Below are 288,358 nucleotides of genomic sequence, written 5' to 3' on the forward strand. Positions count from 1 at the left end.
GAATGTTTGCAGTGCGATTTACAGTTTAAAATTGAAACCACAGGTTCTCCAACCTCCAGTTTTGTGTTACGTCCGAATTCGGCCATTGTTTCTCATTTAATTGTCATTGGAAACCCTCTGCACTTCTTCCGTGTGTTTTATACTGGTTTGGCTTTTTGTGTATACATACATACACCCATATACATATTTAGACAGCACTGCTGAAAAGGGTGTGGCTGCTGTCCGCCCAGCCCATGTAGTGATATGCATCTCACTGAAAAGAACATGGCATGATTGGCATATCTTAAGGTGAACATGGAGACATTTAATCTCAGGGAAGCTGCTGCTCTCACTCCCACCAGACACAACACCGAAGCTCAGCAAGTGGCAGGCAGGGATGCTGACAAGCTGCCTGTGGTGTCATCGCCGGAGATAAGAGGCTGCAGGCTCAAAGGAACACCTCTGAACATCAACAATGCACTGCAGAAGCAGCAGTTCAAAGCCCTGGTTATTCTCTAGGGAGACAGTCTGCTAGGTATAACACTAATTTATTGTCAGGAAAAAATACTATCAAAGATGTAAAAAAAAGAAAGAAGAAGAAACAGAAGCAGCTTCATGTATTTGTTTGGGTTGATTGTGCCGTTAAACAGATTTGGACTTTAATAAAAGACAGGGGGGAAATCCCACAGAGCAAAAATTTCAAGCTCTTAATTTACCCACACTTAAAAAAAAACTTATCCCTATTTCTTGCCACTCTTTGCTGCCTCAACTTCATCCATTATCCCTTAATTTTGTGTAGCTATTCAAAGCTATGATCCTAAGCTTGCTTTATTAGGAAGTACTTTGAAACAAATACATAACTGTATTTAGTACTGACATGGTAGCCTACAAATCCTCCTCATAGAAAGCTAGTATGTTAGGTAGCAGGCTGCATTCAAACTCTTTCCTCTTACATCTAACATATGTTGAGAAGTGTATATAAATATGCATGGTAGTAATATGGAGGGAATTGTCTGTCTAGAAAACCATTCATGTGTGTGAGCCTACACCTGCAGTCTGAAATAAATGTTACAGTCCAGATAGAGATGCTGTCACAATATCGGCCAATTTGGGAGTTTGGGTGGCATTGCTAGAGAGCTGGAAAGTAAGGAACTGTACTGTACCCCTCTTATTTCTGCTTCACTCCTGTGTTTTTTGTGATATTTGGCAAAATCATTTTGTGTAGGAACCTAACCCCCAGATTCCCATAGATTGAAGGTTTCGTTAGCTGCAGTTTCCGTATGCACAATTGTAGGTGAGAACGGAACCCCCAAGAATAACAAGGGCCTCCTGTATTTAAAAAATCTTAATGGCTCTGATAATGTATTTCCGGCTGCCTCTGACTCTTGATGGCTGGTTATTGAAAATGAACATATGTAAACCGACCATTTCTCTCACATAGATTAGCCACTGCATGCACTCACTTACTCAAAAAGGTCACAGAGTGCCATTCCCCACACCATAGCCCATTCCTAAGGGAACGATGTACGTGTTACTCATGCAGGATTATGACCTATTAGTGGGGCTGATGGGTGGTGACAAGGGAGAGGCAAGTAATAAACTATGAAGAGCCTTTTGTGCCCAAATATCTCCTCCCTAGCCATCTCCCACCCACAATCAAGAAATTGATCTGCATTTGGATGGTGTGGTTTTACACATATGCTACCAGCTTGTGAACCTAACAAAAGTTCATTGTTGCAGCGCAGGGAGATTAATTAAGCAGTGATCAAAACAATTGGCCTGTATTGGAAACAAATATCTATGGCGCTGTCTACCCATAGATCATTCCTCTGGAAAGGTCAGGTATGAAACAAATATTGATTTCAGATGTTGGGTTTGATTACGCAGCAAGAACAAAAAGTGTTGCATTAACATCCAAGTCATTTGCGGCTGCAGATCTATAAGAGAATGTGTTTGATTTCAATAAAAAGGCATTTTTTGGGGGGAAACAAAAAACTCTTCAAAGAGCATTAACCAGCTAGAATAAACTTGTTCTAATGTCAGGTAGCGATAGTGCCTATCAAACATCTCTTTAGATCAGTTAGCACTGCAATGCTACATTACTGAGAGTTTCCCAATGGATTGAGATTGCTGGGGAGCCTTATGGATGATAGACTGCAGTCCTACACACTGAAACTGGTGAGATGGAAGGTCACACTGCAAGCAGGTGCTAAGCACTTCCATGTTTCTTTCTTCACCATAAACAGCCATGGGGATGAAGCCGCTCTGGGAAGAGCAGAAGGTTTCAAGTTCCCTCCCTGGCTTCTCCAAGACAGGGCTGAGAGAGATTCCTGCCTGCAACCTTGAAGAAGCTGCTGCCAGTCTGTGAAGACAATACTGAGCTAGATAGACCAATGGTCTGACTCAGTATATGGCAGTTTCCTATGTTCCTACCCCTCACAGCATAGTTCCAGTTCAGATCAACACACACACACACACACACACCCTGCACAAAACACACACACACACACACACACCATGATGGTTATTTGCTTCAGAAGGGAAGCTCTCACTAGTACCAATGGGAGCTTCCCTTCTAGAACAAAGAGCAGGGATTTCTGAGTCTGCTCAGCTGACACCTAATTGGATTCTACAGGGCTATGTGCTTCAGTAGTTTCTGGACGGACTGCAGCATAAACGACAAGATACTCAAAGTCTCTATAGTTTAAAAGGGTTCTGCACAGAAGTCAAAGAAATCAAATTTTTCATGCTACTCAATATACCAAGAGGAGAAACAATTACCTGTCCTTCCATTGCCTAGAGATGTGATCAAAGTCATATCAATAGCCTTGATCATGTGGAAAAAAACATGGACAAACAGTAGCATAATGTTGCCATATGATCAGTTTAGAAGCCTCATCTCGGAGTCTCAAATTCTCAGGTTTTGTTCTGATTGTTCTGCATCACAACATAAGCTGCTGTCCAAGGAAAGTGCCTGGGAGTGGCATGTCTGCCAGTGTCACTTTCTTCAGTGACCTCCCATTCTAATATCATATAGAACTTGCCCCTTGCATCGTGGCTGCATTCACACGTAATGCATGTAATGAGGGTGGATTAGACACGTGATTCTGCTCCCCCCCCCGCCGCTTTTCTCTTGTCCGCATTTGCACATGACAGACAGGGGGCTCTCTGTAGACAGGGAGACTGGAGAGAGGAAGGGGAACTGGCGGCATGGGCATCCTTCTGGATTGAAGGACATCCCTGGTAGCCAATCACAGCCAAAGCAAAGGAGGAGCTTCCTCCCTCAACTCCGGTTGCACATATTTGCACACACAAAAATTTCAGCCTCAGGCCCCTTCAATTCCAATTTTGCATTATGTGTGAATGGGGCATCCATCTGATCTAAGAGGGTTCTTCCCTTCTCTGCTTTCTTCCTCCAACCCATCCCATGTGCTTTCTTGCAAAACTAACTAACTAACACTAACACCCTACAGACCTTTCCACTCAACTCCACTTTGCCAGACACACTTCCCGAGGAAGCAACCAACCTGCACTCTGTCCAGGCAAATTAAGGAGGGTAACAGAGGGGAGCTCCCTTTCCCACACTCCATAGCTAGAAACAGCTCTAGGTGATGGGGGGGGGTGTGTGGCTAGACGGAGGAGAGGGGATATGCAGATCAAACTCTCCATTGTATAGCAAGTCATTCCAGGTTGGAGCAACAACTTTTTAACATGAGATTTGTAATTACTTTGTGCAGTATATGATTGCAGGGGTGCTGCTAGGTAATTTTGTACCTTGGACCTAATGAGCTTACATCCCTCCCCCCTGCAAAATAAGCATCCTCTCCATATATATCCATTTCACCCACAGTTCTGGGCCAGAGTGCAATTGGAGGGTGGGGGAAGGAGGAAGGCTACACAACCCCCAAAGGATCCAATAAATGTATTTAATCATTCACCACAATCCCATAGATCTGGGCTTTTTGCCACCAAAAGAAAAAGAAAAAAAGACAGACTACACAAGCCCCAATGGATTCATATAGCTTCTTGACCATTCACAAACTAACTGGGACACATGTGCCCCCTTGCTCCAAAGTTCAAACACAAAGCCAACTTGGACATATAGTGCATTTGTAAGGGGGGTGGGAATTAAAACCACAGTACATGCCCCTTACTTCACAGTTCTCATGCAGACCTTTTGGATCATGAGCGATAAATCAAAGTGACTTCAGCAACATAGTGCTTTTTTAAAAAAAGTTGCTTGTTTATTCAGATGTAACAGTTAGTTCCCTTTTCACTAGATGTGAAGTACTCTATGGATTGAGATACCTCTTTCTGGCAGCTGTATTGCAATAAGCAATTTTTAAAAAAATAAAAAAAATCACATGATTGATCATTCTCCTTGAAATACAATACACAGTCCTGCTATCTTGGGCTACATGTGCGTCCAGCCATTCTGGGGCAAAAAGTGTGGCGGGGTATGTTGCACTTTTAAAAATGAAGGCAAAGGGCAGATCTTTTCATATGGGTGTGGAATGATGGTCGGCAGGGCGGGGGGGGGGGGGCGGCCTTCAGTTCTGGAATGTTTTGTAATTTTCTGCCATGAAAACAAGGCGCATACAGGGCTTTCGCTGAAGTTTTTTTAAATTCAAAAAAATCATTAAAAACCAACAGACTGACCGATCCATTGACAAACAAGCCACATATAGGAATTTTTTTAATTTAATTTTTTAAAAAATCATTAAATATCAATTAATTGACTGACTCATTTCAAAGTCAATACACAGAGTTCTGCTAACCTGTCCTACATCTGAGTCCCATTTCAGAACTCTAGGATCAATCTATTCCAGAAACATAACAGGGGAGAAAGGGGAGGTGATGTTTACCCTTTTTTATGAGTGCAATTGGCAGATTCCTCCACACAGGGGTCAAATGATAGTCCAAGGTGGGCTTCAGTTCCAGAAGTTTTTTTGAAATTTTCTGCCATGAAACAAGCCACTTATAGGAATGGGGGGGGGGTAAAGTTTAAAAAAAATCATTAAAAATGAACAGATTGACCAATCCTCTTCAAAATCTATACACAAAGTCCTGATAATGTGTTGCACATCTGTGCCAAATTTCAGAACTCTAGGCCAAGTTATTCCTGACTTGGGGATTTTCCTAGGGGAAAATCATGGGGCACTCTAGAAGAGTGGACACACAGACCTAGGCCCCCAAGTCTGTGCCTAACAGTGCCCATGTATGAATTTGGACAGCTTGTAATGCTCAGCTGTATTACAAATCAAGCTTCATTTCCTCCAGAACTTCTTTTTGGCTCAGAATGTTAAACAGGATTCTGCAAGTTCATTGCTGAACTTACCAAGTGCCCAAAGTAATGGTATTCTCATTGATTGCTATGAAGCTATGTGAACTACAAAGCCAACTGCTTTGTAAGCACATGAACAGCAGTTATTTGCTGTGAACCCTCCTCTACAATGAAATTCTCGAGGATAATTCTTCTGAAAACTATGTGGACGTTAAAAACAGGAGGCACCCAACCCAAAAGCAAAACGAGACAAAATCCCAAGGTGTTGTGAAGCATTTATTGGAGCCCAAAGCATTTCAGCCACAAGAGACCTTCTTCAGGGGCAACAATTTATAGAGGCTATTCACATGATGGGACGAAATCAGGCTAGCCTCCGCTGCTGCGAGCCCGGTGGTTCCTGAGCAGGTAACCCACTCAAGTAACCCGCCCCTTAAATCGGGTTTGTGGAGCGAGCGCAGGAGGCTTAAAAGCAGCTTCCCAGCTCGGGGTTCTCTCCAGTATTCCCTGTGCACTTGCGCAGGGCATACTGGAGCTTCTGGGGGCCGCGCAGCCCCCGATCCTCCCAGCCCCCATCAGTTCCGTCACGGAGGAGGCAGTCATGTGGGCAGCCGATCTGGCCACCCAAGGCTGCCACACTGCTCGTCTGCAGGGAGAGCTGCCAGCTGTGACTGCGAGTGGCCACAGCTGGCAGATGATTGCAGAAACAGGGTTAGGAGCGCGCTCGCTCCCCCAACCTCTTTTTGGAAGGTGGCTCCACCGCCGAACTGCCGGCGGGATCAGGCCTGATCCTGGTGGTACACACGTGCGTACAAAACCGGGCTGGGCTTCCTTAGTCTGGTTTTGCACATGTGTGTGAATAGCTTCCTCTTGTGGCTGAAATACGTTGGGCTCCAATAAATGCTTCACAGCACCTTGAGATTTTGTCTCTTGTTTTGCTAGAAACTATGTGACCAGAGAGCACCCAAGCAAGCAGCATTTTGTCTGGTATCGTCTCTCTGTTTTGGCAAGTTTTCTTGCTAATAGTTTGTGTGGTGGTGATTTCCCATTCAGATCTATAATCCATTCTTGTTCCCAGGTGTGTGTGTGTGTGTGTTTAGGCAAGAGGAGGTTAAATTTCCAGTGCAGTTCTCTGCCATGGCTAGTGCTGTGGGTGGGTGAAAGCTGGTGAAATTACACTACAATTCCCAAAGGGTAATGTGATAATGCCCCCACACATGACTGATGAACGTTTGTGCCGGCCTCTGCTGTTCCCATTGGTTGAAAACGGCTGCAGAATACCATAAGTGATAGGAAACCATGACCTCACCACTCTCCTCCCCCACTTATTGCTATATAATAACTCTTGCACAGACCTGCTACCGGTATCTTATGTAGGGATGGGTGGGTGCGGAGGATGAGCACAGATAAAAGAAGATACTGCATGGAAGCTGGGATGGGACCATTGTACAAGCTGCCTAGCTGCTTGCCCTACATACCATGAGCTGCTGGCTCAGCACACTCGATGGCTTATAGGATTTTGCTGTAAGTAGTTTGTGCTTAACAGATGAAGGCATTACCATAATGTGTGCAAATAAGCCACTCTGGTAGATGCACAGCCTTCCCAGGACAATATTCTTTCTTGTGACTCTTATGGAAAAAGTTGCCTTACAATAAGTATGAATTTGAAATAGCTAATAAGCAAGGTGCTCTTGCTTTAGTCTCTGCCAGTTGGAATGTGGTAAGTGGTGTACAAATTGCCAAACAGAATGGTGGCACTTGTCCATTTGGGGAGGGATCAGTAGTCCAGTGGTAGAGCATCTGCTTTGCATGCAGAAGAACCCAGGGTTAATCCCTGGCATCTTCAGGTAGGGGTGGAAGAGGCTCCTGCCTGAAACCTTGGAGAGCCACTGCTAGTCACTGTAGACAATACTGAACTAGATGGGCCAATGGTCAGACTCATTATAAGGAAGTTTCCTATGTTCCTAGGAGAAACATATTTGGGGTTCCTCCTCCACTATGAGGAGGGAAGCAGGAGGGAATGATGGAGAAAGGAACTAATATTCCACACATTATACTTTTATGTATGTAAATCACATGATCAGTTAATTGATACCACCATTTTTCTAGATGATTAGACCCCGCCAACCATGTGAATCGTGTTGGAGCTAGGACCCTGGCAGCATCAGCTCTCAGCTGCTGTCTCATAGTAACCACTGGAGTGGGGGTGGTCATGGATAAAAGCGCTGGACTCCTCCCCTCTTTGTTCTTCCAGTGTTAGTCTCCATTTTGGCTGTTTGTTTGGGTCTCTCTCTGCAGCCATGAATTACAGCTGAAATAAAGCTACAGGCTTTTTCACATTTGTTTGTAACCTTTTCTTTAAATAAATCCTGTCTCAAGACCTCTTGCTTTGCTGCTTTCTTGCCAAACTGGTTTTGCTTTGCTATTTGGGGAATGAACTGCCATTCTTCCCCTTGAACTCAGGCCTGATTTGCATGGAGTATGTCATTGCCTGCAGGCTCCCCAAGAAATAATCCAGCTTCTTGGCAAAATTATGTGCAATATCTCCACTACTCTCTGGATATGGCAGTTGGATAACTCCATCATTTACTCTGGTTGGTGCCAGCTCATTACAGGCACTGTGGCCACTTCAGTTCAGTCACACCCTGTGCTTGTCACTGATTCTGGCACCTTTCCTTTTATTCCTTTCCTCCTGAATTGCTCAGTTCTGGTTATATAGATTTGAAAGTAGCTTACGGGATTTCCACCCTTACCCCGATAGCATTAGAGTGAGGTGGGACTGCACCACACTAGTCTGGGATTTCACTGTATTATTTCTCACCCCTCCACACCTAATTGAGCTTGGGCCCTACCATCTTATTCACAACTGGAGAGATGTGAAGAGGGAAGGTGAGGGTTACACTTGTAGCTTCAGAGGCAAAACTGTGACACAGTTTGGGAACATGAGAATTCACTTGAGCTTTGGATCCACTTCCTGTTGACCCTGCAGGGGCAACTCTAGAACAACTGGTTTGGGGGAGCAAAGGAGTGGCAAAGAAAGGTATTATGGAAGCAAGGATTTTGCTATACATTAAATACTTATAGAGGAAAGTCAATTACTAGTTTATTTACCTTATTAATGAAGCTTGCCTGGCATTTTCAAACGTGTTCAGAAAATGGGCCAGATTTCTCTTAGAAATGTATTAACTCCTTTCACACTATCATCTGGGAGTGATTTGCAGGAGGGAAGAGCTCACACTCGGATCTCCACACATGAGCACAGGCTCTGTGTGTCTCTGCAAACTCACCCCATAGACAAGTGATGATGTTTTCGGAAAGGGAAAATAAAACTGGTCTGCTGGCGGCCATCTTTATCAAAGAGTCCAAAGGCTAGAGGGGCCAGGCATAGGATATTTGATGCTGTAGCTTAGTACAGCAGCTCCTCTCCTCTGACAGGCCCCACCAGCTTCAGGACTCTTTGATAAAGGTGGCCACCAGCTATTTGGAACCTGTTTTCAGCATCAACTTCGGCACACAATTGGCAAACCCAGGTACAGGAGCTTGTTGTTTTCACCAATTTGGGTTAAGAAAAAGTTGAGGAGAAAAGTGAGGGCACCCTGATGTGTGTGAACTAGGTATGAAGACATTGTGTGGGTTCACAGGCATTGTGTGGGTTCACACAGACCTCCAAACTTGGGCTATTGTCCCGGTATATTGGCAAAGCCTTTACATGGTCAGGAGTGCTTACTCTAAAGATGTGACAAACCACAGTTCAAACTGCAGTCCAAGCACAGTTCGGAAGCAGGACCACCATGTATGCTGTTAGGGAGCATATTTGGGAGCGTGGATGCGATGGGGATTCTTGGGACATGTGCTGCCCCAGCAAGAAGGTGCATGGGGTGGTGGAGAGCAGGTAAGGACCTGCTCTCCTCTTTTTTAAAGCTCTCGGGCCCCACTCTTGAACTGTGCTCAAACAACAGTTCATGCACACAGTTCATGCTAGGGAGCTCACTCACAGTTTAATGGGGGTGCCAGCAAGGTCACACTGCTGAAGTTGTCAGGCTAAGACACAAGCCAGAGCTGGACAAAAGCTAGAGTAGGGATGTGCATGAATTGCGATTCGAAGTGCGATTCGTAGCACATCCCCAGCACCTTTAAAACAGAGAAGAGCAGATGCATACCTGTTCTTCTGCTGCTCACCGCCACTTCCTGTATCGGCAGAGCTCCCCCAGCTCTCTTCACGTGCTGGCAGCGCTCTCTCTCAGCTGCCTTCATGTGACTCCAGAACACACATGGCATCCACATATGAACCTGCTCTGCTCCATTTTAGAGGTGCCAGGGGTGTGCTGAGAATTGCGCTTCAAATTGTGATTCATGTACATTAGAGGTGTGCACAAACCAAAAATCATGGTTTGAATTTGAACGGAATCATGTGCTGCTGAACTGGGGGGTTTGGGGGAAAGGTTAAAAATGTGTTAAAAATCTCTGCTTGCCCATTTCTTTTGTGTGTTGGGTGGTAGGTAGCATACATCATGTCCTACCACCAAACCCACTTTGGTGTCACTAGGAGAGACCCACAGGTAACAATGGGGTGTTTTGAGTTCCACATTGTTCCCAATGGCCGGAACACTCAAAATGTTTCAAATTGTTCTGTCGAAACAGCCAGCTTGATTGCTGTTTCAACTGAACATTTTGGCCACTTCATGTTTTGTTTTGAACTTGAAACGAAATGCAAAATCAGTTTTATGCACATCCCTAGTCTGGAGAAAGTCAGCAAACATCCTAAAGGCCTCAGATGGGCGGAAAGGCTTTCTGCTAATGCAAAGTGTGCATTCACATGGCAGGGGGGAGGGAAGCCCCAGCTCCCTTTTGAGACACACGTTAAGAAAGGAATTAATTATCCCAAGTCAACACCCTTAATTTCCAGCACTTTGATCACAATTCTCTGAACTGTAAATATTGTGAAAAGGAAAGGAGCAGTGTCATCTATCAGTTTTAATGAAAGGATCTTTGCCCACAGAAACCCGCATGTTAAGAGAGAGCCTGCTGGAGTCACATCCTGAACAGCCACAGGGGACTCTGTACATTCCTTCAAAGCATGTGTAACAGTCAAAGCCAATGGAGATCATAGGAGGCATGCTGAGGGTGATACACTTCTCTCTGAAAAAGAGGCCCCAAAGCCTCACTTGTAATTCCACCTGTCGTAGTAGGGAAATTAAACTCCCACAGCTTTGCCTTTCCTCAATATATTTTTTTTATCAGCCTCAAAGTGAGTATAGAACAAGAACAGATCAACTGAACACCCCAGGCTATAGAAGCCTCAAATAACATCTCATGGTAGATGTGCTCTAGGAGAACACCACCCTTGCAAAGTCTGTGTGGGCCCAGCAGTTATCCTGGCTGGGCCTGGGGGCAGGGGGACTAAAATTGTTTTTAATTGTATATGCCACCTTTCCATCCCCATTAGGTGGCACTCAAAGCAACTAACAATCACCACAGTGAGAACAATACAAGTGTAGGCAGTAATGGCAACATACTACAACACCAAACACAACCATCAGGCTTCACTTCCAGACAAATTAAAAGCCTTTCAGCAGGTTAGGGACATAGGGACATAGGAAGTTGCTTTCTGTTGAGTCAGACCATTGGTCTATCTAGCTCAGTATTGTCTACACAGACTGGCAGCAGCTTCTCCAAGCTTACAGGCAGGAGAGTATCTTAGCCCTATCTGGTGGTGCCAGGGAGAGAACGTGGAACCTTCTGCATGCAAGCATGCAGGTGCTCTTCCCAGAGCGACCCCATCCCCTAAGGCAAATATCTTACAGTGTTCCCATGTAGTCTCCCATTCAAATGTAAACCAGGGCAGACCCTGCTTAGCAAAGGGGACGATTCATGCTTGCTGCCACAATACCAGCTCTCCTCTGTTAGATGCATGTGCACTCATGTATCTGCTACACATGCCTCCAGGGCAGATCCTGCTTAGCAAATGGGACAATTCATACTTGCTACCATCTCCTCTGATAAATGCATGTGTACACAGGCATCTGTTACACATGCCTCCTCAGGGGTTGACAAAGCCTAGGATAGATGGAGCTTGCCTGGTCTCACAAGCAAGGAGTTCCATAAGTTAGGTGCCACTACAGAACAGTATATCACCATTACGCATACCTCCAAAAGTAGGAGACACACAAAAGGGTCACTGGGGCAGTCAAGAATATACGTGGAAATGGTCTTTTGGTTATTTGGGTTCTAAGCTGCTTAGCATTTTAAAGGTAATAATCAGAGCCCTGAATTGCTCCTGGAATTCCACTGGCAGCCAGGGTAGCTGATACAACAGCAGAGTCACATGATCTCTCTACCTGGTGCTTGTCCACATATTAACAGCAATCACATATTGGCCTAACAGAAGTTTCCAGATAGTTTTCAAGGGTAGCCCCACTTAAAGCCCCACTTAAATCCAATCCTGAGACATGTGTGACTATATGGTTTCTCTTCCTTATGAGCCCCTGGTGGCGCAGTGGTAAAACTGCCGCCCTGTAACCAGAAGGTTACAAGTTCGATCCTGACCAGGGGCTCAAGGTTGACTCAGCCTTCCATCCTTCCGAGGTCGGTAAAATGAGTACCCAGAATGTTGGGGGCAATATGCTAAATCATTGTAAACCGCTTAGAGATCTCTGGCTATAAAGCGGTATATAAATGTAAGTGCTATTGCTATTGCTATACACACTTATGCCAGAGGTAAATGGGGGAAAGGTACAACATGCCCATTTTTGCCCCTCTCCCCATATCATCACCAATCTTGTCAAAGAAGAGGGACAATGTAGCATCACAGCCATCAAAATAAGATTTAAGGAACACAAGGATCTACTGGTTCCCAGATACGATACGACTAGATGTCCGTGTGGCAAAACCCTGATATCATCTCCCACAAATTGACTCCCCTCTTCCCCTTTGCAGCAGGGGTGATCTGAGGACACAAAACCAACAAGAGGACAAGACTTCATCCTAAGACCCTGAGGCTATTCACATGATTGTAGAAAATCGGGCTAGCCTCCGCTAACCCGATTTTCCACAATCATGAGAACCACCGGGCTCGGCTGCGAGCCTGGTGGTTCTTGAGCAGGTAACCCGTTCAAGTAGCCCGCCCCTTAAACCAGTTTTTGGGACCGTGAATAGCCGCGCTGCAGCTCCAAGCTGCGGCTACTCATGAGTAGACCCCTGGAGAGAGGCTGAAAAGCAGCCTCCCGGCTCAGGGGTCTCCCCAGTATGCTCGCGCAGGGCATACTGGAGCTTCCGGGGGCCGCCTGGCCCCTGAACTCCCCAGCCCCTGCTGGCTCCATCACGGAGCTGGCACTCGTGTGGGCGGCCAACACAGCCTTCCAGGGCTCCCGCCCTGATTGTCTGCGGGGAGAACGGGCTTGGCCCACTCTCCCTGCTTAGCTTTACAAACCGGGTCTCACTGATCGTGAGACCCGGCTCCCTGTCACTTCCACCACCACTATAACACAGTAGGCTTGTTCTCACAGCCATAAACTAGGAGGCTGTTCACACACACAGCAAAGATTGGGCCTGGCTGCCTTAACCGGATCTTTGTTGCGTGCGTGAACCATCAGAAGCTGTGCAGCTCCTGGTGGTGGCATTGTGGCAAACCTGGCTCTGGAGCTCACCTCCAAAATGAGGTTAAGGGAGCATGCGCTCCCTTAGCCCCATTTTGCTGATTGCTGGGAGACTGCAGGGTTCCTAGCTGGTGTTGGGGGGATCCCCATAATGCACTGCACACTCACACAGTGCATTATGGGAGTTCTGGGGGGTGGGGCAACATGTCCCAGCCTAAACCCTCTGCCATTTCTGGGGAGAGCTACAGTCCGTGTGGGCGCACAATCTGTGGATGGGGCAATCGTCGGCAGGGGAGGTAAGGTTTTACAGCCTCCTTCCACATGCGCTCCAAGCCCTTTGTCATAGACCATGAGAAAGGGCTCTAGGAAGCTATTCCCACAACCAGGAGAGATCGGGCTAAGGGAGTCTAGCCCAATTTCTCCTGGTTGTCTGCTGCCACAGCACACAGTTCCCGGCAGCAAACCACCAAAATTACCCCTCCCCTTAAACGAGGTTAGCAGAGCGAGCACTCCGCTAACTCCGTTGAGTTGAGCGGGTGCTGCTGTGGCGTGGCTCTGCGTTGCGACAACACACGAGGAGACTCCTGCTGGGAGGCTAAACCAAGCCTCCTGGCCCCGGGAGTCTCTCCAGAATGCCTGAGCATCCTGGAACTTCCAGGGGCCAGCTGGCCCCCAATCCCCACCACCCCTGCTGGCTCCGTAACGGAGCTGGCAATTGTGTGGGCAGCGGATCCAGCCACCCCGGGACAGTGTGAAGTGCCTCTTGGTCTTACACAGCGTAAGGCATGCACACGATCATTTCCCCTCACTCCTACCTAGGTTTTTATGCACACATGATCAAAAATCAGGAGCATACACAGCTCCCAAAGCTGGGTGAGATGCTTGTCCTCCCCAGTTGATGGTTATCAAAACCAGACTGCTGGCTTTCAAACTTCCAGGAACACTTTTTCAATTGTACGCTACAGAACTTCAGTATGTTGCAGAAGATTCTGGGGCATGCTCTGGGGAAGGGTGAAAAACAGGTTATCCCGAGCACTGGCCTGGCCTGCTAGGCTTCATCATAGTCCCACATGAAGTCTCTCATCTGTGCCTGCAAGCTAGAACTTCCCTCTGCTGCTGTATCTGTATGTAGTGACAGATTGGTTGTAGTGACAGATTGGCTGCATGAAAGATCCCCATTCAGGAAACTAGTCCTCCGTTACTGCTTTTTTCAGTGGGGATTTCCCCCAAAGCTGCCAAGAAATCTAGGTTTCCCTGGGCCTGGAACACTATTTGAAAGTCACTGGAATGCAATTGTATTTGTCTGTTTATTTATTGACATTTTAAACCTCCAGGAAATTCAAAGCATGATCCCCTCACCATATATAGTCACAACAGTCCTGTAAGGTGGGTTTGACTGAGGGACTGAGAGAGATCTACTCACATTTGTTCCATGTGTATATCTAGTGTAGAAAGGGTGAGGTTGCTGGCTGGCACTGATCTCCCTGTGTTGGGCTGAATGGAGTTTCTACATGTGTACATGCCAGGGGGCAAAGCCAGCTAGTATGTGGAAGGCAGGGAGCAGAGCTAGCCAATACAATCCCTCTTCCTCTCCCTACACTGGGTGTGTGCCTGGAGCCTAATACTGTATGAGAATAGAGCTATTGTGATTTGCCTAAGGCTACTTAGGAAGCTTTGTGACCATGTGTGGCTGAGTAATTGGGTCTCCCCAGTCCTAGGACTGTAACCACTATGCAATACTACCATTTATGTGACGGATCAGGTTCAATGTGGGGGCATGGGGAGCCTTCCCAAAGTTTATAAAAGGGACTTCAAACAACATTTCATCTAGCATTTCTCGGGCTGTTAAAAAATGCTTCTTGGGCAGCTAGAAGAACCCAAAACTACCCCTAATATTAGTGAGCATTCAAACCCCTCAGTGACATTAAAAGACAGACATAGGACTGGTTTCAAGGTGGGGGTACAGAGATCCCTCCCCCCCCGAGTTTTTATAAAACAAACAACTGCCACATTTCTCTCTGATTCGTGTTGTTTCCAGGAAGGGGTTTGTTTTGTGAGATATCATCTTGGTTTTTTCCTTAAGTGCTGGATTGCTTAAAAAGATTAAAGGCATGTGCTAAAACACTAGTTAAATGGCATGGCACTAATCCTTACTGTCTCTTTCATATAATCCCAACAACTTAATGACAGACATTGTTCCCAGAAAACTGGTAATGATAATCTGAGAGTGATTTACATGCATACTTTTAACTGAGAATTAAGAGGATTTTTAAGCTGCAAAATTATAGCATGAAAGGAGGAAGGTGGGACAGGTCTGTGTTTTTTTTTTTAAATCTTAATTAAAAACCAATATATATACCTGCATAATATTGCATGCAAGGGACCCGCAAGTGGCCATTTAAGCAAGTGAAATTCTACAAATAATGCTGAAATGGCTCCTGGATAAAGAGACCTTACAGATGTCCTGTAAGTACCAAACGTATTTAATTTTCTGTTCACTAAAAGCAGTAAAGAAGATTTAAATGCATGAAGAAATTTCCGGCAATGTAGTCTGTGCTTTTAGCATCTTTATATTTATTTCTCTAAGACGTACTCGTGGCAAATTCCATGCGTGGCAGCTCTCGTGAAAGTTAGCAAGCAGCTGCCAGATAGCCATGGGTACGGGGTGAGAAAATGGCGGTACTGGCAGCAGCCGGTGGGCAAGAAAGGATCGGCCAGGCTGGCCAGCAAGGGAAACCATTGCCACTGGCGAGAGGGGAAGGAAAGTGCTGGCTTGGCCAGTGAGGGAAACCGCTGCTGGCAGGTGGGGAGGGAAAGTGGACTAGGAGGGGGAGCATGGCCTGGGGCTGAAGGGAGGGGGGAATGGAGATGGGGAGGAGAGACGGGGAGAACTAGGGGCGCAGATGCTCTGCGCCAGATCAGCTAGTAAGAACATAATACGGTACTCACATGATTGCTCCCAGAGTGGGAAGGCAGTGGGGGTGGGGTGGAGAGGCAGGGTTTGACCTATCTCCCCCCCCAGACGATCACTGGTTTACTGTGAGGAGGGTGGCTTCAAGCAGCATGGATCTCCGGAGGCTGGTCAGATGAGTCCCAGCCTCTGGATATCCACAATGCTCATTGAGTGGTGCATTGGGGGAATCCTCGTGAATCGGTGCTCTTGGAGCCTGACTCTGTGTGCGCTCAAGCAGCCTGAGAACACACAGAATCCTGGCCCTGGGGTGGAGGGCACCCTTGTGCCCCCTAACCCTGGTAAAAGGCTGGGTAAAAAACTCGGCTTGGGGACAAGGCAGCGCTGGGATTGACCTCAATCCCGTCAGTGCACATGGGCAGCCAAGCCCAGGCTGGACTTCCCAAACCTGGGCTTGGCTGCTCATGTGCACAGCCTCATTAACTGCTTGCAGGATCAGACCAAACGTCCATTTAATCCGGAGAGTTTTTGGCTGGAGCATGATATCTTTAGGTGAATTAGGCGGTGGAGCCTAGATGATTGTGGTGGTCAAAGGCAGGATCTGGCATTTCTGGGGAATTCAGTACATCCCCCAAGCCTATAATATCCTTTTTGAGATGCAGTAGGCAGAACCACGTATTACATATGTGGGTGTTTCTGTGATTATATTAAGATACTTCCTTTTAGAAAAATAAATCCCAACATAATGCTTAACATTAGATCTGCCCTTTTCACTGCTGCAGCACAGTGAGCTGACAAGGACAGCGAAGGACTTCTACAAAGGCTCCCAAGTCACCTTCCTGAATGGTTTCAGCCACTCAGTTGCTGGTCTTCCGTTCAGTGGTGTGACACCAGCATTAGGGACCTGCTGGGGCTGCTGCACAATGTGAAAGGCGGCCCCAACAGTGTTGCATGGCAGGACAGATGCACAATGGCTTAAAACAGCATCCTGGCAGTTTCCAATAGGAGTAGTACTGAGCAACTGCCCAGATGCTGTTTTAAGTTGCCGTGTAACTATCCTGTCCATACAACACCATCAGGTGGGTTCCTGGTAGGTTCCTAATGAATATTGGCCAGTAATTTTAGATCTCACCAGTGCAAAATAATCATGCATTAGATGTGAATGTTTGCTATTGAAACAGACACTTATGTGATGCTGCCAGACGTAATGGTTTGACCGAATTCAACAACCTTCTTTTTCAGAAATGGAATCTTCTAGTTATTTATTTAGCATATATTTAGCTATGGTTATTTTAGGAAGGACATTTTGGAAAGAGAGCTTTGAGGATCCTTTTAATATATCTATCTGTAAATGTACGACATGATCATATGCTTCTTTTAAATAAATGTGTCTGGCTTTCACATAACATGTTTACGATGAGGTATGTTTTGGCTACGTCAGGGAGACTTTGTCCATGAAGATAACACTGAAAACACCGTAAGGAGAAAAAAAATCATGCAAAATACTGAAGCCACCAATCTATTACAAACCCTGAACAAGGAAAACCTGTCACTTGAAAAGGCAAAGGCAGAAGAGTCATCTCTCTCTGTTCTTCAGGCATCACTGGATTATAAATATCCACAAAGGCTCTGGACAATTGGAATGCAGAACTCATTGCTCTTTTTTTTTTTTGATGTGTCAAAATGTCAACGCTGACATTAGCAGAGAAACTTGATGTCACCATTGCTTTCCAGCATCAGCATTCAGTAAAAGCACAACAAGAAAAAGTAGGTTAAAGAAAAAATGCAGAAAGACAAAAAAGGAGAATATGCCATGACATAAAAGCACATGTTGATACCACTCCATAATTAATGAGGGATGAAGACTTATTCCTTCATATACATGAGTCACCAGTGGCGCTTTCTTTCCACATGTCAACAGGCTTGCAAGATGAGGAGGATATGTTCTCAAAATAACAGAATACCTGTTCTTGGAAAGAGCTCTGACTTCTTGCAGTGATGGATGTCACTGACCGGTCATGGGGCCTCAGAAGTAGATCTTTCTTTTAAAGTGGAGGCGGGGGGCTAGTAAGGATCTTGATTCCCTTCTGGGGGAGGTGAAAACTTCTATGGTTTAAGATGGCTATCAAAACATTAATCCAAGTGTCAGATCAAGACATGTCATTGCATTGTGGGGTGTTCTGTGGATGAGGCACTGAGTGTCGCTTTTAAATCTCAAGGAAATGGGGTCTCCCAGTTCAGAATAGAGTTTCTACAGGCAACTAAGAAACACAATATAGCCGCCCACAGCCTTTGCACATGGAAATGGAATATCATAGCTGCCCACTACTACTATACTACTGACCACTGTGGGTTATTAAACAAGTGGTTTCAGATATGAAGGACCACTGAGAATAATCTATCAGATGTTTTCAGATAAATACCTCTGTGCATCATCCCTCTACATATTCAGCCACTACACATTCATTATAAGTTCTGAAGGAACCCTCACATGTACCACTGCATGTTCAGGGGCTCTTTCAAGCCTGATAAAGAGCAAGTGGTTTTGCATGTGGGATCCTGCTATCCTCTTCCACATGTCCACAGAATGCCCGGGAAAAAACCAACCCTATATATATTGGGCTCTGCATTTAAATGCCATTGATTGACTGTTATCCCTTGAATTTCATGGACTTTTGCCTCACCCACATTATAATTTTTCTCTCTGCAGATGTGTATGTGCACATCTGCCAACAGGAAACAGCACTTATGACATCTGACCAAGTGAGCTCTGGTCCATGAAAACTAATGTCACAATACATATCTTAGTCTTGAAGACGGGGTGGATCTCGAGATGTTGCTGAATTACAACTCTCATCACCCCCAGTCACACTGTAATACATTTAAGGTGTCAGAAGATCCCTTAAATTATGCATTTGTTTGAACATCATTGATCCGATACTGTAAATGCTATTGTTGTATGCTTCTCCTAAAATATGGTTTACAAGATATGAAGTGAAACTCTTTTCCAATAAATTTATTAGGGAGTCCTCAATAATGGTAGTCAAGCTTTCCCCAAACCCACCCCTTCCGATCTTCCTCCACAGTATCCAGCCTTTATGTAAGCCAACTGGAAACTGCTTTAAATGTCAAAGTTTCCCCCAAAGAATTGTGGCAAGCGTAGTTTTGTGAGGGTTATGAGTCTTCTTTATTAGAAAGTCTGTAACTCTTCACAGAATTACAGTTCCTAAGTTCCTTTGGCTGATGATAACCTAGACAAATAAAGAGGTTTGAAGCTGGTATGGACTTGCATGCTCAAGTATCCTTGAGCTTCACTGCTGGTTGAAATGTCGGGTTTTTTTTTTGGGTTTTTTTAAAGGATTTGTTAAGTGGTGTTGTACTTCAGAGCTTTAAAGGGACCAAATGCATAACCTCAACTGTACCGATGGAAATCTGCAGCAATAGAAGGTGATGAATCTCCAGTATTTCTGGCTGCATTCACACATAACAGGAAACTGTGGATCCAATGGTCCCATGGTTTCACTCCACCCACCCCACCCCCACCCCCGTGAATGCACTTTACAGACATTCAAAACTGCAGTCTTGGAGACTGCAGAGAGGAGGAGGAACTTGCTGTGTGGACAGAGGAAGTGGTTGTGTGGGCTTCCTTCTGGCATAAAGCCCCGGCAGCCAATCACAGCTGGAGAGAGGGAGGAGCTTCCTCTCTCAACTCTGGTTATAGCTTGCTGTAACTCCAATTCTGCCTTCAGATGTAACACTGTCAAACAGAAACCTCATGTAGGAGCAGTGAGACTCACTACAACCCGAGAGTTCAAATTGGATTTGGGGAAAGGAATCCTCGGGTCACTTTTCTGAGAGAACCACGGTTGCACGCATTCAGACATACATGGAATTCAACCTCAGGCTCATTACTTGTGAATGTGGCCTCTGTTTCTAGCTAAATTGCCAACTGTGGCCACTTTCTCTGCCCTGTGGCCTTCAAGTAGAAAAAGAAAGAACACAGGCCCTGAATGCCCCATTGTTTGGTTTTCACTAATACAGTGTAATTATGGCTGCTATAAGGCAAGAATTCCCATTTGTCGACAACTGGGAAAGTACTTATGGTGATGATATTGTTCTGCTTGGGTGGCCTGTGCCTGAAGGTAATCCTTCAAAAGCAGCTGCTTTAAGTGTTAGTTAAATGGTACCTAGGGATTCACTTGACACAGGTGTCATGTTTAATCTTATTCATATATCAATAAAACCAGTACCATATGTGCATGGTGGTTGGCAGCACTGAACCTCTGAGACAATCAATATTTCCATTAACAGACTCATCTTCCCTGGCCAGATCCCTCTACAGTGCTCCCCATGCCCCAGCCCTTTGTTTTTCCAATGGATTCCTCAAATGGTTGCTCTCCAGAGAATACAATGCAGACAACAATATCAATTTTTCAGAAAGCCTGCTCTGTAAAATCTCACATGCATGTTGGTGGGGTGGGATTGAACTTTTATAATGGCACTTTTATCCAAAGACTCGTTATAATGTTCTTTAATGGTTTCAACATTCTCTTTAGGCAGATGTGATTCCATTCTGCCCATTGCAGGAACAGATAAAGTATGGGTGATACTATAGATTGCCAGCCTGTGGCATGAGTACCAGAAGGAGCACAGGCACCAGGAATTTGGCCACTCCTGAACAAAGAATAGGAAAGCCCATGCTCCTGTGCCAAAGCCCCAGTGATTTCAATGGGATTTAAATTTGCTTAACTGTGTTTTTGGATAGTGACCTCCCCAGCCAATGCTATATTCTGATAGCATTGTTAACTATAGCTAACAAAAGCCTTATATGAATTATTACATTGAATTCAATCAATTCCTAATTCAGAACACCACAGGCCCAAATTAACATTACTTTAAATAGATTGTTTGGCCCTTGTGTGCCTGTTTCTGTTATAGTTGTTATTAAAAATCAGCTGTGGGATAGGCCCAATCCAGATCAGGATTGCAATGCAAGGACAGGCTGAAAGCTTCCCTCCACCCTGCCACATCTCAGTCTGAATCAGGCCTCCCCTGCAGCGAATGTGTAACAACAGCAGCAAAAGACAAGCATACACTAGCTAAATGATGCATTTAACATAAAGAGGTCATTCACATGACCGGGCAGAAGGATTCACGTTATTCACCTTCCCCCCAGACAATTGTCCAGCTGTTGGTGGGAGTGCTGTCTGTTTTCTCACATAATCCCACTTCGGAGAGCCAAGGTGATGCATCTTGGCCTTTGGGAATCCCACAATGCATCGTGCAGTGAGCGCAGTGCATTGGGGGATTCTCCCTGGAGACAGGTGCTTTAGACGCCCATCTCTGTGTGTGGCCGAGCAGGAGGCAGCCCATGCTTGCACCCAAGCAGGAAGCCGCAATTAAGGGAGTGCTCACTCCCTTGATCTCTGCTAACAGAGAGCCAGCGTGGTGTAGTGGTTAGAGTGCTGGACTAGGACTGGGGAGCACCTTTTAACAGGGTGATTCTCTTTATTTAGTGGGGGGGGGAGTAATTGGCATCATCTTCCCCCAGCACAGTCCCTCCAGTGACTGTTGCTGGTGTCTATCTTATGTTTCTTTTTAGATTGTGAGCCCTTTGGGGACAGGGATCCATCTTTCTTTCTTTCTTACTTATTTACTTACTTATTTTTCCTCTGTGTAAACTGCCCTGAGCCATTCTTGGAAGGGTGGTATAGAAATCAATCAATCAATCAATCAATCAATCAATCAATCAATCAAATATGTACTTTAATCTCTCTTTTGAAATCAAAGGGACTAAGTTAGAAGTGCCTAAACGTGGCTCTATCGTTTGTTTTGTTTTATACAAAGTTATACTTTTGATTTTCCATACATGAAAATTCTGTATCTTGGCAACACCTTTAGATTTGTCTTTGAACTACATCTAAGTTGCCATATAGTTCTTCCTCTTCTTCTTCTTCTTCTTCTTCTTCTTCTTCTTCTTCTTCTTAATTTGATTTCTATACCTCCCTTCAAAAAATGGCTCAGGGTGGTTTACCTCTTCCACTGAAACCAATGGGGTTAAAGGTGTTTGATTTTGGCTAGATCATGCATATATATATATATATATATATATATATATATATATATATATATATATGTATTTCCTTAATGTTCCTTAACTTAAGTAATGACTAAGGTTGTTCTCATAACCATTTTCGGTGGGACTGGGGAGGGCTGGGGGGAAGGCCAAATTGTACCTGCCTTCCCCCCACACAGTAGCCCATTGCTGCCAAGCCATGTCCCTCGCCTCTGTGATGAGCAGCGCAGCAGTCTGGAGGCTGGGGAAATGACCAGGGCCGTGCATTGTAGAAATGCCTGAAGCTGGATCACTCCTCCCCATGGTCTCTACGATTTAAATGGCTGCCGGCAACCCGGTTGTCCACGCAACCAGAGTGGGGTAGAGGGCGTGTGTATGCCCTCCTACCTCACTTTTAGCCTGGCTACCTGGCAGAGGGGACCTGGGATTGGGAGTCATCCTGATGGTTCTCAGGACCAGCCCTACCCAGGCTAGCGTGTCCTTACCTGGATTTGTCTTGAGGGCACCGTTCAGAGCAATTTAGCCACACCTAACTCCCAGTGACACTAAGCAAATAACTGTGTGTTCAAGGCCCATATATTTTAATGGTTTGTAGGTGTGTCTAACTTTTTCTGGATTGTACCCCAGAGATGTGTGAATGGAAACTATGCTGGAAGCATGCTAGTAATGATTCATGGTCCACATTCATTATTAATGTGTCTGGTAATGAGTACCAGCAAGGCTAGGCACAAAATAAAGTAACAAAGCTAGAAGTTAGAAAATGGCAGACATTCTGGTCTCTCTCTCTGTTCTTTCTGAATTCAGCTGCAGCTTGTTTCTGTTGCTCTTAATGCTCCTAGGGGTGAGCTTGGGTGGGCTGTGGTTTGAACTGTGGAGAACTTGTGCTCAGGGGGGTTGTAGGTTGAACAATGAGAAACATTTGGGACTCAGAGGTTTCAGATTCATTACTGAAGGGGCAGCATTGTTGTGATCAGACAATTTTTTGGACTTTCCTGAAGAATTCTCAGAAACCTCCATGGATACCTCATAAATATCTTGTGCTGTCACAGGTCACGGTCTAGACAGATCACACCACTGCAGTTTAAACAGATGGTTACTTTAGATCTACCATTTGTATAAGTTTATTTTCTGACCATTACATGCCTTTCAATGGACAATTCAGGCATTACTTCCATCTTCCAAAGATGTAGGAGGATATTCCCGATAGAAGAAGATTTACTCATGGACGAGCTTCTGGGATGGAAGCCATCTCGGGAGAAGTTATATGACAACTCAAACCACTAATTCACTATGATAGACAGATTTAACACTCCCAAATGAAGCGTTAATGCAAGAACAATCCCTTATAACATCCACAATGTAAATAATTTCCTTTGCTCCCCAGTGTGGAGGAAGATTAATGGATGGATGGCTGCACACACATGCACACAAGGTTTAAAAATGTGTGGGGCTGGGCGTTATTGCAAGAGTAGGCAGAACATGTAAACACTGGCAGGCTCCAGATCCATTTAGGATGGTTTGTAAGACCACACAGCACACAAGCATTGCCAGCTAGCAGCCCAGTGGCCCTACCAAGACCCATTTTCACTTTCCATCTGGAATGGGAAAGGGAGATTTGCTGGCTGAGGTTAAGCCACCCAGTTATTTGTTATGATGAACTCTCCAAAAGGAAGAGATTAAACCAAGCCTTAAATGTTTCTGTGACAAATGTGGACTGTCAGCCCCTCAAGATTGATAGCACTTCTGTTTGCCTTCCGAAAGCTTTTAGTTCTGTGGCAGAGGTTAGTGGGAGCTTGCCCATTGGCTGCCGACTTTACAGTTTTAGCACTGGCCAGAGAGCAATGCAAAGTTTCAATAATGAGTAATAGCACTTTTAGCTCCCCATCATCATTTGTCCAACATCCATTATTGTCCTGGGAGAGCAATCTTAAAGATATAAATGGTCCTGGCAGCTGGTGTGTCAGCATTTCACACCTCCACAGCTGTTAGTCTGGAGGGAAGGAGGCTAGGCACACAGGCATGCTTCCCTTTCCCCCAGCAAACCCCCCTGAAGCCATCTTGGGGGGCCTACAGGTAGCTCTGTGCTGCAAGCAAGAGATGTTGCCACTGTAGGCCCCAAACTGTACTTTGCTGTAGGGGTAAAATTAGGGCCAACAGCAATAATTGCTTGATGGAACAAATAATTCATCCATGTATTAACCACAGATTAAAAGCATGAATTAAATATCTAGTCTGGTTTTAATTGTAGTTTTCACACATAAAAGGATTTGAATGCACATGGTGGTGGTGTAAACAAGATATACCCCTCCTTCAATGCAGGCGATGGGAGGAATAAGACTTTTTGACACAGCAAATAATTTCATTGGTTTACATACTGCTCAGCCAGCTGCACAGCCAAGAAGAATGAAATCTCACGGGCTGTGTGGGAATCCCCAGCGTGTGGATACTCCTACTGATGGTGGGGGAGGCTCCTTGCATCCTGGCACTGTGCTTGAGCAGCTGTGACCAACTCCCATTGGGAATAAAGGAAGCCAGTTGTAGTTGTTTCGATGCAGTGCTTAAGAGACACAGAGCCTCCCCCCACTCTTGGTAGGAGTGTCCATGCACTGGTGAGTCCCACACGGCAGTGAAATCAGATATCTCTTGGGTGCATGAGATATCTGGTGCATGCACAATATGTAAGTTCTTACGCTTACAAGCTGAGATTAAACTTTACTATTAAAAAATATCATCAGACTTGATATCAGTGGTGGGAACGGAGGGGAAAATGCCATTTAATACATTTAGCTAATTGTCTACAAATCTTGAATCAGTCAATGGTTGTAGATAAAATGGAGAAACTGTCAGATAAGTTAGTGTTTTAGCATCACAATTTTGATTCTACCTTGTGTGGTATTTAGTTCTGGTCATTCAAATATTTGGGGCATGGCACATATGTGGCAAATTGGGGAAAGGGGCCCCAAAGGAAGAAATGACAAGGAAGGGAGCATGATGCAGGACTTGGAATCTTTCAGTGTAGTCAGCAACAGGCCTAGGGATGTTTTGTTCAGAGAAAGTGGAGGTATGGCAAATATCAAGGTTATAAAGTCAGTAGAACTAATGTAGAGATTTTCACGAGCTTATCTGTCCCAATTCACTAGTTCTAGTAGAAAGGTCAAAGTTTCTACTAGAAGCCTTCAGGTATAGGTCCTACCCTTAACCTCAGAGTCCGGTGCTGCAAAGTTTGGGTTTGAAATGTAGAAGTCAGAAGGGCAACAATATCTCCCAGCACAGACACATGAATGATGTGAAGAGCTACAGGTATTATTCAGCAGTAGCAACTTGAGTAGTTCAAGTCAGAGACCACAATCCATTGGAGAATTATGTGCACAAGCACATTGATTTCAATGGACTTAAATCTTGCTTAGAGCATGTGCAGGTTTCCAAAACTTTTATGAACCTAATACTTTTTAGACCAACCTACAGTTTAAAGAACAGATAGTGTATGGGCCAGTTTGGCTCAGTTTTCTTGTAGAACATGATACCAACGTTTTCATGCTAAACATATAGTTTGAAGTCTGTATTCCCATGTTTTCAAAAACAATGTTTCTTAAGAAGTCACCATTCTATTGATTCAGGGGATGTACATGCAGAAGCGTAACTATAGGGGGGCAGGGGGGGCACGTGCCCCGGGCGCCATCTTTTCTGGTCACGTGGGGGGCGCCGCCATGACAAAAAATATATTTTTTAATTTTTTAAAAAAATTTTTTGTTAATACAAATGTTTCCTGCTCAGTGCAGCAGCGCTGCAGCAGTCAAGGGAGCGCATCGGTGCCCCTCCCCCATGAGCGGTCCCTTCTGCGCCGCCCGCGCGCCCCCCCATTGCTTTGCTGGCGCCTGGCGGCCAGTCAGTGGCCTGGCTTGGCGGCGGGCGCTTGTGAGGAAAAACCTAAGTATAATGTAGTATGTTGGGGGGGCTGGGGGCGCCATTTCAGTGCTTGCCCCGGGCACCGTTTTCCCTAGTTACGCCTCTGTGTACATGGAATGCCAGACTGACAACTTAGAGACTGATTTTGCTTTGAAAGCTCCAGTGCAGCAGCCCATGAGATATGGGGCACAAGGTACTAGGAGGCTGCTACTGCCGAGAGGCAGCTGTGGAGAGGGGGTCCCTGTGTTTTCAGCAAAGAAAGACTCAAGGCAATGGCTTAAGCAATGGACACCTCTACTGACTGACCAGCTGTGCCCTGTTGATATCAGCACCCCATGCCTACATGCCTAGACAGGGAACATCTGTCCAGTCAACAGCTAGGAACCTGCACAGGGCTGACAGATGTGCCCTTTGGGCTCAGCTATTGCCTCGAGCCTTCCTAGTCTAAAGAATCAGGTGCCTCCCCCTCAGCTGCCTCTCAGCAGTAGCAGCTTCTTTCTGCCTTCCAAAGCATGCCTTATGGGCTGCATTGGAGGTTTCAAGGGCAAAACAGCTTCTATGTTGCCAATTGGGCAATCTTACCACCCAGAAAACTGCCTTGCCCACCCTTTGCCCCTCAGATAAAGATCCATGGCAGAAAGCTTTTCCTAACTATGGAGTTTGTCTTGACTGCTGGCTAGAATCAGACAGAATGGGCTATGAGCAGCGATGCACCTAGGTCATTTTGGAACCTGGACCTAAAGGCCTTTGGAGCCCCCCCTTCTGCAAGTTAAGCATCATTTTTTAACATGTAGGTTCTTGAGGGCACCAACTACACCACCCAGGACAGACTACAGATGATTTTGGGCCCCCAGGGGGTGTGAAGCCCCTGGACTTCGGCCCCAAAGTCCAGGGGTATGAGCGCCGCTGGCTATGAGCAAGTGATTTATTTTATTTATTTATTGAAACTTCTTATACACCGCCTTCTCCAAAGACTCTAGGCGGTGAACAACAGAAATACCAAGAACAATCAATTAAAAAAAATTATTAAAGGGCAAATGCCTGGTGAAACAGGTGTGTCTTAAGAAGGGCCTTAAAAGCAGCCAGGGAGAACGAATCGAACGAACCCTGAACGAATCGGGAGGGGGAGTGTTCTAAAGAAGAGGGGCAGCCACAGAGAAGGCCCTCCTAGGGTTTTGTGGGTACGAACCAGCACCTTGAATTGGACCCAGAAGTGAACCGGCAACCAATGCAGCGACTGGTGCAATGACTGGCCCCCCTTTTTCTGATAAACTACTTGATACATTTTCCCTCCATCTGAGCCATTCAAGATGGCTTCCTGGATTTGGAGAGAAGTTACTGAGAAGTGGATCCGCAAAGGGGCCAAACAACTTCCTCATAACTCTCTTAAGAATGTACTCTCCAAGGAGGGAAGGCGATAAAGAAGCAAGGGTAAATTTGAGGTGATGAGAAAGAGTGGTGGTTAGGTAAGTCCCAGCTTCTTCTAAGATTAAAATATCCCAAACTGAGATTCAAAGAACTCTCTCACACACTGCAACTTCAGTTCACACTTCTCTACAGTGCCATACTAGCATTTCTGGGCAGTATGTACCCCTGAGACAGCAATCACAGCCCCTGCCTTGAATGAGAATGGGCTTACAAGTCCCTCCCCTATGCTTCCTAAACAGAATGTTGTCTTCTTCCAAGAACTGCCAGCCCATGACCTTTTGTTGCCTGATGCCGAGCACCGAGTGATGTCTTTCCTTCCCTCTTTTTCCTCTCTTCCCTACTGAAATCACACTCTCAGTCTCTTTCTTCATTCAAATCTCTTCCTATTCCCCACAGAAAAGAAAGGAAAGGGATGGGGCCGTAGCTTAGTTGTTGAGGATCTGCTTTGCTGCAGAAGGTCCCAAGTTCTCTTCATGGCATCTCTGGGAAAGACTCATCTGTGAAACCTTGGAGAACCTCTGCCAGTGTAGACGGTCCTGAGCTATATGGACCAATGGTCTGACGGTAGAAGGCAGCTTCCTATAATCCCATGTAAGGGAATGATGAAAAGTAGCATGGCACTATTTCACTGCTCTTCCTCTGCAGGCATTCCCTGGAGAGGATGCTAAGTGGGCTGCTGGGCTGCCTCTGAGAACTGGCTCACCAATGGAAGCATCTTGCAGCACCCTGTTTCATAGTAGGGCTGGCTCTGCTGCCAACGCTATGGGTGAGCATTTGGCCACTCTTGTTCCTCTGAGGTGCCACCTATGACATGGTTATAAAGGGATACAATAGTGTCGCATGACAAGAGAAGGACATGGATAACTTAAATCAGCAGGTACTCTTGCTACAAAAGGGTCCCAGGCCTCACATGTTTGTGTGACTGAGAGGAATGACAGTACATTTGGCCCATTACTCATAGCTTACTTAGGGGAGTCAAGCTCAGGGATTCAAATGAGCACTAGAGAAAAGGTGATAGAAGGCATCTTTAATCTTTCGACATTCCCCCGGTGTCCCTTGTCTCCATCTTTCTACATCCCAGCTGTTTCTATTTTCCTCTGCTAAATTGCTATACCAGTCTCAGCTCACCAACCTTTCTCCTGAGATCTCTACTCCTGCCAAGATCACAGTCATCTTGTTGTGACAGACAAGAACTGATCCAAATGGATCCACTCACTACAGTCTATTATTCCCCCTAGCCCCAGCCTTTCAGCTTCATGGGTCTGCAAGCCCCACTTCCTTTGTGCAGTATCCTAGTTCAGGGAGAGAGGAAAATGTGCTGGGAGGGGAGAGGGGGAGGTGGTGTCTGATAGATTTATACACCTGCCAGCCAATTTAATAACCCTCAATACATAACAGTCAAGACTAATGCAGAGTTATCAGAGCTGCTATTGAACCAACGGCCAAGCCACTAATAAACTTAAACTGGAAGGTGTCAAAGAAAAAACAGGGACTGGATTTGCTCATATAAAGGATGAAGGTTATTGTTAATAATATGAAGAATTTTCATCACAATAAGCTAATACCCCCGTGCAATATATGGAGCCAATCAAGACTCCTAAAACTCACCATCCTTCATGACCTGGAATGGGGACAGGATGGCTGAGCATATACAGCTACATTTGGTTTCCTTTGACCTCCATCCCCAGGAGACAGGCAACAAGTTATCTTGTTTGAAAATAGGTTTAGGGGACCATCTATAAAATATGCCACACTTGCCCCCTCTTGACACAGTTTGAGTTATTTTAACCACTGGCCAATCCATCCTCTCACACTTTTTGCTGCCCCTCCTCATGTGTTACATCCTTTATAGATGGTCCCTTTTTGCCAGTTTGGATATCATCCTGCCCTCTTCATTAGGGAAGTCACTGCTGATGGATGGAGGCAATCCAACTGGAATGTTTGGGATTACAGAACATTATGGCTGCAGTTCCACTTCCATGCACACTTATTTGGGAACATCCTGGGCACAGTAGTACACTAAATCCATGGAATTAGAACATCTGGACAGAGCTGGGAACTATGGTAGAAGCACAGTAATGCAACTTCACCATGTAGGTGATCTCTACATGTGACTGGCATTTCACATGGATGAAAGCAGCACATTGGTTACTTGTGACCATCACACAGTATTTGGTCTAAAACCAGCCTGGGCTTCTCTTGACATAACAATGCACACACTGGGAGTATTGTGTCACTGAAACAATGTTCTTGGCCTTCTAAAAATGCTGATGCTTTGCACAACTCTGCTTGGGGCAACCCAGCAACCCCCATTTATTCTTTCAGGAACTGGACTTTATTAGGTGCCATGAGGTATACAGTCCAGGAACATCCCCACATGTGCAATAATAGGCATTAACCTTCCTCACCTAAGTAAAAAAAGCCTTTTTAAACCTGCATGATTCAAGAGAGAGAGAGATTAAAAGGCTGGCCTCCCTGTGGGCATTCATCTTACCATCATTACGTGCTTTCTTGCCAGAAAGCCAGAACATTTTTGACACTTTCAGGAAAATTCATCCCCATGAAGATAAAAGGCATTTCACATCATTTCATCCTCTAAAAGAAAAAAAAAGAAATGCCAACAAGAAAGGAGTTTTATACTGCAATTATGTGCAGAGTTACTTGGCCAATATGATCCACAACCATTATGGAGACGTAGGAAGTTGTGGCAATGCTGTGATTGGCTTCTAAGCCATGAGGATGCTGCTACAAAAGTGTAGGCGTGAAAGCAGAGTCTCACAATTTTCATCACAGTGGAGGGAACTGCTGGAACACCGCTTGCATGCCTATGGGAAGAGAGCTGGTGTTGTGGTAGCAAGCATGAACTGTCCCCTTTGCTAAGCAGGGTCTGCCCTGGTTTGCATTGAATGGGAAACTACATGTGTGAGCACTGTAAGATATTCCCCTTAGGGCATGGGGCTGCTCTGGGAAGAGGTTCTGAATCCCAATTCCCTCCCAGGCATCTCCAAGATAGGGCTGAGAGAGACTCTTGCCTGTAACCTTGGAGAAGTTGCTGCCAGTCTGTGTAGACAATACTGCGCTAGATGGACCAGTGGTCTGACTCAGTATATGGCAGCTTCCTATGCCCGTGCATCAGCAGTATCCTGGCTGCTTAGGAGTCTTCAGGAGCATCCCTGCCTTTCTCCAACATCCCCCCCATTGCCTTATCCTGGCCAGAACAGATTTACCATTAAATATTACAGCGAGATCAATCGTTGAAGAGCATCTAAGAGTGGCATCCTGGGAACATTTACTCATTCCCATTGGCTGACATGGTCTGCAGCCATTACAGAGATGGAGAAAGGCAAAACCTGCCTTTCTGACCATTCAGGCTCCCCAGGAAGTCAGAACAGATATAGAAGTGACAACAGCCATACAGTACATCAGTTGTGGTCATCCAGTTTTTGGTTTGCTATCACTGTGGCATATGGTACTGAGCTGGGTGCTTAACACATGATCTGAGCAGTGGATATATTCTAATCTGTGCTGCCTGCCTTAATTAACACACTCTATTTATTACACTCTTTATTAATTAATCCGGCATAAAAGACATAGATTAGCACTTGTTTGTGAGAGAGCTCCCATAAACACACATGGAAATTGCCCGATGGCTTAAATGTTTTAAGAGGAAAGTAATCTATGTTACGGAATGAACCTCTCTAAGTGAGGAGTGATTACTCCAGTCTAATCTAATGATTGCGACTTCAGCACAGCGAGGGCATGGAATTTATACCAAGTTAATTAGTCCCAAACAAGAGAAAGCAGTTCTGGGAAGGTGCCCCCAAACATTTGCTCATATTGTTTAGACCCAAGCTTCGAACCATTCTATCTTGGCACTGCTATCCTCTCGGCTACACACAGGCCCAACATTTCTAAAGAAATCTTGTATAATAAGGTATTTTGGGCAACTGCATGGAGCTGCTCTCTATTCCATGCAGAAGATAAGAAGAAATGATTTATAGAAGAGATCTACATTTCTTATGTTGGGTAGGTTCTGGGCAGACAATGTCCCACAATATCAAAAGTAAGGCGGCTTTGAAAACCAGGCTTCACTTCTATTCTTCTGAAATCCAAAAATCTGTCTCAACAGTAATGGTCCCTTCCCTGGCCGCCTTTGGCCATGAAGTACCCCCAGCAGACAAGGCTGGTGTGGAAGTGATGTTGCAGATGCTTGGAAGTGATCCTGAAAATGCTCATGCCACTCAACATTTCCAGATAATTTGGCAAATGCTAGAATATAGGCCATGCTTCCTCCCAGGATGTTGTTTGCCTCTAATATAGCCAGAGCTAAGATATCCCAGTATGAAAAACTGCACAAAGGGAAGAACCTGGTACTGACCTGGTACTGACAATCCAAAGGAGGCTTGGATTGGCTTCTGTAGATGAACAACAGGGGATGAGAAGTCATAAGAACAGCCCTGCTGGATCAGGCCCAAGGAGGCCCATCTAGTCCAGCATCTTGTTTCATACAGTGGCCCACCAGATGCCTCTGGAAGCCTACAGCAGGAGTTGAGAGCATGCCCTCTCTCCTGCCGTTACTCCCCTGCAACTTGTACTCAGAGGCATCCTGCATTTGAGGCTGGAGGTGGTCCACAGCCCTCCGACTAGTAGCCATTGATAGACCTCTCCTCCATTAAGTAATCCAAACCCCTCTTAAAGCCACCCAGGTTGTTGGTTGTCACCACATCTCGTGGCAGAGAATTCCACAAGTTGATTATGCATTGTGTGAAAAAAAATACTTCTGTTTTTTAGTCCTAGATTTCCCGGCAATCAATTTCATGGGATGACCACTGGTTCTAGTGTTATGGGAGAGGGAGAAGAATTTCTCTCTATCCACTTTCTCCACACCATGCATGATTTTATAGACTTCTATCATGTCTCCCCGCAGTCATCTTTTTTCTAAAATAAAAAGCACCAGGTGTTGTAGCCTTGCCTCATAAGGAAGGTGCTCTAGGCCCCTGATCGTCTTGGTCGTCCTCTTCTGCACCTTTTCCAGTTCTACAATGTCCTTTTTCAGATGTGGTGACCAGAATTGTACGCAGTACTCCAAGTGTGGCTGCACCATAGTTTTGTATAAGGGCATTAGAATATTAGTCGTTTTATTTTCAATCCCCTTCCTAATGATCCCTAGCATGGAATTGCTGGTTCTCCCCCAGCAGGGCCCGTTCTATGTGCTTTACAATTTTATCCTTGAAAATGCTTTCTATCAATTTGCCTGGAATAGACGTTAAGCTAACAGGCCTGTAATTTCCCGGATAGCCCCTGGATCCCTTTCTGAAAATCGGTGTTACATTTGTTATTTTCCAGTCCTCCGGCACAGAGCCTGACTGTAGGGATAAGTTATATATTTCTGCAAGGAGGTTGGCAATTTCACATTTGAGTTATTTAAGGACTCTTGGATGGATGCCATCTGGCTCTGGATATTTGCTAGTCAAGTTGCCACTGAAGAAAAGTCAAGTTATTGTTGAAGAAATCTCCCAGCCATCTCCCAGAACCATCACCAGAGATGAAAGGCAGATAGAAGGAGCATGCCCTGATCCTTCTGATAAACTGTACCAACTCTGCTGCAAGAGGGTCCTGGCAGTACCCTGTGCTGGGGGCTAACTCTAAATGTTGCTCCCTTTGTGGGAGATTACAGACTTAGTAATAGAGGTATGTGATGTGATGGCCATTCACTCGGATAGCTTTCAAGCAAGGATGGGGAAATGTATTTAGGACAGTTCAGTGGCTTGTAGTGATGGCAGTTACAATGGCAACTTCATGTGGAGAAATGGCATGCCTCCAATTACCAGGTGTTGCGGCCAAACAAGATGGTATGGCAAGCGCTTCATGCCCTGCCTGTAAACTTCTTAGAACCATTTGCCACCCCATTATTCCATTCAACAAGAGCTTTTAACTTGCTACAAGCTTGTAACTTGAGACTTTTGAGTTAAAAGCTCTTGTTGAATAGAATAATTGGATGGTAACCCCCCCCCCTTCCAATGAGGGAGCTCTAAGATCATATGCATTGCTTTGTTGCTGGATCTCATAGCAACCCATCTATTCCAGCATGCTTCTACCAACAGTGGCCAACCAGATGTCTCTGGGAAACTTATGAGGAGGACATGAAGGGGGTTGCCATCCTACCTCATTTGCCCCCATCATAGGCAAAACAACGTGGCATGTCCCCAACTGGAGGCATGCCATGTCTTAACATGAAATTGCCATTGCAGCTGTCATTGCAACTAGCTACTGATCTGTCTCGCATGTGTTTTCCTGTCCTTGCCTATCTGAGTGAATGGCCAGCAGATCACATACCTCTGTAAGGATCTGTAGAACAAGACTCTTTTAGCTGGTTGAGGCAGAGACTTAAGAAGCAGAGCCTCTGCTTCTTAAGACTCTGCCTCAGCCAGCTAAAGGAGCCTGGTTCCACAGATCCTTACATTTATTTATTTATTTATTTATTTATTTATTTATTTATTTACCATTTATATCCCGCTCTTCCTCCAAGGAGCCCAGAGCGGTGTACTACATACTTGAGGTTCTCCTCACAATACACCTGTGAAGTAGGTTAGGTTGAGAGAGAAGTGACTGGCCCAGAGTCACCCAGCTAGTATAGTGGCTGAATGGGAATTTGAACTCGGGTCTCCCTGGTCTTAGTCCAGCACTCTAGCCACTACACCATGCTTGCTCCACTATAACCTCCATTATAACCTCTTGTGTGACAGAACAGAAATTGTGGTGTAGATGGGGAGAAACTCCACAACAAATCCCTGGTTGCTTTGCACCTAGCATTTTAAAGAGGCATCAGACAGAGAGTGTGCTGTGAATCCCCTGAAAGGAATTGCATTTCAAAGAGATCTCATTTTAGATCCAGTCGCTCTGGCACCATCACTATGTAATGCTGCAAATCACTGGCTTGTTGCTCCCCAAACTGCTCATCAGGTTAATCAAAGCAGGTTTTCACATTCCCCAAACAGATTTATGACTTGGCTTGGGTAGCTGACAAGCTGGATTCTAGCCTCACTCACTAATGTTTTACCAAATTGAAAAAGTCATAAAGCACCCCCCAAAAATTGCTTCGTTAGGGCGAAAGGTTTGCAGACAAATGAGATAAATTTCAGGGAAGAACATCAGAGGGACTTGGGGAAGAGATGAAACCTCATGTTATCTGAAAACAATAAAAGGCTTGGAAATAGGATTGCAGATTAATTTATTATAACAATAAAAGCTAAATGTCAAGAGATGGGCAATATTTGATAGATCTGAAATAAAAAGGAAGGAGATAGAGGCAAAAGGATGGAAGAGAAGCTACTTTTGCTACTTTCTCTTAGTACTGAGGAGCTGTTGGGGGAAGATCATTTATACCCCAGTGCCTCAGGAGCACTTCTTCCATCTTTATGACATTTCAGTCCAGTGCTGCAAAACACTGAGGGGTGGAAATAGTCTCTGTGGGAGAAAATCCTTTTCTCTCTCCTTAGTAGCATTGTGGCCAGTCTTGCCGGAACATCTAATGGCTGCTTCAGGATAGTCTGACTGCTAGGAACCTAACTTCAACCTCGTGGCCACCTGAGGCTGCAATCCCAAACACACGCCCTTGAAAGTAAGCCCTACTGTACACAGAGGAGCCAATAGAAGCCCCCCCTCCCGAGCAAAAAGCACTGTGGGGGCCCCAATCCAGTCTGAAACCATGGCAGACAGGATAGAGTTTCCCCTAACCTCCATGGTCCTGATCCAGATTGGGACCCATCTGTGCTATTTACAGGAAACATAAAGAATACCAAAGCCAATGCCATGATCATATCAGGTGTCACTTTGGCCCGATCCGGGTGGGCCAGTGCCACCTAGCCCAACTTTTCAGCGTGGCTTTTAGGCAAGGTTAAGGCAACGAATGCTCCCTTAACCCAGGCTTGCTGCTCATGTGTGAGCCAGGCTGCTTCCAGCTCGGTTGCCCACAGATACGGGTGCCTAGTGGGATTCCCCAATGCATTGTTTGTGTCAAGCACTGCATTGTGGGATTCCTGGAGGCCAGAATGCATCGTCCTGGCTTCTGGAGCTGTGAGCTGCCCCATGCAGAACTTCTGGTCTGGGAGTGTGGTTCGTGCTCCTGAAACAAGAACTTGCTTGTTTGGGGGGTAGGTGAGTTTACTCAGCCTCCCCTGCCCATGCCCACCACCCCACCTGCCCGGTTGTGTGAATGGCCTCGATGTCAGCAAGCTTGGTGACACTGCAAATGGTGATGTGATCCCTTGATAGTATAATTATGCAAAACTAGGTATGGGAAGAATAGCCATAATTGGGAAGGGCGGTATTAAAATAAAATAAAATAAAATAAAATAAAATAAAATAAAATAAAATAAAATAAAATAATAGCTATCACTTGATCATAACTGATCAAAGATGTCAGAACGTACCTCCATGTAAAAAGCAATTGTGTCAACTGCTTATTCTACTATGGATGTAAACACGCACACACACACACACACAAAATTGCTTTGCTTATTTTGGAAGCCTGAATGGAAAACACTGTTTGCCATTTTAAGTCAGCTGAACAGTAGAAACTGCAGTAGCAAAACAAATTACACACATGCACACTCTTTCGTCTTATCAGTATCATGAGATCCTTTCAAGACTTTGCCTCACCAAATGTGAATATTTTGCTTGCTCTTGCAAAACAATATGAAAGGCATTCTGCCCTCAGGGCTTAGCTAGAAGCTTTGCCCTTCTGCCATGTTGATATTGACTAATTTCCATCTAAGAGGCTGGAAGAGATTGGGAAACTTTTCCTTGCCTCTGGTTATTAATGATAAGGCAATGAAGGATGAATGTGCTGACTCACAGAAGGCAACATGCAAGTAGGAAGGCTGGAGCGGAAATGCACAGAAATCTGATTCAGTATACCTCTTTCTTGCTTTTGTTGTCTGAAGCTATTGGATGCGACAACTTTGCACCATTATGCAGTGATGAACCCCTGACCCCATTCCAGTCCCTCCCCCACCCCAGACAGCAGCATTATTACTCATTATGGAACACAGTATTCTGAAAACAACTTCCTTCTGTGAAGGACATTTTATCTTTAAGAAAGGGCTGTTCCTTTCAGTAGCAAATCTGATCATTTTCTCTATGGGATTTATCATGCAGTATGCAAAGCTCAACCAGAGCTTAGCCCCACGAACGTATCCTCAGCACCAGAGCTCTGTCCTGATGCATGTGCTCTAGTAAGAGAGAGACTGAGACCATGCAAAGTGCTGTCCTCTCTGCCAAATATCCATAAGGACGGCCATCTCCTTAACGTCTTTTCACACAGTGGGGCATCTGGGCAAGCCTGTGCCTTAGCACCTCTTTGGTACAGAAATCAACCACAGATGGCACGATCTGAAGGTGACATCGCTCTTCCAAACAAGAGGATTCACGATTCAGTGAAAGAAACCGTTAAAGTTTATTTTCATTTTTGGGACAGAATGAGCAATTCTAAGCCCTTTCAGAACTGTATTTTGTACCCTGCTAGACAAGGTGTTGGTGTTCTCTTTTGCTAAATACATTGTCATGTGGCTTATAATATCTCACTTGGGTATAATGAGAGGAAAAGTTTGACAAGTATCTCCTTTTCCTTGTGCTGTATTGATGCCTGCTTTTATGCATGCAGTTAACTGCAATCTATAGAGACCTGTTTAGGAAATGCTTATATATTAATCTCTTCCCAGATGCTTCTGGTTGGCCGCTGTGGAAAACAGGATGCTGGAGTAGATGGACCGATCCAGCAGAGCCCTTCTGATGTTCTTAACCTTCTTGGTGCCACAGTCCAATAACTGAAGACTAAAGGCCTTTTCACAAGTCACACTAAAAGTGCAAACCTATCCTCAAGTTGCACCAGCTGGATGAGGACAAAATTGCTCCTAAATCCCTTACACTATTTGCTGGAATAATGCTGGCATCATGATTTTATAGCAGCACTGCAGAGCAATGTCATTATGCCAGAACAGTTGAAGATAGTATAAATGCTCCGCCCTTGTAACAATGCTTGAATGATGTGAAGGGGAGAATTGGGTGAAAATGAAGGAGGATCAGAGAAGTGGCCAACTTAGTGTGGGCACTGTGCTTTGCAGCAGTTGGTCCCACTTTGTCCACAGGGATCAAGATATGCTGATGAAACAGGTACTGTAGGTGAAAACTATCCCATTGAAGCAACTGGAACATAGGAAGCTGCCATATACTGAGTCAGAGACCATTGGTCTATCTACTGTAGCTCAGTATTGTCTTCACAGACTGGCAACGGCTTCTCCAAGGTTGCAGACAGGACTCTCTCTCAGCCCTATCTTGGAGTAGCCAGGGAGGGAACTTGAAACCTTCTGCTCTTCCCAGAGCAGCTCCATCCCCTGAGGGGAATATCTTACAGTGCTCACACTTCTAGTCTCCATTCATATGCAACCAGGGCAGACCCTGCTTAGCTAAGGAGACCAGTCATGCTTCCTACCACAAGACCAGCTCTCCTCTCATGAGAGCCACAGATGCCACCCCTGCTCCATCTTTCAACCACATTGGATCTTAACCAATCAGGACAATCAGGACACAGCACCATAAGCCCCAGCAAGGGAACACAGTTCCAATACCAAGATGTACAGCATGGTGCTAATTCCCCCTCCCCCACATCCAGCCCATATGAAACTGAATGCAAGAGCACAAATGGGAATGGTGGAGAAGGCACTCTGCACAAAACGGAGCAAACCACTAAGGCTAACAATGGAGAAGGGAGCACAGATGGATGGTGCTTGCACTTGCAGGTCCCTGACAGGTCCTCTGCCTTAGGACTTCAGGGACACAACAGGTAGCTCAAATCCACTCTGCAGGTCTGCAGGGACAAGGCAGATCCCATTACAAACCTTTCTTCTGTGCGGCTAGGATGCTGCTTTTTGGAGAGGGAGGCCTAGGATCCAATCCCACTTCCTCCACAGTTTCCATCCAGAATTCCAGTCACCCGCAGGGCACATAAAAGGTTGGATTTGCCTAGCATATAGTCATACCAGTATCTGCCAGGAATGGAAACCAAGCCCATATCTCCCATTTGCCATTGCAGCCTGGTTTCCCACTGGGCTGCCTGCCAGGTCACAGTGATTGCAGACAATCACCTGTCTGCAGTGATTGTCACAGCCCTGTGGCTCCCATTTCCCCTTGTCCATATAGCTTTCATCTGTGACCATTGCAAAATGCTTGCTCCCATTATGCAGACACCTTTAAAAACATGTGATGTGAAGTGTCATGAACATTAGCTGTGTGGATGCATTGGCACCATAGTGGGGCCTTGGAAGTCTTTTGCACCTGAATCCTGCAGGCCAGAGATCTTTGTTATTTTTCAGGCGGGTGCCACTTGGACAAAAAACCTCCAAAGCCATTTCCCACAGTACTGACTTCTATACAGTGCTGAGCTTTGACGAATGTCACTGTGGGGACCTTAAAGCGAAACAGAGCCATTGTTCCCAGCGCCATCTTGGGAGACCCATCCAAGTACTAACCAGGCCTGACTCTGCTTAGCTTCTGAGATCAGACAAGATCGAGTGTGTTCAGGGTAGTGTGGCTGTAGACCCATCTTGGGAGGCGTGCATGGAGCCATAGGAAGTGTAGTCCTTCCCAAGCTTTCCCCGTAGAGATCTGTTCTGTGTGCATCTGCCCAGCATTAGGGATGTGCATGGCTCCGAACAGGTCCGGTTTGGCACGGGGGGGTTGTAGCTTTAAGGGCGGGGGGGTAGTACTTACCCCCCCACACACACCGCTCTTCCCCCTCCGGCGCTGTGGTTTTTGTAAAAGTTTCTGTGGTGGCAGCGTTCCTCCCTGCCGCCCCTGCCCCCGTCGTTAGCCTGCCAGAGCTTAAGTATGTTACATGCATGCGCCCGTTCTGGCATGCGTGCGCACCCGTCGCCACTGCGCGCACACTCAGTATATGTCACACGTCGACGTGTGACATGTACGGAGTGAGCGCGCGGTGGCGGCGAGTGCGCACGCGCGCCGGAACGGGCGCATGTGTGTAATGTTCTTAAGCTCTGGTAGGCTAACGACGGGAGCAGGGGCGGCAGGGAGGAACGCTGCCACCCCAGAAACTTTTACAAAAACCACAGCGCCGGAGGGGGAAGAGCGGCGGGGGGGAGGTAAGTACTACCCCCCTGCCCTTAAAGCTACAACCCCCCTCCGTGCTGAGCCGCTGGATCGGATCAGATCCGGACCGGTTCGGAGGCCTCCAGCATGGCCTCCGAACCGGTTCGGGCACATCCCTACCCAGCATTCTGTGTATACCTTCCAAGAGGGCTCTGTTTCTCTTAAAGAGCCCTACTGGTGCTGGGCAAAATGTAGCACTGAGTGGTGGGAATGGTTGCCTCTGTGCTGTGCTAGGGGGCAGCACTAAGTATACCACTTCACAGTTAGTCAGAAAGCCACAATGAGAGCAGCTGCTTGCTCCTGGGACTTGCAAGAAAGAATACTGCTCTAGAGAACCCTCCTGACTAGGGGTGTGAATGAAACAGATTGTACATTTCATTTTGAGCTCGAAACAAAACGCAAATCCCCAGAATGTTTCATCAGAACAATAAGTAGAGCCAGTTGTTCTGATGGAATGAGCTCGGAACATTTTGTGTTTTGAGCATTCTGAGCGCTATTTTGGAAGGCTCATTTTCCAGGGAGAGCTGGTCTACCGATTGGGTAGACCAGGCCTCCACTCCAGATTTAGTGCATCGGCCCACCTCAAAAGACTGGTGTACCCAGTAGACCAGTCATCCAAGACAGGCCAACGCAATTCTGGAACAAAGGCCTGGTCTACCCGTTGACCCCAATTGGTAGACCAGCTTTCCCTGGAAAAACAGGCCTCCAAAATGGCACCTGGTGTTGGGAATTCTCTCTGGTAAGAGAATCCCTTTTTCATTATAGCAGAGTGCACACAGGCACAACACAGCAGAATTTAGTTAGGCATGAGTGTATGCTAAGAGTAAAGTAACTTGAAGCCAGTTCATAGTTTCAAATCAATATAAATGGTATTTATTAGAGAACTCTATTCTAGATAGGAAAGTGAGGAGTTAGGATTTCTAATCTATCTATCTAGCTGGATGCAGATGGATTCTCCATCTCTCTGCACACATGGTGCAGGGAGAGGAGCTTGCATGTTGCAAGGTAGAAGGAACTGGAAGAGAAGGGAGAGAGGAAGTGCATAGCAGGAAGGAAGTTAGTCCCTGAGAGTAGCAATTTACATTCCAAAGTGATAGTGTCAGAGCAGTAGAGAAGGGATGACCAATGTCTTGACCCTCTAGCCCTCTGACTCACTAGTCTGTCCTCCACTGTCTTTGAGACAAGAGACAGCGCAAAGTCCTTCACTTCCAACACCCGGAACACTCAAAATGTTCCGTCTCAGAACTGGGTCATTCTATTCTGAGCTCGAAACATGCCATTCATTTGAAGAGTGTTTTGTTTCTAGCTCTGAACACTTGAAATAGCCCATTTCAAATCAGAACGTTCTGAACTTGAAACATTTCACACATCCCTACTCCTGACCACTGGGCTAGGGAAATCTATAGTGGGAGAGACACTGTTGGGGCTCTTCCTATTGTCCATTTGTGTATCTTGGGGAGGGGGAGATATGGAATGGGCCCCATGATGCCAACCCAGCTTTCCTGCTATCATTGCATGTTAACTGATGCCTTCCATACTCGGCTAATGTGGAAGTGTCACCACTGAGCAACATTATGATTGGTGTGTAGTGGTATAGTTACCAGGGACTTTGTGGGAGATGTTCTCATCACTGTTGTGTGAGATTTTCTTTGATATGATATATTATTAATTATATTTATTATTGTTGTTATTGTTATTATTAATAATAATATTAAACCCAAAAATTCACAAAATGGTTTGCACAGCAAAAGGAATGAGGAAAAGGTTCCCTGTCCCAAAGGAACTCACAGTCTAAGAAGAGACTGTGCTATTATGGTGTCTTTGGCTTTGTTGCTGGGAGAGCACAGCATCCCAATGAGTGAAGCAGGTTATGCTCTGGCATAGTGATGGCCACCTTAACTGGACCATAGAAATGGGACTGTTAGGCTGGGAGGAAGCTTTATTGAGCTCAGAGGAACTTACTGCTGAATGAAAGTTCTCTATGTGCATGAAATGTGTACATGGGACCATGCTGCACAAATGCCTTTTACTCTGGTACCTGTCACTTGTGAATGCAGTTAGAGCAGTACAGAAAGCAGATAAGAGTAATTTTGAAATAAAATGTACATTTCAGTTGATGTGGCACACTCATTCCATTTACCAGTGTAGAAAACACCAATTTAGTCGCCACTTGTGAAAATGGTCCAGTACACAAGTCACCTGTCAGATAGCCAAAGCTCCGTGTTCCTGATTATTTTTCCCCCAGGACTATCTATCTTCATCCCAAATGCCATCCTTGCCCAGTAGAGGGTGCAACCGAACATTCAGCTGCATGCTTGCTCTTCCCTGTTTCCACCCAGGGAATTTGGTATTGACTCTGCTCGGTGTTTTGTCTCTCTGAATTGATAGCACTTATGGCTCTTGCCGGAGAGGGGTGGAAACAACTTTTCTGTTTTTTAATGTGAGTGTCAAGGTGTATTTTGTCAACATCAGTTCCATGTTCAGAGTGGAGTCATTAGGGACAGAGCAAGTGCTGCTTAAACTCCGCATCGGTGATTAAAGCGGCATAGAGGGACATACTTAATGCTGTCAAGATTGTGAATGGATAGTGGAATAAGGAGTTCGTGCCAGCGATGGGTAATTAGCATGTTTCTATCTCAAATGAGAGAGAGAGTTGCGCTTTATAATTCAGAAGTGCCACTGAGCAGGCTGCATTATTTATCACATCCATCTCCTTTCATGTACATAAAGATCACCTTTTTAAGGACATCATGCTGCATATTAAATGGAAGACTAAATTGCCACAGGTCTACCTTCTTCCAGTTGTCCAGGAAAGGACAAGAAAAGCCTTCCTAACACAACAATAGATTCAAAGAAACCCTAATTCTGTCTTCCCTCCTTTGCATCCTTTCTTACTCTCTTTGTATACATGCATCTACTGGAGTCCTTTTTGTCACCTTCTCTCCACTCCTGTATCAGGCCTATTTCAAATGTTTCTTCAGTGACATGGCTGCTGCCCAGAATCACTTCCATGTGGCCTGGGCTCTATGTGGTGTCAAGGACATTTTAATTGTATGCATCTACACCTGTGATTTGTGTCCATAAACCAGGAGGGGCAGGAGGAAAAGGGGACATCAGATTTCAGTAGATGATCTACCAGAGAGGCCAAATCTGGATGCAATAGGAAACTGGAGGTTCTTTCTCCTCTGGTTTCCAAAGCCGCACATCAAATTCAGGAAACCAGAGTTAAGGGCGAGAAGTGACCATGGTTTCCCTCCCCAAACTCCACTCTGAACCTTCAGTCAGAGTGGAGTTTCGCTGCCTTTAACTCTGGTTTTGTGGCACCAGCATTACATCCAAACACTGGCACCGCAGTTTCAGCCCCATGGAACTGGAGTTGAGGGAGGAAGCTCCTCCCTCACCCTGGCCTGATTGGTTGTGTGGGCTGTCCTTCTGTCGAGAAGGAAGCCCACACAGTCAGCTCCCCAGCCTCTCTGCAGTCTCGCTGAGTGCAGAAAGGCAGCTCTCCCTGTCATTCTAATGTGAATGGGACAGCGGGGGGAGGAGGTGTGGAACTGTGGGTTCATTGGACCCATAGCTCCACGTTACATGTGAATTCAGCCAGGATCTTGCTGTGCCCAGGTCTAGAGAAACTGCAGGCCCACTTGCAGGCAATCAAGGAGTGGTAAAAAGAAAGAGAAATAACTGAGGAAGCTGGGAAATACTCTTCCGTTTTCTCAATAAAGGGCCTTGTAAGACACCCAGAGAAGGAAAAGAAGGTACACTAGCGCCTTCAGTTGTGAATTACTCTTTCAGATCTTTGGAAGGCCCTGGACCAGGTGGACAAGGCACCCCAGTTTAAAGGAGGTAAAGAAGTCAGCAGAGAAAATAATCTCTAAACCTAGCCTCAGAATACTCTTCTGTGAAGAAAAGCTCAACTTGGTAAGTGGATCAGTGTGATATAGGTGATGATATCATCTGCACCTAATAAATTATATGGAACATTCACCAGGTTTGCCTTAGTCCAAATGTGTGTTGGCTGGGTACTCGGTGGATGTTTAAAGGGGACTCTCCACCCTCTCTGATGCAGACCACATTGCCAGTAATTGATACCGTTGCCGCACTGCAGCCAATAACATGTACACAGTGCACAGGCACACCCAGTCCTGCATACAATTAATGTATTGTGTGTGTGTCCTACCATTTCTCCAAGAAGCTCAGGTCAGCATACATGTGGATCATCCCATTTTGATCTCAGCAACTCTTGTAAGGAAGGCTAGGCACGGAGATAAACACCCAGTTCAGATCAGATGTAATACTAAATAGTAGTTTAGTGCTATATGAATGCAGATAAGGGAGCTGTGGACTTGAACACTCTCCTCCCATGGGTGTAGCTACAGTAGTGCCTGGTAGTGCACACACACCACTAACCTCAACCTCTTTGTCAAGGTGCACAATCAATGCTGGTAGTTGCACTGCGCTCCCTCCTTCTGCCTCTTGTTTGCTAACACAATATCACCTGCAATAACCACAGACAGTCAGATGTTTTGTTCTTCTTTCTTTAGTCTATCAGCTGTAGAGCCAGCCCATTGACCTTTCTTTCAGCCCTTTTGTTGGGGAATGTAAGCAGGACAACCCGGGACTCTAGGGCCTTCTCCGTCAATTAAACTCCCATTGGGTTTGCTTAGATACTGGACAGCTCCCCAGTGATGGAAGAGTAGAGCATGAGTGCTGGCTCCACGAGAGTGGAAAGCCCACCGATGCTGGAAGCAAATGTGCAGAGCCTCTGTGTGGCTCCTAAGGACTGTGTTGCCACTGTAGCAACACTGCTTCATTATTTCAAATGGGTCCTCCTTACTGGGTCCTTTAGGATGGTATTGATGAGGTGGTAGCAGCAAAGACACAAGGAAAGAGAGGCAGGGAGTGGGTAATACCTGATTGGCTCTCTCTCCACTAAGATCCTCATTATGAGCCCCTGGTGGCGCAGTGGTAAAACTGCCGCCCTGTAACCAGAAGGTTACAAGTTCGATCCTGACCAGGGGCTCAAGGTTGACTCAGCCTTCCATCCTTCCGAGGTCGGTAAAATGAGTACCCAGAATGTTGGGGGCAATATGCTAAATCATTGTAAACTGCTTAGAAAGCTCTGGCTATAGAGCGGTATATAAATGTAAGTGCTATTGCTATTGCTATTATATCTTCTTTTAGTCTGTTGTTGTTATGCTGGAAAACAATTTAAAACAGAAGTGCAGAAGTTGATCTTGAAACCTGATATGGCATCTTTCACATGTATCAGAAAGTCTTTTTGAAAACTGGTTTCAGACACCATAACATACATACATATACATATACATATACATATACATATACACACACACACGCGCACACACACACACACACACACATTTGTTACAGCCTAAATAAGTGAGGAACAGAGTCAGAGAAAGACCGCAAAAACATGGTGTCAAAAAGCAGCAAAGTTTCAAAAATCTTTTGCAGTAATAAGAGAAGGGAAATAGATTTATATAGTGAGAATGATGTACTATCAAATCATCAATGTTCTTAGTTTGACGAACAGAAATTGGGCAGAGCAGCGCAGAATTATTGGCTGGCATCTGGACATTGCTGCATATGTGCTTCTAACATCAGCACATATGCAGTGCTAACCCACATGCTTCTGGAAGCACTATGTGTTTCTGCTCTAACAGAGCATATCCAGAGTGTAGGGAAGCTTCAAAAGTATTTGCAGTCTTGTGCAAGAGCACCTGCACTTCAGAAGTGCAGGGATTAGTGTGGGGCTTGCACTGCATGTGTGCTTTCAGAAATATCCACACAGTGGTAGTCAGGATGTCAGCAATCGTTTTTGAGTACCACAGCAGAAAACATTCTGGTGGACCACCAACTTAAGTTGTCACCCTAAGCCCCCGACCTTCCCTCTTGCACAAGAGAATGTGAATAAACATATTTCCTCTCACTTTAAAACAAAATACTATTCCATGCTATTGTGAACTTGAAGCACTGTGATTTGCTAACTAATGGGAGCTAGGGCAAGCCAAGATATCAAATCAAAATTAAGCTATGGTTTAGTCTCATACTAATTAGCAGTCATAGGCCATGACTTCTTTGTGCCTAAGGTAGGCTGCCAAATTCCAATTCCCCCCTCTTTTTTTAAGGCATCAGTGGCAGTAATAACCACTTCTCTCATTTGCTACTGGGCTGATAATGAGAAGGGGGAGGAAATAGAAGAGGACACAGAGAAAGGACAGTAGAGTCCTGGAGACACTCTACAGAACTCCAGTGTGCTTTTCTCACTTACTCTTCTGCTTCCTCTCCCTTCTTATTATCAGCTCAGGAGCAAATGAGAGGGGAGGCAATGGAAGCAAGGAGGAGAAGGTCATCGGGAGGAGAGGGTCAGCCTTTTGCTAAGCAGTGGCTCTGCCATCACTCAGTTTTAAAGAACTGCTCAAATAGCAGAGAGAGTAGGTGACAGTAGTAGGTGAGAAGCACCTTGCCATCCTGCTGTGCCCCAATAATTTGCCACTTGAGGCAACTATCTGACTTCGCCTCATAAAAAGACTGCCCCACCAGTCAGTTAACAAACCTCAGCTCCCCATCTGTATGTAATGTGGAACTGAGTTCCTTTCTCTTGCACATGAAAGAGGATGAGAAGGGAGAGTGTGCAAATCTGCAGCTTCCTTAGTCTTCTTCACGTAGCATAAACCATAAGTTAGCATTGCTTATCAACCAGGCCACTGAATGGTTCAAGGCCAGGTAGTGAGCTTCATTCATGGTCATTACAGAGGCTGCATTCGCATGTAACACAGAACATGGATCCAAAGGACCTGCAGTTCTGCACCCCTTTCCCCCTGCTCTTCTTCCTGAATTCAGACATTCAGGAGTGCATCCTCTCTGCAGTCAGCAAGACTGCAGGAAGGTGGGAGAGCTGGCTGTGCAGGCTTCCTCCCTCATCTCCAGTCTGGCCGAATGCTGCATTCAGATGAAAAGGAGGCTCCCCGAAAGTCTGGAGTAACAAAACTCACTACAAGCTGAGGGTTCAAAATGGAGTCTTGTAAATGCGACCTTGGGTCACACTACGGACAGGACTGGAGTTTGCTGTGTTAGGACATAACAGTAAGGAAACCATGGGTCCCTCCAACTCCAGTCCTCCATTATGTGCGAATGCAGCCAAATCTCCCTGGTCCATGTTTCACATTCTAGCCACTACACCAGCCTGGTTCACCTCTCCAATAAGAGGCTCAGCTACTGTAAGTCACCGAGGAGAGAAATTCAATTCTCCAGGAGGTATCCATCCCGCGGTTCAGCTTCTACTAACTCCCCAACTTTCTGCCTAGTTGGTCTCACCTATAAGAAACTTAAGAGCAGGAACATATGTTCAGATGGGCTATTAATATTTTCAGGAGGCTAGTCAATTTACTTGCAAGACTGCTTTAAGTGAATGAGAATTCTTCCATAATTGGACTCCTGCTCGCAACTGAAACCATCTTTGGCCGACTCTGTCAAATATAAGGCTTGGTGATGACTGCTCTGAACTCACTGTGGAGGGGGGGGGAGGCGAGAAGAGTGAGTGCAGGGTGTTGGTTGCTCTGACATCTAAAGCTAGGATTAATTAGGTTGTTTAATGGTGTCTGACAACATCTGAAGCAGCACAAATTTCCCTGAAAGGAGGGAAGAGGGAGTTGGGAGATTGTTCTCCTCCATGCCTTAGACTCGCTAGGCTGCCCAGGAAGCATAGATTCTCTGATCTCGCTCTGTGTGTGCTAGGAGATCATTAGTGAAACAAGCCAGGCAGTACAATTCCAGCCAGCTCAGGCGCTCCAAGAGGTCCTCAATTAATCACATGTCTCCATGGAAAAGGATGGAGGACCTATCCTGCTAGGCCGCAGGGCTATACTTTTACAATTCTGTCACATGCAAGCTTCCCATGATCATGGCATGTCAGGGGTCATAAATTCCGCTGGCTGGCCTTTATGTTGGAATTTGAAAAGCCTGCTGAAAAAGAATTCAGTACCACACATTGTGTTGGCCAGACTGTTCCCAAACCTCTGGACAGGCTCCATAGCTCTGCTTGTTGATCCAGCCTGCCTAAGGAGGAACAGGAAGTTACTAAGGGAGACAAAAGCTCATCCCTGATTTGTCTGTAGCCCAGTTTTTATTATTTATTATTGCTCCTAGAGGAAGGAGATGCACCTACTCCGCCCCTCTCATTGGAACATGATCAGCATACTGTCCAGCTCTACCTATTTTCTTGTTCTATATTCAGGGAGAACAACAATACTTAAATTGTACTTATTTTTAAAGGTATTCCATGGTAACTATTTGAATGGCTCAAAGCAGCTTTTCTCACTTACAGTGAATGTCGAGATGTTTGGAGAAATATCCTAAGGGCATTAACAGCAACTTCCTTGTTTCAGGTTTATTGTAATGAACAACAGTGAGCATAAAGATTAATCCTATTTTTAAACAGGCAAAAATGACATCATTGGGAACCTGATTGTCTCCAGCCCTGTGCCTGCAACATAAAATGACTCTATTGACTAGTTTCTCTCCTCCTTTCTAAAGCTCATTGCTGATGAACGGATGGAAGTAGCTTAATCTTAATTCCGCCAATTCTCTGTCAATGACTGGTTTAGCATTGCTGTCTGGGAGGGAGAGAGGAGAAAGAGGATGGTAACACTGACTGGGACTCATCTGGTTCAGTAATAAAAAATATAACCTTGCCCTGAGGTCTCAGATATGAAGTAGGACAGCTGGTTGCTAGCAGGGTGCATTGGAGAGTGAACGTGGCAGCAGGTGGTGACCATCCACAAGATGATTATTTAACACTCATGTAAGGGGAACAGCTCAACAGAAGGGATATAGGAACATCTGAAACAGGACACTCACTAAATGCTCTGCATATGCTGAGTGATGCCTTTGCTCCCATTCATAGCCTCACTTCTTACCATCACAAAACCCAAAGTGGGTAATCTACTAAGACCTGCATTGGTTACCCAGTGCATCATTCCAGCAAAAGACCCATCTCACGTTATACCTGGCAGGGCGGAAAGGTGCTTTTCCCATCAAGAAGCCATCTCTGTTTTGGGAAAAATGTCACATTTTAAGCAGCTCTGCCTTTGAGTGCCAGCCATCTGGTTTTGCTTTTGCTTCTCTGTATCTCATCCATTGGGCTTCATTTTGCTTTCCTTTAGTATTGTGAAATGGTAATCTCAGCCAGCTTTTCTCTGTGAAGCAGAATCCTCTGGATCAACATTGGTAATAGATTAGTTCATAATGGTTGTTTTTTTAAAGCAGAATGCAACAAAAACGATGTGAAAAAGAAAAGGAGGTTGGAAGTGCATCTGTTGGGATGCCTTGCACTGTGGCCATCTCTCAAGCTTTCCACACATCTTGAGATGACTTTAGCTGGAAGAAGCTACTGTACATAATCTCTAGACAAGGGGAAACACAGACACAGAGAGGACATGGGGGAGTAAACATGAACAGCCCTGAACTTTGTAAGTACAGGAAACTATTTTGGAGTCACCTCATTGGCTTCCATCATCAGCCCCAAGTAGTACCTGGTCATATTTCTGGTGCTGTTTCTATCCCACCTACAGTGAAAACAAGGATGTTTCTCCCTCTTGCTGTGCCATTACCCCTTCCTGTTTAATTATTCCCCACTTTGTGATGGCATTGAATCAGGTATATAGCATCATCTTTCTTGACCAAGCAGTCAAAAATTATGATTCAGGGCCGTGGAGCTCAGGATGTCTCTACCTAAACGACCTGGTCTGGTCTACGGGAGTGGGGTGCATGTGGAAACTGAATCCAGTTTCAATGTTACATTATTATACTTGGCATATATCCTCACCATGTTTAGAGCTGCATTTCAGCACACCAGGTTTCCCCCTCTATCATGCTTTGGGTAGCCCCTCTCTCAGGTTTGCCCCTCTATCATGCTCTCCCCTGCAGGATCAAGATGCTCACTGGCCCAGGAGCTAGGCAGACTCACAAAGGAACACAGGAAGCTGCCTTATACTGAGTCAGACCATTTGTTTCTCTAGCTCAGTATTGTCTACACTTCCTGGCAGTGGCTCTCCAGGGTTTCAGGCAGGAATCCTTCCCAGCCCTATCTGGAGATGCTGCCAGGGGTTGAACCTGGGGTCTTCTGCATGCAAAGCAGATGCTCTGTCACTGAGCTAAGGCCCCATCCCCTAAGGATTACAGCAGATAGATGTAAGATACACGTGGTCACCCATCCAAATGCAAACCAAGGAGAACCGTGGGGACAGTCCATGGTCACTACTGCTGGATCTCCACATTTGAGGAGGTAACAGAGGTCAGTTCATTTAAGGGGTACAAACACTTTAGAATATAGTTGTGCTTTAACATGTGATCCAACAGTTAGGCGAAGGCACAGCTGAAGCAGTACAAAGAAATAAATAACAAGACGGGTGAGGGGAAGCATAGGAACAGGTGAGGATGTGGAGCAGAAAAGAGCCTGGGCTGAGAATCTTTGCAGTGGAGGTCTTGACATTTTCTTTCTTCTTTTGAGACAAAGGCTGATATAGACAGCTGTGCACACACTCAAGTATTAAAATAGCCTTAAAGGGTACAGGGAGAGGGGAGAATGATTAGTTTTCAAGAAGTATACTGCCACACCTAAATAAATTTACTCCTGAGTAAGTTTATTCACAAATAAATGTAGCAGTGTGCCCTTTGAAAGAAGGGGGAACAATACCCATTGCCAATGTCTGTTCAAATAAGCTACCATCTCCGCAATGAAGGCCCCACTTTCCCAGAACAAAACCTGGAACTGGAGTGGGCACAAGACCCAGAATGCAACACATCAGCAATATGTTCCAGGATGCATCCTATAAACACAACTGAGCCAACATGTTAGATAGGTTTGAATTATTTATTTAGTGAATCCACAGTTATATTTCACTCTACTAAAATACACTGAGGCTTTTCTCATGATCAGTGAGAAAAGCCTGGAGTGGGTTAGCGGGGAGAGTGGGATTAGCCCGCTCTCCCCGCACACGAGCAGGCAGTCTGCTCCGGGCAGCTGAAGCAGCCGCCCACACGACTGCCGGCTCTGTTACGGAGCCAGCAGGGGCTGGGAGGATCGGGGGCCGCACAGCCCCTGGAAGCTCCAGCATGCCCTGCGCAAGTGCGCAGGGCATGCTGGAGAGACCCCCAAGCCAGGAGGCTGCTTTTAAGCCTCCCGGTCGTGGGTCTACTCGTGAGTTGCTGTGGTGCGGCACGGAGCCATGCCACGGCAACACACGATTAAAAAGCCCGGGTTTGAGGAGCACTCGCTCCACAAACCTGGTTTTAGGGCAGGGTTACTTTAGTGGGTTAACTGCTTAAAGGCCATCGGGCTCACCTGTGAGCCCGGTGGTTCTCACGGTCAGGCGAAATTGGGCTAGGCTCCCCTAGCCTGATTTCACCTGATTATGGGAATAGCCTCACTGGCTGCTTTCAGACATAGCATGAAACCGTGGGTTGATGAACCTAAGGTTAATTCGTGAACCTGGGAATCGTCCCGCAGATGCTCACCCAACCGCAGTCCTGCAACCTCCAGTTTCTGGGCAGAGGAGCCCTTCCCTCTTCCTGGTCCCCTGAAGCCGAATCCCAACAAGCCACGGGCTGCTCATGCCACCAGACTGTGGGCAAGGTGTCAGTACAATTTGGCAAGGTGGCTGCAATTTGCAAGGGGCAGTACAGAGTGCGCTGAGTGCGACCGAGAATGTTTTGCATCGGTCGGCCGCCCTCAGAGGAACAGGGCATTTAAACCCCTTCATCAAATCACTTGCACCACAGCCCTTGGGAGGGCCTGGCAGCCACGCAGCCTCGCACAAGCAGAACCTCTGGTGTTGGGGGATGGCGAGGGGCACTTTTTTCCTGTTACACCGGGAAGGTATCATGATGACTTCCTAGGAGGGTATATTAAGGATGTGGACTGGCCCTCATTAGAGGACCAGTCCACTAGGGAGGACCAGAGGCTCAATGAGCTTCGGGTCTCTGTCAGACTGCACTCTCATGGGATAGCCCATCCAACTATAGGTGTCCCCGCTGATGTGGGCCCCCCGGTATCTCTGTTTAACAATAGAATCCACACTCCACACCTTCCCCTCTCCACTCAACCCATACACAATCCCAAGGAATCCAGGCCACTCCATGTGTCTGGGCACTCCCAGGTGGCCAGAGTTGGGTAACATCAAGGATGTCTCCTAATACACATTCAAATTTCCCAAGGCTGGGACCAACATTGTGGCGAATGTAGATTGGCCACCGCAGAGAATCCCGTGTGAGGGGAACTGCTGCCTTCAGCAATCCCTGCCAAGCCGAGTGGCTGTGGTGGCAAGGAGGAACATCCATATGTGCTATGGAGTGACCAGACTGCCAAAGGGAGCACTTTGACTCATGCTGTCCACCAGTCACCAGGACTGGGAAAGGTGTTGTTGAGGTGCCCTTCCCCAGGGCTTGCGGGGATCTAGCAACTGGGCTGCATGACAATAGCCTTCTGACATGGAGGCATGTCTCCTTGGCCTTTCACTCCCATGAGTGAGTGGTCCTCTCTGGAGCAGGATCCATCCTCATCACACAGGAAGAACCTCTCCTGTGAGTAGATGGAATCATGCTCCAGGTGGACAGTTCTTCTCATCAGTTAGGCTAGCGTCAGCATGCTTGCACCTGTCCCTTGCACAGGGAGCCATCTTCTTATTTATTTATTTTATTATTTCTCTGTGTAAACCGCTTTGGAAACTTTTGTTGAAAAACAGTATTTAAATATTTGTTGTTGTTGTTGTTGTTGTTGCTTCTGCAAATACATATCTAGCCTTGCTTTGTGGAGACCTCTCCTGCTGTGCCTGTCTTGTCATTCTATCCTGTTTTTGTGCGGATTGGGAAAGGAGGGAACACAGAAAGCATTTGAAAGCCCCCCCACCATGTGGGTCTCTCCCTTGACATGCATTGAAGCTTGGGATGGGGCAATGCGGCATCCCTGTTGCCGTGCAACAGCAGGAGTGTGAAGACTCCAGAGGGTGGGGCAACTGGTCTGAGAGGCGCCCAATGAGAAGCACAACATCCATACAGCTTATGAGTTGCTGGACTTGTCTGAGCCACCCTTTTAATGGTTTCAGTAGCAGGCACAGCACAAAACCCAGGTTACAGTGGCAGCAGAATTCAGACAACATGAGGCCACTTTCAAACCTGGAGTTCAGGCAGAGAAACTCACTAAAAACTGAAGGTTCCGATTATGGTTTGGGGTTGCAAACCTCTACGCACTTTTTGATGAAACCACGGTTTCACGTATTTGGGCAAGCACCAAAGTGAACCTCTGGCTCGTTCGCCTCCAGTTTGGCATTATGTGCGAAGGCACCTATTGAATCTGCCAAGTTGTTGTATCTGCTATCTTTACTGTATGTGTTTGTTTCTCAGTTGAAATACTTTGTTAAGAGGCTTGTTTGCCTGGAGTTATTCTGTGTAAGTACTACATAAGAAGGTTGTTCACCTGACCAAATGTTTGTGTGTGGGGGGGGAGCTTGGGGGAAGGCAGGCACCTACCTGCCTCCCCCCACATGATGTGCACCCAAACAGGGCTCTTCAAATGAGCAGGGCAGCTAATGGGGGCCAGGGAGCCAGGCCATCTAGCTAGCAATTCACCATGCGAGCAGCTTAGGGATCCACATTGTGGGAATCCCCCTGGCAGTGGCACACCGAGGTCATTTTGGAGCTGGGACCTGAAGGGCTTCAGAGCCCCACCACCACCACAAGCCCCCCCCCCTGCTGTGAGTCCCCCCTAAAAATATTTTTAGAAAAATAAAACTTGCCACTTCCCTGCTGCCATTTTTGCTTCCATTTGCGCGGCCGGAGGGTATGGGTGGGGTGAGCCGAGCAGGCCTCTCCTGTGGTGCTGGTGACAGCGGAGGGTGCAGCAACTGGCAGATAGCATAAAGGGGCTGATCATTTGTTGGTCTTTGGGATTGCAGGAGAGGAGGAAGTGTGGGGATGAGAAAGGGGACGAATCATGGAAAAGTGGAGGGGGTGTGCGAGAGCTGGAAAAGCCTGAGAGTGCAGGGCAGAATAGGTTGGCTAGGGGACAAACTGATGTTTGGGACCGAGCTGCGGCAGGGGGCAATCAGGCAGCAATGTTTCTCCTTGACATTCTCCCTGGGAAGCAGACACTCTCCAAGCCAGTTAATGCTTTGTATCAGAGCCACCTGGTGCTAGAAGATTTTGTCTGCAGAGGTGCGCCCGGGATGGATAGGCCCACCAGCCGCTGTGCCCACTGCCACCACCATGGGGGAGGCCTACTTGGCTCAACCCCACCCCCCCACCCCGGCCATGGAAATTGTGGCCAAAATGGCAAAGATTGGAGTAGCGGGGCAGCAGTGGGGTAAGTGCGGGGCAGCAGCAGGGCGGTTGTGGGGCGGCAAAAGGTGTCTGGGGAGGCCCCTAAGAACATTTGGATTCCCCTGGAAACAGGAGGCCATGGACTAGATCCCCATGGTCTGTGGGAAAGATCACCTCTGCCCCCTGGTGCCAGCCAGGAGCCCTCCTGTGTCTCAGTGCCAGGCTACAAAAGACATTGGGAAATCTGCCTGTGGCCAGGCTGCTCCTTCCTCTTGCCTCTGTGGTAAATATGGCTGGCGGCAGCCCAGTCTGTGTACCGTGCATGCTAGTGTTGCCCCTTGTCTGTGGTGTCACATGCAAGAGGTGTGGCCAGAACATCAGAGGGCAGGCGTGAGCACTCCAGAAAGCACTTCCAGCTGGCATTTGCTGGCTGGTGCATCCATTTTCCTTCCTCTCCTTCATTGGAGTGAGTGAAAGGGGGGGGGAACAAATGCACCACCCAGCAAATGCTGGCTGGGAACATGCTACAAAGAGCTCCCATGGCCCTTCTGGGGCTGTGGACATGCCCCCTGCATGTGATGTCATGCACAAGCAATGTGGCCAGAGCCCCAGAAGGGCCATGGAAGCCCTCTGGAGCTCATTCCCAGCCAACGTTTGCTGGCTGGTACATGTGTTTTTCCTTTCTGTCTCTCTCCAGTGTGGAAGAGAAAGGAAAATCTCCTGGCATCCAGCCAGTAAATCCCACCTGGGAAATGAGTACTGGTGGTGGGAGAGCCAAGGCAGGTGGCTTCCAGGAGCTGGGCAGCACATATTATTAGATCCTGTCTGCTCTCTTATAGCTCTGCCCCTGACACTCACTGAGTCCTTTCTCATGATCCCATGAGGGGGCTTGAGGGCAGGCAGTGGGGAAGGCTGCAGGAGCTCACCTTCCCCACAGACAATCCTGCTGCTGCCTCTGGGTGCACATCCAGATGTTCCTCTGCTGCCTCTGTCAGTAGCGAGGTGCAGGGGTCAGGATGCATCATCCCAGCCCCTGGAAATTTCACAATCCACCATGCAAGTGTGCAATGCATTGTGGGGACCTGCCCCAACCCCGGTGCCGGCCAGAAGCTCTGTAGTGTCTCAGTGCCAGCTGCAATCAGCTGGTGCCAACACACAAGTAGTTAGATGTGGTTACGAGTGTGAGTGCACCCTTAACCTTGGCTAACTGGTGGGCTTCTTTGTCGGGTTTGCTAGTTGGATCCACTTGGATTCCAGCTGTTCTTATGTGCAGCCTAACCAGGGCTGGGCGTCCCTAGCCTGGGTTAGGCTGCATGTGACAACAGCCTCTTTAAGTTGCAAAGGCATTAATTCAGAGCTGGGTCAAAAACATCCAGACCAGACACTCACCTATGTCACATTCTGGTTCTTGCAAAGCTCCTTTGGAAGTGCCACTTAATCAGCCCATCAAGCCCATTCCTGGTTCTTTGCCATGTGGTGAAGTTCAGTACTTTTGCCTGATGCACACCTGATTTGGTACACATCTTTTAAGATGCAGGTACAAAATTGTAGTATCATAACCAGCCTCAATTTGGAATGGATTTGGAGTTTGTTTCAAACTAACTTGTTTTTCCTTCATCACTGATGTCAGTTTTGACAGGTGGAGTTCCAAATTTAGGCTTGTGCAAAGACTTACACTGGAGTGGAAATCACACACTGCTTAAAAGAGAAGGAAAATTCCCTACTCCACCATGTGACATTCTCATATTCGGAGGATGGTGCGAGTACATGCTTTTTGCTTCCAGACAGCACAAGTTTACCTACCAGTTCAAGACCACAGGATAGTTGATAATGCCTGTGATCCAGGGAAGAAAGTCAGCTCTGATCCAACTTCCCATGTAGGCTGTGAACATCTGAAAGTAAATAAGCGTTTTAAAATATTTCATAAGAGCATTTTCTCCAAGAGTTAATCACCATAGCCTTCACAGGTGAGGGAGTACATGCTTGGCTTTTGTCTTCCCATGTGGTGGTCTAAATGCCCTCTTCCCTCCAACTCCCCAAATTACGTTAGCAATGCATGAGCACATGAGCTTAAAAACAGACAGGCAAAGGGGACAGATTAATGGGCTGGCCTTTAACCTTAAACCCATTGAAACCCACCAGGGAAATGTATTTCTCCATCAGCACAAACCAAAAAACACAGGCAAAAATAATTCGGTACTAAAGACAATTCTGACAGGAAACCTAATTTGTCCCCTGGGGCTATGAGAAGTAACTGGCCAGCTAATGCCCCATGTCAGCGAACCTACTAGCAACAGAGTACAACAGTGGTGTTAATCAGAGTAGGAGCACAGGAAAAATATCGCCATTAAAGAAGGAATATACAAGGGAACTGGTAACTGAGAGATGATGGTCAGGAAGCTGAAACAATAGAGCGACGAGGATCAAAGCAGCCTTTGCATTCCTCTGAATCCCCACACAAAAGAACATTAACATTGTCTTGCTGGATGAGACAAAGACTCATCCAGTCCAGCTGTTTCCAGCAGTTGCTAACCAGATGCTTCTGGGTGCTTTCAAGCAGTGTCCCAAAATAGAAGTTGCCATTGCACTAACATTTTCCTCCTACAGCCTGCCTGATCCTATGTCTTGGCCAGTTCAGTGGCTCTTCAGATTGCAAAGGTGACCAGGAGGGAGGTCCCAAACAGTAACATAACTACAGCTGCTGATCGGGGTGGCCTGCACAGGGGAACTGTGGTGTGCTACAGGTCCTCCCTACTGCATGAGGAGGAGGGAGGGCAGGCTAGACCATGCCTTCTACACAGAGGCGTAACTAGGGAAAACGGCGCCCAGGGCAAACACTGAAATTGCGCCCCCCCTCCACCACCCCCAAGCGCCCAGAGCCTTTGGATGGATAGGGCGGTAGTATTTTATAGTAATAAAATAGTAGTAGTATAAAATAAAATAGTAGTAATAATAATGTAATAAAAATAATAATAAATACCACAAATGTGTGTCCTCCGAGGCGAGGGGATGGCTGTGGGTGGCGGGGGAGCAAGCGGAGTCCCGACTCGTCCCCATAGCGGCGGCCGCCACCAGAGCAATGCCGAGGTCTGCCGTGTGGCCCGGCGTCGCTAACCAATTGAGATGGGGCAGGAGCGGGGGTGAGCAAGCGGCAAGCAAGGTCCTTGACTTGCCGCGGCAGATGTAACACAGGCGCCGAGGCCTGCCGTTTGGCCCGGCGCTGCCCACAGCCATCCCTCGCCTCGGAGGAGTCGGAAGACACACAGCAGCAGGCAGAGGGACAAAAAACTTTAGACGTGCACGGCGGTGCTGCGGCGGATGTAACACAGAGCCGTGGCGGATGTAACACAGAGCCCGACGCCGAGGCCTGCCGTTCAGCCCGGCATCGCTTCTGAACTGCAAGGCGCGCCTGCGCAGTTTCAAGCTTTGGCGCGCAGGCGCGCCTTGCAATTCAGAAGCGACACCGGGCCGAACGGCAGGCCTCGGCGTCGGGCTCTGTGTTACATCCGTCGCAGCACCTGTGTTACATCTGCCGCGGCACTGCCGCGGGCGCCTAAAATTTTTTTGTCCCTCTGCCTGCTGCCGTGTGTCCTCCGACTCCTCCGAGGCGAGGGATGGCTGTGGGCAGCGCCGGGCCGAACGGCAGGCCTCGGCATCTGTGTTACATCCACCGCGGCAAGTCAAGGACCCCGCGGCGCCCAGCAGCCAGCCAGAGCCAGGCAATGGGGGGGGGCGCGCCGGGACCGCTCATGGGGGAGGGGGTGCCACGTGCTCCTTTGCACAAAGGGCGGACTGCTGCTGCGCTGGCGCTGCCATTAAATAATTTTTTTAAAAAAATAATAATAATAATTTTTAATGGCACTTTTTGGCTCCCCCTACCAAGTGGCGCCCAGGGCACGTGCCCTGCCTGCCCTACCATTAGTTACGCCCTTGCTTCTACACCTGGAGAAGTGAAACTGCACAGAGACCTGTCACAATCTGCACTCTCTTAGCTGTATTCTCTTTGACTCTCTTAGCTGTATTAATAAATTATGTTTAATGTATGTACAGTGTGTGCATAGATAGAGCTTTACACACATGCAGTTATTCACACATTGCGGTCAATGCATGTATGGTAGTATGCTTCCTAATTGTACCCAGATTCACTTCTAAAATTAATGCATGTACAGTCATTCACATAAGAACACTTAAATGTGCAGACACCTGTAATGTCTGGATAGGGCTCCTGTGAACCCATCCAATGAGTGCCATTCATATCTGTATACAATGCAAAAGGCTTTTGCATATGTGCAGTTTCTTGGCATATGGATTATGGGGAAGGAGGCCTGATCCCCCGCCCTTCCTCAATCAACACCAGCCGTGACAGCTTGTTATTCATTGCAACCCCATCCTTACCCCCGAGTGTCCTCACTGTTAATGCAGAATGCATTCTGTGACTGATAGATCAGACCTGCTCTGGTTCTGTAGCTTATTCCTTTTGTGTTGTACTCATAAAATCTGGTTTAAGGGACTGGAAAATGCTGGGTTATTTTCTTGAAATAAACTCCGATTGCCGGTTATCCTGATTGCTTGGGCACTGCACAAATATCAAGAAATCTTTTCAGGCATCATTCCCATGTGCCTGTGAAAATGGGGGCAACTTTGTCTCTACTGGAGAAATATTTATAAAGCCCAAACATCAGACCTCCCAAATCCTTGATCCAACCAGAAACAGAAATTAGAATTTTAAAAAGTGCAGTTGATAACTTTCATTAGAACAGTCATTGCTCATAGACTGGAGCTTCCTTCCTATGCATTGCCTATACTCAAACAGATGCATACCCTTGTCTGGAAATGATATATGTTGCCAATGCCAATCAGAAAAGGGCATGTTCAGGCAGTTCACACATACCCCTGGTATAGAGTTATAGTACACAATGGGGAATGCAAGAACAGCAGGCAGCACTGCTTCTGGGACAGGCCTCCACTCATTGCTACAAAGCATACACTGGTCTCTGTCATTGTTTAACTGGCAGAGGCCCATCAGGGATGAAACATTCCCACCACCATGTGTACTGTGGAGATATGCAGAAAATGTGCATCTCAGGATTCAGCACTTTTTAAAGGGGCGATTCTCTTTATTTAGCAGGGGGAGACCACCTGGCCCTATCCAGCCCCAGCATAGTATTCCTCGAGTGGCTGTTGCTGGTGTCTGTCTTTTTAGATTGTGAGCCCTTTGGGGACAAGGAGACATCTTTATTTATTTATCATTTCTCTATGTAAACTGCTTTGGGAGCTTTTGTTGAAAAGTGGTATATATATCATATTAGTGATAGTGGCAGAAACGGTGCATCCCATTCAAGGGCATCTGGAGGGGCAAGGGGAGCAGTTGCCCCCCCCCCCCCGATTGAGCCACTTCCAGAGACTTCAGTGGAACTTACTTCCAGGTACATGTGTATAGGATTGCAGCCTCATTACCCTCCAGAAAACATCCTGCGGATGCCTTCATTCCATGACTCATTTCATGAAATGGTGCCTCTCACAATGCTTTCAGCTACAGCAGGCTGGTCTTGCTCCAAGCAGCACTGATAGGTAGAAGCCGCTTTCCAGACACTTGCCTCTCCTTGGGAGACCAACCTAGTCCTCTACTCATGATGCACCATATGACCCTGAGGGTCACGCAGTGGCACACCTAGGTAATTTGGGTGCCCAGACCGCCCCTGCCATGAGACCACCCCCACTCCACCATAAGCCTCACTGTTGTTGCTGCTGCCGCAAGGCCAAACCACTGATCTCTGCAAGTATTCTAGCTGCCATCTGCACACTTGGGGGTGAGCCTGAGTAGAAACCCCCCCCCCCACCATGGTGTTGACAGCCGCGGGCAGAGTGGGCACGGCTGCTGGGCTGGCCGCCTGCCTCAGTGACCGTTGAGAGGACAGTCAGCCCAGCGGCTGCTCCCACTCTCCACTGCCATGGTGGGGGGAGGCCTGCTCAGGCTCACCCCCAACCCCACCGGCAATGCACTTGGCAGCTAGAATACATGCAAAGATCAGCGGTTTGGCCTTGCATCAGGGGGGGGGGGCTTGCAGTGGGGGGGGGGCTTGCAGCAGCAGGAGATTCCCCCAGGTCTTTGGAGGCTCCCCAGACCTGGGAGGCCGTGGGCTGGGACCCCATGTTCTAGGGATAAGAGCACCTCTGGGGTCACGCTTTGTGATGCAACACCCTGTCTTCGATTATTCAAAGGAGGTGGGGCTAGCCATGCTGGGAGGAGAAAATGTTGTTGTTTTAACATAAAAAAAAACACTAGGAGGCATTGACTAGCAATGATGAGGACAAATGCATTATAGGCTGAGGGGGGGAAAGCAAAAGAACAGTCAAGCTATAAGTGAATTGACAGGCTTCTCACAATGGTGCAGGAGGGCTAAAGAGGGACTGCTGACTTACCTGGTAATGATGTCATCACAGCTCTCCAATGAGCACTAACATTACTATCCCAGACATCTTTCAGTGTGCCACACCAGCACTTAAAGGTAAAGTTGTGCCAAAGTCGGTTTCGACTCCTGGCCACCAGACAGCCATGAGGTTTTCTTTGGTAGAATAAAGGAGGGGTACGTGTAGCTAATTTCTCATAGCATAAAACAAAGAAGGAGATACCACCACCTTCTCTGCAATAATCTGAACACTAAACCTAAATCATTTCATCCCACGCTCAAAATCTCTGTATAGTCTTGATTGCAAAGAGTCAGTCTTGGGGGGTCGCTCCTGGGACTCTAATCCTGCTCCGCCCTATATGTCTGTTCTCCTCTTTACTGAAGGCTAAACTGATTTCAGGTGACACAAGCCAATGACGCCGAAATGTCTTTGCATCTGGAGGCAACACTCTTTATAATGAGAAGGACAAGCCCATGTGAAGCATGAGCTGTAATAGGACAGCCTCAATGGCCGTCCTGGACTAGATTCAACCTTTTGATAGGGAAGGAAAGGCAAAAGGAGCCATGGCTCAGTGAGCCGTCCTGTCCCCTCCACAAATATTTATGCTCTAAGCTTTCCCACTTAAAAAGCCTAATTGGAGTGTAGTGGAGCTCAGTACACTTGAAGGTAGCCTAATGGAGACATTGCAGTGCTATTAGCACAGATGGTTGTCATATGTATGCAAATGAGGAGCAAATTGAATTTGGTGTCCCCTCTCACCAGCTGTCCTATCAGTGCCGGCTTCTGCAGCAGCGGAAAGGCACAGCCTTCGTGCCGCTAATCCTTCAGTGCAGATTCATTACAGCCAGCGCATTAATCATCACTGCTTTGCCTGGTACAAAGGAAGGGCCTCTGTCTTTCATGTGTGCTCACGTTGCCGGAGGTGGCCCAGCTCGGGAAGGGAAGGGTGTGCGGCTTCATTAGCGGACGTGAGCAGGAGGGGAACGTCCAACTTGGTTCTCCTGAGCCAGTTTCAGTTCAAAGCGGGGGAGGAGGTGGAAGGGATTGCCCAATTCTCCTGTCAGTTTGCTTGAGAGACAGGCACTCAGCTCCAAGGTCCTCTTTAGGGCACCCGCATTGCAGCTGGGCATCTCCCCTATCCATTGGTGCCCCTGCCCTTTATTTTCCTTCAGTGCAGCTCCACAGCACACCAGGCAACAAAGCTTCACTAAGGGGTGCCTTGGGATTCCAGCCCTTCCCCTCCATCCCCATTAAAGTCCAAGGCAAACTCCTGTTGACTTTAATGAGAGCAAGGGCAATGCCTTGTAGTAAACAACTTGAGCTATATAGCCACATTGCTCAATACTGCAATCAAAAGAAAAAACATTGGGGTGGTGGTATCAGCAATCTTGCCTCAGGCAGCTAACCCAATGCCATGTAATACAGCAGCTAAAATCCAATCTCAGGACCACTTCTCATAGATTGTTGTTGTACTCATGCATGTGTATATATATATGTGTTTTATAGATAGATAGATAGATAGATAGATAGATAGATAGATAGATAGATAGATAGATAGATAGATATAGATATATAGATATACACACACACACACACACACACACACACACACACACACACACATAATTTCAAACGATGACCTCATGCCCTGTCAAATATAAACTATGCATCCATGGGGTCCCCCCCACCCTCCAATGCTTGTCCTTTTAAAATAGATGGAAGTGGTGCTTGGAAGAAAGATTGGCCTTGTGTGTATCTTTAAAGGACAAGCACTGAAAAATGTATGAGCATGCACTTCATAGGTGACAGTGCTTTCAGGAATGTAGACAGAAGGAAAGCTTGAGGAGCAATCCTCAATTTTTTTGAAGGGTCTCAGTTTGGAAGGGAGAAAAAATATGTTTTGGAGGACAGAAAAGCACTTCAGGAAGGGATGTTTCAAATGCATTGAGACAGCAGAGAGGAGGGGGAACTGTCTATGCAGACTGTCTGTGAAGGACAGCCCACACTGCCAATTATGGCTGGAGTTGAGGGAGGAGCTTCCTCCCTCAATTCCGGTTCCATGGGATGTAGTCTGCAGTCCCACATTCAGATGCAATGCAGACTGTGTCTTACCTTCGACTGGGTGATGAAACTCACTACAACCCAAGGGTTCCGACTGGAAACACAAATCTGAAACCTCAGGTTTAGGGATGTGCGACCTGGCTTGAAGTTGAGCCAGCTTGCCATCAAACCGGTCCAGCTCGAGGTTGAGCCTACCCCACCCCCCATGCTGGCTCAGGGCCAGTTCAGTGGTTCTGAAGCACTCCTGATCCCTGCATTTAAAGGCATGGAGAGCAACTCCCAGCCATGCTGTGAATATAGTGCTGGCTGGTATTTGTTCTCAAACAGGGCTGTGTGGAACTGTTTGGGAGCAAAGCCATGCCCCCTGCATCTGATGTCAAATGCAGGGTGTGTGGCTGGGGTGCCAGGTGCAGCCCCTGATTGACAGTGGCCTGGGTTTTTGAACCTGTCCACTCAATGCTAGCTCCACCCCTGGTCTAAAGGGCTTTTTTGTGTGTTTTAATTAAAACACTCACAGCCGGCTCCAGCAGCCTCAGGGGATACTGCTGCGTCCATTTCCTTCTTCCCCCACTGCCCTTCCCATGGCCTTCTTAGGGCCATTTCAGACAGTTTTGGGGCTGTTCCGGCCCTTTCTCCAGTGGAAGTGGCCAATTTGGAGGCCACTGCCCATGCGCCCTAGCCATTCGTGTTATGACCCAGGCTACGCAAATGGCCAGGGCACATGCACTGTGGCCTCCAAAATGGCTGCAGCCACCAGAAAAAGGGCCAGAATGGATTGAAAACAGGCCAAAATGACTCGAAAACAGACCGAGGGGAGGCTTGCAGGGGGAGAAAGAATGGTGGAGACCCCTCCCTATGGCTACAGCATCACCCCCCAAAGACCACTGGACCCAGCTGTGAGTGTTTAAAATCACACACACACACACACACACACACACACACACACACACCCCTATATATCTATATATCTCTATCTCTATCTCTATCTCTATCTCTATCTCTATCTCTATCTCTATCTCTATCTCTATCTATCTATCTATATACACACACACATATACAAAAGCTTTGCAACTCCTGATCCAGTTCGAATTTGAGCTGAGCCGGGGGCGGGGGGTTGTTTGGGAGCACAAAACCAAACATGGCTGGTTCTGTTCAAGTCCAGTTCAGACCCAAACCAATCCAGGCAAACCAGTTGTGTGCACACCGCTACTCAGGTTTGTCATTGCGCCTAACCCCATTTGCCCACATTCAGACATAATGCTCATGGAACCTCTGGCCCATTCAACTGCAGTTCCGTGTTATGTGTGAATGTGGCCATGATTTCAGGAAAGGGCCCAGGACACAAGTCTCAACCTTGCACTGGCATTCCAGAACAACAAAGATGGCCACCTCTTTAATTATGTTTTTGAAACACATATATGGAAAGACAACATCAAAGACAGACTTTAAATATTAGGAATAAGATTTCCCATTTCCAAGATTTGATCATTAGTTGTGTCTCAGCTGGAATATGTAAGCACCTTTGGACATCACATTTTAACCAACCAACTGGGAGGATTTAAAGGAGCGCCTCAGAGAGTCTCAAGGTCTTGAAACACATAGAATGAAAGTGGCACATAGTCAGAAAAAAGAATATTGAGGAGCTCACTGTGCAGTAAGTTGTCAATATTGCAAGTCTGCTGTCAAGAAGAAGGAGAAGGATAATTGATTAGCTGAATTACTGAAAGAAGGATTAGAAACCATGGTTCACACTGCAGCAGAGGAGAGTGCTGTGGTTCTCTCCAGGTGAGAAACCTTGGAAAGTAAGCTGTCCAGGAAAGAGTACTCTAGTGGTATATCTATATCTAATCCATCTATCTATCCATCTCCTCCTGTATCACTATCTGCTGAGAAGGGAACAAGCAAAAGAAAGTCTGTGACTACAAAGAGATGCAGTAGATGAGCAGCAGATGCCAAACAGTGGAAGAAAAATGATAGAGATAGTGCAGTTTTTTTTCATCCCTAGAGCACTGTGATAGGACCATTTGCCCCAGCTGAAATAATGGTTGTGTTCACCTGTAACATGGGTCCAATGGACCCATGGTTCTGCTCCCCCTTCCCCTACTTTCCTGTCTGAATTCAGATGTAACAGAGAGCTCCCTCCCTGCAATCAGTGAAACTGCAGACAGGAGGAGGAACTGGCTGTGAGGGCTTCCTTCTTGCCTGAAGGACAGCCCTGGCAGCCAATAGCAGCTAGAGCGAGGAGGAGCTTCCTCCCTCAACTCTGGTAGCCAAAGAGTGAGACTGCAGTGCTGTGCTCAGATGTAACACTGGCACTGCAGAACCAGAAGTTCAGGTGACAAAACTCACTACAAACCAGAGGTGCAAATCGGAGTCTTGGGAGGCAAACCACGGGTACATTTGCTGTTGAAACTGCGGTTCCATGCATTCAGATGTACACAAATTTTAACCAGAGGCTCCTTCAACTCAAGTTTTGTGTTACGTGTGAATGCGGCCAATGTCTCTGCTGAAATGATGGTCAGCTGTGCATCAGGAGCCCCACTGCATCTTGTCACTTAGCCCTGAGAAGGCTTGACTGCAACTGTGTGCTCTGCAAATTGGGCCATGCTTTAAAAAATGCTCACAGACTGCTACCACAGTTAAATAAAAAGCACCTGCCTCCTGATGCTGGGACAGGTGGAGGGAGGCCTGTTGAGACCTGTCCAGATTTTTAAAAAACCCACCCAGACCTCATTTCTGTGACAACTAATCCAGTGTCAAGAGCTGCCAGGGTTTGTGCACAGATGCCTCATGTGGTAAGAGCCATAAGTTGGAGCATTTCCCTAATGAAAAAGCATTTCCTTAAAGCACTGGAGTGCCTCTGCCCACCCAGGGTGGACATTGGCTCTCCTTGACTGGAAGGACTCCTGAACAGACTTCCTGTTCAGTCTGGAACTTTGCTTGGCAATCATGGTCTTCCTGACTCTGGAATGGTTTGACTGTTGGCCTGCATTCTGGTTATGGCCACCCAACTCCTGCTCCTGGCTTGACAACCAGGCTACCATCAGATAGCTGGCTATGGCTCAGTCTTCCCCTCTGGTGCCAACAGAAAGAATTCCTCTGTGCCATTTCTGAATGTGATGTAGCCTTGCAGGCATTTTGTGGTTAAGCAAGGAGGCAGCATTTCCCTTTACTACATTAGGATTGTGTCACATATTGGCACCTTCTCTGAGCCTCAGGATAGGGTAACTTATGGAGGATTTTTTTTTGCCTCTGCACTGGGAATCGTACTAGCTGTTCTTCTGAAACACTGATGCATTGAGGATCACCAGTTTGGTTTGGGGCTGTTGTTGTGTTTTTTGTTTAAAGATGACATATTCTTACTTTACCACCAGCATATGGGACGATGTTCAAAAGCTTCCAAAGTAAATTACTCAGTGCCTGCATGATTTCTCCTCTGCGGCCATGATTCTATGTGGCTATCGACAGGGGTGGCCCAAGATACTGTGGCACCTGAGGCAAGGCACCAAATGCTGCCTTGGCCCTGGTGGAGGCCCACTTCGTTTTAAAACTGGCCTTTGCAAGCTTTTGAAAATGGTACCAGAGTGGGAAGAAGAAAAGACGGCCAGCAGCCTCATCTTCTCTCCTCATGCCTCTGGGAAGCTTTCCAAGGACTGTGAGGGGAGGTGCTCCTTGAAAGCTTGCAGGGGTCAGATCGGTCCCAAAGAGTTGCTCTGATGGTGGTGGGGGTGGTGGTTCATCTCGCTGCCCTGCTGGTGGCTGAATGATTTGCTGCCTGAGGTGACAGCTTCACCTCACCTCATGAAAGGGCCTCCCCTGGCTATGTATGTATGCGCAGGGGAGTACTGCACACAGAGTGCCTCGCACTGCTGAAGAAGCCAGCAAGCTGCTTTCAAAGGATACACATCCAGTGCAATGTAATGGCTAAGAGGGTGATCTATGAACAAAGGCGCTCCTAGTTGAAAACTCATCACAGCCACCAAATGGCTGCAGACAAGCAACTCTCTCTCAGCATCAGCATCTCCCATCAGCCGTATAACCACGGCGGTCTGCTTTACAGGGATGTCATAAGGCTTTCTGAACCCAGGCGTGAGAAACAGTCAGACATTCTAAAGCACTTACTATGATTATCCAGGCTAAAGTTTAGACTGCAAGGAACAGGGGTTTTTTTCACCATGCCCTGGAAACATCATAGGATCCCCTAACTCTTCGCTATTTTTGTTCTCAGTTTTCATTGTGGTCTCACTTGAAAGTATACTATGACCACATTTTAAGAACTGCTGGACGAGATGACTCCAAAGCCATCCCAGAACGGAACATTTAATAGATGAACAAAACAGAGTAAAATAGATATTATCTCCTCCTCCTCCTCCTCTTCTTCTTTTCCTAGTAACATCCTGAGTCTGTTGGTCCTTTTCCCAGGACAGCTCATTATAAATCAGCAAATGTGCCCCCTTGTTAAATGCATGCACGTGGAAAGTACAGAGAGCACCCTCCCGTTCTGAGACCCGTCTGTCTGCATGCTGTCCTGTGGTGCTGATTAACATGTCCCTCTGCTCTGCCAGGATTCACAGGGATATGGCTCCTGCTATTGTTTCCTGCTATAAAAGCCAGTGGCGTTGGTTTATAAAGGAATTTCTCAGCTTGTTTTCTGGACAGTACAGCCAGCTTTGTGAATAGGGCTGCAAAGTCTTAGCAACTTCACGCCTCATCCGGACATGTTTGCCTTTCTCTTTCTACATCTGATATCGTTTGTATTTAGGGTCAAGAAGAGAAATGCTGTAGCCAAGGCTCTTTGTTAAATAAATAAACCCTAACGCAAGGCAAACTGAAGACAGGCAGTGCTGCTTTTGCAAGGAAGAGTTCATTGTTGCAATGAACATAAGAATGCTGCAGTTACCAAAACTGAGATTACAATTGCAGAGGATTTAGAAAACGATTCATTCTAATTTCAGGATGAAAATCCAAACATAATAGACTTTTGGAAACACAATTCAAATTCTCAAAACATCTTACCTGTTCCCTGGTCAAATGCTGTTCAGTAGCCTTAAGACTGCAAATTCCAAATGTGGAAATTCCAAGAAGGACTAAAATGAATCTTGACTTTTAAATTATATTTAATTATACTTACTATAAATGTACATTAATAAATTAAAATGATCAAGGTTTATTTTTGAAGTCCATTAACTTATGCACAGATTTATGCTCTGCCTTCTCTATAAACCCCAGGTAGTTCACGCAAATAAAAATGGCACACACCAACAAAGAAAAGACTTATTAAAAATATCCTAGTCCAGCTGTAGTCATGGGCAACAATCCATGCATAAACACTGGTGGCCCTGGATGCAGATGTGCACTGCCATTTGGATCAAAAGACACATTTATTCAGTCCACTGGGGCTCATGATGAGCATCGATGGAGAATGCTCCTCCAAATAAGCATCCACATTGGGATGCATGCAGAAGAGTGCGTATGCACACAGATATCTCATGCTGGATCAAGGTTAGACTCTTTAAGAATTCTGTTTTAATTCTGCATTTGTATACGGCTGGTGATTGCTACATCACCAATCATCATCATCATCATCATCATCTGACAACATGATGGACAGTTCTAACTTCTCTGACCCCGAAGCAGCACCACCATTGTAAAGAACCAGCATTAGAACTCCAGCAAGTGAGAGAAAGGAAAATAGATATTGTCAGGCAGCATGTGCTGCCTGAAATGACAGGGGAGAGCTGTACAGAGCCTGATCGTGGGCGGGGGGGTTCTCTCAAGACTCTTCCAGAGCCTGAGCGCCATGCCCCCTGCAGGCTTTGGCGGCCCTTTCCATTGGTGGCTTGGGTTCTTTGAACCCATTCACAAACTGGTGGCTCCACCTCTGTGCCCCCCCCAGGATTGTGGGCGGAACACCACAGCTTGCAGGTGCTGCTTACAAAATGGTAAGCACCTGCTTATTATAGCAATAGCAATAGCACTTACATTTATATACTGCTCTATAGCTGGAAGCTCTCTAAGCAGTTTACAATGATTTAGCATATTGCCCCCCAACATTCTGGGTACTCATTTTACCAACCTCGGAAGGATGGAAGGCTGAGTCAACCTTGAGCCCCTGGTCAGGATCGAACTTGTAACCTTCTGGTTACAGGGCGGCAGTTTTACCACTGCGCCACCAGGGGCTCTTTATATTATCCTCTAAATATTATCCCCTTAAAGGTGCCTCTCGTCCACCACCACCACCCTGCCACCCCAGAGCTGCCCTCACTGGTCGCTCCAAGTGGCACCACCGCTTCTGGGTCTGTAGCACTGGCACCACAAGTTCTAACATCTGTGTTAGAACTTGTGGGTCCAGCGCTACAGACCCAGCAGCGTGCATCATGTGGGCCAATAATACAATGTTCTCCCCTTTAAATCAGAAGGACTTATATGTACTTAACTGGGCTGGATTATGTCCATAAAAGAAAGGATAGAAAACAGAAACTGGAAAGAAGTCAAAATAGCAAAAACTTGCATTTGCAATAGAAGGAATATGGTCATTTACCAGCATATGGGTTGGTTTTTTAAAAAACAGTTTGATGTCTACTGGGACACTATCTAAATTACTGAATAATTCCTTAAAAAAACAAAACAAAAACAAAAACAGATCATCCTCATTAGTCTTTTTGCCCTGTTGCAAAGGCATGTTCTCCTCCAAACACTTCATATTACTAAGAAGGTTCTTAAATGTTTTTAATGATCTTGCAGTCACTCGTCAATATAGTCTGAGTAAACTGTCTGCCACATTTGCTCAATAGAGTGTATGTTGAAAAGATCATTGAGACCTGTGAAATGCCATTAAATGATGGTTTTAATTGTTTTACTCTCACATAGAGTTGTCAGATATGTGAGAAATCTTGTACAAAAATGAAGGTCACGAAATGTACTAATAAGAAGGCCATCTGTACAAGGACTTTTGCACTCTTGTATGCAAACATAGGAGGCACCATATGTTTTTGGGGAGAGCTGCTGTGAGAGAAGAAGAAGGGGCACAGGAACAGCCTAAGATTTACCTCTCTCCCATATAGGAAAACTGCAAGGAAACCCAAGGAACTGGAGGGTCTCAGATAAGGATTCAAAACTGATAATCTGGCAACTTTCACATTCTAATGTATGCATGGTTGCATGCACGCATGCACACACTTATGAGAAAGACCCTCAGCTTTTTTGCTCAGTAGTAGGTCACATGGTTTCTTCCAAGTAGATCTACTCTGTGGTAAGCTGCTATTTCAGCTTCAGTTTAGATTCAGACCATTTCGGATTTCTCTATGCAAGTCTGCAGATGGGAAATTCATAAGAACATCTGTAGAACAATCACATGTGGTCTGAACCATAGGCAGGGAGTGGTGAATTTTGCCCCGCTACCCTTATGACACTCCTCTCTGATCAACACCAATCTGGCAGGCTTCCTCAGGAGTGGATTTTCATATACTGTACTCCAATTGTGATGACCCATCTTCTAGTCCCTGCTCCTGGTAAATCACTCTCTCGAGTCAAGAGCTCCAGGATCTGTATAAGTTACATCTTTGAGTGGGTGGACACATTTTGTCTGTAGTGCACATATAAGCAGATCAATGTGCTCATAGCTTCTGAAGGGGACTACCAGTGGGCTGGTTTATTACACTTTTGTACCTTTGTGTTGTTGATTTAGCTTTTTTAAATTGTAAGCCACCTTGAATGCTTTGACAGAAAGGCTGGGCAGGATATAAATGTAATACTAAACTGGGACTGCAGAGCTTTGGCTCTCTAGCTGTTGTTGAACTACAGCTCCCATAATCCTTAACCATTGGCCAATGTGGCTGGGAATGGGGAGAACGGTAGTCCAACGACAGGAGGAGGGCCCAAGTTGTGCAACCCTGACATAAACAATAGACAAACATGCTAGCACACTAAAGCACCATGTAATGCACAGCCTGCCCCGTCAAACACTGCAGCTGCCATGATATATTTTGAGCTACTGTTATAACATATTGTATGACAAGTACATATTTTTAACCAAAAGAGCAGTCACTCTGTTTGGATTTTAAGTCAGAAGAGCACAGACAAATGCAGAGTAAATGAATACAGCATATAGAAGGCAGCGAAGACCTTTCAACAGAGTGCAGTAGTGGAGTGGGTCGACTTGCAAAGCTAACCTTGGTATGAGAATTGGGGTGCTATGAACATGCACCATCCCTTTTGTCACTGATGAAATGTTGGAAGGTATGCATTTCATGGGGCAGCCCCTTAACCTGTGGAGTTCACCTTTCCCATACCATCCCAGGAAGCTCCTCTTTCTCTCCTCCTCCTGCAGGTGTGGTTGCACCTACTTTCCATGGCCAAGGGTGTTGGGCTTGTGTTGAAGCTGGCATTCTCAGTTGGTCAGGCAATTTGACCTCAGACTGCTGGCACATTGCAGTTTGTGAAGGTTTCTTAAACAAGTGGATATTACATATGAAGACACCAAATAATAAATTGTCATGGGATGCTATACAGCCTCTTCAAGAGTAAATCTACAACAACCCAGAAGGAGTTTTTGTAAACCTACACAATATAAAGGTAGTGCTGAGCCAAACGTTCTCATGGAAGAATTTTTGACCTCAAATTTGGGATGGTGGGCAAAATCTGATGGGACCAAAACTGGGAGTGAATTTGAGTGGGTGGGGGGAGAGAAATTCTGAGAAAATTTACTTTCTTTATTTTTTCCCCTTCTGTTGTCCCTTTGGTGGTGGTGGTGGCAACAGCACTGATGCAGACTAGCTGCTGCTTGCTGCCATGATTTTCCCTCCGGAATACTTCATGATTGACACCACATTATAACATAGTATTATTCTAAGTGGGGTTTCTTTGTGGGGGGTGTCAGTTTCTAGTGGGCTGAGAAATTTCTCAGAACTTCTCAGCCTCTTAAAGAAAAAATAACAAATTCCCCCACCCTCGCTTTTCACTGCCTGTGAATGACCAGGTTCTCATGATCAAAAGAAGCCCAATTTAGCAGAAAATCCCAACTGACAAGCTGCCAGCATGTTGTGAAAACAGACATTTTTTGTTGATCCCAGATTTATTTATTTATTTGTATTTATTTACCGCCCTTCCAAAAATGGCTCAGGGCAGTTTACACAGAAAAATAACAAACAAATAAGATGGAACCCTGTCCCTGAGGGGCTCACAATCTAGAAAGAAACATAAGATAGATACCAGCAACAGTCACTGGAGGTTCTGTGCTGGGGCTGGAGAGGGCCAGTTACTCTTCCCCTGCTAAATAAAGAGAATCACCACATTAAAAGGTGCCTCTTTGCCCAGTTAGCAGGGGTGCTGCAAACACCTAATGAAAACCAGGATAGTTAATCTTAGATCTGAACTTGGCTGGTTGATCCTTGTTAAATGCTGGGTGTTTGCAGCACCAATATGGGATCAATGAAAATGTCTGTGTTTTCATGACATGCTTCAGGGGAGTTTGGGCACCTGGGCAACTGGGATTTTCTGGTAAGGTGGGCTTCTTTTGATCATGAGAAGTTGCTCACTGTAGTGGAGAAACTGAGGGGAATTTTGGGTCAACTTAAGGTCTGTTGGAAGTCCTGAATGGCTTGTACTCATGAAGAGCTTTATCATAGAGGCGCTTCACACAATTTGTGTGAAGAACCTTATCGGGCTCTGCGGAGAGAGTGAACTTAGCCCGCTCTCCCCGCAGATGATGATGCCCCCCCCCCAGTCACGGAGCCGGTGGGGGTTGCCAGGATCGGAGGCTGCATGGCCCCCAGATGTTCCAGGATGCCCCGCTCTAGCTGGAGAGACCCCACCCCTGAGGCCGGGAGGCTGACTGCAGCCTCCTGGTTGGGGGTCTACTCATGTGTTACCGCATGCTGCAGCAGTACACGAGCAAAAAAAATGAGGTTAATGGAGCACTTGCTGCATTCATGTCATTTAAGGGGAGGGGGAAGTAGGCTGGCTAGCCACCTTGGAACCACCGAGCTTGTCCGCGAGCCTGGTGGTTCCCACAATCAGTAGAATGTGGGCTAGGCTCCCTTAGCCAGCTTTCTACTGATCATGGGGATAACTTCAAAATCAAAAATAAATCTAGTGGAGTATGTTGTTGGCAAGACGAGATAAATAAGGAGGCTGGAATTACCACCAGTGTGAGCTCTGCTTCTTCTGTCTCCCTATTCCTGTGCAACATATGTTCTTATCTCTGCAACCTCCCACACACAGTAGCTTCAACACTGCACCAGATAATCTTGAATAGCTACACTGATCCGGTTTCTCCCATCTAGGTGGTAATGGGATTACTAGCTCCTACTCTCCCAAACTGAACAATCAGGACCACATCCATCATCTTCATCTTTAATGAAAGAAATAATTGTCATGGGCTGACGTGTGTTTACCTCTCTGAAGCTGAGCCATTTATCTAGACAAGTTCCCTGAGCTGATAAAATACTGTCATGTCATGTGAAATCCAGACAGCTGTAAATCAAAAGGATAATAATGTGTGTGGTGCCAGAGATGAGTTGGAATGGTTTCAGCAAAGCGAATATTTACACCAGGTTCCTGCATAATGTGTCTATTAAAACCCTATCAATAGAGGTATACTCTGTGTCCTGTCGCTCCCTCCCTCCATCCTCCCCACTCTCCCAATATGGTGTGCATCATGCTTTGTCTGGACTCCAGCCTAAAAGCACAACAGCTTATGTCTATTTCCTTTCCTTTCCTGACTCATTTCTAAGGCTAGAAGCCCACATGGTACCCAAAACATACATTTGGCATGCATTTTCCTAACATTATACTTCCCTCCTTGCATTCTGAAAACACACATTGGGAATCAGACAGATAATGAGGTCTTTCACACAGTCAAAAGCTGTGTTTTACCTGGGTTTGGGAGCTGTGTATGCTCCCAATTTTCAGTTGTGTGGAAGCAAGGTAAGAGGAAAACCTGGGTAAAGTGATTGGGTGGAAACAAGGTAGGAGGAAAAACGACCCAGGTTTTCCTCCTACTTCCTTCCACTCAACTGAAAATTGGGAGCACATACAACCTTGGCTAAATGCTGGAGTAAAAAGTGGGGCTTGGCAAAGGGGCCAAGAAGTGCCAGAAGCAACCTCACTCCCAGCGTTTCACACACACACAGCCTAACCCAGGCTGGGCTGCCCTAGTTGGGTTAGGCTGCATACCCTTAGAGGACCCTTTAACTGACCCTGTGATGTGTGATGGGTAAAATCTGAGGTGAGTTAAGAATGGTTGCAGATCTCTTGCCTGCTTTCAAGATTCCAGGTTCTTTCATCCTCTAGCAGAAGCATTCAGGTTGAATGGCTTTACTGTATTAGGCTCCATGAAAAGCAGTGATGATGCCAATCTGTTTGCCCTCACTAAGACTCTGAGTAAGCTCCTTTTCCTCTACCTCAAATATGCCTAATTATTCCATACATCTTAAAGAAAAGCATAAAGGAAAGCATTACATCATTTAATATTCTTGTAATAACTGTCAGTATATTTTGTGGCTTTTGATGCACATTATGCATCAATGCCAAGGTTGTGCCTAGAGCAGGTCCCCCTATCTCCTCACCCTAGTTATATTACTGCCTGAGATCATGGAAGTAGCTTACAGCCAAAAAAACTGGGGCTGTCTGTCTAATAACTTAACAAGTGCCCATATTAAAGGGTTTGGAAACTATATCATAGCCAAAGCATCTTCTGGATCCTGCATGGCTTCCATCAACAAGTATATACAGAACAGAAAGTGAGACTCACTTAAAGCAATTGCTTTGGCCCTGAAGGGCCATGTTAAAATAATTATACAATTAAGGAAGAGAACATCACTACATTCACAATTGTCCACAGAAAATATTTCCTATGATAGAATAACAGACTGTACAAGTGAATGTTCACTGGATGATAACCAGAATAGGGATGTGGAGACACTGAGAAACTTCCCCGATGCTTCTCCTTGGGAGGCAGCCTGAAGTCCTGCTTCTCCTTGAGGAAAACTCTGTGACATTCATTTTCAAATTTCAGTTTTTCCTTGAGAGGAACACTGAAATTCCCTTTCAAATTTCACTTCAGATAAATTTCACTTCACAGTGTAGGAAGCTGCCTCATACTGAGTCAGATATTGATCCATCTAGCTCAGGACTGTCTGCACTGACTGACAGCAACTTCTCACGATTCCTTTCCCAGTTCAACCAGGGTTGCCAGGAATTGAACCTGGGACCCCTTGTATGCAAAGCAAATGCTCCACCACTGAGCTACGGCCCCATCTTCGTACATGTAGATGCATGAGAAACAGAAGATCTCAGCTGGTCCTAGGTTTCCATTCTTTGTGAGGTCCTTTCTCAAGAAAGCAGCCCATTTTCAAACATATTTTGAGAAGAGAAGAGTTCAAATATACCAACACCTGCAAAAGATTGTTGGGTAGGTCTCCCGAGTGTGACTTTTGCTCATTGTTTGCAATTTGATTGGCACTCAACATCCAGAATGAAGCTGCTGATGAACATACCACTTCTTTAGAATTTGCCCGTTTCTAAGCGACACAGCTTCATGATTCCAAACATTACCATTAGCAACATGCTGTAATAATAATTCCACAAAGAAGACTGGTTGACTTTTATCCCCAGTTAATGATTTTTTGAAAGTTTAGAGAGAGATGGGAGAAAAAAGCATCCTGAGGAGCTGGCGCAATGACAATTGGACACGTTCTCGACATTTTGCAGGTGAAAATATTATTTCAGCTGCCAGAAGCAGTGCCCCGTCTTTGTCCCGGGAGGTGGCCCTTTGTACCAAGTTTGCATTCCAACTGGGAGAAGAGGTTTTTCTTTCCTCTTCCAAGTATATCTGGATGCAGAGACACAACACACAAACATCCTGCCCCCCCGGGTGCCCAAACCTCGCTGCCTGGATAAACAGCAATCAACCTATTTTTGATCCAAATCCTCCTGCATCTGGTTTACATGCCTCTTTGTAGACAAAACAGCATACTAACAAAAATTACGCCAGAAATCCGAGCCAGTGCTTTTCCAGGAGGAGCTGGATCCCACCCAAACGTTTGCTAATTGGACCTGTGGGACCCTGACATTTGCCACACCCTGGTTAGTTTTTGTTCTAAATCCAGATGGGGGAAATGGCCATGGATGGCAATGCTGATTATATGATTTGTACTAATAGCAAGAGCAGAGAGGTAGGCCAAGTTTTCTGATGGCTGACATTTATCCCATGTTTAAATCATGGTGTTGTCTCTTCAGTATACAAGCAAGCAAGCAAGATCTACCCAAACAAAGGTGGCTCTGGGCGTGGGGGGCAAGTGCCCCCTCAGAAAAGTAGTTGCCCCCCACCTGCCCTCATTTCTGTTTCTGAAATCTAACCTGTGGGGTGCAGCTCAGCCATTAAAAAGTGCCCTTTGCCCCATTGCACCCCCTCAATTCCCTCCCCTGTCCCTGTTCTGACACTGCAGATGGAAATATGCCAGATTTAGTCTGTAATCCTAAAAATATTTGCTGAGAAGTAAATCCTATTGAAATCAATCAAACGTAGGGGCAAACTAGACATTTTGGGGAACACATTGTTAAAAGGCATATTTCCAACTGGGAATGTCTCCTTTAAATTTATTTCTTTTTTCTTTTTTCCAAAATACAGCCATAGGGCTCACTCCTGAGGGCACCACCATAGTGTGCTGAGAGGGAAGTTGACTCTTTGCCCTTATGCTATTTCCCCACTGAAGTCATCCACCAATTTTGCTATTTGTCCCCAAAGCAGCCACTCGCTAGCTGGCCCGGTTCAGTTCCCCCCCCATGACCCCCCACAGTTTGGTTCGGCTCGAGGGGGGGTCATGAATTTTTTAAAATAAAATATTTCTATTTTGTTTTTGTACTCTACTTACCCCCTGGGGAGGCTTCTATGAGGCCATGGGGGGCAATGTTCCCCCTCCCCCCACCAGTCTTCCTTATGTATAAAAGCACCCCCGTTTGGGCGATCTTTGGTCCTTTTCAGGCCTTGCCCCCCTCGCAGTGGCCATTTTGGAGGCTGCTGCACATGCACAATGGGCCCCTGTATGGCTTGGGTCATGGCTGCCATGATGGGGGCAAGGCCCAGAAAGGGCTGAAGATCGCCCGAACTGGATGCTTTTATACATAATGAAGGCCAGCAGGGGAGGGGGAACATCTGCTGTCCCCCCAGCCTTGGAGAAGGCCCCTGGAGGGGGTAAGTACACAAAATTAAATTAAATTAAATTATTTAAAAATATTTGCACCCCCCCAAAAAAGCCTGGGTTGGTTGGGTCCAATGTTGAGCCAAACCCAGGGGTGGGGTGTGTGTTTGGCTCGACATCAAACCACCAAACCAAACTGATTCGACTTCGAACTGGTTAAGAATTGAACCTGTTTGCACGTCCCTACTGCTCACTGCAAGAAGAAGAGGCAAGGCTTACAGAGAAACGGAAAGAAACACAGCTGTAGTGCCAACAGACCACAGAGAACAGCAATACAACCCAGTTATGGAGCGTTTTTAAGTCAGCTACTGACCATAGTTGTGGTGAGGCTGTTATGGAGAGAGAAAAGCAACAGCTGTTATACAGGTTGTATATGTAGGGTGACTGGTAGAAGAAAGATAGCAGAGGGTTTGTGGGTATTATGAATGGTGGCTGCTGGGATGGGTGGGAAGCATTATATGACTCTCAGCCATATAAAGTGGCTCAGACTACAAGTTCTCTCTACTAGACAGAAGGAGCAGAGCCAGTGTAATAACTGGGATTAGAACCCAGGACAGATACTGTAACACTGTTTCGGTTGAGATGATACTTTGTCCAACCAGCCTGCCTCTTGTGATACAGATATGAGTGTACCTTGAGTGCGTACACATGCCCCCCACTCCAGTGTGTTGTTCCTTAATCATGGGAGGATTTGGTTCATTTGAACTCTCTCTCTAAACACACTCCAATTACTACTTAATCTAGTAGTTGGTAGGGAAGTGCTTTGTGCACATCTGGGGTGGGGGCAAGTGGGTGCTTTAAATGGGCAGAGGCAGGTCTTACCTGCCCTTCCATCGCTCCTTTACTGTCCCCACAACAAACTGTCCACTGTCCATAACAAACAGCCCCAATGTCCGTTCTTACAAGCTACACCTTGAGTGCTCAGTGTTGTCTGCTCAGTGTTGAGTGTTGCTGAGCACTCACAATGGTGTCTGTGCAAGTGCAGGCGCCATTTGCGTGATGATGACACACGCAGGATGCTGGGAACAGGGAACTTCCTGTTCCCAAAAAGGAAGCTCCAGCACAGACTGCAGGGCTGTTTGTTATGCCGCACTGGGGCAGCAGGGGATGGAGGAGGAGCGACAGAGGGGGTAGATAAGACTTGCCTCCCTCAGTTAAAAGTGCCCCCCGCCGCTGAAATGTTTCGGTCATTTCATTTGGGCAAAAGATCATCCAAACTGGCCTGTTATATGGTTTTGCAACCTATGTGCCCTTAAGCCTGTTGCTTTCTCATACCCACCTCCCCCGCTTTGTACATTAAAAAAAAAAAAAGGCATGCCATGGTATAGGACAGAGGAACTCTGTCTCATAATAATTGTGGTCTTTGAGCGGTTCTTTGACTGTGCTGTTAATATCGCAGAGCCAGGCTGTTAAGATCTTCAGTGAATTGGTTACCAAGGGAGGGCCCTTTCAGACACTGAGGTCATTCACACAATCAAAAATTGTATTCTACCTGGGTTTGGGAGCTGTGTGTGCTCTCAGTTTTCGGTTGTATGGAAGCAAGGTAGCTGGGAAACCTGGGTAGAAGTGGTTGTGTGGAAGCAAGGTCCACACATTCACATTTACTCAGGTTTCCCTCCTACCTTGCTTTCACCCAACTGAAAATTGAGAGCACACACAGCTCCCAAACCTGGGTAGCACACAATGAGGCTATTCTCATGACTGCAGGAAAGCAGGCTAAGGGAGCCCAGCCCACTTAAGTCTCCCCCTTTAACAAGGTTAGCGGAGCGAGTAACGTTTTACTGATTGTGGGCTGCCACAGCGCAGCTTCACGCTGCGGTGACACATGAGTAGATCCCCAACCGGGAGGCTACAAGCAGCCTCCTGGCCTCAGGGGTCACCCCAGAATGCCCCACACACTCACGTGAGGCATCCTGGGACTTCCAGGAGCCAGGTGGCCCCTGATCCGCACCATCCCTACTGGCTCTGTGATGGAGGCAGTAGTCATATGGGTGGGCGATCTGGCTGCCCAGGGACAGCTCCCTACTTGTCTGCCGAGAGAGCAAGCCTGCTCTCCTCACAGAGCCCGGTAAGGCTCTCCACACTGCTCATGTGGAGAGCCTCAATGTTTGTGTGAATGACCTCACTCTCAGAGAGGCAAGCCCAATTCACATTGAACAGGGGCTGCAGCCCATCATGACTTTCTGAGAGGTGGCCCTGTGTTTTATATAGTCACATTATTCATTTTGAATGTTTTTAAAACATTCCTTATATTTGTGAAGTCGCTTTCCAGAGTCCCTGTACAAAGTCAGCCATGTGTGATCTTATTTGCAAAGGACACTACCCCGATAGGCAACAGGAGCAACCTCAGGCTGGATTCTTTGGTGTTGTGACACAGTGAGGGAGAGAGATCGAGAGAGAGAGACACCTCATGCTGTGGAAAAAGAATGCCACATCAGACAAATGAAGGCATTTGACTCCTATTCTTTGGGTTTTATAGAGGCATTTTCTTTTAATTGAGTAGACCATTGTTTACTGAGTGTAACCTCTTCCTTCCCCTTGTAAGTGCTCTACCCACTTTAATTAAGAGGGATGAAAACAGGATATTTCATCTTGCCGAGGAGGCAGGAGAGGACGCAGCTGGGGCCTCTTGCCTTAATACTGCACCACACAGCTTGTGATAATCAATTGCCATAATTCATCCTCACTTTATAGCATAATATCCAATGGGCGGCTGGTGCGCAGACTAAAAATAGCTCAAAGATGACAATTATTATGAGGCAGGGTTCCTCTGTGCGCACACAAATGGATCATCAGGCCAGGGCTAGGCTTCTGGATTTGGGATGACAGACCATCCATTCTGGCAAGCCCTCCCTGGAACACAGATTCATTCCAGAAGCCTGAGCACAGCCCGTCAAAATGAAATCAGGGACTTCGGGAGACGGCATGAGGCACTCGCTAAATGTCTAAGTGGAGCAGCTGAATTATGACAGCTGAGCAAATGGCATTGATTGAAATGCAGCTACAGGAGTAACAAGCATAGGGGAATGTGTCTGTTTGCTTCAGTTTATAACCCACCGTATCCTGAGGGCTTGTGGTGGATAACGGCAGATTTACACAGTTGGTTTTGAAGGGGACAGGCTCTGAACAATAAGCATGGATAAGGTTTTATAAATCATTAAATGCAGTGGACAATATTTCCCCCATGCAACTGGGGCTTCCGCACACATCTGTGTCATGTTTTGGCAATTGTGAGTCATGGCATTTGGGAGTCAGTGTAGTATAGTGGCTAGAGGGTTGAACTTAAGACTAGGGAGATCTGGGTTCAAATTCCCCCTCAGCCACAAAATCTATTGGATGACCTTGGATCAATCACTTTCTCACACAGCCTAACCCACCTCACAGGGTTGTTGTGAGGATAGACCTTGAGGTCTAACACATGGCCTCATGCCGCTGCTCATGGAGGTCTGCCATCCCCGGCAGACAAGCAGCAGGACCTTTGCCCTTGCCGTGCTGCACTCCCACAAGAGCGGCAGCACAGCAAAGGCAAAAGCCAGAAGCAGGAGGATTTTCCCTTCCAGCATCCCAAAATGCCCCGCACCATGAGTGTGGCCACTCCCCTCCCCCAGCTCACTGCCAGAAATGGCAGCGGGCCAAGAGGGAGCCTTTCAACCTGGCGGCAACTGTGCTCACAATTGCCTGCTGAGGTAAAATGAACGGCAGGTTCATTTAACTTCGGCTAAATACCGGGTTAAAAAGTCAGGCTACCATGTTCTGGAGAAGTGTTCCTGGAGCTGCAGATGACACGAGCCACCTGGGTTACATCAGGCGGTTTGTGTCATGTGAATAGCCTCTTTGTATGCTGCCCTGAACGCCTTGGATGAAAGAATAAAATGAAAACAAAATAAAAAACAAAAACGTTTCATCCTGTGACGTTAGCAACAGCTTGATGTACAACATTTGCATATGGAATATCACCTTGCTGTGAAAAGCTTTTGCTGCACATTGCTGCTGCATATAAAACTGATCTTAAAAGCCCAGGAGCAGACCAAGTTGGTTTTTTCCTGGTCACTTGGTAAGCCTAATTGGTGGGTCCCATCTGCAGGACTCACTCAGGCAATTCTCACACGCAGTGGGGACTGAGCTAAGCCCGATTCCCACTGAACGTGAGAACCACCGGGAGTCATGTAGCATCCAGCAGCAGAGCAGCGGCAAACCCTCTTGTGCAGCCTGCCACTTAACCCGGGTTTGGGGCACAGGAGTGCCTGAAAAGCGGGTTAGCTGCTCATGTGTCACCGTGGTGCGGTGCCATGCTGCAGCGACTCACGAGTGGCCCCCCGACCAGGAGGCTACAACAAGCCTCCCAGCATTAGGGGAATCCCCAGAATGCTCCATGCACTCACATGGGTCATTCTGGGACTTCTGGGGGCCAGGAGGCCCCTGAACCCCGCTGCCCAACCGGCTCTGTGATGGAACTGGTAATTGTCTGGGCGGCCAATCCAGCTGCCCAGGGAAGGCTTCCTGATCATGTGCGGGGAGAGCATGCCAAGCCCGCTCTCCCCACAAACCCCATTCAGGCTCTCCACGTTGCTACTATCAAAAAAAAGCATGCATACAATCATACTGCAAATATCAGAAACTCAATGAACATTGACATTTAGCCGCAATTTTTAAGAAGTTAGGAGGCTTTTGAGAAACATCAGGAAATTCTGGAAACCTGAAGACCAGCGAAAGAAGTTAGAACATGGGAGGAAAAGGTGTATCTTGTCAGGGGCTGACATCCAGACTAAGGCCACATTTGCAAGTGACGTGAAACCAGAGGTTGCTGGACCCGCAATTAATTTTTCTAACCATGAATGACACCACAGACATTTGTCCAACTGCGGTTTGGCAGCCTCCAGTGGCTGGCTGCCCCCTCCTTCTTCCTGGCCCACCGAGGTCACATCCCAGCAACCTCTGTAGCACTTGCATCGTCAGACTGTGGACAAGGCATCAGCACATCACTAGAACAGCAGACATTGGCCACAATCTTAAAGGGGGCACACTGAGCACAATCATGCCCTTTTGGAATGGTCCTCCCACCCAGGGCAGAGAAAAGGCATTTAAATCCCTTTAAATGCCATGCCATGCCAGCCTTTTGTCTGACAATGATTGCACCGCCCCAAACAAAACTGTATCGCACAAGCACAATTTGGTGGGGGAGGAGGTCTTGGGGGCACTATTTCTCTGTTACTTAGGAAAGGGAAGAGAGCATGATGACTTCCTAGGAGGACCTGGCCCTCTGTGACCAAGGATGCTTTTGTGAGGGCTGACCCTGGCAATGCAGTCAGTTCAGACCAAACCACACTCCTGCCCCCATCCCGGGAGCTTGCCTCCAGGAGACAAGCACTCTCATGAGCGGCCAGTCTACTAGGGAGGACTTTAGGGCAAAACACCCTTGGTCTTCTGTCAGACTGCACGCTCATGAGTTGAGCTTACCCAAGAAGGAGGGTCCACTTTTATGGGGCCCCCACTCTCTGGTTAATGATATAACTTTTGGATAGCTACCCCCTCCTCTCCAGGGAAGCCTTTCATGCTCCCAAAGGAGATTTTGGTGTTCCATGTGTCAGAGCCTAGCCGCATGTGTATACTGGGGAAACACGTGTGCAGGGACAGATCTTTACCCTCATTGTATATGGTGGATGGGCTGGCAGAGGGCATGCTTTGAAAGCTTCTTGGTGGCAGTCACCAAAACAGGGCGAGCTGTTGGTGGGGTACCCACCCCCATGCTTCTGTTATATAGGGCAACCTATATCTGCCATCCAGCCCCCATGACCTGACACTCTCATGAGAGAGCAGTCCATGGAAGAAGGGGGATGTTCATCACACATTATTAGCAATTCTGTCCAACACCTCTTCCCTACAGACGGTTTTTCTCATGAGTTGTGAAGGGGTATCCCCATGGCATTACACTCATGAGTGAACAGTCCTCTCAGGATCAGCATCCCTCATCATTATACATGTAGAAATGCTACTTTCACTGAGGCAATGCTGATCCTGCTGCCCAGCCCTTCTCATGAGTAAGCCTAGGTACCGCACAGGTACCCCCAAGGGGAAGGGGCTGAGCCACTGTTCCCTAACATCCTTGTACGAAAAATAGACCTTAGCCATTCAAGAATCCCTACTTGGGGCTGACAATTTAACCTGACCCTGGGTATCACCACCCTGCCATATGTTTCTGTCCCAGCACTCTAATGGGGTTGCCTTGTCTGTTTGTGCATCCAAAAGGGTTGTGCTTGTAAATATACAACACTGTCGCTTCATTTTCAGGGAGCAAAGAACTTAGTGCCCGTCCTGTCATCCCGCCCCCTTTCCCTCCTGCTTGCCAGGAGAGGGGAGCAAGGGATAGAGTGGGAAAAGGGAATGTTCCTGTGTGACTTTGCTGTTTGACAGGCTAACAAGCTTGGGCTGGGATGTTGTAGGGTCGCTGTTGGCAGGCAACTGCTTTGTTGGATTGTAGACAGGTGGTGGGGTGAGTGCTCATAGAGGTGGTCAGCAAGAAGTGCCATAGGCACTGAGTAGTCATGATCCTGGGTGGGTCTGTACCACCATCTCTATGACTGCAGCTCCAGAAAGTGAATGAAACCATGGTTATGGCGCCATCCGCATTCAGATGTAATTCCGCTGCCAAACCTCAAGTTGGGGCAGTGAAACTTACTACAAACCGAAGGTATAAATTGGAGTTTGGTGAGGCAAACTGAAGTATACTTTTGCCACGCAACTGTGGTTGCACACATTCGGACATCACAGGGGCTATTCTTACGATCACAAAAATCAGGCTAGGAAAATCCTGGCCCGATTTTTGTGATTGTAAGAACCACCAGGCTCGCAGCCAAACCCAGTGGTTCTGGAGCGGCTAACCCGCACGTGTAGCCCACTCCTTAGGCCGGGATTGCGGAGCGAGTGCTCCCCAAACCCAGGCTATTTACTCGTGAGTAGCTGCGGCGCCGTGGCTACTTGTGAGTAGACCCCCGGCCGGGAGGCTTAAAAGCAGCTTCCCAGCTTGTGCAGGGCATACTGGGGCTTCCGGGGGTCACGCGGCCCCCGAGCTCCCCAGCCCCCGCCAGCTCCGTCTTGGAGCCAGCCATCGTGTAGGCAGCCGATACGGTCGCCAAGGGCTCCCTCCCTGCTCGTGAGCTTAGACCACTCTCCCCGCTCAGCGCCCTAAACCGGGTATCACGGATCGTGAGACCCGGTCCACAGAGTTCCAACCTCTGCCCCATTTAACTGTGGTTTTGCGTTACATGCAAATGTGGCCTAAGTTAGTCAATAATATAGCCCAGTGTTTACTCTAAAGGGCTTTACCCTAAAGGGCTACTTAATTTCAATAGGACTTCTGTCAAATAAATCAGTCAGGATGTCAGTCAGGTTCTTCAACAGACCAGGAGTTCAGACCCTTTCACCTTCCTGGCTGTCTCCTCTTCCTGCTATGTGGGTAAAGTTAAAATATGAAGAAGAGATAGAACCGGGTCTCACGATCAGTGAGACCCAGTTTAGAAGGGTGAGCGGGGAGAGTGGGCTAAGCCAGCTCTCCCTGCACACAAGCAGGGAGGGAGCCCTGGGTGACTGGATTGGCCGCCCACATGATTGCCGGCTCCGTGATGGAGCTGGCGGGAGCTGGGGAGCTCGGGGGCCGCATGGCCCCCGGAAGCTCCAGTATGCCCTGCGTGTGTGCGCAGGGCATACTGGGGAGACCCCTGGAGCTGGGAGGTGGCTTTTTGCCTCCCCTCCAGGTGCCTACTTGTGAGTAGCCACAGCACAGAGCCGCGCCACGGCTACTCACGACCGAGAAGCCCGGGTTTGCAGAGTGCTCGCTCCGCGAACCCGCGCTTAGGAGAGGGCTACAAAAGTGGGCTAGCCGCTTGTAAGCCACCGGGCTTGTCTGAGAGCCCAGTGGATTACACGAGCAGCAAAAATTGGGCTAGGCTCTCCTTTTAGCCACAAACCAGCAAGAGCTAAATGAGGCATGCAATTTGTTCCTATGCATGTTTACTCAGAAGTCAGTCCAACTGTATTCAGTGCAGTTCTCCCAAGCAGGACTGATCATTAGGAAAGTATGTATGAGACACATTTAACTGAAAAACAACCAATATAGGGATCATCTCTAGCTGTCTGCACACATACAACTCTATTCTTCATTCACCAAACAGGGCCATGAGTGTTCATGTATTATGCATCTGCTATCACAGGCATGGCTGGATACAAGTGAACAGAAGATAATGAGAAGAACATGGTGGAAAGATCTGTTGTTTTGGGGTTTTTTTAACATTAGCCAAATTGACATACTCCCAACATTTCCCAAGAAGCCATCAAGGCTGTTCTCACTACATGGGCTGCCCGGATTACCCCGGGCAGCTTACCTCAGGCAGCTCATGTTATCTGGTGCACCAGGAGCAAAGGGCTTCTGGCTGCTACAGAAGAGGGTAGCCTGACTCCCCCTCCTTGGCATCTTACTGAGGTAAAATGAACCTGTGGTTCATTTTACCTCGGCAGGCAATCATGTAAGCCATCCCCCCTGGGTAAAAAGGCTTCCACCCAGCCCGCCACCATTTCTGGCAGCAGTCTGGTGGGAGGGGGATAGCAGCCACAGGTGGCATGGCAGTTGCTCTAATGGGAGCAGCCACCATGCTCTTGGCACTGGGCACTCTGGGATGTGGGAACATAGGAAGCTGCCATATACTGAGTCAGACCATTGGTCTATTCAGCTCAGTATTGTCTTCAGAGACTGGCAGCGGCTTCTCCAAGGTTGCAGGCAGGAATCTCTCTCAGCCCTATCTTGGAGATGCCAGGGAGGGAACAACTTGGAACCTAGATGCTCTTCCCAGAGCGGCTCCATCCCCTGAGGGGAAACTCTTACAGTGCTTACACATCAAGTCTCCCATTCATATGCAACCAGGACAGACCCTGCTTAGCTAAGTGGACAAGTCATGCTTGCTACCACAAGACCAGCTCTCCTCTCTCAGGGAGGGGGAAGGCCTCCTGCTCCCAGCTTTTGCCTTCACTGTGCCACCATTTGTGTGGCCTCACAACACAGTGAAGGCAAAGATGCTGTTCATCTGCCAGGGAAAGCAGGTGAATCCCGCCTTTCCCGCAGACCTCCCCAGCAGTGTGAGAACAACCACACTCATTGTTTAGTAGGGGTTTCCTACTAAGAGGTCACGAGAACAATCTCTTTGTTTAGTAGGGGTTTCCTTCTGGGCAGTTCGACCCTCTTGGTTTGCTGATGCAGAGGTCTTGGGGGCTGCTTTGATTTCTTTTGGAATGACAATGTGTGGCAGATATTTTTAAAAATATAAAACATCCAAGCCTGCATGTATCACTTGAAGGCTTCTCTGCTGGACTGTCAGCTAAATGGACTCCACTGAAGAGCACTGTGCTTGGAGGAAAATGGTTGTTCTTCCTGTGGTATCAGAGCTGCAATGGCTTGTTTACACGTGCAAGTGTTCCGTAACTTGCAGCCATCAAGTGATGACTGCATGTGTGAACCAACCCCAAGTGTGCACTGTTGTTGGATTAAAGGCTGCTGTATGCTGTAAGTTTGGAGAGGATTTGCAGTGGTACAGAGTGATCTAATCCAAAGGTGCCACTGGTATTTAACAGGTGCAAGTTCTCATTCAAGATTTTTAAAAGCTACACCTGCTGAAATACCCTTTTGTTTGAAACTAATACAAGTACAAGAGATTTGACTTTTTTTGCATCCAGTCATTTACAGTGATTCCAAAGGGACTATTACAGCAAAATATTATACAAAACCCTCACCTTGCTGTACCCAACATCAAGCCTTCCTAAGACTCCAAACACCTCCCCATCCTTTACCTAGCTCTTCTCTCCTTGTGTAGTTCTTTGCTGTCAAAAGGGATGCACATGTGCTTATGCACATGTTGTGTTGGATTGCATTGTATTGTATTAGTAGGATATGATGGGTGCTACCTACCACCCAACCCATAAAAGAAATGGGCAAGCGGGTGATTAAAACCTTAAAAAAAAACCTTCCCCACAAAACCCATAGGATCCTATGGGGATTAGGTTTTTTTAAAAAATTAAATTTTTATACTATCACACAGTATAAGCCAACCCACTTTGGTGCCCCTAGGACCTACCCATGGGGAACAATTGAGTGAGTCAAGTTCCCCATTGTTCTCTATGGGCAAAGAAAGTAGTGTGCACACATTTTGTAACCTTGTCTTGAAGAACACTGCAGAACAGAAGCACACACAATCCCTCCCAACACAGAACACCACATTTTGCCAAACACACAGTCCAAAGATGGCCAAAAAAGAACAACTGACCTAGAATCCACTGCCAGCCACAGAGCCTGCACTGCAGTAACATCAGTGGCACAAGTTGCTCTCTCTCACACAATTACAAGATTCTGTCCTTACTTCTGAGCAACAGTTGCCACAGCAGCACCCTTGGCAGCATCAAGCATACCCATAAGCTCATAAGAGATAACATCTTGGGAGGGGCACTGACTGTGCTTTTTGCCTCTGCCCCACTTTCTCCAGGTGTGTACCATCTGTGGGGCTGCTGCTACTACTTTAAAGCTCAAGCTGAGCCAGGGGTGCAAGCCTCTTGGTGTAAGCACAAGGGCTCTCATCCTTGTGGCTTTTATCCTTGGGGCAAGCAACCAGGGGCCAGAAGATCTTTTTAACGTGTCTTCCATCAAGAAGTCAGCATAAGTCTGTTTGAGTCCTGGATTTGGTTTTATTAAATAGAGGAGCTGTGGTTGGTTGGACTGAGGGATATGTCTGGGAGAGCAGGAAAGTGGTATGGTGCGTGGGGGCAACAATATCACAGGTAGCGGGCAGAAGGAGATATGGCAGTGGGAGTTGGGCTGGCCGTTACAAGGGGAAATGGTCCAGGCAACTGAGGCCTGTTCCTTTTCCCAGCTCTTTCCCCAACCCCTGAGACCACACTCCCTCAAGGATTTGGGTGCTGCTGCTGAATGCCAGGTCAGTTAATGCTAAAACATCTCTCATCCACAATCTGATTGTGGAAGAGCATGCTGACTTGGTATGTGTGACAGAGACCTGGTAGGATAAGCTGGGTGGGGTTGGTTTCTCTCAGCTCTGTCCTCCAGGTTTCCAGAGCATGCAGCAGCCCCACCTGGAGGGTCGGGGAGGGGGCATTGCAGTCATCTATCGAGAGATCCTCTCCATTTCCAGGTGCCTGGTCAGGCAATCTCAGAATTTTGAGTGTTTGTCCTTGAGGGTGGGCCTCTGAGATAGGCTGGGGATTCTGCTGGTTTACCAGCAACCCCACTGCACTTCAGTCTCCCTACCTGATCTGGCAGGGATGATCTTGGAGGTGGCCTTGGGTTTCCCCAAACTTATTGTTTTCGGTCATGCCAGGGCTCACAGGGGTCATTTACGCATGCGCGGCAGAGACCAAAATGGCCAGCACCCCACTATATAGAGGCCCAAATGGGCCAAAAATGATCAATTTCCCGGGCCACAGCGATGACTTCAGAGGCAAGCGGGGGGGGGGAACCATCATGGACGGACACACACACACACACACACACCGTGCGGCATACAGGAAGCCCCCTGAAGGGGCTAGAGGTACTTTACATTTATTTTAAAATTCTTTTTAAAAATTGCAAACGTGTCCGGAGGTTCGGATCCAGTCTGGACAGAACTGGGGTGGGGGGGAGTTCGGTTTGATCCCGAACCGGTCCACACATCCCTATGCACTCCCCTTGAAGGAGCAAGTATGCAGCATGGGGGTATTACTGGACCAGGTTCTGCTTTTGGAAGCTCAGGTGGAGGCAGTGGCTTTGGGTGCCTTTGCACGGCTTTGGCTAGGGCACCAGCTGTGTCCCTTTCTTGAGAAGGCAGATCTGGCCACAGTTACCCATGCCTTAGTCACGACATGGCTGGATTACTGTAACGCACTCTACGTGGGGCTGCCCTTGAAGAATATCTGGAAACTGCAGCTAGTGCAAAACACGGCAACTAGGGTTCTATCTGGAGCCTCCCAGTGTGATCATAACACACTTATTTTAAAAGACCTGCACTGGTTACCAGTGTGTTTCCAGGTCCAAATCAAGGAGTTAGTTTTGATCTTTAAAGCCCTTAACAGTTTGGGCCCGGGATATCTGAGGGACCGCCTGCTCCCAAGGGTTGCTGCCCACTTGATGAGATCATGTGAGGGAGCTCTGCTCTAGGTGCTGACAATGAGGGAGGCTTGGTTGTCGTGCACATGGGACAGGGCCTTTTCTGTTGCTTTGAATGCTCTCCCAGTGGCCATTCAGTGACCATCACAGTTTTTAGAAAGCTTGCTAAATCTTGGCTTTTTATCCAGGCCTTTGTTTGTTTCTGTTGTTTCTATTGCTGCTTCTGTGTGTTTTACCCACGTATAGTTTTTTATGTTTGTATTTTATATATTTTAAATTAGAATTTTTTCATATTTTTAGCTTAATATTTTTAATTGTCATTTTATTGTATGTTTTTTAATTTTTGTAAACCGCCTTGGGATTGTTTTTAATGAAAGGAGATATGTACATTTAACAATAAAAAATAAACTACAACAGTATCTTCAGCCACATTTTGACTGAGTGAGTATACCTTGTAATGCAGAAGGCAGATCAGAGCAGTGAGTGAAGCACAAGTTAGTCTCAAGGCCAGACATGGAGCACATTTCACAGCAATTACAAAAAAAAAAAAAATATTACAGAGTGAGAGAGAAAATGGAGCTGCCACTGTCCAATACCACAACACAAACCAAACCACAATTAAAGGAAGGAAGGCAGGCATTCAAGTTCTGCCTTTGTCAATCTGAGATCCAGCAAAACCAGATAGTTAATATAGCAGCAATAGCACAGCATATTATACTCTGACTATTTTTAAAAAACATCTGAAGACTCAACTCTTCACCCAAGCTTTTTCAGCTTTTTTAATTTGTAGGTTTTAGTTTTATGCTGTTTTAAAATTGTTAAACTGTTTTAACCTGTTATATTTGTTTTAATTGTTTTTATGTCATTGTTAACCGCCCAGAGACAAAAGTTTGGGTGGTATATAAGTCAAATAAATAAATAAATACATACATACATAAATACATAGATAGAAACCACAAAATCAACCTTTCATTGATCTCTTCTTTTCTCCTCTTCTGATATATCCTCCTCAAGGGCACACTAAAGGGCTCTCTCTGCCTCCCAGGCCCTTTGATAACATTTTGAAATTTCCTCCTTTTTTGTTCCCCCTCCCTTCTCCCTCCCCCCTTCCAATGGGGGCACAGTTGCCTATGACAAGGCAAAATGACAAAAAACATTTGATTTGAATGACAAGCCAACCGAGAAATAAGGGTATCTTAAGCCAATTGGAAGCCAGTGACAGAAAACCAATCAGCAAGGGGGAGGAGCCCACCAAAATGGCCACTTGAATAATGTGAATCCGTTTATGTCAAATTGAGGCTAATTCAATTCTAATGGGAATCACCCCCTTTGGGGTGATCTGATTCACATTAGAATCATGTGAATCACCCTGATTCAGCATGAATCAGTTCACACACAAATTGAATTGCTCACATCCCTAGTTCAGATCTCTGTTATCAGTATCTCATAAAAGTGGCACTTATTAGAACTTAGAGAGGGATATATGAATGAAGCAGTCCTATTTAAATTGATTAAAAAAAGAGGAATGAGAATGGATGAATGGGTAGTTTGGCTGATGAAATTACTTTAGTTGTGCATAAAAGGCATGACTATGCCAGCAGCTAGAAGAAAAAGAAGAAAATGTGGTCAAGTGGACCAAAGGCTGAAGCAAATCCTCAAGGGCTCCACTCAAACAATCACCTTGATTACGGCCCAAGACCTGCATAAAATAGCAGGATGCAGTAATTATGAGGAGTACATACATTAGGATAGGACAGATTATGAAGCAATAAAACCATATCACATTAAAATTACTATATTAACATTACTATAAACTATAATTACTATAAAATGCTTACTATAAAATTACTAATAATTACTAGTAGTTATAAACTATAGTTACAATAAAATGCTACTCTGTTGTGAGGAGGACTGTAAAGCTACTACCACAGCTCAGCTTAAATATAGTAAAATATATCAAAATAGGGAGAGAGCAAAGGCAAAAGTAAGTGTACAAAGTCACTACATTTATATTCAAAGTGAGGAGAGGATAAACATAAGATATTTAAACTATAGGATGGGGTGGCTAAAATATGTAGGACAGGATAACCAGCTGAGAGCAAAGCAGGCAAGTAAAATAGACAGTGGCTAAAATCAGTACAAGACTAATACATGGTTATGGACTGGCAGTCAGGGCCCAGTGGATCTTGTACATTGCCACACAGAAATTGGCAGTGTTATACGTGAAGGCCCCATCTTCATCTGAAAGCAGCATCCTGGTGTAAGCTTGACTAGGGTGGCCAGGGTACTTGAGGAGCACTGGGAGTATAAGCTTGTCACGACCGTCCTTTATAAAAGGGGCAAGAGAGGAGTACATGCTCTGTGGTTTCTACTTCTCCAGTGTCACAGGGGCAAAGACTTTCTGTGATTGGTAGCTTTCTGTATTTGTCTTCTAGCACTGCAGAGGGAAGGGGCTTGGGATTTCCAGCTGTGTTAAGTACACAGTGGAGGAGACAGTGAATCTAAGTCTTTCTGAGGACAGGAAGCCTGGTGTCCTGGTGTTTTTGACAGAAAATCTACTTGAGTCACTTGAATGGGTTCAAACGAGATTTCTACAAGGTATTTTCCAACTCCCTCCTTGTGTCGCTTCATTTAGAGGCGGGCATTACCAAGATAGTGGCCCAGGCATGGTTATGTTTAATTAATTACCGGGACAAAATTAACTCTTATGGGTTGGGCTTGGTTTCCTTGGTTTTAAAGGATGAACATCAGTCTATTTGGAAGAAAAACAGGTCATACTGGGCAATTGTGGGTTTTCTGAACCATTTATACATCCCTTAGGCCCAGATTTAGTCAAAAAAAGTTTCAAAACAGAGAATTCGGGACCTGGAGAAGCAAAGAGACCTGAGTAGGGTCTCTGTTGGAGTCTATAATGATTACTTTTCAAGTTACCCATGTCCGGCAACTTACCTTACGTACTTGTCTGCTCTGACCCAAAGGAGAGCATTCTCCCAGGCTTGATGGAATGTTGCCATCCATGGTTTTGGAGGGAAGGTATAAGGGTGTCCCTTATAAGGATCGACTATGTCCCTGTGGTGCAGATGTGGTTGAGACAACTGCACATGTGCTTTTATACTGTACCTTTTACAAATCTATCAGTACCTCCTGGCTCAAACCTTACTTGTGCAAATTTCCGGGACATCAGGATGAGTTCTATGTTGAGCTCTCCTTGTCAGGCTGGCACAAGGAAATGTCATGGCTATGACTAGATTTTGTGCGGCTGCTATAAAAATAAGAAATGTTTTAACAAAACTTTAATTGATATGACTTTATGCGGCATTCCTTTGTTTCTTCTTCTTCTTCTTCTTCTTCTTCTTCTGACAATTGTACTATTGTACTATTGACAATTCTTGTTGTATGCATGCTATGTTTGGTCTTGTACCGTAAATAAATATATATATTATATGGTGCCCTGCCAAGGTCAGCCTGGCGCTCAGTGTCCAAAATCCTGTGTTTGATGGCCATTTTTGCCTTGTCACATAGCCCATAGCAAGTAGGAGGGGTGGGGAGAAGCCCAGTAGCACCACTTTATTCTGGACTTCCCATTTCCAGGAGGATTGAAAATTGGCCTGTAGGGTTAGAGGGGCCAGGCCCCAAGGGCTGAGAGCTAGTTTGAGCCAGTGGTTGAGAATGGTCATCCACACCCTGGACTCAACTTCTATCATACCAGATTTCAGTCGTAGAGTAGCATTGGAGGCACAGTAAGGCACTTGTAGGGCCGCTCGTAGACTGAACACATTCTAGTGAGGCAAGATTGGAGGGGGGTCCCAGGTGGGCACCATAAAGTAGTTGAGCCAGTGGCTTGGCCTCAAATAGTTTAAGCACTGCTGGTACATAGTGGCCATCTCTAGTCCATAAGAACTTCAGAATGGTAGTGAAGCTTCTCTGTGCAGTGAGGGCGATGTGATCACAATGGGCCTTTCTTGTGCCAGAGGCATGAAAGACCACCGCCAGATATGTGAAGCAAGCAACCTGCTGATTCGGTAGCCATCAGTATTCCAGTGGTGGATCTTGGGTTTACAATGTAGGTTATCCTGTCCTACATTTACAATAAAATGTCATTTAAAAATTTTTATTTCTCTTCCTTCCTTCCTTCCTTCCTTCCTTCCTTCCTTCCTTCCTTCCTTCCTTCCTTCCCTGGACTTCAAATCCATAACCCCCAAATGTTTGGATCTGGAGTTAAAAAGGAGTTTGGAACTAAATTGTATGGGGATAAAAAGTACTGGAATTCAAAATGTATAGAAAACTGACAAATAAGAATGCTACACCACTGATAAAGTTTAAATATATCTCAGCTGATGCAAGCTTCACATTTTTGGCAATTTCACTCTGCACCTGCACCCATTTCTCCCTGTTCCTCTCAGCCCAGAACAATCCACAGGGCTGGGCTTTGTGATTGCAATGGAATATCCTACTAATACAATACAATGCAATCCAACACAACATGTGCATAAGCACATGTGCACCCCTTTTGACAGCAAAGAACTACACAAGGAGAGAAGAGCTAGGTAAAGGATGAGGAGGTTTTTGGAGTCTTAGGAAGGCTTGATGTTGGGTACAGCAAGGTGAGGGTTTTGTATAATATTTTGCTGTAATAGTCCCTTTGGAATCACTGTAAATGACTGGATGCAAAAAAAGTCAAATCTCTTGTACTTGTATTAGTTTCAAACAAAAGGGTATTTCAGCAGGTGTAGCTTTTAAAAATCTTGAATGAGAACTTGCACCTGTTAAATACCAGTGGCACCTTTGGATTAGATCACTCTGTACCACTGCAAATCCTCTCCAAACTTACAGTATACAGCAGCCTTTAATCCAACAACAGTGCACACTTGGGGTTGGTTCACACATGCAGTCATCACTTGATGGTTGCAAGTTACGGAACACTTGCACGTGTAAACAAGCCATTGCAGCTCTGATACCACAGGAAGAACAACCATTTTCCTCCAAGCACAGTGCTCTTCAGTGGAGTCCATTTAGCTGACAGTCCAGCAGAGAAGCCTTCAAGTGATACATGCAGGCTTGGATGTTTTATATTTTTAAAAATATCTGCCACACATTGTCATTCCAAAAGAAATCAAAGCAGCCCCCAAGACCTCTGCATCAGCAAACCAAGAGGGTCGAACTGCCCAGAAGGAAACCCCTACTAAACAAAGAGATTGTTCTCGTGACCTCTTAGTAGGAAACCCCTACTAAACAATGAGTGTGGTTGTTCTCACACTGCTGGGGAGGTCTGCGGGAAAGGCGGGATTCACCTGCTTTCCCTAGCAGATGAACAGCATCTTTGCCTTCACTGTGTTGTGAGGCCACACAAATGGTGGCACAGTGAAGGCAAAAGCTGGGAGCAGGAGGCCTTCCCCCTCCCTGAGAGAGGAGAGCTGGTCTTGTGGTAGCAAGCATGACTTGTCCACTTAGCTAAGCAGGGTCTGTCCTGGTTGCATATGAATGGGAGACTTGATGTGTAAGCACTGTAAGAGTTTCCCCTCAGGGGATGGAGCCGCTCTGGGAAGAGCATCTAGGTTCCAAGTTGTTCCCTCCCTGGCATCTCCAAGATAGGGCTGAGAGAGATTCCTGCCTACAACCTTGGAGAAGCCGCTGCCAGTCTCTGAAGACAATACTGAGCTGAATAGACCAATGGTCTGACTCAGTATATGGCAGCTTCCTATGTTCCCACATCCCAGAGTGCCCAGTGCCAAGAGCATGGTGGCTGCTCCCATTAGAGCAACTGCCATGCCACCTGTGGCTGCTATCCCCCTCCCACCAGACTGCTGCCAGAAATGGTGGCGGGCTGGGTGGAAGCCTTTTTACCCAGGGGGGATGGCTTACATGATTGCCTGCCGAGGTAAAATGAACCACAGGTTCATTTTACCTCAGTAAGATGCCAAGGAGGGGGAGTCAGGCTACCCTCTTCTGTAGCAGCCAGAAGCCCTTTGCTCCTGGTGCACCAGATAACATGAGCTGCCTGAGGTAAGCTGCCCGGGGTAATCCGGGCAGCCCATGTAGTGAGAACAGCCTTGATGGCTTCTTGGGAAATGTTGGGAGTATGTCAATTTGGCTAATGTTAAAAAAACCCCAAAACAACAGATCTTTCCACCATGTTCTTCTCATTATCTTCTGTTCACTTGTATCCAGCCATGCCTGTGATAGCAGATGCATAATACATGAACACTCATGGCCCTGTTTGGTGAATGAAGAATAGAGTTGTATGTGTGCAGACAGCTAGAGATGATCCCTATATTGGTTGTTTTTCAGTTAAATGTGTCTCATACATACTTTCCTAATGATCAGTCCTGCTTGGGAGAACTGCACTGAATACAGTTGGACTGACTTCTGAGTAAACATGCATAGGAACAAATTGCATGCCTCATTTAGCTCTTGCTGGTTTGTGGCTAAAAGGAGAGCCTAGCCCAATTTTTGCTGCTCGTGTAATCCACTGGGCTCTCAGACAAGCCCGGTGGCTTACAAGCGGCTAGCCCACTTTTGTAGCCCTCCCCTAAGCCCGGGTTCGCGGAGCGAGCACTCTGCAAACCCGGGCTTCTCGGTCGTGAGTAGCCGTGGCGCGGCTCTGCGCTGTGGCTACTCACAAGTAGGCACCTGGAGGGGAGGCAAAAAGCCACCTCCCAGCTCCGGGGGTCTCCCCAGTATGCCCTGTGCACACACGCAGGGCATACTGGAGCTTCCGGGGGCCACACGGCCCCCGAGCTCCTCAGCTCCCGCCAGCTCCATCACGGAGCCGGCAATCATGTGGGCGGCCAATCCAGCCACCCAGGGCTCCCTCCCTGCTTGTGTGCAGGGAGAGCTGGCTTAGCCCACTCTCCCCGCTCACCCTTCTAAACCGGGTTTCACTGATCGTGAGACCCGGTTCTATCTCTTCTTCATATTTTAACTTTACCCACATAGGAGGAAGAGGAGACAGCCAGGAAGGTGAAAGGGTCTGAACTCCTGGTCTGTTGAAGAACCTGACTGACATCCTGACTGATTTATTTGACAGAAGTCCTATTGAAATCAAGTAGCCCTTTAGAATAAAGCCCTTTAGAGTAAACACTGGGCTATATTATTGACTAACATTTGCACGTAACGCAAAACCACAGTTAAATGGGGCAGAGGTTGGAACTCTGTGGACCGGGTCTCACGATCCGTGATACCCGGTTTAGGGCGCTGAGCGGGGAGAGTGGGCTAAGCTCACGAGCGGGGAGGGAGCCCTGGGCGGCCGTATCGGCTGCCCACACGATGCCTGGCTCCGAGACAGAGCCGGCGGGGGCTGGGGAGCTCGGGGGCCACGTGACCCCCGGAAGCCCCAGTATGCCCTGCACAAGCCGGGAGGCTGCTTTTTAGCCTCCCGGCTGGGGGTCTACTCACAAGTAGCCACGGCGCTGCAGCTACTCACAGCGTATAATATGGTGGAAATGCTTCTTTCAGCCAGCTTGGGGAGATGGAAGTTTGGGTTGCTAAGATGGCTCACCATGGCATTCATGTGAAAGTTGAAAAGCAGGGCCAGGATACATCCCTGTTTGACTCCCTTTTGGGTCGGGATATGGTTCATAAGGTGTCCTTGTGGGCTACACCTTACCCTGAGTGTTGTGTCTGTGTGAAGGATACAAATCAGGTAGAGCACACATTGATCAATTGAGGGAGATTCCAGCTTCTCCCATAGCTTAATTTGGGATATGGAGTCAAAAGTGGCCTTGAGATCTATGAAGGGAGGCAGAATTGTTGGAGGAATATTTTTTGATAAGCTGTTAGAGCACCAGGCATTGATCAATTGTTGATCTGCCTTCTCTAAAATCTGCTTGCTCATTTGCCAGCAGATTTTCTTGTTCTAACCAGTCCTTGAGTTTCCCATGTAGGTGTCTGGCATATATCTTGCTGATGGTGTTGAGCAAGCTGATGGGCCTATAGTTGGCAGAGTCATCCCTTCTTCCCTTTTTAAATATGGGGATGATGATCGCCAACCCCCAGTTCTTGGGAATGTGCCCATGAGAGTCAATGCAGGTAAATAGCAAAGCCAGAACTGGGACCCACCACATCAGATTACTTTTTATAAGATCCATAGGGATGAGGTCTTCCCCGCGGGCCTTCCCCCCTTTAGACTGGGAGACAAGAGACTCAAGCTCCGCTGCAGTGGACAAGCTCCGCTGCAGTGAACAAGCGACTCAAGCTCCGCTGGTGGCCAGCTGGGAAAGTCTTGTATATCCAGTAGTGGCGGGGCGGGGGCGGATCAGCAGTGGCATCTTCATATAGGTTCTAGGGGCTCCACGCATAGGCCATCTCACCAATCAAAGAAGGCAGGGGAGGTTTGAACGTTCTCCCTTAAAGGGCCAGTAACCATTTTACCACAAAGCTATTGCTACACGATTTCTGTTGACTAGATGCTCTCAGAGATGTAGCTACTTCTCTGATGGGATTTTTCCTGCATCTTTCTATCATGTTGAGTAGCCCACTTCTGAGGGAGGTGTATCTTTCTGGTTACTAGTAGCAGGACTAAAAGATAAACAGTTTGTAACTCAGTGAATACAAATATGCTGCTGTTTGAAGAATACTCACCAAGTATTTCAGCAAGCAAAGATTCACACCAGATGTGTGTGACATAATTAATCCATGGTCAGGATCACTTGCATTTAGAAAAGAATTAGTAGCAGCCCCTGGAAGGAGTTTTATTCATTTATTCATTCAATTTATATCTCACCCTTCCTAAAATGTCTCAGAGAGGTTACATTACAGTACAATCAAAAACACATAATAAAACAATTAAAATCAGAAAACATTTAAACCCAACTGGAGTTGGATTGCTGGATGGAGCTCTCTCTCTCTCTCTCTCTCTCTCTCTCTCTCTCTCTCTCTCTCTCTCTCTCTCTCTGCGTGTGTTTGTGTGAACCTTTCCCCCATTCCATTTTCCTGCTTAAAAACTGCACACGCATCCCATAGAGAAATGCTTAGAGGCCCCCCTTTAGTTTCCTCCGTGGGGGAAATGGCAGGTCTGGGCAGAGCAGTTGGGATAGAGGAATTGGTGCCAGGAAAAATGGTTAACCCCTCTTTTCCATCACCACAGACCAAATCCAATTGCTCCCCCCCCGCCTCCCCGCAAGTCTTCTACTAATATATTTAAGTTGGTAAATCCTGGTTATAGATTTCCCATGTCCTATTTAGTTTGGCCTCATCATTACTTAACATTTAGTGCCATACTTAACATGTCGTGCCATATTTATTTGCTTCTGCTTTAAAATTGACCACACATCAAGCATTTGGAACACTTTGGTCCAAGAGATAGTTGCACTGTACCACAATGGTTTTCATAGTATTGTCCCACAGCAGCAAGAAAGCAATGCCTGCAGAAGCAGGCTTCCACATGCACCTGTCTTGTGATGCTCATCTTAGCTCCAATGAAGAGGCTGAATGCATCTTTTGACGTGGATAAGGATGCACTCTGCCATCCAGGTCTACTAGTAAGTAGTTGCACATGGCTTGAGCTAGATCAAGGTTAGTGGTTTTAAGCCACCCATGAGCTTGAAATATTTGGAAGCAGGATGGATGGTTTATAATTAAAGGGTCAGTATTTGGGATGTGTGCTGTAAGTTCCAAACTACTTGTAGTGAAATCAGCAGAATTTTTACCTCTGGTTTAACTGAGATGGAGCTGAGTAAGCACTATTGAGAAATTATGTTCTCCGTGCCCCATAATGTACACATGCACTTCAAAGAAAGCTGGGGGAATTCATATAAATTACCTTTAGTTATTAATAACATATTACACAGTTGAAAAAACAGAGCCAACCAAACTCCACAGATGTAGAACTCTTTTAAAGACATCACATCAGTCTAATAAATTCATTTTAAAAAGCATTTCTGTTTGATCAGTTCCATGGCATCATCTATTTATTTACTATTTTCACACTGGGAGAAAAAGCAGCTATGATGTGCTGTAAAACCTATTTATGCCTGGCTTGGCATGTTTTCCATTGCTGTGCTTTCACAGGCTCTCTCCCCACCCCACCCCACCCCGCAACCTGCTGAGTTTTCTTCCAGATAAATACAATAAAACAATTGACTGTTCTTATAGAAAAGCACAGTTTCACCTGATGAGAATGTTCCCAATGTCAGCATCACACTGACTGCCACATTAGGCATGTGAGACAAAATGGCTGGAGAGCTTATTGAGCAAGATTGGGTTATAGGACAAATAGTCCTCTGACACGTCGTGGATTAGTGTCATATATCCTCTTGATGTCAGGCTCCAGGAAGGTTGACTGCCAGCCCAAATTGGCCAGAAGCAGGTATGTAGTCCATGTTTCAGAGCAGCAAAAATGACCCAAGGGGCCAGAGAGGCAGGAGTCAGGATCCAAGGCAGCAATAGGTGTCATCACCCCAGCCCTGAGCAGCAGCATTGGGTCTAACCCTCTGGAGAGGCAGGGGGGATAGGTCAGGCTGGAGAAGCCAGTCCCAGGCTCAGTCTCAGCATCAAGCTCTGACACCAAGCTGGAGCCTGAGCCTGCCAGCTGAGAGACCTTGGAAGTGGAGACCCTAGAACTAGTACATACTGAACTTGATTGCAACCACATCCAATGAACCAGCCTCTTCCACACCCCAACAGCACTGACAGTGGGCCAGAGGGATTAATGAAGAAGGGGAGGCATGCTAGATTCCAAGCCAGAGGGCTGCCCCTTTAAATCTCCCTGCTCTCCAGAGAGCAGGAAGTGGAATCTGTGAGCAGGGGTAGTTTGAGCCTGAAGACCTCAGTCCACCTCTGGCCTTTGTCAGAGGAAGGTGCTCACTGGGAGCTATCCATGGTGCTGCAATCCTGATTGCTTTGCCTTGCCCTGTGACTTCCTGATTTCAGGACAGGACATCAGGCAGGCCTTAAGAAAGTAAGGCAATTCACACAACCAAAAACTGAGTCCTACCCAGCTTCAGGAGCTGTGCATGTTTCCAATGTTTAATTATGTGTGAGCAAACAGCTAGGTGGTCTGAGTTTCTGAATCAAGATCTGGGTCCTCTGAGGATCGAAACATGTATCCCAGCAAACATTATGTTGGCTGGAGACTGGAAATACCCATTACAGCATAAGTCATAGAAGTCATTTTCATGACCAGCCTTACCTGGGTAGGGCTAGTCATGGGAACTGCTGGGATCAGTTCTGATCCCAGTTCTCCTCAACCAGCTAGCCCAAGTTTTGTACCTGAGCTAAAAGTGAGGCAGGAGGGTGGACGCAGCCTCCTCCCTGACCACCCAATTTTGTGGAGGCTCAGGTTGCCAGCAGCCCAAGCTTCCATAGAGTCTGGCAGAAGAAATCCCCCAATGCACCACTCTCCTCACAAAGTGCATTGTGGGATGTGGGAGGCTGCAGCTGGCTTTCCGCTCACCACTCCAGGATTGCTATCATGCTGATCGTGTGGGCATGCCTTGCGAGCAACCCCAGAGTGGCAAGGATCATTGGAAGGAGGTAGGTGTGCCATGCCTTCCCCCGGCTCTTCCCTACCACACAGAAAATGGTCACGAGAACAACTCTATGCTCTGATTGGCCATGAAGGGGCCAAAGGTGGGCCCAACCCTACTTAAGCCATTGCTAGGAAAGGATCATAGAGCATGCCTTGCAGAGCAGCACATTCACAGATGGCAGCCCCTCTTGCCACAGTGCTCTTTTACAAACATAGCTGCTAGTTTTGGGGGACTGTTAGGAATGGCAAATGCTCCTACATGAGTGGGGCACCAAGGTAGGACAGCTGCTGTTTTCATCCTTTGGTAAAGAGCAAGGTACAAAAGTTGGACTACCCAGTATTGAGCAGGCTGGGCTGGAGGCAGTTGTGTGAGTTTTCATGAGCCTCCAAACCTGGGCTGTTTGCCTCCTAGCTTAATTTTGAGAATCAGCCCTGTGATCACACACACACCCTTCTAGTTTGCTCATACATGATCCTTAAGAATGTAGGGAATCAAAGTGTAGTGAACCTGACTTCGTCTTCTACACTGCCTTAGAGAGTAGCTGAAGCCAGGCAGGAGTCAACATTCAAGGCAGCATTCAGGGAAAGGGAGCAGGATCTTAGGCAGTGTTCTTAAATCAGAGGTCTGTGTGTGTGCATGCGTGCAAGCGTGCATGTGTGCATGGGGGGTGGGGAAGAGAGAGAGAGCTGAGAAAGTTTTTCCAAAGTCCCTGGCCTGTCCCAAAGGAATTTGCAATCTAACCAGACACAGACACAAAGGAAATACCAGCAACAGCCACTGAAAAAGACACCATGCTAGACCGAATAGAGACAGTTGCTTTCCCCTTGCTAACTGTAAGAGAACCATCACTTGAGAGGTACCTCTTTGCCCAATATCAGGGATTAGTTGTTCAGAAGCAAGGCTTAGGGCTAGGGCTTTATAGGACTTGGTGGACCAGGACTGGCCTTTGAAGTTCAGCTGGCAGGATGGTCAGGGAGACTAGGACTGCATGCAAAATGGCGCCCTCACTTAGAACTCAGCCTACAAGGCTTGCAATAGAGTGCTCGTGTTGCAGAAGGTAAAGCTTTTGACCCTGACTGATTGGAGCTGCAGCCTGAGACTCCTCTCTGGTACCCGACAATCAGTAAACCATTGATTCTCCTCTGCCAGTATTAAAATAGTAAACCATTGATTCTTGTCCACCAGTATTCAAATACAAAGCTTATCACTATCCCACCCTGCTTCTGAAAGTTTCTGCAGAGCCGAGAATACAACTGTGTTGAAACAAAATTTTTCACCAATTTGAAACTTGACAGAATTTCAGAATTAAAATCTGACTTTTGGACATTTGGCTTTGAGGGCTGCTTTAAAAATGTTGATCATCAACTTGCCAGTTTCAATACTTATCCACCTTGTGTCTTTTTGTTCAAATCTTAATCCAGCAGTATACATATTTGTGGATGATGAAAAATACAAATTTTAAGAATATGTATTCAAGCTGTCGATAAATTCAAACCTGGGAGAATTTTCCTGATAATTACCTCTCCATATTAGGTTCAGGTCTAACATGAGTCACTCCACGATCCGATCAACCTAGCAAAATGCCAATATTTCTTGAGATCATGGCCACAATTCCTCACAGTGTTGGGATCACTGTTCCCTCTAACAGGGATTCCCAGATGTTGTTGACTACAACTCTCAGAATCCCCAGCTACCATGGCTTTTGCTTGGGGGTTCTGGGAGTTGTTGTCAATATCTAGGAATCCCTGTTAGAGGGAACACTGCTTGGGAAAGGAGAACAGCCACCACAATCCAAATCAATGGGAATTTTCAAGAATTTCTCTGGTGTCCTAATCTGTAGCATGCAATTTATACTATGTAATCCAGCCATAATGAGGTGTTTTAAACATTTTTTTTTTTTACAGTGTAGGCCATGGTTGACTTGGTTAGATCATTGGGGTTAATAATATGACTGACCTTGGTATTAGATCATCAGATTAGACTCTTTACACAAATCCTGGGGGCGCTGGCTTTAATGAATTGTGCTCTATTTAACATACTATACCTGAGCACTAAATTACCTTTACCTAAATTAAGTTTTGGTATTTATTATGGGACTTTATAGGGAACCCTCCTAGATATGAGGAGGAGGAGGAGCAGGAGAGGAAAGTCACTTCACTAAGACAGAAAATGTATTTGGGTTTTGTATCTTCTCCTATTTGGGTGGGGAAGAGGGAGAGAAAACAATTGGTTCAGCACAACTGTGGGGGTGGATTTTTTTAAAAAAATTCAATTTATTCAACGTATTGCAGATTGAAAGAATCAAGAAGATAGAAAAAATACACAGAAATGTGAAGCCAAGCCATCCACTTCTGGCGTCCATTAGCTTTTTCCAGGTTTCTGTAAGGAAACAGTAGCTGTGCAGCTATCCTTGCCATGCAGAAGGACCACAGGTCATGGAGCACCGAGGAGCTCTGTTTTCTATTGTCTTACAAAGAGAAGCATTCAGGAATCAATATCCCAGCAGTCTAGGGATCCCTGTGAAAGGCTGGATTACTTAACCCAGTTGCACTATTGTGAATCTTGGGGTTACGTTTTGCACATTGAAGACCTAAGTACAGCATGGTTCTTCTCTTCAGAGGTTGGCTGTTTGGACAATGAGCTGTTTAGTGGGATTCCACTTTGGCCTGAATGACTTGCAAGAAGATGCTCTCCAGCCATCCTTATATAGCCCAGAGAAACACCATCTAGTCCTTGACACCACCCATTTGACAGCTCAGTCCTGGGAGACTTGATGCTATGTAGTTCTAGATGCTATGGTAAACCAGAGGCGCGGGCGGGGGGCAAGCCGGGACTGCTGAGTATCTCACAATGCAAGCTCCATGCTGACTGACCAGAGAGGAGATCTGGTCTTGCAGTAGCAAACATGATTTGTCCCCCTAGCTAAGCAGGGTCTGCTCTGGTTGCATTTGAATGGGAGACCACATGTGAGCACTGTAAGATATTCCCCTCTGGGGGTGGAGCCACTCTGGGAAGAGCAGAAGGTTCCAAGTTCCCTCCCTGGCTTCTCCAAGTTAGGGCTGAGAGAGATTCCTGCCTGCAACCTTGGAGAAGCCACTGCCAGTCTATGTAGACAATACTGAGCTAGATAGACCAATGGTCTGACTCAGTATATGGCAGCTTCCTATGTTCCTATGACCACTTCTCACCCCACCCTGCATAAAGATGGCTGCCAGTAGCACGGCACCCCACATGACCAGTGAATGTGGTAGGAGGTGCTTACAATTCAGCCTATCCCACTTTAAACCTGGGTCATGAACAGAGCTATCCAGGGAAGGAATGGCAGGATCAGGAGCGATCCTAGGGCCCCAGACAACCAGCCCTACATTGTCTAGCCCTGTCCTACCCAGGTAGGGCTGGTCGTGAGAATTGGCTCACTATGTATGTTTCTTTAAATTCTTTAAATAGATGTATATGTGTGTGTGCATACATTCCTTAGTGCAATACTTTCAAACAGTAGCTTTTAAAAAATAAATTAGTTTTTGCAAAACTCATAATTAACCACCTTCCATGAATTGTGAACTCTCTTTTTCCTCCTTTTTAAAAGACTTCTCCTTTATTTTGTTAAATCCCCCTGGAGTCCTGGGAATGGTGTAGGTTCTTCCGTAGAAATTGTTGTCTTTTCCAGGAATTCTGCAATAGTCACAACTACAGACCTGTTTCTAACCTTCCCGTTTGGGGCAAGGTGATAGAATGTCCCTCTGCAACTGGTGGTGTCCCAACTGCAGAGGGACATGGATAAGTGGAGCACCGAGGTGGGACAGCTGCTGTTTTCATCCTTCCTTGGTAAAGATCAAGGTTTACCTGGGAACTAGACTGCTTCCAATCTGGCTTCCATCCTGGGTAGGGGAATGAAACTGCCTTGGTTGCTCTAGTGGATGACTTATGCTGGGAGCTAGACAGGGGGAGTGCATCCATGTTGGTTCTGCTGGACCTCTCAGTAGCATTCAATACTATCAACTATGGTATCCTTCTGGACCGCCTCTCGACTATAGAGGTTGGAGGTACTGCTTTGGAGTGGCTTTGGTTCTTTCTTGTGGGGAGGGACCAGAAGGTGGTGCTGGAGAACCATTGTTCAGCTCCTTGGCCATTGGCCTATGGGTCCTGTAGTGTTCCATTTTGTCCTCCATGTTGTTTAACACCTACATGCAACCACTGGGAGAGGTCATCTGGGGACTTGGACTGAGTCGTCAGCAATATGAAGATGACACTCAGCTCTATCTCTCCTTATTACCCAATCCTAAGGAGGCAGTGGATGTCCTAAATCAGGGGCTGGAGGCAGTAATGGGTTGGATGTGGGCTAATAAACTGAGAATGAAACTGGGCAAGACAGAGGTGCTGTTGGTCAGTAGGAGCATCAGTCAGGATGAGAGGATTCGACTGGTTCTGGATAGGTTAGCAGTAAACTCCCCTTGAAAGAGCAAGTGCACAACTTGGGGATATTGTTGGGCCCAGCTCTGTTTTTGGATGCTCAAGTGGAGGCAGGGGCCAGGGGAGCCTTTGCACAGCTTCAGTTAGTGTGCCAGCTGTGCCGCTTTCTCAAGAAGGCAGATCTGGCCACAGTTACCCATGCCTTAGTCATGACAGGGCTAGATTACTGTAATGTGCTCTATGTGAATATTTGGAAACTGCAGCTAGTTCAAAATGTGGCAGCTAGGATTTTATCCAGAGCTGTCTGCTGGAATCATATTATACCCATTTGGAAAGAGCTACATTGGCTGCCAATTTGTCTCCGGGTCCAATTCAAGGTGCTGACCTTTAAAGCCCCTAACAGTTTGGGCTTTGGATATCTGTGGGACCACCTGCTTCCAAGGGTTTCTGCCCACCTGACAAAGTCATCAGCGGGGGTGGGGGTGGGGAGGCTCTGCTCCTTGTGCCGACCAATGAAGGAGGCTGTCGTACACACAGAACAGGGCCTTCTCAGTTTTTGCCCCCGGACTTTGGAATGGTCTCCCAGTCGGCATCTGTTCCTCAGTCTCCATCACAAGTTTTAGAAAGCAAGTGAGATCATTGAGATTTTTAGTCAGACTTTTATATGAATGTTGTTTTTGTTGCTGCTGCTCTGTGTGATATGGTCTTATTGTGTATGTTTTTAAACTTGTAATTAGATCTATATTTTTATATTCCAATTTAATATTTGTATTGTTTTAACAGTTTAGTTTAATAGTTTTGTATTGTTTTTGAGTGTTTGGTAAACCACCTTGAGATTGCTTTAATGAAAGGTGGTATAAAAAAAACCACTAACAATCAATTCATCAACCCATCAAATGTTTCAATATAGTCCCAGCAATAAGAAATGATGTACAGGTTAGAGGAATCAAGGGAGGGCTTTTTAAATAGAGGTCTTACCACCACCTCCTTGAGGCATGGTGGTATCTTGTCCTCCCTTAATGATGCACTGATTAAAGCCTCCAACCATCTGCCTGTAACCTCCCTGGCAAATTTTATTAGCCATGAAGGGCAAGAGTCCAGAGCGCACAGTGTTGCCCACAGACTGCCTAGGATTTTGTCCACATCCTCAGGCTGCACTAACTGAAAAGAATTGAACACAATAGGGCCAGATGGTACCAGAGGCACATCTGCTGGAACTGCCCAAACCCTGGAGTCCAAATCAGCACAGATGCAAGCGACTTTATCTGCAAAGTGACATGCAAATTCCTCCATGCATCTCTGGTAGGGATGTGCATGAAACAGATTTTTCATTCTGTTTCAAGCTTGGAATAAAACACAAATGGCCAAAATGTTCAGTCCAAAACCAGTCTGAAAGGTTGTTTCGATGGAACAAACTCGAAACGTTTCGGCCATAGGGAACAATGGGAAAATTAAAACACCACATTGTTGAAACCTTCCTTGATGCCTTCCTTCTCTCCTCCTGATGTATCCTTTTCAAGAGAGGCACAGTTTAAGGGCTCTCTCTGCCTCCCAGTACCTTTGAATACATTTTGAATTTGTAATTCCATCCTGATGTATTAGCCTCTCCCTCCTCCCTTCCCCCAGCCAATGGGGCACAGTTGCCCATGACAACACTTAATTTGTATGATAACAACCCAACCAAGAAGCAAGGAGTTCATGTACCAATCGGAAGCCAGTGCCAGAAAACCAATCACCAAGGGCAAAACAGGCCTCCAAAATGGCACTCAAAATGTCAAAACGTTTTGATCGAAACAGGGTTGTTCTGCTTCAAGCTCAAAACAGGCCCTTTATTTAAAGGCTGTTCTGTTTTGAGCTTGAAACACTTGAAACAGCCCATTTTGAATCAAAATGTTTTGCCACTGAAACATTCTGCACATCCCTACTCTCCGGCAAGTCATCACTACCAAGGCAGATTATAAACAATGTCCCTGGACCAGTGTCTCTTGATGCTCTGTGTTGAACTTGCTAACTCTTTACTTTGTCAAAAGCAAGCGATGTTCTCCTGGAATGCTTTTCTTAAGGCTTTTCCACTAAGCTTTTGATTAGTGGCTTTATTGTTCAAACATTAACAGCATTTTGTCCACAACTCTTGAACAGCTTGAGTTGAGCAGCAGTACACAAAGGAACCCACAGTAAAAATTCTCTTTGCCCTGTGAGCACCACATTTTGGCTTGTCTCCATTAGTGAACTGTTCCTGTTCCTTAAAGATGCTAGGGAAATCGGGTGTTATTAGCTCTAAGCAGGCCCCTTAGGATAAAGTGGGTGAATGTCCTCAAATCCTGGATAATCCCCTGCTAACTTGGCAAAGAGGCACCTTTTAATGTGGTGATTCTCTTTATTTAGCAGGGGGAGAGTAACTGGCCCTGTCCACCCCCAGCACAGTACCTCCAGTGACTGTTGCTGGTGTCTATCTTATGTTTCTTTTTAGACTGTGAGACCTTCAGGGACAGGGTTCCATCTTATTTGTTTGTTATATCTTTGTGTAAACCACCCTTAGCCATTTTTGGAAGGGCGGTATAGAAATCGAATGAATGAATGAATAATCCTCTTTCAGAATGGAGCATTTTGAGATTCCCCAGAGGTCTCTTCCCTTGCTTTGTGTTTGTTTCTCTCTATGTGTTTCTGCCACTATCACTAGAGACAAGAAGTTCTGTGAAGGACCAGTGGACAAGGCTAGCTTGTAAAATAAATGATCAAAACTAAACTAAATGATCAAAATATGAATGATCAAAACATAATGATCACAACACTAAATGACCCAAACATAAGCCCCTATCACAATTACAATATTCTACTATGAAGAAGGTTTCTATCCCTGTCCCAACTTTCTTCCAAAGAGCTCAGGAAAGTATAAATGGTGCCCTATTTCTTCTCCCAACAGCCCTGTAAAGCAGGTCAAGCTGAGAAGTGATTAGTTCAATGCCACCCAGCCAACTTAATGGCTGAACAGAGATTTGAACCTGTTCAAAGTCCACCAGTTTAAACCACGATATAATAATATATCAATGACAACTGCTTCATTTTTAACTGCTAATACCCTTACTAACTGGGCAAGAAGCATCTTTTTAAAGTGGTGGCTCTCTTGGAAGCAGGAGAGCAACTGTCTCTTTTCTGTCCAGCATACTGACTGTGTCTCCAGTAGCTCTCTCTTGCTGGGTGTGTGTGTCTTTTGGGAACAGGGACTGTTTTCTTAGAATTTTTTAATTTAAACTACTTTGAGAACTTATTTGTTGCAGAAACGCAGTATATAAATAATTAGTAATAATAATAGTTCAAACAAAAAATAGCAGCAGCATCCAAAACCTAGGCTCTATATATGGGGAAGACTGGTTAGAAGAGCTATTTACCTACAAAATGCCCACAGAATACTCACATTAACTTTTCACTACTCTTAAATTCAAATCTAAGGGCACATCTCTACCTCAAATCAAAGTGTCGGTGATATAGAGGCAATTCTGTTCTCTTAGTCATTATGTTACTCTTTCTTCTAGTATCAGTTCTTCAGTCCCTGTATATCCCTTGAGAGGAGACACCTAGAAGTTGAATTTGTGGACCACATGATAGGATGTACAACTGAGCTAGATTTTGTTAATAAAGTCCTTTGATGAGAGCTTGGCAGAAGGTCTCTTTTTTCTGTCTAGGAACTATAAAGTGGCTCAGTAATTTGGATCAAGAAATGGGTCAGCTTGAGGCTCTGCTCTGTAGGGCGTCCCTTTGGTAGCAATCAATTCTACTTTATACTCAGATTCTTAAGTGGGCATTCAGATGAATGTTGGCTCCCATTTGCAACCAAACAATTAAAGCTGTACTTTGGCTAGATTTTCTGGCATTTTCCAGCATTTAAATGCACCATTTAGAATAGAAAGTGACTAATGAAAAACCTTTCCACTGGATCTGACCAGAGCAGCTCAGAGGCGGCATGGAAAAGTAATAATAGATGCTGTATACCCTCAGGTCAAAAATTCCAAAGAGGTTGTGGTTAATGTACTGCAGAATATGGGAATTAAATGCAAACTGTAAGGGTCAGGAGGGGTCATATTTACCTGGGGAGCCACCTGGGCATTTGTCAACTTCCTCCAGGGTACAACTGCATTCCTGATGACTTCAAGTAATATGAAAGCATACAGAAGCAATTTGCCAAACTCTATCTCATTCCACATAAAAAGTTTGATTATATTCAAATCTCATACAGAGGTAAAATAAGATACACCTTCCTAATTTTCCTTTCAAGGGATTGCATTTCTCAGTTTGACTGAGCACATTGGGACATTGTCCAAAATATTAAAAGCTGATTCTCCATTTGTGTGTACACCTCTTGACTTCTTAGCATTTGGTTGAACTGACTGCATTGACAAGCATTGTGCTTAAAGTTTGATCTAGGGTGGTTGGTCTCCAATTAGTTTTCCACGTGTGCAAGTCAAAACCACTTGATAGGGCAGTCATCATCAAGTGATGGCGGATAACACATGTATGAACCAGTCCTAATATGTACACCAATCAAGATCTTCAGATCATTTGTGTTATTGTGTGAGTGCTTTTTACTAAGTGTTTCCCACTACATTATAGTTATTTTATAAAAGGTGTTTAAAAAAGTTGTGAAGCCCCCAGATAATTGCCTCTGTCACAAGCTCTCTTTAGACAAGTCACTATCTCTTGGCCCAAGTCTGCAATAGGTAGATCATAATACTGATCTATCTATTCTTTTATCAGAATTAGCTTTCCATTGTTCAGAATACCATGACAAAAATGGTAGGTGCCTTTTGAATACAAGAGGAAATAGGAGGTGCATTTCAGATATGAAAAGACATGGCGGAGAAAATGGGAGATGCTATTTGGATCAGTGCTAGAACTGAGAAGTGGGGAGTTTGGCCACCATTACTGCCTCTATTGTATTATTTTTATAAGGATAACTTACATATGTGAAGCATTTTGAACATTCAGAATTATTATTCAAAAGCTGATGACTTGCAAATATGTAGCTGGCAATGGTATTCATCAGCCTTTTCCGCACTAAGTCTAAGCCATGTATTTATTTATTAAAAAATTCTTGTATACTGCATCCTCCAAAGACTCTAGGAGGTGAACAATAACAATAGCAATAATTTTTTAAAAAATTAAAGGGCAAAAGCCTGGTGAAAAAGGTATTTATGCCTCTAAGGAGGGGGCTGAATGAATCTGGGGGGAAAGGGTATTCCAAAGAAGAGGGGTGGCCACAGAGAAGGCCCTCCTATGGGCCTAGGCACCAGGCACCATGCACCAGGGACTAAGGAGGGCCAACTGAGAAGATTGTAATGTGGCTTAGACTTCAGACACAGGTCTCTCCTGCACATCAGGCTTCCTGATCTGCATCAGACAAGCAGTTTCTGATGTTGAATGACCTTGTCCAAATACTGCTCTCGTTTGTTCCTTATATTATCAAGCCAGATTGGCATCTAACGAGATCATTCCACACCACATTGCTCCCATGTTTTGATTATGCTTTTGTGTTTCTTCCTGCCCCTGTGACAAGATGCAGGAATAGAACCAACTTGGTGTGTTGAGACTCTGGAATCCTAAATTCAAATCTTAATTTGGATATGAAGCTCTCTAGCTGATTAGGGCAAATTACCTTCTCTTACTGTATTTCTCTTTCTATACCATTTCTAAATAGATACTTACTTTTGTCAAAGACAGGAACCCATCTCTCAAGGTCTCTAGGCCTTGGGCAAATCAACATCTCTCAGTCTAACCTACCTTACTGGGATTCTATGATGATAAAAATGAAATATCTGTTTCCATGTACACTGCCCTGAGCTTTTGGACAAAAGGCAGGAAACAATCAATTCTTGTCATTAGAAGTCAGAGAACAGGTCAAGGAAAGCAAGAAAAGAGGCAAGGCTTGAAGAGGTGATCGAGAGAAAAACATTGCTAGTAAGTGGCTGTGTTTGTGTAGGAGCTGTTTCAAGTAATATATTCATAACACAATATATGGCCATAGTCATTTATGAGCTCAGCTATAGCTGCACTCCCCCTCCCTTTGCATTTCAATAGCTGCTTTATCCTCAACCACATAAGCCAAAGATCCAGTCAGCAAACACAGCGTCAAAGGAAGTGAATGCAAATTGGCCCACCAACTGGACATTAAAGCAAGTGGTGATATCACTCTTAAAATATAAGAAGGCTAACGTAATACACTTTAATAGCTGGATAATTGCAGCAAGCAAAGAAGGGGCTCCTTTGTGAAGGGGTCTTGTTGAAAGCGGTAAGTAAGTGCTCATGACATCACGGCCCATGTACAAGGGACACGTTATTCTCCGGGTTCTGCCAAAAATGGTTCAGTGAGCATCAGCCAATCCCCAGATAACTTGGTGGGAGACCATGAGAGAAGAGTTAATGGGATGATTGATTTACAGCTGGAAAGAATTAGAAAGTCTGTGAGAAGTGACAAGCTGACATTGTTTGAAAACTTTAAAGAGCCCCCCCAAAATATTTTTTTACCCAAGGTCAAATGCTTCCATCAGTGTTTTCTTCCTATGCCTGGAGCTGACAGGTGTTCTGTGAGGCTCTTTATTTTCACAGTCTTGAGAAGCAGTTGCTAAAGGAAGAATCATGGAAAAATAACCACTTCTGACAAATCAACCCACATGCATGGTGCTGTGGACAGTACAACCCTTGGACTTTTCTGCAATTAATCCTAGAACCCAGGTCCCCCAGTTTCAAACCCTACATCAGTGCTCCCCAACCTGTAGTCCACAGACCACTGGTGGCCCCCAAGGGTACTGCAGGTGGTCCATAGGGGGAAAAGATCAAGCTCATCATCCCATGTGCCTCTTATGCAGCCTCCCTATACAACATGCCATCCTGCTTGGGTGGTGGGGTCCCCCAACCCTCAGGAGCAGATGGGGGGATTGGGCTGAGGGAAGGGGGGGATTGGGGGAAATTGCCTCCATTTTCAGTCTTGCCATTAGGTAACTATTAGCTTTTTCCCACTGGTAGGCCTAATGCAGGTAAATGTACTGTGATAAGTCCAATGTGTTTGTGAGTGAGCATAATAAATTATTAGAAATAGCTGCATTTTAAACACCCCTTGATATTTAAAGTTTGACTCTCACCAGCTATAGGCTGTTAAACATATTTAAAATATCTTGCTTATGTGGTTGTCCACAAAAGCTTTTGACAATAATAACACAGTAGTCCACATAAAGGATAAAGCTGGGAACCACAGCTGCAACCAGCTGTGGACTGCTCATTAATAGCATAGCCATCAGAGCTGTCATCTTCTTGGGGCAGATATGGACTAGCCAGACAATGGAATCTTGTGCCTGGGCTTGTGGCCTTAGTTACTGGATGAAAATTATCCCCCACCTCGCCCCGAAAGGACTGGCTCCTCTAACGTTGATAGATAGTTTTCAGTCATCATGGAAATGATCTTTGAGGGGAAAGCTTGTAACTTACAGTCTTTCACCTGAAATCTTGATGCCTTCAGGCTATGAAGGGGCCTGAAATATATTGAAACAGTGTAGAACATCAACAAGATCTTGGGCTAGTCTCTGAACAGATTAAGTCATGGAGATTGACTCACCATTTGTGTGCAACTGATTATTTCTTTACACTAGAAGTATCTAAACATTGGAGACTGTTCTCTATGGCCAGATTTAGTGTGCTTCCATCAGCACTTCTGGAGGGCAGGTTTCATAAAGTGCCATACAACTAACGTGTCTGCCCCTGTGGTGCAGGAAGGGTAGAGACAGTAGGACATGTGTTGCTATACTGCAATTTCTACAACCAACTTCACAGCAAGCTAATTAACCCATTTCTCTCACAGTTGCCAAGTTGTCCAGAAGAATTTTATGTGTCTTTTTTATCAGCAGGTAAACAACCAGTGCTAACTTATTCAGTGGCAAAATTTTGCACTATGGCTAGCACAGTGCTTCGTGATCTAACAAAGGACTCCTCCAATCTATAATTGGGTGAGCTGAGTAATGATAAATTACTGGATTTAATTGGTTTCTGTGCACAGTCTTTCAACTGATTATACTTTATTCTATCGTTATTTCTGAGATGTAAGTTCTGTATTGTTATACTGTTATAAAATATTACACTGTTAGATATATGATTCATATTTCCTACTGTTATATAACATTCAGTGTAATATTATCACTATGTTATATTACATCCGGTCAAGGACTGTAATAAAGGATTTGAAGCTTTGATATGGACTGGGGTAGGCTCAAAACGCTTTCTGGTTAAAGGTATACCAAACCACATATCCAAGCTCCAAGGAGCCAGCTAGTGAAAGCTACAAGGGAAAGTCCCCAAAGGATAGAAAGTCATCAGAGAAGAGCTAATGGCACAGTTGATTGCATGGGTTTGCAACTGATGCTGGTGAGCCACAAGATGTGGTGCCTGCCACAAGATGCCTCAAGAAGTGGTGACAGCCAACAGCCTGGATGGCTTTAAGAGAGGTCTATCAATGGCTACTAGTCGGAGGGCTATAGGCTACCTCCAGCCTCAGAGGCAAGTTGCCTTTAAATACCAATTGCAGGGGAGCAACAGTAGAAGAGAGGGCATGCCCTCAGCTCTTGCCTGTGGGCTTCCTGAGGCATCTAGTGGGTCACTGTGTGAGGCAGGATGCTGGACTAGATGGTCCTTGGGTCCGATCCAGCAGGCCTTTTCTTATGTTCTTATATTAACCATTGGTAGCACAGGAGGACTGCAGGAGTCAGAGCCCCTCTACCATGTGAAAGTGGAGTGGTGCCTGGTCAGTTTGGAGGACAAGAGAAACTACTCTAGATTTTGGCTGCAGGAGGGGAGTTGTAGTACAGACCCAGCCTAAACCTCCATTAAGACAGACAACCTGTTGTTTTATCCCTGGGCCCATTGTACATCAACTTACACTAACACCCTTGTGACAAATGGGCCCATATGGTCGCATAAGTGATCAGGCATGCAGGGACTGCCTAGAAGCAAGATGGCATGATCAGTGCTGAGCCATCCAGCATCACTTTGGTCCTTTCTGCTGAGGCACAAGGGGGCACCTTGCAGCCATTCATTGAAAAGCATTCAAATGCAGGCACAATGCTTTGTTGACAACAGACGCTCAGTTACACATAACTTTTATTGTTCCAACAAAGAAGTCATCTTTTATTTTTAGCCTGGAATTTCTCACATTTTATGAAGTGAACATACAGATCTCTCAAGAAAGAGACTGCCACCTGGGTTCTTGTTTCTGACAAAAGGAAATATTTCCTGTAAAGAGAAAACATGTGACTAATTTGAACTTTCAATAAATCCCACATTTTCATTAAAGGATAACACTGAAATAGAGTGTGAGGCTATTCTCACGACTACAGGAAAGTGGGCTAAGGGAGCCCAGCCCGCTTTCCTGCTGTCATGTGTTGCAACAGGAGCCACACACCTCCCGGCAGCAAACCCCACTAAGTAATCCCCCCCCTCATTAAATGAGGTCGTGAGATGCTCTGCACCATGGCGACTCATGAGGAGACCCCCCCCCCCGACCGGGAGGTTACAGCAAGCCTCCTGGACTCATGCGGGGCATCTTGGGACTTCCGGGGGCTGGGCAGACCCTGATCCCCGCTGCCCCTACCGGCTCCATGACGGAGCCCATATTCGTGTGGGCGGCCGATCTGGCTGCCCAGGGCAAGCTCCCTGCTCATCTGCAGGGAGAGCAGGCTAAGCCCGCTCTCCCCACAGAGCCCAGTTCACAGATCGTGTATATACACAGGTCGTGTATAGAGCCTCTGTGTGTGAGTGGGTGTGTATCCCTGCCCTTTGACAAAGGGGGACAACAGAGAAAGGGAGAGAAGAGGAGGTCAGAGTAAATGGGAAGAATATGTAACTGTTTCAGTTACAGGGACTTCGAGTTACAGTGAATGGGGACTACAGTATTGCGCCAAAGGCTTTAGTTGGGTTATCCAATGAGCTTCTATGCCATCATTGGGGTTTGGGACATTATTTCCTGTTGATGGAACTGCCTCGGAGGTCATTGGTCGACACCCCCAGTTCGACACCCCCAGTTTACCAGACTGTGGTAAATTTAGCTCAAAAATGGTGAGACAGTTCCAAGCAGTTTTAATTTGTGCAAGCACCTGAATGCAAGAAAATCGGCTTGAGAGAGAGGTTCTAATTAACAAAAGGAGCTTATTGTAAGAAAAACAAATAAAAGGAATAAGACTAGGTTACTAGGCAGTCCTAGCATTTAAGTAATACAAATATGTTTAAAAACAGACTATTGTAAGGCACGTTTAGCTTAAAATTCTAAATTATGTGTAAATTCCCAGGCAGGCTAGATAGAGTTACTTTAAGATGGGGTGGGGGGGAAGGTTTCAGAAATTAGAGCGAGGGATAGATTCAGCTCTGAAAGAACTGGGCAAGAGGCTATATCACCTGCCCTCACGAAGATCCAACTCAGGCAGCTGGAGACTAGAGGCAAAGTGGAAAGCAGGAGAGTTGTAGGAATTAGTGTGGAGGGATGCCCACGAGAATGGCTTCTTCCTGCGCTGCCTGCTAGGTAAGCCGGCTGGATTGGTATACGGACCAATCCAGCTCAGGTGGCCTCAGCAGAGAGGGGCACAACAAGATGGTATGCTGGAGTTCTTGTTGCAGTGGAGTCCCAAGTGTATAATACATGAGGGAGCACACCGAGTCAGGGGGTTATCCCAAAATGTGTCTTGGGGGCACTTTGCTGTTGTCATGCTCTGCTGAATAGGGAGTCCAGACAGGCTTTTGGGGAATGCATTGTGTCTGATCATACTTCCTGAGTAGGACGGTGTGTGAATCGCCTACTGTATGCAAGGCTGGTTGTAATGAAAACTAGGGTATGCAAGTACGTCAAAAGTGTGTCCTGTGCTGGGAGTGACTCTCCCAATTATTCTATCAAAAGTTTTGATGTGCACCTTTTCAAAGTTACATCACTGACTCATCCCTATTGTGAGGGAGGTTGCTGCTGTACTTGTCTTTATCTGCTTTCCCTTTCAGGCCTAATTGCTTCATTTGCAACAGGTGTTATCTCTCTTGCAAGAGGATGAGGGGAGTTTTAGAGTTCATCCTAAGTCCAAAATGACTTCGGATGCCCGATAACTCACAATAGCTAGTTCTGGAGTCTGCTTATCAGGCCCCCACATAGGGAGAGGGGGTGTGAAGCTAATCCCCTTTGCAATTTGTGTTACTTGGCAGCCCAAATCTAGGGGCGACCAGTCCACTGCCAATTAAGCAACTAAGCACATTGTGGTGCAGCTCCTGAGCATTACGTGCAATCTCCAAGCCTGGAAATACTGCTTTTGAAACTTTTCTCAGTTTAAAAAACAGTTTCCCCTGTGATGAAGCACAGGGAAACACAGCTCTAAAAACTAAATGGGTACATGGGACTAACTGATTTGTGCAGCTTCTTGGCTCCTCAACCCTTAATTGTCTGAAAGCCTTTCTGCTCCCTCATATGTCTCTGTGCTTTCCCCCTTGCCTCCCAAAACAACTGTGGGATGCCTCTGCTCTTTCTTTCTTCAAATCCTTCCTTAAAACCCACCTTTTCTATTGAACCTTTGGCACAATTCCCCAGTCACATCCCTTCCTGTTACAAGCTTCCCATACATGTAACTGAAATAGTTGCATACTCTCCCCAGCTTACCTCTTCCTCCATTTCCTTCCCCTTCCTCTGCTGTCTCCCTTGTTTCCATATCTCAACTGTAAGCCCCTTGGGGCAGGAACTTATCCTCTAATTCTTATAAAATAATCACTGCTGTTTTTATTATTTTCTGGTGGTGATGATGGTTAATAATAATCCTGACCTAATGTTTTCTCTTTGATGCTCAAGCCAAATTGAAACAAAGTTTCTGAATTTTCCAGCACAACTTACAAGAATCAAAACTTTACTACTTCAAATGGGAATGAAAAATCTGGTTTCAAAACCTCCAGATGTAAACAGATGCTGAAAAGGAAGTCATCAACATTGTTTAAATGTGGAGTTATCTTTGTATGTTCATTCCAGATACAGTTTTTCACATTGGGCTGCTAGTAAAAGCAGCCTGCAGGCAAGACAAGAGGAGAAAAATAATATACATGATTATACGGCTGACTGAAGGTGATACCAGAAACAACTGAAACATTAGATCTCAGGCACAGAAGATAGAAAGAGTAATGACAAAGGCAAGGTAGCTGCAATATACAGTTGGATGCAGCTAATTTTTCATTGTGGAAATCTAGAAAACACAACATCATGTTCTTATAAAATTGATACCATAACACCAAACAACATACTTTAAATATATATAACAAACCTCTCTGATACTGTCCTTCAGCAGCAAAGTAAATGCAGGAATAACACATATTAACAGCTAATAAGCAACTAGGGTCTAAAGACACCCTATGTCGCAGTCAGGCGGAGTAAATGGATAAGCTTCTCGCCTGACTTCCAGCTACTATAAGGAAACGTGAGGCTGTTTAATGAACTGGAATATAATCTCAATGCATTTTTGGGTTCCTTGTTTTCACCCAAACTACTCACTTCCATAATTAAAGGATAATGAGCCAAACCGTTGCCTTTGTCTGATCCAAACTCTTCTGCATGGAGATTTCAGCTAATAATTAAAAAAGAATCCCATCTACGGAACATGCCCAAGAATAATAGGAATATTATTCATTGTCTCTCAAGGCTACTGTATTGCCATACATCAGTCAGGCATTACACTAGAGACCAGGGATGCTGTTAAGGGCCAGTGGAGAGACCAGCTGGTAATGAGGTCCTCTGGATGATCAAAACAGAAGCCCATGGCACAATCCTCCAGTATACAGAACAAATTCAAAGTAGGGAAGAAGACAATGACAGGGCTTTAATTCGATGTACGAAGGAGCTTTGATTTGATTAAGTCCATTTTTATTATACGTCATTTAATGATTTGTGTTGCTTTTCTACTCTGTCTCAAGGATGCTGATCAGTTTGCAGTTTGTCCTCAGTTCATCTGATCCTCGTAATAAACATGTGAGGTAGAGCTAGTGACAGCCCAAGGCTGACCATGTAGGAAACTTCACAGCTGGGTAGGGATATGACCCTGGATCTCCTACAGGGCAGCTTCACATATCATGGTGAAATGCCGGTTCAGGATCAGCCCTATTTCTGGTGTCAGGAAGGACATGCCAAGATTGGGCATATATGTGAACCCAAAAGTCTCAGCATCTTCTACCCTGTGTTGCTGAACTCAACATGAATAATCTAGATTTGAGGGACAGTTCAGCACTACGAGTAGACTATGCCAATATTGGCAGTTTCTCATGACACACTCAGACTTGGCATGTCCTTCCCAACACTGGAAGTAGGGCTCTCATACACACTTGAGGTAATGGCAGCTTGGCCAAACCAGTGGTTCACTGTAACAGGTGAAGCTACCCACAAGCAGACCAACATTCCTCCTACTGTACCACACAGATCTCATAAACAAAACACACTGGGGCTATTCTCATGACCAACAAAAATCGGGCTAGCAGAGGCTAGACCACCGGGCTTGCAGCCGAGCCCGATGGTTCTGGAGCGGCTAACCCGCTCGAGAACCCCTTGCAAAAAGCAGGTTTGCGGAGCGAGCGCTCCTGCAAACCTGCTTTTTGTGATCGTGAGTAGCCGTGCCGCACATTCGTGCTGCGCCTACTCATGAGTAGAGCCCCGGCCGGGAGGCTTAAAAGCAGCCTCCCAGCTCAAGGGTCTCCCCAGTATGCCCTGCGTGCTCGCCCAGGGCTCCCTGCCCGCTCATGAGCGGGGAGAGCGGGCTTAGCCCGCTCTTCCCACTCAGCACCCTAAACCGGGTCTCACTGCTCGTGAGACCCGGTCCACTGTTTCTCCACACTCAAAACCAAGGCGTTGTTGTTTTATGCAGACCCATCAATGTACATGGCGCAGCCCCTGAACTCCCCAGCCCCCACCGGCTCCGTCACAGAGCTGGCAGTCGTGTGGGCAGCCAATCCAGCCTGCAGGGAGGGTCAAAGCGGGTCAAACCCGGCCAAAGCGGGTCTCATGGATCATAAGACCCGCCTCAAGGTGTGATAACTTCTGCAATAAGGCAACTTTAAAGCATCACAATGTCTCCTTTACTCATGCAAGCTGTTATGGAACAATCATTGTGTGTGTGTGTGTGTGTGTGTGTGTGTGTGTGTGTGTGTGTGTGTGTTTGAAGGCTAATTGAAGTTCTCAAGGAGTTTTATTCGAAACTGGGTTTTTACCATTTTTTACCACACTGGAGAATCCCACCATTCAAACCATGTCACAATGTTAGGTCACGGAGTTTTCCTGCAATCACTTCTGCCATGAAAATCATAAGGTGGGAAAGGTTCATACTCATGAAAACATATTAGTGTGCCAAGTTGCTCTGGGATGCTTTGTACACTTGGGCCTGTTTATGAGGAGACACATATAGGAACCTTTCAGCATTTCAGTTTCAGTCAAAAATGGCATACATAACAGTTAGAACGAATACCTGTATATGAGCACTTTCGTGTATGTGCTCATTTAAGGCTGAAAGCAGGTTTGTTGTTGTTGTTGTTTTGAGGGAGCAGTGGTATCTGGAAATCAGAAGAAAGGGTTAGACTCCTCCTCCAACACCATGGCCCTATCCAAATCGCCCCCCCCCCCCGCCTTCATCTGCTTTAAGAACATAAAAAGGCACTGGAAGATCTGATCACATCACATGTAGTTTGGCCTGGCACACCAGAGGGATTCAGGTCTTTTATTCTTTCCTCAGATGGCTGTGGTAGGGAGAACAGAACATTGCTAATCCCATTATTAGAGCCAAGCTGTGTTACACCATTTGAGGAGCTTGTTTTATCAAGTCAAATCATTTGCAAGAGGGAAGGTCTTGATGAGAAGGGATAGACAATGTTGTTTCTGGAGCCTAGTTGATTGTGCTCAGCATGTAGGAGATTCCTGTCATTGCAATCTTCTGACAAGCCTGTAGGCCTCATCAGCTGCCTCTCTGACACATTGAGGGCAGCGTATTGCCACTAGATGTCACCTAATTGTCCCCAAATGAAGCATTCTTCCCCATTTCCCACCCCCACACAGAGTGAACACACACTCCTGGACAAGCTGCTACTCACAAGGCAACTCTGAGCCCATTTGGTTAATGACCGATGAATACAGCTGTAATGTGACTTAAAGGGACTAGAATTTGCCATAACCTCACTCATTAATGGAGCAGAGTTAAAAGGTTATTAATTCTCAGTCAACGCTTGCTTGTCATCGCTGTTAAAGAGCTTTATGGGCTGTGCAGCAAATAACAACTAGTCAGTAAGCAGGAGGCACAGGCAGGTCTCTCTCCCACCCCCCACAATGCCCACCCTGCCCGGCTACCCTCCATTCCTTCCCCCTTTCCTTCCCCCTTTCCTTCCCCCATCCACCACATCAGTTAGGAAAATCATTTGCATTCTTCTCTAGAAAGTGCTAATTGAGAGGAGGAATGGGGGAAAGGAATCCCAGGAAACGTGAACAGGCTTCATTACTGAGTTGGTTTGCTGCAAACGACAGTCTGCCAAAAGAGGCATAATCCACAGGCAACCCACCAAAATCATATTGAGGAGGGATGGCCGAATGAGATTAAGATGTTGTGGTACTGGACGAAGGGGCAGAATGGACCTTTCAGCATGCATCCCAGGGATGTCTCTTCCTTTTTTATATCATAGCAACAGGAGGAGGCTGAAAACCAGGACCGCAGGTGCCTAACCCCCTGCCTGCCCAGCTGCCATGCAGTTAGGGTCACAAACAATGCTGTGTTTCACTAGCCCGGGAGCCACCCACAGAGAAAGTCTCATTGGTGCCAATGGCAATTAAAAGCTTTTCGCATCTGCATTGACCTGGTTTACTTGGAGCCAGAAAGAACAGCTTGCATGACCAAATCAAATTTTCTGCAAGGGTCTTAAAGATCATCTAGTCCAACCCCTTGTAGAGATGCAAATCGCTCTATGCCTGATACAGATTAGCCCTGTGCAGAATGGAAGAGCATCCCTCTGACACTGTGCAGCAAATTAAGAGAGCAGAAGGAAGCACTGGGTCTCTATGCCTGTGAAATCAGGACTGGCTTCTTATATAAAGCTGCATTTTACTGAATCCATCTAGGTCATTGTTATCTACACTGGCTGTGCACAAAGTATGGCTCTTACCACTGAGCTACTGCCCATCCCTAGCTTAGATAACTCTAGCAAGTCAGATGATGATCATCACCATGATACACTGAAACATCTGCAAAAAATACAAGCTACCTGTAGCCAAAAATTGGTGGGACCATAAAACTGAAAAGGTTGTAGAAAATGAAGATGCAAAAATATTATGGGACTTCCAACAAACAGAGAAACATCTACCACACAATACACCAGATACAACTGTAGTCCAGAAGAAAGAAAAACAAGTCAAAATAATCAACATAGCAATACCAGGGGCTAGCAGAATAGAAGAAGAAAAATAGGGGGAAAAAACAAAATACAAAGATCTACAAATTGAAATTGAAAGGCTGTGGCAGAAGAAGACCAAAATAATCCCAGTGATAATTGGTGCCCTAGGTGCAATTCCAAAACACCTTGAAGAGCACCTCAACACCATAGGGGCCACAGAAATCACCATCAGGCAACTACAAAAAGCAACTTTACTGGGAACAGCCTATATTTTGTGACAATATCTATAATAACAACAATATTGTTAATAAAATTCAGCCATCCCAGGTCCTTGGGAAGGACTCGATGTCTGGATAAAACAAACTAGTCAATAACACCTGTCTGACTGTGTAAAGAAGAAATAATAATAATATGTGGTTGCAAGTAACATGTTATTTATTTCATTTCATTTCATCCCTATCTTGCCTTTTGATCCAGAAGAATCCTCAGGGCAGCTTACATAAAAGAATAAGAAAGAGAGTCGCATTAGGGGTTGCTTCCACTCATCTGACACATGGTATTTCTCTGGGGTAACATATCCTTCCCACCAATTCCCAGTTTTCATTATGCTGCTGTGGCTATTCCCATCTCCTTTCCTCCTATGTCACACCCTTGACTGCTCTAGGTGATCCATGGACCGTTTCCTGCTCCTTACTCTTGCCGCTTGAAGTCTTTTCGCTGTCCGAGGGCACAGAGGAAGGGGTGAGGTGCTGTTCCTGCATACCTAGGGTAGGGAGCCTTATCATTTGCCGAGACCCACTCTTGCCTTGTTTCTTCCCCCTTTTGCTGACTAGTGCCTCTATCTACACACTAGCCACCCACTTTACTACTACCAGGAATGATATTTGACAAAACAGATGCACTTCAATCCCACCGCTGCTCCCTAAGCCTCTAGGAAGCCTGCTCTTTTATATATTCTTGTAATGGAAAGAAATTAAGTGGGCATAAAAATGGTGGCTGACATTCTGCACAGTTTCTTATCGACACTAAGCACCTGCTTTCAAAGGCTGCCTCGGTGCTGTAGCGACTGGGCTGCTGTGGAAAGCCTTTCCATGCTTCTAGGCAGCACTTGTCTGAGTTTCCATTGTGTTTCCATTGTCTGGGTTTCCAAAGTGTTTCCATTGGAAACAATGGAAAGGAGCATTATGCTGCTGCCTGGAAGTACCGTATAGTATTTTGCAGCAGCTCTGTCAGTACATCATCATCAGGACTGCCTTTGAGTCTGTGTGGCAGCCTTGGCGGATTTTTAGCATCAACAGGAGACTGATCAGATGTCAACTAACGTTGTCTGATTGCAATAAGCATACCCTTACATTTAATATTTAATATTTCTGTAATTCTTTCACTATGGAAAGTGTGTTGTGTCCTTGAGTCATCTCTCTTTACAACAATCCTGTGAAAAAGGCCAACAATATCATTATTGTTATTTTGAGCATCCACATACACAGTGCTTTTAGAAATGAAAGAATGTAGGTTCCTGCAGCAAGTACCAAAATTTTGACAGGGGGAGAGATAACAGAGGAAGAGAATAGTCAAGGGGATATATTTTGTGGGGGGCATGGAGAACTTTTCTAAGGTTGCCTAACAAGTTCATGACTGAGCATATATTATTTAAACCTAGATCTTCTCTTCTCAGTACATGTCACTGAGTCTCTGGACTGTTGCAGCTAATCTTTTGGGGGTTGCACTAATATAGGACCATATCTAGCAGGGTCACTTGAACAAGAAATGGGGCCAGTAGTAGGATGCATTTTAATATAGTTATTTAATGATGGAAATAACTAGAAATTTGAGATTACGGGCATGGTGGTGATTTATTATAGATCTCCTTAAAGGAAAGACTTCACATTCTTTATATCCCATGAGAGAAGTTTTTGTATGTAAGTAAGTAAAGTTTTACAATGCAAATACACCAAACCTAAACTTGCCTGGGGTCCCACACACAATACTGGCAACATTTCTTTTTCTGAGTCAAGCACCCTGATGATACAAAATGGATCCTGGCTGGAAGAGAACATTGCAACTGTTTTCTCTAAACATTTATAAGCAAGGGCACTTTTTGTGTGTAGATTCAAGACTTGGAGGCTGGAGACATAGCATCTGGTCTCTCCATTTTACAGATGGAGCTTGCAATACACACTAGATATTTTTAAACTTCAATTTACATTTTCTCTCTCTCTCTTTCCTGAGGAAACTTCACCACTGCCAATTCTCATGAGTCTGTTATAAGCCTCACTGCAGTTGCGTGTGTGTTTTCTATGGAGTCCTAATACTCAGGGTTCTGTCATGGTCAAGCTATCCCAGCATGTTCTACAGTTCCTGACTTAGGTCCAAACCAGATGTGATGCAAAATGCATCATTACAGCTTCCTTTCCCCTTCCTAATGTTAAATAGCAGCCCCACCAGGATTGGAATCACGCCAGTCACGGAAGGGGTTCTTAACCCAACAGAAGTTCCCACAGAGCTACCATTAGCTCCAAACTCCTGTTACCCTGCTGCCCATTTTTCTCTATCATGTTCTAATTTGAGCTAGGAGCAGGGAAACTCCTAGGAGCAGGGAGACCAAAAATCCTCACCCCGCCCTCAGTAGATAACCATGGGACAGTCATTAGCTCTCAGCTGAACTTACCTTACAGGCTTGTTGTGAGGATGAACCAGGATGAGAAACATATACACTGCCCTGAACTCTTCAGAAAAAGGGAGGGATGCAAAATGTAATATGTAACAATAAGATGTGCTACCAGCTGCTTATCCCTGTAGTGCATCCACTACCTGTTCTTGGATGTTCCATGCCCAGGATGGTCTCTGTCCTGCTGAAGTAGGACAGACCTTGAGCTGGGAAACCTCCTAGAAGACATATACCAATGGTAAAGCCAAAGTAATCTCTAACAAAACTAATCTAAACCTATTATAGTATAAATTTAAAAAGTATGGTCTATTTCAAAATACTGATTTTAGTTGTAAGTTGGAATGTATCAGGAAATACTATTGCCCATCTTTAGCAAGAGATGCCAATGCCAAGGCATTACCATTCCATTTTGGGTCTAATCCTTGGCATTCATATGGTGGTGAAGCCCATACTTTATTTTATGGCTTGAGTAGGACAGTCTATAGCAAGGGGCAGGCAGAAAGGGCTGGGGAAAGGGAAGGAACAGATGGCTTTGTAGATGACAGTGCTTTATCCTCTGGCTACTGAAGGCCTTGCCTATCACCCATCTGTTTAATGAGCTATTAGTATACACCAAGGATTCCCGACCTGTGGTCCTCCAGATGTTGCTGAACTACAACTCTTAATTTATTGTGGCTGGGGATTATAGGAGTTGTAGTTCAGCAACATCTGGAGGACCACAGACTGGGATCCCCTGGAATATACATTGTAGCGAATAGCAGATTTAAGCCCAGCCTTTAACCCAAAGCAAGTCCACGTGGGGGCAAGAGAAATGCTGATTAATTCCCTCCATGTTTGCACAACAAAGGCTATTCCTTTAAAACTTAACCATTTTTTGGTAATCGCTGCCACCACACCCACTTTTAACAGAGTTTAACCCCCTCCATGGTGTGGGCAAAATTCCAGGGAAACTCTCCTTCGTTTACCAATGGAAAAATACAGAAAATCTCCACGTGCAGTCTACACGTGAAGAGCAAACTTGGTAGGTTGCTTAACAATTAACATTGAGGCATGTTTGCATCAGAGTAAAACCCTTTTTTCCTGAGTTAAAAATCCACTCAGAGGCAGGTGAAATAAAACAAACAAAAAGAGAAAAACTTTATTCAAAATACTACAGACCACTTCACTCTGAGGCTCTCTCAGCTTTAAGTTACGGGTAAGAAGAAATACTCAGTACTTTATAAGATTACTTCCAAAGAACACTCCAGCTGGTATTTAGAGTGGCACACTTTAAAACTTGTGGTTACCCAGTTGAAAAGATAATTCAAAAAGCCCCCCCCCCCAGTTGCAAGGGACCTTTAAAAGCACCTTTGCAGGGTACAGAGACTTCTACAGCCCCATGGTTGGAAAGAAAGGGCTCAGGCTAGAGTTTCTTAGAAGGTTATGTTACAAAATAAGACACAATAGACCAGGTGTAAGGATTTATAATGCACAAAAGGAAAGTAAATAATCTAATGCAGGCTAGCTATCACACTATTCCCTGCCTAAGTCTTTCCGAAGCCAAAAAGTCCTTGGCTTCCTTTCTCCATGAACTCACCCCAAACTCCAGGAGAGAATTCAAGCTTCCTGCAGTCCTGTCTCTCAAGGATCTGCAATGTCCTTCCATGAGAGCAGTCTCCAGGCTGGCTGTTGGCCATGGGGCAGCAAGACTTCATTGCTGGTGCTCACAAAGCCTGCTCCCCATCTTCTCTCATCACCTTCCTGGCTCCTTCTGCAAACAAAAACCCCCTACACTTCCTGCCACCAGGCCCTCTAGGTCCCGGTCACCCTGTGCTGAGTGGCTGATCCCCAGAGGTCACTGCCTGTCAGTCAGGACAGGGTCCATTTCCGGTTCACTATTTGTGGGGTGGAGTGGGGAGGGGAGGGGCCGATTGCTACACACATGCTTCCAGTTATGTCTCCACAGCCTTGCAAGCTAGAGGCATGCCTTCTCTTTCATTTTTTTTAAAAAAACAAAACAGAGAGACTCTGAGGCAATTCACACGAGCAGCAGAAACTGGGCTAAGGGAGGCCAGCCTGGTTTCTGCTGTTCATATGCAGCAACAGGAGTTATGCAGTTCCTGGTGGCAAGCCTGCCTAAATTCCCTCCCTCTTAAATAAGGTTAATGGAGTGAGTGCTCTGTTAACCACATTTTTTGGTCGTGTTTCTGCCATGGCTGCTTGCAGCTGCTGTGGACACACTCGGGGATGGGGAGAGGGAAGGGAGCTCTGGGGGGCGGGACACTGCACAGCAGTGCTTCCCTTTGCCCAAACCCCAGACCTGCTAGACGAACCACAGTGGGGCACAGGAGTGCCCGAGCGAAGCCGCCGCTCATCTGGGCGGGTGATCCACCTGCCCAGCAATGGGCCAGTGGTCGTCTATGGGAAGAGTGGGTGAAACCTGCTCTTCCTGCAAACCCCCTTACGGCTCTTCACTTTAATCTTGTGAAGAGCCTCTCTGTGTTTTTCAGATGCTACCCGTTCTACACTAGAAAGTCCTGCAGGTTTATTGGCACATTGCTCTCTATAAAGCTATTCAATCAAATCTATCCGTATAGACTACTCTTCCAAAGGAAAGAGAAGCTGAAAACTCCTCTCCCTCTTATTTCCTATTAAGCAAGAATGTTGCTGAATAAGATGAGTCTGGGCATGTTTGTTTGTACATGAGAGAAAGGCCTCCCCCCCCCCACTCTGTGGTGGTAGGGAAGCACTGTCACCTGGATGCAATCATGGCCTCCATAGAAGTCCCCTTGTTCAAACTCTAGACATCACTGCATACATGAAGTTGAGACACCTTAAAGAGCATCACTTTCTTAAAAGGCTTTAAAGGGAAATTCCATTGCCTCATAGCCAGCAATTCTCTTCTGTTTATAGTGGTACAAATAGACTGAGATTCCTTTTGAAATCAAAATTGAATATGATGGGGGCGACTTATGAAGGAAGAGAAGTAAAGTCTGGAAGACAAGTTCCATCAAGCTCGCACAAAATAAGAAACTGCTGGTTTTTGCTAGGTTTTGATTTTTCAGTCATGTCTTCCTCCCATCTCTACTTCCACATAATATGCCCTATTAAAAAAACCCAACCCAAATAATGCTCAACAGCCACCATGACTGCCAGCATCTGTCAGCAGCTACAGTTGGCGCATCTTTCCTTGGGTGCCCTGGTCTGACTCCATTCCTTCCATCTGAGTGGTTTGTTTTGCATTTTCTGGTTTGCTCAACGCTGGCTAATGGAATATTTTTCAACTGGAAAATAGCAACAACATCAGACATCAAGTCCTGAGCTTTCTGACCCCCCCACAAAACACACACACACTTCATTTTAGGCAAAGTAGTTGGCTGTATGCTGCTTTGTTCCACTCATTTCCCTAAGATTAAAGGAGAGAAAATCCACATGCTGCAGGATCTCTGTATCTTCTACACCATGAGAATTCCAGTATGGAACTAGCAAGACAGAGGAAGGATGTCTCCCTCTGTGTGCCTACTTAGATGTATATCAGCCTCAAATTCATTGTACCTATACAGGCAGTGATGAAGATGTGCTACATGGATCGAAGGTGTCTGGGAGAATCAGAATATGTTTCTGCACCTGTCCCCCATGTGCATGAACCTGACAGTGCACAACTCTTTTGAAGGTAGAAATGGTAAGGGGGAGGAGACTGTCCCAGCTTGTGTGAGTTAGATCATAGGGCCTTCCACATGACCATATGGAGAGTGGGACTATCAGAACCTCTGTTTGGACCAGCAAACCCAGTATACACACAAGTAAGTCAGGCGAAGCACCCACTGCTGAAGTTGGGTGCTGGAAGACTAGAGAGTAATCTGAATCCTTGCAGGCCTTCACAGCATTCTTTGCGCTGCCAGTGGACTGAAAAGCCTTATTATATCAGCAGCTGCCCTCTGACTGGCCATGAAGGGGCCATGCCGTGCTGAAGCCACTGCAAATACTGGATCATAGAGTGTGCTTTTCAGAGTGGTGCATTCACAGATGGCAGCCCCTTTAGCCACAGCTCTCTATTGTTTCCAGGCCTGCTGCTGATCGAAAAAGGGAGTGGATCCACATGACCAGAAAGGCAAGGTAGGAGAGCTCTGTTCTCTTCCTACCTTGGTTAAGAGCAAGGTACAAAATCTGGGCTACCCAGCTTTGAGCTGTAGGGGAGAAGTTAGACAATCCTGAATTAGCAGATAAACCCAGTTTGATTAGAACAGTGCTCACAGATAAGATCTGGAGACAATTGCTTAAGGGCTAAAATAAGTAAAGTTATATTTAAAGAAGTTACAAAGTTAGATAGAAACCCTGCACCCTGTATTAACTATCTGATGATGGCAGGAAGGAGAAGAATGGAGAGAACAAAGAAGAAGGGAGTGTCCTAGAAGTATCAGTCTACCAATCACAAGAGACTATTCACCAATCACAAGAGAGATAAAGAAAACCACATAGACTATGCAATTCACAGGCTGGAATGAGGTGGCACTAATGAAGCAACCTGTCAGAACCAGCATCTGGTACAGTTTTGCACATGGTGAAGCACCTCTAGGGGGGTGCTCATTTTGAGGTTGATTGTGAATTGGACCTAACAGTTCCAGAAATGTTAACAAGACCTCCAAAATAATTTGGGTTTTGTTTAGAATTCATCTCTCAGCCTCTTCTCCAACCCAGATGTTAGGAACATAGAAAGCTGCCTTGTATCAAGTCAGACCATTGGTCCATCTAGCTAAGTATTGTCTACACTGACTAGCAGTGGCTTCCCAAAGCATCAGGCAGAAGTCTTTCCCAACCCTACCTGGAGATGTCAGAACTTGAACCTGGGTCCTTCTGCATGTAAAGCAGATACTCTGCCACTGAGCTATTGCCCCATCCCCTGTTTTATGTACTCTTTTACTCTTTTGTATCTAAAACACATACCTGGCAGCAGGTGAAACACCCATAACACACATTACATCTGGGAAGCCCCATGAGCTTTAACAGGAGGACTCCAAAACAAAGCCATTTGTGATTTGTAGGCACCATCCCAATCGTGATCACCCAAGGCAAGAAGAAATCAAACTCACTCCTCCTCTCACCCGCTCCCTCCGCTCTACCTCATTGCATCCCTGTTCTTTAATTATCCAGTGCAACAAACCCAGAACCTTTCATGCTTCATCACCTTTTATGGAGCTTTGGCGGTGGAGATTTAATTAAATTAACAGATCCAAAAACAAACTTAGAAATAAAGAGGACATATTTCTGGGGTGTTAAGCATAAGAAAATTCATCACTTAACGGTGACATTAACAAATGATGTTCATTACTTATTTTCCAAATGACCAGACCTGATCTCTGATGGAGATGCAGGGAATTCCAGTCATTTTCTTTTAATCATTTCACTTTGCCTGATAAGAGAAGGAAACTACTCACCAGGAAAGATGCATCAAGCTGAAGGATGGGTCCCATTTTTTATGCAGGGGGCTATTATAATTCTTGTCCCTCCGTGTTTCATACTGCTGTAGGTATCATCAGGGATGAAAGAAGCACTTGATATGCAATGCCTTTTTTTTTGGTACACATTTAATTATCAGAGTTCAAATACCTGAGTTTTCTGCTTTGGGAGTGCTGCCTATGTCAGATATTCTAGCTAATTTAGATTGTTCAAATAGATAGGTTTTGCTCTTTGTAACATCAAAATGGAAGTTAAAGTTTAAACTACGTATTTGTTGCAGAGATGAAGAATGGAAAGTTTCAGGGGGTGATAGGTTTGAGCCACTTGAGATGGCTAATGCAGTTCCAGTATAAAGGCCAGGTTCTGGTTGGAGGCAGGTGTTACTTCATCTGCACCAAAATAGAAGGGTTAGTTGGTTGAGGAGGCTGTTAGGAGCTTTTGGGGACCAGTGTCCCCTCTAACAGGGATTCCCAGATGTTTTTGACCACAACTCCCAGAATCCCCAGCTGCAAAGTGTTTTGCTTGAATTGTAGTCAACAACTTCTGGGAATCCCTTTTAGAGGGAACACTGTTGGGGACTTGACCTACTAGTCAATATCAAGCCACTGAAAGGCCACAATAGCCCTCAAAAGCCCCGATGTTCCTGGGCACCCACATAGACAACAAACAGGAACATGTAATACCCTCCTGGCATCCGTGCATTATATGTCATCCCTAAATCCTCAGGTACAGCGTTTGTTTAAGGAGGACAGTACTAAACCTAGGAACAATTTCTCCCTGTGATTTGGAGCACTGGCAAATCAGCATTCCAAATCATGGGGAGAAATTGTCCCTGAGTTCAGCACTGCCCTCCTCAGACAAATACTGTTCCCAGGGATGCAGGGGATATGGCCATGGGGCATGGCTAGCTGACATGCTCCCATTGCTTGCCTACCTGAGTACAGTGTACCCAGGAACAGCATTTCTGATTAGGGCCTTCCTGACCTTTCAAAGTGTCTGGGTGAGATACTGCCTGAGAACATGGAGTCCCATCATGGAAGAAAGAAAGGATTCAATTGATCAGTTATCTGATGTTCTAGAGCCCAGCTTTATTTGATATTTCATTGTAGAACCATGTATACTGCCCTTCCATATGAATATGCTTAGGGTGGCTCACAGTATGAAAATAAAGCAATAAATAAATCACAATGGCTCACATGTTCCATGGTGAACTGCAGAAAGGAGCTGCATCAGAGGCTGCCTCAGAGATCAGTGAGCTTGTTGCTGAGCAGTCAAATGCGCATGGAAGGAGAGGGGGGAGCAATTTTTGCTGATCTTCCCTCCATCTAAAAGTGCCATATGGCTGCCAGGAATAGTCCCTGAGGGCTGTGTGGCCCTCAGGGACATATTCCTGGCAGCCATATGGCACTTTAGAGGGAGATCCATGAAAATTACTCCCCTTCTGCACACATTTGGCTGCACAGCAGTGATCTCACTAAGCTCCAAAGCAGCTTCATGCACAGATGCAGCTCCTGTTCTGCACTTTTAATGCTGCAGAATGTGTGGAGCCAATGGTAATACAATATGAGAATAAAGCAGTAGATTAAAACCCAGTAGATTAAAACTCAGCAACAGTAAAATAGTCTCTTCACAAATAAAAAGCCTGGGAAAAATAAAAGGTCTTCACCTGGCACTGAAAAAACATCCAAGAAGTTGCCAAATGAATCTCTCTAGGGAGAGGGTTCCATAAATGTCAAGAAATCCCTTCCCCCATTCACCACCTGACTCACTTCAAATGGTGGGGCAACCAGAGGAGGGCCTCCATCATCCATGTTTTAGAATGTGAGCCCTTTGGGGACAGGGTGCCATCTTATTTATTTATTATTTCTCTGTGTAAACCACCCTGAGCTATTTTTGGAAGGGCGGTATAGAAATCAAAATAATAATAATAAATAATAATAATAAGCGCAGCACATGGGCAGGTTGATGTGGTAAGCATTCCTTTAGGTCCCTATGCCAGATCCTATGCCTAGGTCCCATGCCATTCCTTCAGGTACCCAGATCCCAAGGCTTTCAAGGGAAGCGCCAGCATTTTGTATTGGGCTTGGAAATGAACTAGGAACAAGTGAAGATCAACTGATGATGAAACTATTCACATGTGCAGACAAAACCAGGCTAAGGAAGCCGAGCCTGGTTTTGCCTGTGCGTGTGTACCGCCGGGATTGTGCCTGATCCCAGTGGTGTCTACCTCCAGAGCCACCCTCTTAAATGGAGTTGGGAAAGCAAGCACTCTCTTAAACTGATCATCTGCCAGCCCCAACTGCAGGGCTCCTGGCTCGCTTCAGGGAGGGAAGGGGAGATCCCCATAATGCACCATGCACCCATGCAGTGCATTATGGGAGTTCTAGGGGGCAGGGTGACACGTCCTTGCACCCCGATCCTCCGAGCTACTGGCAGAAGCTGGCAATCATCTGGGCAGCCAATCCAGCTGCCGAACAAACAGAACTGGGTCATCTGCAAGGAGGTAAGCTTTTTAAGGCTTCCTCCCCACTGACCCTGTAGCCATTTCCCACCAATCGTGAGAAAGGGCTTGATATGTGTTTCCATTGATTAGCCTGATTAGAAGATGTAGCAGAATTTTGAGCTGCCTGAAGTTCCTTAGATGTCTTCAAAAGCAACCTCTTGAACAATGCATGGCAGCCGTCAAATCTGGATGTTACCAGAGCATGGATCAGGTTGTCTCTATCCAGGAGGGACCACAACTGGTTTCAGATCATTGGTTCATCTAGGTCAGGATTGTTGACAATGACTGGAAGTAGCTCTCCAGGATTTCAGAGAGGGGACCTTGAACCTGGGACCTTCTACATACAACACATGTGCTTTACCACTGAGCTATAATCCCATCCTGCAAGAATAATGGTTGACAGTCATTTCGGATTTTACATTCTACATCAGGGATTTCCAACCGTGGGTCACTGGATGTTACTGGACTACAGTTCCCATCATCAATGACTAAAGGCCAGTGTCTAATGGAGTTGTAGTCCCACAATACCTGGGGACCCAAGGTTGGGAACCCCTGTTCTCAAATGCTCTGCAACAAGAGCACTGAGTATTCCATCAGATATTTCTTCAGACTTGGATAGAAACAACACAGGAGTAAGAATACAGTAATTCTGGTAGCGTATATCAGACTTTGGCCAAAGTAATGACCCACCACTTTCCCCCACAAACACCTCTCCCCCTTGCTTCCCCCCACTTGTCACAGTCAGCATGTCTCTGGATGAAGAAAAAACATTGGGGGTATATGGAGGAAAAAGAAACAAGCTAAGGAAGGATTAAACCCCCTCCTGATGCAGCTTTGCAATGGAGAAGGAGCAGCTGGGCTTTGCAGACATGAATTGGCTACTTAGTTCTGCTTTAGTCTATAGTGCAAAAGGTGCAGGGGGGGTGTCATATAGATAAATCCACTGTAAGAATCAGGGCCATTCTGTATAGGGAGGAACATAGGAAGCTGCCTTATACCAAGTCAGATAATTGGTCCATCTAGTTCAGTATTGTTTACACTGACTGGCTGCAGCTCTCCAAGGTCCCAGCCATGCCTGGGGATGCCAAGGATTGAACCTGGGACCGTATATGCCGATATTCCACAACTGAGCTATGGCCCCATCCCCTAAGAGGAATAACTTACAGCAGACAGTGATCCCATGTAGTCACCCCTCCAAATGAAAACAAAGGCAAGTCAGGCTTAGCAAAGGGGGCAATTCATGCTTTCTACTGCAAGACTGGCTCTCCACATCATTGCACCACATTGACATTGCAACAAATCCAAGTACACTTCACAGGCATTTGCATCCAGTCCTGCCTCTCAGGGCCAAAAGACACATTAGGCTCATTCACACAATGAGGCTCTCCACATGAGCAGTGTGAAGAGCCTGCAAGGCTTCTGCGGGGAGAACGGGCTTGACCTCCTCTCCCTGAAGACAAGCATGGAGTCTGCCCTGGGCAGCCAGCCACACAATTACTGGCTCTGTCATGGAGCCAGTAGGGGCGGCAGGGATTGGGGGCCGCCTGGTCCCCGGAAGACCCAGGAGGGCCCACGTGAGTGCACGGGGCATCTGGGGAGACCCCTGAGGCCAGGAGGCTTGCTGCAGCTTCCCAGTCAGGGGTCTACTTGTGAGTTGCTGTGGCACGGAGCTGCACCGTGGCAACTCATGATCACAGAAATGGATCGTGATCACGCGACTCACGATCACGGAAACACTCGCTCAGCTAACCTCTTTTTAGGGGAGGGGGAATTAAGCGGGCTAGACTGCAAGCCTGTTGGTTCCCATGACTGCTGGAAAGAGGACTGGGTTCCCTTAGCCTGCTTCCCAGCAGTCGTGAGAATAACTTCAATGACTATTAGTGCAGGAGAAGTCCCCTATCTCAGTTTGGGAGCTGTGAGTTATAGAAAAGTCTGGAGGCACTGGCACAGATCATGTGCTAAGCAGCAGCTGGGTTGGAAGTTTCCTCCTCCCCAGCAGCTGTACTCAAGTCTTTAGCAAGGTAGGAGGGAAAGCCCTCTGACCCAGCTGCTGCTTAGCACATGATCCATGCCAGTGCCTCCAGCCTTGTTTTTAACTCACTGATGATCAGAAAATGGGAGCATGCACAGATCCAAACTAGGGTTGCAGGCTTCTCCTACTCTAATAATCATTAAGTTCATTCACACAATCAAAAACTGTGTTCTACCTGGGTTTGGGAGCTGTGTGTGCTCCCCATTTTGGGTGGTGTGGAAGCAAGGAAGGATGGAAACCTGGGTAGAGGTGATTATGTGGAAGCAAGGCAGATTGAGTTGCTTCCACACAACTGAAAACTGGGAGCACACACAGCTCCCAAACCCAGGTAAAACACAGCTTTTGATTGTGTGAATGACCTCATTGTGTGAATGAGCCTACTATGGGAAATGCATAGTATATTGCATGCTTTCTATAACTTAAGTAGGAACCATGGTGTGTGTGAGAGAGAATGAAAGAGACTAGGACTATAAAACTGACTGAGGACTATAAAAATGACTGACACATGACCGTTTCTGTTGCGGGGAGGGCAGAGAGGAAGGGAAGGCAGGATTGAACCTACCTTCCCCCCAGATGGTCCATCACTAAACTGAGCCACGTGGCTTGCACACTCACATGATGGGCACCGCCACAAGCCATGCAGTGGTCTGGAGGCCAGGAAAAGGTGTCTTGGCCTCCAGATATCCCACAACATACCATGCGATGAGCATAGTGTATTTGGGGAATGCCCCATGAGTCAGGCACTTAGGCAGTGGCTCACCTAGGCCCAAAATCAGACTGGACCTGAAGGGCTTCAGAGCCCTCCCCACTCTGCAAGGTCCCCCTTAAATTTTTAAAATACTTCTCGCTGCTGCCCCGCATCCATACCCATAGCCTGCAGATCACTTTCCGCTCCATATGCAAGCAGCTGAGCCCTCCACACGTCCACAATGGCTCTCCAGGCATGGGCACGTCACTCCCTATGCTGTCCCTGCTCCTCCTCACACTCCCTCTGCCAGCAGGTGTGCACACTGCATGTGCTCACACAGGTCTCCTGGTCACGTTTCTAGCGGATGCCTGTGGGCACATGGCCGACCTGTGCAAGGCGGGGCAACCTGGCCACACTCTATGTGCCGGGGAGTCAGAAACCATCTCCTCAGGTGGGCCTCACTTGTGAAGGTGCAGCCAACACCTCGCCCACCCCTTGCGCTTCTCCCACCAGCCGCTGTGCCTACCATTGCCGCCACAGGGGAGGCTTGTTTGGCTCACCCCCCACCCCCCGGCCGCGCAAATGGTGGTGGAAATTGCAAATATCAGCGGGGCAGCAGCAAGGTGGGCGCTGGGCAGCAGTGGGGCTCTGGGGAGGCCCCACAGAATGTTTGTAGGCCCCCCTGAGAAAGGAGGCCACGGACCATATCCCCAAGCTCCATGGCTAAGAGGGCCTCTGACTCAAAGAGCCCCACCCTGTGTCTGCCCGGGCTGTGTGGACCCTGAGCACACACACGACCCCGGTCAGGTAAAAAGCAGGGCTTGTAGCCGAGGCTGCACCAGATTGGCCTTGATCCCGGCACTCCACACGAGCAGCCCAACCCATGTCAGGCTGCCAAAGCCTGGGTTGGGCTGCTTGTGTGCACAGCCTCACTATATGATTGGTGGAAAGGACTTCAGTCCTTGCCCCTCCTGGTGGTCCCAGTCCGGATGCTCCTGATCCCACTGCTGCTATTGGTGCCAATGGGAACTCCCCTCCCCTCTGGGGAAAGAGCAGCTGTAAGAGACCTGAGGCAGGACCATGGTGGGGGGAAAGGGCTAAAGACCTCTTCCCTGAACACTACAGCCCCGATCCTGGCCTCCTTCCTCCAGCTGCTATTTCAGTTACAAAAGCAAGGTCAAACAACACATTTAATGGGCGAGTGTACCTATTTGATGCATGTGTGTCTCCAAAGCTGTGTTTCTCATTCTCACAATAGGTGAATACTTTAAAAGGTTTTCTTGAGTGCCGAGAAAAGAGCTAAAATGTGGTCCTAGTGACCCCTGTGTCCTTCTGTTGAATCATTTCTTCTTGACCTATACACTAACTGAATGCTTCTCTGATTAAAGAATAAAAGCAATGCCTCCCAAAATTCAGCTGCCTGGTTTTTCTCTTTCTGCACAGCCAGTGATAGACCAAATGGGCTGCTGGCAACAACCAAAGCCCACATCTGCAAAAAGAGAGGTCTCTGTTGGCCTCCAGAATGCCTTGCAACTTTTCAAGCCTTGTGAATTTCTCCCACAAGCTAGCTGTAGCATTTATAGAGGAACAGGGAGGCAAGCAAGATTGCCAGATCCCCACCCAAGCCTAAAATGCTTCCCTGCTTCTTTCTTCATATCAGGAATGAGCTAACAATTGGATCTAACACAGCCCACGAGACAAATGAATAGAATCTCAAATGGATGGTCTTACTTTTGGTTATAAACAATGGTTATTTTTAATCTGTTGAGTTATAATTAAGTTTGGCTTGGGGGTTTTTTAATGCTGAAAAGCTTGCCCTTCCTTAACTACCATCATTATTTTTTATACCACCCTTTGGCATCCAGACCCAGTGCAGGACAGAGGCTCCCATTTAGAAGTTCTGGTTAAAACAACAGGCAAAAGTTCAGGAAATGTAGATTGCTCACCACTATAACCTTCTTCCTCCCCATTATCCTACCTAGTTCAGTAGATCTGGTCCCAGTCCAGTATATTTGGTATCCTATTGCTTGCTCCACTTGTGCCCTTTGGTTTTAATAGGAAAACTTCTTCATGCTCTAGATGGGCTCCTATATTCACCTTTGACTCATAGCAGTTCTAGCCTCCGCCCTGCCTCTACTTCTTGCCCCCGTCTCTCCCATTCCTTTGGGAAGGACCTGTTTTTCTTGATTGTTGGGTATCTGAAGGGTGACTGGTGGGGAAAGGAGCATATAAGGCAGCTGGATTCTGTCTTGGTTGGTTAGAAAGCTAAAGCTGACCTTGAGATCAGGTCTGAGGAGGTAATTTTATCAGGTTTGGGCATAGGAAAGCAGCAAGACAGGACTGAATTCAGGAAAACTGGGGCAGACAATGAGACAAAAGGCAGGCATGTCAACAAGATATTCAGGGCAAGTAGCAGACTCACCTGACATGGCTAGGGTTGCAGTGCAGAGGAAGCAAAAATGAAGATTTCAAAATGGGCAAGCAAAACAGGATCAGAGAGACGGAACTTGCTGTGAGATGTGGTCCAGTCGCTCTGTGCAAAAAGTTGACCAGCCTATCAGCGAACTCTTCCTACTTCTTTTTGAAAAGATGACTGGGAGTCTAGAACCAATAAGGTCCCAAATCCATTCCAGTTGCGCCTCATTCCAGATGTAGCATCAAGGCATTATTTCTGACCATAACAGTGCGGGCTTTTGTTTCCAGACCCTGTGTAGGATTAATTTCTACTCTCAATTAACTCCTGCTCTCACCCACAGAACCCAGCTCAGTGTTGTCCCATGCCTATGGCACTGGGCAGGGATTCTACAATAGTTTATCAGTCCTTCTTGGAGCAATCAGGTAACTCAGGAGTTAATCTCTCTTGGCAGAGACTCACTTGAATAAGCCCATAAAATACTTTATAGCATTTTTTTAAAACCATCTTGTGCAATGGGCTCTGGGACCTAAAGGTGAGGTGGGGGGAATAATCAGGCCATAAACATCAGCACAGCTGAGGTGGAGCAGCATGGCAAGTAGCAGTGGCCTCCCCAGGTGCCCACAATGCTGCGAGAGAACACTTGTTCTCCTTTCCTCTCCGGCCAACAAGCCGCCCTCGTTTCTTTTTCCGGCACATCTGTGTGACTTTTATGTGGGAGCTGCATACTTGGGGGATGAGTGCATGTTACATGTTGCTACAAACAGGTCCCATAAATGTTAGAGCCAAGCGTGTCTGAATCTTACAGCATATTAAACACCTTCCAGCCTGCTCTATGTGCAAGTTTGGCGACTGGGGCCAAAATAACCAGCCTCTTCTTTGAACATGGCTCTGTGTGTCTGGCTTTAGGGTCTTAGGCCTGTAGGCCACAAGGGAACCTATAGGTCAGGGGTGGGGAACCTTGGCACTCCAGCTGTTTTTGAACTACAACTCCCACCATCCCCAGCCACATTGTGGCTGGGGATGATGGGAGTTGTAGTTCAAAAACAGCTGGAGTGCCAAGGTTCCCCATCCCTGCTATAGGTTGTATAAGACCTCTGCAATACCACATATAGTGTGCGCTCTTCAGCTCACAGAACAGAAAGTTGCAAAGGCAGCTCTTGAGGTTCCCATAGTTAACTTCCTGCCCCTTCTTAGTTCCATCCCCATAGCTTATGGACCTATAGAAATTAGTTCTCTCTTTTGCTCTCTTCATAGGTACGTCAGCCCACATTAGCTGGTCCTGCAATGCAGGCTAATAATGTTCTGATGGTGTAAATGGTGGATTGCAGGTGAAAGAATATTCATGAATTGCTCAGGTTAGTGGCTGACATCCAGACTAACACAATGCTCATGCTACTAATGCTGTGCTGGTCCTATGGGGGATTTATTTTACATCTATATCCTGCTTTTCCTCCAAGGAGCCCTGCGCGATATACATGGCTGTGTTCATCTCTCAGCCTAACCTACCTCACAGGGTTGCTGTGAGGATAAATGACTGGCCCAAAGTCACCCAGTGAGTTTCGAGGCTGAACGGGGATTTGAACTCCATTTGAACTACATATCTCTTCTCTACAAGCTATTCATAAGCTATTCATAAACACATCCCTTAGAAGTCAATCTAGTTTTATTGCATTGTATTGTTGTATTAATTGTTGTAATACTTTGGGTCATTGAGGAAGGAGGGGTAGCAACGTTTTAAAATAAATAATAAATCACTTCATTGGCACTTGCTTCCAGCTAAGAGAGCTTCCGACACTTAAATGTTGACTCTAGGGCACTATAGCAGGCTTTACTGTGGGTTTACTAGGAGGCTTTACTGCAAGTTCAAAGTTGCCCCCCAAAAAACCGATGCAAAAAGTGGATTTTTTTTTACCCCGGATATAATCAGCTACAATCTAATGTGCAATGAAAAACCTGAGTTATGTGTAAAGTGCTCCCTGATAGCTTGCAAGGACTTCGGGATAAATTTAGCCGATATGTGAATGCACACCTCCATTCCGGAGGAGAAGCGAGCTGAAAGCCAGGTGTGAAAAACTTCCTGATCTTGTTTCTGGTACATTAGGAGTCTTCTTCATCTTTTGAAATTGTGTACAGGGTATTACCTGCTGCAGTTTTCAGATGATTTGTATCTCTCCTCCCCGCAACTTTAACAATGTACACAGTCACACCGAGAAACTGCAGAAAAATAGTCATGAGGTTGTTTGATGAGTGGTATCAAGATTCCATTTTTGTAGTGGTTTATCAAAGAGCAGGAAAATAAGTTTGCATCAGTAAAACACCACACAAAAAGAATCTTGGTCTGGTCATACAAACCTGCACAATCAAATTGCCCCCATCCCTTTTTGGTAGTTTTTAACAATGTCATATTGATAGGGGAATATGCAAATGAACTGAAAGCTCATGTGTCCCTGTTCTGGAACTGATTTTAGGCATTCTTCTAGTTCAAAATTCAGGAAGAGCAGAGTACAGAGCAGAGCAAGCTGAATAAAGGTGGAGAAAAGAGGAAACCCCCTCATTCCTAGTTTAACACTCCCACGGGACTCAACGAGACTTATAAGTGCTTGATTTTGGCTGAATCATGTCCAAATGTAATTAAACTGATAGCAATGGATTAATAGTAATTATTGGGTCCTTATAATCCGAGTGAGTCCTTATAATCCTATGCATAAGAAACTGACTGTATAAAATAAAGCTAAAGAGATCTAAGCATGTCCATTTGTTTGACTGTTGTTGTTGTTGATTCAACCAGAAGACCAATACTTGCTAGTGACACATTTACACTTAATGAATGAGAAGTAAAAGAGGGGCACCATTGTGGCACCAGCAATATTTTGGAAAACCCATACCTATTGTCGCCTGGTAAAAGGAGGAACACAGGTAAGTTCTGAGGGATTGCTACAGTTTTCAGTGGTAGGGGATCGTCCACCCTCCCTTGTTCATTTTCTCTGTGCAGTTTAGAACAATAGATTTTACTGGTTGTACAAGGCTAGGAACTCCACTGCACATTCTGGAGCACCATCTACTGGTGCTTGGGTTTACTTGTTTCTTACAGGTCGGGCTAGAGAGCATTCCTGTGACAGGTGGTGATGCATAAACCACATGTTTATTGTCTCTCCAGGGATGCATTCCAGCCAGATGTGTCTAGTGAGGTCTGCCCAATATTGGACTTACATATCCCTGAAGAACATGATAATCTGAAGGCAGGTCAAAGGACCAGATGTTCTTCCATCCTATGGCACAAGCGTTTGGTCTCTTCAGAGTTCTGCACTTTCACTCACTGATATTTCTTATTTTCATTTTTAAAATTCAGAAGATAGCTGTTCATTATCTTATTTTCAGTAAGGTATTCATATTAACTGATCAACAACGTGCACATCAATAAAAACTACTGAATTGAATGATCAGCATAGGAGAGTTTTGTCTGCAGTTGCCACCGGTTCATCTGGTGGCTACTCAGGGATGGGCCTTCTCTGTTGCTTCCCCGAGGCTTTGGAATGCACTTCCTGCTGAAATAAGAACCTCCCTGTCTCTGACAACTTTTTAAAAGGTAGTCAAAACACATTTCTTCACTCAGGCTTTTAATCAGATAGGCGGGTCTCACAATCAAAGAGACTCACCTGGGGAGGGTGAGTGCCGGTGGGGAGACTGGGATTAGCCTGCTCTCCCCACAGATGAGCAGCCATCATCTGCTCTGGGCAGCCGCGCGGGCGCCCACACGACTGCTGGCTCCATCACAGAGCTGGCCAGGGCTGGGGAGTTTGGGGGCTGCGCGGCCCCCGGAATCTCCAGTATGCCCTGCCCAAGTGCGCAGGGCATACTGGAGAGACCCCTGAGCCGGGAGGCTGCTTTTAAGCCTCCTGGCCGGGGGTCTACTCATGAGTAGCTATGGCGCAGAGCCGCGTCACAGCAACTCACAAGCAAAAAAACTGGGTTTGCGGAGCACTCGCTCCGCAAACCCGGTTTAAGGGGAGGGTTACTTGAGCGCATTACCCGCTCAGGAATCACCGGGCTCGCAGCCAAGCCTGGTGGTTCACACGGTTGTAGAAAATCTGGCTAGTGGAGGCTAGCCCAATTTTCTACCATCGTTTGAATAGCCTCACTGTTTTAATAGTTTTTAACATTGTCTTAAATTTTAAATTATTATAATGCTATAACCTTTTTATTTTGTCATAATTTGTATTATTTTACTTGTAAACCGCCCAGAAACGTATGTTTTGGACAGTATACAAATATGTCAAATAAATAAATTGGTAGGCTGTACCACATAGTCATCAGTTTGGTACTGAAACTAGCAATTTCATATTTCACATTCTCCCTGGGAAAAAACAGATTGTGTGAAAATTCATTCCTTTGTTATGCAACACAGTCCAGTGCCATTGGGCTCCCTAGTTTCCACTCCCTTCTCATTTTTTAATTAGTCACAATGGTGATTCCACTACAAGGGATCATGTAGTAAACGGGATGATGATGTCACAATGTAGTGTCTGAGATGATGATGATGCCACCAGATGCCCATTAAATACAAATATGTGGGTTGATAACGACAATCAGATTTGGCTACATGATGATGCAGACTCTATGAGGCTATTTCCACAATCGCCCCAAAGTGGGTTAAGGGAGCCCAGCCTGCTTTGGGGCGATCGTGTGCTTCAATGGGAACCGCGTGGCTCCCGGCAGCTAGCCACGCTAAATCCTCCTCCTCTTAAATGAGGTTAATGGAGCGATCACTCAGTTACCCTTGTTTTTGTGCTTGTGTGTCAGCATGGCAACACACGAGTAGACCCCTGACAAAGAGGCTGTGAGCAGCAGCCTCCTGGGCTCGGGGGGTCTCTCCAGGATGCCCCGTGCACTTGCGCGGAGCATCATGCAACTTCCACGGGCCACACAACCCCTGTTCCCCGCAGCTCCCACCAGCTCCGTGACGGAGCCGGCAGCCGTGTGGGAGGCTGATCTGGCTTCCCAGTTATGAGCAGCTGCTCACCTGCTCTCCCCATAGAACCCTGTCAGGCACTTCGCACGTATTGTGTGAAGCACCTCTATGACTAAACGGAAACGATGAAAGCAAAGCAGTTGAGCCGTGAGAGTTGAAAAACATATGAAATTTTCTGCAAGGAACACTAAAGTGGGGGGCATTTTTTGTTGTGTGGTTAAAATGTTCGTGAGAAATCAGTTGTTTTGGCTCATGCAATAATCTGGTGGGAACCAGTGAATAATTAAAATCCGCTCTTGTGAACTTCAAAAAGTGTGTTTCTTTTCCTAATTGAAAAGTTTATAATCATATTGTTCACTTCAAACAATCTTGTCAGTATGATCATTCTACAGAGCTATTCCAGCTTAGTTCTGGATGGTAGGCAGGCGGGTGTGTGTGTGTGCTGCCTTTATCCCTGACGAGTTCTTAGCTCAGTGGAGCATGGAGCTGGCTTTTCCATGTTGCCTCCTGCTTTCTGATTGGAGACAAGGGGAGCAGCAGCTGAAAACACTGTGATGGCAAAGACAGGGATCAACTATGACGAGGCAGGCATTCACATCATCCATGGCCATTTCTTTTTGTGAGTTGGAAACGGCTCTTTCCAGTCACCGCAACAGCCTCGTGCCAATTCAGACAGAGCAACCCCATGTCATTCTCTTTCCTCCCAGAAAGCGCTTGATCACAGTGGACTTGGTGGGGGAAATGGAAGCTTCCCCTTGCTCTATCGTCTCTCCTTGTATTCCCCTGGACTGACAGCCTGGAAGTTGGCACTGTTACCACAGGGGCACCTTATTCTGGATGACGTGGTCTATCCCGTATCCTGTCTCCCATGTATTTATCCCTGCATATGACCCAGATTCGCTTAATGGCAGCTGCACTTGCTTGTAATCCCCTTCCCTATACAACAGCTCTGCAGTGTAATCCCTTACAGCAATGCTTCCACCCAGATGCCCCTGCTTGTTATCCTTTTCTCTGCCCCAGGCTGCTTCCTTTTCTCATCCAGCCTCACAAAACACCACCCGCTTTTCAAGGTGAAGACAAACCCATTTATTCCTGCATTTTCCAATGAAAAGATTTGCAACTTCTTCAGTGAATATTCACCACTTTGGGCCATCTTGTGTAAAAGTCTAAATGACTGGATATACAGCACAATTCTAATAGGGGTGTGCACAGAACCAAATTCAGCCCCCGGTTTGGTCCAAGGATCAAACTGGGCTGAACCAGTTTAGAACTGGTTTGATGTGGCTCAAGAGGGCATGCTTGTAGAGGAGAATCTGGGGAGGATTCCCCTTTACAGGCAAAGGGGGAAACCCTGACTGCCTAAAAAGAACTACTAATAGGTACCAAGAGGGCATCTCGTAATCAGCTGCACATTGGGGGCGGAGGGTGGCTCATCCAAACCCACCACACAAGGACTGATGCTCCAGTGTGGCCCAGTTCCAGACTCTGTGCATGCACAGAGGCCATTTGTGTAATGACACAAATGTACCATCCTCTTTGTCACACAAATAGCTTCCACACATGTGTAGAGGCCGGAACTGGGCCACACTGGAGCACCAGGCCTGCTCCGCACCACCACTGCACAACCCCATGCTTTTTGGGCAGGTTTCCCCCTTTACCTGTAAAAGAGGATCATCACCAGATTCCCATTTACAAGCATGCCCCATCTAACCAGTTCTGTTAGAACTGGGGCCAATTCAGCTCAAACTCAGACTGGCACCCCTTTTCTGAGGTCCTGTCTGGTTTGGACCAAACCATTCAAACCAGGCTGGTTCTATTTGAACCAGGTTCATATACAGGTGAAACTCGGAAAATTAGAATATCGTGCAAAAGTCCATTAATTTCAGTAATGCAAATTAAAAGGTGAAACTGATATATGAGACAGACGCATTACATGCAAAGCGAAGATCAGTCAAGCCTTAATTTGTTATAATTGTGATGATCATGGCGTACAGCTCATGAAAACCCCAAATCCACAATCTCAGAAAATTAGAATATTACATGGAACCAAGAAGACAAGGATTGATGAATAGAACAATATCGGACCTCTGAAAAGTATAAGCATGCATATGTATTTAGTACTTGGTTTGGGCCCCTTTTGCAGCAATTACTGCCTCAATGCAGCGTGGCATGGATGCTATCAGCCTGTGGCACTGATGAGGTGTTATGGAAGACCAGGATGCTTCATTAGCGGCCTTCAGCAATTCTGCATTGTTTGGTCTCATGTCTCTCATCCTTCTCTTGGCAATGCCCCATAGATTCTCAATGGGGTCAGGTCAGGCGAGTTTGCTGGCCAGTCAAGCATAGTACACTGTATACTTTTCAGAGGTCCGATATTGTTCTGTTCTTCAATCCTTGTCTTCTTGGTTCCATGTAATATTCTAATTTTCTGAGATTGTGGATTTGGGGTTTTCATGATCATCACAATTATAACAAATTAAGGCTTGACTTATCTCGCTTTGCATGTAATGCGTCTGTCTCATATATCAGTTTCACCTTTTAATTTGCATTACTGAAATTAATGGACTTTTGCACGATATTCTAATTTTCCAAGTTTCACCTGTAGAACCAGTTCTGCACACCCCTAAGTTTTAAGCATGTTTACCAAGAAGTATGTCTTTCTGCATTTCACTGGACTGTCTTACTCCCTAGTAAGTGTGCATTGGACTGCAGCATTTGTTCCCATCAAGGTATTGCTGCATTTTGACTGCTTTGTTGTGGTGTAAAATAACATGCACAGCTCACCCCTGCAAGTTCCCTTTTGTTTTTCTGACTGACTCAGAGGATGGCATGTAAGCAGGGCTGGTGTCTGGAGTCAGCCAACTCCAGGGACCATCAAAGGACCCCTGGCACCTGGTGGGGAAAAAAATGGTGGCCATCATTGTGGTAGCAGGAAAGCACCCCAAGCCACAGTTATTAGCACAAAAGAAAGTGGTACATCAGTGGGGGCAGGGGCGTTGCCTGATAGGATGAAAATGATGGCCATCAGCATGGCTGGCCCACTGCTGTGGCTAAGGGTCCTAAAAAGGCACTCTGAGGGCCCCACAAACCTGGCACTGGAACTGAGGTCGCTGAGCTGGAACATAGTTCACTTGCTCCTCTTCCCCACCTCGATGTAAAATGCAGAACTCAAAGAATAAGGCCCGCAACTCTATGGTCCTCAGGGGACTTATATATACATTCCATTATATAAGTGGAAAACAACAAAAATCCCACCCAGAATGTATTTCCATAGACAACAAGTAAGGTGGATTGTAAAGATTTATGTTTCATTGCACAGATGTTGAGGCACTAAATGGATGAGCAAAATGGAACCGATGTGCTGCTGTGATACAGAAACTGAGAGAACAGCCTTTCAAGGAAACTGCTAAAGAGTGTTCTGAAAGGCTCCCATAGGATCTGGACAAAGAGGACAGAAGATGGCTTGCACAATCTTCCTGAATGTTTCATATGGATACGGTGAGGTCATTCACACAACTGAAAACTGAGTAGGGTAAGTGTCCTACTCAGGTTTGGGAGCGGTGTGCGCTCTCAGTTTTTGCTGGTGTGGGAGCAAACAACTATGAAGGAGGAGGGAGAAGTGATTGTGTGGGAGGCAGGAGTTGGCTAGGGCAGTGCCATCCTACCCAGCTATCCTACCCAGCATTTGACCAAGGTAGGAAGACAAACTGTCCTTACCCAGCTCCTGTCTCCCACACAATCACTTCTCCCTTCTCCTACCTAGTAGTTTGCTCCCATACAACTGGATATTGGGAGCACGCACAGCTCCCAAACCTAGGGAGGACACTTGTGAATTTTCGATTGTGAATTTAGATTGTGAACTTGTGAATTTTCGATTGTTTTCGATTGTGTGAATCACCTCAGTATGTCATACAATGAACGTCTACTTCCAATGTGGTGTAATGGTTAGAATGTTGGACTAGGACTGGGGAGATCTGAGTTCAAATCCCCATTCAGCCATGAAACTCACTGGTGATTCTGGGCCAGCCACTTATCTCTCAGCCTGACCTACCTCACAGGGTTGTTGTGAGGATAAACATAACCATGTACACCACTCTAGGCTTCTTGGAGGAAGAATGGGATATAAATGTAAAAATAAAATAAATAATTGTAGGGTGCATTAAGGAGGAATTATAGTTTGGGGGTTAGGAAAAGACAAAGGGTAGGGAATAGATGAGCTGCAACTTGTGACTCCTTATCAACCATTATTTAGCAAAAGAAAAGGCATTTAGCATTGACTTCTATGAAAATGATGCTATTTGTTGTGATATGTAGCATCATAAGAGACAAAACAGATAAAGTAGCTGACATACTGCTCAGGGTGTTGCAGGCAGTTACAACACCACCTGCGCTCCTGATTGTGGGTATAAACACTGCTGACGGTGTTGCAGAACAGTAGTTTTGCACCATTGCAAAGTTGTGTAAACACACTTTCGCAGCATCATACCATTTCCTGCGGGTGTTGCATTGCACAACTGTGTTTGTACAAATTTACAATGGAGCAGAACTGCCCTGTTCTACAACACTGGTGGTGTTTACACACACACCACACACGCACACACACACACACACAGGCGGTGCCATTACTCTGCACAGTATGTCAGCCAGTAATTCTTTTTTTCTTTTTTCTTTTTTTAAGAAAATAGGATAGATATGCAACTACTGCTACTAATAGTAGTAGTACTAAAATTTAAATACTGTAAACAGAATAAAATAGATTCCTGTCAGACTGGCTAACATGCCATTGTGGATGACATGGTTGGATTAGGAGGGTTGGATTAGGAGCACAAAGGCTTGGATTCAAATCCCCATTCAGTCGTAAAACTCACCAGTCGCTCTCAGTCTGCCTACCTCACAAGGTTGTTGTGGGTATAAAAGAGGGGTATTCCACGTATGATGCTCTGAGCTCAGTGGAGGAAGTATGGATATAGATGCAATAAACAAACAACAATCTAACAAAAGGAAGAAGGAATGACAGAAGGAAGTATGAAAACCAGCAAAATCAGAATTCAGGTGGAAAAACCACTGATGGAACAAAATGGCATGAGAAAATGCGTAAACATTATAAAGTATTTCTTGTCTAGATTTGCACGATCTACTACATGCCTCTGCTTTTAATCTGTGTTGTGTTCAAATGGCAACCTGTTGGACAGCAATCTGCATGAGTACCTCCTTTCTACTTTCCCTGCAGAGAAGTTCCAATATTCCCGAACTGCAGGTGCTTAAAAAAACACACACACACACACACACACACACACACACACACACACTTATGGTTTTAACGGAGTGGAAGCTATAGGTGATAGAAACATGTAGGAAATACGGCTGAGCCCAAGGGAAATCTGGTTAAACATGCAGTCCTCTTGGGAAACAGAGTGGGTGGCAGTGGAAGAGGAGGCAAAGGGGGGAGAATGCCCTGGGGAACAAGGAGGGAGCCCTGTTCTGAATTATTCTTCAGCACTCTCACCCAGTTGCTGCTTTGTAAGCTTGTGAAGACCGGGGCCTCCCAAAGCCCTGGGTGTTTGAGAAAAGCAGGATTTGCAAATCACTCTTAGAAAGGATGGAAAATATAAAGTGACTGTGAGTCCACCATTCCTGCCTCATTAGAATAAAGGGACCCCTCCATGGGCTGCTCTTTAATCTCATTTATCCTCATATTGTGAGCAAGCCCGTCTGTTAATCCATCTGTCTGCCTCCCCATTTATCCCCATTGATGGCTGTCTCACAGAGGCATTTGCACCAAGTACCCATCATCATAGCCCAGTACATTTCTGAGCCCTCTGGGGACCAATTCTGGAACAATGATGTATACGTTATTTCTCCATTTTTTCCTAGTTCATTTGAACCTGCACATTCAGAGACTTTTATGAGTGTCAATAATATGGCTATGTCTCCCTGTTAATTAGGCAATAGGTATTGCAGAAGACAGCCACAGCGAGCCAAAGTGTGAGCACATTTCTGCGGGCACACGTCCTGCAACTACATGATCCTCAAGTAGAGTTACTCCACATCATTGCTTCAGCATCAGCATGGCTTCATGGAGGGTTGATCCTGCAGTGCAACAGAGATATCCCAAGCTTTATCCCAGGCACCCAAATCTCCCAGTGTAATAGTGCTGGTGTAGAGAAGACATGGAAACAAGTACGCAGGGTATAAGATCCCTGCGCACAATACCATCTGCCTCCTCCTCATGCTCTTTCTTCCATTCTGGCAGAGAGTTCTATTGGAATTCAGGTCTTTCTAAGGGCTCTCTGGACAGGTATGCCAGCATTTGTTTCCTTGAAAAGCTGTATTTTTTAACCAGGACAGACTCCTCCTCCTCCAAATGTGAGCACAAGCAGGGCAACTGCTCTTCCCACTAAAAAAAGGCTGCTGTACTCATCTGGCCTTGGGTGGATCCTATAGAAAGTGGTGGTGTCACTCCAGCTTGTACTTCAGAATGCTGTTGGCATAACTTTCCAGAATTGCTGGTCCTGGAGTTTCCGAAGGGTGCTTCCAAATGTAACTATCAAGGTTTAATGCCTTCTATAATTTTAATCTTAATAACAGGCATACCAAGTTTGGTGCAAATTGGCTAGGCAGTTCACAAGTTAGCCCACTTCTACCTCAAAAGTCCATGCATCTGCCATCTTGGATTGGGGTGGATGACATCATCACAAAATATGCCGCTGAGATGTCCCTATGCGGCACTACATCTATACCAAATGTGGTCTAAATTGGTCCAGGCATTGCAAAGTTTAGGGGACGCACACATGGACACATACAGCAAAGTGATCTCATAAGACTACTTGCCACAGAAAAAGTAGGCTAAAACATGTGAACAAGAATAGCGATTAAAGGAGAAAGCACAATGTAAGAGCAGTGTGAGTACCAATGCTAAAGGAAGACTGTGCATATAATGCTGCATATTGTAACTTAAAAGGTGAATAAAAAGTAAAACTGACTCTGCTGTCCTGCTACCAGACAAAAATTAGTCAATTTAGCTACAATTTCAGCAATCGGAGAACAATATTGTAGAGAACATATAATGGTGAGAGAGCAGCCTGGTAATGGAGAAAGGCAAAGATTAGGGATGTGCTGAATCGTGATCTGGCTGCCAAATTGTGGGGCACATCCCTTTAAAACCAAGGGCTTACACAGCCCCTTTAAAGTGGAGAAGCAGGTACATACCTGGTCCTTCTCCACTAGCTGTCATTACTGTCATCCCAAAGCTCCCCCCAGCTTTGTCTGCATGCCAGTGGGGGATCTCCCAGCTGCCCTGCATGTTGGCATGGCGGGGGGGCGGGGGATGATGGCTAGTGGAGGAGCAGGGGCAGGTATGGACCTGCTCTCCTCTGTTTTAAAGGGGCTGGGTGGTAAGCCCTCACTTTTAAAGGAGTGTGCCCCACGATTCGGCACATCCCTAGCAAAGATGGGACTACATATCACCACTGAGCATACCAAAAACCATACCTCTGAATTAGGTAAGAAAGTGCTACCTAATTAGCACTTAGGTAGAAAGTGAATTAGGTAAGAATGTTCAAGGCTTCAAGTGCAGACTTAAAACATGCTGTGCTACAATTGTGATGGAGATGCAAACATACAAACAAAATGTTACCAAAGGAGCACTTAAACCAACATGAGTGAAGGTTGTCAGCACTGGAGACAAAATGACTGTGGAAGCCCCCTAAAATTTGTTAGTGCCTGACTATTGGTATTTTCTGTTGGACTGAAGCTCCAGTGAAAGCATTTGTAACCCATTTCCTCTCTCAGGCAGCCACCTAATGGTACAGCAGGGAAATGGCTTGAATAGCAAGCCAGAGGTTGCCGGTTTGAGTCCCCGCTGGTATGTTTGCCAGACTATGGGAAACACCTATATCAGGCCCCAGTGATATAGGAAGATGCTGAAAGGCATCATCTCACACTGCGCAGGAGGAGGCAATGGTAAACCCCTCCTGTAATCTACCAAAGAAAAACCACAGGGCTCTGTGGTCACCAAGAGTCAACATTGACTTGATGGCATACTTTACCTCCCTCAGCCTCCTCAGAAATAATTTAGCCCTCTCAGATACCTTAAGAAAAGCTTTTTACGTTCAAACAGCGTTTAACACCCCCACACATATACATCACTCAAGCCAGCTGCTGTCGGTGGCAACAGGACGTGGATAACATCAATTCTATTGACATTGCCCAGTTGAAATTCTGCTTCCCAAGAGACACCCGGTTTAATTGAGTGTGGTTATTAATATTGTATCATCAGCATCCAGATGGTCTAGAGAGAGAGAGAGAGGCAGTTTCCCTGTACTTTACTGAAGTCCTTCAGAGGAAAACTGTTTCAATTTACTGCACCCTCCTTGAGTTTGCTATGGGTGAAACGATGTAATTTCAATGCTTTCTTCAGTAGGACAAATGAATATTCATTATCCTTTGCAGAAGAATTTGGCAGTAAAGTTATGGGTGTGTTTCCCAAGCCCAGAAGATGTGTAAGAATGGCCTGCCCAGAAGGACACAATACATTGTCTTCTAATGCCATGCCTGGCACTTCTCATATCCAATGCAAATACATTTTGTCCATTTTTTAAAAAAAAGTAGACAATAAAAGCAACAGCTTTTAATCGCTCCCTACTTGGCAATGGCACCCAGTCCCCTTTCCATTGCACCAACATAATGAATTATTAAGAACATGAATCCTGCTGGATCAAAGAAAATGGCCTGTCTAGTAAAGTATCCAATTCCAATTTCCCATAGTGGGCAGCCAGATGCCTTCAGGAAGCCTACAAGCAGCCCATGAATGCAAGAGCCCGTCCTCACCTCCTGCACCTGGTGTTTGGAGGAATGCATTTAACTCTCATGCCACTGGTAGATCTATCCTCCATGAATCTCTCTACCCTTTTTAGAGCCACCTAATGGCGCAACCCCTGTTCCCTAGCAAACTTCCCTAGCAAACAAAACCCCTGTTCCCTAGCAAACTTCCCTAGCAAACAAAAGGTTGCCGGTTTGAATCCCCGCTGATCTGTTTCCCAGACTATGGGAAACACCTATATCGGGCAGCAGCGATATAGGAAGATGCTGAAAGGCATCATCTCATACTGTGCAGGAGGAGGCAATGGTAAACCCCTCCTGTATTCTACCAAAGACAACCACAGGGCTCTGTGGTCACCAGGAGTCGACACCAACTCAATGGCACAACTTTAAGCTACAAGCCATCACTGCATTCTGTGGCAGTGAATTCCATGTCAGATATGTACTGTATTATAACAAAACTTAGGGGCTATTCTTACGATCACAAAAATTGGGCTAGGAAAATCCTAGCCCGGTTTTTGTGATCATAAGAACCACTGGGCTCACAGCTGAGCCTGGTGGTTCTGGAGCGGCTAACCCGCTCCGGTAGCCCGCCCCTTAGCCTGGGTTTGAGGAGTGAGCGCTCCGCAACCCCGGGCTATCTGCTCATGAGTAGCTATGGCACGGCTCCGCGCCGCGGCTACTCGTGAGTAGACCCCCGGCTGGGAGGCTTAAAAGCAGCCTCCCGGCTTGGGGGTCTCCCCAGTAGGTCTTGCGTGCTTGCGCAAGGCATACTGGGGCTTCCGGGGGCTGTGCGGCCACCGAGCTCCCCAGCCCCCGCCGGCTTCATCTCGAAGCCGGCCATCATGTGGCCGGCCGATCCAGCCGCCCAGGGCTCCCTGCCCACTCGTGAGCGGAGAGAGCGGGCTTAGCCCGCTCTTCCCGCTCACCAGGAAAAACCAGGTCTTACTGAGTGTGAGACCTGGTCCTTAGTATTTGTATAGCACTTGCAAGTGTTGAGAGCTCATATAAGAGTTCATATGAGTTACAACCCTGTGAGGCCGGTAAGTATTGTTAGCCTCATATTGGAGCTGGGGAGCTGAGACTGAGTGGGAGTGGCTTGCCTAATGACATCCAATAAGCTCATGGCACAGGTGAGATCCAAGCTGGGGAAATCTAGATTGGTAGCTCAGTCTTTTACAGGAGCATAGGGAGGCTAGCAGCGGCCCATGTGCGGTCACCACCGCAGGCCCCTGGCCCTGTCCCCTGCATCTGATGTCAGTTGCAGGGGTCCAGCTAGCCATGCCCCCACATCTGATGTCAGACATGGGGGTGTGGTCTCCCTCCCAAACGGGGCTGCACGCCCCATTTAGGAGGGAGATTGATTGGCCCCGCTGCGTTGGCAGCAAGACCAGGAGCGGCTCTCCCTGCCTTTAAGGCTGGTTCTGACCTTTTAAAGTCCTACATACCTCCTTCCTTGTGAATCTGCCCACCTCTGAGAATTTTCAGAGAGGCTTTCTTGCATGTGATACCTCCCTTGGAGATGTGGTTGGTGGTCATGAGAGAGTTGGCAGCCCCCACCCTATGGAACTCACTCCCATCTGAGATCTGGACGGTTCTGTCATTGCAGGGTTTTTGTCATCAGACATTTCTTCTTCCCTAAATTGTCCTATCATTATTCACCTTTGATCTGGCCTGTGTGTCTTTTGTGTTGGATAGGTCTTACATTGTGATTTTATATTGCTTTATTGTAAGCTGCCTTGAATTTGGTGGGAAAGGCAAGGTATATATATTTTTAACAAACAAATGGTCCTCTGTTGTCCCTAGGAATTCTAGTTTGTTATTTCTCCCAATAAACAAACCAGGAGGAATAAAGGATTACACTCTCCAGAGTCAACAATGCCATCTCCACTCCAAGGAAACTTGGAATCTTTTAATGAAATGAAATAGTAATATTATTATTATTAAATATTAAATGAATAAAATGATAAAATGATAATTTATTTCTTGCTAAAAAGACTCAGGTTTGGCTCCATTAGAATGCAATGGAATTTAGTTCAGGCCTAGAAGTAGACAGAAAAAATGGTCCTCTTCTAATGGTCTGATGATTGTAAGCTCGAGCAACCTTAGTAAGGCAGCAGACTCATGGCAATCTTGTCATAAGGGCTCTAAATCCAGAAGAGAACATGTTTCCTCTCATCGTTTCCTGTGGCATTCTGTGGTGGTTGTTTTTTTACCCCTGAGAAAGTATGAAGACCATACCACTTATAAATTATAGCAAGATAAAGAAATATGTTTCCTAGGCACGGGGCTATTATCTTCATGGACTATGGCTGTGCCTTAAAGAGCAATCTAAGTTACAGATGTCAACAAAAGAAGCCTTTTCCCAGCCTGGAGATGCAGTGACCGGAAAAGCCATCTCTATAGATTTCTGCCTCTGGGTTAAAATCACAAAGGCCTTGTGTGATTTGGGTGCCTGGAGGCTCCTGTACTTTAGAAGGTGATAGAAGAAAGGATTTCACCAGTTTCTGTTTTTCTCACTCCTGCAACCTTACGATATGACAAGCTGTGGCTTCTTTTTCTACATAAATATTTCAAGGAAGAGCAAGTCTGTCCTCAGTTGCATCTGGTCAAATAAGTGTTGGTTCTAAATTTAAGATGGTTTCCCCCCGCCAGCAGCAACATCTGTGCTCTTGCCACTCGATGATACAATAAGAAACCAAGAAGGATGATGCTCTCTGCTAACTCCCCAGACCACATGGTGCAGAATGACTTTACCAGGTGAAGGAATATTGCAGGGGTGCACAGTAAGCATCTACAATGACAAAAGGACTATGCTGTAATTGATTAAAGAGGGAATTCCTCTGCTCCAAAAATTACAAATTGTGAATTGTAATCTAATTGAATTAATCAAAGCACGTTCACACATTATGGTAAGGAGTACTACACCCTCTGGTAAGAAAAGCATTTTACTGCACCCTCTGGTATCAATACATTTGCCAACAGTGTGCAGTTGGCTTCCATACACATTCTGTCTCCAGTGGTGTGTATGTCTATTCCCTTTGTGAGGTCAGTTAGTGAAGAGTAATATATCCATAAGTGGTTGTTTCTTCCACCTGGGAGCCTTCAGTTGCATAGCACTCTGGAGAGAGTGTCAGTACAGCTGTGATAACACGATGCAGATGGGCAGGCTAAGGCTCCCAAACAAGACAGGCAAACATCTACTGTACATAGAAACATAGGAAGCTGCCTTATATCAAGTCAGACCATTCACCCAACCAGCTCTGTATTGTCTACACAGACTGGCAGTGGCTTCTCCAAGGTTGCAGGCAGGAGTCTCTCTTAGCCCTATCTTGGAGATGCTGCCAGAGAAGGAACTTGGAACCTTCTGCATGCAAGCATGCAGATGCTCTTCCCAGTGCAGCCCCATCCCTTAAGGGGAATATCTTACAGTGCTCGCACATATTGAGGCTATTCACACGATTGCCTGGGTGGGCAGGGAGGGCACAGGGGCAAGGCTGCTCTTCACTTGCCTTCTCCCCAGACGACCAAGCAGGTCAGCTTCGGCACGCCTCCCATGCACCCACACGGACAGCTCCACTCCTTGCAGCTCTGTGAAGTGTGGAGCAGGGTGGAGGAATCTGGGGCCAGAACTTGTTGTTCTGGCCTCCAGGCATCTCTCAATGCAATGCGCGACACACACATTACATTGGGGATTCCACCATCAGACAGGCACTGTATGTGATTCCATCTCTGTGATTCCTTAAGCTGCACAACGCTGCTTGGGACAGCCCAGGCAGGGTTAGGCTGGTTGTGAGAACAGCCTCATAGTCTCCCATTCAAATGCAAGCCAGGGCAGACCCTGCTTAGCAAAGGAGACAATTTGTGCTTGCTACCACAAGACCAGCTCTCCTCTCCAAATACTTTGCAGAATGGTGATTGAGGTTCCTTCTCAGGCAGTCTACCATTTTGAGCCAGTAAAAGACCTGGGGGAAACTAAATAGCAGATTTTCCCTCCCAAATTGGTGTATGTATGTATTTTATTTATATCCTACTGTATCTCATAGGCTTAAAACAACTTACAAAAAATATGAATATCCCTGACCCAAGGAGCTTGCATAGTTCCTCCACTGAAGATTCTGATATTAAATATTGTATACTCACAATGTTTTCATGTCTGTTCTTCCACACGGCCTACCTGCTAGGTAAGATTTTCTTCATGACCCCTGGAGGCAGTTATATAATATGGGTACTACTGCTTAGAAGAATCACGTAGTGACAATCAGGATTCAGAGAGGACTAGGCCTCAATTAGAGTAACTGCTTGGAGGGCAGGCTTCTCCAAATAAGGGGGGGGGAACCTTGTGGCCCAATCCAGAGTGAGGGACAGGGTTTCCTGGATAGCAGCCTATAGAGAAATAGGGGAGCGGTGTTAGAGTTCAGTTCAGTTATTCTCTGTAGGCCTCAGAGTGAGGTTTGATCAAAAACTACTATAAATAAATGGAGTCTAACAGCCTTGGACTGGGAATCAACTGGAAATTCCTTACCTGGAGGTAAAAAGGAAGGAGAGGGACCAGTTTAGGTAGATGCATCAGGGAGTTTATTGCTGTTTAAGTGCTTGGATCTGACTGCATGATTCTTCCAGCTCCTGGGGAAGGGTTTTACTTGAATGCCATTGATTATTGATGCCTCTATCGTTTTCCTTATCCTATTATTAATAAGTTGTTGTTAAACAGTGTCACTCTTTATTGGGTCCTGCCCTAGTCACACGCTCTTAAAGGCCTAAGACTACTCAAGCCTTTCCTGTAGGGAGGGGTTTTCCTCTTGACTCTCCCAGTATATTATCTTGGAAGGGTGAATCTGCTCATATACAAAAGTGGATAGTGGCAGCCATAGGTAGTCCGGCATAGGAACGGTATTACTACATGTGTGCACCAACAGCAGTCACCATTGTTGGGATCCCAGATGGAAGGTGGAGGGCATAGCGTGCCAGCACACCCACAGCTAGGGCACTCCATATATGGGGCACAGATGTTCAGTCAGGGGCCCTCCAAGCCCGCCCTTGGCTGTGCTCATAACCCTGCCTTGTTTCTTCCTATGAGCACTCAATGAATCTGTCATTGATGTCCACCCCAGTTGTCCTTGGAAATATCTATTGCCCTACAGCTGCCCCTTTTGATGTGCTCCACTGTGCTATTGGGGAATGTCTACAATAGATACTCTTGATGGGGCCTTGAGGGCATGAGGGCTATGTCCCGGCACCTGGCTCTTTTCCGCTATGGGCGGAATGTTTGCCTGGCCACACCCACACATGTCCTGTCCTGCACGAGTATGCATTGCATACACCCAGTTGCATACACCTGGCCCGATTGCCAGTAGTGTGAAAACTGGAATTTGGTAGCCCACAACCTCTAGTTTTGCATGGACAGCTAGCTGTAGCCATGCAGTCCCAGAAATCTTCTGCTGCCTCAACATCTACTGATGTTGCATTGCCAGAGCTATGGAGAGCAGTCAAGGTGGGGATAGCTCGAGAAAGGTCTGCATGAAGCTATGGACAGATGTGGAGACCAAGGTCTTTGTGGAACTGTGTACAAGCGAGGGGGTGCAGACCCCACCAAGTAGGCTCAAGTCCACCAAAGTACATACCACAGAGCAGGAGGTTGCAATGCAGCAGGCTTAGCTGCATTGCACTCTGCATTGCCTTGTGTTAAGAAGGCATTCAACAGTTGATATAGACCCCCCACACACACACACTCAAAGCCTGAAACCACAAGCTTTCAAGCCCACACACAGTTTCTAGAATAATGCCCACACACACTTGTTCAAAATCCCCAACATTGGTTGTTTTTCTCTCAAAGGTTAGCACAGAGGAAGTTCCCTGTCTCTCTTTAAATAAAGCTTGATTCTTTGCTCTTAAAACTGTTGTTCTCCCTTTTCATTCAGCCCCTGCATCCATTGCCAGTGGTCAAAGGGAAAGGGAGTTCCTGTCCATGCTGGAATTGGGGGCAGCACTTATAAAATGGGGGGGGGGGCTGCATGGCAGTGGCACTGTGGAAGTTCTGTTAGGGCACCCCAGAATGGATCAGAGAAGAAGCATGGACCTGACAACAACAATGTTCATGAACATTTGGTGCGGGGGGCGAGAGAAAAGGGAGACAGGCTTGCTCCTTGAACACCTGTCCAGGTCACAGAGACTTTCCTGCAAAGGACGGAATGCAAAGTGCTGATACTTGGGGGAGACATGGGGCTCCCTAACAACCAAGTAGGGTGTGCTGTGAGGGAGCCAAAAACTGGCCAAGCACACACACCTTATAAGCATGAAGTGGGAATGAGCTATGGTGGCCCCAGAAGCAGCTGGCTGAACCATGTCCCAGGCAGGTGGAATGGAAGCCTCCTCCCCACAGAACACCACCTTTTGTTTCATGGGATGTGCGAGTTAGGTGCATGGGCACTCCCATCCGCCTCCCTCCCCCTGGATGTCCCAAGCAGGTAGCATGCACAATTCAATCTCCCACAAAGGTGTGCACCATCACCTGGCCTCCCTACAAGAAAGGGGGGGCTTTGCCATGGCAGGCACAGCACCCAGCATCGCATCCCACACCATGATGCATATGGTCCTCAGCACCGTGGAGAAGGAAGCAAGACACAGAGCCCAGCAAAGAAGCCACTTGCTGTGGGTACTGGGGTGTGTGGGGTCTGCTGGGGCAGCAGCTGCCCATTGAGAGGCTGTGAGGTTCTTCATGGTCTCCAGGAGATTCAAAGTGTTGATTGAATGCTCTAGGGCAGCCCTTGATGTCCCAGAGGTATGTGGCAGCCTTCGCTTCTGCTTCCCACATCCTGCAGGAAGATTGGGTAGCAGACAGGAGGTGGGTGCTGTGTGACAGCACCTAGAGGTCAATGGAGGACATGGGTGAGTGGGATGACTAGAAATTTAGGGGCAGCTTTAGGATGCCTCAGGCAACCTTCAACTTCCTGGCAAGCAAGATGGATCCTGTGGTCCACCGGCAGGACACCATTATGTGCCATGAGGTGTCAGCACACAAGCAGCTCACTATAATGATTTACAAGCTGGCCTCCAACGTGAACTACCTGTCCCTGAGCAACTTGTTTGCAGTTGGCACATTAACTGTCTGCAAGATAGTCAGGGAAGTGGTGGACTTCATGGTGTAAATGTTCCTTGAGGACGTGATCTGTGTGGACAACCTGCAGGAGGTGAGGTTGGGTTTCCAGGGGAAGGGGTTCCCAAGTATCCTCGGCTGTATAGGCAGTACACACATGGAGATTTTAGCCCCCCACCCCCAGAAGCCATGATGAGTACTTTGGGTGGAAGCACTACTACACCATGACTCTCCAAGATGTGGTGGACTCGATGAGCTGGTTCATGGATGACTATTCTGGGGTGTTGGCCTGAAGTCATGACCCGACCATTTTTTGGGGGCCCCCACTCTCCTCAAAGCTCCACAGCAGTACCTGGGTGAGTGTGGTGCACGTGGAGGTCAGTGAGCAATGGGTGAAGCCGGAGATATTCGGGGACCAGGGATACAGCCTGCAGGAGTGGGTGGTCACTCCCTATCATGCACCCAGAGATGCCCTGGAGAGGAACTTCAACTACAGGCACAGCAGCATGAGCAGTGTGGTGGAGCAGGCATTCAGGAGGATGAAAGCCCAGTAGTGTGCCTGCTACACCTCACAGGATGTGGAGGAAGATCTTGTGCCAAAGGTGATCATAGCCTGCTGCATCCTGTACAACATGTGAAACCAGGGGAGACATACTGCTGGAGGAGCCAGGCCAAACACCAGAGGGTGAGGGCAGTGGCATGGGGTTCCCAGCCCCTCAGGGTTGTGGGCAGCAGCAGAGAGGCGCAGGCAAAGAGTGGTTTGGGGGGGTTGGAAGGGGCAGGGGAGGATATAGGATCTTCCTGGCCAGTGGCAGGGAGGGAGACAAGTGGTTTGGGGGTTTGGATGGGGCAGGGATCCCCCACCCCACCTCAGCCAAGGCTCACTGTGAACAGTACATGCTGTGCTTGGGGTTAATGGTGCACAGAGGGTTTGCTTTTATTGCAGTTGGAGGAGTGTCACTCCATGGGTCCCCATGTTCAGAGAGCAGAGGGTGCAGAGGGAGGGAAAACTGATTTATTTGGCAATCATAGTGAAGGGGATGGCAAGAGGTTCTCTCCTGGGTGCCCCACCCCAATGCCACCCACATCCAGAAAATGCATTGAGGTTCAAATAATACAGCATCCTTGCCCAGACAATTGTCCACCCCACACATGCCCCATGAGGATGTGCCCTCTGCTGCCAAGCAATTAGTATGTGATCCCATGTTCTGCTGCAGTTTTATTGAGGTGACAGCTGGGAGTGTTAGGAAGGGGTTAAACTAATGGATGCACCACTGAGAGACCTTAAAGGCACAATGAATGCACCACTGAGAGACCTAAAAGGCCAAGTTGAAGACAGAGAATCTTGGAGAGAATCTATCTATGTGGTCCCTAAGAGTCGACTTGACAGCAGTCAATCAGTCAATCAGTCAATCAGTCAATCAAACTTTCATCGGCCTGAGGAAGCCAGCTGTCAAAGCTGGAGCAAGCCAAGCACAATTGACACGCCCCCTTTGGAATTATGGCCAATGATAGCCGGCCAGATGACATGCTGATGCCCTGCCTTCAGTCTGGCAATGCAAGTGGCATGTGGCTGCCTGGGATACAGCCTTGGTGGCTTAAAGAAAGGAGGAACCACCCTGTCCTGAAACTGGAGGCTGCCGAACTGTGGTTGGACGAACATCTGTAATGTGATCCATGGTTTCAAATTGAAACCACCGGCTCGTCAACCTCCGGTTCCACATTATGGGCGAATGCGGCCATTGATTTATCTTGACATTCACAATCTTGCTGGGAGCACAATTCATTCACCTACTGTTGGTTGAGACCTTGTTTATCCTGGCAACCACAGTTCATACTAGGACTGTCAGGTCCCAAGTTGAAGAGCATGCATGAATAAGTCACAAGGTTTTTGGGGTTGTGATTAATGAATAATCCTAATTCACAGGTAGCAGCTTGCCTCCTAAGGGGAACTGAGCGCACTGAGAACAAATTATATCTGTGTCTTAACTGCACACTCAAGCCTTCCACAATTGGTTCAATGGTTCTGGCTTTTGGTTCTGGATCCTTCAGTCATTCCTGCCTTCCTCGTCCATTGGATTGTTGTCTCTCAAGTATTCCACTACAAAGGGAAACAGAAGGGATGGGCTGGATGTGAGGCACCTCCAACTTTAATTATATTTTGCAGGTGGCAAGAGCAGGGCCCCAGGAATACTCTGAAGCCATACGTGTCTCAGCGGCAGCTGCTTCCTCCAGGTACACATCAGCTGTGGGGATTTGTTTGCTTGCTTTCTTCACCATAAGCATCACAGTCTGAGTTGATGACAGCACTGAAAGGGACAGTGTGTGCTCCGCAGAGCATGTAGCTGTTGCAAATATCACAAGCCAAACAGCAAACAGATGTCATCCAAGGGAGTTCATAAATTTTTGATGGGGAGCCATGAGCCATGCAGTGAAAGGAAGACACCACCGTTGCCCACCAGAGCTGCTCACTGGAGCTAATTGACTTGCTAGAAAATGTAATCGCATTACTGACAGTACAGCAGGGCAGGATTCCTAATACTGCAGTTAGTTTGCTTTGCTGGGGCCTAATCTGTGCCTTAAAGAAAATCAAGATGGGCAGAGGAAATGGGTGGTTAATGTCTCTGCCTTCCCTTATTTGTTGGGAGTGTTTATTTTAAATTATTCATGCTCTGCCTTTTAGCATAGGTACTGGTAGGGAACCGTAGTTGGCCATTTGGTAATGTATAAAAGAAACTCAGTATCTGGAGGTCAAACTACATGTTAACCTAGAATGCCTTATTAAAAGACACGCTTAAATCTAGCAATGTCGCTTTACAAACAAAAAAACAGTCTTGATTCAGATTGGGACCACAGCACTTTGGGAGGGGGATTCCCCCTGCACTACATTACTCGTTAGGCAGTTACTTGCACTGTCCCCATAAATTGGGGGTGGGGTTAAGCAGAGCAAGAAAACTCACACATAATGAGTGTACCTAGAGTCAGCCACAGCTCTACTAAAAAACAGAAAGCCATATGTAGAGAATCTGAAGGGAGTATAGGTGAAAGTAACTTTTTGGATATGTGCACATTTACTTACACACACACACACACACACCCCTGCCAAAGAGCTGGGGTATCACCATTACATATCCAGCTCCACCATATATATTTTTCATCATGGATATGCCCATCAAACAAAAAGTTATGAAGGTGACCTTTATACATGACCATGTATATATTACACATAGAGGCGCTTCACACAACTTGTGTGAAGCGCCAGACAGGGTTTAGCGGGGAGAGCGGGCTTAGCCTGATCTCCCCACAGATGATCAAACGTCTAGCCCTGGGTGGCTGGATTGGCCACCCACACAACTACTGGCTCCGTCACGAAGCCGGTGGGGGCTGCGGGGATCGGGGGCTGCCTGGCCCCCGGAAGTCCCAGGATGCCCCACACAAGCACATGGGGCATTTGTGGAGGGGGACCCCCAACACCGGAAGGCTGCTTGTAGCCTCCCAGTTGGGGGCCTGCTCATGTGTCACTGCATGCCGCAATGGCACACAATTAAAAAAAACAAGGTTAACGGAGTGCTTGCTCCATTAACCTCATTTAAGGGGAGGGGGGATTAGGTGGGCCAGCCACCTTGGAACCACCGTGGTTCTGATGATCACCAGGGAGCAGGCTAGGCTTCCTTAGCCCACTTTCTAGTGATCGTGGGAATAGGCTCATAAACTTTACTTGGGGCACAGAGGGAGGGGAGGGGGAGGCAGGATAGCACTCTCCCCCTCCCCCGATGATCTTCGTTCTTCTGTGGGATGCGCAGATGGTGTGCCCACATGAGCTGCACTGCAACAGGTGGAGTGGCGTTCTGGAGACCAAGTGAACACAGCCCGGCCTCCATAGATCCCTCAATGCACTGCACAAGGAGCATGGTGCATGGGGGGATTCCCCTGCAAGCTGACTCTGTGTCTGCTTTGGCTGGCTGCAGCCTGACTGGGAACATGACTGGGAACCCAGGGAGAAGGCCATATCCCAGGTTACCCGGTGGGGCTGTGCTGGGATTGGTCTTGATGATCCTGGCGCTTCACACGAGCCCAGGTAGGGCTGCTCATGTGAACAGCCTTATAGTCTCCTTGGCAAAGCTATCGACCAAAGCGGATGTGAGGTTTAATTCATCTGTGTTTACTCTGTACTTGGCTTAAAGGAGCTTTCATTAGCATCTTCCTTCTAAGAATGGTATAACTAATAATCCAGCTCTGTTAGTACTGGATCATGTAGCACATAACGGGCTGTTTGCAGAGATCTCAGGAGGCCCTTGTTCTGCTTAAACATGAGGGAGTTTGACTCTCCTATCCACTGAGTGAAAGAAGCGTTTAAGTGTTTGCTTTTAAAAGAGCTATCTTTTGTTCCCGTTTAATAAGCTACATTTCTGCGAACAAATATCACCCCTTTCTCTAGCTTGATTTTCGTTCGACATCATTATCCTTCTGGTGGAGCCGATTAGCAGATTGCCATTGGCCTGCAATTCTGAGTGTAATTAATTCAGCTTTAGGTCCCAGTTCTACAGTGCTAAATAGATACTAGTTCTGGAATTCCACAGGGCCTACTGGGAAGCGCAAAATGAGATCAAAATTACACTGTCAGCAAATGCCCTGACCACACGGGCCCCGCTTCTGTTCTTCCCTTGCTCTGTGTTCAGTGGCACATCCTTTGCTTCTGTTTCCACCATAAGGCAATACTGGGCTGCATTCTGCATTTTGCAAGTGATACTTTTGCAGATTTTTGCTGCTCATTATGTCTGATTTTCACTGCAAATTTCCCTTGCTCAGATTCTGTGCAATGCATTGTGAGCTGCAGGAGTCCTAACCGTGCTGCTGCATGGATGTAAATGCAGTTGACAGAGTTGTCCCCCAGGGCAGTCCACTGCCGCATAAAGTGGTGTAAATGCAGTTGTGCCATAGGTTGCCCATTGGAACGAAAGGGTATCTTCTTGAGCAACTGCATGTGTACAATGTTACACTACAACGGATCTGCCCTGGGGTGCAACTGCATTAATGAAGTTTACACATGCACAGCAGCACAGGTGGGGTTCCTACTGCCCACATTGCTTTGCACAGAATTGAACGACTTGCAGTAGCAAGTATGAATTGTTCCCTTTGTGAAGCCAGGATCTCCTTGGTTTGCATTTGGATGGGTGACTACACATGAGCATTGTCTGCTGCAAGGTACTCTCTGTGGGAGTTGGGGCCGTAACTCAGTGGTAGAGCATCTGCTTTGATGCAGAAGTTCCCAGGTTCAATCCCTGGCATTTCCAGGTCTACATATTTCTCATTTCTAGAGTTTGCTATTTAAATATGTCCAGAAAAGAGAAAATGTGGCTTCCAGAATAGTCTGATGCTCAAAATTTCTCTCTTTAGAAATCAACTGCTGTCTTCCTAACTGAGGCCAGAAACCAACATTAGCTTTAAAACATGAAAGTGGTACAAGAAAGCCATTGTTGATTGTGGCCCACTATGTCCTCTGAACAAATACACCCTGTAAGTTTTTGAAGCACTACAACCACATACAAAACTGGTTTGACCAGAAGTGTGTACCAGATGAGCAATAATAGAATTCTATTAGGGGTGGTGTTTAGAGAGGGCAGAGAGTGAAACTGTCACACGCACACACACATTCACACACCTGTGTTTCAAACTACATGTGAGTATTCCTCAAGAGCACCCATGTCTTGTCATTGAGAAGAACAGCATAGTAATTGCAACAAATGATTGTAAAGTGACTGGCTTTTTACATTAGTTGTTGTGATTTAATATTGGCTGATGATGTGCATGCTAGTGGTGCCATAAGGCTCTGTTGTGGGGCTACAGTGAAGCCAAAAAATAGCTCTGATGTTTTTTTAAACTGGTGATTGCACCACCAGCACTGCCCTGTTTATCCCCATTGTTGCAAATAGGGATAAATGCAGCAATGTTCCTTGCTCAGCGACTGGTTGTTGTTGTTGTTCTAAAGGGTTGGAGTTATCTTCCGGCTTCACAGCAGCCCTGCAATACAGCCTCATGGCTCCTCTGAATGTATCCAAAAGTAGACCTTTGATCCTTGCTGTGAATCGTGTCCTCACAGCTGAAATCTTTGCCCTCCTTCCTGACACCTAAAATGATACATCTGCCTTTCATGCCAAACTTTCTGGAAAAAACCCCCTCTTATCTCTCTTTAACCTAATTCAAACCTGTTTCTCATGCCTATGTTCACAATAAACATGTTTACCATGTGGGTAAACATGTTTACCCCAGCAACACTTTCTGCATCACCTAGAAGAAAGTAAACAGTGCCTGAAACAGCTGCCAGGAATAAGCACTTCTGCTAGTCTGTGATTCAAAGGCTTGCATCCTTTTCCTCCTTACTAGTGTCTGCAGTTTTATAAATTAATAAAACTCTTAATGAGTTCCCATGTGTTTGCATAATTCTGAAATACCAGATGAAATGAAATGGATATAAGAGAGGAAGGGAAGCACCCAGAATATCCACAGAGATCTCATTATTTAATATTTTTGCTATTTATAGACAATGTTTCTGCAATAAGACACAATAAACACCAGCACTGTATTCACTGTAATATTGGTTCAAGTATTTGTCTTGAGGATGTGCACAAAACAGGCTGGCCCAGTTCCATTCTGCACCCCCTTGAAACCCACCCACCCCGGTTTGGTTCAGTTAAGGGGAAGTTCGCAAATTAAAAGATCATGACTCAGCCATGCAGAGGCCTGTTGGGCATGCACAGCAGCCTCCAAAATGGCTGCCACCTTCAGGGCAGGCCTGGAACTGGCAATTTTTACCATAATGGAGGACAGCAAGGGAAAGGGGGAATTCCAGAGACACACACACCCTTGTGGCCTCAGAGAAGCCGCCTGGAGGGGATGAATTAAAAAAAATAGGAGAAAAAATTTAAATTAAAAGATCGCGAACCCCATGAATGGCCAGGGGAATTTGGTCCGGTACCGAACCAAACCAGGGGGGAGGTTCAGTTCAATATCGGACTGAACAGGTTCAATGCCGAACTTGTTTGACATCAAACCAGTTTGCAGATCCCTAATTTATCTTCAGGTTACTGATACCCAGATTTAGATGTCTTTTCTCGGCACCCTCCAAAGGGCTGTTCCCTTACAGGTTGTCCTGACATCGTTTTAAAAGTTTACCACTGCCCTGCTGTTTTTGCGTAAAAATTCTCAGTGTGCCTTAGATATTAATCACATGAACAGCCGCCCAGCACTATGTGCATGCTTGAAGCTTGCACTAACAGTACACACTACTGTTAGTTGCAAGACACACTAACAGTATTTTACTGGTCATGAGCTATATGCTGCTCGCCCCCCAGCATTTTCTTAGCACAGTGATGCCTTTTGCTGAACAAATTGGGATTAAACTGAATTTCCAGAGGAATTAGCAGAAGTTTGGCTAATTAGGACTGAAATTCACATAGGTTTAAACTCTCTTTTGCTCATGCCATATAATAGACACCATACATTTTTATTTTATTTTATTTAACATATTTCTATACTGCACAAAACTTGTATCCCTGGTAACTGAAGACAAATCATGAAATTAAGATAATGGGTAGAGTTTTGAGAAAGTGGATATACTTGTATTGACAGGAATGTATAAACTCAAAAATGTGATATTTCAAAATGTCCTAAGGCTCAGGTTCAATATATTAAAAGTTTTCAAATTTTTCCTGCTTGAAAGTTTGCAATTGGTGTTCAAATCCAATGTAAAATGTACGCAAATCAGAACTGAGGCTCCTTTACAAGCAAAGTCTGATTATTCTTACTCAAGAATACATGAGAGTTATGCTTTAATAAAAGAATATTCAGATTCATCAATAATTCTGATATTCAATTTACCTTTGATGATCTCATTTCTGTGTATCCCATTCATTTTAATGCTCCTAGGACGGCGCTGCTAAAAATCACAAATGCCAGTTCAGAATATACATTTAATGTGCTTATAATATATACCTGTATGCTGAACTGGAAGCCAGTTCCTCCCACACCTGGTTCTTTTTATGCATGGGCTGTAATCTGAGCTGGAGGAAAGCTCCCCCCACTCACTTGCTGCAGTGGGAGGGAGTTCTCTCCCCCTAGCACCTGTTATGCTGCTACAGCAACATCCCAGGTGCCAAAGACCTGGGAAATGTTGATTTCCCAGGGCACTTGACCTCCATGTCAGCAGCATCTCAGATGGGAGGGAATCAGAGAGTTTCATCCCAGCATCCACCACAGGAGCAGTCACTACTGAGCCCACCAAGGAGGTTAAGGAGTTCACAAGTGGTGGGATGAGAACTATACCGGTCCATGCCCCCAATGATGTCATTGTAGTATCACTAGGTTTGGAACTGGGCTTGAAAATAAACTGAACTATGTTCCAAAACTTTGGAAAATAGCTTGGTTTGCTGCACCCAATTCCAAATGGAGGTAAGGCGTTTGCTCATGAAAAGATGGCATACTCATCTCAAACTCAAAGGAACTCATGCAGCAACCAAGTAAATACAGGCACTGGACCAAGCTGATTCTTCGAGGCCTGTCCCATTCCTTTTCACATGAGTAAAATGCTATAGAAATACTAGGAACTATAGTTATCTACGAGCAACAGTTTGCTGTGTCTGGCTGTGAGGATATGGCAAAAGCATAACATAAACACTATAAATCCTTATTGGTTTGAGTTTATAACCAACCCCCTTCCTAAATTCAAGACAGGCTATTACATTTGATCTATCTCATTCAGCCTCACAACAATGGTAATAAAGACTGTTGCACGCAAAACAGCTGCTCTGTGGAAATCATTGAAATTTGCTTCCCATGCTGGCTTTCCTTTCTCCAAGCTAGTAGCTGTTCATGTACAGGAGCTCAGCATGGAGGAAAAAAGCTGGGGGTGGGGAGCAGGATTTTCATACTGATAGTCTGGGCTCCCAAATCTGTCTGCTTTCTAATGTTTGTTGGCAAATTGTTTAGAAGATGCTGGCATTCTAATGGTTAAGAAAATGTGGCATAGATGTACAGAGATTACAGCCTCAAAATATTATTTTTCCCCCAGACAAAATATCTCAAGAGTTTACCAGCTCTTGCCAATAGCAACCCTTTGATCAACCACTGTACTAGTCAAATAACACTCAGCAGGACCAGACATGGAGGGCAGGAGATATGGGGGAGGAGAAGAGAGCCCAACATCTTCTAAAAATGCCAAGAGAAAGTCTTCATGGGCAGTTTCCAGATCACACACTACAACAGTTTCGCAACATGTCCACTAAGTGGGCTTCTGTACTGCCTGCGTCCTGACATCACTGTCAGTGAGGTGCCATCCATATTTCTGATGCCCTATTTCGGGGTTTTATTGCTGTGCCGCAGCAGTACAACACTGCATCTGCGTTGCAGGAAAGTAGCAGTATTTTTCCATTGTAGGAGGGTTGCAATGATGTTTCTGCGGAATAAGTGGCATGGTGTGGTCGGTTCATTCAGTGGGAGGGGGGCGATCCGTCCATATTGCCCCTTCCCGCTTTGATTTTATTTTTAGCTTTTTATTTTATCCTTTCTATCTTATTTTTCTTATTTTTCATTGTGCAAAGGGGAAGCAGCAGGTGGGTGGGCAGGTGGCCACCCCTCCTCGCTGCCCTCTGGAGTGCTCCCCCCTCCCTCCCCTGCAAGCAAAGGCAGTGATGGTGGTGGAGGCTCATTGCAAGGGGGCTCCAAGAGTCTCTCCCTAGGCTTGCTTTGCTCACCACTTTTCAGGGGCAAAACAAGAGGGACAACTGCCTCAACCCCCCTCTCCACTATTGTTTTTTGTTTGTTTGTTTTTGCTGGGGTGCTTGCGCAAGGGTGCAATGCTGCAATTAAATGTTTAGTTTGGGATGGTACTTTCCTAACTGCTTTGAGCAAGGCAAACCAGCAATTATTATTTTTTAAGATCATCACGTCATCCCCCCACCCCCTCCACGACCCAAAATGGAGCAGGAGGAGGGGACAGAGAATGTGTTTCAGGTAGAATATGGACACCCTCTGTCTGGAAAACCTATTGCAGTGGAGGACAATATGCAGGGCCCCTCCCTGTCCCGATCCATTGGAAAATGTTGTACTTATGGTTTCAAGCTGTTACCTCAGACCATTGCCCTTTGCAACACTTTCACCGGTGCAAAGCTTGTAATCTGGAAAACTCCCATAGGCTTGTGCTCTCAAAGTCTGAATCACTTGCTGCTATTTCAAGCAGAAGCAGCAATGAAATCCCTCAAAGAAATGGTTGGTTGCCCTTCCGGAGATATCAGAGTGGAAGGCACCATGGCAGACTGGCTGGGGAGCAAAAATTGGGGTTTTATTTTATTTTATTTAGGTCATCTCTGGCCATTGGGTTTATTGACTATTTGATTAATGAAAAGGGACGAGAACAAAGTGTGTAAAAGGAAGAAAAGATCAACCCTTGCAAAAATCCTGCAACAGTTCATAATATGAAATTGGATCACTGTTTCATAGTCATAACTTACATACATCAAAAGAAATGTGATAATTCTTTGAGAGCCTAGCAAACATTATTACAGTTAAGATTGCTTCTACATTCCCCATTCCAGAGAACTATAAAGGTAGTACATTTCATTTCAAGCCAGCTTCTATCAATTGTTATTCTTTTCTGACTCAAAGAAAGTCCATTAATGTTATTGTCTCTGCTCTATGCCATATGTGTCCTAATGATTCTTTGATGAATGGAACAGCAAGTTATCCCAGTTTTGAGTAATCTAATCTCCCTCCCTCCCTCAGAGAAAGAGAGAGAGAGAGCACATTACTAACATGCACACTCATGATCCTTAACAAGGCCTTTAATATCATGCAGGATATCCACTGGATACATTGGGATCGATAACATGAAGCATGATCCAACATCTTAAACACCAGCCTGAGCTTATATCATTCAGAGAGATCAAAGCATATGCTTATCTTGCACTGAAATAAATGAAATGTTAACATTTTTAAGGCTTTAATCCTATGCACACTCACCCATTGAATTCAGTGGGTAAGATGATGCACAGCCCTCCATTGAGGGCTGCAGGTCCACCAGAAGCCTTTAGTGTCACTGTGCTGAAAGTTTCTTTCCATAGTAGACTGGCTCAGAGGGAGAGGGGAAAGTGATTTTTTAAATTATTATTCTCTGTCCCCTCCTTCCAAAAGCCCTTTCAACTCATAGAAATCTGTTCCTGAGAACTGCAAGACCCTAAGGAACAGATTTGTACAAGTGTTCAGGGCTTTTAAAGAGGGGGGAGATATGCAAAAAATTGCTCCTCCCTCCCACACTGTGCCTGCTAGTCCACTGCAGAAAGAAGCCTTCAACAGAGGGATACTGAAAAGTTCTGGTGGACCTCCAGCCCTCCTTCTGGTGATGGAGGGCTGCACATCATGTCTCCCAAAGAAAACATGCATAGGACTGGACTTCATCCTTGGCTAAATGGTGCCTATGGACCAAAAAATTATTACTTGGAAAACCTTAGTCAAATTCTTAATACACAATATAGAGTGATGCAGCATAATGTCTCAGAGACTGAGCTACAAACAGCAAGTCCCTGGTTTATGTCCCACCTCTGCCATGAACTCACCAGCTGAGTTTAGGCATGCTTCTGTTCTCTCTGCCAGGGGCATAACTATAACTGAGCAGATGGGTTCGAAGAACCCGGGCTCCTCAGCTCCTGAGGGCCCCCAGCTCCACGCCTCCCTATTTTCTTCATTATCTCCCTCCGAGAGGCCACCAGGGAGAGGGGTGAACACAGGCCACCTCTCCCCTAGCTATGCCCCTGCTCTCTGCCTCAGTTATTATCCCCATATCTGCAATATGGGGATAAGAAGACTTAAATAGGGATTACAGACAATGTGTGTGCTGTACAGTGCTTTGAACACTAAAAATGTGATTATTATTGCCATCAGATGATCTGGTAAAAATATGTTTATGAATTCCTACATCTAACAAGTGTCCTTCCCAGTCACATAGATTTTGTTTAATCTATTCTATTATGTTATTGAATGTATTCTTTAATTTCATTTAGCATTGTAGAAGCAATCTTCTTCCTTTCTATGCAACAGCAAATCTACCATTTTTTAATTCTTAATCCAAAGGCACTGACTATTGGAATGACCTTCTAGGATTCATTAGACAGGAGCCAGCCTGTTAGCCTTGAAATGTGCCATTGGATTGAATTCTGAAAGCAAGAAAGCTCGGATGCCTCTATTAAAGGCTTTTCTTATTGAGGCTGGAAAGGCTTGACCTGGTGGGAATCAGTGGGCGGTTCCAAGAAGGGCATCCAGCACCTTAAGCAAAAGCGGCCTCTTCAGAAAAAGCTGATCTCCCATGCACAATAAGAAAGTGATTTGTGAAAGAGTGTGTGTGTGTGTGTGTGTGTGTGTGTGTGTGTGTGTGTGTGTGTGTGTGAAAAAGTTGCACATCTGGTCAAGGGAAGAGAGCCCAACACTAAAGAGAGGACTCTCAGAACTGGTTCCAGCCCCCATTCTCAACTAGTGAGCTGTGGATCATTGAAACACTGGCTGCTGATTCTCATGCAAATGGATGGACAACGTGAGCAGATGTGAAACATTTGGTTCTCTTCTTGTTGGCTTGTAAAGAAATAATGCAACTGGGGGGGAAAGGTGGTGTGCACAAGGGGAGGGGGAGAGGAGGGATATAGATACGTACAACAATGACTTTCTTCCTTGGTGGCCCACAACAATGAAGTTTATGTCAGCCTATGCCAAATTCTTAGCACTAAGTAAGCGGGACCAGTAGCAGCAGGATCGAGGTATAGCACGCGCACAAATATTATAAATACAGGGAAGTGTGGGAGCTGTGTCATGTCCAGAGGGGAATCATCAATCATTCCCTCCCCGTCCTGAGTTTATAAAGCAGTTCCTAACAGTACTTAAATGGTTTACTCAAGCAGCAGAGAAAAAGCTTACAGCATGCTTCAAGTATGCTGCCTTTGCTATGGTGGTGATGTGCTGGTGCTCATATGGAAATTACCTCCTCCTTCCAATGCCTACACTCCCTAAAAAACTCCCAGGGTCCATGCACAAATTAAAATTACATGTTACCTTCGGGTTGTGTTCCATGTGACAATGGCTGCATCTCCCTTAAGCTCACTTTGAACTCCCTCTAAGCAGTGACTGGAGTGGCTTTGCTAGAGGGAGGCAGAAAATCTCTTTGGGGGCAACTGTGTTCTACTTCTAGGATAATGTGGAGGCAGCTGACACATACCCTGGAGTAAAATTAATCTACTGCATGAATGAATGATAATATATACATATTAAAATAGTAAGCTCCATAAATAAAATTAGGGCTACACTTGTAATGTGTGTTGGTAAAGGCTGTACAGCCGAGCTCCTAATGTTTAGATTTAACTTTATAATTCAGAATCCCTCCAGAGTCTGCAGTTAAACACAGTGCCCTCTTTTTTTCTTGCAATATGTGAATCCCAACACTAGTCCCAACATGATTATTATTTGGGGGCTGATGTTCAGAAATGGCATGTTACCCTTTTTCTTCTTCACTGCACAGGAGAGATTTGGCCAGAACCCAGATTAGGCAGTTGTGCTGCAAAAATCTGAGCATAGAAGAACCTTTTGCCTAAGGGGCCAGCTCTATATTCTTCATTCAGAGGGACTGCAGCTCCGTAGAGCACTTTGTGTTTGGTACATGTGTGTAGAAGAAGATCCTGGGTTCAACCATCAGCATCTTCAATTAAAGACAATTTTTAAAAAAAAAAACAACACAATGAGGTTATTCTCATGACCAACCCTAGCCAGGCAGGGCAACACTAGCCCAGGTAGGGCTGGTTGTGAGAACCGTCGGGATGATCGGCTTGATCCCAGCACTCTTCCACTGGGTAGCCCAGGTTTTGTACCTGAGCTAAAGTGAGGTAGGAGGACTGTTGTGCGGTGTTTAGGGATTACCCTAGTGACCTCAAATGGTTTCAGTTTGATTTCCCTGGGGCAAGGGAGGAATGGACATAGGAGGCTTGATTTTGAGTAAGCCATTATTTATGTAACTTTTATTCAGCAACGATAATATGACAATAATGAGCAAAGTAAAGAATACAAGAGCAGGCAAGAAGACTGCAAGCCACATTATATTAACACATATTTGACAACATGAGGGCGCATCCACTCTCACACACCTACCTTCACTCTAGTACGTATCTACCTCTCTAACTAGGTGATCAGCTTAGCAGAGAGGTGGTGCTTAGGCTTGGCAGGATGAGGAGATGCTGTATGCAGATCCTGCTGGTTTGACAGTAGGTCTCCTGCTGGAGGTTCTGGTGCATAGTGCATAGGGTCCAGATGGGGTGGTCTCTCCTGGTTCCAGCCTTTTCCAGTGGACATATGGTCCTGCCCTGGGCGGGCTTCCATGCCCAAGGAAGGTCCCTCAGAGTCCAGCCATTGGCTGCTGGTCTCACAGGCCTGCCTTCTAGAGGTCCATCTGTCATTGAGAGTTGGTCTAGAATGGTCCACCTCTGACACTGAACTCTGCACACGACCCTTGGTAGCTTGCACACTTCTTGTCTCCGCACCCAGCCTCACCTTGGAGGTCTTCCAATAACCTTTATTCTATCTAACTGTTCCACACTCTCTCATCATACAGATGTTTCCTTTTGTGGTCAAATGTACTCTGATTGAATTGTTGCAGAGACTTGTGTGACCAACTGCAACTGGCAGAAACTGTTATGTGAATCTTAGTATTAGGCATACCACACAAAACAAGAGCCATTTTATGATTTTTCACAAGAGCTTGATAATAGCTCCTCCATCTTGTCCCAAATCAAAGTTAATCCTTACAAAACACATTTTTACCCAAAGTATGTGCATCAGGATGCACATGTGCCCTCCTACCCTACCTCCCAGTCATGTGGGCACACGGGCTGCTGGCAGCTCAGTTCAGGCTGCCGGCTGCCATTACTGCTATTGAGGCCAGGGGAAAGAGCAACCCGGCCTCAGGAATTTCTACAATGCACCACATTGGTCAGACGGTGCATTGTGGGATTCCTGGTGGCCAGGCTTGCTCCCCCAGTCCCTGGAGTGCTGCACCACTTGCCACAGCATGGATCATGTGGCAGAGCTGGCCAGGAACCAGCAGCCGCATGGAGGAAGGTAGGTATAATCCTGCTTCCCCCCTCCCTCTCCACCTCCAGCCTCAGCCCAAGCAGCCATGTGGACGGCCCTATTGTGTAGTAGGATTGGAAAAGATCTCTACCTGGGGCCTTGGAAATCTGTTGCCAATCAGAGTAGACAGTGCTTATTTACATTATGTGTAATGTAAGTGCTTATTTACACTTTCTTTACATTATGTATGGGTTGCTTTACAATTTGCAGTGTAATCCTGCTTTGTGAGATTTCTTTAACTTTCCATCTAAATGAAACACAATAATAAAAAAAATTAAACTTTGCACTTTAAAGTTTTCTTTCTTAATATGAACAACAGAATTTGCAAAATTAAAAAAAAAGGTAAAGAGACTTGCTCAGACTCATGTGTCCAAGCTCAGGTTTTTCCCTTTTGGTGTGTTGTTGGCTTGTTTAGAGTTCTTTTTTTTTTTTTTGCTGTGACATTAAGATACAGAGGCGCTTCACACAAGTGGTGTGAAGTGCCTCACAGTGGTTTGCGGGGAGAGTGGGCTTAGCCTCCTCTCCCCGCAGACGATCAAACGTGTAACCCTGGGTGGCTGGATTGGCCGCCCACATGACTACCGGCTCCATCACAGAGCTGATGGGGGCTGCAGGGATCGGGGGCCACTCGGCCCCTAGGAGTCCCAGGATGCCCCATGTGAGTGCATGGGGCATTCTGGGGGGACCCCCGATACCGGGAGACTGCTTGTAGGTGCAAGTGGGCTAACATGTGAACTGCCTAACTGATTTGAACCAAATCTGCCACAGTTTTAGAGACACATAGGGATGCCCAAAGGGTGTGGTAAGTGATGATGTCATCCACTGCAATACAAGATGGTGGCTGCATGAACATCTGAGGTGCAAGCAAGCTAATTTGTGGACTGTCTAACCAATTTAAACCAAATTAGGGACAGCTGCAGTGAGTGACACATAGGGACACCTCAGTGGCATAGTTTGTGAGGATATTACCCAATCCAAGATGGCAGATGCACAAACTTTTGAGGTGCAAGTGAGCTAACTTGTGAACCACCTAACTGGTTTGAACCAAATTTGCTACAGCTGTAGACACACATCGGGATGCCCAAATGGTGTGGTGTGCAATAATGTCATCCACTCTAATTCAAGATGGTGGCCACATGAACTTCTGAGGTGCAAACAGGCTAATTTGTGGACAGCCTAAATTATTTGAATCAAATTGGGTACAGCTGCAGTGAGTGACACACATGGACACCTCAGTTGCATAGTCTGTGATGATGTCATCCACCCTGATCCAAGATGACAGATGCATAAACCTTTGCACCAAGTTTAGTCCAGATGTAGAGACAGTGAAAAGAAAGAAGGCTGATTAGTTCTTACTAGAACAACTTGTTATTATACATGGTAGTCCCTATTCAGCTTGCAGCCCTGTGCTGGACAAGCCTATATCACCTGATGTTTTAACCCTTAAAGAGCAGAGGTAACACTTAGCTGGAGGGACCAATGTTCTGACTTAGTATAAGGTAGCTGATGCTAACGGTTGAACCCAGGATCTTCTACACACAAATTGGAGGGCATTGGTAGGACTTGACGGGGGTACTGGTTGGGATCCTTCTAGTTAATTGGATGTGGGAGGCCCTAGTGGCACAGGGACTCCAGTGTCTGAGGTCATGACACCAGTCAGGAATGTGGACTAGTGGGAAAGTTGCACCCAAAATCACTTAGAAGGCACTCCCCACAAAAAGAAAGAAAGAAAAAAGAAGAGAAGGGGGGGAGCAACTCCCATGTATAGTTGTCTTGAAGAAATGCAAGCTAGGAGAAACTGAGTTGAAAAACATAAAAATAAGCCTCAGGGGGCGGGATTCATGGAGGAAAGAGAGGAAAAATTATGAAAAAGCATATTCTGTGCAACAAATGGTTGGGAACAGCTGAGCCAATCATACAGAGCCAAGTTGTTCAGATAAGCGCTTGTTCATGCACACAGACACATAATGATGACTGTGATTTCATTTTGTGAAACCTTCAAGGCCAGATTCTCAAACCATTCCAGAGTGCAATTGCTTGCACAAAGCGGCCAATTGAACACAAAGTCATGGATGCTGCATATGCAAATCAGGCATGAAATTGCATTGACGTTTTTTCACCTAAACTGCTGAACCGCTGGCCCTAGACACTTCTCCGGAAGACACTCAGCCCCTGGAGAAGACTATTTGTTGTGGTTTCATTTTTGTTTATTTAAATGGCTGCCTTTCTCCAATTTCCAGAAGAATCTCACAGTGCTGGGTAAAGCACTTGCAGATTTACAGACAGGGGGGAAAAGGACCATAGATTTTACTATCATGTTATTGATTTGGTACTGCATATGACAGATGCCTTTTGCCAGTGGAAAATCTGTAAATATAAACATTGGGCTTCAAATGACCACTGCTGCTCCAAAATGTATAGAGCAAATAAAAAGAAGCAATAGCATCAGAAAAGACATGAAATCCTCTGTGTGGATGGCTTGCTGAATCCACAGGAGTGGGAGAGCGGAATGTGTATTGGATTCTTCAAAGGCCCAGCTCCACAGAGGCTCTTGCCTGCCACTGGCTGGATGAGGGGAAAAATAAAAGGAGGGGGGAAAGTGTGTAACACGGCATACCCACCACAGCCATTATTTAACAAACAGGTTTCAGTGGCTCATAGGCAGGGCAGGTCTACGACTATGAACTGTTGATAAGCCCAGTATAGATCAATTCAATTTCAAAGTTATACATTTCAAATACAACCTTTTGAATAATGTCCATCCAGTTCCCAGTGGCATGAAGATGACTAAAGTCTGGAATGTATGTGACCCACTTCATACTAGCAGTGCAGCGACTTCCATGCAGAAATCAGTTCAAGCGGATGAATCCTGAAACACATGGAGCAAAGAAGAGAAGACTTTCAGCATGTACAGAGTACCCTTTCCTGACTACAGAGTAATCATAGCCAGTCACCAGATATCTATCTGGAATTAGGAGGCAGGCATAACAGGTAGGGCTGTACAAAAGCTTCAATGGCTTATTCAGATTTGGCTCACTTTGGCCTGCTTCAGCCTGAAGTGAAGCACCATCTCAGGGGGCTGGTAGGATCAAAGAAAAGCAAATGGGATGAAACCCTTTAGCCTTGGAAGCTTCACTTCCCCCCCCCCTCATCCCTCAAACTACTTACCAGAACTGGCAGAAGCAAGAAGAAAAGGCTCTAGACCGCCTCCTTGCTCCCTACCACAAGTCAGCAAGTTTTGTGGTTTGACTTTTGAAAGGATACCTCCCCCACCCGCCAATACCCTTTCCCTCATGGAGTCCCAAGAAATGGTGTGGGTGCTTCTGGGATTTGTAGTTTTTTCCCCTGAGGAGGAGACATAATAGCATTCCTCAAATGCCTTAAGAGCACTCACCTAGAAGAGAGCAAAGACTTGTTATCTGCTGCCTCAGAGGGCAGGAGTAGATCTAATGTGTTTGAGTTATAGGAGGGTAGATTTTGGCTGAAAATTAAGAGAAATGGCTTGTTAAGTGCAGTTCAACAATGGAACCATTAACCTGGTGGTGGGGAGCTTCCTTCCAGTGATGGATCATCCTGCCAGCTGATAAATGGTTCCTTTGTTGGGCAGCCATCAGTTGAGGATGTTCTAGCTTTGGGTTTCCTGCATCGAACAGGTGATTGGACCAGATGGTCTACAAGGCTGACTCCAATTCTGTGATTTTGTTTCTCGTGTAAGAATACCTCTCTTATGAGTAAACTCTGTATCTCACTCCTGGTGTCTAAATAGATGCTTTTAATGGTTCCACAGAAGATCATGTGCATTGGGATCATGTTAAGTGCTTCATGGTTTGGGGGGGATCTTCTCAAATATTTGTGCATTCAACTGAATTATAGTGCAAGTCTTGCCACAGACAATGATGAATAATACCCCCTACATGCTAGAGGCATTGCCATTGATCATATGATCACCCCCCCTCATGGGCACAATTAAACAAAAGACAACCAGCACTGTGGTGTCAAACTAAGACTGGGAAGACTCTGGTTCAAAATTCTACACAATTCTGAAGCTCACCAAGTGATCTTGGACCAGTCATTCTCTTTCATGGTCTAAACTATTTCACAGGCAGGGACGTAGCTAGGGGAAAGGGGGTCTGTGTTCATCCCTGTCTCTGGCGGCCTCCCAGAGTGAGGGAGATAATGAAGAAAATACGGAGGGGTGGAACTGGAGGTCCCTCAGGAGCTGGGAGCCTGGGTTCTTTGAACCCTTTCACTCAATTATAGCTACACCCCTGTTCACAGGGCTGCTGTGAAGACAAAATGGGGAAGGAAAATGTATGCTACCCTGAGCTCCTTGGAAGAAGGATGAGATAGAAGCATAATTCCGCCCATTGAGGTAATGAAGAGAGGTTCATCTGCAGTTGCCACCGGCTCATCTGGTGGCTACTCAGGGATGGGCCTTCTTTGTTGCTGCCCCAACGCTTTGGAACGTGCTCCCTGATGAAATAAGAGCCTCCCCATCTCTTACAACTTTTAAAAAACCCGTAAAGATAGATTTATTCACCCAGGCTTTTAATTAGATACTGTTTTAATAGTTCGATGGTTTTAAATAGTTTTAACATTGTTTTCCATTTTAAATTGTTGTAATGTTTTAACCTTTTTACTTGTTCTTATTGTTTTGTTGTAAATTGCCCAGAGACTTGCATTTTGAGCAACATATAAGTATGTTAAATAAAATAATAATTCATCATTTAAGACAATATCACAGGATATTGGCCTGAAGTGAATGAGGGTTGTCCAAGAGGAGCCATTAATAGTGATGGGCAATGCATAGCAGACATTTCTGGTGAGTTGTGCTGTATAACAAGATGAGTTTGCATTAGAATTTCCAACATAACAAAAATGTGCTATATTTTGTTCTTTTCTTTATTATGATTGATACCCATATTCTTGGAATTCGAATGCCCTCATAATTATAATTAGGATTGGGTGTTTCACTGACAAGGATTGGGTGTTTCACTGACAAGGGGAGAGGCAAGTCAGTATGCAAAGGGTGGTCTTTGGATGACATTGGAAACATACAGGATATTGGCCTATAAATCTCCCTAGTTTATGTGTCAGTGGGACTGATTTTCTTGTTGGGTGCATTAGTTTATTAGCCCCATAAATTCTGGGTGCTGACTCATTATGAGAAATTGAACGAGGAGATATAAAAGTAATTGGCCAAAGTGCCCAAACGAGGGTGCTTAACACTGGATGAAATGCTAGATAAATATATGCCAAAGCATGGCCCAAGAAGTCAGAGTTGTCTCAGGACAGACCTTTAGAAAGTGGATACACACAAGTAGTTCAAGTAGCTCACATAAAATGTTATAAGATTGCACATTCCCAGCTATTGGCAAATACTACTGCTTTTGAAATGTCTCTTTGCGTAATAGTTAATTTTAAATAAGAAGGGCCATGATGTTTAGTTGATTAATCAGTTAAATTAATCAATTTAAAACACTGTGCCCAGTTAAAAAGCTACCTGGGATTCACTGGGTTTGGAAAAAAAATAACTATTCCTTATACAAGTACTTACAAAATCCAAGAGGTACCATCTTAGAGTAATTCCTTTCTCTCCCATGCAGGAGGGAATGCCACTTTTACCACTGCTCAGTCTCAAGCAGTGGCCTGGACCAACTCTGAGCAGAGTGGGCAAAGAGGTAGTGGCAACCTGTGGTCATGTGTCTCCATTTGCAGAAGAGCTGGATACTGACTCATGAACCCCTATGTGAATACCAAACCAGGACTCAGTATGCTTGCCACTTCAGCTCCTTGAGTCTGAACTTTCCAACGCTGAGCCCAGTCCTGCTCACTGGTATTAATCCCATAAGACATTGATTGCCATGGTATCTACTCAAAGCCCATCTCACAAAGGTGTCAACAGATCATTGTTCATCAAATAATGAAGAACAAGACTCCAGGTTAGGACAGTACCCTTTTTTGCTTCCTGGTCCTCAGAAAAGAGATGCATCCTATGACAGGAGAACATAAAAACTCAGTCTGGCTCTGTGACTTAATGGAGTAAATTGTCTACTACCAAGGAGCTGTCCTTAGTTCTGTAAATTCTGCATGTGCCTCCTGATCTTTACTTCAATATCTAACCTCTTCCAGAACTCTCCATCAGGTGACTATGGCCAGCATTTGCCCTCTGCCTCCCAGTAACCTGTTGGTGAGCTCACCCCAACCCTACCCTGACTCTTGTGCAAGTTCCAACAAGCTAAGAGAGGAAATCTATTTTAAAATTATGCTGCTACAGTATCTGAGCAGCACAACCTAAAAATAATATACCTTTTCCTTCTGAATCATCTTTTTATTCCTATGCAAATGTATACAGATTTAATAGTAAAAATTAAAACATAACAAAAATTACTTTCATTTGGGGTCTAATTCTGGGAAGCTACAGAATTCTAAGTACTGTAACTCCAGATCTGTTCTGTCCCAGAAGGGTGTGTAGTATAAATCCAGAGTGTCATGAACCCCAAGCCTGACCCTGTATTATCTGGTTTGATACCAAGGACTTGCAGGGTGAGGTGGGGTTCAAATCACGCTATCCTTGTCTTCTGACTCAGAAGGTGAAGCAAAGACACCACCAACTCCAGGAACAGCAGCTGTTCAACAGCTACCCAGCAAGCGCTCCACAAAATAAAATAATAATAATAATAATAATAATAATAATAATAATAATAATAATAATAATAAAATTTGATTTCTATACCGCCCTTCCAAAAATGGCTCAGAGCGGTTTACACAGAAAACAACAAACAAATAAGATGGAACCCTGTCCCCAAAGGGCTCACATTCTAAAAAGAAACATCAGATAGACATCAGCAACAGTCACTGGAAGTACTGTGCTGGGGGTGGATAGGGCCAGTTACTCTCCCCCTGCTAAATAAAGAGAATCACCACGGTAAAAGGTGCCTCTTTGCCCAGTTAGCAGGGGTTCTGGGCTCTCTGATCATGTGTAGCTGCAGCTGCTTGTGAGTAGACTCCTCCCCTTAGCCCAGGTTTGCGGAGCAAGCACTCCACAAAACCGGGCTCTCTGATCATGAGTAGCCGTGGTGGGGCTCCGCGCCACAGCTACTCATGAGTAGACCCCCAGAGGGGAGACAAAAAACTGCCTCCCGGCTCCAGGAGTCTCCCCAGTATGCCCTGTGTACTCATGCAGGGCATACTGGGGCTTCCGGGGGCCGCATGGCCCCTGAGCTCCCCAGCCCCCGCCGGCTCTGTCACAGAGCCGGAAATTGTGTGAGCGTCCGATCCGGCTGCCCAGGGCTCCGTCCATGCTCGTATGCAGGGAGAGCAGGCTTAGCCTGCTCTCCCTGCACACTGGAAGAAGCCGGGTCTCACTGATCGTGAGACCCGGTCTGTTGTCTTGTCTTGGCCGCTGTGAAAGAAGCATCTTCTCTTCTCAACTGCCCCCTCTATTCATGGCAAACAATAAAGGATGTCTGTTGTACATCTGATACTGTCTCCCTGGGAAAGAAGGAGGGCAGCACTTCCCAACTGACTGGTTGGCATCAGCCAAGGGACCATTTGGGAAACATCTGCCACCAAGGCAGCAGCACCTGAACATGAATTAGTAAAAGAAAGCCAGAAAAGACTGAATGGGCTGCAACACCTTTTGTGGGCCTTGCTATTGTTTTTCCTTCCTGGTAAACCAAACCTTGGATCACATAAAATATGCAAAAATCCCATCCTGACATGCTGAGCCAGGGTGATATAGCTTCATACCATAGGGGTCCATAGTCTTGGATTAAAAAAAATAAATCATTGAGTATATCAAAACCACACAATGTAGAATGCAGCACAGAAATTGATGCACATTTCTGTATTATAAGATGAATGTTTTAAAAAGGTGGCAAAAGGCAAAGGTTTGAAAAGGTTCACCTCTCATAGAAGAGGATTAAATCAGTAGTTTTTCTCCTTTTCATACAAGTGCTGAAGTGGGAGGAGAGAAAGGAGGCAGAAGGAGGCCAGGAATTCTGAGCTAGAGGGGTCTGCCAAGCTGCAGCTGGGAGCAATGGAGCCAAACCTCTGTCTAGGGTCCTATGAATCCAAAGTCCAGATACAGCTGCAGCCTATTAGCAGCATCTTTCTTCTGTGATCCTCCCAGAATGGCCCCCAGGCGGCCCCAGAGGGTATCATCCCCTTTCCCATTAGTAAGTCCAACTACTCCACCCACATGCTTTTACCATTTCAATGATAAGGTCAACATGTCCAAAACTGTTTCCCCTTATCTGTATCAAGCATGTACAAGACATCCCTTGCTCAACAATGTCACACTGTCACTGCTTTACTTCTCTGGGCATTATACTAGCATCTTCTGTGCCCCTAGTCCTGTATGTGATCTTCCTCCGATGCCATCTCAGTAGAACAGAGGAATATAAGAACAGCCCTGCTGTATTAGGCCCAAGGCCGATCTCATCCAGCATATTGTTTCCCAGCATGACCCACCAGAATGGCTCTGAAAAGGGGCATCTCCCAACCTCCCCTCAGCTTCCCTATGTACTATACCTCTGACTGAGCAAAGAGGCACTTTTTAAAGGGTGATTCTCTTATATTTAATAGCGGGAGGGATAACTGGCCCTGTTCAACCCTAGCACAGCCTCGCTTCAGTGGTTGTTGCTGGTGTCTACTTTGTATTTCTTTTTAGATTGTGAGCCCCTTTGGGGACAAAGAAGCAACTTATTTATTATTTATTTTCCTTTGAAAACTTCTGTTAAAAAGCCATATATAAATATTTGTAATAGTAGCAGTACTACTATTATAGCTTGCCACGACCCACCTAGCCAGCCCTTCTCTTTCTGTTTTCACACATGATGTGTAAATATTTTATATTAACTGAATTGATCATATAAATCATAATATTTCCATTGATAATCACAATATTACCATTCACAGAGCATTTTTTCCTGAATGTTCAAAGTACTTATCTTAGGCTCAAATTCCATGTGACAGTGGCAAACGCTTACAAGTGCATTTGCCCCAGTCATGGAGAAATTGAGGGGTTGCTTACTGCCCTGCAGTCTGTCTCCTGATGTTACTTGCTTATCATCTGGGCTTCAGTTCCAGAAGTAAGGCTTGCTAGGAGAAAAATGCATGAGGGAGAGCCTGAGGGGGCATAAGATGTGACTGGGGAAGGGTTCACAGTCCTCACTCATATACCTTTCTTGCTCTTTAAATGTCACTTTATACATGATAGGGGCAGACTAGGTTTAGAGACATGGGTCTGATGCCATCACAAGTAGTTTGAGCCTCACAACTACCATGAAAGGTAAGCAGGTATTATATTATAGCTTGAGAGGTAGGGCTGAGGCCGAGAATGACTTTCCTAAAGCCCCCTAGGAATTCATGATTGAGGTGAGATTTCCATGGCGGAGTTTAAATCAGCTTCCTTTATTAGCAGTTACTCTATTCCAGCTCTTTATCCAAGCCCAAGGTAGAGACAAATATATATATATATATATATATATATATATATGAAATAAATATTGTAATGCCACCATGACAATGAAATATAAAATAGGATATACAAAACACACCCACGAATACACTTACTAAGTGTGACTGCCAAAAAGAAAACCTTGTCTTCTAGTACATTTCTGGGTACAATTCAAGGTGTTGGTTATCACCTTTCAAGCCCGAAGTGGCTTGGGATCAGACTACCTGAAGGATCACCTTCCACCACTTGAAACTGCCCACTCCCTGAGGTAAGCTGATGAAGCCTTTTTACATGATCCATCACTATCTGAATTTTATTTGTAGTGACATGAGTGAGGGCCTTTCTGTGGTGGTGTAACATGTGGGTTCTGAAGGGCCCAATCAGCAATGAAATTTGCAAGAGAACATTAAAGGTAAAACAAGTGATAAGAACATTTATGTAAATGTTCATTAACAGAAACATTTGACTTAACAGTTCTCACATGTCTTTCCCACTCCCCCGCTTTTTGTCTTTAAAATATCCAGTGTTCAACTGATCCAATCCATTTCGGGAAGAAGAAAAGTAAAACAACTGTGTCCAACTTGAACTCCTGGCCTGATCCAGCTCAGTGTTTGCAAGCACTTTACTTGCAGCTTCCATGAAGGCCCACAAGACAAACTCAAGAATTACAGCCCTGTGATTAAATAATACTGTACATACACATAATAACAGCCAAACAAAATAGATCCTGCTCCCCCATATAATTAAATATGCACCTGCTCACCTAAGCAAGGGGTGAAGGCTGGTCAACTTCTGTCATGCATCTGACAGACAACTCCCTCTGGGTCTACTCAAAGTAGAGTAGCTACTTGACCACACCCACCAGCCAGAACCAATTACTACACCCAATGGGGGGGGCTTACAGTTGCACCCTGGATATGGATGTTACCAGTTCCTCTCTTGCCAAAGTTAATGACAGAATGCATAATTCTGGACACTTCCCACTCCCAGTGGATCAGATTTTATAAAATATGGCAATTTCTGATTCAATGTATTCTGGTTTTTGGTTCTATGCATTCTGGCTCTATGATTCTGGCTTTTATTCTATACACTTATGGGGAAATGTGTACTTAAATGTGCAATATCTGATTTCATCATACTGGAGTCCACTAAGAAGAAATGAATTGGAATTAGGCAACTTCTGGGCAAAGGGATCTTTGCAAATTGATCCTGAAGACCCCAACATGTTGAAGGAATCTCTCAACTCAAAATGGGGAGAGTGAAGTAGAAAGGTGATTTACACTGCAGCTTTCAGCTTCTAAAAACAAAGCTTCTTGCATGTGCTTAAGGCTGGATCACTCATGACACAAGTTTGACCATCTAAGCACAATTCTTAGCAGAGCCAAAACATTTGTCCACATACAATGGAAAGGCCAAAAAAAAAAAAAAAAAGTCCTTGAACTTTCTGGTTGATTTCAAGGAGGGAATGCCCAGGAGATTACTCAGTTCAATAGTGGATTTGGGTCAAACAGGAGCCTCCATTGAATCCTTTCCTTTGGGCTCTTAGATACTTACACTGCCACTATATACCATTGTTCCCATTCATTCTAAATGATGAAGGGCCTTTTGTTGCACAAACCCGTATGGGGTCAGATAGCCCCTTGCTTATCAATCTGCCTCTCTTTTCTCTTTGTAACCTCAGCTTCCCCCCACCCCTGGTGCAAACAATGCAATGTTTTCTTCTGGTGCAGTTTTCAGTGGGGGGATGGTTGCCTTTGACTTTTGACCTTGTAATCAGTTGTAAGGATGTGTTAGCCTCAGTGGCCTCTCCCCCAAACTCCCCATTTAACCTCTAGACCTGCCTAAGTGACAGGAGAATGCAACATCATAGAGCCTCCCAGTATCCAGTGGAATGTGTAACCAACTGGTCCATTTGCAGCCTCTTTTGTGCCTACGGCACCAGCTAGCTGACCTAAATAGCCCAGGAATACCTTCCCCAACCAGATCATGGCAATCTGGAATTAAATAAGAATTATAATCATGTGTGGATTGGTCCTTGGCTCTGGCCTGGATAATGACTATAATGATTTGGATACCTCAGTTTTGTCTCCATTTAAAGCATTGTTTGCATAAATACAGGGGACTTGGCCTTTCCTAAAATAAAAAAAATAAAAGAGCCCTGTGATGTCTAAAGCTGCTTCTTTCCTTAAAAAAACAAAATAAAACAGAAAATTCATTCATTCATTCATTTGATTGATAAACTAGTTTTAATTTAACTTGATTTAGTACATTGATTTTAATGAACTGGCTAAAATACAAGCATTTCAGTTTAACTGGGTTGTATGGCAAACTGTAAATCATATTGTAGTCATGTGTTTCTCCTTAAGTTGACAGTGAATCAGGCACTGAGGTGTAAAAGAAGAGGATATTTGGAATTCTGTATGGGGGGGAAACTCACCACCAAATGTGGGGGAAAGTCACCACCAACACCAAAATGGTAAGCATGGTAGTGCTAATGATGTGATTGACATCATGTGTAATTTGACACTATGCCAATACATATGTTTTATGGGGCTGTCTCTACCCCTATTGCCCCTAGTGGTCAATAGGGTTGCTGGTGCTAAGGGTCAGTGCCATGTAGGAGCTGCATCTCCAAAAAGGATAAAATGGGTATCAGGATTATATAGGTCAGGGATTCTCAATGTTGGGTCCCCAGATGTTATTGGACTTCAACTCCCATAATCCCCAACCAAAGGCCACTGGAGCTGGGGATTATGGGAGTTGAAGTCCAGAAATATCTGGGGACCCAACATTGAGAATCCCTGATATAGGTGATAATTATGTAGTAAGTAGGTTGTGGGATTGGGATGGCGAGCTGGGGGAGGATCAAATCTTTGCTCAAATTCAACACTCCCTGGACATACTGTGAACAATCATTATTCCCTACCTAACCTATCCACTCTTAGGCTAACCTAGTTCACCTAACCTAACTAATCCTAAAGGTTGTTGTGAGAATAAAATGAGGTGGGTGGGAACAGGAGTGGTCTTTTCATGAAGCAGGGTGAGGCAGTCATCTCATGCAGTGGATTGTTGGGGCACCAGCCGCTGGGCAGCAAGATGCCCTCCACCACCACCACCACTGGAACAGCTCTTCAAGACCACTCTAGCCCTTGCGAGGAGTTCCACTCAGATTCCTTGCAGCATGAGAGAAGAGGAAGCTGCTAGTAACCTTCCCTCCTCCTCCCTGCTGCCTGTGCTCAAAACTTGTAAGGATGGCTTTGAAAAGAGAACTGGCCCCTGCCAGTGGCATGGAGCAAGGCAGAATCTGGCGCTTTGCTTCGGGTGCTGCAGTACCTTGGGCTACCCCTCGGTAGAAGGATGATATATAGTGTCCTGAGCCCCTAGGAGGAAGGGTGGGATATAAATGTAATATATACATAATGCTGCTGATTGCAGATAAGCTTCAGCTCATAGCCTTTCCATGTCTTTTTCCAGGAGATGCAAGTTTCCATTATTCCAATGGCCCTGGTATTGAACATTCCTAATATTCATAACATTGAATAGATTATGAACACTCATATGCACTTTGGGGATGATCCAGATTTATCCACTAAATCCCACTGAATTTCAATAGGACTTACAACCCATTCCTATTTACTCAAAGTAAATTCCACTAATTTAATGGGACTACTTTCAAGACAGTGTACATAGGCTGTGGTTGTACTGCCAAGTTTGTATGCACAGAATTGTAGCCTTGAGCACATGTCTAATTCTTCAAATGAAACCCATTGGACTTTGGCAAGACATGCCCCCCTATGTAGATGGAAAATGGCTGTAGCAGATATTTCTTTATTTAATAAAATTCTTCTAAGCCAATGAAGTTCAGCATTGGAGCTAAGTGTACATGCCAAATAAACGTGAGAAGATCTGAGTCAAATGTTGCATGAGTAACATTTGTCTTCAGTTCTACACTCTATGAAAACCATTTCAAGTGAAAAGTATTTTCCCGTAGGCTATGAAATAATGATGCCCTCACTATTGGGCATTTTAGGCTGAAATGCAGACAAATGACTATATATTATTCAAGCAGAACAGTTAAGTGATGAGAGAAATTAAAACAGTGTATATGCATGTATATATTATTATGGGTCCTTCACTTCCCCAAGCAGTGAGAGATTTCATCAGGGTAGTGCTACCTGGATTCTGGCTTCATCTGGAGGTGTGAGGTATATTATTGTTGTTGTTTGTTACATTTCTAGACTGCCCCATCCAAAGGCTCTGGCCAGCACACAAGTTTAAAAAACATAAAAACAAACACCATTTAAAACACACTGCTTAAAACAATATTTAAAAAAAAGTCTAAAACAATTCAGAACCATTTAAAATCGATCAAAATACTTAAAAAAACATTTAAAAACCTTGGAAGGTCAGGCCAAACAAGTAAGTTTTTAGGGCTTTCTTAAAGGCCAACAACAAGCCTAAATTACGGAGTGCATTCCATAGGCTAGAGCCCCTACAAAGAAGGCCTGACTCCGAGTCGCCACCAGATGCATCAGTGGTAACTGGAGACGGACGTCTCCAGATGTCCTCAACGTGTGATGGGGATCATACAGAAGAAGGTGCTCTCTAAGGTAGCCCATACCCAAGCTGTTCAGGGCTTTAAAGGTAATAACCAGCAGTTTGTATTTTGCCCGAAAACATATTGGCAGCCAATGCAACTGTTTTAAAACAGGCACAATATGGTCTCTCCAAGTTGCCCCAGAGACCAATCTGGCTGCTGCATTTTGAACTAACTGAAGTTTCTGGACTACGTACAAAGGCAGCCCCACATAGAGCACATTGCAATAGTCAAGCCTAGTGGTTACTGGCTGATGCACCACTGTTTTGAGATCATTTTCTTCAAGGAATGGATGGAGCTGTCAAATCAGCTGAAGTTGATGGAAAGCGCTCCTGACCATAGCCTCCACCTGAGATACCAGGGTGAGGACTGGATCCAAGAGCACTCCCAAGCTGCGTACCTGTTCCTTCTGGGGGAGTGTAACCCCATCCAGCACAGCAAGATTTAACTAGGGATGTTCACGGAACCAGGCGGGGCCGTTCGATTGTGGGGGGGTCACACTTTAAGGGCGGGGGAGGGTGCACTTACCCCTCCCTCCGCTTTCCCCTCACCGGTGCACGGTATTTGCAAAGCCCTACAGAGTGGCAGCATACCTCTTTGCTGCCCTGTCCACTCCCTGGCCAGAAGTGGCTGGAAGTAGCTGACGTGTGTGCGCATGTCGGGCATCTGCACGTGCATGTCGGGTGGGCTCGTGTGTGAGCATGCCATGCGCACATGCACCAGCCACTTCCAGCCAGGGAGCAGACAGGTCGGCAGGGAGGTACGCTGCCGCCCTGTAGGACTTTGAAAATACCAAGCACCGGTGGGGGGGGGGAGTGAAGGAAGGGGTAAGTGCACCCTCCCCGCCCTTATAGTGCGACCCCCCCTCTTTCAAATGTCGAACCTCCCAGTGTTCGAACCTGCTTGGAGGCCGGTAAAAGGGCCTCTGAACAGGTTCGTGCACATCCCTAGATCTTACTCATCCCTCAAATTCCAGTCCCCCACAACGAGCACCTCTGTCTTGCTTGGATTCAGCTTCAATTTGTTATCCCTCATCCAGCCCATTAGTGCCTGTAGGCAGGAATTTAGGGAGTGAATGCCATTTCATGAGGAGGAGTGTGAGGGAGAGAAATAAATTTGGGTGTCATCAACATACTGAAAACACCCTGCACCAAATCTCTGGATGATCTTACCCAGTGGTTTCATGTAGATGTTAAAAAGCATTGGTGACAGAATGGAGCCCGGAAGGACTCCATATGGTGTCTTCATTATATTAGCAGCTCTACCAGATAGCAATAAAATGTGGAATCTACAAAGCCTTCATGGAAGTTCCATGATCTTATCCACTGTACAGACACTCCTGTACATTTCCACACTCCTGAGCACAATCTTGCCCTCTGTACACATGCCAAGCAGGGACCTCACATGATTTTATAGCACCGCCTGCCAGCCAGAAATTTCATTTGGAAAGGAACCTGCCTCTTTCCCCAGTTGCCACAGAAGCAGTGGAAAGGTTCTTCTCAGAATGCAAGAGCTGGCCAGCAGGTGGAACTGCAAAAATTGTGCAAAGTCCCTGCTCAGAATCTGCACAGAGGGTAAAAGCATGCTAGGAAGGAGCACTGGATCCTGCAGCAATGTCTGTACAACAAGATCATGCTTGAAACTTGTGCAAACACTTTGCAGATCCCACATTTTATTGCTGTCTGGAAGAGCCTCAGGGAGAGCCTCCAAACTTTCTGTACACAGTGAGCATGCAGCCCCCTGCTGTGTGAGAGAACATAACTTGAGTGAGGTATGCAGGTTTTGTGCTGCAAACTGGAAGCAAAAGTGAAATCTGTGGATAAGGGTGGATTCACATTATAGCTGTAGCACCATAAGCCCAGGTGACTCTTAGCACTTGTCTCACAGTTCGTGTTACTTTATTCAGATAGAGATACTTATTGGGGAAAATAAGTAAGTTATAGTGTATTATTCTCTATGCAAGCACCTGTTTCATTCTCAGTACAAGCTATCTTGCAGCACCATTTCTGCTGGCATGGCTCTTCTGCCTTTAACAGCTCTAAAAGTTTTAACAGACATTTGCCATGATGGCAAAACTTCACCAGTTGACTTCCTGCCTGTTATACAGCTGTTTCTATGTGCCAGAAAACAAGGTGACAACCTTAGCTGTGACTAAAACTAATAAGAGTTCTTTCCTGTGGATTGCAGAGAGTCATATAAGATTCCATAGAACTGCTTCACAGTGCAATTTCCCCAGATCTTTACAGCATCTGTAAAGAAAGAGGTCACTGCTGGATGTGTAGGGCAAGTTCTTTTCCTTTCTCAATAATTTTAGTTTCCCCCTGAAAGCAGCAGATTTTTATCAGCCTTCTCCAAAAGAAATACACAAAAGAGGACAAGGCTCCTTTGCCTTTAATTGCTACGTAGAAGAAGGAATTTTGGCAGGTGACAGCTTTTCTCTCCTCTACCTGGCAAGCTGAGGTTACCAAAGTTCCATACTTTTGATACAATTTCTTCTCAACATGAGAAGAGGTAGTGTGGCCAAGTGAACAGTGCATTGGACCAAGTCCCTGATTTACATTTTTGCATAGCACTGGGTAGCAGTAGGCAAAGCATTAACCAGCATAACTTTAGTTTCCCATCTGTACAATTGGGAATATTGTTTATTCTTTTTTTAAGAATACCCTCTAACTTCAATTTCCTTGAAATAAAACCATAGTGGCTTACAAGAGAACTTTAAAACAATACCATGTCAGGGGAAAAAAATACGTTCCCACACATGTATCATTCTTCTATATCTGCATCACCTATTAATGTATTAACTAGCTGACCCTGCACAGAGCATATGTGCAGTCGTGCACTGAGCCTGAGGCATACCCCCGCCCGCCACAACTCTCTCACTCGCTCTCACCGCCCCCACAACTCTCACCACCCCCACAACGCTCTGCCCCCCACAACTCTTTCACTCACTCTCATCACACCCCACATCTCTTGCTGCACCCACACTCTCGCTGCTCCCCACAACTCTGGCCGCCCCCCACAACTTGCTCACTCTCTCCCCCCGCAACTCGCTCGCTCACTCTCCCCACAGCCCCCCCTATTTCTCTCTCTGTTCTCCATCTTTTGATCTCTGTCTCACAGTCCTTGCTTCCCCCCTGCCACTGCCAGGGACTGTCACCCGCTCACCTGACAGCCTCCGAGCTCCCTGCTCTCTGCCACTTTACGGCACAGCTCAGCCAACCGTCTGGTGTCCGCAGCCCCCAGAGCCAACTATCCAGCTGCGCCCAGCCTCCAAGCTCCCTGACACTTCACAGCACCCCAAGCCAAGTGTCAAACTGCTTTCTAGTTGCCTCGCAAAACTCCCTGCTGCTCTGAACTCTCTCCCCCTCTGTCAGCCAATCACCTCCTATCTGCCACGTCCCCACACATGGCCCATCTTGGAGAATTAAAAATATAGACAGATGTACAATTATAGAGCACGGGTGCAGACCAAAAACAACAACAACAAAAGTTTGAGGAGGAACTCTTCACTTAATTGTGGCCGTGGAGAAAATAGGAATTCAGTAAAATGGGTTGGGGAACTCCTGTGTTTAGCACCCCTAGAGCGAAGCATCTGTTTTATTACTTATTTGATTGATTTTGCTCCATGTAATATTGCAAGGAAGTGAGGGTGCTATAGGGAAAGTCCCACGAATTTAGTGGGGCTAAAATATGAGTAAACACCACGTACAGGATCATCACGTAAACATGGTTCTAATATCATTTCTGTTTGAATCTTAAAAGGTTCCCAGAATCCCAGCATCACACAAAAGCAACTCTAAGCTAAGAGACTGGAGCGGGTGTGTACATATTAGTTCGTGTTCCACCTCCCTTCCTACATACAGATCCGCCCTCTCTCCTTTTTCTAAATTTCATTGGTTCCTGGACACGCCAATCAAGCCTGGAGGTGCCTTTTGGAGAAGTTTTTGCTACAATCAAGAGCTCCACGTGTGGCAGCCGCTGGAGCAGCCGGGGAAAAAGAGAATCCCCCAGGAAAGGTGACAGGCGATTGGAAGGATTTTCGCCTACCTCTCCAGCCAGCCGTCAGTGCAAAGGGACGAGGAGCTAATGAGCCAAGTGGGCAAAGACAACGCGAACCAACCACGTTTTAATAAGCTTCAGCATCATCAGCGGCAGCAACCGTTGTGCCTCGGTACTTGCAAAAGAATCGCTACTTGAAGGATTCCAACCAGTTTCTCTGACGTCCAGAAAGCCCCAGTAGGGCTGCCCTGGGGTGAGAAAAGGAAACTATCTCGCCGGCTGGACGGGTTTTTCGATTTCCCCAGCAGCAGTAGCTGAGCCCGGGTGGATAGAGATCGTATAGGCAATGTAAGCTCTGGATCTCAGTCTTCCTGCTCGGGAGAAGGAGCGGCTGAGGGGAGATCTATCCTCTGAAAGGCTCCAGCAGATGATCCTTGCCTAAATGAAGTGCATCCAACTCTCGTCTGGATTTTCTTTCTCACGTTTGCCCCTAACTTCCCAGGATCTCCGCCTGGATGGAGTCTCGTACTAGGACACGCATTGCTTCTTTCGAGGCAGCTGCAGACAGTTCCCCGCTAAGATGCGCTGCTGCTTAATTCAGATGCGCCCAACAACTCCCTTGGCTCTTGCCCTGCCTAGCTACTCTCAAGGCTCATGCTTAAGTCGAGGGTAGCCGGGCTGAGACCCCGCCAGTCTCCTTTAGGGCCTTCTTCAACCCGATGAGCCCAGACCCCACCGCCTGCTCTCCCTTTACCGTTAGGAAGATCTCGCCATCTCGCTCGTGCGCTGGGATAATGCGCCCGTGAAGGTCCGCGCACCAAGGAAAATAGCCTCCCACCCCGCCATCCTTCTCAAAGCCAGCAGCGGGCCCCAATCCGGACCTTATGTCCATGGGGCAGCCCAGTCCCCGCTAGTGCTAAGTGGCTGAGCTTAGGGGGCGATGGCCCCGGCGCGGGGGGCCGCCTAGCATGGCCCGGGGAGGGGCGCCCCCCGCCTCATCGTCTGGCCCGGAGCCCCTGCCCCGCCGCGCCTTGCGGAAGCTGCTGCTGGTCCTCGGCTCCCTGCTCATGTCTCTCTACGCCAGTTACTGCCTAGCCGGGGCGGCGCGCGTCCTCGCCAGGGATCCGGCCCCGATTCCGGTCTCTCAGGGCGAGGAGGCGGCCGGCACGCCCCGGGATCCTTTGCTGCAACCCCAGCCAGGGGGAGAGGGCAACAAGCGGCTGCCCCAAGCGGTGATCATCGGCGTGAAGAAGGGCGGCACTCGAGCGCTGCTCGAGTTTCTGCGGGTGCATCCGGATGTGAGGGCTGCGGGCGCCGAGCCGCACTTCTTCGACCGCAACTATGGCCGGGGACTCGCTTGGTACAGGTATGTGTGTTGATGGGCTCCTCCTCCTATTGAACATAGAATTGGCCCCATCACAGTGCCAGGTGCTGTACAGGAGGCGGATGGGGCGTCTTTTCCCCTCCCTGTTCCGATGTTAAGCCTTCAGCGACAGCAGCGGGCGGTGTGGGGGATGGAGCGGGGCACAGAAAGGGCAAGCAAAGCACTTTTATGGCTGAGCAAGCTGTGTTCCACATATTAGATTTCTGAAAGAGAAATGGGGACAGGTGGGGTGCTCTTGTCTGTGGGGGGCATGACCCCCCCCCCAGCCTTGGTGGCAAGGGCGTAGCTAGGGGAGAGGGGGCTGTGTTCACTCTTCTCTCTGGTGGTCCCTCAGAGTGAGGGAGATAATGAAGAAAATAGGGAGGGGTGGAGCTGGGGGGGCCCTCAGAAGCTGGGGCCCCAGGTTCTTTGCTCAATTATAGCTACACCCCTGCTTGGTGGATTAACTGCTCATACCTTGGATCTCTCAGACAGTGTGGTGTTGTGAAATAGGGCAGGGGTGATGTTATGCTTTCTGAAGATCTTAAATGGCGGTGGGGGGGGGGAAGGTTCATTCACACAACAACCTATCCCACATATTTGGTTCTTCATTTCTCTTTTTAAAAGGTGCTGAAGGATTCAAATTCTGCTGTGGAAGCTGTGCTTGTTAATACTAAATGTGTGGGGACAGACTCTGTGGTTACTCTGTGGTGTGAGAGAGGGAAAGGGACTTGGCTCATGCTTGGCATTATTCCCTTCTTTGTTGACATATCCCCAGGAATGAGTCTGGTACTGAAAAAAAGCTTCTGGGTTTTGGTTCTGGTGAGCCTTTGGACACCATAAGCAGTGCCTCTCTCAGTCTCTAGAGTCTCCTGCATGCCATTCCTTACAAACCCACCTGTGAGCTTGCTTGCTTCCTTTCTAGGGGGCTCTAAAGTATGTGACTTGTCCTTCCCACAATCCCATCTGTCAGCCACGCTCTGAGATGGGATCCTCCCACTGTCTTGGATTAGAGCCTTGCATTCCAAACCTATGTCAAAATCTCACAAACCCAACTGTAATGAATGAGCACATATCCCTGGATCACTTTTTCTTGCCCTGAGTCGTTGGCATGAACCATCGGTTCCTAAGTTCTCTTCACAATCTCTCCATTGACCTGTATCTTCCCAGGAATTTGTCTTGTGTGAGAATGTTTCAATCCTGCATCCTTATCTTTCTGACTGGAGTTCTCGTAAAACAGCCTTCAGTTCTCAATCAAATGTCAAAGTTATCTTCAGCCTCCATGCTCTCTCCACATGCTAAGCTTTGGTCTTTCAGTCAAGTCTTTATAGGAAGATGGAGGGAGACCTCACAACATCTTTTCCACAAACACAGTCCCAAATCCCCTGCACAAAGGCAGGTAAGCGCAATATTCCACAGTAAAGGAGAGAGAAAGAAACGGTTGCTAGGTCTGGGTGTCTTTAATTTATTTAGGTACACCCTGATTTAAAGCGCTCTTCCCCCCCCCCCAGCACCCTAGGTTCACACCTTTCCCATGATTTCATCTTTCAACTTAATCCTGCCCTCCACCTGCTCCCTTCACCTTTATGCATAAGCCAGCACTTAGCTCCAAACATCTCACAAGGCCATCCCTAATAGAAACTCCCACTCCTCAAAAACACTCCCTTCACTCTCCCCACCTCCAGCACCAACCCCTCTCCATGTTGCCATTGCCATGATTTCTTTCACAATCTGTAGGAAGTCCTATAGATTTTAATAGAATAGACAAGTAAAGTGTGTTAGAACTGCAGCCTTAAAGAACCCCAAACTCTCCCATTCAGACTCCATCCCAGCCAGGCTATTTCCTAGGCCTCAAACCTTGCTATAAATAGTGTAAATAAATCAAATTGCTTTCTAGCCTTGCCCTCTCCCTGTAAATAAATCCTTAATTAAACTTCACACCCTTCCATGAACCCACTTTTTTTCCCAGAGCCATAAACCCTATTCTTTATATCTGACCTTTCCAGGCCTGTATCTGTCCTGAACCTTCCCCCTTATCTTCAGGGTCAAAGAGGAACTGTTAGAGCCTGATCAGCAAAACTCAATTAATCAAGGACTCAATTGGGATGGGGAGGTAGAAGAAGGGAAAGGCATTTCAGACTGCATTCCGATTCAGCTCATTTTCGCATGTGTTACAATGACTGCTTTTTAAATATGGAATATGCTTTTTGTGAAGTTACTTTGATGTAAGATAGGAAGAAAAAAGAGTTCTAAATTGCATATGCAAGTCACACAATATAAATTTTAAACTTCAAATGCAAAAGTTTTTGTGACCTCTGCAGTCTAAAAACTGATCTTTTCTTTTAAGTAGCAGTAGGTTTGAATGTTTTTTGGCTGTTGCTAACTTGTTCGTTCCTTTCTCAGAATTCCTATTAATTCTGTCTGCTAAATTAAAACAAACTGCAGGAGTAATACTCTAGCTTCTTTTCTTAAAAGGGATAGGCACAGCAAACATGTGTAGGCTGTACTTTTTACAAATGTATTTTGAAATCTGAAGAGTATGTTTTGAGAAGGCAGAGTTAAGAAATTCATCAGTTGTGTGGGTTTCTTTTGTGTGCTGTGATCTTTCTCAGAGCTCTTGATATCGCAACATTCTTGTCAATTGATAGTGTGAAACTGTGCAATTAACCACCTCTCTGTTCCTGTAATAGTTTAGCATGTCACTTTATCTTCTATCATGATAGCATTTATCACTCGGAAAGTGTGTATAGAATTGGAGCCTTAGAAGAGAACTTTGGACTATGCCAAAACAAGATGGGCCCAATCCAGATAAAGTTACTTGTACTTAAAACTCCCTGATTTCAATGAGTGTTAAGTTAGGCAATTGATTTCAACAGGACTTAAATGCGATTCACTTTCCCTTTAGTGGGACCTATGGTTGTTTGCAGAGACAGCCAAAGTCTTTCCTCAATTTCAATATCCATGCAATATCAATTGCACAATCTTGTATTTTTCCAGTAGTTGAACTACGATCTTTTTGCGGCAATGAGCAACAGTGTACAATCTTTTTAGTGTAATAATATTCCACCCCACACCCTACTGATGCCACGTTGTGAACTTCCTCAGTTCTTTAGAGAACAATTGTCTACCTTATTTTCAATTCTGCACCACTCAAGTGCTAGCAGACCTCTCTATGAAAGAAATGTTGTTCTTAATGTGTGAAAAGATTCTGGAAGTCCTAAGTGTCCATTGTATGTGTATTCATTTTTTGAATGAATGGAAATGTGTGTTTATTTAGTTCCTGTTCCACTTGTTCGAAAACAAACATGATGTGCGAATGGGGTTTAGTTTTAGAACTAAACTATGTTTTTATGGTGGCCACCATCTTGGCCCTTCTGTTTAGAGAACATATACTACCTACTGCAGCAGCAACCATATCAAAGCAAGACATGACAAAAAAGGGGGGGAGGAGGAAGAAAAAAGACTGGAAAACTAATACGTGACCAAACTGAATGGCTAACAAAATGGGGGGGGGAGTACAAAAACTTTAATAATGAAAACAAATAATGAAATTATTTTTTCTTGTACATCTGTCTTTCTATACAGTTATTCCTTTCAAACACTTGATTTTAGATTGTATTTTTCCTTTAAGCAAAGGCTTAGGAATAGATCGGACTTGGTCCAGAGTCAGATCTGGGTCCAAATCTCTGATGATCAGGCTACAAATGTGACAAGTAAAATGCAGTGTGACATATCATGCGTCATATGTGCATTGTTACATACATACATCACTTCCCCCCGCCCCTTTTGGAAGGGAAGGATTGTGTGAATTGGATGAATGGTATTTGTGAGTCAAATTGGAAACTTTTTGGCATTGCTTTGCAAGGGATCAACGTTGTTTGCCTATTTAGAGTGACAGCAGTGCTGTCAGAATGAGCTTTGTTCGTTCTCAGTCATGCCAAATGTAGCCAAATCCGTTTGGCTGTCTGTCATCATATGGCCCTCATTGGCTTCTGACCTGGATATGTGACTGAAACTGCCTAGGTTGCCCTGGTGGATGACCTATGCCATGAATTAGAGGGAGTGTGACTCTGTTGATCCTCTTGGACCTCTCAGCTGCTTTTGATATCATCAACCATGGTTTCCTTCTGGGATGTCTCTCTGGGTTGGGACTTGGGGGCACGGTTATATGGTGGCTCCGTTCCTACCTAGGGGGTTGTACTCAGAAGGTGGTGTTGGGGAATGCCTGCTCCACCCCTTGGCCTTTGGCCTATTGGGTGCTGCAAGGCTCTATTATGTCCCCCATGCTGTTTAACATTTGCATGAAGCCCCTGGGAGAGGTCATCCGTAGGTATGGCTGAAGAGCCATCAATATGCTGATGACACCCAGCTCTACCTATCTTTTAAGTGAGCAGACACCAGGGAGGCAGTGGATGCTCTGAACCGGGGCTTGGAGGCTCTTCTGGTCTGGATGGGGGCAAACAAGCTGAAACTCAGTCCAGATAAGAGGGAAGTGCTCTGGGTTCGTAGAACTGATCATTCAAGTAATGAGGTAAATCTGGAAGGGGTCACAATCCCTCTGAAAGAAAAAATCTGCAGCTTGGAGGTGCTTCTGGACCCAACGCAGTCCTTGCAGGTGGTGGTGGTGTGCAGAAGCGCCTTATACAAACTAGTGCTGGTACACCAGCTGCAACCCTACTTGGAGAAGTCGGACCTGACCTCAGTCACTCATGCGTTTGTAACATCCAGATTGTACTACTGCAATGTGCTCTACATGGGGCTGCCCTTGAAGACTGTTTGGAAGCTCCAGCTGGTTCAGAATGCTGCCACAAGGATGCTCATGGGCGCAAGTTGCTTCACGAGTATTATACCTGTCCTGCATCAGCTTCATTGGCTACCGGTCTGCTTCTGGGCTAGATTCAAAGTGCTGCTATTGACCTTTAAAGCCCTACACAGCTTGGGGCCGGGGTACCTGTCAGACCACATTAGTGCATATGAATCTGCCAGGGCCCTCCATTCATCATCCCTGCTCATGACCTAAATAACAGAGATCTGGTTGGCGGGGACTAGAGACAGGGCCTTTTCGGTTGTGGCCCCTCGGCTCTGGAAAGCCCTCTTTGAAGAGCTTCACCATACTCTCTCCCTTAGTGGTGTTTAAAAACCACAATCATTATTGAGTTAAAATTAAAACTGAAAATTATAAGAAGCTAAAGAACCTACCAAATGTAACAAAATAATAATAATGGGGCATTAAAAAGCCTCCTTAAAAGGTGAATTTTAAGATGTTTTTGATCTAACAACTTTTTTTGTTTAATTTAGTTAATTTTATTACTTGTGTCTATCTTATTGTTGTGAGCCACCCCGAGCAGTAGTGCACTGGAGGGACAGGGTATACATATTTTAAATAAATAAATTATAAATAAATCATGATGTCATCCTGCTCATTGCTTGATACCTGATTGGTAGGGATCACGTATGTGACAGAAGAGTAATCTGAAGAACAAAAATAGGAGAGAAGCAACAGCAGACAGGAAATGACAGCAAGTTTGGGAAGGAAAAAAAAAACAGAACAGTCTCATCATAATTGAGTAATGTCCCCAATCAATATTTTAAACACCCTGAAAATGTAAACTTTTGACTTGAAATTCAAAATGGGTGAACATTTGGCTTAATCCTAGCATGCGTATGTAGATGCACACTGCCCATGTCACACTTTACATTGTTGTATGAGTGTGCATGTGCTCATCATTCCATTGCATGTGCAAGATTCCCCATTGTGGTGCGTATTTATTTATTTATTCATTCATTCGATTTCTATACCGCCCTTCCAAAAATGGCTCAGGGCGAATTACACAGATAAATAATACATAAATAAGATGGCTCCCTGTCCCCAAAGGGCTCACAATCTAAAAAGCAACATAAGATAGACACCAGCAACAGTCACTGGAAGTACTGTGCTGGGAGTGGGTAGGGCCATTTACTCTCCCCCTGCTAAATAAAGAGAATCACCACATTAAAAGGTGCCTCTTTGCCAAATTAGTATGAAGCCACTTTAAAATATACATGTGTTTTTAATAGTCCCTTGAAATACTGATTTTGTTTAAGATTAAGGAGATATTTTTCACTTACAGGTTTTGCCATTACAGTGCAACATACGTGTTGTTGACTATTGCTTTATGAAACCTATCTCAAATCTATCTTTAATTGTTAAAAACAAAATAAGCTTGATTCCCCATGGTGCCCACCACTAATTTAACTTGGAAATCACGTGTTTCTGTTTACTTAAGTTTCCTTCTCCATTTGTCTGGGGGTATGGAATGTCTGCAGTCCTGACCTCCTCCATTTATTTAAATAAACCACTTTCACAATGGTAGAATGTTGAGAAATCTAATAAACATTGGTTGTAGGAGGTACCTGCAAAGACAGCTTTAATCAAGTCCTATCCGATATTTTGTAAGAAAACATTTTTCATTTGTTGAGAAAGGGACACAAAACATGAAGGAGGCCTCCACAATGTGAAAATAAACATGAAAGCCATAGGGCAATTGTCTTATTTGCAATTTGCATTGTTTAGATGGTTTTCCCACGTGCTTCTGTCATTTAAAGTTAATAAAGTTGTGTCCTCTGGCTAGTTAATATGAAAATAGCTTGTTGCCTCAGCAAGCAATTTGTCTTTGTTGCACAGCAGAAATGATTTGTTTCCCATCGGATACTCAAGTATAAAACAAAGGGCTCTAAGGCTGGGATTGGTGCACACTTAACAATGAAACATACTTCCAAATTATCATCAGTAGGCCTCCCTTCAGTGTAAAAGTGTTGAATCAGGATTGTAATGGAAAGCTGCAGTCCTAGGGCAGCATCCAGACTAGTCATTACTAATCACTCTTGAAATCAGTGGGACAAGTTACCCTTTGGCTACTTTAAGTAGCATTAATTTTGATGGGACATCACTTACTTAGTCTGGATAAGTCCCACTGGCTCCCTTACTAGGGAGTGACGCCTATTGAACTTAAGGGGGCTTACTTCAGCATAAGCATAACATGCCCTGCTGGATCAGGCCCAGGGCCTATCTAGTCCAGCATCCTGTTTCACACAGTGGCCCACCAGATGCCTCTGGGGAGCCCACAGGCAGGAGTTGAGGGCATGCCCTCTCTCCTGCTGTTGCTCCCCTGCAACTGGTATTGGGAGGCATCGTGCCTCTGAGGCTGGAGGTGGCCCATAGCCACCAGACTAGTCTCCATTGATAGACTTGTCCTCCATGAATTTGTCTAAGCCCCTTTTAAAGTCATCCAAGCTGGTGGCCATCACCACATCCTATGCTTAGGATCATGCTGCGCATCTCATTCTGATGTGGCCTGCATTCTAGATACTCCTCTAGCTGAGCCTGTTAGTTGACTCAAAGAGTGATAGCACAGGCAACAGCAGAGTAAGTCTTTTTTAGAAATTTGGACTGTCACTGAAGAAGTGTTCCTGGAATTGGGAAACGGAAAGCATTGTGTGTCTCCCAATTCCACAGATTCGATAGTATATAGAAGTCCTCCCTCCCACCTCCGCAAGGGTAAGGACTTTGTATTCCTGAAACCCAAAGCTGCCTGTGGAATTGTATTTTCTTAACTGTGCATTTATCCAATTTTGCATGCCTTGAAAGAGGAAACATTAAAACTTCTGAGGTTTCTACAATTATTTTTAAGTACATTTTTCTTGACTTTGAAAATAAACACCTGACTTTGAGGACAGTGTGTGGCCATAATGTTTGGCTGGCATTCAGGAAATCTGTTTCTCTTAGGTTGTGATCCTAAGGAGACTTGGACATAAGTTCCACTGCAGTCAGGGAAATGTCTTTGAGAGAAAAAGCTGCATACAGAAACTTGCCGGGGTGACAAATGCGGAACTGGATTCAGGAGCAGCCACATACATTACCACCCAAAAGATTTCTTGAATTAATATTAATCTTTGCAGATGGAATTGATCTTGGAATGATTTTGATATATGCATATTTCCATTGTACAGTGTTTATCATATAATTCACCACCTAAAATACCTTTCACCGTGTTATACATAAACCACATAGAGATGGCATGCAGAGATGAGCAAAGTTCACATGTGTACTTTGGGAGGTACTCAAGATTAAATTGGACAAATAGTCTATTTCAAGAGCACTCCTCACAGTTGCCTTTAAAGAGCATTTGCTACCTCTGCACCAGCCACACTCAGATATTCAGTGCAGCTAACCCAGCCCTTTTAAAGCAAGGAGACGCATACATTTTGTAATGTATACTTTTTGTATAACCAGTGAGTTGGCCAGACATCGGTGCTCTTGAGGAATAATTGCATACTAGCGGAACCTGCAGAGAGCATCTGTGCACTCTTTGGGGCTGGCGGTTCCCCCTCCCCCCACCTTCTACCCCAGTCTCTCCTGCCCTCCCTCTTGCCTCCTCTTCCTGGCGGTGCTGCCACCTCCATCTCGCGTGGCCTTTCGAGAGTTCCACTGCGAAGTGCTTGGCAATGCATCCCCATGGTCAGCTAAGAAAATTAATAATATAGATTATCTGAAGCATGAGGTGGGATGTGTGCTTGCATCCCATACTTTTCCTAAATGGTGCCCCTGAAACTTCAGCATGAGGATATTGATCTGATTGGAATTAGAGTTAACAGTATGTATGTATTTGTTGGGAGACCTAGCTGTAGCTGTGACTATCATTATGCATGAAGGGCCACAGACTTTTTAGAAATAAGATGTCTGAATGAGAAGAGCCTTTGAAACTTTATTTGAAGAGATCCTATATGTGCCTTCAGCATTGCTACAGGCTTGGGAGATCCACCCATTCATGTTTTTCAATAGGCTTATCTTTTGGAATCTTTACTTTTCCTTCTTGCATTCGATGACCATATAGAACTAATTTTGGATTTTAGCTCTAACGAAATTGTACTGGATTTATGTTTAGCAACAGTACGGTTGGGAAGTGCACAGGTGGTAAGGATTGTTCTATGAGCACTTCAGAGCCAACAAAGCACTTAAGCATTTGCTTAAAGTAAGTTCATTGTCACAGAAGAAAGCAACTCTGTCTGTTTCAATTGAAGGGGGACTATCAATCAGGACGACTCTGTAGTAAGGTTTACGGATGCTGTTCTTCCCTCATTAAAGCTCAACCTGAAAGCACATCACAAGTGTGGAAACCTCCTTTTTAATGAAGCTCCAAGCCGTTCAACTGAACAAATGCAATGTTATGGATATTAAGCTAGAATATAGTAGTGAGCACAGTGGAGTTAAAAGGGGACACAATGTGGAGTTTAAAGGGGACACAGTGGTTGAATTCAGATGTAACATGAAATTGGAGGTGAGTGAATGCGCTCACCTCAATTTTAAACTGTGGCCAAGTTTAGATGAAATATGAAACTGGAGGTCCCATCGCCTCTGGTTTCGCTAGCCGAACGTCTGAACCTGGTGAAATACAGTTAAAGGGGGAAATGGACCCACAGGTTCCCTCCCCAAACTCCATTTGTCACCTTGGGTTATCTTTAGGTTTTGTTGTCCAAATCTCCATTATGTCTGTGGCAGTGGTACATTCAAACATGGCACCACAGTTAGCCTTCTCCCAAGCCACAGTTGAGGGAGGAAGGTCCTCCCTTCCTTTGGCTGCTATTGGCTGTGCTGGCTGTCCAGAAAAGGAGTAAGCCCACAAGCCATCTCCCCTGCCTCTCTGCAGTCTCACTGACTACAGAAAGTTCCCTCTCCCCAACGTATGAATGTGGATGGGAGAGCAGGGGAAGAGGTGGGTGGGAATGGGGTTCCATATTGTGTCTGAATAGTGCCACCAAATTGCACTTCAGATTTTCTTCACCAACCTCTGGTTCCAGGAGAGGAGAGCCCCTCCTTGCTGCTTGGCTGCCAAGGCCAATCCCAGCAAGCTCTACAGCCAGACTGCGGGTAAAGTGTCAGTACTTCAGCAGAGTGGCTGCAATTGGACACAATCTTGAAGGGGATGTACCAAGCATGATCATGCATTTTTGGAGCCACCCACCTGCCCTCGGCATAGAAAGGGCATTTATATCCCTTTAGTTGCCATGCCAGTGCTTCTTCAGACATCAGTGGCACTGCTGGCCTCCTAAGAGCCCTGCACCTAAGTAGTCCCACACAATCACAGTTTGGAGGTGGGGTGGGCTATCCCTTTCATGAGAGGGCAGTCTACTCGGGAGGACTATGGGGCTTTAAGCCCTAGGTCTCACATTGGACTGCATGCTCACAAATTGAGCTAATCCAAGAATGGGGGCCACAATTGTGTGGGGCCCCCAACTCTCCATGGTAAAACGTAGAACAGAAGTGCTGCGACACCCCCGCCTCTTCCCTGTGAAACCTTGCCCACAACCTAAGGAGATGTAGACACTTCATGTGCCGGAGCCTGGCTGCATGTGTGGACTAAATGCATTCAAAATTCCCGGGATTGGTCTGGCATTGTGCTGTATGCAGATTTGCTGGTGTGGGGAATCACGGGAGAGGGGATCCCCGATTTCCAGGGACCCCAGGTCACTGTTTTATAGCAAAAGCAAGGGTACACATGCCCACATGTATGGATAGGCTAGTAGGGGGCAAGCTTTACAGCTATTTGGTGGCAGTTGCCAAGACAGGGAGAGCAGTCTCCGGGATACTCATCCCTGCAACTTTCCTCCATACAGCAGCCTGGCTCAATATAGAGCCCCAGTGGCCTGACAGTCTCGTGAGAGATCTGTCCTTGCGAGAAGGGATTGTTTTGTAACAATAACAACACATTATTAGAAATTTGGTTTAGCAATTCTCTCTCCTCCACTCTGATGCTTCTTCTCATGAGTTGTGAGGGGGTGTCTGCATGGCCTTGCACTCCACGAGTGCGGTCTGCCTCATGTCGACATCCATCATTATCATAGAGAAGGATTTTCCCTTCTCAGTGATGGCAGTGCTGATCCTGCTGCCCAGCCCTTCTCATGAGGGAACCACAAACAAAACTGTAATCCCTAGGGCCCCTCTCACTCAACCTTCCAGTGAGGAAAAAACAGAACTTGGCTGCTTGGTTGGGGCTGCCTTTTAAACCCAACCTTGGGTACCTCCTCCAAGCCATTTGTTCCCTTCCTGGCACTTTGATGGGGTGCCCGGCTTATGTTGCCACCTGGACTGTTTGTGCTTATGAACAGACATCATTTTCACTTCGTTCTTGGGGAGTAAAGCACTTAGTGCCTCTCCTATCATCCCGTCCCCTTTCCCTCCTGCTTGCCAAGTAGGGTAAGCAAGGGAGAGAGTGGGAAGAAGGAATGCCCCTGTGTCTGTGCCACTTCACTGGCTGATGAGCTTGGGATGGGACTTGGCGGTGTCCTTGTTGCCAGGCAACCATAGCTGGATAGGTGACAGGAGGGGCTGGGCTGGTGCTTGGAGAGGCAGCCAGAGAGAAGTGCTACATCCATGGAGCAGCCACATTCCTGGGCAAGTCTGCACCACCGTCTCTATGAGTGCAATTTGAAAATCAGCACAAAACCACAGTTATGGTGGTGGCTGGGATCAGACGTAACACTTCAGCTGCCAAACTGGAAGTCTCAGCAGCAAACCTTTGTGCAAACTGAAGGTTCAAATTGGAGTTTCGCGAAGCAGACTGTAAGCCGCTTTTGGATTGAAACTGTAGTTTCACAGATTTGGACGTAATGGAGTTCCCTGTTTAATTCTGCCCGGTGGTTTTGTCTTACAGATGAATTCGGCCAATGGCTTTAATGTCAGTTTGAAGTTGTTCTCTTGGGATTTTTTCCATGTAGACTAATAGAAGAGGACAACAGTGACCCCTACAGTTTGAAAAATATGAACAGATGTACTAGAAATTTAGTAAGGTAGTGACAGGAGCACAGTTTCAAAATAGGGCTAAGAATGAGTTTCATGTTGCTTTTCTAATGGAAAATTAAGCATTTAGTATCATTGTTGCCAGAAGCTGAATAAATCTGATTAGGCTTCTTAAAAAAAATAAAATAAACACACTAATTTTGATGACTATAGGAACATAGAGACAGTGCTTCTAGCAAATCTCGCTGCTAACCAGTTAAAGTCCCACTGATTGCTTATGGATCAGAACAGGAAATGCAATGTGTCTCTAGTCCTGTGTGTTGACTCAAGGGGAGCAAAGTCTCCCTTGCCATCCGCTAGAGTACATTTCTTCTCTTGAAAACGTAGATCACCTACAGAGACATTTATTTAAAAACAAATTCTCTGTGCTTTAATTTGGAAGCCCTGGTACTTACATGGATGAATCCATGTGAGTTGAATACTGCGGTGAATATTGAAGCTGTACTCTCTGCTTCATGTCTACAAGTTACTAGGTTTACAAGAGAAAAGAGTTGAGGCAGGGGAGGGGGACGCATGCCACAAAGGTCTCATTGATCTAAAAATTGAGGAATCTCTGAACAAGTCTATTGAGTAGGCAGAGTTCAATAGCAGGTGAAGCTTCCCTCCACCTCCCTCCTCGTGTGTAATATGACTTCATAAAGCCCGAGGGGGAAGCAAACCTTCTGTAGGTTGTGTTAAAGTGTATGGGAGTAATCCAGTCCAGTGACAAAGGGGAGGGGTGGAAGCGAAGAAATCATTACCAAGGGCATTAGGTTGAAGGGTTGTTTTGAGAGGTGCTGTTTTGCTCTCTGATCCTTTGTTTCGTCAGCCGCAGATTTAGTTGCCGGCTGGAATGCCATTATCCCGTCAGTCACACCAAGAGCATCTATTTTGTATGTTTCAATCTTGCCTGCCTTTGTAAAGCTGCCACTGGATTTGCTAGAGGAAAGAATGCCGCTATCTTAGACAGCGGACTGCAAGAAGATGAAAGATAATTCAGTGCACTATTCTTTCAAGCATGTGTGTGGGGGGTTAAGTATTGGCACTCCTTGACGTCTCAGATCTGGGAAGTTCTGTATCCTCTAATTAATACTGTCTCTCTTTCTCCCCCTCCCCCAACCAAGGCAAAGGGGGATAGTGGGAATCAAAGTGAAGGGAGAAGTTTTCAGTTCCTTGAGAGGATTTGGAGAGAAGCCTGTTTCAGCAGCTGGAGGCAGCTGCAGAGCACTGCTTCCTGTATAGCTTCCCATCCACAGCGCCTCAAGTTCTTCCTCATGGAAGCTTGAGCTGGAATCTGAGCCGTGGGGCCTAAAATGTTTGGCTGCAGTTGCGAGATGTAGGCGTCTGAGATGGCTTAGCAAACTGGAGGGTTCAGAGGGCCAGAATGTTGTCCATCACAGCTCTTGTATGATGTAGTGCTGTGCAAGCTGCACAAGGAAGGTGTACTTTGCATCCTCTTGACTTAAGTGGCATGGAGTTGAAGCAGGGGTGTGGGGGGAGCAATTCGGGGTGTGTGTTTAGGTCTTGGTAAGAAAAGGAGCGTGTCCAGATATTTTGACTCTGCTCAGTTGAGTCTCCTTGGCAGAAATCAGGAGCAGACATTGGACTTGCATGCCTCCTCTTAGGGCCTCTTATCAAGAAGCAACAAGGGTTCATTTCCCCAAGGTCAGGGTAAAATCCTGCATTCAAATAACTGGGATTTCCCATTCAGGTGCTCACCTGCCCACAGCGAAGGGGAAAGGAGGAATGAGAAGGTAGAATGCAAACCCATTTCCTTTTCCAAGGGTCATCCTGGGTGCAGGGGAGAGAGAGCATCTGAATATTAGCAAGCTGGCTCAAAACCACTCTGTGAAAATATCTATTTAACTGCTGCATGTAAACAGCAAAGGCCCCTTGACTTTCTGCAGAGGAAATACTCCAGCAGTTATAAGCCTCTGCCAAGCATAGTTACATTTGCTGTGACATCTCATGTCAGGAAGGAGAGTGGAACAGAGTGGGGAGTGCTCAGGCTCACTGCTCATGTAATGGCAGAGCATGGTTTGCCATTGCATCAAAACCAGCCCACTGTAATCGGTCTTGCCCGACTTCCTCCCTTAAAACAACCATCTGAGCTCTAATCACTCACTTAGGAACAAGCTGTTTTCCTAGGTGAGATTACTTTTCGTTTTAAATCCTTTCAAGTAAGATTTTAAAACTCAGAGTTGGAAAGTAGAGATTTGGTTTGATATGCTAATTGCATTGCCAAGTGTTGAACTAGACTTGTCTTCCTTTTTAAAAACTGAGATTGCCTTTTTGTTTTCTGCTTTGTCCCCTGACTCCTCCAGTCAATAGCATGTGCAAAAACGTTGATTATTTCTGTTTTATTTTTGATGGCTGCAGGGCATTGTTGGCTGTGGGTGAACAAGTAAAGCCTTAGTACCCTTAATACTTGAAGCTTTTCTTTGTGTCCCTTGAATGAAAATAGTAACACTGACTTAAATGCATTTTAAATATCTGGGTGCATTAATGATAGCTCCTTGAGCATTACTACTAGGCCTGTGCAAGTATCTGGCTTCAAATAGCCAGAGCCGAATACTGCACACAGCTGGTGCAATGTCAGTGCTTGCTTGTGTGTGGGACCAGGCTGTCATACTGACCAAGTAAAGCCTTAGTACTGAGGGCCCCTGAAAGAGCACAGAGCCATTTCAGCACCACCTTGAAAAAAATGAGCAGTTGGCTCAATGGCAAATGTTCCCGAAAGAACTACACTTTCCACCACTTCCTCCTCGCCTTCCATGATATTGCTGAAGCACATAAGGACTCTGTGCTCTTTAAGAGGCCCCCAGTACGGTAAGCAGAGCATAGAGAGGTGAGCATTGGAAACTTGTGTCTCTACATGGTGCCAGCAGGGCTGTGCACATTATTTGGCTTTGGCTTTTCAAAGACTGAATAATTCCACATGACTAGCTATTATTTTATTGTCTTTCCTTCTCCTTTTCTGACCCCATCACATCCCACAACTGGCTCTGTGTGTACACACACCTTTATCCCTGGTATACCTTGTTCAGACATTACATTGTATGTGCATACAGGTGTCTGTAACATACACACGTTTTTGAGTGAGTGAGTGACTGCGCGTTCATTTAAAAAAGTGAACTTGGGTACAGTCCCCTCAAATGCAGAGTACACACAGGAGGTGTACTACTGTGTGTGTATTGACCATAATGTGTGAATACCTCTATGTGCTTACAAAACTGTGTGTACACTGTACACAGACTGTATGGGTGTTGAACATAAATAAAGATGTGGATATATTCTTATCCATGCATTCCTGAATCACTGTCAATAGTGTGTGCTGTATCTAAAACCTTCAGTATTCTGTCAACAGTATCTAGGAAGGCTGCCTTCTCACAACCAAGACAGTTGTTATTATTATTATTATCATCATCATCATCATCATCATTGATTCGATTTCTATACCACCCTTCCAAAAAGGCTCAGGGCGGTTTACACAGAAAAATAATAAATAAATAAAATGCTAGTATATCCTGCAAGGGAAATCATGGTTGTTCCAGAATGTGCTTCTAAGATGCCCTCCTTCAGCCAGATGGTGATCCTTTTGCCTATAGCCTGGCTTCAGGCATAGAATCATATAAAAGCAGCTGTTGTGAGCTTTTGAACTCTGACCTATGTTTTCAGGGGTCGGGGTTTTCACAGACTGGCTGGCTGTGGAACTGGTAGGCAGCATTTAAATCATACTGTATCCTGTGTTTGCGCCACAAGGTGATGGGGGAGGGAAGTGGTTTCAAGGCTGCAAGATCATACATCTTTAGAAGTAACTGAATTAATTTATGGCATGAATGAAATGTCATATCTCAGACTATTTGAATGTGGCATATGGGAGCAAGGTGAAATCTGTGCAGTGTGATCAGTATAGGGTACCAGACTTTTGTGTTCAGTTCCTCCAGAGCCTCTGAGATTCTTGGGAGACATTAACATATTTTATGATGACAATCTTGTAATGGCAGCTGGCACTTTTGCTGACCAATATCATGATATCACAGATTATTGTCTCTTATGATGTCATCAAACTAATTTTTTGTGGTGGCTGTTATCATGAATGCATACATTTATCACTCTTCACCCATCTGTATTCCTCTTCACCCATCTGTAAGATGGTCACACATTTTCACCTGCAAGATCCCCATCTATGGAGCCAGCCATTCCAATAATCCCACATCTCTCTAGCCTGCCTACTGGGTTGACACATGCGCCACCTACATGGCCTGCAGCAGATAGATCATTACGCAGCTGACCTGGCAGCTCATGGTCTTTCTACTCTTTCAACTACTGCCAAGTTTGGTACTTTCAGTCACCTCTGTTTAGCTGGTCACTCTAAACACATGATAACGTGTATTGAAAAATGAAAAATTTATTACTCTAACGGCTGTAAGCTTGTGTGTAGAGAGGTTGCTACAGGGTGTTAAATGGTGCTCAATCCAAATGAAATCACGTTGACCATGTGCCTTAAGAAAGCCGAAGCCATTGTCATCTCTGTTCTGTTTTTAGTATTCGCTGGGGAGTTTGCACAGCTTTTGATGCCTTGTCATCTTGCTGTGTGATGTTGAGTGCCATCTAGTGTATGTGTTTGGCAGAAGAGTTAAAAATACAAATGCAGCACACTTCCAACACTACAGGAGTTTACAAGCTGTTCTGGGATAAAATTAACTTTTTAATAAATCAAAAAGGCACTCTCAAATTGTGAATGTGTTGTTTACAGATAAATACTGGCATTGGGCTAGCTGCATCATTTATTCAAATTCTGTACAGAAGCAATAAACTGGTAATTGCAATCTTCTCTGGATAACTCTTGAGAACTTGAGAGATAGACCTTTTCATTCAGAATTGCATTTCTAGTGCAGGCCTTGATAATTGCTGGTCGCTTGGTTGTCGTTGTGACTAGAATTTTCATCTTGAAGCCTAGAGACTGAGCTGTCTTAAGGGGGGCTATGGTGGTGGTGCGGCACTGAAGTGCAGAAGATTTTAGTGATCCTCACTAGCAACAAGAGTCAGTAACAAAGAGAGTCATTAAGACCCTTGCAGGACCACTAGGTACCTTCTTGCTCCTCTCCTCTCCCCTTTCTTCCACCATGCTGCCATGGTTGCAACCAGCAGGCTTCACCAAAGGAGGAGACGACAACTGAAAATCTGGCTAGTCCCATGGAGCATGGCGAAAGGAAGGGCACCAGGCATAGAGGTACTTACTGCTGACAGGGTTTTGAGGTGCAGAAAAGCCCCGTCTAAAACATGTGACTTGCCCACCCCGGAGAACAAAATGCTTTGGGCTTTGCAAAGGTCCCTCCCTCTCCTACCTCTCTAATGCCATTTGGGGAGAGAAAGAGCAGAGGGGAGAAGGAGGGATCTTTGCAAAGCCAGCTACAGTTTGTTCTTGGGGTTCAGCAGACAGTTGACAACATGTTTTGGGCAGGGCTTCTCCACACCCTCAGTGTAGAGAGTTTTGCCAGGCCGCTCTCATTCCCTTTGCTGAGTCAGGCATGGCCAAAGCTTGCTGTGAAGGAAGGAAGGAAGGAAAGAAGGTGCCAACCAATCAGCCCACCTTGATCCTCTCTCCCTTTTTAGGAGGACAGTGGTCATGATCCACTCTCTCCCCCAACCCCTCTGCCCTACCCACTGGAATGAGCAGCAGTGCAAGAAGAGCCTTTGTGGTCTCCAGTGAAGTTGGGGTGTGGGGAGACGGAATAGTTTTGGAGAGGGATTGGTAAGGAGAGAGGTCGAGGTGGACATTCTTCTGGGTCTATGACAACTTGCTGCGGTCAACTGGCCACTGGTCAATTGGACATGGCCAACTTGCCACAGGGACAACTCGCTGCAGGGAACAACACAACTCCGCCCGCAAGCCCATCCTGTCACTTTGGCTTTCGATCCAGAGGGGACAAGCAGGAGGGAGGCGAGAGGAAGCTAAATTTCCACCTACCACCCACCAAAGCTTGTCTTTCATGTTCTGCAGTGGAAGGAAGAATCTCTCTGCATCCCTACCTGTGGGGTTGTGCCTCATGAGAAGTGAGGCCACACTCCATTCACTGTGACTACAAAATGGCTGTGATGAGTGCCATAAGGGGATGCTTCCCAGAAACAGCTCTGGCAAAAATAAATTAATAGATAAAAGCCTAACAGTCTGCACAGTCCTGCAGAGTGAATGATTGGCGTGACATCTTGATATCTTCTCTGCCATTTAAGCAGTTTTATGGTGGGCCGTAGGGTGCAGTGAGTTGTACTTTCCTGCAGAGAATTTAAAAAACAACAATACAACATGCACACACAACTTGGCCAGGAAATCTCCTCCTAAGAATCTCCTCACACGGTGCATCATTATTGGAGCGGGGGGCGGGGGGGAGGCAACGCGCCCTGGCACCCTGACCCTCAGAGCTCCCAGCAGGAGCAGGAGCTTGTCTGTGTGGGTGATCTGCCTACCCAAGGTGGAATAATTGCTTGTCTGCGGGGAAGATACATTAAACCAGCCTTCCCAGAGGCCTTCCCTCTAGCTCTCCTCACTGCTCATGAGAAAAGGCTCAGTCTCTAGTCAGTCTCCCTGCCATGAGCAAACAGTAGCCGCTGTGCTTTCCTTTTAAATATTCAGATTATGTAAGCATTACCGCCCACTTTACCTTTTCTGCTGTCCTCATGAGTGACTGGGCTTGAAAGGTTATAAGGAGGCAAGATTTGGCTGAAGGTGGAGGAAGGGAACATGTGGATTTTATTAATGCCATCTCCCAACTCTGTTTTAAAACGTTAACCCATTTGAACAGTGGTTTAGCTGCTAGAACTGAATGCATTGGTGGTTTGGGGTTTTCTCCCTCTTAGTAAAAACATAAGGAGAGCTCTACAAAGTCAGACCAAAGGCCCTGCTAGTTCTGCATTGTCGATCATAGAGCAGCTATCCAGATGCCCCCAAGAATGCCACAAGTAGGGCATGGATGCAGTGACCCTTGTTTACATAGGAAGCTGCCATAGATGGAATCAGACCATGGGTCCATCTAGTGCAGTATTGTCTACACAGACTGGCAGTGGCTTCTCCAAGGTTACAAGCAGGAGTCTCTCCCAGCCCTATCTGGAGATGCCAGGGAGGGAACTTGGAACCTTCTGTATACAAGCATGCAGCTGCTCTTCCCAGAGTGGCTCCGTCCCCTGAGGGGAATATCACAGTGGTCACACTTCTAATCTCCCATTCAAATGCAACCAGGGTGGACCTTGCTTAGCAAAGGAGACAATTCTTGCTACCACATGACCAGCTTTCTTTGCCACCACAAGACTGGTTTGATGTTGCTCACCCTATCAGGCTTGTGTTTGTCTAGCTCCTACATTTTTGTGCTGGTTCCTAGATCCAAATAAAATTTGTCAAGGCCTCTTCTAGTCTCTGGCACTAGTCATATGCTTGCATCCAGAAATTTGCACATCAGCTGTACTGAGTTCATATGAAAATCTAGCTGTTACTAGAATCCACTGCATGATCCTGGGATCCTTAGCAATCTGGCCTGAAGTAATTTATTTTAAAATTCTGCTGTGGGCCTCAAACTAATCTGGAAAACCCTTGCTCTGGTGAGTTGCAATTACATCACTTGTGCTTCTGACCACAGCAAGAAAAGTGCATCCTTAGGGCTTGTCTGGATACTTTTAAGTAAAGTCCTAATATCTGAGTAAGAGAAATAAATAGCACAATTTTCTCTATGTTGTGGATATAGTCTAAATGCGCACAGCAGTTTTTAAATTTATTTAACCTACCTTTATTAGGACCACCAAATGGCACGAAATCTTAAGCAAGTTTTTGGAGATATTGTGTTCCCGGCTGATCTGGGGTCTCCACTGAGGTAGGGATCTGGGAGGGACATAGACCTTGGATGGCTTCAAGTGAATTGGAGCTTGGAGGAATTTGAGCTTGGATGAAGAGAAAATCAAGAGTGCTGGCTACAAACAACATAAGATGAATGTTGCTCTAGCAAAAGCTTGGAGCTGATTGTTAATTATTCTGGTTGCTGCCATGGTAGAGTGGATTGGCCCTGTCTCTTCCATGGGGAAGGCCCTGTTACTTCAAAGGGCCATGCCCAACCTTCTAAAGTGTTGGTCCAGCAGTTCTGGGGACGTCTCCTTGGGCTAGCAGGTCCTCCAGGGCAGAGGGTGACTCTTCTCAGGTCACGGTAGAGGTCCTGGCTTTGGTTCTCAGTGGCACAGGCTTGCCCAAGGTTTGGGTCATAGAGTCTTCCTACCCTGTCTTCTCCCCTGAACTGTTTGCCTCATCCCCCAGTTTTCAGGGGCGGTTCCTGGATCTAGGCTCAAGATAGGAGCTTCAAAGCTTGCTGAAGATTTTGTATTATTTTGCTTAGTCCTAATAAAGGTATTACCAGCATATGGCTTCTAGATCCCTTCCCCCACACCCAACATAGCTATCTACAATTTTTATATAGCAGTTTTGTGATGAGTTTTCCTATTTCTCCCTCATCCCCATCCCCTAACGCTTTAGATGAAAAAAGCAGTTGTTACTGTCAGGAAGTGCTCCTGGAGGAGGGTCTTTGCTTGTGGATTGGGGAAGGAGGCAGTCTAGGCTGCTCTTTTTGACAAATGAGACTCTATGGTGGGCATCCAGAGGGGTGAAAAGGAGAAGCAGTCCCCCCCCCCCCCGCCGATCAAGTCAGTTTCATTGAATTCAGTGGGGCTTACCCTCAGGTAAGTGAGAGTTACCTTACAAAGGCAAAGGATCACAGCCTTTGCCTCTGCCCTGCCACTCTGGAAAAGGTCCTGCAGCTGCCTCTGGACTCCATCCCTCCTTCCAGTCTCAGGCAAGGGAGAAAAGCTTGAACTTGACCAAGTTAGGTACAGCCAAGCTTCATCTGTATTCCTCCATAATCGTGGCCTTCTCTGCACCAGTCCTGAATGGAATGAAGCATATCAGCTACTTTTCAAGGTTGCTGTCTTTTTTCAGGGAGAGTGAAGAATGGGAGGTGTGTCCCCCCCCCCCCGCCCGCCAGGCCTGCCTCACCATTGTGCAAAGCAGTGCCTTCAGGCGGCACATTCTAAAAGAAGTGTGTGCCATTTTCTTGCCTCCCTTATCTCTGTGTATTCCCTGCCCCCAAATGAGGAAAGAGGAGGATTTCAATTTGACTTTTTGCTTCAGGCGTAGAAATGCTTAAGACAAGCACTGAGCCTTTCCCTTTGCTTGCAGTCTCCCTATCCTTCCTTTTGCTGGGATGCATATGCCTCAGGGCTTCAGCTTGGCATCTCTAATCTGCAAGCAAAGACCCACACAGACAGCTTTTAAGACTCACTTGTTAAAAAATGGCAGTGTGCTGCAAATGTGTAAACATCCATATAGCAATTTTACAAAATTCTTTCTCCCCCATCATCACCAAGGTTTGTCTGAGCATAGACTTTCTTACTACTTTCTTACATATGTGGATATGTTCGAATATACATTATGGTGTGGGGAGAAGCATATACCCTAGAATATCTGATACATACTTGGGCTGTTCACACAAAGCCTAAGTCACACAAAACCTACCCAGGGTTGCACAGTCCTACCTGGGTAGAGCTGCTCATGTGAAAGCCCGGCGCTGCCTTGCTGGGTAGCCTGGGGTTTTACTGAGGAAAAAGGGCCCACATGTGCCCTCAAACCCCAGTCATGTGTCTGCTCGAGGTGCAGACACAGAGGGGGAATCTCACAATGCATCACACTCATTGTGTGGTGCATTGTGGAATTTCTGGAGGCTGGGCAGCATTTTCTGTATCTCCAGAATGCTGCATGCCTCGTGAAAGTGCAGGTCACGTGGGCACGTGAGCCGTGTGGCCAGGACCACGCTGGATAGTCTGGGGGGAAGGTAGGTGTAATCCTGCCTCCCCTCCCTGGGGCTCTCAAAGGTCATGTGAATGACCTCACTGTGATTCTAGGCAAGTTCTCTTGCTGTTTTTACTGTTGAGGAAAACTGAGGAAGAAAGGTGATGTGACTTAGTATGGAGATACAGGAATGTATGAGTTTATGACTTCAGTTGGTATAGGATACCTTGCTATTTTTTGTCCAGCAGTTTGAAGGAAGGAGGTTAGGATGGAGGATTTCAGGGATAGCTTACGTAGATTATGTGAGATGCCTCTCTGCTCCTTGACTTGGTAAGAAGCTGTAGTTGTGTAGCTGTAGGTAAAGGTAAAATGTGCCATCAAGTTGATTCGACTCCTGGCGCCCACAGAGCCCTGTGGTTTTCTTTGGTAGAATACAGGAGGGGTTTACCATTGCCTTCTCCCACACAGTATGAGGTGATGCCTTTCAGCATCTTCCTATATCGTTGCTGCCCGATATAGTATCAGTGGGGATTCAGACTGGCAACCTTCTGCTTGATAGTCAAGCATTTCTCTGCTGCACCACTTAAGGTGACTAGCATAGACCTGTAGCCTAATCCGATGTGTATTTTATCAGAAGTAAAAGTCTCATTAAGTTCAATGGAACTTACTCCTAAGTAAGAGTACATAGGAATGCAGCCTAAATAGTAAAAGCCTTACTGAAGGCAGTCATGAAAAGGTCTTTGGCCTTTTCTCTTCAAAGAGAGTATGAGTTAATCCTGGTATCCTGGCTAATATCCCAGCTCAGGTAATTCTATTCTTTATCCCATGAAATTGACCCTCCAGTTTCCATTAGAAGTAACATTCACCTTCCTCCCTGCATGCACACTCCTTTGCCTACTGTTTTACATTGTTCTGTGGAATGCAAGAAAGGCTTCCTGGATCTAGCCCAGAAGTAGTTGAATTTCAGTGCTCACCCTTTGTTTTTAATCAGAAAAGGTCTTAGAGGGTTATGTATGGACATCTGTGTACAACGTGATTGTAAGGCAATGGCTTTCAAACAATGGTGTGGTTCCACCTTAAAAGGCCTAGAATAGAATAGTTGAATGCCCAGTCCCGTACATGTCCTTACTAATCCGTGATGAATTGAAGGTAGCTGCTTCCCTGGAGTAATTGCTCCCCAATGTACCTTATCATCCAAATCTGACCTGGGAATGGCTAATGTTTATTCTGCAACTTAATGGTGCAGTGGGGAAATGACTTGACTAGCAAGCCAGAGGTTGCCGGTTCGAATCCCCATACTGTGGGAAACACCTATATCAGGCAGCAGCAATATAGGAAGATGCTGAAAGGCTATTTATTTATTTTTATTTATTTATTTATTTGAACATTGAATATACTGCCCAATCCACAGACTCAGGGCGGTGTACAAACAAGAACAGCATCCGAGATTTTAAAAACAAACAAACAAACAAACAAAAGAAATTAAAGGTTGAAAGGGAGGAGGCAGACTGAATCTGGTGGGGAAGAGAATTCCAAAATGAAGGGGCAGCAACAGAGAAAGGCATTCCACGGGTCCTAGTACTATTGACCTCTCTGAGACCAGGGACCAAAAGAAGGGCAACCTGAGAAGATCTCACAGGACAGGACGGGATGGGACTGGCCGGGAGAGGCAGTCCTGAAGGTAAGCAGGTGCTAAGCCCTGAAGGGTTTTAAAGGTGAGAACCAGCACTTTGAATTGGACCTGGAAGCAAATAGGTAACCAATGCAGCGACTGCAAGAGAGGTGTCATCATCTCATAAGGCGCGGGAGATGGCTATGATAAACCCCTCCTGTATTCTATCAAAGACAACAACAGGGCTCTGTGGTCGCCAGGAGTCAACACCGATTCAACGGCACACTTAACTTTAATGTTTCTTCTAAGATGGAACCAATCGCTGGTGGTGCACTGTTCTTTACTAGAGGTCTTCAAGCAGAGGCTGGACAGCCATCTTTTGCTGATGCTGTAGCTCTGGATTTCTTGCAGCGGGTCGGACTGGATGGCCTGTAAGATTTTCTCCAAAGTTATAATTCTGTGTTTCCCTACATGCTAGTTTAGGAAGGATCAGTGATGCCCTGATTTGTAATTTTTCTCTGACCAGTGCTGAATTAGTACCCAGCCCACAAAAGCAGCAGACAGCATACACCCACTGGAGCACAGATTCTTCCATGAAGCGTAATGCAAACCCAAGTGTTTGCATTAAAAATGCCTGCACAATTCCCTGTGGATAGGATGGTACTGAGTTACAAGGGTTTATAACAGGGCTGCACAACTTCAGCCCTCCAACTAGTTTTTTTGGACTACAATCCCCATGTTCCCCAGTCACAGTGGCCAATAAGCGGAGATGATGGGAATTGTAGGCCAATATCTGCAGGAGGGCCAAAGCTGTGCAGCCCTGGTTTATAAAGCTGGATAGGTTTAGAAAAGGGAGAGTTAAAAATTTTGACAGGCATCCATTACCTTATTTTAAGTCATTGGGTGGGCACATGGTACAGCAAATCATGTATGTATCCATATAGCTTGTCTAGGTAGGAAATTGGCGTCCTGCAAGACATGCTGTGGGCTGCAAGACAAGCAGCCCAAACTAGGGACAGTGCTGTTGGGGAAATCACAAGTATTGCATCAGCCCTGATAGTTATGTGGTTGACTGCCACAAACTCTATATAATCTCCTCTGCTGGTAACCTAGAGGAGTCGAGGTAGGGTGGAGGCTGCCTGAAGAACTGTAATAACGAATAGTACAGGCTGCTCTCCATATTTTCCCTTTCCCCCCACATATATCACATTACATCTAAGGCTTGATACGAGATGCACTTTGTTCTGGAAAACATAACAGGACTATTTACTCGACCATGCAGACAGGTGGTTGGCCGGGGGGGGGGGCACAGAGTTCAACCTACCTTCTCCCAGATGGCTCAATGGTTGCTTCTTCAGCGTGCGAGTTGCACGGCCACACAACCCGCTCTGCCGGGAGCAAGACGGCTCACTATTATGACCCATGCTGCCGGGAGCAGTGCAGATCACTATTCGTGCTGCTCCCAGCAGTGTAGATCAAAAGAGGTTGGGACTCATTTTCCTGGCCTCTGGAGCCCAAGGGGAGACATGATCTGGCCTCTGGAGCCCGAGGGGAGACACGGTCCCAGCAGCCGGGATCCTAGCCCTGCTCCCCAGCTGGCTAAGATCTGGGCTTGGGAGCAGGGTTAGGCTGGGCAGGAGTGCCGGGATCCATGCGGATCCCAGCGCTCCGAATGAGCAGCCTAGCCCAGGCTAGACTGTTCGTGAGAACGGCCTCAGCAAGTGAAACCATCTTTTGTTTGTACCATATAGATTTTGCATATTTCTGTTTTTGTTGTAGTATTTTATGTCATTAGCTGCCTTTGGTTGGAAAGGCAGAGTACAAATATTCAAAATGAAATAAAAATGCAATAAATATACAGCCTGCCATAAGCCTGAAAGAGATCAGGTTGGAAAGTCAAATTAGCCACCTGATTGAACTCTCATTGCCTTCCTACGTAACCCATTATCATTCATTCACCCAGCCATTCATATACTCTTAAAGTCTTTTCCTACTATTCAGATTAGATCTGCTCTGCTCTGCTGTAGCAGAAAACTCTTCCTCATGTGCTGAAGAGGCAAGGGTCTCCCCTTCTTCTCTTTTATGTATTTGAACACCACCATTGTTAAACACAGCCCCTCCTTTGTTGCTCTTCCCTCTAGCTGATAGTGAATACATTCTGCTTGTCCTATAAAGCTGAGACTCCACCCGCTCACTTGGGCTGCAGTGCAGACATAATTATCTCCCCCACCCTTCCCCACCGCCTCCACACACAGCCTGTGACAGTTCAAACAGTGGTACCTTTGGGAGAGAAATGACTGAGTAATCTGGGACTGTGGAGAACATCAGTGTGCCCCTTGGCGACCTGCGTCTCCAATGACGTTTGTCATTAGATGCCTCCCTTACTCTCTGGGGCACTTGAGTAACTGCCCATTATCCCCTTTAATCCTTACAATAACAGAGTCAGAGTGTCAAGGGGTCTCTTTTGCACAGGCCCCATGGTGGGGTGGGGGTGGGGGTGGGGGGGACAACAGTCTTTGATTGTAGCATTTGAAAAGCCCTGGGAAAGTGAGAAGAATGAGCTGTGCTGGGGTGAGGAAGTCGGCAAATCGAGTACACTCAGGACTGTGGATTTGCCCTGCAAAGCGATGCAGATACAGAGCCAGATTAGGATGGCTTCCGTCTGTGGTGCTAAAACACTCTTCCTCTGCCCCAAAGTTGCAGCCCTCTTCTGCAGATGGCAGGATTCTTTGTACATTAATTTGCAGCCTTGCTTAATATTTGGGACTTTCTTTTCTCTGGTACCATAGTGTGCAGTCTCTTGCTCACATCTGAACAGTTGCCCGAGGCCTGTCTCATGCCAGTACCTGGATGATACCTCGCAACATGGAAAATTGCTAATGTAATAGAAATCCTCAGTGCACTGACACAAGTGGGTTTGCCTCCAATTTAAATTGAATTCAGAAATGAAATTTGTTCAGTTCCACAATCTGAGATCTGTTTTGTGCAGCTGGGTCCTGCATGAGGGTGGAAAAGGAGGCAGGATTTGCTGTGGGGGTAGGGGGTGGGGGCGGTTCTTTCAGTTAGTTCTCATCAAGCCCGAGAAACTGAATGCTGGAAGGAGCCCAGAGATTCTGCCTCCTGCTTCAAGACAGAAACATGGGGGAAATATACACCATCTCAATTGCTCAATGCAAATTAAGTTTCTCGGTTCTCGGTGTTAGTGCTGGTTTTCTGTGGATCTGTGTTTTGTTACATTACTTACACAATTTAGTATAGGCTGATGCCACGCTAATGCTGTTCCTTTGCTTGAAAGCATAGCTGATCTACCTAAATTCCAAGGAAATATCTAGCCCCAGAGATGTAGTTAATGTGGGGTGAAACTTTTCCTGGAAAAATTTTTCATACTTTATTTTTCTATGGAAAAATTACAATTTCTAAAATTTCCATGTGGTTGCTTGAAAAACCTTTGAGATACAGTGGAGGGAAATTGATATGATAGAGTTGTTTTAAACTGTATAAATAGGTCAAATACATGCCAAATCAAATTACAATCTATTTAGGGCATCAGGAAAGTTTGTGTAGTAATTTTTTTAGAAAAAATAATGCAAATATTATGTAAATGAGGGAGAAATTTGCATGGGAAACTTTTTCAGAAAGTTTTTTGAGCTGGAAAACATGCGTCTCTGTTTAGTCCTCTTACTTTCAGCTCTATCTGTGGGAAAACATTGGTTTGTCTTTGCAGTTCCCATAGGGGTTTTACACTGGGTGTGAATCCCATTTCCACAATTGAGTGTGGCACTACCGTACATATGGGCTGTGGGGAGGAGGAGAGGGAAGGGACACAGAAAACAGATGTCACTGTTAGCAAAGCTAAAGGCTTGTTCCAAACTCTCAGCATGAAGGGACCTGTCTTTATCTGAGGGCCAGCTCCAGGTCTGAAGAGGCCCTTGGCAAAAGAATGTATGGACTCCTGGGGGCAAGCTCCTATTTGTGAATGGGCTCACCTGGAAGAAGTGGCCATGGAGAGACTTAACCGAGAGAGTTGTTGTGCTGTTGCTCATTGCAGGTACCTCAAGGAGCAGCATTAGGTCCTCGCTAACTGTCTGAAAGTGCTGTCTCCTGATGCAAACTCCATTTCACCTTGCTCTGCATCTCTTATGTTGGATTGTTTTGGCTATGGTTGGAAAATGTGGAATTACAGTGGCATCTCACTGAAATTATCCCAGGAAGCAAAGAGGAACACTGCCTTCCTTAGCATAGCAATAGCAATAGCACTTACATTTATATACCGCTTTATAGCCGGAGCTCTCTAAGCGGTTTACAATGATTTAGCATATTGCCCCCAACATTCTGGGTACTCATTTTACCGACCTCGGAAGGATGGAAGGCTGAGTCAACCTTGAGCCCCTGGTCAGGATCGAACTTGTAACCTTCTGGTTACAGGGCGGCAGTTTTACCACTGCGCCACCAGGGGCTCTATAGCATATAGCCAGCTTCTGGGAAGCTCCTCAAACATGTGTAGAATAATTGATGCTGTCTCGAAACTGGCCTGCAGAGCTTTGGGATGACACCAGCCTCCTTGCACAACTGCTGTTTGATGTTTCAGAATGGTTCTTTGATGGCTGGCTGGAATAGGAAGTCTGGGATTTCCTCATCTATGGTATTTGTATGTCGATGGCTGAGCTATTAGAAACCTAAAAGTGTATTTTGAGCCTTAAGCCTGGTTTCTGTCTCCGCACCCCCACCCCCTTGTTTTGTTGGTTCTGAATGACTTGCCTGGTTTGGACATGATGGGCTATGCCTTGTGCATGTATTTATCTGAAGTTTTAACCAATGCACTGATTAACCAATGCACTGATTGTCCCCCCCTCCCCATGCTAATGTAACAACTCGATATGCATCAGCATGAGTGGGATAGCTTGGAAGCTTATGTGGCATTCAGGATATGTTAGTAGAACTCTCAGGCGTGAGGAGCTGACAGGTCTATGTGCCAAGGCAAGCCCTGTGTCACATATGCCCAGGTACTCTGAAGATAAAGAATTGCTGGAGACTAAAGCAGCTGGCTGAAAAGCTTCTCAAGGGGCCAAAGCTGGGAACACATCTCACACTCTGACCTAAATACAGGGTGCAAGCATTTAATTGAGTCAGATGGGCTCGAATGCCCCTAGTCAGACCCAGCCTCACCATTTGCCAGAGCAACTCTGAGCAGGTTTATTGAATGAACTGGATGGCTCATTTATCCCTGAGTGCACCCCTCCTCCCCGAACCCAGCACCAAGCCACTCTGCTTCTGTCTTGAAGGGGCCTGTATGATACCCATCCCCCTCTATGCCAGGAGTGCTGCTGTTTGCCAAGCCGCCTGCATGCAGCAAGAGTTGCACTGTGGGGCCTGGGACTAAACAAGATGTGTGCACTGCGTATCCCTGTGCAAAGATGATGTGTGGAGCTCTCCGGGCTCTCTGTGTGTGTGTTTTATGGAAGTCATCTGTTCATGGTGTCCTAATTGCAGATGATTAGGAGCTGTTTGGCAAGCTGTCAACTAAACTCCGACCCTGGCTCGTATGTGTGAAATCCCTGCTTCTGACTTGTCCATCTGTGAAATGCTGACATTCAAGTGCCGTTTGCCCTGGACTATTTTTAAAAGGGGGCCGTTTTATTATTCTGAGTTATTCTTCCACAGTCAATCGAATAGCCTCCCCTCCAGACAAATCTGAAAGAGGAAATTCACTGGTTATCAAACACACACGTAGACTCTCCTTGTGTCTCCATCCACAACTGTTATACAGCCCAAGGGGAATTTAGGAAATGGCCTCTGCGGAAGAGTGTGTGTGTGTGTGTGTGTGTGTGTGTGTGTGTGTGTCTGTGTCTGTGTCTGTCTCTCTCTCTCTCTCTCTCTCTCTCTCTCTGCGGAAGTGTGTGTGTGTGTGTGTGTGTGTATCACCAACTCTGGAATGTTTGTGCATGGCAGCAAGATCACTAGCAGATGGTTTCCTGCTGGCATTGAAAGTGAAAGCCTTTTGGCTTGATTTTAACAGTTGTAACCTGCCAGCACTCTTGAAGTAGACAGAAGGCTGAAACTTTCCCAGTTGCCCTCCACATTCTTCCGTGAATATGAATTCTTGGATTATATGATGTGTTTTTGTATCTTGTATATAATGGTATGTATAATTTCTCTAGTTTGAAGAGGAAGCAGGGAAGAAGAATGACAATGACTTTAGAAAATGTTTTCCGTGTGCGTGTGTGTAATATATTTGCTTGGGATTTTTTTTATTTTTATTGTTTTAGTATTTGTATACATGCTTATAAGTTTATGTCAGAGGAATGGAATGGGGGAGATAAATGGGCAAGGGGCAGAAGGAAAGGGGAACTGGAGATGTTTATAAAACCAAAAATCTTTTAATAAAGCATTAATAACAGTTACATATTCATAGCTACAATTATTCCATGAGATGTATTTTTTGGGGGGGAAAGGGAAAACATTAGATTTTTTTTCCAGAATCCTTGCACTTCTGACAAGTTCAAGCTTATAGTCCTCATGAGGCTTTGGAAATTCATGTCCAGTCTCTTTTCTTACTAAAAACTTACTAATCTGTAATGGAATTTGGAACAGAATATTTCTAAATTTGTAGTTTACTGAAATTTCCCATACTTTTAGCAGTAATAACAAAAGAGAAATAGTAATGAATTAAAAAATACTAGAGTTAAGTTATATCTTTGCTTGATCCAAAATTATCCAGATGAAAATCTCCTAACAATTAAATTACGTCCTTGTTGTTAGCTATTTGGAGCAGACCTGTCAGTCATCAGCTGCAGGAATTTTGCTCTAATGAGCTGTGGGTCCCCAACCCTTTCCCCACTATTCACTAGTTCCCAATCCATCACCTCCTCTGATAAGAATACATTATGAGAATTGTATAACTATGTAAATTTGCCCAGCTTAGCCTAATTGCCAGTAGAATTGGAATGTTTTGACAAGGACTGCTGATGGAAAAGTGTCACACACTACAGCGTTCTTGACATAAGCTTTCTGAGACGGTTCCTTACTCGCTACACCTCTGTGTTCATGGGTTGCCTGGACGCTTTCCACATTACACTCTGCAACGGGGTCACGACGTATCTCTGAAGTGTGCTTCCGCACTTCCTGTGTTGTGACAATGCAGTCTCTACGCTGACAGCAGGGTGCCGTTCATATTTCCAATGCCTTGTTTCGGATTTAATCGCTGTGATATAGTGCTATAACATTGTATATCTGGCATTAAAAAGTTGCTATTTTGGGGGGGTTGTTAGTTTTCGCGAGACTGCTCCCCATGCTGGACGCTTTGCTATTTATGTTTTGAATGCAATTTGCCTGAACAGAAGCATTTTGCTGCTGTTGAGTGGTTAATCTGGAAAGCGCCCTGGGGAGGGAACTGCAGGCCATTCTGGTAGTACCACCTATTAGAATCCTCCAGATCTTGAGAATCAGATGATCCTGGAGAGCCGAGTTGCCAACCTTGCTTCACTTCCTCAGTTTGAACAAGTCATGACTGACAGAAGCCACAAGAGACTTGGCTGTCCTTCTGCACTTCTTACCCAACTGGTTGCCACCTCTGCTTCAGATGCTTGTTGCCTCTCCAAACATGAGGGTTGGACTTTGCCAGGACCCAGGCCTGAGAGGAGTGGGGGGGGGCGGGCGGGGGGGCGGGAAGTGTGAAGATGAATGATAAGGACCCAGGGCATTGAATTCATGTCCCTTAGCCACTGCTAATTGTGTGTAGCACCAGACCCACCCCAGTTTCTGAACTTTCAGCTGAATATGAACTCAGATGTTGAAATTTTCTTTGCGACCATGAGGGCTGTAAACATTAATGCTGGGCTGCACAACCTCAGCCCTCCAGCTGTTGTCGGGCTACAGCTCTCAGCCACAGTGGCCAATAAGGATGGTGGGAGTTGTTGTCCAACATCTGCAGGATGGCCAAAGTTGTGCAGCCCTGTATTAATGGAATCTGGGGGGGGGGCTTCATCTGACAAGATGAGAAGGTGTGTTGAGCTTTTCTTCACTGAGTTATGCTCTCAATAACTGCTTCCCCACCAACACCACTCTTATCTTAACCTACATTTGCTGTTTCATATGCTTTCAGCAGTAGTGCCACAATAAATATGGCTTGAGTCATCCTGGACATGAAGCAATCGCACAATGGCTTTATTGCAATGCAGCCTGTGTAATCACATCTGTTTGGTCATGTGAATTGGCCCTTAATATAGCAGTAGCTGAATCGGTGAACCACTATCTCTGCTTGTGCAGTGTGTGAGTATATCTATAAAACAGGTACATCCCTGGAAAAAGATTCTGAGAACAAAGAGATTCTGAAATCTGATGAAGGGCTTTTTCCACTGCCCCAACAATCTTCGGAAACAGATAGTAGTCTTCCTTTAAAAAATAAAAAATAAAAAGGATGAAAGAGGTCCTTATTTCTTATATAACCTCTGCACCTCTCTAGAATCTAGTGAATCTCTCTCATCACATTATTCAATGAAATAAAATACTTTGTATTTTTCACCTTTGCCTCTCTTTCTTTTTTAAAAAGTTGAATAACTATGTATAGGAAGAGAATGCTTGGATGTGTGACTTACACAGGCAGTTTTTTCCTATGTGTTTGGCTCATTGGAATTCTTTTCCTAGTTTTTTCCCATCAGCACAAAATATTTAAAGTTCCAGCCCATAAATCCAAGATCTCAGCCATCGGGGAATTGCAGAGGAGAGAGGAAGTGGAAGTCAAAAGCAGAGAGCTTTGAGTACCTTAAAGGTCTCACATCAGGATTGTGTTTCTCCAGCTTTTGAATCTGCCTTTCACACTAGGCATTTTTATAGAGCCATTCAATCCCAGGATGTAAGAGAGATGACAGAATGCGTGGAGGGGCTGTAATGTCAGGAATCAGATCAGATTTCTCTTTTCCCTTTGCCTGAGTCCTCATGGGCAGTTGCATTTGGTACACTTTTCATGTGCACAAAAAGGATTGTGTGATTTGTTTTGAGCTCAACACAAATTGCAAAATCCTCAAAACGATTTGTCAAAACAGCAGCCAAGCCCGCTGTTCTGATGGATCAACCTCAGGAGGGGCCTATTAGAATGGTCCGCCCAAAGAGGTTACTGGATCCGGTAGGATTCCAAGACGCCTTGGAGGGATTTAATGTTGGCTCTGCTGGTGATCCTGTTGATGCCCTGGTTGAGAATTGGAACAACTTGCTCACCAGGGCAGTAGACACGATTGCTCCTAAGCGTCCCCTCCGACTTGCTTCAAAATTGGTCCCTTGGTATACGGAAGATCTACGGGGGCTGAAGCGGCAAGGTAGGCGACTGGAGCACAAGTGGAGAAAAACTCAACTCGAGTCCGACAGATTACGACATAGAGCACATTTAAAGATCTATGCTCAGGTGATACGTGCGGCAAAGAAGTGGTTCTTTTCTGCCCGTATTGCCTCTGCGAGTTCACGTCCAGCGAAGTTGTTCAGGGTTGTGAGGGCGCTAGTATCTGCTCCCTCTCCCTTGAACCAGAATCTGGAGGCATCAGTTACCCGCTGTGGTGTGTTTAATGAATTTTTCGCAGACAAAATCTCTCGGATTCGGGCCTACCTAGATGGAGACTCCACAATTAATTTGATGTCTGAACTGGAGGTGTCCGACAACTCCTCTTATACAATTCGACTGGATCAATTTCAGTTTGTGACTCCTGATGATGTGGACAAGCTGCTTGGAGCAGTGAGGCCTACCACTTGTCCTCTTGATCCTTGTCCAACATGGCTTGTTCTATCTAGCAGGGAGGCTGTTGTAAGCGGCCTGGTAGAAATCATAAATGCTTCTCTGAGGGAGGGCAGGATGCCTCCTTGTCTTAAGGAGGCAATTATTAGACCTCTTCTAAAGAAGCCTGCGTTAGATCCCTCAGAGTTGAGCAATTATAGGTCAATTTCCAACCTCCCATGGCTGGGCAAGGTAATTGAGAGGGTGGTGGCCTCTCAGCTCCAGGCGGTCTTGGAGGAAACTGATTATCTAGACCCATTTCAAACTGGTTTTCGGGCGGGCTGTGGGGTGGAGACTGCCTTGGTCGGCCTGATGGATGATCTCCAATTGGCAATGGACAGAGGAAGTGTGACTCTGTTGGTCCTCTTGGATCTCTCGGCGGCTTTCGATACTATCGACCATAGTATCCTTCTAGAACGTCTGAGGGGGTTGGGGGTGGGAGGCACTGTTTTACAGTGGTTCCGCTCCTACCTCTTGGACAGATTCCAGATGGCGTCGATTGGAGATTGTTGCTCTTCAAAATCTGAGCTTAAGTATGGTGTCCCTCAAGGCTCCATACTCTCTCCAATGCTTTTTAACATCTACATGAAACCGCTGGGAGAGATCATCAGGGGATTTGGAGCTGGGTGTTACCAGTATGCTGATGACACCCAGATCTACTTCTCCATGTCAACTTCTTCAGGAGCTGGCATATCCTCCATAAATGCCTGCCTGGAAGCAGTAATGGGCTGGATGAGGGAGAATAAACTGAAGCTGAATCCAGATAAGACGGAGGTACTTATTGTGCGGGGTCGGAACTCTAGAGATGATGTTGATCTGCCTGTTCTAGACGGGGTCACACTTCCCCAAAAGGAACAGGTTCTCAGTCTGGGAGTACTTCTGGATCAACGTCTCTCCTTGGTTTCTCAGGTTGAGGCGGTGGCCAGGGGTGCTTTCTATCAGCTTCAGCTAATACGCCAGCTGCGCCCGTTTCTTGAGATCAATTACCTCAAAACAGTGGTACATTTGTTGGTAACCTCCAGACTGGACTTCTGTAATGCGCTCTACGTGGGGCTGCCTTTGTACGTAGTCCAGAAACTTCAGTTGGTTCAGAATGCGGCAGCCAAGTTGGTCTCTGGGTCATCTCGGAGAGACCACATTACTCCTTTGTTGATGGAGTTACACTGGCTGCCAATAGGTTTCCGGGCAAAATACAAAGTGCTAGTTATAACTTATAAAGCCCTAAACGGCTTAGGCCCTGGGTATTTAAGAGAGCGTCTTCTTTGCTATGAGTCCCACCGGCCGTTGAGGTCACTTGAGGAGGTCCGTCTCCAGTTGCCACCAACTCGTTTGGTGGCTACACAGAGACGGGCCTTCTCGGCTGCTGCCCCGAGATTGTGGAATGCGCTCCCTGCTGAGATACGATCCTCCCCATCTCTCGCAATTTTCAGAAAACACCTGAAAACACACCTCTTCAACCAGGCTTTTTCAGCTTTTTAAAACTTGTTTTTAAATAGTTCTGAATATTTAATTGTTGTTTTATGATGTTTTTAATTGTTAATTATTGTTTTATGTGTTATAATTTTTGTTTTAACGATTAATTGATTTTAATGGCATTTTAATGCAAACCGCCCTGAGCCTTTTGGAAGGGCGGTATAAAAGTTTTAAAAATAATTAAATATATAAATAAAGCAGTTTGAGTGATTTGGCCATAAGGAACAATGGGGAACCTGGAATACCCCATTGTTCCCCATGGGTAGGTCCGAGGGTCACCAAAGGGGGTTGGGTGTTAGGGCATGATGGGTGATACTTACCAGCCAACCAACAAAAGAAATGGGCAAGCGGGTGATTTTTAATCCAATGTTTAATCCATAGGATCCTATGGAGGTTTTGTGGAAAGGTTAATATAAAGGGGGAAAATCGCCCACTTGCTCATTTCTTTTGTGGGTTGGATGATAGGTGGCACCCATCATGCCCACCAACCCCTTCACTTTGGTGTCCCCAGGACCTACCCATGGGCTACAATGGTGTGTTTGTAGTTGCTCATTCTTCCCTATGGCTGAAACAAACTGCACTCAGAGTGCACTTCACATAAGTTTTGCATTGCAATTTGCAATGCATTTTGCATTCCTGCCTTGCAAAACACTGCAGATTAGAAGCATACAGTAAAAGGATTCTATTCCTCCCAAAACAAAACACACCTTTTCCAAACAGAGTCCAAAAATGGTCAAAAAAGAATCACTGACCCAGAATCCACTGCCAGCCTCAGTCCCTGCGCTGCAGTAACATCATTGGCACAAGTTGCTCTCTCACAGACAATTATGACTCCATCCTGACTTTCCAACATTGCCACAGCTGCCACAGCAGCACCCTTATCTGTAACCATAGCCATAAACTCAACTACAGCAACATCTTCAGCCACATTTTGACTGAGTACACCGTGCAATGCAAATTGCAGAGCAGAGTAGTGAGTGAAGCACAAGTTAGTCCATACATGGAGCTCATCTCACAGCAATCACCAATAAAATATTACACACACATGTGTGCGCGCGTGCTGAGCTGCCACTGTCCATTTCTCACCACAACACTATCTCACAAACTAGCCAAAAATGACAACTCAAGGAAGGAAGGCACCCAAGGTTAGTCATGTGCTCGGACTGGTCTGGAGCCCATTCTGCAGGCCTCCGGACCGGTCCGGCCTTGGGGCAGTTTGGCAGTTCGGGCGCTGGGGTGGGGGTCCCTTTAAGGGTGGGGGGAGGGTATACCTACTCCTCCCTCCGCTTGTCCCCCGCTGGTGCACGTCCGTTTAGCAAGCATTTGGAGTGGCAGGATACCTCCCTGGCGCCCCTTCCCCCCTGGCAGCAAAAGGCCTCAGGTAGCCTTTTGCGCACGCATGTTGCGGAGACGTGATGCACGCGTGCGACATGCACACACGCAAAAGGCTTCCTGAAGCCTTTTGCTGCCAGAGGGGGAAGGGGCGGCAGGGTGGTATCCTGCTGCCCCAAATGCTTGCTAAACAGATGCGTGCCGGCAGGGGACAAGCAGACGGAGGGGTAGGTACACCCTCCCCCCACCCTTAAAGGGACCCCCCACCCCAGTGCCAGACTGCAGCTCTATGGTTCTGTGCACATCCCTACCCAAGGTCTGCCTTTGTCAATCTGAGATCCTGTAAAATCAGGAAGCGGTGATGTGCTGCTGGGGGTGGACTGTGCACTAGCAGTAGGTGCTCTAGCACCTTCCTCCTGGTTATGCCCCAGCCTCTTCTCCTCGGCTTGCCTAACCTCTTCAACCAGGGGGTCCCTCCACTTGAGCAGCTGGGCAGGGGTGACAGCTTTGCCCTTCATCTTTGGGTCACATAGGCAGGACAGAACATGTGCTGCTGATTTACCCAATGGTGTAATGAGCCGATCCACCACTCCAGTCCTCCGCTGACCTGCCAAGGTGATTGCTTCCTCAGTGGTCAGCATGGTCTGGAGCTCACCCATCTTCTTGAGAAGAAGAGTAGCTGGCAAAGCCTGGCTCAATGTTGCTGCCTCGGCATACATGCTCTCATGGCAAGACATCCTCAGAAAGCAATGCCCAGCTCTGGGTGGACAGACTGAACACTTATAAGTCATGCCTCCTTGCCTGGGCATGGATTATTTATTTATTCATTCATTCATTCATTCATTCATTCATTCATTCAATTTTTATACCGCCCTTCCAAGCTGGCTCAGGGCGGTTTACAATTAAAAAACAGAAATCATTAAAAACAATTAAAATAGAAATACAAATATAAACATCAAATTTAAAAACATCTTAAAAAACAATTAAACTATCAAAACAATTAAAACCCTGAAAACCAGGTTAAGATTAAAACAGTTAAAACTGTTTTGGATGACCGGCTTTTGCTCCTGTAGGTGCTGGAGCAAGAGAAAGGTGGAGTTCTACTGGGTTGGAACATCCTGAGGGACCAGGTGTTCAGGAAGGCCTAGCTGAAGCTGTCTCTCCTTGAGCATCCACCTCTCCTTTTCACTCCGGTGGAAGTAAGCTGCTCTCTTGTGGCACTCCTTCACAAGAGGAACTGCCCAGCACCTCCAGTGGGGATGTCTAGCCTGGTCTCAGCCCCACCCCAGAAGGGCCAAGTGCATGCTGCATGACCAGGTTCAGAGTGTGCATCACACAATGAATGGACACTAACTGACCCTGCTCAGCTGCCCTACTTATGTTCGCAGCATTGTTGGTGACCATGAACCCTCAGCAAAGATTTGGATGCCCGGACAGCCATCCTTCCGCCCTGTGATTCATGGTCACTGACAGCTCCTCTGCTGTGTGGTTAGTGCCCAGCACATCTACATGCAGCACAGCCCACCTGTGCTTTGCTTCATGGGAGGGGCTGACCACAACACCAGCAGCAATGTCCCCTCACTCTCCTGTCTCTACCAGTGCACCAAGAGGGACAGAAAAGCAGTGTGCCTCCCACTGTGGCTGATACATAGATTTGCAGTGAAGTGCATGCTTGTGTTAGGGGTTGCTGCATTTCCAACATGAGTTCCCTGCATGCCTGGTACAGGGGGGACACTGCCCGCCTGTTGGAGGTGGTGCGTGAGGGGATGTTATAGTCAGGGGGCAAGCAGTCGGAGCAACATAGGAAGCTGCCATATACTGAGTCAGTATTGTCTACATCAGGGATCCTCAACGTGTGGGTCCCCAGATGTAATTGGACTTCAACTCCCATAATTCCCAAACAAAGGCCACTGGGGCTGGGGATTATGGGAGACGAAGTCCAATAAAGTCTGGGGACCCACACGTTGAGAAACCCTGGTCTACATTGATTGGCAGCGGCTTCTCCAAGGTTGCAGGCAGGAATCTCTTTCAGCCCTGTCTTGGAGAAGCCAGGGAGGGAACTTGGAACCTTCTGCTCTTCCCAGAGTGGGGATATATCTTACAGTGCTCACACTTCTAGTCTCCCATTCATGTGCAACGAGGGCAGACCCTGCTTAGCTAAGGGGACAGGTCATGCATGCTTGCTACCACAAGACCAGCAACCACAAGACCAGCAGCTGGTGGAAGCTGGTGTTCACCACCACCTGGAATGGCTAGCTGTCCAAAGCGATCATCTCCCCAGTGGCCCAGGTGTTGAGATGAGCCTCTGGGTAACCAGTCCGCTTGCCCACTGACAGCACCTACTTGCAGGCAACTTCCCCCCTGCTTGGGAGCAGGAGCCTTGCTGCCACTAGTCGAGGGCACAGCAGGCCTATTGCTGCCAGCAGGTGCAGCAGCATCCCTGACTTCAATCCCTGAGGGAATTGTCCTTCCCTCTGCTGTGCAGACAGCATAGGTTGGGTCACCATGACAGACTCAAAGTGGTGCTACACCATGTTGCCATTTGTCCAGGACTGTTTGGGTGGTGGTGGTACTACTGGGGCTGCTGTTTCCTTCTGGGGGCTGCCACCACTGCCACCACCTCCCTCAGTCTGGGGCTGAGAAGGTCCAGGAAGCGGAAGTACTTCCTCCTGCTCCTTGTCAATCTCAGCTGGGGGGCGGGGTTTGCACTGCCAATGGGGATTGGGGAGGATGGAGAGAGTGATCTGGCTGGGATGGCATCTGATGATGATGATGACACCTCTGCTGCCACAGGTAGAGCTTCTTCCCTGACAGGGGAGGAACTCACCCCTGCTTCTACTTCAGCCACAGGTGGCTGCATCGGAGAATAAGGCTCCTCTGGAAAGGAGAGCCTGCGTGCAGCCACATCAGCTGGGATGACTCAGGGAGTAGGCCCCTCTCGCCGTCACCCACCATGACCAGCAGCATCACCCCTCCCTCTGCCTGCCATTCTGCTCCTGGCTCTGCCTTGCCCCTTCCCAGACATCCTAGGATTTTTAAAATTGAAGCCCTAACTTGAGGAGGGTCAGAGAAGCACCTTTTAGGTGGGTATTTTAAACAGGGTTATGGGGTCGGCATGGTCTGTTTATTCAATCTATAGCACTGTAGTGCACACACACAAGCAAGAATAATAATAATTTTAAAAACCCAAATAAAGAATCAGGCTTTTATTGGAAGTGAGCAAGCAACAATGGGGTAAGTCAGAGGGAAGGGAGAGGGATTTATTTATTTATTTATTTATTTATTTATTTATTTATTTATTTATTATCATCATCAATTTCTATACCGCCCTTCCAAAAATGGCTCAGGGCAGTTTACACCAAGAAATAGTAAATGAATAAGATGGATCCCAAAGGGCTCACAAGCTAAAAAGAAACACAAGATAGACACCAGCAACAGTCACTGGTGGTACTGTGCTGGGGGTGGATAGGGCCAGTTACTCTTCCCCTGCTAAATAAAGAGAATCACTATGTTAAAAGGTGCCTCTTTGCCAAGCCAAATTACTGTGGCTTCTGCTAATTTAACCCATTCCTCCTGTCCTACGTAGTGCCCACCTAAACCCTTCCCTAAGCTAGTCCCTATTTAAATAAATCTGTGTTCTCTGATTACCTGACCAAGAGTGTGTGTGTGTGTGTGTGTGTGGTGGTGGTGGTGGGGCCCTTGTCTCCTAGTGACTTCAGCTAGAGTCTGGCCAGGTGATGCTCTTAAGGAACGCGGGCTGAGCAGACACTGGGACTCAACAGCTGGGGGGAGGGCAGGTGGGCACTAGTTAGGCACCCACCCAAAAAATGAAAAAGGAAAAGCCAGTGGGGGAAAAACAAACACACAGAGAAACAAGAGAGAGCCTGGGCAGGCTGGGCACCAGACAAAAGTCACATAACACCAGACTGCCAAAATAACAACAACAACAACAACAACAAGGTGGGCCAGGTGCAGAGCATCTGCGCCTCTGTCCCCCCCCCCTCCGCCCCCACATGCCAGCATGCCCAGATTTCTGGCTGACCAGCTGCTCCCCCTCATTTTGCCCCCCCATGTTTTCTGACAGGCTGGCTGGCCTGCTTCCTCTCACCCCCACCTCACACTTTCTGGTTTGTGGGCTGGCCAGAAAGCCAGCCCACCACCACCTCCTGCTCCCGGCAGCTGGGCCAGCCTGACTTGCCACCTCCATTGTCCCCCCATCCCCATCGCTATCCCCCAGGCAGCTGCTTCTGCAAGAGTTGCCATGCATGAGATTAGTGATGGGTACGCCTAGGAGAACTAAATATATAGATAATAATTAATTTATTATTATTTATTAATGCAGTGCAATCCATACAAGCAGGTACCTAGCAGCAACAACAACAAAAACAAAGAGGTGTAGCTTGGGACTGCAAAAGGAAAAACAAACAGTCACACAGCACCCAATTATTAAAGCCACTGGGAGCTGGCTACAAGCAATAAGGGTAAAAAATCCACAGAAAGAAAAAATTCAAAGCAGCATCCAGTTGAACCCACTGGGGTTGCTGGTGCAATAATAATAATAATAATAATAAAATAGCGGGAGTGGGAATTAGTACAGCACCCCAGTTATTAAAGCCACTGGGGACTGGCTACAAGCAAGAAGAAGAAGAAATCCAAATAAGAAAACAAAATTCAAAAAGCAGCACCCAATTAAAGCCACTAGGGCAGCTGATACAATTAAAAACAAATAGAGGGGAGCAGTTGTTGTTGACTCTGTAAATTAAAAAGGGGGGGGGTATAGAGAAACAGATAAGCCCAGCAGGCACTGATGCTATTCTCACGTGCAGCAAAAACTGGGCTAGGGAAGGCCAGCCTGGTTTTCCCAATGTGTGTGAACCGCTGGGGAGCCACGCAGCTCTCGGTGGCGCAGCGTCGAGCCCTCTTAAGTAGCCCGCTGCTTAGTCAGAGTTTGAGGTGTGAGCATGCCAAAAAACCAGACTAAGTGATTGTGTGTTGGTGCTTCACATGGCACCAACATAGATGCAGCCTCCTGACCAGTGTCGGGAGGTTCCCCATAATGCACTGCACATGTGCACAATGCATTGTGGGATTTCTCTCCTGCTCCTCACCGGCTCTGTCATGGAGCCAGTAATCATCTGGGCAGCCAATCCAGCTGCCCAGACAGGGCTAGGGAATTGTTTGCGGGGATCTGCTCTTTCTGCAGAACCAATTTTGATGCTTCACACTGCTCATGTGAAGTGCCTCTCTGTTTCTCTCTCCACTGGGCCAGGCAGGCCCAAGACCACCACTCTGGTCTCCTTTGTTGCGGTGCTGCTGCAGTCTCTGTCTTTCCTCTCTCCTGATTTATCCTTCCTTTTCAATAGGCATGTGTCATGGCTCAGACTTCTGACTCAGAAGAGTCAGAGCAGGAACGAGAGAATTCGCCTGCTAGTGAGGGCTCAGAGGCACAGCAACAGGAGTTGGCAGGGAGACCAGACTCTGGAGCTGAGGATTTGCAACAGCTGCCAGACATGATTTCTGATGGGGAGGAGCCTGGGATTTCACCTGTCTTGAGAAGATGGCTCAAGACGGAGGCTCAGTGGAAGTCACGCAGGTGCAGGAGATCACTAGAGAAGAAGCCAAAGTGCTGACTCAGGGAAGTCTGATTGGCTGCTGGTTCTCTTGAGCCATATATATTTGGTAGTCTCTCAATTGCTCAGGTGCTGTTTGCAACTTTCGCTTGTCTGCGGACAGCGTGCTATTGAATTCCAAAACTTTGTCCGAGTTCCAGTTTGCCTTGTTTATGCTTTCCTGTTTTGTTCTGTTAATTCCTTGCTTCTGTTGTCCTTCACTATTTTTATTCCTTGCTCTGTGTTTTCTGTTCACTTATTACTAAGTTATTGTTAGAGGGGGGTACCTAGTTCATTTCAGGGGACTTAATTCATTTACTGTTTTTTCTTTATGAGCCTTTTATTTTTCACTCGTGCAGTTCCGCTGCCGCTTTCTGTTAACTCACCAGGGAGTGCTGAAGGGGGTTGTAAATCCTGTTGGATTGGCCGAGCTAACTGATTTACGACAGCATGGCACACTGTGAGGGCTTTTCAAGAGGCATGGCACACTGTGAGGATGCCTCCGAGGCCCTTAAATACGTTTTGAAACTTCCTCCATTGGTCTCCTTGCTCCCTCTCCACAGCCAGAGGGGGCACAGTTGCTCATGCTAACACTTGATCTGAATGATAGCAAGGAGATCTCAAGCCAATTGGAAGCCATTGCCAGAAAACTAATCAGTAAGGTGGAAATGGGACACAAAATGGCACTCGAAACACTCAAATTGATTCTAGCTCAAAATGTGGTTGTTTCACTTTGAACTCTAAACAGGCCCTTTACTTTAAGGGTGTTTCATTTCAAGTCAGAAGCACTCAAAACTGCCTTTTTTGAGTTTGAATTGATTCAAATCAAATTGTTTTGCACATCTCTAATACACTGTGTCTAACAGAATACATTCAACTGGCTTTAATGGACAAAATGGCTATGTTTCCTAGGCTAGAAGACAATTCTTGTACCATGCTTCTTTGAGGGGAAGGACTAAAAAGAGGATGGTATATTTGGTCAGGCCATGGCCAGTGTCATGGCATTTTCATTCCTTAGTTTAGTTCATACTTATTTGAACTGAAATGGTTCCATGCTTTTATTTCGTCCAGCAGTGTTTCCTAAGTGATGGATCCCATCCCTTCAGACTTCTCCAATATGTTTAATATCAGCTGATGCTGGATCCTGTCTATGTGTCATCCACTTCTTATTGTATTGGTCTTTCTCCTGGAAACAGTATCTATGCCTGCAAACATGCTTATTGCTGTATGTCCCATAGGACAGCTATTTGAAGGGAGAAAGCATTTATATTATTTTGACACTTGATATCTAGCTTCTTCTCCCCACTGAGTATTAGTATTTCTAGACCCCGAACCACTAACTGCAACCATTTGAAACAGAAAATAAGATACTTTTTTAAAAGTTGCTGTAAATAGAATGCATTTTTAATCAACCTACAGTGCTAAACTTTATTTAATACAGACTAATGCACACACTGCCTATGGGGTTTTTTTAACCATGGTTAAGCATTATGTCTAAATGCCTAAATTATAGTTTAACCAGAAATTCCAATATGTAACCATAGAGCTCAAAGTGAACCAAGATTGTTATCCTCTTACAACAGTTTGCTGAACAGTGGCCAGGTTCAGTTATGTAACACGTGACTGTGCCCCCACCCCTTGCCCATCCACAATTGGATTTGCAGAAGAGCTGCCTCTCTGCAGTCAGCGAGACTCCAGAGAGGCAGGGGAGCTGGCTGTGCGGGCTTCCTTCTTTCCTGAATAGCCCAAACAGCCAATCGGGACAAAGTGTGGGAGGAGCTTCGTCCCTCAACTCCAGTTCTGTGGGGCCCAAACTGCTGTTTCAGCATTCGGATGTAATGCTGCCACTGCAGAGATGGAGTTTGTGGCAGCGAAACTCCACTCTGACAGAAAGTTCAAAGTGGCGTTTGGCGAGGGAAACCGTGGGTCGCTTTCCCCCACAAACTCAATTTCCCTGAATTCAGACGTTCAGGTTAGGAAACTGGAGGTGAGTGGACCACAGGTTTCCTGTTAGTTCTGAATCAAGCCTAAGTCAATGTTGACCTCTGAAATGAGGAAATGACCCAGGCAAGTGACACAATTGCTCATAAACATCTGCTCTCATTTGCTGAAGTCCAGTCAGCTCCATTGTTGATTGGTGATGGAAAGTCAGGGATAATGGCTAGAGCAACCTTGGAAGAAAAGACCCACTGTGAATCCAATTGAACATATGCTAGAGCACATTTTAGGGCATACTCTGGCAATGATAGCAGCATAGAAATCTTACTTGCACTTTTGCACCTGCACAGTGTTGGCCAACAGAGTTTTCCCTGTGCTGTTGAAAGACCTCTTTCATCCTGGTCTCCAGGAAGATAGGGATGCACCCTTGGAAGTGTTTTGCACTTGGATTTGCAAAATGCTTCATGGATAAAATAATTGTATCACTTCCAACATGGACTCCAGGTTAATTGCTGAGTCAATGAATGTGCCTGAGACTTTTGCTTGTTCTGTTTAAATAGTAACTTCTTAGCTAATTCAGCCTGAGGGAATGGACAAGATCCTTCAAAATGTGAGGTCTATCATCTCCAGACCTCAGACAGCTAAATTTACCCAAGACAATTTGGCCAGTTTGGTTAAGAAGATTATAAATACTTCTCTTTGGGAACTCCTTTTTTTCCTGTGGTAGTGAAACAACTGCAGCACAGCATTGCTAAATGCTGGCCTAGATGTGCATTTGGATGAGCCTCAGAATGAGCGTCGAAGTGTAGATACTGAGGCTGTTGAGCTAAGGATGCTCAGCTTGGGTTAGGCTGTGTGTGAGAACCACCAGGATTGGGCCCGATCCCAGTGGGGCAGCACCGCCTAGCCCTGCTTCTTAGTTCATCTTGTTAGCTGAGGTTTGTTGGAGCTAGGACCCTGGCAGCATCAGCTCTCAGCTGCAATGTCTCATAGTGACCACTGGGGGGTTTTAGGGTCATGTATAAAAGTGCTGGACCTCCTCTCCTCTTTGTTCTTCCAGTGTTAGTCTCCATTTTGTCTCTCCAGAGTTGGCTGTTTGTTTGGTCTTTCTCTTCAGCCATGAGCTATAGCTGAAATTAAGCTGCAGGCTTTTTCACATTTGTTTGTAACCTTTTCTTTAAATAAATCCTTGTAGTTCTTCAATACTAAAGAACTGTCTCAAGACCTCTTGCTTTGCTGCTTTCTCACCATACAGGTTCTTTTGCTCTGCTATTTGGGGACTGAACTGCCATTCTCTCCCTGCAAAGTTAAGGAAGCGAGTACTCCCTTAACCTAGGCTATGGGCTCGTGTGTGAACCTGGCTACTATTACTACCTATTACTAGCCTGGCTGCACACAGAGACGGGTGCCTAGAGTGCGAGTCTTTTGTGGGAATCCCCCAATTTCTAGCATGTGTCATGCAATCCCACAGTGCATCACACCGTGTCGCACAGTGCATTGTGGGATTCACAGAGGTGGTGACAACTAATTCTGCCCTCTGTTTCCCAGCACTGCCGGGAACAGCATGGAGATTAATCCACACTGCTCTCAGCAGTGCAGGTCAAGTGGTTGTGCAGCTTGCACACCACCTAGGTTGTGAGCAATCATCTGGGAGAAGGTAGGTTGAACCCTGCCTCCCCCACACACACACCGCCTGACTGTGCATGTGTTCGTGTGAACAGCCACATATTCCATCCTTACTATGTTGCTCTCAATGGGTTGCATGATCAAGTGATCATTCCAGTGCACATCCTGGCATGACTTGAGCTTGATCATAACTTTGTTTGCCCTCCTTGACATCACCATTTAGCCAAATATAATTGGCTCTCTGACTTCGCATTGATTCATGGACTGGGATCACATAGTGAAGGTGCAAGAAGATACACTGTTAAAGTTTTTAAAATGCTAGCAAAGGAGCAGTAGGCTGGTTGGAAATGCACTGTGGACAGTTACAAAACAAAGCACCAAATGGAAACACACTGTTTTCAGATTCCTCTAAACCACACTTTTGCCTTGAAACAGCAAAAAACAGACAAGGTACTAGATCAAGAGATGGTTTGGGTTTTTTAAAGAAAAAAATCAGTCTAATAAGATCAGCCTTCTTGCTCAACAACAGTGACTCAAGAGGCATTGCACTGTTCTTAAAGCAGGAAAGCTTAACAAAAACCAACGCCAGACTTCCAGACACTATGCAGGGAGTCAGTGTGGTCTAACCAATGATCCAATCCTGAGGTGGATGCTTTTTGAATGCCTTACAACTCTGTAGTCTACACAGGAGGCAAATCACTGTAGAATGCCAATTAATGCTGAAAGTAAATATAGGTCTAATCTTGGTGCGCAGATAATTTTGGAGAAGAATCTCAAGAAATGGTGGGAGGGAATTGCATGCTCCATCTGCTACTTCAGTTGCAGTCCTTGAGCACATTTGCTCAGATGCAGTCATGGGCTTTTTGGTTTTGACAAGGCAAATGGGAAGGAAAAAATCAAATTTATATTAGCCATAGCACAGTAAATGGATTGTAAATAGACTTTGCTCCTGTTATCAAGTTAAAAGCTTTCCCCATTCAATCCCAGCTGAGACATGAATTCTGTCAGTCGCCTTTGGTAAGCCACTATTTCTCAGCCTCATCCCCACATCTGTAATATGGGGAAAATCACACTGGCCTGCCATATGAGATCGTTGTAAACTTTGCATGTGGAACACTTAGGAAAAGCTTTACATATGTGCTAAGAAGTATTATCTATATTGGGGCAGAGCCACCAATATGCAAACAGGTTCAAAGAACCCGAGCCACAAATGGAAAAGGCCTCCGAAAGCCCCCATGCGTGTGATGTCACATGCATGGGGGTGTGACCTTGAGCAAACTCTCCCCTGCACACACCCAGGCTCTGGAGATCCCTGAGTGAGATCTCATTTCAGGCAGCACTTGCTGCCTGACAGCATTTATTTCTCTTTCTCTCCCCTGCTGGAGAGAGAGAAAGGGAAATAAAGGCTGTCAAGCAGCAAACACTGCCTGAAATGGATGGACGGGAGCTCACTCAGGCTCTCCAGAGCCTGAGCTGCATCCCCATGCATGTGACGTCACATGCACAGGGTGTCATGAGAGGGGCCGCTGGGTGGGGCCGGACACAAGCCGCCACTCAGCTGGCTCCGCACCTGATCTATATTGTATGGAGTGTGTCAGTGAGCCATCAGGAATGGATCGGTTCAGCTGGTGTGATGCCACTGAATGTTGAGAACTGGGAAGAAGACAGGTTAGGGGAGATGGGGAAGCCCAGGAGCAGGGTAGCTCAGAGTCAAGGTACTTGAAGTAAGCCGGGCAGAGAGATAGCAGGGATGATACACAGGAACCTGAAGCGGAGCTGGTGGATAAAGAAGCCTGAAGAAAAGGGCAGGGAATTGAAATAAGGAGGGATTAATGAGAGGGTGCGTGGAAGAGACTGCTAGCCATAGTATCAACTTATGAACTTAAGGTCAGAAGGGGACTGTATAGAGAAGCAGATGAGAGGAGTGCTAGGGAGGTCTGCCAGGTCACGCAGCAGTGGCAAAAGGAAAGAGTTGAAGATACAATGGATGCTGGAGTCAGGAGTTAAAAAGAGCAGGAGTCAAGGAGAAAATCGGGCTGACGTAGGAAGAGCTGTACACTATTGGCAGGAAAGCAGTGAAAAGATGAAGGAGGATGGGAGGGCTGGGGCTATGGGCCTGGAAACCAAGAAGTCGATGAGGTGGCTCTCACGATCGGTGAGACCCGCCATAATGGGGTTAGTGAGGAGAGCGGGACAGACGATCGTCCAGTCTGCCCTAGGCAGCTGGATCGGCCACCCACACGACTGCTGGCTCCATTACGGAGCTGGCGGGGGCTTGGGAGTTCAGGGGCTGCGTGGCCCCCAGAAGTTCCAGCATGTTCTGTGTGACAGCGCAGAGCATGCTGGAGAGACCCCTGAGCCGGGAGGCTGCTTTTTAGCCTCCCGGTCAGGGGTCTCCTCGTGAGTTGCCGCACCGCGGAGCCGCACCACAGCAACACATGATCTGGAAACCCTGGTTAGCAGAGCACTCGCTCCACTAACCTGGGCTAAGGGGAGGGCTTCGCAATCAGGTTACCCGCTTGTAAACCACTGGGCTCGCCTCCGAGCCCGGTGGTATACATGACCAGCAAAAATTGGGCTAGGTTCTCCTGATTTTTGCTGGTTGTGAGAATAGCCTCATTTTCTGTACACATTTTTTCTTTGGTGTTTTACTTTTGTCACTACCTTGCTGCTGGTTTTAACCTTTAAAGCCCTAAATGGCTTGGGACGAGGTTACCTGAGAGAGCCCCTTGCCCCATATGTCCCTACTCGGACCTTAAGATCTTCAGAGGACCTGCTCCGAGTGCCCCTGCCAAACGAGATGAGGCGGGTGGCTTCTAAGGAGAGGGCCTTTTTGGTGGTTGCACCCCTTTTATGGAACAGACTCCCTGTGAGGTCCTCCTGGTGCCATCACTTTTAGATGCCAGGTGAGAACCTTGCTGTTCACTCAGTTTTTAAAAAAAATTAAAATTGATTTTTAAATTGATTTTTTAAAAACAAGTTTCTTAATTGTTTTGTATTGGTGGGTTTTTTAAAAAAATGTTACGATTTTATATGTCATTTGTTTTTATTGGATGTTTTAATGTTGTGTTGTGAGCCGCCCGGGGGTGGGGCGGAATTATGGCATGGTTAACAAACAAAGTTTCTTATTACTGTTGGAAGCCCATGGGCCTTGGATTTAGGATGCTGGTTTCTTGTTACCTTTCTTGCCTTTTATTGGACAGAGGGTCTCTCCTTGTCTACATACTCCATGATATTGCAAATACTTGTGCCCTGTATGAACATCAAAACTGCACAACCTTTTGATCAGTTTTGTGATATCTTAATTAAGATGTTCAGCTGAATTATTGCAAAAATTATCTTGGCCATGTTCTCATGAGCATGGCTAACATGGTTAAAGAGTTAATTGTAATCACTGAGACCCACTCACTTTCGTGGAACATGACCTAAGCACCTGGAATTTCCAGACAATCCTGGTCAAACCGCTGCAGTTAAACCACATTTAATCGGGATAGATAACTAGGATCTGGTTTAACTGCAGTGGTTTGATCAGGATTGCCTGGAAATTCCAGATTCTCACATCATGCTCTGAAGAAGCACACAGGACTTGGTGATTGCAGTCAACTCTTTAACCACATTTGCTGTGATTGTGAGAATGCAGCCCTTGTTTGTCTTAATTGTAATGGATTGCCATCAAGCCAAAAAAGCAAGGTCTGACAGAAACTCTTCTTGGTTTCTCTAGTCCTGGTGTTCCCCACCTTCCCAGAGCTACAGGAATGTCAAAAGGTCATTTGTCAAGCCTTGACATAGTCAGTTTTCTGGTGAGGAGAGTATACTAAAGACAAATGTTGCAATAGCTGTTGTTTTCCAATATATATCTCAAACATGGAAGAGTAAGCAAGCATCCAGAGTCAAGGTGTGCTGCATGAACTGTTCGATCATTAACCAGGCCAATTCAACAATTCGATTGTGAACCAGACCAGCCTTCAGAAAAGGTGGGCCAGTCTGTGATCGAACCGAACAGAGTTCAATATGAACAGAGTCTGCATAGCACCAGTTTGAACTGGTTTGGCAGTCTGAAAGGTAGCGTTTCCAACAGTCCCGTATTATACGGAAAGTCCCGTATCTGAGGCAAAAATCTCTTGTCTGGAACGGGATGCTGTTTTTCCCGTATTATTGGCAGACTGACCTCTTCCATTCTTATGGCCAATATGTCATTCTCCAAATTTGCTGGCATAGTTTGGTTAGAGCCTTGACTGATTCTTCTTCTGTTGCCTGCCATATTTCTGTAGCTATTTCATCAATTCCTGTAGCCTTCTGACTTGGTAATGACTGGAGTGCTGATCTAACTTCATCTTCCTGTACTAGAGGTTCTTGAAAGTAGGGAATATCTTCTAGAGTATCTTGGTTGTTGACGTCACTGCTGTACAGATTTTCAATATACTCCTTCCATCTCTGATTGATCTTCTCTGAATCAGTTACTATCTGTCTTTTGGCATCCCTTAACTTACCAATTCGAGGTTGTGACCTCCTTCTGAGTTCAGAAATCTTTTGAAAAACTTGCCTTGTTTTTCCATGTCTATTTCCATCCTCAAGGTCTTTACAGATGTCGTCGTAGTACTGCTTCTTGTCTCTTCTAACAGCTTTCTGACTTTGGCTTCTTTTCTCTTCTTGGCAATTTCCACTGTCTGTCTTGACATCCATTTTGCTTTCTTCTGTTTCTTGGTCTTTGGCAGTTTCTTTTCACATTTGTCCTTAACCACTTCTTTGATTTCATGCCACAGTTCCTCTGGTTCCCTATCAATGAGGTTCATCACTTCAAAGTGGTTCCTGATGTTCTCCTTGAAAATGGTGGGTATATTCTCAAGATCAGGCGTCCCCAAACTGCGGCCCTCCAGATGTTGCTGAACTACAATTCCCATCATCCCAGCCACAATAAGTTGTAGCTGGGGGTGATGGGAATTGTAGTTCGGCAACATCTGGAGGGCCGCAGTTTGGGGAAGCCTGCTCAAGATCATATCATAGAAACTAGACAGCTTTGTTTTTCTGCTTTAGCTTGACTTGGAACTTGCACATGAGCAGTTCATGATCTGTTCCGCGCTCGGGCCCCGGCCATGTTTTTGCTTTTATAACTGAGCTCTTCCACCAATAGTGTAATCAATTTGATTTCTGTGTGCTCCATCTGGTGATGTCCATGTGTAAAGGCCCCGCTTTGGTTGTTTGAAGAATGTGTTAGCAATGAAGCTTGGCAGAAACTAATAAGTCATTCTCCCGCTTCATTTCTGTTTTCTAGGCCATACAATCTGACTGTGTTTTCCTCCTTACCTTTCCAACTTTGACTTTCCAGTCTCCAACTATCTGCATCTTGCGTGCATGTTCTGTGAATTTCAGACTGAACTTGAGAATAAAACTCGTCAACTTCCTCTTCTTCAGCATCAGTCGTTGGGGCATAGACATGAAAAACTGTCATGTTAACGGGTTCTCCACGAAATTTAATTGATATTACTTGGTCACTGACCACATTGTACCTAAGTACTGCCATTGCTATATCCTTCCTGACTATGAAAGCAACACCGTTCCTTCTTTGTTGTTCATGTCCTGAGTAGTAAACGGTATGATTTTCTGACTGACAGTGTCCCATTCCAGTCAATTGTAATTCACTGATGCCCAAGATGTCAATCTCTAGTTGATTCATTTCACCTTTCACTGTGTCAAGCTTTCCCATATTCATGCTTCTTACATTCCACGTTCCTGTTGTAATTCTGTCTTTGCAGCTTCGGATTTTTTTCCCCCTTCATGGCGACATCAGCTACTAGACGTCCAAAAGGCTTTAATCTAACTGTGTCATAAACACCACCAGTACTCTGAGAGATCCTCTGCTCTTCCTCAGTAGCATGTTGAGTACCATCTGACCTGAGGGGTCCATCATCTGGCACTATATCGACAATCATTCTATTTTGTCTATCCATGTGGTTTTTCTTGGTAAAATACAGGAGTGGTTTACCATTGCCTCCTCTTGTGCAGTATGAAATGATGCCTTTTTCGTTGTCATTGAAGTGATCGTCTGCCTCTAGCACCTTCCCTATATCTCTGCTGCCCAATATAGATGCCTGCTTGCTTTAGCTGAGCAACCTGGATGACCTTCGCACTTTGGGTGACCCTACTGGGAGTATGCCTCTCGGCAGACTTCGCTCATCCCTCTTAAGAACAACCCGCTCCCCGCTATGATGAGGCAGCATAGCAGGACTTGGGGTGTGTGTGAAGCATCAGTAACTATTAGCTAAACAAAAGTTTAGATATATCTTTATGTGAGACTTCACAATAGTATTTCTGTTACACTGTTTTGAAACAAAATTGCAGAGATTCCCAGCCCCCACATCAACCCTCAGTTAGCTTGCTTCATGTTTGCGGAAAAGAAAGAGATTTACCTGGCTTTTATTTCAGACTTTCACGGGGCTATCTGCGTTGGGCTTTGCTCCTCTAGTATATTCTCCCTTATCCCTTGTAATAATTACTTGAGTAAACAATCTCCTCTTTATGGCTTGATCTGTTTGTTTAGATTAGAATGTCAATGAACCATCATTCCTTTTTCTGGCCCAGACAGTAGCTCTGTTTTCCTAACCCATTTTTGCAGCCCATTTCTCCTTCCATTGTGTGCTGTTAATGTCAATGAACTGCATTCTTGCTTGATGGCTCCCCGGGGCACTGGGGATGAAGTGCACTGCCCCCCAGAAAAAACCCATAGTCAAACTGTATACAAGGCTAGATGTTTAAAATTGTGCACTAAATGTGTTTCCTCACCTCCATTTTCAGGAGAATGCTTGTGCACCCGTGCGGATTTCCCTTGCTGGTTTCTTAGCTATTTCTGGGTTACCCAGGCAATTCGCTCATTATACAGAAAGCTGATCCATATTGAGCTGGTTAGTTACGTACACTCCAAACTTTTTCATTTAAATGTATTGCAGGGATATCAGCAGGAGCCAGGGATACTCTGCTGTCAAATGTCAGCTTTGCCATGACTCTATCTTTCCAAACTGAGTAAATTCTTCACCCCTGTGGTGCAAGCTTTAATTTCTCATTATTATTGCTTTAATAAGACTGATACTTACTGTACATTGCTCATTTGCAACTAAAACTGGAACCATTAGAGCAGTAACTGCCAATTACCTCCTGAGCAGTGCAGCATGCAAATACTTCCATTAGCCTCTCTGAAGCAGAGGTACTGAGCAGAGCTGCACGTGGCCTGTAATAGAAGAGTAGAGCAGGGGTGGACAACTTTTTCCAGCCTCTGGGCTGATGACTGCTGTCAGAGGAAGGAGGTGGGCCCACTCCTAGCTTGCCTCATAATTGCATTATTATGGCAGGAAACAGATGAATGTGCATGCCACTCAAGAAATGGGGTGCTGGAACACATGGACCTCTTCTTGCTACATCCTGACATCCTCCCAGCATGTCTTTAATCGTGTGTGGGCATGGGTTTCACATGAATTGTCACTTCCACATGTGATTAAGGAATGCTTTGGGAGGATGTCAAAACATTGTGTGAAGACATGGGGATGCGCACGCTCATGGCACATTAGTGTTTTAATCACTTGGACCAGTTTTGGGGGAAGGGAATATCAATGGAACCTGATTATATACATCGGTAGAGCAGTTCTCCAAGTGGTGCTTTACCTCCCTTACTTCAATGAGCAAACCTATCCCTGTGATTACTTACTCCCCTGTTGCTAGTTTGGCCTAATCTGGATTGCACGCAGGGGCTACCCCAGCAGAAGTTTCAGAGTATTTCCTCACTCTTTGCTGTCCTTGATTCAGAAAAGGTGAATCCAGATCATACCACCTACACTTCCTTTCAGAGTTATATTCTTTGCTGTTCAATGAGCAAAGGTTCTCATTAAATGTTTCCTAACAATTATGACTACCCTAGAGGGCAGAGCTAAGCAGACTCCAGGGCTTACCAAGGTCCATGACTAGTAGGTGTGTTCCGCAATTGCACCATATTTCAAAAGAGCTACAACATGCACCTAAAGGGCTTACAGTGATGACTTTTGCTTTTCTATTTAGTGTTTTAGCTAATGCCTTATAGTACTTTCTCAGGAATGACACAGAGAGGGCAACATATGTGTGCAAAACAGCAGAATGTGCATACTATAATTAGGCATTTTCAGCCTATACTGCCATTACATGGAAAGTACCATGGAATGTAGGCTAAAAGAAGCTTCAGCCTACCCCTCTGCTTGTGCTATGTGGTTCTGCCCACCATTATCACTGCAGAGTGCCTAACTGTTCATTAGATTGGTCTGTTCAAACAGTGCACACCTACTGAGGGTGAGCAAATCCCACTCTATTTGTAGCCACACTGCCCTAAATAAGTTAGTGTGCCTTAGCTAAATAGACCCCAAGGTGGTAAGTAAGCCTCTTAATTCCAGTGACTGCTCACTGATTGAACAAATCACAGAGCAGTCAGAAAAGCAACTTCTTTTCATGCTTGCTTGCTTGCATGCATCCAGCCAGCTTGCACGGAAGAATGGTCCACATCTGGCATAGCAGTGTCTAGAAGACCCATTCACTGCCTTAAGAGGCTGATGGCAAGGGGTGAGGAAGTGTCAGAGTTGGCAATGTGTGGTGGCAAGGGAATGACAATGTTAGGAACACAGGAAGCTGCATTATACTGAGTCAAACCGTTGGGCCATCTAGCTCAGTATTGCCTGGCAACGGCTTTTCCAAGGTTGCAGGCAGGAGTCTCTCTCAGCCCTGTCTTGGAGATGCTGCCAGGGAGGGAACTTGGAACCTTTTGCATGCAAGCATGCAAGGGTGTGCTTCCCACAGCAGCCCCAACCCCTAAGGGGAATATCTTACCCTGTTCACATGCAGTCTCCCATTCAAATGTAAACCAGGGTGGACCCTGCTTAGCAAAGGAGGCAATTCATGCTTGCTACCACAAGACCAGCTTTGCCGACTGTTAATACAGTGTTGCTGCTGCTGCTAAATGCTGGCTTGGCCTTTCGAGTAGTCTGATTTCTTTGTGATAGTAGCTAGACACATGGTTTTACCAGCTTCCTTCTTTCAGAGTAGGCCTTCATCTGGCAGGGCATTGGCTGTGGTGGTCTGCCTAAGCTCCCTCCTCCCTCAAAAAGCAAGAGTGAAGGGAAAGAGGGAAGTAATTAGAGGGGGAGGGCGGCATGGCATCATGCTGTCTAGGTGTGTGCCCATATCCTGCCCTTTGTCTCCATACTTGCCTGTGTAGCCCACCAAACATTCTAGCCAGCAGCAGCAGCAGCAGCAGGTTCATGCCTTATTGTCAGGTGCCACTGTCTCAAGCCAGGAGCTCTAAGGACCAGGCACTGTTTCCTTGCTCCTAATGCCATGAGTAGTTCTTTGGAGGAGGGAACTAAAGGCGATTCACGCCAGGCCAGGACTCTAACTCTGGACATTTGATAGCCTATCTCATACCACGGCTTAGTCTAGGAAGCATGTTGCTGAGGAAGTTACCCTCATTGTCACTGAGTTGCCTGCCTGCTCCCCTACCTGCTCTCTGCTCTAGATATTTTATGGTGGAGGATTGGACCTTGTCAGCCACTTAGACTTGGCTGCCCCACAATTTCTCTCTCTAGGGGAATTGGGACTGCCAGCCAGTGTTCTCTCTAATTGTTTTCATCTTTGTGCAGAATGAGTTTTGCTCTCTGTGGCAGTATCAAGGCAGTGTGTGCGCACAAGACTGTATTCAGAGTGGGACCTTCCTGATTCAATCTGAGCAGAATCTAAAAATAACTGAGTGGACATAAAAAATCTTGTATGCAGGTACACATACCTTAGAGGGAACACTGCTTGCTGCCAGCCTAAAATTAAAATGTGGGGCCCAATTAATTGTGCAATTTTCTTTCCCACAGAAAAGGGGTAGGCAAGTCATGTATATGGGATCTACTGGCATAGTCATTTACAAAGGTGGGTTGTAGCCAAGGAGGCGGTTGTCACAACCAGCCCTACCTGGGTAGGACTGATCATGATCATCGCTCCCGATCCTGGCACTCCACCACCAGGTAGCCAGAGTTTGAAACTCAAGCAAAAGTGAGGTAGGAGGATGCACGCCACACGGGCCTCCTATCTCACTGTCCGGTTGTGTGGGTGCTCGGGCTGCTGTCAGCCATCGAAATCATAGAGCTGGGGAGAAGGAGCAACCCAGCAGCAGTAAGTTCCCCGGTGCACCACACTGCTTGCGCAGTGTATAGAGGGATTCTTGGCATCTGAGCATGTTTCCCCTCTGCTCTGGATCCACCCCACCACTCACTGCCCTGCTGATTGTGTGGGTTCACAGCGGAGCAGGGGTCATGTGGGGGAAGTTAAGTAGGCTCCTGTCTTCCACCCAGTCCCAGCTGCTATGGTCATGTGAACAATCTTTGAAGCTATTCTCATGATCACTGGATAGTGGGCCAAGGGAGTTTAGCCCACTTACCAGGGATTGTGGGAACCACTGGGCTCGCAGGCAAGCCTGGTGCTCCCAAGGTGACTAGCCCCTCCCCTAAGACAGTGGTTAACGCCTCCCCCAAGGCAGCTACCCGTCCCCTAAGATGAGGTTAACGGAGCAAGCGCTCCATTAACCACATCTTTTTGCTCGTGTGTTGCTGCAGCGCATGGCGACACATGAGTAGACTCCTGGGCTCAGGGGTCTCTCCAGAATGCCCAGTGCACTTGCCACATGGCCCCCAATGTGACGGAGAATGCCCCGTGCACTTGCCACACGGCCCCCAAGCTCCGTGATGGAGCCAGCAGTCGTGTGGGTGTCCGATCTGGCCGCCCAGCTACAAGCGGCTGCTCTTCTTCAGGGAGAGCGGGCTAAGCCTGCTCTCCCTGCAGTTAGCCCCAAAGCTCTTCTCACTGATCATGAGAAGAGCTTCCTTATGTTATAAAGATTCCTGAGACAAGGGACCGGGTCTCACGATCAGTGAGACCCGGTTTAGGGCACTGAGCAGGAAGAGCAGGCTAAGCCCGCTATCCCCGCTCACGAGCAGGCAGGGAGCCCTGGGCGGCCGGATCAGCCGCCCACACGATGGCCAGCTCCGAGCCGGAGCTGGTGGGGGGAGCGGGGGCCGTGTGGCCCCCGGAAGCCCCAGTATGCCCTGCGCAGGGCATACTGGGGAGACCCCCGAGCCGGGAAGCCTCCTGGCTGGGGGTCTACTCGTGAGTAGGTGCACTGCGAAGGCGCACTGCGGCTACTCACGATTGCAAAAGGCAGGTTTGCAGGAGCGCTCACTCCACAAACCTGCTTTTTGCCAGGGGTTCTCGAGCGGGTTAGCCGCTCCAGAACCACCGGGCATGGCTGCGAGCCCAGTGGCTCTGACGACCAACAAAAATCGGGCTAGCCTCTGCTAGAGTCGTGAGAATAGCCCCAAAGTGTGTAAGGCGATTAACATTTTCGCAATGTGATATAAATATGCTAAGTCTTTTTCATATTATCATTATTTCCTTGGCAACTGTCAGGAGGAACTTGAGACACTGGCGTAGTCGTAGGCCACCCAGTAATCTCAACAGTGGATGCAATAGGTGAGGGAAGAACTGTATTTTCATTAGCCCTTTTCAAATATCAGTCTATCCATCCATGTTCTCTCTATTAGAATCTGTTAGAATCCCTCTAACAAGGATTCCCAGTTGTTGTTCACTACAACTCAGCATCCCCTGCTACAATGGCCTTTGGCTAGGGATTATGGGAGTTGTAGTCAACAACATCTGGGAATTCCTGTTAGAGGGAACACTGCAATCCACTTATATCTCACTACTTGGTAAGTCAACAAGATTGCATTCACCTGGATGAGACTCATCTACATCAGTTGGATGAAACATATGGTGGCACCTCTACATGTAGTCTAATATTCATAATCCTGGTAACCTGTAATTCCTTTGATTGTTGTTGGATGGGGAAGGTGAGCTAGGACTGGGAGGGCAAGGACAATTTCACAGCCCCACAAGTTCATCAGGCATAGTTAGGTCAACATGTGAAAGGTATTACTCTGTCAAAATAATGCATTGTGAGCAGGGAAAACATCATGTCCTTGCAACAGAAATGTTACCATGATGAGGCTGCCTATTTGAATGTCCTACTAATGTTACTTAATATATATACAACTCTACTTATTGCATGAAGAAATAGTGGTGTAGAAATTACAGACCCCTGTGCACAAAGCAGTAGGGGATTCTGTTCTAAGACTTTTAGAGTCAGAATGCAAAAATGAGGCTTCCCCTGATTGTTTTCTCCCCAACCCAACAAGCTTAAAACATGATTAGATGGTGCCTGTAAATGGGGTATCTAAATGGTGAATCAACAAAAACGAGTAGGTCCTGCTTGGATGACAAGAAGGTGCAGGGAGCTGCTATTGTGAGGAAAGTTCCCTTAAGGGCGAGTCCTCCCATGACAGCCTGATGTCTGCGTTCATTATGCACATCCCTTTCTTATAGCCTTCATTACTCGCCTGCTATCTTGTGTCATTAAGATATCAAGTTCATTTAGGTACATCCACATTGGCAGTTTAATTATGTCTGAGTATCAGTCCGTATTTTATTCATGGGCTAACACAGGGTGGTTGTCAGACATGAGGCCCAGGAGATAAAGGCAGAGTGGCCGCAGAATGCTAATGCTTCCCTGGATCCTGCCTGACAAACACACAAACTGGTTATTACCCAGCTGATTATTTCATTCATTAACACCACATACATCAGCTCTCTTCGCTCTGGATTATTGTGTACATTCATCTTTCTGTAAACAATTACCTGACAAGGTTGAGACAGGAGGGGCAGGAAAAATGAATGCCCTGATGGGATTTTTCCTGGTTTGGGTCAACAACGAAGTGCTGAGCATAGCATACCCTGTTGACACAATCACTTCATTAATCTTTTTAGAGACAATGGTGCATCACATGTGCTGCGTGTTCTGAAACAATGCTGGACCCGGTTTTATTATGCTGTGCTGGTGGCTTAGCTGTGATAGGGCCTCTTTGCAGTGTGTTGACAATAACATTGGGAACAAGTGGGGAGATCCCAGTAGTATGCTTTGGAAAACATTACCTTTAGGCACAATGGGCAGAGACTCAGCTCCTGTATTTTTCTTCCTTTCTTTTGGGAGACGTTTGCGTGAAAGGAGATGGTTTGCTTATTGTCGGTCTCCTTTTGGGGGGGTTGTCTCCTAATCTTTTAAGGGGTCTGACTCGGTATAAGTTAGCTTCCTAAAGTGTTAACTGCATGTATGTCTTTGCCTTGTTGTCCATAATCCTCACTATAAGTGCTATAACTGCTTTTTCCTTCAGATACTGGAAACATTGGGTTCCATTGAAGCTTGCACTTGACTTCCTTACTGGTAAATATCCCAGCCTGGCAGGAGTAGTATCCTATTGCAAAGAAAGGGAAACGTTGTGACCTTCAACCTTTCACCTTGGGTTGACTGAGCAGAGACTGATCCCACAGGTGGTAATAAATTCAGTTCTGATCCTGTCATATCTGAAAGTTGCCAGAGTGCCAAATGGTGACCTCAGAAAATCAGTCTCTGTTATTTATTGTTTCTCATTAGCAACCAAGATGGTCAGTGCTGATTTTTGTAATATATTTGAGTAACTTATGTTAATCCTGGTACCACAGCATTCACTCTTGGTATCTAAAACATTCTAAAATAGACTTGTATCCCCTGGCACAGGGTTAGATGGAGAAGCATTTCTTGATATGAAAATGGAACATTTGAGGAAAGGTAATTGTGTTATTGTTCTTAACTTTTGAGCTCTTTAAATGTGGCTGTAATCCATTAAGCGAGCTGGGAGAGACCTAAGCAAAATTGCACTACTCATTTTCTTCTTGGCCATTCCTTTCCTTTCCTTGAATCACAGAGAATCTTCTGACACACACACACTTTTGGATGCCTTTGCCCTTTTAGACTCAAGGGAGCCCTTTGCTCACCATAAAAATTACATTTAACAAGGGGGGGAAAATAGAGACATGGAGCTTTGAAGAATGGCTTCAGGAGTATGTGAGTTGTTCTATTATATTTCAGATTGTAGCCCAAGGTCAGTAGCTCTAATACAGATAAAGATTTTTGTTTGTTTGTTTGGCCTTGCAGTAGTAGAAAATATACAGCAATCTATAAAGAAGTCATATCTCAGAATAATTTAAGAAACTCTATTCTCTGAGGGGGTTCCTCATGTACCATAAAGCTGTCTTTGGATGAGACCAAGGATAGAGATGAAAAATATCTGGCAGAAAATGGCTTTTTTTTAAAAGACTGAAAAAAGAAACATTTGCTTTGGGTGGTCAAGTGGTTTCAGTGAAATGGAGAATGAGTAAGGTAAAATTTCTGAAGGTCTGTGACTATGTGCCATTAACAGATTGGATCAAGGGTGACTAATAACAATCTGTGGTTCCATCCCAAGCTATGGTAACCGCATAGCAAGCTCCAACCCACATGGAGCCATTTGGCTGAGTTTCTGTGCTACACAGGAGTAATCTGTCTATTATCACTCTGTTTTTAATTTCATGAAACTACAAACACTAGAAGAACTTGACCACTGAAGCAACTTTACAAAATACAATCTGTGTATGTGCATATGCAGATAAGGATTTATTTTGCATCTACCACTTGGCTGTTTGTCTGGTGCATATAAAGATTCAAAATACTTGAGGCCAGGAGCCCTAGGGAAGACAGCTTAAGAAGCCTGAAGAAAGAAAGACCACTTCTTTTTCCCTTTTTTTGCTGGGGGGGGGGGCGGTGGTGAGTGCTGGGACCCTTCCTTTGGAACATTATACTCTTTGAAGAGACTTAGACAGAACTCACCAAATTACTATTCAAAATTCTTGCTTAGATACTTTTGTGGGAGAATGCAAAGTTCTCTTTTGGCCTGCTGGAGCTTGAGATCTGCCTTGAATTTCCCTCTGCAGAAGATATCTGCAAGTTCCAGAAAGGCCCCAGTTGTCTTTAGCACCCAGAGGAAAAATCGAAGGGAAGGCTTCAATTACTAGCATGAAAAATGAGTTGCCTAAGAGGAGGCCTTTCCACCAGCCAGCAGTGCTTGTTTTTAAAACTGAATTATAGAGACGGCTCCATTTCTCCCCCCACCTTTCCTTCCAGAGACAAATGCATTAATTTTTCTTAAAATAGACAAGAGGGAAGCAGAGGGAAAATAAGATAATAAGAGTTTCTGTGGTGATTTATATGCCTTTGTGAAAAATAATGTGTGCTAGGACATACCAGCGGCTGGCTGGGGGGAAGGAGAACAAAGCCGGAGAAACTGCCTGGACCCCAGGAACATGGTTGTTCTTACATGATATAGGGTTATGTTGTATTGCTGGATGGTTTGTGAAATATATGCATATGTATGTAAAATATATGCATTTTGATGCACTTGGGAGATAGGAGTGAGCTATGTGCGATACTTACAACATGGAAGCTACTGCAAACAGCCTCTGCAGGGCTGCTTCTCCAAGCTGGTGCTGGAGATGTAGTGGTTCATCACAAGAAATGGCCCAATCACATGACGCTTATAAGAGCACAAGAAGAGCCCTGCTGGATCAGGCCCAAGGCCGATCTGTTCCAGTATCCTGTTTCCCACAGTGGCCCACCAGATGCCTCTAGGAAGCCCACAAGAAGGAGATGAAGGCATGCCCCCTTCTCTTGCTATTGCTCCCCTGCAATTGGTATTAGAGGCATTCTGCCTCTGAACCTAGAGCTATAGCCATCAGGACTAGCAACAATTGGCAGACTTGTCCGCCATAAATTTGTCTAAGCCCCTTTAAAGCCATCCAGGCTGGTGACCAGCACCACATCCTGTGGCACTGTGCAAAGAAGTACTTCCTTTTGTCTGTCCTAAAACAGCTAGCAATCAGTTTCATGGCTCACCCCTGGTACTAGTGCTGTGAGAGAGGGATAAACCCTTCTCTCTATCCACTGGCACTGTCTCCACACCATGTATAATTATACGGGCACAATAGCATCAATATAGTTAAGCTGGAAAGTGTTTTCAGCATTCCACCATTATAAGCCCTGAACATTCTACTGCTTATGAAATCAAAACCATTTGTACAATCTGCCTGGTCATCAACACACATTCAATAGGTGACAAGAGGCACCTCCTTTGCAAATTTTGTGATGATCTGTTGGGAGTTTAAAGTTTTTCTCTTTTGAGCATGGGTTTAAAGAGTTTGTGGCTTTTTTTGTACGGAGGAAGTGCTGCAATTTAAATTATTTTGGAGTCCATTTGCATAGTTCTAAGCTTTAGACTGCATGATAGAAAAGTTATTTTTGTATATCCCCTTGGGACCCAATTAATTGTTGTTTTAAAATGATCATCAAAGTTGGGTTTGAAGAAGAAGAAGGAAGAAGAAGAAGAAAAGGAAGAAGAAGAAATCATTTTTAGTGCTAACAGAGTCTGTGCAGCATAAAGTTTGAAATTACAGTGCCCACATCGCTGCCCACAATAAATACAGGTGAAACTCGGAAAATTAGAATATCGTGCAAAAGTCCATTAATTTCAGTAATGCAAATTAAAAGGTGAAACTGATATATGAGACAGACGCATTACATGCAAAGCGAGATAAGTCAAGCCTTAATTTGTTATAATTGTGATGATCATGGCGTACAGCTCATGAAAACCCCAAATCCACAATCTCAGAAAATTAGAATATTACATGGAACCAAGAAGACAAGGACTGAAGAATAGAACAATATCGGACCTCTGAAAAGTATACAGTGTACTGTGCTTGATTGGCCAGCAAACTCGCCTGACCTGACCCCATAGAGAATCTATGGGGCATTGCCAAGAGAAGGTTGAAAGACATGAGACCAAACAATGCAGAATTGCTGAAGGCCGCTAATGAAGCATCCTGGTCTTCCATAATACCGCATCAGTGCCACAGGCTGATAGCATCCATGCCACGCCGCATTGAGGCAGTAATTGCTGCAAAAGGGGCCCAAACCAAGTACTGAATACATATGCATGCTTACACTTTTCAGAGGTCCGATATTGTTCTATTCTTCAATCCTTGTCTTCTTGGTTCCATGTAATATTCTAATTTTCTGAGATTGTGGATTTGGGGTTTTCATGAGCTGTACGCCATGATCATCACAATTATAACAAATTAAGGCTTGACTTATCTCGCTTTGCATGTAATGCGTCTGTCTCATATATCAGTTTCACCTTTTAATTTGCATTACTGAAATTAATGGACTTTTGCACGATATTCTAATTTTCCGAGTTTCACCTGTATGGCAGCTGACTCGCTGACCCGACCCTGCCCTGACTTTGCTGCCTGCTGCTGCGCTCCCGCCTCCCGCTTACCCCAGCCCCCGACCTGGCAAACTTGCATTCCTTGCCAGCTGCCACAGCTTCCGTGCAGAGGCCATGTGTGAAGGCCATGTTTGTGCCATGTCACACAGGGGCAGCTGTTGGAAAGCGCCACCAGCACACGCTGATAGGGGGGAGCACCGCGCTTAAGGAAATGGCAGTGAGTGCCAGAGGAACAGGTATGGACCTGCTGTTCTCCATGTTAAAGGGGATGTGGTGGACTCCTCTCATTTTAAAGGGATGTGGCACAAGCTGGTTCAAAAATTCACAATTCAAACTGATGCCATAAGCAAAAGATGTTTCGGCACATTCAGTGAGATGTAATTGAGCACAATTCAAAGCATAGCTTGGGGAGGAAGCCAAAGTAGGGGGGGGAGAAATGTCTTGCCCATGACCAGCCAAGAGCCATGGAAAGCTTGTGTACTTCCAAGCATGTCAGACACCTTCTCTTAGGACTAGGTCATACTACCTTCACTCCACTCTGCTGACTTCAAGATCTTCCTCTCACACACATGTATGAGCCAAGTTCCTTCAGAGTTATTGTCCTTCTCACCGGGGGGAAATGAATATGCCTTTTTGTTTGCTTGTTAAATTAATGTGCTTATTTAAATATGGCTATTTAAATAGGTTTACTAGCCAAACTAATTAGTGATTATTAAAGTTAATGTACTACATTAATTGTTCAATAGTTAAGATTAAATGAATGGAACAAGTCAAATTCAGCAAGTTTGCCAGTATTATAATTTGTTTATATAAATCTATGGTGCAGCTGCTTGTGGAATACTGTGTACAGTTCTGATCACCTCATCAAAAAGAAGGATATCATTAAACTAGAAAAGTGTAGAAAAAGACAGCCAATATGATCAGGAGGCTGGAACATTTCCCCTATAATGAATGGCTAGAATATTTGAGGCTTTTCCGTTAAGAAAAAAGTGACATGAGGAAAATGATATAAAACTTTATCAAATTATGCCTGGTGTGAGGAAAGTGAATAGAGACCTTTTCTCCATCTCTCATTATACAAGTACTAATGGTCACTGAATGAAACTGATGGGTAGTAGATGTGAGACAAGTTATTCTGGTAAGAACTAATCTGCTTACTTTCCTTTCATTATCCCTACAACTGGACTAAATCTGGTACAAATTGGTTAGACAGTTCGCAGGTTAGCCCACTTGTGACTCAAATGTTCACGTGTCCACCATCTTGAATTGGGGTAAATGACATCATCACAAACTACACCATTGAGATGTTCCTATGTGTCCCTACAACTATAGCAAATTTGGTTGGTTCATATTGGTCCAGGCACTGCAAAGTTGATATGGAGGGACATGCATACGTACTAGGGTGTGAAATTCAGATTTTTGGTGTTTCAATTCGGATCTGAATTGAAACAACCCCAATTTGGTTTTGGGTCCGATTCTGACCCATCCGAATCAACCCAGATTCATTTTGGATCAAGAAAACAGGTACAAGAGCCAAAAGAGTGGGGTGGGGTGGTAATGCTTAATGGGTGGAGGCTACCACCCAAATTGCAGAGGAATTGGGCAAAGGGCTGGGTTTTGGTGAATTGTTGAAGTTTACGCATCTTTAAGGTTTTCCCCCATAAAGTATAATGGAGATATATCTCTTCATGTCAGGGGGAAAGGGATGGCCTAGAGTGGTGTGGGGTTGGTGGTAGTGCCCAAGGGGGGCAAGGAAGCTACCAGAATCTTTTCAAAGGATTTGGGCAGAGGGCTGATTTTTGGTGAATTGTTGAAGTTTACGCAGAGGCGTAACTAGGGAAAACGGCGCCCGGGGCAAGCACTGAAATGGTGCCCCCCACCGCGCCCCCCCCAACATACTACATTATACTTAGGTTTTTCCTCACAAGTGCCCGCCGCCGCCAAGCCAGGCCACTGACTGGCCGCCAGGCACCAGCAAAGCAATGGGGGGGGGCGCAGGCGGCGTGGAAGGGACCGCTCGTGGGGAAGGGGGCACCGACGCACTCCCTTGACTGCTGCAGCGCTGCTGCACTGAGCAGGAAACATTTGTATTAACAAAAAATTTAAAAATTTTTTTAAAAAATTGGTCATGGCGGCGCCCCCCACATGACCAGAAAAGGTGGCGCCCAGGGCACGTGCCCCCCCTGCCCCCCCTATAGTTACGCCTCTGAGTTTACGTGTCTTTAAGGTTTTTCCTCATAAGGTATAATGGAGGTTTCAGCAGCTTCATAACTGCACTTGAGGGGTGCTGAGGTCTCCCAGAGTGAGTGGTGATGTAGCACACATAGGGTGCCAACCACCCCCATGGGTTTCTAACCCATGGGGTACAGGGTTCTGTTGTTTCTGAAGTGTTCTGAGTGTAGATTCTTTGGTAGCAAATGAGATTTTCAATACAAACCATGAATCCACTCTCCTTGGGACTGTTTTAATGAAAGGCGGTATATAAATTTAACAATAAATAAATAAATTAAATAATCTGTGAGGTAGTGTGAGGGGAGGGAACTTTTAACCATTTCCCTCTCCACAGTCTTGCTCCAGACCTAGCCCCTCCCCTCCATGTTCCATAGCTGCAATTTAAGTTGGAAAACACACACAATAAGGCTATTCACATGAGCAGCCTTACCAGGGCCTACCAGCCCTACCGGGGTACGGTTGCTCATGTGAAATGCCAGGATTGAGGCTGATCCCAGGGCTGCCCTGCTGGGTAGCCCAAGATTTTACGTTGGGTGATTACCTAGATAAACAGGGCATGCTCACGTCCTTCTACCAAGGTACCCAGCTCTCTCTCTCTCTCTCTCTCTCTCTCTCTCTGTGTGTGTGTGTGTGTGTGACTGGGAGGCAAGAGCACATGGCTGAGGGCAAATCCCTCAGTGAGGGACTTCTTCCTCTGGCTCCCTGCTTGAGGTTGAAGACACCATTGTTTTCAGAGACAAACATGGTTTGAAAGAGGGATCATTGCTCATGGGATATATGCTCATCCCACTTTTGCTTCTGGTAAATAGACTTTGCAGGCTTTTATATTAGTTCAAGAACTTGCACCTCCTATTTGACAGTGGGCCCAAAAAAGGATGCCTGCATACCATAGCAAACAAAGCCTTTCTCAAAGCAACTCCACTCTCTTAAAAGCTATGGAGGTTGTTCTCATGAGCACTCTAGCCTGGGCTAGGCTGCTCGTGTGGAGTGCTGGGATCTGTGTGGATCCCGGCACGCCTGCCCAGCCTAACCATGCTCCAAAGTCCGGCTCTTAGCCAAGGTTAAGGGAGCAAACACTTCCTTTACCCAGGCTCTAGGAACGTGTTTGCTGGGGATGTGTTTAGCCCCAGCAGACACAGAGACAGGTGCCTAGAGTATCACATAGTGCATTGTAGGATATCCGGAAGCTGGGCGCAATGCAGATCATCTGGGAGCATGGTCTGCTCTTCCCGCAACATGTGATCACTCATCTGGGGGCAAGGTGAGTTGGCCCAGCTTTCCCCCACTCCTGTGTGCCCAGTTGTGTGAATAGCCCCGTTGTTTGTCTCCTGCGTTAGAATCCAATTCTGCATGTAGTTTTGTGTGACTGGGTGACTGGGGCTCATCAGTGTGACTGGGGCTCATGTCATAAATCAGTGTGACTGGGGCTCATATCATAAAGCACAGATCCCTAGCTGCTGCACTATATTATTCACAATTAAACAAACAAACAAACTTAGGTTTTGCAAACCCTGGGAAGAATTTTCCAAAACTCCAAAGAGTTTTTCACTTATAAACAAAATGCTAGACCATCTTATTGCCCTTTCTGCATTCTGTTCTAAAAAGGTCTGACTAAAGGCACCATGCGCGATTCCACTTCTAGTTTGCATATTAGGGTGGTGTTGTTTTTTCGTATCTGAGAATTTGCTGCTGCTGTTGGGCTTGCTACCAAGATCTCTGAAATAACCTCTTACTTGCTTACTGGATCAATTTACATGGCAAATGGATAAATTGAAGGGAACAGGGAAAGGCTCCCTGGATAATTAGAACAGTTTCCTTCCTTGCTTCTGTTTCATCTTGAAATGATTAACTAGGCAACCAGTACCACAGTGGCTACCTTGAGCAGGCAAATCTGGAGAGAGGGTTCATCATTAAATGCAAGAAATTATTCAAGATAAGGAGCAGGGTGTGAAGCTACAATTCAAAATAACCCTAAATGCACAGCCTTATTCAAAAAATAAAAATAAAAATCCCATGGTATATCCAATCTCATTAACAATTCCTGTACAAATAACTCTGTGTGTGTGTTTGTACACTTGCCTTTTACATGCTATACCATACATGCAAAATCAAAACCACCGTGATTCACAGTAGGGCGGGGGTTGTGCTCCCAGCACTGAGGCAGGTACGCGGGCCACCATTTTGTCTCCCCCTGCATGGGCCCGACTCATCAGAGGGAGGATCGGATGGTTATAGGGCCAGCCTGTTCTCCTCCTTGCCAGTTGCTCTTTTTGCAAAGCACCCACCCACCCTGTGCTCAGTGAGGGTTAGCCAGTTACCAGTTGGGGCCAAGTAGGAATTCATTGGTCCGCACCAGATTGGCACCAAGTTTTTGCCTCTTTTTTTGGTCTTCTTTTCACGGAGCCTGTTCTCATGAACAGTGAGAAAGAGCTACCCGGTTTGCGGGGAGGACACCCAAAAGTGCTTACCTCCCCCGGGACTATTGTTCTGCTGTCCCTGGGCGGGTGGATCACCTGCCCAGATGAGCACTGGCTGCTGCTGGCAGCTCTGAGGGTCAGCCTACAGGGCCGTCGGTGCCACCCCGTGCTGCCCCGCCCCCGGAGCTCCAATAATGCACTGCATAAGTGTGCAGTTCATTAAGGGGATCCCCCTCCCCGAGTCTGCCAACCGCAGCTGACACACAAGCAGAAAAATGGGGTTAGGAGAGCCCTCACTCTCCTAACCCCATTTTGAGGGGAGGCTTTGTATTTATCAATAAAGTGGCCCTCGTTTAATCCAGTTATGCATGCCCTGTCTTTATTGGAGCCTGGGGGTACAATGTGAATTATCACTTTATTTTCAAATAAATCATTTTATTTTCTTCCAACACAGATTAATGCACACTGGATAACTTTTTAAAATGATCTGTTGGGAACATATGCATGGAAAGCAAACCAATTCAGCATATCTCCCCCACCACCACCACCTGGAACTTTTCTAGCAGAGATGGGCAGACTACCAGCATTTTTAGTTTCATAGGAAGAGGTCTACATGCATATGCAGTCATCCCTTGCCAACCACAAGGATTCCATTCCCGGAAAACCTTGCGGTTGGTGAATTCACAGTAGACGAGGCATTGAAACCAATGGCAAATAGGGCGTATGGGGAGTCGCAGCTGTGGAAAGACTGGGAATAAGTTAAAAAATAGAAAACCCCCCTCCCAAAAAAAGTTTTTAAAAAACCTTGCCATACTGCGGATACTTGGGTCGGGGTTGGCAAGAACGGTCACAATTTCCCAGTTGTGGATACTCAAATCCGTGGTTGGGGAAAAACGTGATTGGCGAGGGACAACTGTAATTATATGCATACAGGATCTACACAGATATGGAAGGTGTGGTGCTTGGAAATGGGACAGCACATGTAACCCTCCTCCAAACCTCTTCATGGGGCTAATATTCACCTGAAACCAGGACTACTGTACATTCTTAGCAATGTATGGTGCTGGCATGGAAAAGTTTCATTTGTGGACTTCTAACTGTTTGAAGGATTAAAAGAAGAAGAAGGTAGGAATAAATGGACAATGTTCTCAATGGAGAGAAGTAGGATCCCCCCGGGAATCTGTACTGGGGCCAGTGCTTTTTAATTTATTCACAAATAATCTATAAATTGGGCCGGCAGCAAAGCAGCCAAATTTGCAGATGACACTAAACTATTTAGGGCCATGAAATCCAAAACAGATTTTGAAGAGCTGGGCTGGATCAGGGCTGACTCTGAATGTGCAGTAGTGAAACTCCACAAAATTGTGACTTGGAATCCTGGGGGAGAGTGCTGCTGTCACACGCTGATAGCTGGAGGGAGCCCCACACTTAAGGAAATGACAGCGAGTGCCAGAGCAGGTATGGAACTGCCCTCCTCCGTGTTAAAGGGGATGTGGAATCCCCCCGTTCTTCCTATTCTATTCACCTCCTTATTCTGCACATTGAGAATTTCTTGACTAAGGCTACCGTCCAATGCCCAAGTTAATTATAGAGTCAGTCCCATTGAACTCACTGGAACTTACTTTTGAGTAAGCTTGTATATTTCACATATGAGGTTAACCAGTGCCTTTGAGTTTCTCATGTTATTTGTGTCACATGTGGATATGTATTGTTAGTATGGGGGAAAACATAGAAAAGAAACCAAATTCATGTTCTACCCAGTGCAGGATTTATATTCATATTATAGACATCTTTAAGTGCCACATGTAAAAATATGACTTAATACAAGATTATTGTTTGCATGGAGCCTCTCTATACACATTAGATGTATTGTTTTAGGGCATAATATGTAATTTTAGATGAAATTGTTGAGAAGAGTAGCAGACTACAAGGCAATAGATATTTTTTTAACAATGGCAGGAGAGTAAATCTGGCTTAATATCAATAACTTACCACCCAAAGCGGCAGAGATGGCAGGTTTGTGTATTATCATTAATCTTCTCAAACAGTTTCAAGTCTAATTTCATTTGGTTCTTCCTTTCCCTTTTCTCATCAACCCTGCATGGCAAATGCTACTGCCAGAACAGTTAACTTAAACATTTAGTCAAATGCTGACTCATCGAGCTGATGAACAGGGAAGTGTCTGATTGACTCAGGCAACTTCCTGAGTGGACATAATTGAGGCCTAAGGAGATTCCCCACCCCACCCCCCACCCCAGAGATTCATGGGTTTTAAAAAGCAGAAATTTGCATATTAATAAGAGGCTGTTCAGACTGATTGGCTTAATGTGTTTGGGGTAAGTATAATTAAATGTCAAGGGAGATATATTATGAAGTAATGAAGCTGGAGGTAATTTATCAGAAACTGAGCCTAGAGAAAGGCATTTCAAATAATAAACAGTTTTGTAACCTTCCTTTTTAAAGGTAATTTGCTTAGTCTGTGCTAAGACATGCCATTTTTTTAAATTACAGAGCCAATAAACAAAGGTGCTTTTTTATTTCCAGGAAGAGTTTTTAAAAGTATTTATCTTAATAAGGATAAAAGTTTCTGTCCATCTGTTATAGAATCAAGGAAAGCAATCATACTTTACAGCATGTAAATCCATTATTACTGCCTCCTGTTGCCATCCAGAGCTGTAATTTAGTCCCCAAGTGACACTGAGGTAGACAGGAACTTCCAAACACAAATCTGGTTTTCCAATTCACCAAAGCCCCATTCAGACATTATCCAGAAATGAGGGGGAAGTCCCACCCAGTGCGTCAATCATGCCCCCCTGCTGGCTGGTTCCATCATGCTTACAGCCTTCACCTGAAGAACATGTAAATGTGCTGTTGTGGGAATCACAGAAGCAGTTTCACTGCTTTGTACTTCTGTTCCAGGCAGGTAAAACAGTTGTATGCGTTTTTACCATGGCGAACCATGCCACAAGCCCACCCCTTTTTCAAATCCCTGTTTCAGTTTTGCAATTCTTCTTTTAAAATGTTTGCAAGTTTCTTTTCTCTTTTTTAAAGTGACAGAATGAATGGGTATGTGAATAAATAAGCCTTGAAATTATAAAGGCAGGTAAGGCAAGACTGACAGACAAACCAGTGTTTGATTTGCTGGTATGTAAACTGCCATTTATTTATTTATTTATTTTTATTTTTCAAAAATGTATGCCACACCTATAACTTGCTTCTCAAAGCAGCTTTACAAGAAAGTGCCATCAAATTACAAGAAAACAACTAAAATAAGGAGAAGCAACCATAATACTTACACAATGGGACAAGAAAAATTGAGTTGTCCAACGACATTGAAAAAATAGCAGATCAATCCCAAAGCAGCAAAAGCCTGTCCAAGACAACGAGGCTGTTCTCATGAGCAGCCATGCTCACGCTTGGCTGCCTGTGAAAACCGCTGGGATCCACATGGATCCCAGTAGTGCCGCAGCGCTAAACCCAGCACCGAAGCCCGGCTCTTAGGATCATGTGTCAATGCAAGCTGCCAGGATTGTGTGTCAGTGCGGGCTGCCTAGTCGGTGCGCAGTGGACTGTGGGATACCCGGAGAGCAGGATGACGAGTCCTCGCCTCAGAGCAATCCGCCCTGCTCCACGCGGCATGGAGCAGCGCTGATCATGTGGGAGCATGCTCCATGCTCCCACCAAGCACAGCATGATCATCTTGGGGGGAGGAGGAAGATCCGCGAAACCTTCCCCCCCACACCCAGTAGGTCATGTGAATTGCCCCAAATTTTTTTAGTAAGTCTCCTAAAATAGTGCAAGGAAATCACCCATCATTATCTGTGTATGTGTGCGCGTGCGCCTGCCTGCCTGCATGTGATTGAAAGGACTTGTGCATTATAAGACCCACCAGGGGTCAGGCAAATTGCAAAGCAGGGAGGAAGCCATGCTCACTCTGGGGGTGAAGAGCTCATTGTGACTTTTCTGCTTATATATTCCTGCCTTCAGCCGGGGTTCATTGGGAGCAGGTTTAGCCTCCACCCTAACCAACAAGGGATGTAATGTAAGGCCTTATAATAGACAAATCCTCCACTTCACACACAGAGATGCATGCACACCATGTCGCATATTAATGGGAAATGTTTCAGATGCAAATTCTTAAAGCCATAGCACAGGCAGTACTTATTTTATTTTAGGCTCATTTTATTATCCCTGTTGAATTTGGGTAGGAAAAAGAAGCTGGTGGGCACAACACAGTAAAACAAGATGCTAATACAACTCTTCATGTTTAGAGACCTCCAGCTGGAAGCAACAGTGTAGACAGCCCTTAGAAATGATTGGGAAAGAAAGGTTGCTGTGTGTCAGTTTTCATTAAAATGTGCCAGAGTTTAAAGAAAGTGAGTGCAACTTGAATTAATTTATGCAGGCCCATCAGGGAAATGAGAAATCACTTCTAATTTGGGAGTTGCAATAGTGATATTAGGCAAGCACAATGTGACTGGCTTGCATTGTTGTTTGGAACTGGCTATTTCTTGGAACCACCAGCAAATTGCTCCTGGACCCAGTTTCCTATGATTGTGGCTTAGGTGCTGAAGTCAACCAAGTTGGATTTTTCAGTGGATGCTAGCAGGCGAATGCCCTGACTCATCTCCAGATTGCTCGATCCTTACTCATTCTAACTGGTGTAGACGTCTCAAAATGCTGTGAATTGTAGTCTGGACACATCATGGACCATTTGTAAAGACTGTTCAATACATCAAAATCAATTTTAAAAGGTGCAGATCTCAATATTTAAGTAAATAACTTAAAATATTTTTATGCTGCCTTCTTATGCCAAAACACCTCAAGGCAGCTTGCAGCCAAACAAATAATAATAATAAAACATAGGATGATAAAAATAAATAATAATATACTAAGCAGTACAGCTGTTCTGAGGGTCCCAGATGCCCTCTGAAATAAAATGGTCTTAAATTCCTACCTAAACGATAGCAGCGAGGGGGAAGATTCACCTCCCTCGAATAGGAGTTCTAGTGCTTTGGTGCCACTGTGGATAAGACCCTGTCCCAGTTAATCCCTAACTGTACTTCACATGATGAAGGCACCCAAAATGGGGATTTTGAAGCAGATCTTAACGACTGGGTGGATTCTTATGAGAAATGTTCATATGTTATGCCAAAGAAAATCAGGTGAATCAGCGCTCTAGTGTCAGTTCTGGGAGGCTGAATGTGCAGTCAAGGCACAGCATCAGAGACAAGGCAGCTTGGTCAGTCAAGGCAGACTTCGAGCATTTCTAGGACGAGATGAAATGCTGTTCCTTTCTGTCACCTGATACACTGTGGAGTCTGCCTGGGCACATCAGGTACATGGCAGTAGTGCCTCGTTGCAGCTAGCTGCAGTGCCAGTGCCAGTGCCCAAGTGCAGCATAGCAAGCTTAAGGCACCAGCAACATTCATCTTTTGGTGAAATGCTGCAGGCAATCCCTGGCTTGAGACTTGCAGTACCTTACAACGGGCCTCCCAAATTGCTGGTGCCCTAGCCCTAGACAGATCATACATTGAGGCTATTCACACGGTCTGCAAAAATCAGGCTAAGGAAACCTAGCTCAGTTTTTGCAGCCCTTGAGAACCACCGGGCTCGGTGATTAAACCGGGTTTGCGGAGCGAGCACTCCGCAAACCCGGTTTTAGCAATTGTGAGTTGCTGCGGTGCAGCTCCGCACCGCGGCTACTCATGAGTAGACCCCCAAAGGGGAGACGAAAAGCCACCTCCTGGCTCCAGGGGTCTCTCCAGCATCCTCTGCGTGCCCGCTCAGGGCATGCTGGAGCTTCCGGGGGCCGATTGGCCCCTGCTCCCCCCAGCACCTGCCGGCTCCATAACAGAGCTGGTAGTCATGTGGGCGGCTGCTTTGGCTGCCCAGAGCAGGCTGTTGCTTGTGTGCGGGGAGAGCGGGCTAAGCCCACTCTCTTCGCTCACCCTCCCCAGGCGGGTCTCTGTGATCGTGAGACCCGCCTCATTCTCTGTGTGTACAGTTGGCTATATACATGCACATATTTTTGTGTGAATGAATATACAGGAGTTCACTGTAAAAATGAACCTGAGTCCACACCCCTCAAATGAAGGGTACAGATAGAAAATGCACTACTATACATGCCATTGACACATTCTGTTCAATGTGTGAATAAAACTGTACGTGTATCCAGATGTGATTATATGTGTATTGAACATAATGCGTGAATAAGACTTGTGTGTATTGAAAAAGCAGTTTTTGAGGCAAGTATCACTGTATCCACATTCTGTATAATGTCAGCTCTGCCCACGAAATAAAGCTACCATGGGTGAAGGACTAGCACGGACTGGAGGACTAGGACATCCCTCCTAATACTTTGTAATCTTTAAGGCCAGTGCAAGAACAGGACCCAAGATACCAAGAAGCAAGCCAGAATCAACAGAGCAGGAAGAGGTGCATCGTTCAGGCCAAGAACTCCACTCAGAGAGAAACCAATTGGGTTTCCAACAAGCTAGAGGAATGAGAGTCTGCCAGCTCAAATGCATGATGGCAACTGCAGAAATGTAAAGGAGGTGGAAAAGACTAAGGAGCTGATGAGCCGAGCATTCAGCTTGTATAAACTCTAATGATTTCCTTGTTAAAACAAAGAAAATCAATGAGGTGCACAGCTAATGGCATCAAAGGGTTCCTTCTTGTCGATAACACTTAAGGAACTGACTCTCGGCAGGAGGTTTGCAGATGCACTTCTCGGAATAAACCTCCATCTGTGATCCTCAAAGGTATGACAATCCAAGAGCACAGTAGGATTCTGTTCCCTCCTTCTCCAACCAGTGTTAATTCCTTAATTATGAGACTAAAAGAGAGAGAGAACCTACTTAGGCCTGAAGCTCTCATATTACCTGGCATCCTAAAAAGAAAAGCTTTTTTTTTTTTTTTGCACATCAATAATTAATCAGAGCAATTACTAGAGGACTTGTAATCTACAATTAGCTGTGATCAGTCTTGATTCCCTTTTTGCCCTGCAGGCCAGCTGATCCCCTAAAGTTCAGGCTAAACTCTTCAGAAGACTAATTGGCAACCGTTCAGAAGCTGAGAACTGAACTGCCAGGCATGATAAGAATAGACTAGCCAGGGAACACAAACCTCTTCTATCTTGCAAGAAGGAAAGTTTCAGTAGCCTTCAGTATGCACAGACTGGTGTCTATACATAAAATTCACCTGGTCCTACCTTTACCATCTGTGCTGAAACATATTGATGTTGACACAGCCCGTGCGAATGGTTCTAACAATGGTACCCGATTCAATTTGGGCACATGGTACCATTTTCAACACAGTTCGTACCATTGTAGTGCCAGTTGTTGTTATGCAGCAAGTTCTTCTTTGGATTAGAGATGTTTGTATATTATTACATTTATATATTGCTTAATTAAAAATCTCTAAGTGGTTTACAAACCAATTTAAAGAATTTTAAAAAGTTGAGATATTGCCAAAGTTTGTTCTTCTTTGGTTTAGAATACAAATTTCCCCATCTAATCATGCTTGGGTTTATTATGAACTAAGCATCATCATCCCCCCTCCCCCGCCCCCAAGGTTCTTCTCAGGCGTGGAATTCAACAAGGGGTTTGACGCATGCATAGCCATCTGATTATAGGAAGTTGTCTTACACTGAGTCAGACCACTGTTCTTCCTAGCTCAATGTAGTCTGCCAGCAGCTCTCTAGGGTTTCAGACAGGGGTCTTTCCCAGCCCTACCTGGAAATGCCAAGGATTGAACCTGGGACCTTCTGCATTCAAAGCCAGCAATGATTAAGCAGTTGGCAAAATGTTCCACATCGTTGTTGCTATTATGGAGAAGGCTGGCCCTGTGCTCTTGCAGTTCTCATATCCATACATAGGGATGCTTCTAAAATTATCCTCCCCATGAATTTTGGAACTCCTCCAGATTACCTTGTTTCCAGTGTGGAACTGATGCATTAGGAATCCCTCACCGCTCACTTTTTAATTATGTACAACAAATGATCAGCTTGACAGAATTGCTTCTCTTCCAGGGGTGCAGACAGGGGTGAGCAACTTCTCACTTAATTTTTTTTTGGGGGGGGGGAGACATTTTGGAGAAGATACAGGTTATTTAGTTTGATGGAGGGTTTTCAGTAAATGAAGGAACTCCTCAAATGCTTGGATGGGATCTGCACCCTTGTTCGCTTCATTTGTGCCCTTTGCTGCCTCCGCTCCTATATTAATGATGCCTATGTACATATTGATAAATACTGCCAAAATAGCAATCTTGATGTGATTGGATATATAATCTACTTCAGTAAAGTACCACACAAAAGGAATCTTAATGCACTCATAAGTACAATCATATCAAGATTTTTTGCAGCATTTTATCAATGTGCATTTGTGCTTTAGTAACAAGGAAGGAGGAAATGAGCAGATGAGCTTGAGGAACTGAAAGGTGCAGCAAATCAGCATGAACCCATTCTAGAATTAATTTGAGACATTCTCGCAGTTAATCCAGATTGCCAAAGAAATCACAGGGCAGAGCAAGCCTACAGTGGAGAAACAGGGGAGATCCACTCAGCCTTAATGAATTTAAAATCATAATAATTAAGGAGAAAAATTGAGAATGTGCACAGTGTTTCCCCTAAGTAGTAAAGAATACATCCAGCTCCTACACAACTGTATCATCTAGGATCATACAACATGAGTGAGAATGAGATTCTTGGGGTGCTGAAGTCTGTGAACATAAACATTGCTGTGAACATGACCATTCTAGTATTGTCTACTCTGGCTGGTAAGGGCTCCCCAGCATTTCAGACAGAGGTGTTTTTCCAGGCCTACTAGGGGATGCTGGATCTTCTGCATGCAAATCATGTGCTCTAGTACTGAGCTACAACCCCTCCTGTGCCCAAAAATGCTGCTTCTCAGACTGGCACTGTGGACAGTTTGGCTTCTGCTCAGAAATGAAAGGCCAAGATCATAGTGGGTAGGCACTGTGGGTTTATTTGCTCCTCAAGGCTGTTTGTTTTGCTGCAAGTATCCTGCTCTAAACTACGAAATACAGAAGGGAGGCCACTTCTGGGTTGATTGCAGCTGGGTGAAAGTCAAAGCAAAGCAAGTAAACAAGTACACAAAATGGTTGATTATTAAAGCAAATCAAAAATTCATCTCACGCTTGGGCTTCCAATCTCTCCATCTTAATAAAAATGCTGTATTTGCCAGCGTCCTCCTTACCAAAAGGGGAAATACCACTGCAGTTAGTATAGTAGTCAACAGCTTAGGTCTCCAAATAGTGTGTTTCAAAGACAGGAATCAATGTCCCTTTGAGGGCTCTCATTTTATGTCAGCTCTTCTACTTTTGCCCATGAAATGTAGACATTTCTCCAGTATTCCCTAAACAGTTCCAGAACTTGATCCATAATTAGTGAGTTGTTACCAGAGGTGCTGGGATAGATTTGTTTTGCCTCTTATCTGCAGCCCTTCAAGGGAATCTTGTAGGTATAGCACAGTTCCAAGACCTGATGAAAAACAGCCCATCTCTTCTTCCTTTCTAGGATTGAAAGAAACCTAAAAAGTCTTTATCTGGGCAAACCCATGACATTAAATGTGCCACTGGCTCTGATGTGCTTTAATTTTCCTTTATAGACCGCAGCAAGATCAAGAGGCCCCATGGATTGGGACTGTGGCAGCTGGTTAGGAAGCTTTTAACCCCACTCCCCACTGGGGTCCAGATCCAGATTACCCACCCCCCGCCCCCATATGTGCTGTTTGCCAAGCAATAAAAGCTACTTTTGCTGCCAGTGTTTGGCTCTGAGTTTTATATGTTCTGAGTAGAACTTCTAATATTTACCCAGTATATGGCCAAAAAAACAGAAGATCATTTGAAACCTGTGGAAGACTGTCTTGATATGAGTGGATTTTCTCTGTTGAAATATCCTCTTTTCAGTGAAAAATGATATTTGAAAAAACAACTAAGGAGCAGAAGTCATAGAAGTTCATCTGACATTGCATATTATAACGAGACTGGAACTCTTATTCTCTTTGAATGTTCCTTTTCAATACATTTTAAAACTGCAGGAACCACCATTTGAGACTCATTTCACTACAACTCCTCTCAAAAAGGAGTATTGGTAATTGACTCCCAACGAATAAGGGCAGAGCTACATGTTAAGGCTGCTTGGGTAGCCCAACCTGGGTTAGGCTGCTCATCTGGAATACTGGGATCATTCCCAATCCAGATGTCCCTGCCCAACCTAATCCTGCTTTTTGCCCTGGCTCTTAGCTGAGGTTAAGGGCGTGAGCGTGACCTGAATCCCGGCGCCAGGATCGTGTGTTTGCTTGGGCTGCAAGCAGTCACTCAGGCTGCAAGCAGACACAGAGATGGGTGCCTAGAGCATTGGTCTGATGAGGGAATCCCCCCAAGGCACTGCACTCATTGCACAGTGTCTCTGTCCTGGTCTCTGTTGATCTGCACTGCTGGGAGGAGCGCAGATTATGTGGCTGCACAGTCACGTGCTGAAGACATCACCAGTGATTGTCTGGGGCAGGGGGAGATAAGCCAGATCATGCCGCCCTCCCTGCTATTCACCCATGCCCGTGTGAATAGCCTTATTATATGCAAATACATGTAACACCCCATTGGGGAAAAGCAGCTTTGGGAGGAAGCATGGTTGGTAGAAGCAGTGCAGGGAGGTGCTACCTGCTTGCCATTTCTCTACTACAGCTCACCCTCTCAGCTGCTTCTCCCGCAGAGTTCCAGATATATGTTTGTGAGGGCAACCATATGTTTGGAAAGCTGGAGAGGAAGAACTGGGGGCAGTCAGAGGAGATGGATTAAGCACTTTCCCCCTGCACTGCTCTGTGCTCCAGTCACCCTCCTCTAGAACAGGGATTCTCAACATTGGATCCCCAGATGTTATTGGACTTCAGCTCCCATAATCCCCAGGCCCAGTGGCCTTTGGCTGGGGATTATGGGAATTGAAATCCAATAACATCTGGGGACCCAACGCTGAGAATCCCTGCTCTAGAGCTTTCCTTTCTCCTAACAGACCATCAGGATTTTGTTACCTGCGTTTGCTTCTAACAAGCCACACTGTCCTAAAATAAGTGTCTGCTAAGTAGTCCTGCTAAGAAATATTCTAGTGCCCTTGGTATTGTTCTCACATCGGATCATTATTTCTGCACACCTGGGGTTATCAAGTTACTTTCTTATGAGAGCACAATTGTTTGTTGCAGGGTTTCTTAACCTTGGGCCCCCAGATGTTGATAGACTACGGGGCTATTCTCACGATCAGCAAAAATCGGGCTAGGAGAGCCTAGCCCGATTTTTGCTGATCATGAGAACCACCGGGCTTGGCTGCAAGCCCGGTGGTTCTAGAGTGGGTAACCCACTCAAGTACCCCTTCCTGTAGCCCGGGTTTGCAGACCGAGCACTCCACAAACCCGGGCTATCTGATCATGAGTATCAACGGCTACTTGTGGGTAAACCCCCGGAGGGGAGGCGAAAAGCTACCTCCCGGCTCCAGAGGTCTCCCCAGTATACCCTGCGCACTCGCATAGGGCATACTGCAGCTTCCGGGGGGCGTGCGGCCCCAAGCTCCCCAGCTCCTGCCAGCTCCGACATGGAGCTGGCAGTCATGTGGGCGGCCAATCCGGCCACCCAGGGCTCCGTCCCTGCTCACCGTACTAAACCAGGTCTCACTGATTGTGAGACCCAGCTCTACAATTCCCATCATCCCCAGCCATGTCCATTGTCCATTTTCAGGGGGAGTGCAACCCTATCTAGAACAGGCAGATTGAAACCATATCTTAGGTCCCCCCCCAGTCATTACCTCCATCTTATTTGGATTCAACTTTAGTTTGTTATCCCTCATCCTGCCCATTACCACCTCCAGACAGGTATTTAGAGAAGTTATGCCATTTCCTGATGTGGTTGATATGGAGAAATAGATTTGGGTGTCATCAGCATATTGATTAGGGTGTTGCATTTTGTTTTGTTTTATTTTTTCTGTTTTGTTTTTGGCTCAAATCTAAAACACCCCCATTTTGTTCTTTGTTCAAAATCAGCCAATCCGAAACACCCCAATTTTGTTCTTTGTTCGAAATAGCAAAATCCAAATCCAAAATGTTTTGGATTTTTAAAAAATGGCCTGGGGGCAAAACTAGTGGGTGGGGGGTAGTAGTGCCCAATGGGTGGAAGCTACCACCCAAATTTCAGAGGAATTGGGCAAAGGGCTGATTTTTGGTGAATTTTTGAAGTTTAAGATTTTCCCCATAGGGAATAATGGAGGTTTCAGCAAAAGTATAGCTTCACTTGGGGGGAAAGGGGTGGCCCAGAGCAGAGTAGAGTATGTGGTAATGCCCAGTGGGGCAAGGAAGCTGACAGAAATATTTCAAATGAATTGGGCAGAGGGCTGATTTTTTAAAGATTTAATGGAGTTTATGGGTCTTTAAAGTTCTTCCCCATAGGGAATTATGGAAGTTTCAGCAGCCCCATAACTGCACTTGGGGGGCATCAGGGTGGCCCAGAGGTAGTGGTGGTGTTGAACACATAGGGTGCCAACAACTTCCATGGGTTGCTAACATGGGCACTGGGTTCTGTTGTTTTTGAGATGTTTTGCGTGTAGATTCTCTAGTAGCATATGAGAGTGGATTCATGGTTTGTCATGAATGGAGCAAAATGGAGTTTCGAAACAGCCGAAACAACAAAACGTTTTGTAACTGAAACAGGGACGTTTTGTTTCAGTTACAAAATTTTCTGTTTTGAGCATTGGGTGTTTTGTTTTGGCTACAAAACAGCCGAAATGGCCTGTTTGGGGGCACAAAACGTTTTGTATCTGAAACGAAATGTACATCCCTAATGTTGATAACCCTCTGCAACAACTCTCCTGATTATCTCTTCTAGCAGTTTCATGTAGATGTTAAAGAGCATTGGAGACAGTATGGAGCCTTGTGGAATGCCATACTTTAGTTCTCACTTTGTAGAGCAATAGTCTCCAATTGACACCATCTGGAATCTACCAGAGAGGTAGGAATGGAACCACCATAAAACAGTGCCATCCAATCCCACCTCTCTACTTGTAGTGATGTGCAAACAGGTTTGATGTCGAACGTGTTCACTGTCGAACCAGTTCGGTTCAACCATTCAGGGTCGAACTGAACCACCCCCTGTTTCGTCCAACCCTGGACCAAAACCCCCTGGGGGTTCACGCGGGTTTTTTTAATCCCATTTACCCCCTCCGGGGGAGTTGTTCAAGGCAGCGGCGGGGTGTGTGTGTCCATTAAGGTTCCCTCTCTCCCTGCTGGCCTCCCTTAAGCCATAATTCAGGCTATTCCCAGGCCACGTAGGGGGCCATTGTGCAGATGTGGTGGCCTCCATAGTGGTTGCCACGCTGAGGGTGGAAGGCCAATGTGCGTAGGTGGAGAGAGGCCAGCGGGGAACCTTAAGGGAGGGGAAACCTTTGTGGACTCACCCATCCCCACCACCTCAAACAACTCCCCTGGAGTTAATTTTTTTTAAAAAAAACCTCACAGACCCCCCCCCCGATCGAAGCAGCTCCAGAGGGTGGGGTGGGGGAGTTGAGGGGGTGCAGGACCGAACTGACCCAGTCTGGTTTGGGTCGAGTTTAGACCAGCTAGTTCCATGCACACCCCTACCAACTTGTGGATCACTGACTTGTGGAGTATGTGTTTTAGGGGGCCCCAATCCCAGACCTGCACTCCAGTAGTCTCTTTCTTCCAGTCCAAGGGAGCACATTGTATATCCTGTATTTCTGAACTTTCTCTTGGGCGTTTGAGAATCATCAGTAAGTCTTTTGAAGTAGGCAATGCTATATGTGAGAGCAGAGTCTGGTCTTGTAGATGTAAACCATTTACTACAAAGGTTTTGTGTGTATCTGCTAAGCTTGTTAGGAGATTTTGCAATCCCAATGGATAGGCAGCAGTCTCCGATAAATACCAGCATTATATAATTATTCTGCAAGCCTGACTCCACTGTGTTGAACACAGCCGATCAGAGATGCATGGTAGCTCACAGCGCCTTTTTAAAAGTTCCTTTTCAGACTGTCTGCTTAGCCTTGTCTGTATCCTACTCTGTTATTTAAAAGGAGCTTAGAATAAGCATCAGGTTACTTATCGGGAGGTAAAAGGATAGGCAGGAATGCAGTGCAGAGAAAGAGAGCTTCTCTGATAAGATGTAGCTTGACAGATATAGCGTGGAAACAGATGCCACAGGCAGCAGATGTAATGAGATACATAAATACTGAGGCCTGCTAGAATAAATGGAGGCATCCTCTTCCATAAAGATGTCTGCTGGAGCTCCAGACAGCAGTACCTGTGTATTTCAGCACCAGCACTCAGATCTGTTTGATTTCAGAGACAGAAAAATATGTTTTACTTTGGGATTGTAATCAGTAGTTTTTATTTCCCAGCCTCGGAGTGACATTTGCGCTTTAACAAGTATTGGAGACAGTCTCCCTGACTGGGCGGTTACACTGCTCTGAGAAGCTTAAGCTTGCAGGGCATCTGCCTGTACAGAACCTTAACAAATGCCTGCTTCCGCTCCAGCTTGGGTGGGAACTTGGCCTCATAAGCTCAGGAAGTCAAAAGCACACTTTGAAGAACCTTATCATGTCCTTAACTAAAGGATATTGTTGGACCAGGTGACTTAAGGAGCTGCGTGCTGCACTATGGGCACGGAGGCTGGGAAAACATCTCAACATCCACTGCAGTTTTTGTTAAGGGCTCTTTTCAAGGTACTGTGTAAAATTGGATTGATGAGACCCAGGCAGGACGCCAAATAATAGTGCAATGGGGGAAAGCCACATTTCACCACAGTTTTAGATTGTTAGTGCATTTGGCTGCAGTTCTATGTATTTAAAAACCTGTACTCCACCCTTCGGCAACATGCACCCAGTGCGTCATTACACAATCACGAAAGTAATTTAACAATGAAATGGTAAAACCAAGGGATAAAAGAGCAGAAGCAAAATCAAAGCAAAACAGCACCAACAGGGCAGGGAGAAAGTGATCCAGCTATTGTTTTTAAAATGCCAGGGGAAATAAAATAAAAAGGACTTTGCCTCTGAAAGGACATCAGAGGGGATGCCAGGTGAGTCTCCCTAGAGGGAGTGCTCTATAAAAGGGATGCCACCACAGCGAAAAAGGCCCTCTGGATTGCTGCCAGGTGCCTGTGTTAGGCAGGGGTGGGGGAGTGACTGATGGAGATCTTAATGCATGGACAGGGACATGTGGGAGGAGGCAGCCCTTTGGGAGTCCAGTCCCAAGCCATATAAGACTTTGAAGGTGAGCACTTTGGATAATGCTCAGAAATGGACCGACAGCCAGCAAACCTTTTCAGAACTGGAATCATGTTCTCCGAGGCTCGTTCCAGTTGGCAACCTAGCAGCTGCATTCTAATTAGCGGAAGTTTCCAAGAAGTCTTCAAAGGCAGGCCCCCCATCTAATATGTTGCTGTAGTTGTGCCTGGTGATTACCAGGATGTGGAGGCTCTCTCTGTTCTGAAGGGGTTGTAACTGGTGTACCAACTGCAGCTGCTAAAAGTTGCTGTGTGCCACAGAGGCCACTAGGGTTTTCAATGGCAACCCTGGAACAGTCGGCATCCCCAGATTGCAACCTTATCCTTTAGGGCAGGGGTTCTCAAACTTGGCTCCCCAGATGTTACTGGACTACAACTTCCATTAAACCCAGCCCTTTATACACATTCATGCCCAGTTGTGCACCAGCATGTTTGTTTCAGAATGAATGGAACCCAAATGGCATGGGGCTCACTCAGTTGCAGTTCCATTCATTCTGAAAATGAATGCACCCACCTTATTTCTTAATGAGCTGCTCTGGGTAATGAGTTTCTTCTCCAGGAGTACATTCAAATATCGGATCCCTTACCTGCAGTGGGAACTGGGAAAGGCCAAGAAAGAAAGGTTTTACCACTTGATTCTACTGATTGTATTACATGGCATTTAAGAGATCTCTGCTGCAAGGTGCTGAGTGCATTTAACTCATAGCAAAGGGCAGTTCATCATGACATATGTCCATGATTGAACCTGCAATTAAAATATCATGATTCAGAATACAATTCAGAGTGGTTATTCCTAGCATGGGTTTTAAAGGCAACAACTTTGTAGAGCCAGTGTGAAGTCAATTTGTGTTAATCATGTCATATGTAAATAGTGGTATTTGAGGAGCTTCCCCCTGCCAACAGCACACACAGTTTAATATGAAATGATGACTTCATCCGGAATTAGGTTCAGCTAGCATATGTTCAAGACCTTGCTATAAAGATGCTTTCATTAGGAGGAGGGAAAAATCTCTCTGGGGTGCAGCAGAGAATTTGGTTTATGGGGGGCAATTAGCTAATTTTCATCCAATACAAACAGTTCAGCATCTCCCTTGCCTTGCGTTTCATGGTAGTGTTTGCAATTCATTGACTCATAAAAGGGAAGCTTCTCCACACATTACATAATAGGGATGTGCAGAATGTTTCGCCAGTTAAGCATTTTGACTCAAAACAGACTGTTTTGAGGGTTTCAAGCTTTTTAAATAAAAGGCTGTTTCTAGCTAGGAGCAGAACAAACCCCATTTTGATCAAAATGTTTTGACATCCCAAGCACCATTTTGTAGGTCTGCTTTTCCCTTGCTGATTGGTTTTCTGGTTCTGGCTTCTGATTGGCTTGCAATCTCCTTGCTTCACTGGTTGGCTTGTTGTCATTCAAATCCAAGTATTATCATGGGCAACTGTGCCCCCATTAGCTTGGAGAAGGGAGGGGGGACACAAAAGGAGGAAATTTTGAACTCATAATGCATTCAAAGGGACTGGGAGGTGGAGAGAGAGAGAGAGAGCGAGAGCGAGAGAGAGCGAGTGCTTATACTGTGCCTCTCTTGAAGAAGATACATCAGGATAGGAGGAAGGGCAGTTTGATTTTGTGTTTTTCTTTTCTCAGTACTGAGTATAATATACTATGTTGTTACCACTATAGCTGTCTGGTTTTGTTGGATTTCAGATTGACAAAGGAAGAAATTGGGTGCCCACCTTGAATCCTCCTTGAGTTGTGGTTTGTTTCGTTTGTGATAGTGTTGTGGTGAGAAATGGGCAGTGGCAGCTGTGTGTGTGTGTAATATCTCTTGGAGATTGTTGTGATGAGCTCCATTTCTGGCCTTGAGACTAACTTGTGCTTCACACCCTGCTCTGGTCTGCTCTGCAATCTGCACTGCAAGGTGTTGTACTCAGTCAAAGAGGCAGTTCACATGACAAATGTGAAGTGCCTGATGGGGTTCTGCAGGGAGAGTGGGCTTAGCCTACGCTCCCCACAAACGAGCAGCCACTCGTAGCTGGGCAGCTGGATCGGCCGCCCACAAGACTGCTGGCTCCATCACAGTGCCGGCGGGGGGCGTCGTGGATTGGGGGCTGCACGGCCTCCGGAAGTTCCAGGATGCCCCGTGCCACTCGTGCAGGGCATCCTGGAGAGACCCCCGAGCCTGGGGGTCTTCTCGTGTCTCACTGTGGCGACACATGAGCACAAAAACAAGGTGAATGGGGCGATGGCTCCATTAACCTCATTTAAGGGGAGGGGGATTTAGCGTAGCTAGCTGCCGGGAGCCGCGTGGCTCCTGTTACAGCACACAATCACCCAAAAGCGGTCTGGGCTCCCTTAGCCCACTTTGGGGCGATTGTGGGATTAGCCTCCAAATGTGGCTGAAGTTGCTTTAGTTGAGCTTATGGCTATGCTTGCTGCTAAGTAAGGGTGCTGCTGTGGCAGCTGTTGCAATGACAGGAAGTAACTAAAGTGTCATAATTGTATGAGAGAGAGCAACTTGTGCCGGTGATGTTACTGCAGTGCAGGCACTGTGGCTGGCCAGTGATTCCTTGCCAGGATTCCTTGTTGGCCATTTTTGGACTGTGATTGAAAATCTGTGGTGTTCTGTGTTGAGATGGACAGATTCCATTTTACTGTGTGCTTCTGCAGTGTTTTCCAAGGCAAGTTGCAAAATGCATTGCAAATTGCAATGCAAAACTTGTGTGAAGTGCACTCTGTGAGTGCAGCTAGTTTCAGCCATAGGGAACAAAGGGGAAACTCAAAATACCCAATTATTCCCCATGAGTAGCTCCAAGGGACACTATGCGGTAGGGAATGATGGGTGCTACCTCCCACCCAACCCACAAAAGAAATGGGAAGCAAGCAGTTTTAAACAAACTTTTAGCCTTTCCCCTAAACCCCTATAGGATCCTATGGGGATTTGGAGAAAAGGTTAAAAAATCACCCATGTCCATTTCTTTTGTGGGTTGGGTGGTAGGTAGCACCCATCATGCCCTACCACACATTGGTGTCCTTTGGAGCTACCCATGGGGAACAATTGGATGTTTTGAGTTTCCCTGTTGGTCCCTATGGCTGAAACAATCAAAACATTTTGAGTTTTGTTTCATTGGAACAACCAGTACGACTGCTGTTTCAACAAAACATTTTGGCCATCTACATTTTGTTTCAAGCTCAAAAAGGAATGTGAAATCTGTTTCATGCACATCTCTATTGTGTAATTATTTTTCACAACACACTTTTCTGCAAACATGTGCACACGTATGCGCGCGCACACACACACACACACACACACACACACCTACCTACCTTGTGGTCATTCACACATTCAATATCTTTGTTCTACCTGGATTTGGGAGCTGTTTGCTCCCAGTTTTTGGTTGTGTGAAAGCAAGGTAGGAGGAAAACCCAGGTAGAAGTGATTGTGTGGAAGCTAGGCAGGAGGACAAGCTACCCAGGTCCCCCCCCCCTAACCTTGCTTCAACACAACCGAAAATTGGGAGCACACACAGATCCCAAACCTAAGGTAGAACACAGTTTTTGACTGTGTGAATGACCTTGAGGCGGTTCCCACGATCAGTGGGAACCACCGAGATGGGGTTTGTGAGGAAAGCGGGCTTAGCCTGCTCTCCTCACAGACAACCCCTCAGTCGGCTGCGGGCAGCCAAACCAGCCACCCACATGACTGCCGGCTCTGTTATGGAGCCGGCGGGGGCTGGCGAGTTCTCGAGCTGCACGACCCCTGGAAGCTCCAGCATGCCCTGTGTGAGTGTGCAGGGCATGTTGGAGAGACCACCGAGCCGGGAGGCTGCATTTAGCCTCCCTGCTGGGGTTCTCCTTGTGATTTGCTGCAGCGCGGAGCTGTGCCGCAGCAATTCACAATTTTAAAAAATGGGTTAGCAGAGCGCTCGCTCCGCTAACCTTGGCTAAGGGGAGGGGGAAATAGTGGGGTTTGCTGCCAGGAGCCCCGCGGCTTCCGTGGCAGCAGACGATCAACAAAAAGTGGGCTAGGCTCCCTTAGCCTGCTTTTGGTTGATCGTAAGAATCGCCTCGTCAGCAAAACCAGAGGTGGATGAAAAAAAATCCATGATTTGTTTAGTCACCGGATGTACTTTTTATTGGTCCCATTTTGTTAGACAGTTAGTGCAGAATAGAGGCTAGGCCTGTAATCCTAAACACACTTACTAGGGAGTAAGCCCTATTGTAGACAGTGGGATGCAATGCTACTACTAATAATAAACTTTATTTGTTAGCCACCCCATCACAAAAAGTCCTCTGAGTAACTTGTGAGTAATGCACAGGACTGTACTGCACAAGACTGATCAGTGAACCAGGAAATCTCTGGTCTCTAGTTAACCACTATCAAGCACTTTCTCTTGGCCTCAGCCCTACATCTGAAGTATCAATCTCTAAAAAAGCCAATTGCCAACATTCTGTTCTGCTCATTCCGTCACACTCTAGAGTGACCAAGAAATAGAATCCAGGTTGTGGCTATGCAAATGAAAGGGCCATTAATATAGGGACATGACTGATTCTCAATGACGGGGATCAACAGAGGTGGCAAGCAGGTTTTACACTCTCTCTCTCTCTCTCAATGCATCCCTCTACTGTCTCCCATAACAGGGAATATGAGAGTGAATGTTTGTCATCCCATCCAATGGGGGAAAGTAAAACACTATAGTTGGGAACACTTGCATTATGAGCAAAACCTACCCTTCATCCACTTACACTGGGTAGCTCAGCCCTCACTGACAGGAATCCCACACCAAAGAAGAAATGTGTCTTTCTGCTTGGGGACATGATTGTTCCTTCCAGGAGTCCTTGCAGTATCCAAGCCTTGCTTTTACATATGCTCAGGTTATCATGGTGTCAGGCACTTTGCTGCTATAGTAGTATTCTTCTAGATAACAAGGTTTTTGCAAAAATTGCTGTGATATATATGTGAAGCATTCTGAACACTGAAGTGCAATACAAAGGCTAAAGATAATTATGAAGGCCATCTCAAGCTCTAGCAATTGTTTTGAATAAGATGAGGCACTCCTGGATTTTTCCATACACATTTTCTCAATCTGTGCTTGCCTTCATTCAGTGCTCTGAAAAGCAAAACCGGATATGTGCCAGTAACTGAAACTAAGTTCTGTATGCAAACACAAGGACATGTTTGCAAGTGGAAATGTAAATGCAAATCTTGTTTGCACTTCACCCAAGGCTGAGGATAATGTTGTTAAAGAACTCCTATCGAAGAGCTCCTGGCAAGTGAGAGATCTGGATACATTACGAAGTCGTACAGCATATGAAATGTTCCCTACTGAAAACCACAGGCATCCCACACAGTTGTGAACAGGCCTAAAGAAACAGCAGAATTCATTAGCAGCAGCTTCTTTCATGAGATGGAAAAACACTGTAGTGTCTGCTGGGTGATGTGTGAGCCAGCAGAGAAGTCTCCACGAAGCTTTAAAGGAATTTCACCATGTGAAGTGACAGAGTTCAGCATGGAAGATTTATGTTGCCTCCTCTCTGGGTAGATTCAGGCAACTGTAAAGGATTTCATGTCATAGTTATGGGACCAGGTCGTGCTTGCCACCTTTTGATTCAACTATGATTATACAGGAGGGAGATTAGGAATTGTGTGAGTTGTATGTCAATGCATTCAAACTACCAGTCATCACACCAACCAGATTTTCTTATGGCAGCTTCACTGCATCACTACCACAAACAATCTGAATTTACTCTTCCTCCCAACTCACTGTTCATGCAGGGTCAGCTGCCTCCTCCTCCTCCTCCTTCCTCTTCCTCCCCCTCCTCCTCCTCCCCACCCCCACCAATATACCGCTTTTCAACAAGAATTTCAGAAAGCTGTTTACATAGAATGAGGAGGAGGAGGAGGAGGAGGAGGAGGAGGAAAGAATAATAAGAAAGCAGGCCTACAAGAAAGAACAAGTCAAGAACCAAGCAGGAAAATGGAAAAATAAGCCACTGCATGGTCAATATTTGCACAATATAAGTGGAAAATCAGACATCACCAAGACCTGGCAATGGCTTAAGAATAGCAACTTGAAGAAAGAAACAGAGGGTTTAATACTGGCTGAACAAGAACAGGCACTAAGAACAGATGCAATAAGAGCAAAAGTTAAAAGTCAACAACAAACAGCAAGTGCCGCCTTTGTAAAGAAACAGATGAAACAGTGGACCACCTAATCAGCTGCTGTAAAAAGATTGCACAGACTGACTACAAACAAAGGCATGACAAAGTAGCCGGGATGATACACTGGGACATCTGCAAAAAATACAAGCTACCTGTAGCCAAAAATTGGTGGGACCATAAAATTGAAAAAGTTGAAGAAAATGAAGATGTAAAAATATTATGGGACTTCCGACTACAAACAGACAAACATCTGCCACACAATACACCAGATATAACTGTAGTCAAGAAGAAAGAAAAACAAGTCAAAATAATCGACATAGCAATACCAGGGGATAGCAGAATAGAAGAAAAAGAAATAGAAAAAATCACCAAATACAAAGATCTACAAATTGAAATGGAAAGGCTGTGGCAGAAGAAGACCCAAATAATCCCAGTGGTAATTGGCGCCCTGGGTGCAGTTCCAAAAGACCTTGAAGAGCACCTCAACACCATAGGGGCCACAGAAATCACCATCAGCCAATTACAAAAAGCAGCTTTACTGGGAACAGCCTATATTCTGCGACGATATCTATAACAATTGACAATAAAATTCAGCCATCCCAGGTCCTTGGGAAGGACTCAATGTCTGGATAAAACAAACCAGTCAATAACACCTGTGTGACTGTGTAAATTAATTAATTAATTAATTAATAATAATAAAATGTTCCCTGTCCTCAAAGGGCTTGCAATCTAAAAAGAAACACAAGGTAGACACTAGCAACAGCCACTGGAGGGATGCTGCACTGGGGTTGGATAGGGTCAGTTGCTCTCCTCCTGCTAAACTGAAAGAGATTAGCCACTTTGAAAGGTATTATTTGTGGGGCTCATGTGTTAGGATTGGGTTCTGCTTCATACACTGTTGGTGTATGAAGTGGAACCAGTCACACACGCGAAATAACTTATTTTGGTGGCAGCGGATGGTTAGACTGAGGGCCAGCTACAGCCAAGCCCTCACAAGGAACCAAAACACCACACACACACCCATACATACACGGTTAGTTTGTTTGAGTGGGAAGTGGATTTGATTTAAGTTTATACTGGAAACTAGACTACAGCGTTCAAAAAGAGCATATTGGCTTGTTTTTCAAAGCTCTGCATAACTCCCACAGCACTGCACTTTCCTCTCAAAGCTGCTGTCAAGAGACACAGTGGCTATAAGGAACTGCCAAATGCTAGGCCAGTACCCTAAAGTGGTTTTTGATTCCAGAAGCTTCCTACTGAGTTAGACTATTAGTCCATCTGGCCTTATAAAAGCTGCTCTGACTGACAATGAAGGGGTCTTTCCCACTCCTGCTAAGATCCTTTAATCAGACAGCTCAGCCTAGATGCTAATTCATACCAAGCATGTGCTCAGTAACTAGAGTTACCTGCTACCAGACTTGATGTGTGAGCTGCACTTCCTTGCTATGGCTCATGTGTGCCTGGTGCAATGCCATGACTGGCTACTAGACTGATGGCCAGGAAGGAACACTCCCTCCTCAATAAACCCTGTGCCACGATTAATTGCTTGAGAGGCTTCTCAAGCCATTAACCGTGGCACAGGGTTTATTGAGGAGGGTGTTCCTTCTTGGCAACTGTGCATTGCCTGCAGTAATAGGCTCATTCTTATGATCCTCATCTAGGTAGGAAGTGTGCCCAACTGGGATAGGAGAGCTGGATGCACTCCTGATCGGCAGTCATGTAAGACTTGAGGTAGGAGAAGTGGAGAGTGACCACCCTGTGGAAGGTGGGATCTGGGTTGGATGCCTTTTCGTCGGCCCTCAGTAAAATGCTGGGGAGAGAATCTGGGTAGGGTGTGCCCATCCTACCCGCCTCCCACATGATCACTCTTTGCTCCTCTGACCTTGTAGTTCAGGCTTATCCAGCTGCCGATCAGGAGTGTGCCTGACTCTCCTGCCTTGGCTGGGCACTCCTTCTACCCAGATGAGGATCGTGACAACCAGCCTATTGTTTATTTATTTATTTTATTTTATGTTTATTTTATTTTATGTTCCTTTTCTTTGTTTAGTTCACAAGAGGTGGTTATGATTTAACCAAGCTGGGGCGGCAGCACCATTGCCAGCGAGATGCAGTGACTAGCACCAGCACATGGAAACCAAAGTGCCATCCTATCCTAACCATGGGGCATTTAACCATGGATAGAATTGCATCATATGACTTTTGATACATTTACCTGATGCTTGGCTCCCATATATCCAATTGTATTAGGGAAGTCTTGTATATTTTGAAGGTAGTGGTCTACCAGTCTGTCCAGCCATAGAAAGGTTCCTCCCCCGGAGTGTTGCCTCCAAATGGAGCAACAGCATCTTGGCACCTCTCCATGCTGCTTACAAGGTAAATAAAACACCAAGTGAGCAAGTACTAGAGGCAGCAAACACTGTGAAGGAACAGCAAAGGGTGTCAGGATGCTGTGATCCCACAGTGGACTGATGCTTTCATCAGAATTTCTTTTTCATTTCTTCCTTTTTTTCTCTCTTTCAAAGCCTTGTGTGCTGTTGACTCACAGTGCCACCGGGAAGGTGTTTTGTTTTATCTCCTACTGCCCACATATGCAAAAGCCTGATAACTCGACATTAACAAGCGGCATTCATTTTTAACCTCACTATTATCTGAGCTGCAAAACACCTCCTTGATTGTTTTCTTGATTGTGTGTCAGCCGATCTGGCCACCCCAGCAACGAGCGATTGCTTGTTTGCGGGAAGAGCGGGCTAAGCCCACAATCCCCGCATAACCCCATGAGGCTCTCTACACATTGATCATGTGTAGAGCCTCGTTTGCTGGAGCAACATCTGAGCCCACCCTGTTTGTGTGCTGGTGCTCAACCAGGCCTCCCCTCAGAGCTGCCTCTGAGGTCCTGATCCCCTGCTTGGACTCTTGTGTCCCCTTGGAGCTGTCTGAAGATTCCCTATTTGGACTCTTGCCCCTGCTCAGACTGCGGCTTGAACTCTGTTCTGGCTTACGACCCAGTCTTGGACAGCACAGAGCTGTGTTCGGATAATGTTCAGATCCATCATGAGTTTGCCTTTGGGGTTATATGAAGCTTTCCCTGGACTGGTGACACCACTATGATGTGACTCTACAACTACTCAAGCCAAGTGCATGCATGGCTCCATCTTGGAAGTGCTTCCTTGCTGCTGCCACTAGGAATTTTAACAGACAAGTAATTTTGGGACTGTGAAGATCTGTCAGCTCAAATCAGGCCTCTCCAGTTAAGCTGAAAGGAGTTCAGTACATTCTGAAACTGAAGAAATATTGTGGCCACAGCAAGAAACTCTTGTAACTCAGTACAAGTGAGTTACAAGAGTTCTCTTCTCCCCAGAGAATGGTTGCGAGGAATATAAAAGCCACACCTAGCTGCTCATGCAAGATTTGTGTGAAAATGCTGAGAACCACTGTAGCCAAAATAACTCTGTCCCAATAGTACTCATGTCAGGACTGGGAAGAATCTCTTTCCTTAAACTCTTAGATAGGCAGTTCCCAAATTGGATGCTTGTCTGGCCCTATCCACCCACAACATAGTACCTCTAGTGACTGTGTGTCTATCTTATGTTTCTATTTAGATTGTGTGTTTCTATTTAGATTTTCTATTTATGCTGGTGTCTATCTTATGTTTCTATTTAGATTGTGAGCCCTTTGGGGACAGGGATCCATCTTATTTATTTATTATTTCTCTGTATAAACCACTTTAGCAACTTTTGTTGAAAACCGGTATATAAATACTTGTTGTTGTCTGTCTCATTCATTATGAACCTGCTTCTGACCTCAAATGCAAATAGTGCATTCTGACTTATATTGGCAAAGGCCCATCCATACACATCATCACCGTCTGTCCACAAGGCTATAGAAATGAGTGTTCCAAATGCACGCTGTGTTTGCACGTTTTACTTCTCTGATAAGACCTTCCAGCCTATGGGACCTGGAGGTTTCTATAGGCAACTGTATGATTCAAACATTCACTGGGCTAGGCCTTCGAACCAGGCTTTTCTTTGTACAAACAATTTTTTCCTGGAGCCTTGGCTTCAGTTTCTTCCCCATTGTTTCTCTGGCAGATACTTAATGGCCCATGTACCCTTTGGGAGCCATGGTCAGGTCAATGGTAACAAAGCCAAAGATAAGGATAAACGATTATGTCAGTGTGTGTGAGCACTCAGGGATGGCACTGCTGCAAGGCCCCCTGTTCTGTAATATGCCACTCTTTGTTCATTGCACCCAAGGGCATCTGCATGGAAACAGTATCTGTGCTGCATACAAGCTGGCCTGCCGCTGCTCTTTTCTTCCTCACTTGGCATCCCAAGCCTATATAATTCAAGACACAATTGCCAATTCAGTAATCGCCATCAACCATTGCAAGGTGAGGAGCAGAATGCTGGAGGGGAGTGGAGGGAGTTAGGTAGAGGGGAACCATTACATTGGTTGAAGTATTGTATACAGTGATCATTCTATCCCACCCCCAGTAGAGAGGTCAGCCAGGGGAAGTAAAAGATGTATGGTACATATGGCACGCTGAGTGCAAAATATCATGGAGGAAAAGGGCACAAAAAAGTCCCAAGTGGGGGAAGGATCCCTTAGGTTTGCAGCAAAATGCTCCCACTACAAGTGGAGGCTAAGGGGCATACATGTATACTGCCTTCATGCTGCCTCTGAACAATAGCAGCAGAGAACAGCACAGAGGAACAGGCTCTTCACTGGCCAGACTGGGAGTTAGGCTGAAGGGAAGCAAGCTTCACTCCAGGTTGGGGCCCAAAAGGCAGAATTGGCTCAGAGGATGTGCACCCTTAGATCTGCACCCTCCAAGAACAATTCCCTCTCCTCCAGGATCCTCTAAATTGTGAGCGGGGGTGCTCCTTTGGCAGTTTACATAGGAACATAGGAAGTTCCCATATACTGAGTCAGACCATTGGTCCATCTAGCTTGGTATTGTCTAAACAGACTGGCAGCGGCTTCTCCAAGGTTGCAGGCAGGATTCTCTCTCAGCCCTATCTTGGAGATGCCAGGGAGGGAACTTGGAACCTTCTGCTCTTCCCAGAGTGGCCCCATAAGAAGACTATCTTGCAGTGCTCACATGTAGTCTCCCATTCAAATGTAACCAGGGTGGACCCTGCTTATCAAAGGGGACAACTGGTGCTTGCTACCACAAGACCAGCTATGGTGGAGAATTAACCTTGGGACATGTATTCCCATCAGGTTTACTTAAGAACCAACGAATCTCTGGGCCACTCAGAATGTCCCAAGGAAGCAGCATGCAACCCCTGCTAACTGGCCAACAAGACACCTAATAAAGAGGTAAAGGTAAAGTGTGCCGTCAAGTCGATTTTGACTCCTGGTGCCCACAGAGCCCTACAGTTTTCTTTGGTAGAATACAGGAAGGGTTTACCATTGCCTCATCCTGTGCGACTGCTCCTTTATATTTGCCAGGGGGGATACAACTGTCCCTATTCATTCCAGCATGGCATTCCTTCCACTGGCTGTAGCTGGTTTCTGTGGTGGTGTTGGTGTTGGTGTTGGTGCTGGTGTGGTAGTGGTGTTTTTAGATTGTGAGCCCTTCGAGGACAGGGAACCATTTTCTTATGCCTTTTGCTCTGTATTCTACCCTGAGAACCTTTTGTTGTTGTTGAAAAGCTATATATAAACATTTTAAATAGTGATTCCTCTTTCCAAACAACTAGGTGTTATGCTGTGGGTGGGTGCAAGCTGTATCCATATCAGGAACATATGCTTGTTGCCACAGGAAAGATGTGTTCATTCATTCCTTTACGTAAGACCTATATGTGTGGAAAGAAAATGTTCAAATCACTCACATACCCTTTACTGTATTGCCATGTAACGGACCTTAAATCGGGTAGGAGGCTGGCCTTAGAGCTACCCCCTACTTTTCCTTCACATGCCCAGAGCTGCTAGGCCATGGGGAGATGAAGAATCAGGCAACCAGACTCAGACCAAGAGTTACCAACAAAAGGGTAGTTTATTTGGAACAAAGGGATAGGGGTCTGGGTTTAAAAGGAGTCGTGGGAGGGGGGAGAGGTTAACAACTCCACAGGACAAACTGAAGGATAATAAAAGCACTAACTAGCCTGGCATTCCTATTTCTGGTGTTCAACTTCAGGAAGAGGGAAAGCTTTCTTGCTGAATATTCCTCAGTGTTTCCGGGCTGACTGACTCCTCCTCCTTTTCTGCTGGATCTCCCAGGGACATAGCAGATGCTCCGGAGTAGGGCTCAGCCAATCATTGCAGAACTGGTCAAAGCGGCTAAAGCTTTGTTTGCAACATTTAGACCAGGCATCCCCAAACTGTGGCCCTCCAGATGTTGCTGAACTACAACTTCCAGCATGCCCAGCCACAAAAAATTGTGTCTAGGGATGCTGGGAGTTGTAGTTCAGCAACATCTGGAGAGCCGCAGTTTGGGGATGCCTGATTTAGACTAAACACGGACTGCAGGGAGCTGCAAAACCTGGAAGCTAACGCTCCACACGTAATGAATGCAGGGACCCTGTTACATGGCACTTGGTTGTAACTTGCAAAGCAGATATGGATGAAAGATCCACAAGGGTTTTTTTAATGGGTCCCTCAGGGAGGCTGCCATTTCCTGCAGCTTGACATCCCAAATGACTTCTCACATCTGAACTTTTGGAACCATTTTTTGTAGAAATCTCAATGAAGTTGTATGTGTTCATAATAAACACGGTCAGCTGAGCAAACCAATTAAGCAAGACTAGGTGGATCAGATGCTGCTGCCCCTCAGATGATCAAGCTGCCAAAAGCTCTCGTCACTCCACACTGCCTAAATACATTAAGAATAGACAATATTTTTGTCAAATGCTGGTACTCTTCACTGCAAGGTACAGTTAACAGATATGATGCATAATTCTCAAACTACAAGCTTGCATTCAAACACTAGCCTTTAGTAAAATAACCTCACAGTATTACTGTAGTATTAACTCAATGGATCATAGGGCTGAAGCTGTGATGGAACGTAGCCCAAAGAGGCAAGACTGAAAGGTTGGAGAATTGGATAAGGCAGACTCTTGATTTAGTATATATATCTAAAATGTACTCTCTTTCAGAAAAGTCATCTTCTGCTAAGTAATTAAACAGAGCCCCCAAGGCCTACTAAAATTAAAATAACACAGTCCATTTATTTTGGCAAAAACCATTCATGAATATGTTTGCCAAAATATTTTTGTGGCTCTGGTCTTTTCAAGTGGCTCTTTCTCAATAAAATCCAGATGCCATCCATCCATAAGGCGCAACAGGCTGCTGTTTATGGCCATGAAAGATGCCTTTGTCATTTATTAATCTCCCCAAAGCTGTGGCAGGACATTCCCGGTGGCTCCCAAGAACATGTGATTGGTGGTTTTGTCCTGTCAACATAAGCGAAAAAAGATTGTATTCATCTCGTAGTTCTGAAGAAGGCCATTGTGCCACAAAGGTGTCACCTAACAATGAAATTCTCCCAGCAAATTCAGCTATAAGCACAATTCTTCTGTGTTTACTTTTTTGGGGTGATATTTTAGTACTTCCTCTTATTCGTAAAATAGATAGTTTGTCTTAAACATGACCATTCTGGCCCTTTTGTGAATCATCTGGGAAAATCCTAGTTGGCTTTTATGCGACTGGGTTTTGGCTGACCCTTCCTGGAACAGCTTCATTTTTTAATTGAGAAATTTCACAAAATCAGATATTCCTAGAATGTCACGTTGCCTCCTGATAGTTGTTAGCCTCTTGCACATGTTCTGACATTAAGAAGCATTGCTCTTGTGGAATGATCAGATGTAGTGCCTCTATCAACTTCAACGCAAGCCTCTTTCTGTGATCACATATAATAGCATAGTCTGGTTTTAAAATGTGAAAGGTTCCCAGAGGGAGGTGCCACATCAGTGACATGCAAATATGAGAGATAGTCAGCATCTCAGCACCAGTGTGTGATCATGTCTTGCTGGTCCACAGCCAAACTTCTCCTGGACTAGTTCCCTCATGCTTAGTCCTACAGTTGCTAACTTCTCTGCAGATGCAACGTCAAACTT

General features: G+C 45.8%; 1 protein-coding gene and 1 long non-coding RNA gene across 6 annotated transcripts in view; both read left to right on the forward strand.

The window, feature by feature from the left end:
• The first annotated feature begins 13,044 nt into the window (after window positions 1-13,044).
• Window positions 13,045-148,455, forward strand: LOC128341610 (uncharacterized). Of its 5 annotated transcripts, XR_008314489.1 has the most exons (6): window positions 13,045-13,151; window positions 43,137-43,262; window positions 112,252-112,353; window positions 137,764-137,864; window positions 139,298-139,425; window positions 139,667-139,946. It is a non-coding gene; the product is annotated as an uncharacterized LOC128341610 (long non-coding RNA). The 5 variants fall into 5 exon arrangements; XR_008314488.1 differs by lacking the exon at window positions 112,252-112,353; XR_008314490.1 differs by lacking the exons at window positions 112,252-112,353; window positions 139,298-139,425; window positions 139,667-139,946 and adding an exon at window positions 147,424-148,455.
• Window positions 148,456-191,548: 43,093 nt separating this feature from the next.
• LOC128341609 (heparan sulfate glucosamine 3-O-sulfotransferase 3A1-like) overlaps window positions 191,549-288,358 on the forward strand; it is a 102,253-nt gene continuing 5,443 nt past the window's right edge. Inside the window, exon 1 of the mRNA XM_053287939.1 lies at window positions 191,549-191,972. Within this exon, the coding sequence (XP_053143914.1) occupies window positions 191,575-191,972 (398 nt within the window). The 5' untranslated portion in view covers window positions 191,549-191,574. The remainder of the gene's footprint in view (window positions 191,973-288,358) is intronic.

Source organism: Hemicordylus capensis, chromosome 2 (genome assembly GCF_027244095.1).
Source record: "Hemicordylus capensis ecotype Gifberg chromosome 2, rHemCap1.1.pri, whole genome shotgun sequence".
Classification (NCBI taxonomy): domain Eukaryota; kingdom Metazoa; phylum Chordata; class Lepidosauria; order Squamata; family Cordylidae; genus Hemicordylus; species Hemicordylus capensis.